Raw genomic sequence first — 243,402 nt, 5'->3', positions numbered from 1 at the left:
GTTTTCTTTGTATTTTAGCAGTTAGATTTGGATGTCAGGGACCCAAACTGCCTCACAGTAATCTTTAACATTCAGCAGTTTTTATTTCCACTGTTACTTTTTCTCCCTTTCCTCCTCCTCCATGTCCCTAGTTTTCCTTCTGCTCTATTCCCACCCCCAATATCTCTGTCTTTGCCTGACTCTCTCAGTCTAGGGCATTCAACTGCATTAACACACAGTCTTCTTTTTCTTCTGCATCATTACTGAAGAAACTACTTGACAACAATAATTACAAAGATCCCTGGTTTGTCACCTCATTCTGCCAAAAATATTCCCCTAAGTGCTAACCTTATATGTTCTTAATTTCATTTTCAGTCCCAGGAGAGCTTGTATTCAAGCTCATCTGAATCCTTTCTTGAGGTTTTCAACCACTGAAATTCCTGCTCATTGCTTAAGGAAATGATGTGGTTTAATCCAAAAGTATAATAAACTAGTTCAACTGTTTTCCTTTCAATTACTATCTTAGCCATTCTTTGAAAAAAATCTGGCAATAGTTATTCTTTATAAACATAGTTTTTTCTTTTCCTCATGCTTCTGAGGACCAAATGTTTTTTACCAGTAGGCTGGTCATCTATTTCTCTGCTAAGCTGGAAAACCTCCATAAAAGTAAATAACATGATGCCAGCTTTCCACTAGGCATTTTATCAAAGTTTATTCCTCTTCTTTAGAGGCAAGAAGTTCTGGATACTGGCCTTAGCTAATATTTTCCGAAAGATCATATAGACTTTTTCTTGGTTTGGAGCTGTCTGTTCATTTTGAGACATCTTGGATCTCATTTGAAAGCATACAGACACCTTTGTTTGTTAGACACCCAGAAGTACTAGCAAATTTAAAACCACTAAGGTTCCTCCATTCCAACTGCCCATGAAATGCAAATATAGCTTCTCTATCTTGCAGGCAGATTATGGGGAAAAATATGTCACTAGAACTTAAGATCTCAGATTCTGTGCTAATGAAGCAAATACAGGTAAACAGCTCCATAGAAATGAACTAATATTTTCTTGCTTCTCCTTACATTATTGAAAACTTCTACACTTCAGCTGTGGTTATATTACTTGTGCTAACATATAAAATAGCATTTTTTATCCTACTGTACTTTGTCCTTCACAGACTCAGGATGAGTTGTTGTCCCAGGGGAAATCACTGAAATGAGGAACATGAGCAAGATCAGGTTTCTGCAATACAAACCCGACTCAAAACATGATCTACACTTTGGTGCCATGTAGGTCACATAGGAGGGCAGAATGTACCCAGTAATAGCTGTGATTGTTAGTTTATACTCAGTGGGATCAGAAGTTGATATAATACCTGGTACTTTTTCTTCCATTTTAACCAGCCATCACAGGTCTTCTGAATCTTCCTCCTCAAACTGTGAACGGCTCTTAGACTTCAAAACTACAAAGAAGTCTTCCAAGCTCAAATCAAATAAAATACAGAGTGTCCACTGTGTAAACAGGCTCCTCCATGAAGAATAAACCTAATGAAGCCTGATATCACACAGATGTGTGCTTAATGATGCTTACAGCTTCTTGCTTCCTTTCCTTCTGTAGCAAAACTCCATCCACCTCCTAGAAACTGAAGAGGTAAGCACTGGTGTAAGTTGTGGTTTCTTACAAGGGTAGGGAGTGCTGCTGCTGGAGCAAATGTGATAATCAGAACAGCTGACAGCCCTACAGGGTTCTTTTGAATGCATTTCCCCAAGTGATAGTTTTGGGAAAATTTTAAAGAGTATCTTTGGCAACTTTTTCAAGGTGACAGCTATGCCCTCTGCCAGACTGGTGAACTGCCCTGAATGTGTGAAGGTCATCAAAAGCTGATATGACAGGCAAAGATCCTAATATGCAACTATGTAATTCATTGCCTTGGCATATCAGGCTAAAAATCTCAAATTTCCCAGAATAAAATGTCACCAAGGAGAAAACAGTGAGATCCAAATGCAATCTACTTTGCAGGGAGAGAACCAAAACTTGACATGTTTTTCTACCAAAGAGAAAATGAAGTGATAATTCAGGTGTGATTGGCTGAAAAGGATTCCCTCTGTGATAGATAAATGCCATAATAAGGCACAAAGATTGTAGACTAAATCTAGGTCTATAAAACTGGAAATAAAATGCAGTTTTTAAGAAGTGAGAAGCAACTTAAAACCAGCAACTGATGCAGGAATCAGAGCAGGTGAAGTGCTAAGAAGGTGAAGTCTCTATGTAAGTTTCAAAACAGTAATAACTGCTGTAACAAAAGATACTTTTCTGGTAGCAGCATTGCCAAGCAACACTGCACCATGCTGCCTCCCACCAGTACCTTCACATGCACCCCAAAAGTCTCCTGGTCTGGACCTTCAACCAAACCATTCAGAGCTCACTCCCTTATCAGCTTGAAAATGTTTTTTAGCTGTTGGAGCTGAGACCAGTGAGATCAATGCAAGACCTGACACTGTCCAACATTTTCATCAACAAACTAGGAGTAAATATAAATTCACTGCAGATAAGTATTGTAGAGCTGATGATGTAAAAAAGAGCAGAGAGAAAAATAGTAACAGAGTCAGAACATTATTAAGAGCAAGCTGGTGTTGAGGAAATGATTTCATTTAAATAAGTGAAAATTCATATTCTTGGGAAAAAGAAATGCAATATTTATGCACCAAGGGATTTTACCAACAGTAAAATAAGGGTTATATTGGGCAGGGAGCACATACTGCAGAGCTGTTAGGAAAGACTAGAAAGAGATGACAAAAAATTATCTTTCAGTGAGAGAATTGAGTTGAATTAGTTTTCAAAGATAATCAATAAATTATGTCATTCAAATCCTGGAATACTTTTATGGGAGAAAACAGTGCCCCATGGGGCTCTGATCTGGTGGGGAATAAAACAAAAAAAATTTAAAATATGTCTGGAAGCAAAAAGGAAATCTAACTTAGAAACTACAAACAAAATTTTAGCAGTGAGGGAGACTAAACTCCTTAGCAAAACACTAGAGAAAGTGTTGGATTTTCAGCCTCTTGGTGTTGTTGCATAGTGACCTGATGGCTTTTTGTTTCAGGGTTGCAATTCTGTATGCAAAGCAACTGTATGTAATGCATTTGGCTCAGGTTTGGTAATCTTCCTTTTCAATTTGTAAGCTCTATGAATTCTATTTCTATTCTATATTTGAATATTGTCTTTACACTTTCACAGTTGTTCCTTCTCTTGTTTCAGTTTCTAGCCAAATTGAGAAGGAATAGAAAAACTTTTACCTAACCTAACTAGAATCGGTCCATGTTTTATTATTAATACATATCCATTTCAGTTCCAACAGCTGGATGAGGAGAAGTTGAAGAAGGCCTTAGTCCCTTACTTATACTCCTGGGCTATGTATGTTTTCATACTTTTTTTTCCAAATGCCAGTTAAGCACTGTGAAGTATGAAAGGAAACCACCACTGTAAAAGTGTATTTTTTGTGTATCTAATACAGAATTTTGCAAAATATATTCTGATGTTTTCTTCTTCTACTGCCTGTGAGGCCTTTCAGCAGCATGTAATTATTCCAAACTGCATGATTTCTTGTAGATATTTATTTTGTCTCTATATATATTATAGGTCCAATAAAAACTGATTTAATAGGAGATAAAATTAAAAAATTCTCAGATTTGTGAGCTGTAGGCAATGCAGTTATTACAGGAAAGTTTGAACTCATTTACCTTTATCAGGCTTCAATTAAAAACACCATTTAAAAGGCACTTGATAACTGCAGTGTTCAGAGAGGCTGCAGGAGATTCACAAGATGAGAAGGGGCAGAGAAAGTTCAGCTCAAAAGAGAAATGAATGAACAATGAACAGTTCACCAGCCTTAATCAGGATCTGCTGACAGAAAGAGGTATTGGACTGGGTAACAGTTTCCAAAGGTGGAGAAGAGAAGGCTCCAGGGACACCTCATAGCATCTTCCAGTACCTAAAGGGGATTCATAGGATGGGGGCAATCTTTTTATCAGGGTGTCTAGTGATAGAACAAGGGGGAACGGCTTTAAACAGGAACAGGGCATTGTTCACTATGAGGGTGCTGAGGCACTGGTGGCACAGGCAGCCCAGAGAGGCTGTGGGTCCAGTACCTCAGGAGCAGAGCTGTGCACATCTTGTTGCAGGCACTTGAAGATGTAGAGGAAACTGCAAAAGTGTTTGTTGCTTGCCAGGAGCAGCCTCATGGAAAGCCAGCCTTTGAGAACCTGGTGAGTGCATTTACACAGATATTACTCATAGATAACTGCAAAAGAAATTAAAATTAAACTCACCCTGAGGTAATAAATTTACCTTTCTCAAAATTAATAGCCAAGAAGACCATAAATATTTATGAGAATGAAGAAAATAGAAAAAAAGTCAGATAGAAGTCATAATTTGTTTGAGTGTTGAATAGACACTACAACTGTCTGACTGTGAAATTTAGTCTTTTCTATCATTAGATCTCTCCCTTCAGTTCCAGAGTCTTCTTCCCATGTCTCTCCAGAACAGAAAGACCAAGAAATTAGACATTACAAAGCTTACATTTTTAACTGTTTCAGCATTTTGCCAGTACTTCAGGGTCTGGAGTGTCCTGGAATGCGCAAAAGGAGAAATTATTTAAATTAAAATGTTTTGAAGCATGTGTCATAGAAAGTTGGTACCTACTTATTAATCTACCTATAGCTAGAAACAAGTAGGCACCTTCTGCTATTATCTCCATTCAGTGTAATAAAACAATAATGAAAGTTCTGAGACTCATAGCTGGGCTATAAAAAGCAACAGAGTCATTGGAATGGGATGTTTGAGACAAGCAAACATGAGGTGATAGCTCCTTGAGATGATCTGGCAGAAAGATTGGTTTCTTAGTGCATGTGTGTGTGCCTGCCATGTTACTTTGGCAAGAAAGAAAGAGGAAATGACAGGTCAAGAGCTGTATGTGTTTGTCCAATACAGCTGAGGGCATGGAGCCCTTTTTGTTGAGTGCCACTGGTTTTGCTGCACAAGTTGAAGCCTAGAAATTTCAAATCAGTTAATCCCAGAGCTTCTCACATGGCTGCAGGGAGTAGGGACTATTCATGAATTAAGCAAATGAAGAGTGAAGCTACATTTGTAGATGGTATAGACAAGGAGACATAGAGGTTTGAGAAGCACACTGGTCTTTGCTAGTTATAAATCCTCCAGATGCCTAATGGCAGAGTGACCCCATATCAGTAACAGAGTTTAGGAAAAAGTTAGGCGAGTCTTACCAAAAGATTCTCTGATGTCATAATTTTCTATTAAAAGAGCCAAACCAAAATAAAAAATCAAATCAAATCAAAACAACAACAACAACAACAACAACTCAAAAAACCAAAACCTGAACAAACAAACAAGAACAAAAAAACAACTAATGAAACAAACAAAAAACCCCAAACAACTAAAGGAAGAAAAAAGTAAAGGCTAGGGAGGTTTTCATAATGCAGAGAAATTACATTTGCTCATGACATGGATCAGTCAAACAGAAAATCCTATTTTGTGTCAAACTTTGATGGAGGTAATTGAACATGAGCTGTCAATATCCTAAATTCTTATATACTATTCTACAGGGGAGGATGTGCTCCATGGGTAAGGCAGCAGCTAATAAATACCTGTAATGTTCAGCAAACATTGCCCAAAATGAGCCACCCATATCCACATCTATGTGTGCAGAGCACTGAACATCTGCCATAACTCCCTAATGGATGGTCCATTCCTAAGTATGAATGTGCTGATGTGAGCCAAGATTCTCCAAAGTAGTTGTCAGATCTGGGGACCTCCCTCGCATGCCTGGCTTGAGATATTGCAAAAAAAGAACTTCTATTGCAGACAGTTCTGGGTAACTGCCCCTCCAGTTTTGATCATTTGATAGGAATGCATTGTATTATTGCTCTTGAAGTGTCATCCTTCAGCAGCAAAGAAGAAGGGAAAGAAGAAAGAAAACAGGAGAACAGGTATAGATTATTCTCACCTGCTTAACTACCATGGTGAGCTGAACCCTTGCTGATGCTGATACAAATATGAACCATTTTCTCAAAGCATAGCAGACTGAAAATTGTTTTACAGAGATGCTTCTCAGGCAATTCACAATGAGCTAGAGCTGTCTGTAAGTGAGAACACTGCAGACTTTGTGGCAGGTACATTCTTGAGGGAAATGGATTTATTTACTATGTTTGCTTGTCAAGCCCAGCACCTTTTCTTCAGTGCTAGTAAGACCTTTAATTTCTGTTTGATTTCAGAGTACTGTGATGGCTTTATAAATTTTTCTCTTTTAAATCTTACTTTTTTATTGAATATCACTACTACTCTTGCCATATCACTTCAGCTAACTCAAAAATAACATGGAAAGGGAGAGATAAACCATACAGTCCCAACAAAAAAAAATTTTAAAACCCCCAGTTTCTCTCACAAATACAGAGATGTGAGAGTAAGGGCTGAAATATGGCAGTCACTAACCACTGCAAAGCCAGAAGTTACACAGTTTAAAATAAAATCTCCAGGCAAACCAGAGACTTGTTTGCAGCCACAGGGTAGTTGACCTCACTGCAGGACAAACCACACATTTCTTCCCCTAAGCCCCAAAAGAAACAAACTACACTGGGAAAATAATGTTGTTGCAGCAAATTTTGCTGGCATTGCTGTGTCTGTAAGGGATCATTTGTCATCAAATTGAACAACATGACTGTTGTAGGAGAATTGTGATGCCAGCCTGGCCTCTGGCAGTCTCAAAATCCATAGCCCTGTTCTATATAAGAAGAGAGCATTATAATTTATGACATTGAGAAGGGTCATTCTGCTCCATTTTAATTAAGAAATGTAGCACTTATGATATAATAAAGGAAAAAAAAGTTCAATAATAAAATGTTTGACAAGCTTCTTTCAAACCATAGCTTTGTCTCCAGAAGAAGATGCAAACATTTACAGGACAAAACCATAGAAACTGTGATAGCAACTGGCACTGCATGTGACAGTGCCTGGTGAGGCATGTTACTGAAATAAAATGTAACATGGCAGAAATGCAATTGCAAAGAGGAAAGATAATCAGCTGAGCTGGCTGAATCTGATGAAAACAGAAACTGTCTGCTGACTAGAGGAGGAAGGGAATATCTGGAACAATAAGAGCGTGACTGGTGCAGATTTTTCTGAACAAAGCACACCTTCAGTGTGTAGTCTGAGGCTGTAGAAAGTAGGCAGGACAGATGGTGAGTCCCAAAGTAGCCTATAAAGGCCTCAGGGAAGAGTAGAGGCCATGGCTTCTTGCTGATGATTTTCTCAACAGCAGATCAGGTTTTGGTAGCTACGATCTCCCTGGGTTGTCCCCATGCACTTGGATTATATCCAGAAGGATGTTCCAGTTCCAGTTTCCATCCTGGATCTTCATCTCAGCTTTTTCAGCTGCATTTCTGCTCAGACATGGTCCACACCAGTGCTGCTCTCTCTCATCTCACCACCCCAGCACGAACAGTGTGTTTTCCAGGTCTGAACTGAGTGACTGGAGACCAGAGGGCACTTCTAGATATTTGAGATACAGCCCAAGTGCCCCATGAACAACCTTTGGAGCTTACCTGAGGGTCTGTGCTGCACTCACAAGACCATGGCTATTTTAAGGAGATTTTATCAAGGGCACACTTGAGAAGCTTTTTTCATGGAGCTGAGTGGAATTGAATTGAATTGAATTGAATTGAATTGAATTGAATTGAATAGACCTAATTTTGTTTCTTGGATAACTCCGCTGGACATAGGCACATTTGCTTACTAGAATCACCATCAACTGAATCCTTGAACTTCCCCATATTCTCACCTTTTAAAATCACCTGTTGACACCTGGGTTCAATAAAACAAGAAGAAATTTGAGATTCACAATAAATATAATTCAGATATGCATTTAGGAGATGCAGGTGTTTTGAACAAACAAGGCAGAGCATAGACAACAGCTCACAGCATGATGATGAGTAACATGACTCTGTCTAATATTGAGAGCCAGGGACAGAGCTAGCCTTGCCTTCTGAGCCAGGAAAAATCATTGGCTGCAAGGCATAGCAGTGACTTCCAAGAAAATAGCTTAGGTAGGAAGAGAATGGGTAATTTTAATAAAAATGTATATGAAATATATTTATTTTTATATATAAAAAGATTCTTTCAACCAAGCTGACATGAGTTCAGCAATTAAAACAGAAATATGGAACTTTAAATGACAGAGAATTCACTGAAAATTAGAAAAGTAAGGAATTCCCCAGTGACAGGTATGGTGAAACATTAGGTTGGGAAGTCACAAAATTATCCATGGACTGATCAGACTCAGGAGAGAGAGCATTCAGATGCAATAACTCTGCAGAGGTTGCATATGCACCATGGGTTCTAGCAGAAACTTGAGACAACAAAGAGCTGCCAAGTGGGGGGAAAGCAGGGAGATGAATTTGATCTAACTATCCCTGCAAATAGTCTCAGCAAAGTTTTGGAGATTAAAGTAACACCTGTGTTGTAAAAGCTGTGTACTCTTTGAAGGGTGCCTTGTAAGGCTGACGAGATGAAAGAGGCTAAGTTCCCATTGACAGATTTATATATACAGGAATAAGTTTATTATTTTATCATGTTTATTATTACTAAACATGAACATAGGTCATGTTTAGTAATAAGAAGTTTGCTGAGCCTTAGCCTGACACCATCTGGAGCCTACTCAGCAGTAGGAACAAATGGATTCTCTATCTTGTGGGCCAGAACGGCTCCAATAATTTGTTACTCAATATGAATCTATTAACAGTAAAAATGTCATAGGCTTTGGAAGAGATGGTGTAGGACAAATGATGCTGAAAAACTAACAAATCCTCACAATGATTTTATTAACCCTGGGGAAGTATGAAAAAAGAGCACTGGACTTGGTTTCCCAGGAGTTTGGTCTCAGGGCTGGCAATTGAAACCAACAAAAAAAAGTTCTGTTCTGCGAGGAGATTATCAGATATGAAGATGGTCCAAAAAAATAAATAAACTCTGAAATTTCCAATGGCATTTATATGTCAACATTTAGAGGGCAGGATACATTAAAGATTATTTGAATTTTGGAAAGTTGCTGAAAACTAAAATATAGAACAATTAATTCTCCCTAAGATACGAATGGGAATGTTCCCAAATAAAACTTTGTTTCTGAGTGCATATGTAGGAACAAAACTGAAAGGACTTCACTGGCTTCAGTAGTTTGTGCTCACTCATTCAAAGTCAAATAAATCCATCAGGTCAAGAGACAAATATTGTACAGCATACATTATCCAGAGACATCATGAAAAACACTTCACAAAATGCCACATCCACAAATTTTAAGAAGCAATTGAGCTGTTCAAAAACCACTAATGAAACTATTACCTAAGGAAAAGGAGTGCTGGGGGACACATGCACCTTTTACCTGCAAAATGACAGAAAGGCCAAAGCTCAGCAGTACAAGGCAATGATGCTGAGGCCCAGAGAAACTAGTTTTCTCAGGAAATATGAGGGGAGTCTGTTAGGAGCTGCCAAAGCTGGTAGCAGGAAGGAGGCGAGGTTGCCACGGCTCCATGTCCAGCGCACAGTGAGGCTGAGCACATATTCCTGATGATGAAGAGGCCAATAACAAGCGGGTCCTGCAAGGTGGGATATTGCTTTTTATCATGCCAATGTTCTCCCTTACACAACTGGCTCTGGTGTGGAAAATCCCCTCCAGGGGAGGTGTTGGGACATTGTCATGCGTGGGAGCAGAAGCTTCAGCCAAGTTTACTAAAGAAGCCCTCCCATGGAGTCACAAGGTGCAGAAAGGATCTCCTTGCTTTCTAAGCTCCTTCTCAGAGAGGAGCCCAGGCACAGCTGGATTGAGTCCTAGTTTAGTGAGAAGGCAAGAGAGACTGCTCCAGTCAGGCACAGGACATGGACAGACTGACACCTGTACTGATCATTCCTGGCTCACATGAGATTGACACAGAACCTTAAAATTCCATTTTTCCCAATACACTTTGATTCATCTCTCCTCCCACTTTTGGTTGCTACTTCAAATTTCTTTTACAAGTCCTGTACATATCCAAAACACACTTCCCATATGTTCCTTGCCCCTTTAAGCAGTAACACTCTCGGTTTATGCAGTGATCCTGAGAGATACTCCCCAGTCAACCCTCTTTGGTGATTTTCTCACCTGGACCATGGACTGATTGCTGTGCTGTGAAAACCCTAGAAGTTGGGTGAGCACTCCGTTTCTGTGATAAGGATATTTTGGTTCCCCCATTCCTTTGAGTTGACAGAGATTGGTCTTTAGTCACACCAGTGGCACCTGTTCCCTTTCCTTGCAGTGCTACAAGCCAGGTTCCTAATCATTTGGTGCAACCTGTGAAACTTGCTCCTTTGAAATCAACCCTTATCCTGTAAGAACGGAAAACAAAGTGAATTAATTTGAAGAGGGGTTCATCCACTCACAGTTGTTCCTCTGTGTTCCTTTGTGTCTGTGGAGACGAGTGCTTTGCCATATAACTTTGCAGATCCTTTTTCTGTAATTTGAGAGGCACCTCCCTTTGCATGCAGAGAAACTTCTGCTGAACTCAAACTGAATGTCTACTTAGATGCTGCTTTCTACACCCCAGCTGCTGTCTGCTTGGAGTGAATCTATGGAAGTGGAAATTGAGATCAATTCTTGATTGCTAATAAAAACATTTTAGGAAAAAAAAAATTAAACTAAGAGTAAAAAAATTACTGCTATCAGATGCTACTCATCTAAGCATTCTAGAACTTGGAGATGGAACCACTGAGCTATTAATATTAAGTCCAAAATAATATTTAGACCAATCTCAGTACGTATGTCCAGAGGTGTAGTCAGCTCACAGAACTACATTACACTAATGAGAACCATGTGGGAGTCTGAAGGGTAACTCAGCTAACTGTGGGCAAGTGTCAGACTTCTCGTGTCATGTTAAGATAGTCCAGGATGACCAAAACATCTGTAGATAACAGACAAAACCATGGAGAAGGTTCTTCTTCCTTCCTGAAACCCCATCAAGATGTTGCAGTGGTTTCCCCCATGGACAGAATATGAAAAATGAACTTCAACAGATGTTAGCTGTATTGCTTGTTTTCTACCAGAGAATACTTTCACACTTTAGAAATCTGGAAGCAGCAGAAATACTGATTAATCCATACAGAACCAAATAAATCAAAGCACGAGAACAGGAGGTCTGACAAGGCTCATAATACATTCCAGCAATTATAGAATGGTAGTGAGTCATGTACACAGCTTTTCTAGTCCTTCATCTGGAAACATTTTAATAAAGAATTGATAAAATAATCACATTTACATTATGTCCCTCTTACCTTCCACTCTCCCTGAGATGAACTAAGTGGAATCTCTTAGGCTGTCCATCGACTAATCTCAATCCTCACTTCTAATCAAAAGTTTTTTAAGTTCACTTTCCCTTCTCTGTCAACATGTTGAGACATTCCATCCTTACAGATAAGGCCAAGTCCAGAGCAAATGTATATAGGCTTGTCCAATTTTAAAATGTCTGGATTTTTCTTTGTGGTTTTCTAAATAGCAACTGGAATTTCAGTGGGTACACCTGCATCACTTTTTACATTTATAAATTTATTTATTTACTACAGCACCTCCAAAAAGATGCAGAAACCTGACCTTAACTGTGCCCTCATGAAAACCCTTGGAGTGGGAGGTAGGATTTTTCAGGAGTGCCTAAGTGACTTTAAAATGAGATTTACTATCAATGAAAAATCAGCTCTGAAGCTTGCCTACGAGTCTCATGTCAGTCACCATTCCCTGGACAACTTCAAAGTTAAATTCTGCATTAGGACAGCTATTTCTTCTAGTGATGCAGTAGTGGTGACAGGCAGGATAACACCGAGTTTGCAGGGTAAGTTGTAGTTTTATTGATACAGAAGATAAAAGTTTTACAGAATATCAGGCAAACCCATCCTCTTATTTGCCCAATACTTGAGGATGAACAGTTACAGACAAGAAAATTATCCAGTTACCTGTAGTGCAGCTAATGATTAAATTACATTAAAACTATTAACAATATTATATTGTAAAATATAAGTTCTTGTACAGTATATAAATACAATAGCTTTCTGCTCCTTGTCAGGAACATAAGCTAATCACACACATTTTGCAGTTTAATTTAGCTTGTGCTAAAGTACAGTTCCATCTTAAATATATACCTTAATGTAAACCATACCTATGAAATCTCTCAGTTTCACTCCCTGCCTCTTAACTTGAAACTAATATTACAGCACTTTAAAAGCCGAATGAACACTCTTATGCAGAAGAGGCTTCTGTCAGAATTTCCTCTCTTTTAAGTCTTTGGCAATGCTTCACAGGACACTCTCCTTAGTCGGACTTAGTTTTTTACCATATGACATTTCAATCTTATCCAAAGCAGGACACTCTGATTCCTGACTCCTTCTGTCAGAAAGAGCAGGCCATGCAAATGCGTTGTATGAGTGTTAAAATTATACAAATCCTACACTGTAGGAGAAAATTGACATTGTGCAAAATATATTAATAAACATTTTAAAGATTCAAAAGATACAACATTGTTAGACTTGGCGACACTGGCCAACTGCATAAAAACACTACTTCATACCTGGTCAGTCGGTGGCCACTCACTGCTCTGGAGACCTGTGCCTTGACAAGTGGCACTGCAGTCAGACAGAGCAGGAAGATATATATGGCTTTGTATTCAGGCCAGCCTTTCCATGGTCTGGAGGCTAAGACTAGAACCTTCAAACCTATCAAGCTTCTGAATAAGTTATATGACTTTGAGAAGGATATGTTACATTCAGTAGGTAACCAGGGCCACCTCTGTAGGCTGTAGGTACACAGCTCAGTAAATATTCATTTATAGAGCCGTGGCAGTACTCACTTGCACCTGACAAAATCACCACCAAACTCTGAACTGGACAAGTCCTGCACCCTGGTAGAAGCATCTTCTCAGAGCTGCTCACCAGGACACAACTGAAGCAGGACAGATATGAATGGACTTCAAAGACTTTTTTTCTCCCAATACACCAGTAGAAAGATGAAAAACCAAGAGGAAAAGTAACTTGCATTTAAATCCTCTCAGTCCTACTAAAGATGTTTCTTGCAGAAGTATTTCAAGTAAAATATGCTGCACAGAAATATATTCTATTGCTGTGTAGTGTATGGGTTAGGTAAGCAACAGATTCACTATGAAACAGATGGAAACACTGAGATTTAATGTCTCTTAAAACAGCTTAAAGACTAAAAAACCTTCAAGATGAAAAGCTGAAGTTACCTTTTTCTTCTCTGCTAACTACCTGTGTTTGCTCCACTGTGTCACTTCCATAAGAAAGGTTAAGTCTGTGGTATCACACAGGCAGAGATTCATCCCTTCCAAGTGCCTGACAAATATTTAACTTTGTCCATGCTAAAATCAAAATTAGAGCATTACTCAGAACTATTGCTTGAACAAATACATGCAGTTTAAACTACATGCTATAACAAATCCCTATCAGAAATGCCCTCATCAACATGGAGATAAAAGTGCTCATTACAGTCACCAGATGGTAGATGACTGTGAAAATAGTCTTAAGAGAAAATATAAATATAGATATATTTAGCAGTATATTACTCTAGCACTGTAATGCCAAATGGTAGATTTCCAAATGGTAGATTTCTGAGGAATATACTGAAGGCAGGCAAAATATTACATATATTTCTATCTTAATTTGTATGACTACAGTGGAAAGGTTTTGGCATAACATATTTCTTGGAGGAATGTTATGATTAAAAATATTCCTTAGAAAAATTTCTTTCTTTATAACATGGATGAGTATGATAAATCATTATGTTATTGCACAAACTATAGGGTTTTTAGAAAACAAGACCAAAAATAGTGCTTCAACATTTGGAGTGGAAGTAATCTATGCAATTTGAGGCAGTCAAATATGAACCCTGAAAATCAGGATTGTACATGGGGATTCAGCATGCAGGCTTGCTAAACAAAACTAATTTCTACCCAGATACCAACCTATGAACTTATTGTTTTTTTCTTCCAAAATAGACAAAAAAAGCAAAAATATGTAAAGGGCATGTTAGGTACTACATAAGGCAGAACATAAGAATGCAAAAATAATTATTATATGTTCCAATAGAAATATAGATATGTAGTCTACAGACTTCTAGCCACAGATAATTAAAAATACAGTATTTCATACTTTTGTATAGTTGAAATCAAGGATAAGGAAACTGTGTAAAAAATGGGTCAGGGTAACAGTTACCAAAACATACAAAAATAAATTGCTTATGATGTGTGATGTTGAATGTTTTTGCATGAAAGTAATATTGCTTTGATGAACAAAACAAAATCTTGTAACTTTTCATTCAAATTCCAGAAGAGATATATAATTACTTTCTAAAAAAATAATGTATTTTCACATGTATATCCTACATCTCTTACAAATTGTACCTCTTTACACAGTACCAGTAGTTGAAAACAGGTCCTGAGTCAAGAATTTCTTGTTAAGGAACAAAATAGTTCACAGTGCCTGGTTAATTACTTTGACCCAACCACAAAGTCTGTAGCATTTAAATCTGCAGGAAAGCTTCCTGTTGCATTAGCAAGAACTGTGGATGCCGGATAAATGATTTCTTCAACCGTCACATACGTCCCCGTTAAAAATCCAACAAATCCAACAACAGCTATAAACACATCTTTAAATATTGTCCATAAACTTAAGTTTTCCTTGTAGAAAGTGAGGATTTCAACTAGAGGTGGCAGAATCAGTCCCAGAGTGCTGCTGCTGACGGCTCCAACGAAAGAAATCACCAGGTCTAGGCGAGGGATCAGAACTGCTAGTGCACCTAAAGCACAAGAGAAACAGCACCTTCAGATTCAACATCCTCATGAGAAACAAAACTGCAACAAACACATAATCGAGTGGTTCAGGCTTTTTACAAAGCTCCATCATTCAGTATTTTTCCAGCTCCATGTGGTGTGCACTATACAGATGAATGTGCATATTTGTCATTAACTCACATCTTTGTGCTCATCTGAGAGACCCAGTTTCAATTCTGAATTTCTGCATGAGCTGGCAGAGCATCAAGTTAAAGTGTTCTTGTACTTACAGGGTAAATAGGTTTGGCCTGCAAATCATAGAGAAATGAAAGATATGATATTGCAAGAAAATATTTTCCTTTTTTGGTTGTTGATAGATTTTTAGGATGAAAGAATAAAACCTGAGGAAAAGTAGAAGGGGCTGTTGCATGCTGCCCAGGAGACAGTGGGCAAAAATACATTACTGCCTATTAATTTATATAACTAATAATCTGAAAGTCACATAAAATTATTCAAAATTAACAAAGCCTGTTGATAGCTTGGCAGTCACACAGTCATTTAAGTGACTTTTCCCTACAAACTTGGAAAATCTTGGTTTGTACAATTGCATTCAGTTTGTAAAATGTTGCTGTAATAGTTGCCCAGTTAGTTCAATGAGAACAGGGCCCTGCCAAGAGGAGTCCAAACACAAGGCCCACTAAGCCTTTTAAGCTTGGCCAGTCTCACCTCCTGAAATGACAACAGTCACAGGAACAGAATCCATCATGTTGGACCAGAAACGCTTCCGGTTTTAACCGCTCTGGCTGGCAAGGTCCCCTAGTATTAACTCAGACCGGTTGCCATGTCATGTTTCCAGTCCTGGATTAGAAAACATTTCAAAAACCTCTATATGACCCGTGTATGTGGTGGAAATGTCTTTTTTCCCTTCCATGAATATACTGCTTTTTAACTATCAGACATTAGTGTAAACATCCACAGCATCAGCCTGTTTGCACCCTTCCACCGCAATCATAAAGAAAGGGGAAGGGAGAAAAGAGGTGTGAAGGCCACAACCACACAAAAAAATACCATGTAATATATTTTGGTTCTTCCATAACTCCCTTCTTCACTCTGAAGCCAAAATAAAAGCATGTTTGGTTTTAGAGAAACTTCACTGACCATATGCTATTCAGACAGTGTTTATGGCAATGAACAAATGGAACAAGCAGGAAGGAGATCTCCACATAACATGGGGATGAAAACCAAAAGGTGTGTATTAGCTTTATAATGTGTAACTATGAAGTTGTGCTTTCTATTTGCAGAGTATCTTTGCTGTGGGCTGAATGGCACCAGCTGCATCAAATTCTGACACACTGTGATTATGAAAGGCAGCATACTCAAATGATGTTCCTGTTGATGTTCTCCATTGAGAATAACTTGGGGAAAACTGCATCAGAAAATTCACTCAAAATTCACTTATGGAACACACCAGTTGTCCACTGCTACCTGGCAACTGTTTGCTAAACATCTTAATGAAACTTGTAACTATAGAGTTATCACATAAAAAGGAGCTAAGATTAAAAGGTATAAACTTGCAGAGGGTCTAGCCCATCCTATTTGAAAGGAACATATCATGCACATCTGCCAAAAAAAAAAATAATCAATTAACTTGTTCCTGCTTGAGATGACTATAGTTTATTAACACTTTGGGATTCTACAGAGATATGAGAGATGCCATTTGGCCAAAGAAAGACTGGGCAGAGACAGTAGTGGAAACCTTAGAAACGCCATGGCACTCAAAAATAGTAAGAGAGGTTTTTTTATCCCACTGTTAGGATGGATCTATGCCAAAACCAAGACCTATGCCAAGACCAATGCCAAACAGTTTCTTCCCTTACATGATGTGACATTTGAAGACTGGAAATGTCACATGTTTATGCATTTTCCAGGACAAAGCTAAATGACATGAGAAAGGAATTACGCCAAAGTTGATAAGTCACCAAATACCCACCACTATAACTTTTGCAGCCACAACTGTTCAAGCCACAAGAGTAGGCACTAAAAATGTACAAGCAATGCAAGATGAGCACTCAGACCAGACTGTGATACTTACACAGCCATACAGAGTCCAAAAGTAATTGAAAAGTGCAGCTGAAGTGTATTTGCAATGTCTGGTAAAATTCTCAGCTAATGACTATGTTGAATGTGTTGTTCTGAAGTAAAAGAGAGAGCTGCACACTTATTATCTTGCCAATTTAATAGATGTAGTGGGTGTATTCATTAAATATAGATTTTCAACTTCTGTAATAGACCTCTTTCGGTTCCACACATGTCCAGAGTTTAGAAGGCACTCATTAATTTATAGTTCATAGTTTTGATTCAAACACTCTGCTTTATTAAAATAGTAAGACTATGTTTCATATTTTTTAATTGGAAAAAATCCAACTGTAGTTTGTAATTGCTTCAAGTTGCAGAAAAACAAAATGCTGTGTGTTGATTTGAATCTCATCAAACGTTTGTCTGACTCATACAAATTTGTATGAATCTGGATATTGCTGTGGGAGGAGGTTTGGAAAAGTGTTTCAAGGTTTTAATTAGTGTCTTATTTATTCCCTAACAAGCCAAGAGAAATACAATGCATGTTTATTACTTACCAAAGAATGTATTCAAGAGTTAAGAAAAGGCTCCTTTTTCCAGAAGCATACAAGGGGCATTCCTACAGGTAGGAAGCCTGATTTTCCCAGCCATTTGTAGATTTCAAAAACACAATGTCAAGAAGAAATTCTGATCCTTTATCAGCAGTCATGAAACCTTCTGGTTTGGAAACTCTGGGAATCTCAGCTAGAGAAGTAAGTTCTCCAAGAGTATTTAGACACTTTTTTCGGTCAACAGTTAAATTTGTCTTCAGGCTTTGGGGGCCATATGAACAAAGCATTCTGCAGAGATGCCAAGAGGCAGCATTATATTGCCTCTACCTTAAACTCTGCAGTCTCATCTCAAAAACTAGAACTCATGGCTTCTCCAGCCTCTCTCAGCTATGTAGTCCTACATTTGTGTCAGCTGAGACTTTTTGAGGGGAGGAATGCTCTAGTACAATGTTTAGATTTTCTTAAGGGACATAACACCCCTGTGGGAAGATACTCTTAAATTTTTGATTCTTTTACAACTTTTTGTTACAGAATCAGCATATTACTCTCCAGACTTGCTTGTTGGGAGAAAATTCCAGTGAGATTGCTGGGGAAAAACAAAGTTTTGCCATTTCCACTCAACTTAAATGCATTATACCCGCTGGTGAAGTCAAAAAAGGTGGTTACCATATTCCAGTACATCCTCCAGTAATCAAATATTGAGCTACCTTATTTCTATCAGAAAGTAATGCATGTACCACGCTAAAACCTTGAGCAAGATAGGCACAACTGTAATTAGGATCTATGGATCTAAGTAAATATTGAATATAACTTTGGTCTTAAGTTCAAAAGCAAAGCATATTATTACTTCTTTATAGGACACTTTAATCACAGAGCTCATTTAAAAAGCCTTTTTTTCCATATTCATAGTAGGACTTAATTAATTTATAAGCATCTTTAGGAAGCCAGAAACCAATTTTTAAATTACAAATACTAACAATAATGATAATTTCTGCTATATTTTTCTTTTGCTCAATAAGCTGTTTAATATTTCTTATCAAAAATTATTTATTTAATCATATGAAATATTTGATTATTTATAATCATTAAAATAAATTATTTTTCTGATAATACCAGATTTTAGACTTTATCTAGGTATTTAAACATAATTCTGACCAAAAAAAACAGGTCAGGGGTATTCAAACATTGTATCTGAATAAAAGAAGTAGTACATACATTACCAGATCAGTAGTATGGCCCAATCAAATTTTCCTAACAGCAGGTTTTATAAATAGGCATAGTCAAAAAGACTGAGGGCTTCTTAAGCAAAAAATGTTGGATGTTATTAGGAAGTGGTGACTTCACACAGTTGGAAAGCAAAATAATTGTCTCAAGTGACATACAACCACTTCTCTTCAAAGGCAGTGACAGTGCAGAGGAAGTCCCTGTCCTGCAGCAACCCAGCACAACCCAAACTTTCTGTTTGTACCACTTCTCCAGGACCAGATAGCAGACTACAATTTTGTTGTATTAAAGATGGGTGTCTGACATTCATATGACTTTCTAAAAAACACCAAAAAAATTGTATTATTTGTACATTGATGCCTATGATATGGCAAATAAAGAGTCCCTTCTGGGAGTTAAAAATGCTTAAATTAAATGCTTGGCCAATAATTCTGCCTGTACGTAAAACAGAAATTCAAAATATCAGCCTGAATCCTCTTTCCTAATCTAATATCCCTGGCTGCACTCTCTGTCCATCTTTCTTTACCGCAGTAGTGCTCAGCCACTCAATCTGGCATCCTCTTCTTCCCTTCCCCCTACTGCAGTGTTCCCTGGATCCCCTTCCTTAATGCAGCACCTTCATATTTTCTCTCGACTCCCTCCTCAGTTTCCATAACACTCCCCTCCACATTGCCCAATGGTTTTTTGCCCTTATTTCCTGTGAGAATGGAAAAACATTTCTCTGATGTGGACTGCCCCAGAAAGCTCAGCCATTTTGGCTGCAAGGAGCTTACATGTGCAGGATGGACAACTGGCAAGTCAAGGTAACAGCACCTTCTCAGGTCCTACATCACAATTAAAACTATTCACCTCTTAAAAATAAATGTCAAAATCTAACAAAATTTAATGTTTCCATGAAAAGTTGCTCATGTAAATTAATAAAAAATAATGCCTTGCCTGAGAGAATGTCTTCCACAGCAGGCAACAAACTGTTTTGATATACATGTACAAAGGAATATGAGACCAAGTAGAAACTGTTACCTATCTGCAGATAAACCAGTGCAAATAATAAGAACATTTGTGAATAATTTACATTCTGATACATGCAGTTTTTAAAAAGAATATTAGCTAAAGATCCTGGTATTATATAATTGCAAATTAGAATTTTATTTTTGCTAAAAATGATAATTAACATAGGGTTTTAGGTGGTGTTTGTCTCAGCTGTTGAGACATTAAGACTATAAGATACATATGGAAGATAAGTTTTTTTTTAGATCTATTTATATTGTCTTCACGAACAATAATTTTCATAATCCAATTTTCTAAAAAGCATACTTTTAAATATGCTCAGTCTGTAAACCAAAACTAAACGGGAAAAAAAACAAAGCAGAAGACAGATTGCAGTTATACTATGAGATGACAAATCCTACTTGCACATTGGAGAGAAAAAGAAGGACAGCTTGCACACAGGACAACCACACACATCATCTGGTTTGGCTTTGTTCCCTTTGGAATGAAAAACTCCATCATTATCTTTCTGCAACATACAGTATGAGAGACAGAAACATAAAGTACTTCACATCACACTACACTGTAGTGCCCCCACACTGCATCACCACATTTTTGATTGTTTTGTCCTGTGTTAGTAGGAAAGAGCAGACTTACACAGGAGAAGATGGCTTCAATATCCTTATCCTTCACAAGGAGGGGTGACACAGGACACTGCCCTGACACACAGCAGGACCCTGTTGAGGGAATGGGCAGATCCATTCCTTCCCCAGAGCCCTCCACTTTTCTCAAATGTGTAAATAAATTCTGTTTTTACAGCACTTTGCATCCAAGATTTCAAAATTATTAATAAAAGGGTTTTTATTCTTTTATTCCTTAAGCAGAAAGACACATGAAGAATGACATCAGACCAAAGAGCAATTTAACAGCAGCATTAAGTCCAGTCTTCTTACCAGGCTACTTAAAATACCTACAGCCAGGGCAAAGAACAGGCACATACCACTGGTATGAGACTCCTTTTTCAAGGCAGCATTCCCCCATTATTCCACTAATAAAATCTCTCCCCTCAAGCTGTCTGTGTTCTGTATAACCCCAAAATTCAGGCAGTGCAGTTAGTTCAGATTTCAGCTTCCACAACCTGCACCTATTTTAAGCAAAATCCAGTTTCACAATAACCCAGTGCAGGAGGAGGCTGTGTGAGCAATGTCCCTGTAGCTTTACAGGGACAGGGATGAAGCAGCAGTGACACAACTATGAGCCAATTCTTCCCCCACTCTCCTCCTCAGGTCCACCCAGACTCACTTCTCTCTCTGAGCCAAATGTTCAAGTGCTAGTTAATGAACTGCTTGCCCTCCTCATCCTGCTCTGCCTGCCCCCATCAGATCTTCAGAATTAATGTATTTTTACTAAGCAACTCCCTTGGATGGCGACGCACCAAGAAAACCAGTCTGTGAGAGGCCAAGGAATGTCCTTGAGCTGTAGTTTGTCCAGAGCTGCGGTACGAAGTGATCTTCATAAAACCAGCAAGCAGATGTGCTTGGCACAGCACATCAGATTAGGTGTAAATGTATTTGACCATTTAGTTAACTACAATCCATGTGGTCAGAAATGGCACCCATTTTAGGCTGTCAGATCTGAAGCATTTTTTTTTATTCATTTCTCTCTGCAGTAAATTTGTTTGAGCTTTGCTGCTTTACTTTATCACACAAATCTTTTTAGACATTGTTCAGTGAAATAATGCAACAGGCTGTTAACGTGCATTTCTGGATTCAAGAGTTGAATGTAAAGCATACAGCAAACCCAGTAATACTGAGCTCCAAATGAATGGTTCTAGACCATAAGAACACTGACACTTCCCACTGGCAGTCAGTATACTGATTCTATAGGCTCACCAGAAATGAGTCCACAACTGAACTTTTGTCCTCTTTGTCTCACTCTCTCAAAATAATCTGGCTCTGAGACAGCTGAAACATTTCGAACCGTGCAAGCAAAAATTAATGTTTGCTTATCCAAGGACAAGACTGGTTTTGCTACAGAGAGGACAGGTGAAGAAAAGAGGCAGAAGGAGTGGTTAAACCTTGAAGAGCCCCAGCCATGCTGCTTCCAGTGATGCTGAAGAGTTGCGTTTTCCAATATTCACCATCACCACTCCATATTCCCCAGTCTTTCTCTTGGATACACTGCATATATCAAGATTATCCCACAGGGAAGTAAGAAGGGATACATGGCTGCTACTTTGTTGTCTCATAGCAAAAGCAATAATAAATTAAAATAATTTTGTATTAATTTTTTTATATTAGTCTGTCTTGCCATTACCCTTGAAAATAAAATTTTCATTATATACCTCTTGATAACTACATAAAGCAAGAAATAATGTGGTGAAGATGAAATTGAACATACTTAGCTTTAATCTCAAGCTAATATACTTTGCTCCATAAATACATAAATATGAAGGAGAAACATTTTCAAGGACACCTTTAGGAATAGTAAAAATTACTTATCTTTATCCTTCAGGCTTCTTTTCCCGTTTCACAATAAAATTTTACATTTCTTTAATAAAGATGATTAAAGAAACAGACGATTAAGATGACAAAAAGTATCTGGTTTTTTTGGAATCATTTTGTAGTAAGAGAATCCATCAGGGTGCCATAACTTGTAACATGATTGTTAAATCATGCCAGATAAATTATCTTCTCTAATCACCATCCAAGGACTGAACAATATATTAAGTAATAGAATAAGTTAGATCTCCCTCCTCTCACCAAGTATTGAAAAAAAACAAAACAAGGAGATTCTGTTCTGAAGAACCTTAAAGAAACTTCTGAGTCTCTAACCCATGTTTTTTGGGGGGGGGGGATTGTTTATAGGTGCTACAGCTTCCACCAGCAGGAACACATTAATTTTCAGAATTTCCAAACAAGGACGTGTACCAGACCAGTTTGCTTAATGAAAGAATTCATGACAGAGCTCTAGACTAAGAAAAACCACAAAGAGATTTAAGCGAGGACATACTACAAAAGAAATTTAGAAACATCACATGGACAAGTCTGGATGGTCTCAAGAAAGGCAAAATTCTACTAAACAGACACATTTAAGCAATGTTAAAGGCCATAAGAAAAGCTTTAACAACCACACCGATAACAAAAGGCTGAAAGGAGGAAAGTGAGCCTGCTCCTGGACGGACTGTGGGATTTAGTGACAGCACACCCAGCAAAGGCTGAGGTATCCAGTGCTGCTTTGGCCTTAGTCAGCCTCCCAGCCCCTGGTGTCACTGAAAGACCTCAGTAAGAAGAATTTCCATCAGGAGAAGAAGACTAAATTGGGGATTATTTGAGGCAATTCAAAGCATAAGGATATACAGAACATGAAGGGGTGCATTCAAGAGTGTTGAAGAGAACTGGCCAATGTCCTTTTATCACTACTCTGTATTGTTTTTTAAAAGTCATGAAATTTGGGGGAATTCCCTGGTGACAAGGGAAATTAAATGTTGTCAAGAAAGGCCAAAAGAATAATACAGAGAAATATGATCAAGTCATATTTACTTTGGTCCTTGGAAAAATCATGGAGCAAGTCATCTTAGAGCATATTTCAGAGCACATGAAGGAGAAAAGGGTATCTGGGAACAGAAAATTAATGGATTTATGTAGGAGAAATCATGTCTGATCATCCTGATAGTCTTCTTTGATACAATGTCTGGATTTATGGATGAGAGGAGAGCAGTGGAGGTCATTTACCTCAATTTTAGAAAGGTCTTTGACATTGCCCCAATATTCTTGTGTCTGAATGGAGGGAAAACAGATAAATAAAAAACCTCAACGGACCCAACAGTAGTTGTTAATGGGTTGTGCTCTACTTGGAGGCTGGTAAAAATCCTGCAGCTAATAGGGAAAGTAAAAGTTTGCTGTAACTGATAAAAGCACAACACTTGAGATGATATGAATTATGTTCTTTAAACCTAGAAAACGATAAAGTGCTCACTACAATACTCATATCTAAATATGTCCCAGTATCACAAAGTACCAGTGTTGAAAGTGAGCTGACATCCCATTTAAGTAACCATTAATTTACATCATTCATTTTTAATCCTGATTCAAAACTGGATTAAATTTTATATTTTAAGAGTGATACTTCACAGTACTTTTATGCAAAATGGCTTAAAAATATATTAATTCCTGCTTATTGATAACTTCAGATTACATATCAAGTTATTTAAGTAACAGTAGTGCTTACAAGACAAAATGCTTCATTCCACAGAGAAATTTTAGCCATTTTCAAATGATTTCACACAATGTTAAAAGTTTTTCACAAAAAGCAAATACATGGATTCTCATGTTGTTTTTAAGAATCTGAATTGGCCTACTTATTTTGGGCTGTGAAAAGCAGAGGTTTTGGGTATGATTAGCAGCTATATCATATAGCATGAACTCTATTATTACTGACATAGCAATAAATATCTTGTGAGCTTGCTGCAATGTATCAAAAGTAAATTAAAAAATAATGCCCTTAAAAAGACAACAATCACTAACAATCACACTGCAGTGGGATGACCAAAGCATTTCCAAAACTGTGCTTTGCGACAGCTGGTGGCACAGGCTAGTTAAAGCCTGCTGTGGTGACTGATGATATAGAAACAAGAAGCTGCCAAGAGCTTTGGCTTCCTGGGGAAGATCACGTGCAGTAGCTGGTTGAGGTTCGGCTCCCTGTGTTGACAGGCTTAAACAGATTAAGTACTGAATTATGGCCTGCAGTCCAAATCCATCAAAAAATGCAGTCATCTGCAGATGTTTTTAGTCTTAATTTGTTGGTATTTCACCTCACAAAATGAAGTTCAAAGAGAGCAGCTTGCTTCATCACAGGGGTGAAACTCGCCTCCAGCTCAGCAGAGGGAAATTCAGGCACAGCTCGTGTCTGGAGCACACTCCTCTCCCAGCATCCCATCAGCCATGCTCGCTGCAGGCTGGGGCGTCCTGCATGGGTCATGCTTTGCCACGTGTCTGGGAACGCTCACGGCATGCTAGGCATGCCCAAGGGAAGGGGAACCCTCCTAGGCACTCTTTCTTAGCTTTTTGTGACCCATGTAAATCAAAACCCAACACAAATACATAATTGCGTATCAGAAGCCTGTGCCAACACGTATTATCCTTTATCTGTAATTTTCAAAGAGCTCACCATCATCTTTTCACCTTGATGGGAGAGGGGAAAGAAATACTGACTTAGTGCTTACAGCAGTTACACAGGAATTGGGGAACTCAGGTTGGACATGCTCCTTGAAGGACTGAGGTTTAAGTCCCAAATACTGGATTTTCACCTACAAAATTACCTTTCAATCATTTTTTTCTAAATGAGGAACTGGGCTTGTGTTGTGCGACCAGAAACTTTTTTCTGGCTATCCTCAAATGCTTTGCATCCTGTTTTAGGGGTGGTTTTTTTCCCATACCAACTCAACCTTTGGTAACGCTTTTAAGTGGACAGTGCAATGATTATGTGCAGTATGAACCCCTGCAGAATAAAAGGCAATACTAAATATCAAGCACAAGATATTACTTTATTATAGTCCCATTTTTTAACTAGCAGACATTTCAGCCACCACATCAACTAATAAAGCAAACAAAAAATATCTTCACAGTATGTAATAACACCTCCATACTTTCATACAAATGCTTGCCTTAATTAAAATTTATTGGAATATTCTGTTGGAAATTATTATGTATATTTGCTGCCTGTGGTCCTCGTATTACTAAAAAATTATTTGCAATTAGTTGTAAACTATCTAAAAAAAATAAAAATTACTTGTAAAATAGCAAAGAATAAAGGTAAATTCCAGTATGTTTGAAATTCAACAAACCCCTAACTTTTACTATTCAAAAAATTCCTGCAATGATTTAATTGTTAGCTCTGGATCACACTGTTATTTATAATATAATATTCAAATCTAGAGTAATTTTGTAAAACAAAATTAGCCTTGAGGGGTAAGTATAGGAAAGATCTTACATTACTTTGGTGTTCCTGAAACACTGATCTGAATGTTGGATCACTGCTTTACTCTCAACCTAAATGGAGGGAGCACTTTATTTGTTGCCAAGAGCTTTGTAAATATTGATTTAAGGATGTGATTATAACCATGGAGTTAGAATATTGATCTACCCATTGTCAGTGTAAGAATCAATTTGGAAAACAAGTGCAACACAAAATTGCCACAAGTTTTTTCAATTAGAAGAGGTAATACTGCTGTTTATAAATCAGATGAGCAAGAATTTAATTAGTTTCCCTCTGGGAAAAAAGTCATGGAACAAGAAAAGGGAACAATAAAAATGCTCACTGGAGAACAGTATCATCAAATGGTATCAGAATGGACTAGGAGGATTTCCAACATAAATAAAAGGACAAAAAACTATAACAGATATGGATTTAAGTAAAAGGGGGCTTATGATAAGGTAGATCAGCACTGACTGTTGGTTTCTGGACATAAACAAAAACTGATGATTGGATCATCCTGAATGTAAACATCAAGTCACAGAAAGAAACCCTTTTTTATACGTTAGGCACAGCTGAATACCATGAGAATTTGGAGAACTGTTAGCAAGGTCAGACAACACAGCAGGTCAAAATTTTGCTCACACTGTCACAAACAAACATCCATATCTCGGTGGTAATGCTCTCTATTTGTTTTAATGAAAGTTTAGTGTTTTACCCCATGGATGGAAATACTCAGTATGTTTACTGGGTAATTATACTTAATTAGCAAAATAATTTTTAACTGTTTAATTTTATAAAATGTGGTTATGTAATTTGCATGTATTATATAATATTGATTACAGTTCATTATAAAAATAATGCTTCAAATACTGTATGAAAAATCGAAAGGTATAGGAAGAAATTCTGTAGTTAACAGCACCAAATGTTGACAGATTAGAAACAGATCTATGAGATCCTTTTCCAAAGACCTTGAAGGATCAATTACAAATGAAATAAAGAACAGTTTTTGTGCTAAGGAACATTCTGACTTTATTCCTCCCTTTTATTATCACAGGGTATTTCATACACTATGAAGAATAGGGATTCATTTTGGATAAGACAAATTACTCAATAATTACAGTATAAAAAAGAAAGTCCTTCAATGAGGAGAAAGAGAAAATGACAAGGTTTTGTCCATCCCTCCTTCTCATGGCACGAGAAGTAAGTACTGCAAGTATATCCATACAAGCAGGTCATACAGCCATTTCTAAGCATCGTCTTCTTTGGAGTGAGTTGTAGTGTTTCAGTAAGCCAGGGGAAGGAAAAACACATAAAAAACCAAATTAAAGCAATAATGCCAAAACTGTAATATCACAAGGATTTAATTAATTTAAATATGCTATGAATTTTTCCTTATTTTTGCTCTAACATTTTAAAGCTGCCTTTATTATGACAAGCAATCTTTGAAGTCCTAACTCTGCAGTCTGATGCAGTCATTATAATCAAATCCACAGAGGACTTAATTCTCATACAGTTCCATTGGTAACTCAAGACTTAGAGTTTGGTGCTTATTACACATGGTAAGGGCGGATGAAACAAAACAAAGATTAAAAAATTACCAATTTTGACCAAACACAGTTCAGAAAGCACAACAAGCTGCTACCACTCAGCAACCTCTCTCCAATCCTTTAAAAACAAGGCAGGAATTTGAAAGCCTTTGTGAGGATCAGCTTATCAAGCCACAAATCATGAGTAACACTCAGGGATCATTAATATTCTAGCTTTTATGCTTACTTGAAGCACTAGCAAAGAAAATGCCTGGAGTGACTAATTCCAGCTATGAAGTAATTTTTTAAGAGACAATTGAAAGCAAAGCAATGTTTCACCCTTACTGAAAAATGCAGGTATACAAACCAGCACAAAAGTTATATTTTGATGGCCCTGAGTATTTATTTGTTTCAATATACCATGAAAACCTCTCAAACATTTTCAAGGAATACTTTTGCTACTTTGCAATTTTCAAAACGCTTACTTGCAACCTGCTTATCATTTGTGGTATCTTGAAAGAACTCTGTGCATTTGGCTCTCTGCACAGCAATCTATCTATGCTTGAGGAAAGATGTATTTCCTCATCAATAAATTAGGGAAGTATTTTGAAAATAAGTTGCAACACAGCTTTGCAGCAGTGTCCTGCTGGGCCTCATTTTAAGAGACAATCATTTTTTTTTTTTTTTCCACTCAGTATACATTAAATATGGTATTTAGCTATTCAAATTTTAAATGCTCTCATGCTAACCATAGAAATGCAGATGGGTATGATCAGTTTTCACTTATATTTACATGAGCTCATACCTTTTGTGCGATGCTGGCTGCACTTCCTCTGCCTCCCCTGAGAAAGCAGAGGTTGCTCTTCAACAAGTAGTGCTGCTACAGAAATATAATCAGACTTCCTGTCACTCTTAAAATTGCCTAAAATCCTAAATGCCCCCCGTCAGTTTAGTGATCTCCACAGTGCCAGTAATATAGCACACAGAAGTATGTGTCAGTTATCCAGTGAATTCTCCACATGGACAGAATCCATAGCAGGGAATTTACTGGATCAGTTTGCCACTACTGCCAGTATTGTGCTGGCCTACTTATATGCTTTAAAAATAATTACCACAAGAAAATCAGAACAAAATGTCTACAATGTGTAAATGTAAAATGTACCTGGAGATGTTTAGCTGAATTATTTCCTATTTGCTCAGTAGTCAAAACTTTCAATGTGCTGCATTTGTGGCTAAAACATGAAAGCATGTACAACATTGTCCTAAACACTTGCCTAATCTGCTAGCTGAACTAGTTAAAACAATTTTCTTCTACCAGCATACTGTGAGGACAGCATATCCAAAGAGAAATAAAATCCCATAGGCCACAGCTGAGACAGGTTTTTCTTTTCATCTTCTTTCCTACTTTGAGTTAGAAAGTCATACTCCAAGGGAGAAATGGCTTTTGTGTCTAAGTTGCAAAGATTGGTAATAATCTGACTGGTAACAACAACTGTCAGCATTTTGCTCCATATTTCACATATGCTCCTGAAGGGAATTTGACAATAATTTTCATCTTTCTTTTCTCATAGAATTACCTAGCTCCCTAGTCATATTCACTTTCTTACTCAGTAGAATGTTTGATAGGTCTTAATTATAGCATGCATCTGAAAATTACTTGGAATTGTATCTAAATGACTTTCAAAAGTATTTTAAATAAGATCATAAGTCTCTGCATTAAGTACTCAGACTTCACCATCAATTAGTCAGAGGAATATCATTAAACAAATAGTGCTTAGCTGTTTTTGTTTAATGTTTTTGTACCTATTTTTCCCCAAAGCTGCACCACTCCCTAACTAAAATGCTTACTTAGCTGTCTCCTCTGGAGAGGACAGTGTTCAGCATCTCCCAACTTACTAATAAGCCTGCTTATCTTTACTGGTAACATAAATATCCTATCTGCAAAGAGCAAAATCAGTAAAGGGATTAACTGGCTATCCCACTCTTCTTTTAAGCCACAGCCACAAAGAAGACCACTTGACCAGTCACAGCACTCTGGGCTGATTAATGTCACTGAAGATACAGAGAACTTTATAAGAAAGGGAAAACAATTTCTGCTAAAGAATGAAAATTTGGCTTGCCTTTCCTTAACCCATGCTTCTAAGAAATAAAGATCAATTCAACAACACAACCATGGGACAGAGTAAAGATTACAAGATACAACAGCCTGAGGCAGAGCTCTAATGCCTAAAATTCCCAAGATTTTATTGAGTAAATTCTTCAGATTTCATTTTCTGCTATGCAGAGAAATATAAAGAAATAAATATAAACTTCAGAAATGTATATTTTCTTTAATGAGATGGTTCACATAAATAGGCTTATTTATTCAGTGCTGCAAACCAGAGAAGTCATCCCCTGTGTAATGGACCCATTTGTTCTTTTGCTGTAAAGTGGCTTCCACAAAAAGACAGGCATATTCTGTGAAAATCTGTTTTGAGTTACAGAATCACAAAATATGTCAAGTTGGAAAGAATCCATATGGATCATCGAGTCCCAACTCCCTGCTCTTCACAGAAGCCATCTAATCTGGTTTTCAAATGTTAGGGAGACTTCATTTCCCTAGGCTATCAGACACTGTCTGCACAACACTTTCAGAACTTTGTTTTCTCTTTGCTGACTCACCCCTGCCCTGAAAGTAGTTCAGTTTCATTTTTATGTTACTAATTCACTGTTGATTAGACTTTATCCTGGGCTGTGTAGGGTAGGATCAAGCGAGGAAAGCAAGAGATCAGGAAGAGTAAATGATTTTTAAAGAATTTCTGAAGTGCAAGCTGTAACCTATCACTGAAAGGACAAAGGAATACCAATACCTGGAGAATTAGTAACAATGGAAACCCAACCCACAGGAGGGCTTTGGCCATGATAGAAGCAATTACTTCAGCTGGCTGCTCCACTAAGAGATCACTAAGAATAAAAGACAACTATGTAAATTATACTACAACTATGATAGCTTTATCTTTAGAAAACAGTTCTTTTATTGGTTTTACCTCTGTTGTTATTGTCATTTTATACTTATTCATGCTAGTTCAATTTGCTTCAACACCTCTCCATCATAAAACTGCAGTTTTTTCATCTTAAACTTCCATAACAAAATCAGTTCAGCACAACTTATTCCTGAGCTATGTTCTTTCGCTCTGCTAAACACCACAATAAAGGTTTTGTCCCAGAATAGCTTTAATCTTTGCTACAATGTTTAAGATGTTTTCTTTAATTGATGATGACACTGACAAAAGGATTGAACACATGCTCGGGAAGTCTACAGATGACACGAAGGTAAGTGGTACAGCTGACACTCCGGAAGGATGGGATGCCATCCAGGGGGACCTGGACAAGCTCAAGAAATGGATCCATGGGCACCTCAGGAGGTTTTAACAAGACCAGGTGCTGCACCTGGGTTGGGGTGATCACTGGTACCAGCACAGGCTGAGGGATGAACAGATCAGAGCAGCCCTGCCCAGAAAGACTTGGAGGTGTGGGTGGATGAGAGGCTGGACATGACCCAGCCATGGGCACTCACAGCCCAGAAAACCAAATGTGTCCTGGGCTGCATCCAGAGCAGCGTGGGCAGCAGGGCCAGGGAGGGGATTCTGCCCCTCTGCTCTGCTCTGCTGAGACCCCACCTGCAGTGAGTGCTGTGTCCAGCTCTGGGGTCCCAACCTAGGAAGGATGTGGGCCTATTTGAACAAGTCCAAGGGAAGGCCACAAAGCTGATCAGAAGGATGGAACAGCTTTCCTACAAGGAAAGGACGAGACACCGGTGAGAGAGCTGGAGTTGTTCAGCCTGGAGAAGAGAAAGCTCTGAGGAGACCTTCTAGCACCTTCCAATATCTAATACAGGCTTAAAAAATAGCTGGAGAGGTACATTTTACAATGGCATGTAGTAATAGAACAAGGAGTAATGGCTTTAAACTGAATGAGGGTGGGTTTATATTAGATACTAAGAATAAATTCTTTAATTTGACAGTGGTGAGGCACTGGCACAGGTTGTCCATAGAGGCTGTGGATGTCCCATCCCTGCAAGTGTTCAAGGCCAGGCTGGATGTGGCTTTAAGCAACCTGCTCTAGTGGAAGACGTCCCTGCCCATAGCAGGGGTTGGAACTAGATATTTTTTAATGTCCCTTCCAACCCAAACCATTCTGTGATTCAAGTGTGCGTACTGAGCTGGAGGCCATCAAGATCTACTTGGATCACTAGTGGATCATGTAGTCCTACTGCAATTTAAATGGCTTCCTGAGAGAAACACAGTTCACTTTTTGATCTCAACAGATACCTCTTTTATTACTGGCAGGCTTGTCACTTTTAATTTAATGTACTGACTGTCAAACAGCTACAAAGCTGCATCAGGATGAGTAGTTGAAAACAGTACATCAGCTGATTCAGTAGTTGCCATACTAATGCTCTTCTGAAAACCCTGAATTAGCTACTCTAAAAGAAATGGAGATGGAAAAAGGTGAAACAAAAGGAAAAGTTATGATTCTCAAGGAAGGAAAATAACAGAGTTGTGATAAATGTAATAAGGTAAGATACTGTGATGATAAATATTTGGACATCTATAACATAGCTGTGGAAAGAGTTCATTGTGATAAATGCCAAATAAAAATACTTTCAATTTTATTTCACACAGGTCTATCTCCTTCCAGAAAATTTCTCATGCCTCCAGTGAACAAAAATCTCACTTCTGACTTCAGATAATACTGTTGTAAATAGGCATCAACAGTGAAACATGGAAATACTGTGAGGAAGACATAATTTTATTTTTAATTCTATCATATAAAAAAATTGATGCAGAGTTGTGCTGTTTTTCACAGGTTCCTTTATACCTAGAAGTCCTTGCCATGCAGAATTTATAATCAAACAAAAAGCTACATATAAGAGGCAGTAGTTGCATATCAGGACAAAAACGGCTGCCTACTTCAACACAAACTGTTTTTATAGTACAAGTCTAACAAAATAGTGTCAGAAATAAAAAGCCTACTCTACATTACTGTTCAGCTGCTTGTAAAATTGGACACTAATAATGAAGCCTTTCAGAAATTATATTGAAAAGGTTCCAAAATTATTTTACTTCTCCATTCAAGAAATCAAAATTAAATTTAAAGAAAGGCTTTTCTTGTATAATAATAAGATTTAAAATTATATAAAAAAGAAACTTCTGAAATCTAGTCATGTTGCTGGAAACCCATGCTTTTAGAAAAATATCTACTCCAATTAAGTATAGAGGAGCAGCCTGCAATGCTTGACAAGCTGCAGTCAAAATCGTAGCACTGCTTAGTTGAGACTTAACTATGCAATGTGTGATGTAGCAGTTGCAGAATGCTCAAACATTCTCCAAATAAGCACACTTCTTACATCCTAAATGTTGAAACAGCAACTCTTTGTAAAAGTAGTGGAATAGAATTTGGGAGTTGTGGCCATCTTTCAAGCTTTTACCGTGTTAAGGCAGAAAAAAAGAATATATCAACATAATGCTCAATAAGTTTGTTTCATTTTCTTCCAAAATTCAATTCAGTATTTAGTTATCAGCCTGAGAATTATTTTAGGGATGAGAGTGATTCTGCTTTTTTTGTTCCGTCATAGATCACACTGAATTTCAACTCAAGTTATTATCTAGTCTGTACCTTAAAAGAAGTCTTTCTAAGGACAACTCTCAATAGCCCCAATGCTGCCAACACACACCCAACAGAGAAATCATTCTGCATATTAAGACACAATCTGTTTGTTTTCTCAACAGGTTCATATTCAAAAGTTCTAAAAGCTTTGTAGCCGTTTTTATCAAATACATTCACCTATTTCAAATAAACAAATAAAAATAATGCAAATTAACTTAGAGGCCATGGCCCTTCATAATCACGTAAATATTCTATGGATGTTCTGCAATTAACCAAATACTTTATGGTACTGGATATTAAATAGTCTAAACTTCACCTAGTTTTGTGTTATCACATTATTATGCAGACTGGACTATTTATGGTTGACCTTACTCAGTTTTGCTAACAAAAAAACCCAAAGTGTGGGACAAAATCAAAAGCATTAGAATATTGTTGCTAGAGGACATGAAGTACAGAGTGAGGGTTCTGAGAAAATCACACACACAGCAGCTTTCATGAGGCAAGAAGCCTTGATTGTGGGGTTTAGAACCCTATTTATAAGCTGTTCCGGTCAGGTCATCCTGATTGGTAAAAGGAACAACATTTTCTTCGTCCCATTGGTGAGACAAGAAAGAAAACACCCTCAGAACATCTGTGTCTTGTTTTGAGAAAATAATTTTTTATTTACACAAATAATCTTTGAGTGAGAAAAGGTTCCCAAGACTTTTCCTTGGGAACAGTCAGTCTTTGAGAGCTTGAAATTCTCTCAGGTTCAGAAATCATGTCCACAGAGTATGACCCTAGAACACAGCAGTTTGCACTGGGAATTGTTTTAATGGACAATTGAAATAAAAAAATTCAAGTATTCGGAACTTTGAAAGAAATTGGATTAAAGTTACTTCACAGTTGGCCCAGATGTATACCCAACTGCAGAAAGACTGAAAACAGTGCAACACAATTTTACCCAACCGATTTGCTGTGGCCAAATTTTCCAACACAGGTCCTCAACAATAGTTAGTATTAAACCTCCCCAGTATTGTATCTGTGTATTATGGCATCTAAATAATCTGACTGCTTTCCTCCCAACCTGACCACCTGCAGTCATATTAGACAAACTAATGAGATAAACCTTGTTGGCACACTGCACAAAAGTATCAGGCTGCGTAAATCTGAACATCGCTATGTCTTCATACAATCAAGGCTAAATACCCCTTAGGCACCTCATCAAGCCCTAAATTGCTTCCAAAGGATAAACTGAAATTTAAGATTAAGATTACATGTATCAGCACAAGGATAATTCACTACAAGTGTCTGAAGGACAGCATTTAAAGTGTCAGGCACAGAGCAGTGTGACTTGAACAAAAATAAATCCTCCAGGACCTGCAATATCCAAGGATAGCAAGAGAAAAGCACTACGAAAAAACCTATCTCATACACGTTTAAACTTTCTCAAATGTATGTTTAATATTTGAAATTTTTGTATTTGGCCAATTTATGGAGATCAAACTCTAAGGTATATTTTCCCAATTCTACAGAGTTGAGTCTTTGGCTGAGTAGTCAAATGAAGGAACTGGAAAGTATTATTCAGCAGTAATGATGTCAAGACTTGAACTGCTGAAGTAGAGCTAGTGAACATTCAAACAACAGAGTTAATTAACATGCAGATCAGACAGGTGATGAGAATATTATGAAAAGTGATTAGTCTGCACTGGGAGAAAGGAAAATGTAGAAATATAGTTAGATTTTTTGGAGGATGATGTTTCAAAAATTCAGTGACTAAAATCCAGACAGAATTGGGCAGGAAATGAAAAATAAAGCTTGATAAGCCTATTTATTTTGGCTCATAAGCATTTGCTTAAAATGAAAGAATATTGCTTCTTACTTCAATAGACTTTTGTGATTTTGATTTGGGTTAAAGTATTAATCCCATTCCATGAAAGGTATTTCACTAAATGTGCAATACTTTTATAGGAAGACAAACCCCCTTCCTATGTTAGCTGTACCAGGGACAGATGAAGGGACTCCAAAATGCTGAAGTTCAAAATAAAGCAAGGAATGCATTCTGCATCCTTATTGTATAGATGAATGTTTAAGGGCCTGGTCTTGAAATCATAATATAGACATATTATACAACCCTACTCATGTCATTCACTGCTCTAGTGGTCTATTTGTGAAAGCAGGAGCTCTTACATTAAATCTTTCATGTAAGTGCTTTTCACAAATCTTTGACAACCAGAGGAGTATGTAGGCAATGTATGTATTTGTATATATAGAATATAATTTTCTCTTTTGATAACAGGAAGGATCAAGACCGTACAGACAATCTTGATTTCATGATTTTGTGATGTCAGAGCTTCATAGCAAAACTATGGAATACAAAATAGCATATTTAAAAAATAGCATATTTATAATCTTCCTTCCCCTTTGTTTCAGTAAAAAAACTAAAATCCCATGCCTCATTTCCAACTTAAGCAAGCATCTATACTGACAGCTTGCATTATCACACTACTCACACCAGCTTTAAATAACTTCCTTATCAACCTTAGAAAGTTTAGTCCTCCACGGTGTTTGCAGGAAGTTCTGCCTTCCATGGCTACCTTAAAAAGCCAGTGCTAAGGGCAGTACGGGTTTCCTTCTCATCTTAGTACAAGAATGAAGTTTCCACCACATTTTTCAATGTAAATGGAAGCCTCTCAAATAACTCAATTTAAATCAATGCAGTGATAATTAATACACAAATGATACACATCTGTTCCCCCTGGATGCCACAGTTCTGGGGTGTTCTGTCAACAGGAATGTGATGGATACAAAGCATACTAAATCTATTTCTGTTTATCATTAAGTTTTTCTACAAAAGCAACCTGAGAAATGTCTCTGCTTTTAGAAGCATGATAGTTAGCAAGAACTGGGGTACATATATATCACCTCTTTCTCCCTCATCCCTTTAACTTCTCTTTTCATCTACCAAGACACAGAACTTCAAAGAATCAGTTTTTTAGCTCCTCTGGAATAGGATAAGGTAGGAAAATTATTTAGTTTTGATTACATTTTATTTCTTTTTGTGCAGGAAAGATCTGTCCATGATTACTTCCATGTCCAAAGTATCCTTTATCAGCTAAAGTAGATATGCTAAAAAATCATGATTGATTATGAGTAAGAAACTTCTGGCAAGATTTTCAGTTTCATTTATTGGTTTAAGAAGCCTGAATTAAAAAATGCAGCAATGATGTCATATATCTTACGTATATAATATGTTTCTTGCAGCATAGTAATTCCTAACTTGAATGCAATGAAAGATCTCACAAATCATCTCTAATAAGAAATGTCTTTTCTAACTTGTGTATGGCATAAGTCATGCCAGTGAAGACCTTCATGACATTAGAAAAAAATCACAATAAGAAATACTACAAAACCATTTAGAGCACAAGGGTTTGAAATGAACAGTTTCACAGAATTGCTGAAAATCTCTTCCCAGAGAACTTCTATTGATAATCTATTCTGCTCCTGAAACTCTCAATACAGCTCTGCTTCAGCACACTATGGGACACCTGGCTTCCGTGGTTTCTTCTCCTCTTTGTATTCTTACAGATTGAACAATCAGATGTAAATCATCACCATACTTAGATTTTTGCGTCATGTTTTGTACTCCTAACTACTAAACAATGTACTGTAAATTATTTTGACATAAAGAAAGTTATTGATGCTATTTTCTGAGAGTAGGTTAATTTGCAAACCCAACAGTATTTTACAAATCCTTTGTCTGTTGTAAAAGTGATGTTTACCTAACTCATGTTTGCAAGGTGCTCTTCAATTATGCATGTGAAGCACCAGCATCAATTTTCTGCCCTGGAATTGCCTTTGGAAAATCACAACTGTAATGTAAATTCATCACAATATTGCAAAAGTAGAGAGAACTCAGTAATATGTGGCTGAGGCACTTCAACACTCACCATTTTAACAAGACCAACTATCCTCTTGTTTGTCATGACCACCTGACAAAACCCAGAAATTGTTAAAAGAATTAAAATGCAGACACATTACCATAAAAGCAAAAATAGCAGAACTGACTCTTCATGCAATGGAAAGTAGACCACATGAAGATCTAGTTACACCACTAGAAAATGAAAAGAGTTTTCACATGCATGAGTACATTCCTGTACCAAGGTTAAATGTGCTGAATTTGGAAGACAGATTCACTCACAAGAAGCACGTCTGTGCACCATTTGCTTCATCATCAGGTATTTCACGAAACATGCTTATGTAAACAAAACAATCTTGAGAATGTTTTAGATGTATTTTTTAAATGAAATGTTTGTGTGTTTTTCTATGCAGTCATGTGTCTCACTTTGGTAATTATCTTGTTTCTCCAGCTTTCTGCTGCAACCACTGCTTGGGTGAGATGTCACATCCTTCAAAGCAGACTTGAGCTCCTCTATGATTTGAAATTGCATCTGTCCCCTCCAAAGGATGCTGATGGCAGAGATGCTCCTAATTTTAGCATAACAGGGAAGTGTCTAATGTTGAACTGAATGAGTCTGGTCTTGTGATTTAAGCTAGATAGGGTAGATCTGTGTGACTCAGAAAATATTAAGCTAAAATATTATGGAGTTCTAACATGTACCAAAACAGCAAATTTTAAAAGTTTTTATGTATGCAATTTTGAGTCTTTTCTGAGAGATAACAAGCAACTCATCAGGAAGCTGTAACTTTTTCTGGTAGCAAAATATTCCTGGTTCACTCTTGCAACAGCATCTCTACTGCCTACATAAATAGGAACTAATGGATTCAGCTCCAGAAGTCATTTTTGCCTATGGAGGTCTCAAGGCAACAGGAACCAGCAGTTAAAAAAATGCTGTAGAAAGGGGAAAGCATTACCCTCTTTAAGAGGCTGGGAGAAAGACAGAGCAGCCTAGAGCAGACCAGTGCTACAGAGCTCAAGATCTAATGGCACAGGAACGTACAAACAGTGCATACCCACTCTTCACTAGAAGGGACCACTCAGAAAATGCAAGCACTTGTAAAGCATGATAGACGTGAGTCCAACACCTGCAACCACTCTGTGAGAACTAAATCCTTTTATTACCTCTGCTGTTCAGCACATGTATTGATTTTGAAAACATTTCCAAATTACTGCAAAGCTGAAGGATCAAATCTATCGTGTTAGCTGTGGGTGGATGCTTCGAATTTGCTGAATAACCCCACACCAGTAATGTTCCTCACTGACAGGTATCAGGAACTAAACTGTGAAAACAATATTCAAACTTCTACTGGATGTCAGAAATGTCAATCACCAAGCAATCACCACTTTTCTTCAGTTACATTTGTTGTGTGGCTCAGCACTTCAGAAAATGAGATAATTGTCTAGATCTAGGCTATATTAATTGCAGGCTTTCATTCCTTAAAATCCTGTCATCTTACAAACCATAGCAATAAATAAGGAGAATTAATAATTTAGTCACTTTCTACCATGTATACCTTACTATTTGGCTGGCCATAAACATAAAAACTTTTTATGTTAATATGAGGAGTTTTAAGGAACTAGCTATCTTGTGTCCTACACTTCTTTCACTAATAAAGATGTCTTAAGGGCTTTTATGTTGCTTTATCTATCAAATGTTCCACTGAGTTGTAACTCATAATCTTATACAGGAAATACTGGGATTTAAAAATGTATTCCTTTTTCAATGAAATCTCGTATTTACCCTTCTGAAACCATACTCTTCTTTATTTCAAGTGTCTCCAAGAATTAGGCTGAATTTTCAAAGTATTGCATTAGCTTTAAGAACAAGAAGAACTGAAATCTAAATAAAATTTGCTCTTTAAATGCTTAAATGCATTTTTAAATTGTATTTTTAGACTCAAAGGATGTATACCTGCATAGCTCATACTGGTACATATTTGACAAAGAGCCACAAAGATTACTCAATTATTGAGCATTATTCACAAGAGAGCTGAGAGAGTAGGGACTGTTCAACCTGCAGACGTCTCAGGAAGACTTTGCCAATGTGTACACTTACCTCATGGGAGGATGCAAAGAATACAGAGTCAGAATCTTCACAGTGCTGCCCAGTCAGATGGCAAGAGGCAGCAGAATTTCACAAACTGAAATACAAGAATTTTTTCCTGAACATGAGAAAGAACATCTTCACTGTGACAGTGGTTAACACCACGGCTAGTAACCCAGAGGGACTATGTAGTCTCCATCCTTGGAGGTATTCAAAAACCACCTGAGCAGGACAAGAGGGCTGACAAGCTCCTCTAATGCCTTCCTTCCTACCTCTACTGTCCTATGACTCTAGATTTCCTGTCATGTTTTCAAAGACTGTTTTATTGTTGATTTGTATTATGGAACTGCTTATATTCAGGTGCTATTTATCTAAATTTTTCCAGGTTTTTTTTTTCTTTTTTTATTGTTGTTTGAGGTAATGCCTGGAAAGGTGCATAAAGTAGCACAAATGCTGTATACAAAAATAGATACATGAACAATTCAAAAGTTCAGTATCTTTCAAAAATAAAAGAAACCCATATCAGCTTTAAATAAAACCAATTTGACCACATAAAGGACATAGAGTTGCACAGACAGATTAGAAGAACATGACTAATTTAAATGGCAATACTAAGCATAAAGTAAGACAGAATAAAGGTTGACTTCATAAAGTCAAAACTGAAGAATTACTTGCATGAACCCAGTAATAAAAGCATCTACCTTCTCCAGTGTGACATTATAGCTAATGAAGGTTTAAGGGATTGCATGTTCCTTCACTAATCTGATTTTTGTATATTTATAAAATAAACAGAATGAAACAATTTAACCAATTGATGTAATGGATTTTATACTACACAAGAAGAACTAGAAGACTTTCTTCCAAGCTTGTATGATTGTAAATTATGTGCAATTCTCAAAGACAGGCACTGTGAACACCAGAATTTTTAAGAACATGAAAGTCTGTATTTTATACTGTCCTAGATACCCTGTGTCTAATTATCTTGATACTGAGATTCTTTGTAAATGACCAGAGTGTTTCTTTTTCTCTAGAGCCTGAGCCTTCCAAGGGGATTAAGTAAACTGTGAGAACACCATGCAAAACCAAAGTATTAGCAATGAGTCACATATGTGCTAAATGGCACCAATTCTCCAGAACTCTGAAGTACCTAATGATTAGGACATCTCTTGAGAGCACTTGGACAAGCAAGTAGGTGGCAAGAACATAAGATGGTAACAAAGGAACATCTAATTATCCTAGGATGTGTATGCATCACAAGCTCAGTGGCCATCCTCTACAGAGAAGATAAAGCACAATGCAGACAGTATAAGTACCATGTTTTACATCACCAAAAGACAAAAACATACACACTAGCATTGCTATTTCAGGGAGAAAAAATGCTGTTGATCAAGGAAAACAGAAATAACTCTTTGTCTACATTAAAAAGAAAAAAAAAAAAAGAAATAAAATGAGATTCAACATTGATGAAGCCTCAAAAACAACATCTGGTTTCTAACAATGGAATGTAACAGTCAGTTGTTGCATGAATATATCATATCCCAAGAGCACATTGCAATAAGAAGACATGGGAGAACATTTTACAAGTTGGGAACTGACAAAATGAAGGTTTCTTATCCAACTAAAGGGAAGATTCTGTTGCTACAAGAAGTTGGTACAGAATTGTGTTGTAAATAGAGTATGTAGTCTTTAAAATATCTGATATATTTCAAGTAAATTTTTCCAACAGTTTTGCATGCAATTTGTCAGCATACATAGCAATATTTTAAAATGCAACTTAATTAAACATGTAAGCCATTAAATATGATTTTGCCACAATCAGAAGAAGTCCACAGGCTTTGTACACTCTCAGAGTGCAGGGTCTCTGAATTTGTCTGGACCTGTATTAGCCTGAGCTGATTTTAGCTTGTTTTAACTGTGAGAACAATTCTTTAGCCATCAAATAGCCAAAACTGACTTTTGCCTAAGTTTTTCAAGCTTAGTTCTGAGATTACAGTACATGTCAATAATCTATTAGGGTCATGTGCCCACTGAGCAACCTTCCATGTGGTACAGCAAATTCACATTGCATATAGCTTTTCTACCATAAATAACTTGGGCTATGAGTGTTGTTAGTGTCATTATACCTGGAATAGTAACAGTTGCACTGTACTCGAATTATACTCATATAATATCAGCCTTAATGAATAAAATCTGTGTAATTTGTTCTGTCTTAGCCGATAGCATAATTCTGTGTAAAAAAAAAACCCAAACAACAAACTTAGGAAAAAGTTTAAATTGTGATTTTAGTCAACCATATGTATTCTTAGGTGCTCTGTTATTGTATCACAATATAGATGTTGATCATAGAACTTCAGTCTTAATACACTGTATGTTTCTTTAACAAAGTCGCAATACTGCAAATTTCAGAAGAAATCATCAGGTTATTTGATACTGATCAAGAGCATTTTGTCATTTGTACTAATCAAGTTCCAATATTCTCTTGTAGCTGTTAAACATTCTCTTTCTGACTCACCATCTCACACTATGTCTCTTCATAACCATGAATGGCTTTCACTTCTCTAAAACAAGGATTAATATTCTCCCAATCATTTGCAGGAAACTGCTACCCATCCCAGATTTGTTCCCCCATCTTATCCTTCAGGATCTATAAAAGCCACACACATGAAGGCTCAGTCCCAAATACTTCACTCAGTTCGCTGACTTGGGGTTGAGTCAATGGTTAGGAAGATCTTTCCTTTTTTTTTTTACTAAATATATAATTAAAATTTTCAGTTATTTAAGGTGGGTTTTTGCTACATGTTGATAAGGATCAGCATTTAGAGAACAAAAAAAATCCCAACAATTACATTATAGTTTTCAGCTTTCTCACATGAAGGTCACTGGAATGAAATAGAAATTGAGGGATAAATGCAATTTGATCCATAAGACAGAATTACTACCTGATTATACAGCAGGGTAATTAAACTAGACTTAATTGAGATGCTGCAACGTCTGCCACTTTCAGAAACGTGCAGTGTTAGCCTGCTCTTGACTAGGGTCTCTGCCTTCATTTCTGTACTGGGAAGGCACTGTCTTTAACAGGACTCTGCATTTTATATTGAAATATACTTTTAACCAAAAAATTATCTCCTTATAATTAAAAAAAAATATTCTCCCATGTCCTGGATTGTAGGAGTACCACACCACTTACAGACAAACTTCAGGAGAGCAAATCCCTGCACTAAAAAGATTGAGATGCAAACAATACTGTGGAGGACCATAAAGGTTGGGAGTCATTCCCTAGAAGTGCATGGAGTGTCCTTAGCACAACACTATAGCAGTGCTTGACATTTCAAAATCCAGGTTGAAAACCACCATACATACCATATGAAAATCCTGGAATGGATGGGACTTGATGGCTCTGATAGCAGAAAGCCTCTGCTTTATATGCTTTGGAAAGAAATCCAATCAAATTCCTAATATGAACAATTGAAAAATCAATTCAACTGCCTGTTAAAGGGAAAAGTTTTGCTTGGTATTGAATTCTCTGCTGCCCCTTAGAAGGATGAAAAGCTATTGCCTGTATCTGTAAACAAGTTACTGGAAAAGATCACAGAAGTTTAACCACCATTTATACCGCTGTAGAATATTTGTTTTCCACTTATGGAAATCTCAGATCCTGACTGCTACACTTCTAAATGAGCATCCAGTTGCAAAATTAAAGATCCAAATTTGTTTGTTCCCAAAAGCATAAGCGCAACATTGAAACAGATTGTGCAATCTGTCTCTTAATTTCCAAATAAACATAAAATTTGGAATGTAGACGCACACACAAAAATCAATTTTTGTTCAGAACAACAAAAGATTTGAGCCTGTAAAGAAAGAAGCTAAATCCATCTGAGATAATCAGTGCATGCATTGACCAGCTTAACACATAAACTACTAACAGCTATATCAAACTGCTCTACTCTCCCCATCTGTGTGAATGTTGTTGACTGGAACTTCCTTGGGACCAAAAAGAAACATTTCCAGCACCATCAGCACTCTCTCATTCCTGGAGGCAATGAGTCTCCAGGAAAAAATGATGCTATCATCTTCTTCCTGCCATTCAGCTGTTTGGCTCTACTTCTCCATGTGTAACCTTTTCTTGCAAAACACGCCTTTCCTGCATGAACTCCAGAAACTCCTAGATCCCCAGTGGATTGTTTTAAGCTTTGCTATCATCCCTCCTCACTGAATTAGAGATCAGGCAGACACATCACCAACTCTGCAGCTCTCTGCAGTGGTGCTGCAGCCAACACCAGCACCCAACACTGGAGAGCAAATAATATCTCTCTCCTTTGCGTCATAGTTTGCACCACTACAGTTCTACACTGATTAAAAAAGCTGTGATGGAAACCAAATTGCAACCTTCTGAAAAGGCTACGGAATCATGAAATTAAGGGAACTACAATTATATACTCAATTACCCAGTATTGTTATTTTAAAAAGCTGCCGTTTAAGAAACTCAATTCTAAATCATAAGCTGTAGTAAATTACTTCACTGTACATACTAGATCAATTTAAGGTCAAACTAAATTACATTTTAAGTAACTCACTCGTCTTTGAACAAGTCTCAAGATTCTAATGCAACTTTAGGGTTCAAAAAGTAACTAACTAGATAATGAAATTATCAACCTCAAAAAGTTCACAGCCATCTATAAACAAAACCTTAAGCATTCTAATCGATTCCTTTGCTCCAAAATTTAAACAGTTCACCATGCTCAAAAGTACTCCAGTGCAGGAATAAATCAGCACAGAAGAACTTCTATCAAAATGGAGAAAAGCACAAAAGAGTTTTGTTTTATAAACTTACTGGTAGTAAATATAGAAGAATTGTTCAGATATAAAAGCTGAAAATTATGTCTGGTTTTATAAATTTTTATGGTCTCAAAATGTGTTATTATAACCAACAATTCAGTTAATATTTCTGCAAATGAAATACTTATAAATATTAAAAGTCTTTCTCCTTCAAAATTACTTTTTCCTATGCTTTATTTTAACAGTATTCATGACAGACTATTTTCAAAAACATTGAATTTTTATATTAGGAAACCAAAATTTTACCTTAGGAAACTATTTCATTTCTGTGAAACTCCAATTTTCCATGGTTCTATGCACACGAAAGAAATTAAATATTTAATACTGCTGCACAGTGTAGGGATGTAGGGATTCCTAACAAAAGAACTTTGTGATGAGAGATTGGCAAAGAAACTTGGAAATTAGTAATAAAAGAGACCTTGAAAGGACATACAAGCACAATCTCTCTCAGGCCCTCTCAACACATACAGTAGCCAGTTGAATTTTTTAATAGCCCAGGCAATACTGAAGATCACAGCATGAGTTCCATATAGAGGACAACAAAAGGTATAAAAGCTTTTTTTAAAAAAGCAGGTGTTCTCATGCAGAAAAAGAACAGCAATAGATAATTTCTATGTTTTCATTTCCTGTGGTCTAGTGAATTGCATCAAAACCCAGGTAATACTTTCCTAATGTTCAGTATCCCATGCAGCATTTATGCTTTCACAAACAAAGAAGAATGAAGTGATTCTTGAAGCAATTACTGACACCTTGTGCATTATCCAACTCACCAAAATATGCACTATAGCTCTTTGGTAATACTGTCAGTCACTGGCTTCTGAACAGTCTTTTCAAGGTCCTATAATTTCATAGTTACCTGAAGTGCATCAGTGAGGAAGATGGTATCATGACTTTCCTCATTCAGCCAATGAATTGACACCAGCAAGAGATGCATTTTATGGACTCTGTCCATAAGCGTAAGTATCAGGACTCTGTTACTGGGATATTTTTAAAAGGCAATTTGAGAATTTCACTTTAACTTCATACCACCTTTGAAGAAGCTCTTGTCACCAGCCACTGGCTTGCAGCAGAACTGCACTCTGAACTGTGAAGACTAAAGAAGCAGAACATAAACTTCTCAGCTGATTTTCCTCAAAATATTTCCTGCATCATCTACATGCTCAATAGCTAGGAATTTCTCAATAAACTGACTAAACTACAACCCCCTCAGTTAGTAAAACACAGTATTAACTTATCTGTGCTGTTATTTTACTGTTTACAATTTTTTCTTTAACTTAAAATATCCAGTCCAGTACCCACTGCCCAATATCCATTACTGCTGTACCACTTTCAAGTACAACAAATCTGTGGAAGGACAGAGGTATGCTAAACTGCCTTTGGTTAAAAAAAAAGAAAAGCTATGGGCCATTCCTTCAGATGACAGTGATGAAACTGAAGTTACATGGGGTTTTGTTCATGATTTCAAGTATGTTTGATGTCTTTACTCCCTATTATCTAACTTGAATTTTTTTCTCTTTTATACATACATAACATTAGTACACGCATCCAAATTCTCCAGATTAAAATATTGGTCAGTGTCAGATAAAAATATTGGTAGAGGCATCTAGCACGTGGTTTTCCTGAAATTTATTGACATAAATACAATAGATATTTTAAACAGGTCACAGGAAAGTGGTCTCCAGGTAGGAGAAATACATTTACAGGAAGAGAAATGCACAAAGTGCCTCAGGGCTTTAGTGCCTGAAAAGCTGCTGTGTGGCTCACCACCAATCAGGGAAAACTAGGATTTTAGCTATTATGCATGGTTTTTGATCCCAGATATTATTTTGGTGATTTCTAGTCTTACTCCATACATTATAGCCTATAGTATAAGGAATGCTCATCTACTCTACTGCTGTGTGAGACTCAATGAACCTGATTTTATACCAGAGTGGTTAGGGTCTGCTTCATAAATTTTCTCTCTGTAATGTTCTGTGGTCTGTATAAGAAATACACAGGCATATATCTGAATATACATAATAGTCCACTTTGTTGCATAATGCATTTTGCAATTTCTTTCTGTAGTATTATTAGAGAAAATTATTTTGATTCTCAGCTTGTGGGATAACTTTATGGCTGTACATAAAACAGCAGGGCAGCTTTATGGAAATGCTAAGCCTTTCCAAAACACTGAACAGCAAATATTAATGATATCCCACATCAAAACTCCTCCAGTCTTCTCTAAAGTTTCAAAGGAGGTTCAGCATGTCTAGTGTTTGCAAACACAACACACAGAAAACCAGCCTTAGATGAACTACCATGAAATTAACCATACCAGTTCTTCTATGATCTTGATTTGCAAAGTGTAGCTATTCCAAGTGACAGAGCTGAATAAATAAGTTACAAAAAAAGTTAACCATAACTTCTCTTTGTTCTCTTTTATCTAAGAAAGAACCTCAAATAACAAGTAGAAATGAAACCTTGCCTGCCTAAGGATATAACTTGTTATTATGTTCCAAGTGCTGGCAAGTGAGGGGGCAATATTCAGCACTGAGAATTGATTTTGAACTTGCTCCATGAACTTGCTCTACATTCATAGCGTTTAGATTTAACTTGGAAATGCAAGAACCACAGGACCCAAGATCCTTTTGAGAAAACTTCTCATGCTTCTTTTATATGCAGTCCTTTGCTGAAAACTAGCTGAAGACTGATTATCTTTGCTGAATTTAAAATGTTAACCTGCACTTTGCTAACCAAACCAGTAATACTGTATTCTTGCTTTCTATTTTGCTATCAAGCACTTTGTTTGTATTTGATCATAGCAATTATTTCTATTGTGCTTACCCCCTCTAATTTTGTTATATAGAATGACAGTTATTTGAGCTAAAACAATTGCTCACAATAATTTGTGTGTTTATTTTTATTGTGATTATTGTCATTCCAGCTCTCTCAGGCAAGAGCAGAGCACTCTAAGTTATGCATATACACCATTTAACTAAGCTCTTCTTTTCCTTGGGGTTCAACCACCTACTGAAGAAAAAACACAACTATGCACAGAATGAAAAAGTAAACGAAAATAATAACTTATCTTCTTACTCCCCTTATAATTGCCAATGAAAATTGTAAGAGTAAAATGGGAAAACAGCTACTGTATTATTTATTTTTGTATTGAACTATCAGATATATATATTTCTTTTGGCAAGGAATGGCTTTTAAAGACATGCATGTGTTAATAAGAAACTTACTCCCCCGGAGCTGAATGTGGGCTGCAGTCAGAGAACACTTCTTTTTCTCCACAAACTCACTCTCACCCCAGTATGTCCTTGTCAAAATACAGAGTCCAGAACTGCACTGACACTTAAATCATAGAAAGCCAAGATTTATATGGCAGCAAAATGATGCCCTTTGTCTTGCTTTCTGATAATAATTTCACTGTCCATTTTGTTGTCAGTGGATACTGAGTTCATGGCTTCAGAAATTTCTGGACAATGACTCCTTCCCAAATTTTAATGTGTACTTCTAAGCCCAGCACTAATTGTAAGCACGATTTAAACTACTTCCCCCTTGATGGAGAAGAGAAGAGAGATGTAGCACCTTCCAGTACCTAAAAGGGGCTTACAAGAAAGCTGGACAGGGGCTTTTCCCATATGCCTGGAGTGACAGAAGACGTGGTAATGGTTTTCAACTAAAACAAGGTAGATTTAGATTAGATATCAGGAAGAAATTCTTCAAGAGAGTAGTGAAGCACTGGAAGAAGTTGCCCAGAGAAGCTGTGAATGTGCCATCTCTGGAAGTGTTCAAGGTCAGGCTGGACATGGCTTTGAGCAACCTGGTCTTCCGTAAGGCATCCCTGCACACTGCAGGGAGGCTGGAACTGAATGATCCTCAAGGTCGCTTCCAACCCAAACAGATGTGTAAGAGATTGTATGAATGTTAGCATTCTTTTATACTGGGAATAAAAAATTACCTTAAACATGAAGTGTTGGAAAATGCCTCCTAACGTCAGTCTTGTTAGTTTAACAAAGCGTACACTAACTGCAAGTTTATTATGGGCTGCTTGTATTAATGTGGAACAAAATATGTATAAGAAAGGATCCTTAAAACTAGCAGACAAAAGAATGGCGCCCAAAAGCTATAGCTTGACAAATGCAACACAGCAAAAGGCAAATTTCAAATACACAGATAAAAAAGCAAGGATTGCAAGGATTCATCCTTACAATCAAGATATATATGCCCAACACTTCAAGTACTTTTCTCTGCTTTGAAGCAGACACCACTGAAGTTACACAGGACAGTAGTTCCTTTCAGCAATTAAAAAAACATAAAGTTTCTAAAACAGTGACTCATGGAAATGTACCTGGGATGACCCTAAACATAAAGGAATCTGATTACTTTTCTCCCACTGAATAAATGTTAACCCTGCCAAATAATTAATAGTTTCTCCTAATTCCACAGCAGACTCTTGTATCCTCAGAAGGCAGGTTAATTTATCACTGCTCCACAGTTTATTTGGCACAGAGATGAATAAGAATTGTATCTCAGATATCCAGCTCAACAGAGCCACAAAAATGAACAATTTTAGTTTTCGTTCATGATACCTTAACCTTTCCTTAACCTCAGCTAGCTAGTTTGCACTTTCTTTCTAGATCATTAAATATTATTTTGACTTGAATTTGTTAAAAATTAGCTAACTGTACAGACAGGACTTTAATTAACGCATTTAAGTCCAAAATTACTACCCCTTTTTCCCAAAAGTAATAAATCTAGAATCTGTGCTTCTGTAATCTAAAGTTATTCATGTCTCTGATCCTAATTCTACTGGACACTTCCACAAAGTAGGTTCTAGATGGCCACCTTGAAACAGGATCAAAATGTTAAATAACACTCCACATACATTTAGAATGTAAATTTAACTGAACAGTAAATTCTTCTAGCCTATATGCTTAAGTATAGGCCTTAAAATTAAACTTCTGCAATATTCTCAGTGGTGCACTTTGCAGCAAGCATTTGCAATCATTTTGCCTTCCAGCAAGAAATATAGCGTGTAGCTATCAAATACGGATAATTAAAGTAAACATAAACCACATAATTGCAGCTTTCTTCACCACTTACACTTTAGATCTGAAATACATCATGTCAAGTTGATTACTTGTCACATAGCAATAATGGCTCATTTGATGCATTTATACTAATAGTCCTCTGGCTTCTTGTCTCATGTCACAGATGAATTATGTCCAACAATTAAAGCATAAAATAAAGGGAAAGGCATAGAAATAAAAATGAAAAAATAAATGCAGCAAAGTTACAAAATATAAAGTTTATGATTACTGAAGAAGTAGTGGATAAACACAGAATATGAGAGTGAGTAGCTTTTCAAAAAAAGAGCAAAAATGAGAGGTTGAAATCTGAAAGGTCACAGAAGATGCAACCAGCAAGATCATGGTGAGGTACCAGTGAGGGGAGTAAAAAAGCAAGAAGAACAAAAATATGGCATCTGATCTTATTCCAGCAAAGACAGAGCCACTTGTGAGAGAAAATGTTGATGGAACAATTGTATACACCTAATTCCTTTGGAGACCTGACTTTGAACCAAGGAGTCTTCAGGAAGGAGGTTCACACCAGTTTAGTAGGACAGCAAGATGTTTCAAGATATCTTCTACTGAAGGAAGAACTACAGTTGAGAAAACATTACCACAACGATGAAAAAAAAAAAATAAAGAGCATCATTCACCCTCAAAGAACAAGATACAGAATTTTTGACATCAAAACATTATTGTGACAACAGAACTTTATCAGTGAGCATTACTGCAAGTCAAAACACAGTATGTTCCATTGCTTGCTGAATGAAAAAACACACAAAAGAGTTAAACAGAGAACAGGGAGGTTGTGCTGATTAGTGAAGCCAATCTGCTCTTTTCTGACTGAATGCTAGAGCTAGCATGATGAAGAATATGGAATTATCTGGGATAAAGAAAACCAGAGACAAGTGACAAGATATACTATACTTGTAAACAGTAAGATGTTAATTTGACTCAGATATCATAAAAATATACTAAAAGGTATTCCTTTTTCTCCCCCCATCCCCTAAACCCTAGAAAAGAAGCTGTTCTGTTTGTACCAGGACCAAGGTCTGGGCCCATAGTGCAAGTTAGATCTAGGAAAACTTCCAGGTTTAAAAAAAAATCTGGACAGAATAAGGTTTGCAGGACACAACAGGAATGAACAAACTACTGAATCTTTGAACATGAAGTTGAAAACAAAAGTATTAAAAAGTGAATGGGATGCCATTTGTGCTACAGGTTCCTTAGACTTTCTGTAGCAGTAAATGAAATGTTGCTCATTATCACAACACCTACACTGAGAGACCATATCAAGTGAAAACGTATAGATTGATACTACTCAACTCAGATTAACCAGCTAAGCAAAGTATAGCACATTATTACTTTTGGTATGTCCATGAATGCAATATACTTTTCAATTCTGTGTTGTTGCACATCAAAAGGGAGGAAGGAAGACACATGCCAATGTCCCAGAAAAAAGCGGGAAGATTTTTAAAATGCCAAGCACCATTATCTATTTCCTCTTAACTGTGCAATAAGAAACTGATGTTTCTCCATCTGCTGAATCCTTTACTTTCCCCTTAGGAAACTCTGTATCTTAAAGGAAATTTCAAGTCTATGAAGCACTGAATAGATGAAAAATGCATAAGGGGTACATACAAAAATAGCTGCTCCACTCAATAAGCATGACAGAAAATCACTGGCTTGTGTATGACATTTAAGAAGAAACCTGATAAATGACCTTCTCTTCTAAGTCAGTTCATGCATAGAAATATAATGGGCTAAAATAATGGAGAAACACAAATTCATGAATTATTGAAATGTTACAAATTAAGTTCACTTTCTATGAGCTAGAAAATATATAGATACACATATATACACATATATATATGTTGTTTTGACAAAAATTTTCACATCACCACTTCAGTATATTTATAAGCACATAGATGGAAAATATATAGTGGAACAAAAAAATTAAAGCAGGCTTGATTAGTTTTAAAATTTTTGTTAGAAAGAGAAAATGGGATTTAACTGCAGGCAACTGAGCATGATATTCAGCATCACTTCTCACTCTTCCTGAGAAGGATTCATCATACCAAATGCTGGATATATTTCTCACCTATATTCCTTCAAACTTGCCAAAGAAAGGAATAAGCACTTCTGTGGTCCGGTTCAACTTGTCCAGAAGCAAACATGTAAACTAGATCAGACAAATTGTGCCCTTCTAAGCACCTGTTCCTCTCTCATGCTTCCAAGAAGTCTAGCTTGGATAACCACTGCAGCTGTAGAGATGCAGAGAACAGAGCTCTCCATGATAAATTAGACAAGTCTTAACACATGTAGCACTTTGCAATTTATGCCAGGCATGACCTCAGATCTCCAGAGCAGCGACTGACAGGTAAGTTTACACTGTAAATAGTATTAAGAATCTTCTACTTGCACCTCATCACAAGCAAATACAATTTACAAAGGAGATCTCAAAAAGGAATCATAAATTATTATTTTTTTAATATGAGTATTTAAAAAGCTAATGCAAATAATTTAAGAATTAAAGTAATTATTGCCCCAGAATATGATAATTTGCCTCAGAATGAATGAATTGCTAAACTATTTGTTCTTCATTTGTTTTGTAAATTATGGAACAAATGTCTCAGAATGAAAATCAAGCAAATTTCATTACAAGTCCTAAATTACCTTTTAATTTTCTTACTACAAATCTTTGAAAATTTTCCATTTTTCACCTCAATCACAAATCATAGAATCAGAGAGTCAAAGAATGGGTAAGGTTGGAAAGGACCACAGGGGTCATCTGCTCATGCAGGGCCATCTCAGAGCACATGGCACAGGAGTGTGTCCAGACAGTTCTTGAATATATCCAGTGCCCAATATTCAAACACATACTTTTCTTTCTTTGCCATAAATATTTTTTGGAAAAGAAATGTAATCCAAAATCTGAAGTACAAAATCAAAATTTATTCAAAAGCCTAACTAACACCTGAACAGAAGAAGTCCAACATACACCAAAGTGATTAAAAAAAAAGCCCAGATAAAGCTGGACTTGTTTTAGCTTTTCAGGAATTTACTTTACAACCTGAACTTTCCATATACTGCTTTTAAAATATAAGGTTTTCCAATGTTGAATACTAATATTAGACCATTCTGCTAGCCCCTATGGTTCTGTTTGAAAAATGTTTTCACACATTAATGTCTCTATAAAAAAGACCAATAAGAAAAACTCTTCTAGCACCATCAAATAATCCGTAACATTTACCCATTAATAAACCACAGATATCTGGTATCCATATATTAAAATTGGGTAAAAAAAATATTTTAATATTTGTACTGTTAAAAAGAACTTAAGTTACAATATGTCCATAAATTGATGTCTACACCAGGGGCAACTCTTAAGATATGACAATTCATAACAGCACATCAACAGAGAGGATTCGTATATTAACACCGGATATATCCTGGATAACCAGGATATATTAACGCTGAAATTAAGAGATTTATTCTTCTTGCAAAGATACTCAAAGAGGTTGAAAAAATCTGATTTCACATATCTATTTCTCATGCCCAAGCATATGTCAAAAAAAAACCTCACAATGATCAATTTAAAACCACAGTACAGGATCTTCTATTTGGAAGCAAGAATTATGCTCATCAGCTCCCCATATCCAAAAAAGCCACAGATAAAACCCCAATACACAGTGGGGGAAAAATTAACTGAATTAATCAAATATTTCATTTTATTCCTTTGACAATTCATAAACAATTATTTTGTGTTTAAGCCAACTTTGATGGACCTGTTAGCAATCCACACAAATATTTTATATCCCATCTGGAATTTTCTTAAATCGCTAATTTAACTATTCCATTTTTCTGTCATTAATATTACTCTCTGAAATTAACAAACACTTATTAAAAACAAAAATAGCTGACTAATAACCAACACATAAGCCTTTTCTATATAAATTATCACTTCATCCTAAGAGTATGCATTAAGAACTATTAGCTCTTAAAACTCCTTCATGTTACCTCTCCTATGAGAGCAAGTATTTTATTGGCACAAAGTCAACAAACAGTGTAAGACATCTGGTAAACATCATTTTATCTTGTGTCTAATTGTTCAGCATGAAGAACTGTTTTTTCCTAAAACAAGGTACAGTTAAAATAGGGAAATATTTAGAAAACATAACTGATAAGTTCAACTGAATAATGCATTTATTCTCCTCTTGGTAAAATTACACACTAAGCTCAGACTTAATGGCAAGCAGCTCAGTAACAGCTCTGTTCATGCTCAGCTGGATCAGCCCTTCAATTAAATCTCTTTCATTTCAAGGTAATAATCAAAACAGCTGACAATTCAAGTGATATCTCCACATCCACATGCAAATGCAGTATTTCTTAATTTTCCTTTTAACAGGAAAACCGCGGCTGCAGGAACACAGCCCTAAATTAAACTATTAAAAAAAATAATATTCTAAACTTCTTGTGTGGATGAAAGATACTATTAATGCTTAACTCCACTTTTCTCCATTATATTTTCTGATATTTTTCAGCAGCTTTTACCAATTCACAAAAAAAAAATATTTCAACTATCTTTAATAAATCAAACACAACTTATCTTTAATAATGAAAGTAATGCTAGAATTCTTCTTTTCTATTTTAATCCCTTACTTCTTCATGGATTTGCTGCCACCTTTTCAAATAAACTATTTTCTCAATACTACTTTTTTTTCCCCATATTTCTTCTAACACATCCAGCAAACTGATTTCAGTGTCCTTCAGCCAGAAGATATGAGGAGGCCTTTGCTAGACAGTGAGATATTTACATATTCATTCTAGTGGAAACTTATATTCTTGCTCCATCCTAAATTTTTTACCACAATTCCTACTGTGAGGCATCAGAAGTGAATTATGTCTGATGCCATTTAGGATCAACACTGACTAAAGCTTTGGCAGATCTCTCAATCCGCAAGTTCTCAGCCTATTTTGAAGCTATTAATACAAGAGAATTAATTGCTTAAGCTGAACAAACCTCTCCAAATTCTCCCCTCCCAGAATCACCACGATCTCAGTACCAAGTAAAGCAGGAGAGAGTAAAGTACACTCATGATGTAACAGCAGTTTATTTCAAGCAGTGGGCATAACAGAGCTGATTTGAGTAGAAAGGGGTTTTTTTCTTGTTCTCCCAGGCAAATTTATCTCTGGAAAGATAAAACTTACAGCTTTCTACATAACAACATTAACTGAACTTTTAAAAATTCATCCAGGATGGTCCAGTTCCTTCAGAAGCAAACTAAAAAGTTTCACACTTTAACAGTTAATCCCAATGTGCTGGACATACAATCCTATCATGTAACAGGCTTGGCTAAAGGCTGAGCCTTGAGCATGATGCCCAACCTTCACCTAAGTAGAAGCAGCAAGCACAGATCCAAACTATATTTATGGCATTTTTAAAATATGTAAAACTGGGGTAAATACTTTGAACATTATAAAAATTCCACACTGACGAATATTTCAAAGCACTGAGGTTATCTGACATTCAAATACCACAAATACCAAGGCAGTATCCACACAAAATTGCACCTGCATAACTTTTCTAGTGCTTTCCAAATCCCATGGCGACTCTTGTACTATTCCTTCTATTTCTGTGTGTTCCGAATTTCTAACTTAGCCCACCACAGTGATGTTTAAGTCCTATTTCGGCCTAGCTAGCTAGACATCCATCTCCCACCTGCTTTCACCATCCACCAAATCCACTCTCCAGCTTTAGGCTGGACTTTTAACACAAGCTTAGCTCACCCCTCCACTCAGCACACCAGGTGCTTCATCTGAGTTTGTAAAACAATGGTTTATGATAGGATTTATGAAGTATGGTGGATCTTCCGACTTGCTACACCATATAAAGTGAAATCCAAGCAAAGATGAAGAGACGTTTGTCTCTTGCAAATGAAATAGGAAAAAGCAGAGGAAGCAGAATATGGAAATCTAAAAGATTCTTGTGATCATTCTCCTGCAAAGCTCAGTGTCCAAAATCAGTGAGCAAATAAGTAATAAAAAGCCCTAAGCAACACAGATGGCTTTTGGGTGTGTTACATCCCGAATCATTTGTCAAGTCCTTACTTAAAACAAACCTTATCAGATCAGAAAAAATGACCAAAAAAAAAGACTCCTGGGTCTGCTTCTTCCAAAAAAAGTTTCTCATATGCTCCAACAATAAAACAATGACATCATTTTTGAGTAATACAAACGTCCCAAGAATTAGTAACAAGTTGATTTTTTGTGTCTTCTCTTAAAAAGCTAATGTGTTATTAGCAACACAGCTGAAATTTCTCAAAGAATTATTTTCAAGAAAGCAGATTCCCTTTAATCAGTGAATGACCTCTGAATGGTCCAGACATTACAACATACTCCGTCATTGGTATCAAAACCATTTAATTTCTAAAATTCAATTTAAAAGGTTTTGGATTTTTACTTTCTATTAAAGAAAGACTTTCTGAATCATTTTAGGAACTATGTTCTGCAGTTAGACAAAAGTGCAGCTAAGTGAAAAGTGATGCTATTTAAATGAATTCTGTTTAAAATCAGTGCTTCAACAAAAAATGATAAACAGAAGATGAACGTAAGTATGGGAGCTTACGCAACTGTTGGTGAAAAATTGTTACAGCTACTTCATGCATACAAGTTGTAGAAACTACTTGGGAAAAACCTGAAATGCCATTAGGATAATACAAGACATCACACAACAGCCGGGCAAATATCAAATTTAAGAGCAAACTTTTAATGTTACTTTTTTGTGCCTTGCAGCAACCAATTTAATATCCTCAAATATCCCAGTAACACCCATCACACTTCAGCAGCTCCATTTTAGAGATTTGTATCACAGATAAGTTGTAATGGCATGTACTAGTTATACAATTCTACTCTACTTATTTTTTCAAAGACATAACAATACAGCATTCTAATGTTACATCTTTATATATATATAGCTATATATTTTGCATATATGTACCTTTACATATATATAGATAATTTCCTCTCTTTTTCATTCTTTTCTTGGAGATTGTTTCCCAGTTTTCCCTTTTCAGACTACCCAGAAATTACAAAGGTTAATGATAAAATTAAGAAAAAACCTTATGGCTGAACAGTACTAAGTCATTTATAATTTTCCCAAGTCAATCAGGGAAATGTGCCTTTAAGCCTGTTCACCACTATCTCTTCTCATCAGACACATACATGAAACTATCTTTCACCAATAAATCCTTGAAGCCTTTGGGTGTAAGCAACAGTTTGGATCTACAAGATTTTTAGCTTTTCAAATCCATTGTGATATCACTACTAGGGCAGGTGATAAGTGGCACATAAATGGCAACAGAGAGTGAGCAGAAATTAAGAGCCTCATGACAGCAAGGTGTGGTTAGGACTGGATATCTTACTTGTGACCTTCTATTGTCCTGGAGAGACACTAAGAAGTGCTTTGAACCTTGAAGCTTTTTGATCTAGATGTCTCTCAAGAGCTACTCATCTATCCTCAATCTTAAAATCTTAATGCCTGCATCACTTGAAATAGAACGCAGGCTATATGATGCTTCAGGACATATGTACTTCATCATTCAAGAAAAATTTGAGTTTTATTTTTGTTTTTTTTTTTTAATTTCACAAAGCAGATATATTTTCAGAGCAGCATGTTATTAGATTGATGATATTTCCCTTTGCTTACTGCAGTAATTAAATTGCACTGACATTAAACTGTTTTTCTCAACAGGCTTGACCTTAAGAAAGTCTCACTGGATGTAAAAGTTTTCTTTGACAACAATCCTTAGGTATCATCCAGCACATAGCTACTGCACTAATCAAGAGAATGGAGACAATAAACCAAATATCTCCTTTCATCAATACTTTCCCCTAAAACACAAGGTTTAGCATTTTTTTGCTTATTTATCAGTTTTGATTGTTTTTAAGGTATTAACAGCTCATTTCAATACAAATGGTCAAGTCAAGAAGCCAGCTTTGTACTAGAAACAATTTTTTTACAATTTCTTTGAGGAAAGCTTGCTATGTTATTGAACACTTTGGCTCTGAGCTGTAAAGGCAAAGCTGAACTTCCCCCACTGTTCATTATCTTCAGTATTGATTCCTAAATGAGACCACACTCACCATTCAATGTCAGCTCTGCTGACTCCTACGAGTAGATCTCAACCAGCTGTGTGTGAGAAAGCAGGGACACAGCAGGAGGGATGGGAAGATTAGGGGACAAGCAAGAAAAACAACAAGAAGTGAAGGTAGAGATGCAAAACTACTTTGGAGCATTATCATCTAAAATAAGTGGCACTTCATGAACTCCGTGACCAGGCATCCATGTTTGCCAATGCTGCTTTATGGATACACTTTTAGGCTTAATCCTCAGATCAACAAATCAGAGAAACAATTTCTTTATGACAAGCTTGTACTGAAGATCACATAGATAAATGCTGACAAATCTCAGCAATAAGTGTCTCATTTAAGAAATTTTATTTGAAAAAGGTTTACTTTCCAGTTGGCAGCTTTAGGCTATTACTGGCAAAAGATATTGTTGTCAAATAATTGGTCACACCTACTAAAACAAATGTGGTTAAAATACAAATACAACATTAGTTTCAGTTGTTTGTAAAAGTCAAAAGGTAATGAAATATTGAAACAAAATTTCAGGTTTGCTAGCCTCTGGAAGAATAAACAACAAAACATGTATTTAAGTAAGTAGATTCAAACAAAATGTAATAGCAATTTTTTTAATGGATGTTCTTTCTGCACATACTTACAGGTTGAGCAGACTAATAGTGCTCTTGCCACAAGCTCACTGAGTAACTTCCACTTCTGCTTCACTCTGGAAGTGACAACTGGAATGAGAATCTCTGCAGGGACGTAGAACTGAATTGAATACGTCACAAAAATCCCAAAGGAGTACAGAATTTTTACAGACTGATACAACCTGTTGAAAATATTTACAGACATGTAAGTATATAAGCTGTAAATTCTTCATAAAAAATTAGCTTGGTAATGGCCCTAAGGAGATACATATATATATATGTATGAAAAAATATTTTTCCCCAGAAAACATGAATATAATATTTTAACTGCCTAAAAAATTGCAGAAGATAAGCCAGCTAGAGTAAATCTCGCAATAAAGTCCAGCCATACTTACCACGTTACTTGTGGCTGAGTAAACAAATGACAAAGAGCTATCCATGCCTCTAACAGTTTTAAATTTAGATAAGTTTTTAATTTGTGCCACATTACCTACAAGCATCTTCCATTGTTTGCAGCAAACTGACAGAAATTATGAGTCTCTTTGTAGTATTTTCTTTCTATGGACATTATAAAAATTTTGGGTAAGGGCTTGGTTCATTTACCATGGGGTATTGTGTGTTCACAACAGGGAAAGGAAATTTCTCAGAAACAACCTGGTTTAACAGAAGATAATGCCAAGCAGAACAGGCACTGAAAGCTTTGGTTTTTGCTTCGGTCCTTAAAAAGATGTTCAACTGAAGCAAAGCCAACATGCATAAGTAAGAAAATAAAAAACAGCAGTAAGAGTAGGGAAAGAACAAATAGGACCTGAATCTCTGTATCTCTCAAAGCCTGGCAGGGGTCACTTAAAGCATTCTCTCTTTGAGTATCACAGTCTGTATCTGCATTAGTAAATAAAATCCAGCCAGTACTGCTTTTGGTCCCTTATCCTGTGGTCAAATGGCACAGCATAGCAAAAATTGTATCTGTACAGCTCATCTCTTTTCCACCATGATGGAAACTTTTTTCTATCTCTTTTCTATGATTCTATGATATGAAGAAGAAAATAAAAGTAAGCTTCAACTAAAAATACATTTTGACAAATAGGTCTTAAATAATCTGTATCAAAGGTTTGGCCATCACTGTACACAACTCAGGGAATCTCCAAAGGCACATTCAAGTGGACAGAAAAACTATTACATCAATTTACATGTTAACATAATGGTGTAGTTAGTTTAGAAGCTGCTGCTTTTGTGACGTGCATATTTTTGACTGCTGAGCAGCTTTTAGAAATTCAGAAGGAGCAAGAGCTTTGCAAGACTGTCCTTATTCCAGAAGCTTAGATAGATTTTAGCAGGTTAAATTTTATCTTACCAGATACCCAGAGTTTACCTCTATTCCTCAGGCTTCTGACTACCCTAAGCCTTTACGAAAGTAATTTCTAAAATATATTCAAAAACATGATTCAAAACTTTAAACACACAGTTGTTCAATGTAAGCATCTCCATTACACTATTTTTATACAGCCCTATGAGGATTAAAACTTTCCAAATTTAAAAAAAAATTAGTTGTATTACTGAGGTGATTTTACTAATAATTTAATACTATATTCCAATCAGAAAATGATGAGTCCTTAGGCTACCTTTTAATAAAAATTTCAATCATTCATCTGTACTAAACCTCTTTTTAATTCTACATTTTGGATTTCATTACACCCATTTTAAGGGTAGAAACATTGGCAAGAAGTGCAACAAAACTTGTAGAACAACACAGCTAGACCAAACAGAGCAATAATTATGTGAAGCTTTCACTTGAACTAGTCCCATGTGAAGTCTTGTCAAACTTCAATACACTAATGTTTGTTCAGTCATTAACCTTTGGGATTCACAGTAAGGGAACTGTTGCACAAAGACTGTCACTTATATCTTAACAAAAAACAGATGGTGGAAAGAATCCTCATATTCAGCCTCAAGAAGACAGGAACACAAAAGAGAACAAAGAAGCAATTTTTTTTTATGATGAGGGTAGTGAAGCTGTGGATGCCCCATCCCTGGAAGCGTTTGTGGCCAAGTTGGATGGAGCTTGGAGCAACCTGGTCTTGTGAAAGATTTCTGTGTTCATGGCACAGGACCAAAACAGGCAATCTTTAAACATCCTCTCCAACCCAAACCACTTTACCAATCTGTGAGACCCAAACCAAGGACACTACCAAGTACTAAAGCAAAATTTTCTATCATCTACATCTGCAAAGACTGGATTACTCTTTAAGTCCATTTTCAACATATTCTAAGTAATATATTATGCTGAATGACAATTTGTACTTCCAAACACCATTAAAATAGAACAGCACTAAGTCATTTATCCAAAAGCACCAATCTAGCAGGATTTTTTTAGGAATATAAGCAGTCCTACTGCTCTACTTAAATTAAACCTAAGAACCTAACCAGTCTAGGGCCTGTGTATGCTTACCACTCAATTCATCTGTGAGGACATCAAATAAAACTCAGAAAGCAGAAGAATTTTAATTTAATTTTCTTTATCAGGAAAGGCTTATTTTTAAGACAGGGGTTGTCCAGCTGGAATTAAACACATAAGCCAAGTCTCACTGCTTAGATACATTCCAGGCTCTTTTGCCTGTCTTCTTATAAAAAAAATTCTCTGCTCCTTGCAATTTCTCTAGTTCAAACTGGCAACTTACTGGCTTTTCATGTGAGGACCAAATAGCAAAATACTGTCCTACAGTTCACTGGAAATTTGTTTTGCTAGCCCAGTTAATTGCAACCATTTGTCCCTCGGTACTGTATCAGGTAGACCCACGGTCCTGCACAGCAACAGCATCATACATCACAATCCCTGAGCGCACCACTGAGCTGCTTCTCCTAATTTTGTTTGGTGCTCTGGGGTACTCTCCAGAGTAAGACAAAAACAGATGACTTTGTTAACTGTGGATATGTGCCTTGACTAGCTTTGAGGTTATTACACTTATAATGCCAATTTTCAACCCTATAGAGCACCAGCTTCCATCTCTTTTATTATCTGTTTCCTTGCATTAGGCCTGCAAAACCATCAGGACAAATATCATCATCATCATCATCATCACATCTGCACTGTAGCCAAGAGCTATTTGAAACTCCTATGTGAACAGCTCTGTTAGACAGCAGGAATGCAGAATAAAGTTCATTCTGTTGCTTGCATGAGCACAATAAAAAGCAACAGTGAGTAGCAACCTTAGCTTATTGCACATTCCTCTCACTCCTTTTTTAAGAGCACCTCTCTTAAGGCACAAATAAACCCAAAGCTACTATTAAAAAAAAGCTTTTCACTAATCTTATAAATAACAAGGACTGCCACATTATATTAGAAATAGAAGTATTTTTCCTTTCAGCTGCATCACATACATTAGATACAGTAAACATTTTCATATTTCTGGTTTGGTTCTTATTTTTATGTCAGAGAATCACAGACGGGTTTGGGTTGAAAGGAACCTCAAAGATCATCCAGTTCCAACCCTCCTGCCATGGGTATTACCTTTCACTAGATCAGGTTACTCAGAACCCCATTCAGTCTGGTCTTTAACACTTGCAGGGATGAGAAGTCCTCTCTGGGGATCCTGTTCCAGTGCCTCACCACACAGAATTTTTTGTTAATTTCTAATCTAAACCTGCCCTCCTTTAACTTAAGGGCGTTCCTTCTTGTCCTATCACTACATACCCTTGAGAAAAGTCCCCCTCCAGCTTTCTTGTAAGCCCTCTTTAGGTACTAGAAGGTGCTGGAAAGTCTTTCCAATGCCTTCTCCTGGCTGAAAATCCCTCAGCTTGCTCAGCCTGTAACAGGAGAGGTGCTCCAGCCCTCTGATCATCTTAGGTTGTCCTTTGGACTTGTTCCAACAGGTCAACATCCTTCTTATGTTGGGGGTTCCAGAGCTGGACACAACACTGCAGGTGGGGTCTCAGCAGAGGAGAGCAGAGGAGAGCAGAGGAGAGCAGAGGAGAGCAGAGGAGAGCAGAGGAGAGCAGAGGAGAGCAGAGGAGAGCAGAGGAGAGCAGAGGAGAGCAGAGGAGAGCAGAGGAGAGCAGAGGAGAGCAGAGGAGAGCAGAGGAGAGCAGAGGAGAGCAGAGGAGCAGAATCCCCTCCCTGGCCCTGCTGCCCACACTGCTCTGGATGCAGCTCAGGACACATTTGGCTATCTGGGCTGGGAGTGCACATGGCTGGCTCATGATGGGCTTTTCATCCACCCACACCCCCAAGACTCTCCCCAGAGCTGCTCTCAATCCAATCTCTGCCCAGCCTCTATCTGTGCTTGGGATTGCCCCACCTTGCACTTGGCCTTACTAATGTATATACAATGAACAGATATGTATGATGAGCAATATCCACAAAAATTGGGGAGGGGAGGGGAGAAGGGAAGGGAGAAGGGGAAGGGGAAAGAATCCCATAAAATGAAAAAACATTAAGGTCCAAATCTCAGTTCATAAAACAGGAGTATAAAAACAAAATAAGCAAACAAGCAGTAGGAAATAAATCAAAGTTCTAGCAATGAAAAAAACATTCATCCTTCAAGATGCATTTTTTATACTTTCTTGTAATAAACACTGGAATCAGTCTGACAATTAAACAAAACTTCTTAAGAATATTAAAAATGCATAGTTCACATTGACTCCAAGGAATGAAAATGAAGAAAGAGAGTGAAAAAGTAACACTTAGAAATTAAGAATATTCTTTACACGTGTTCTCCTCTTTTTCAAAGAATAAAAAAGTCAGCATTCAGTTCATCAAAGCAGGGGTTTTTTCCCATAATTTGAGATTTCACTACTTTAATAAGCTACTACAACAGACACTGAACAAGCAGATGCAAGTATATGACCTGTAAGACATTATTTGATCAGAATAAAAACATTAAAATATTCTTCCGTTTTAGCACTTTTGTACTGCTGATATACCTGATTTTGTGCCTATCAGACAAAAATACTAAAAAAAATATATTAGAGGATAGTTAAGAGTATATCCACCCACAGACAGATACAAAACTAACAATACAGCAGCTGAAATCATCTTCAGCGCATCTTCAGTTCGTGACATGTGCAGCCCTCATAGCTGCACATAAAGAAAAGAAAGCTAAATAAAATCAAAATAAAAATTGTAGTATCCTTGAGATACTGGCAAACATATGTTTATTTCTCCTGACAGAAAGTCATCATATACACTATCCATCAACTTGCACTTGAACTACAAACCTATTCATCTTTATGTCTTCTATTCCATTTGTTCATCTGCAAAACCCGGTGATTACACTAAAACAGGGCACTATATTACCAGGATATCCAAAGTAAAAGTAGCTCACTTCAGAACTGCATGACAGCTTGTTGCAAACTGCATATTTCCTCCTTCAACAGTCCTGGAACTAGCTCCTTCTAGAGATGGAATGATTTATAATATCATTGATCAGTCTCCATATGCAAGTCCTTTTATTATGGAAGAAATTACTGGCTAGGGCCACAGCTCTTTTGCGGATATATTAGAAGTCTTAACACCCTGATGGCAATGAGGCATGGAACAACCTTTGCAACATTTCTGCCTTCTAGGTTACTGCATTTAAATCACAGAGGCACTTACCACTTGTCCTGTGGCAGGTTTAAAGTTATGCTGCCTTTGACTTCATCCCCAAAGCGCAGATACCCTAGGGTGGCCAGTGAGATGTACAATGCCATGACTATTCCCATCCCAATGTTCAGTGCCTGGGGGAAACGTGTGCTGTCCTTCATCCTGTTTTCCAATGGCAGCACCTGGAAATACAGGGAGAATCAATCACACCTTATATTCTCAGAGTAAAACTACTTGTCTCCCCTCTTTCAATGCCAACTTCCAAAATTCAGGTGATAAGTAAGATTATTCTACAATAATGTTTTACTGCTTGGACGGTCACAATGTTTATGTACCCAATAGAAATACTTGGTTATTGAAAAGCAAATATTTTGGCTGGAAAAAAAGCATCAGTGTGGAAATATAAAGCAATATTTATTGGCTAGAAAAACTGTCAAGAGAAACTTATAGTGTCCAGATGAAAATACATAAGCAATGAGAGTAACATGATTTTTTTTTTTCAGAATCACAGGATATTTCTTCTAATCTTGTCAGGTATGCCTGCACTGTCAGCCTCCACCACAGACAAATTTGGAGTCCATGACTACCAGAATGCAGTCCCATACTCTTTTTCACCTCTCTGACAGAAACAGGGCACGCCAAACTAAGGACTGCTTTTCCTAAACATAGTGCTTTGAGCCTCACACAGTCAAGCCATCTCACTGGGCTGCCATCACTTCAAAGTGAAGACACAGGCATTGCAACCATTACTGCATGAAGTTTGCTGGAGACTGCCTTTTACTTGTACTCTACAGCATTCAGAAAAATACATTCAGTAAGTTCCAACTTCAGTTTTCAGACACCCAGACAAAATTTCCAGGCAAGGCAGTAAAACCAAGTGACAAGCTCACATACTGCTCTTCCCACCTTCAATTTCACTAGCAAAACAGATCCTTTTACATCATTAAAACACCAGCTGAAGGGATACTCCTAGACAAGCACACTTTCCCCACCTCTTTCAGGAAAACCATACAGTCATCTTAAATACTCAATATGGGATATAGTCCAAGATTAAGACACCTAATACTGTATGTCTACATCTAAGTGAAACATCTAAGCTTCTACTGATGCCTTAAGATTTTAATTTTCATATTTTTCACATATTAGTAATCCTGCAATTCTTTAGTTCATAACTCTAAACTCTGTATAGAGTATTAGCTACTGTTTTCCCATTTTGGTCAGACAAAACAATTCCTCTCTAGGCCTGGGAATAAAGGACACCTCACTGTCTCAGCCTGGAGAGATGTAAACAAAAGTGAGTTGAGGGGAGCAAACTTGAGGAAAAAATTACTTCATTACCTGAAGCTGTAATTGGAAGATTAACCCCCAGTTTGCAAATGGACCAAACTTATAAAAGTACGGAAACCCATGACCCATCATCCATTTTTGGGTGTAGCTTTAGGTAGGGGGGGATTCATCTGCTCTAAATGTACCTGAAGGCTCTTCAATAAATACAACTGCTTTTTATTCACTAAATTTTGTCTGGCCTCTGTTTTTAGGTAGTCCCAAAAAGGCATTACTATAATTAAGTTAGGAAATGAAGATCTAGGCAATACAGACAGTGGAATAAAGTTCACAGTTCAGCTTATCTTTCAGTAGACATGCAGGTTATATTTGATGAACAGTATGGCACAGTTAATTAAAGAAGCTTGTCATCCCTGGTTAGCACTTATGTCATATCTAATAAAGACAAACAGACTCAGTGCAATAGGGTTGCCTTGTAAAGCTACTGTTCATCATAAAAATTGCTTTTTAATTGACTGAATATTTACTATTTAAGTAATATGAGTTATGAAAAAAAGCAGATTTCATCCTCTAATTAACTAACAAATTGATATATCTGAATTGCTGGCATATTATTTTCTATAGGGTTAATTACTCCTTTCCTCCTAGTCACTCACTGACATTTATTTCCTGTACTTGTAGTAGAATATCACCATTGCCAATCTATCCCACATGGCCCTATTTCTCCTATATGTAAAATCCCAAAATAGTAATTTTACACTTAGGAATCAAGAGGTGCCTAAAAAGGTTCATATTTAGAGAAATTTTTATTCCCATTCAATTAAAATGCATTATACATGTTATTTATGTATTTCAGAGCCTCCACTGCTGATACTGTTCCTCCAGAAAAGAACCTGAGCTTGGACTGTAACTTGATCTGGTGGGGAATGCAAAATATAAACAAAGAAGAGTTTCAAAAATAAAATCAATTTTTAAATTAATGTTGAGCAGCAGGAAGAATACAAAAAGAGATGTGGTCTGTAACAGACTCTGACCAGGATATCTACATTTTTAATCTTTTTACATTTTACCAAAGTTCTTTTTACAGGCAGACAAGATTATCATAGAATTGTCTATCTGAAAATTAGTTCATAAATAAAGGAAAGGACTAGTGGCACATACTGTGTTCAATGTGCTTGAGTCCAAAGAAAGTATTGAAATTTTCTTTTTAAATTTCTAACTATACTTAAATTTTTACTCTTTAGCATTTAAACCCAACCAGTTTAGCATTCAAACCCAGAAGACCTGTGTTTCTCCAAGAAAACAAAAACATTAAAAAATAAAACCAATTTAAAACCATTACAGGGCAATGCTCTTAAGCATACACACTCTGCTTTTTAACTATCACTAAACCAAGTTTACTCATTAAATGCAATATCATTTCCTGTATACTTATGAGTAAATCAGAATAAAATACACCCATTTAAACTCATGTTCTCATATCATCATCTTCTCTTTAACGTTACAGCTTTCATTTTTGCTGAGTTTAAGGAAATGAGACACTAAAAGAAATACAGGATAATAAGACTGTTGGTGAGAGACACATTAACATACGTAGATCTTGAAATTACATTTAAAAACTCTAATTCCTCTCGGTTTATCCTTGAGTTAGCATCAGGACTACATGTGCCTCCAAGACTGAACAAATGAGAATGATAATGCAGCCTTTCCTGCATCACTCAGTCCAGGAGAGAGCGTCCCTTCCCAGCTCACCACGGGCCTTCCCAGGTTCAAGTACCCTCTCTGAGCAGCAGCAGTAGTCTCAAGACAGTTGTCACTGCAGGAGATGCTTCCCTCAGTAAAAATGATCCCCAAAGAAATTATTCAAAGAACTTGAGCCAGATTTTATAGAATACCCAGTATCACCTACTGCAAACAAGCTAAAAAGTTCTGTAACTCATGGGATTAACATGATACCAAGTAACAACCAATCACATGCATATTACACAAACACCCAGCTCCATAAGCTGTTGAAGCTCATCAGGATCCAAAAGATCAGTAGAGTTCTCACAAGGAGACAGAGGCTGCTGTGATGTGAGCCAGTGCTTGTTCTGACAGAGTCACTGGCAGACAGCTACTGGACAGAACCTCACCGTAAAATTTCTTTCCAGTCCCTGCACACTTCTTCTTGCAATGACTTCAGAAAAGCTAACGTTTCATCTGAATGCAAGAGACAAAGTTCTTTTCACAAATGCTTCTTAGTTCTGGTTTTATTGCTTCCTTTCTGGAACCAGGAGGTGAGACGTGTCAAGATTCAGTTTCAAAGATATGTTTTTTAACCTTTTTATTTAATGACTCTCTTCTGTGCTTCTGATATCCATGCTGTGCTTCCTTCGAGCTCTTTCTCCTTCACTTCACGCTGGTCCCTGTCAAAACCCTAAACACCTATGAAATCAGATATTTTAGACAAAGCTTTTTCTTTTCATAATTTTGCAATTTGCATCCTTTTTTTTTCCTCCTCGCTGAATAAACTCTCCATAATTTTTCTCTGTCGCCTGCTACACAGTTTTTTCCTATAATTTTTGAGACATTTGCACACATTACTGCTATTATACTCCTTGAAACTTAATACTAGGTTTTTTAGTTACAATCAACCTTTGGTTTCTTAAAATTGCAAAACAAGCGCAGTACATCTTGCTTTCATCCACCAAATAAATTCAAAAGTACCCATAATTAACTGGCAAAGAATTATAACTGGATGTTTGAAATAACTTGGCTAATCTGATATCATCCATTACGCAAAGTGCTTTTCCCTTCATTTCAAGCTGCCTGAAGTAGGTATAAACATTCCCAGTAATACCATTGCCTTCTCATCCCTTGTCTTGAATATGCTACTACATTCACAGTCTTCCTGCAAATAAACTGCAGGGGACTACCTAATTTTAATCGGAAATCTGTACTGTACTTCTCCTGTAACTAAAACAAAAAAAACCACCAACAACAACAAGAGAATTCAAGCTGCAGGCGGTCAGACAAACTTTTATTTTAATTTTCATAGCCACTGAAAGTTAATCTTGTGATGGATAGCTTAAGAGCAGACATGCTTAATGCTTAAATACATATAGTCATCTTTCCATTTCTCAGGAAATGACACTAAAATGGACATCCTTTATCCCCTGCACTTTTAAAGTAAGTCTTTCAGGTAGATAGCTATATAGAAGTTTTGACTAGCTTAAGCTAGAGACAACTCAAGAATTTTGGAAAATTAAAACAAATTTATTTATTAATTTACTCAGGGGTAAAAATCCATCTCTAATCATACCCTACAGCAGCAAAATAAAGCTCTGTTCAGTCAAAGCAAAAAAGCTGGTATCAAAGGTATTCAAGATATGTAAACTTAAATTCTACTACCTGACCTCCAAAGACAAAATATTAAATCCTCAGCTAACCAATGCAGCACAGGCCTGGCCCATTCCTTCTTGTTTGCAGAAGGTACCAATGAATTCATCTGCTCACTGAAAGGTGGACTTACAACCACACAGCCTACAGGGGGACTGTCTGCAGAAAAAAGTATAGTTTCATGAAGTAAAAGAATAATAACAACATACATCATTATTATACTGCCATGTTTGCTTGCCTGTCCTAGTGCATCTCCTCTTACACTGTACAGAAAAAGGCCCATGCAATATTTTGAGCAACAGGCTTCTACTCCATCACTTTTAGATACTGTATTAAAGCTCACTCTCTTCAGTAAGCTAGAGAACATCACTATTTGGAACACGTACCATAAACAATCCAATTTTCCTTAACAGATACCTTAAGACTGCAAGCAAAAGGGCAGCTACTATTACCCAAGGAAAAACGTAAGCCAAATGGTCACTGTACATCATTTTTTATAGTAAAAGTTTTATATGAAATAAATAAATCCAGAAGACAAGTTCTTACTAAAGAACACACTGCCTTCTGAAATCTGCTGAGCAATTCCAATCACTCCAAAAACCAATCTCCTCAGATTCCAGTAAAGCCCCTTTCCACTTGTTTCACCAAGAAAACGAATTATTCACCTACACAAAAAAACAAACCCAATCTACCTCCCTATTCTGATGGCCTTGATTTAACAATGCTTGAAGGAATTGTGTAAATCTTACTTAGCCTGCCATCCAAACTTGCATTTCCTCCAGGGGTTCTTTTTTCTTTTGTAATGTTCAAGTTTATTTATCACATCATTATTACATTTATTTAATCTTTAGCTTGCTCTGAAATTTAACAGAAGTTCTGCAGGTTTGTGTATTGTCATGTCCTATGTGACCTTGTGAACATAATCCAAAAACTTTCTCTCCGATGCAAACTGAAAATGATAAAGTAGCTTTTTAGTTCAGTTACCAATATTTTTAAGTATTTTTGAATATTTGTCCTGTCAAAATCACTGAAGTGTTATATGCTTTTCTGGCCTTTACAATAGTATGCAATTTTATCCAGAAAAAGATATATGTTAATAGAAAATTATGTTTTGAATTTATCAGACAGTTCCAGCCCCCAGTCACTTGGACTGCAGCCTGCAGACTATACAGTACTGTGGTCTAATATGTTCTGTATAAGTTATGCTACTCTCAAAATTTCTACAGGGAAAGTGATAAAACAAAAAATTACTTAGAAATGCAAATGTTGCTGGAGGGTATATTTCAATCTACTTCAATAATACATAAAGATGTACTATATGATTGTGTATTTCTGGAGTCTTTCTGGCTCAGGAGGTAAAAATGAAATTTCCCAAAGCTGCAATGACATTTAAATATTTATTCCAGCCAATGACCAAACCCATGCTGAATTTAAGTCCCCTCAAAATAAGTTATAATGATTACTAAGTTCTCACCTATCCATACCTGCTTCATTGCAGAGCAAGAGACAAAAAATTTACAAACCTCAATCTGTTTCAATGCAAGTGGTTTAAAATAAAATGTCTTCCCAAAAGGTCTTTTGTCTTCTATCTTAAATGCTCCTCCACCCATATGTTGCTTTAGCTTCTAAAGGGACACACAACAACATATACACATATTGCAAGGACCTGCATGGGGCTGCGCAAATTCCATAACCACAGAAGTGAAAAATAAATTACAGTGGTTTCCACTGAGGATTAATGAGTATCACAAGAAATGGGATTAAGGATCTACAAAATTTTATATCTCTAAATACAGAAATTTCTCTGCCCTGGGATAAGAGCCTTGAAAATACAGCCATGTACACCCCTGGATCAACAGCTAAAAGACAATAGGACCCCAACACAGAAAGTGTTTTGCATGTCACATTTTACATGGCCATCACTGAAAGAAGTAACCCAATTCTGAAAAAAAAACAAACCAAATCAATCCAAATAGAAGGAAAACACTGACAATTTTACTTTTCTTGAAACAATTCCACATACTTCAGCTTGCCTTGAGGGTGCACCACCTTGATAGTTGCACTACTCATCACCTTTCCCATGAAGCACTCACACAGTTCAAACACAAGTCAAATACACAAAGTTGGAGAACACACACCACATCACTTCCTGCTAAAACCTTCTCATTCCAAATGCCTTCACCATTACATTTTTCCTTTCCACCTCTCCCATTTCTTTTAGGAATTGTTCTTCTGGTGCTCCTGACAATTCAGTATCATTTTTCTGTGGAGGCCAATGGGCCAACTGGGAGAGTCCACAGCACTCCCCGGAGGGAAAACCCCTAAGGCGGTAACCCCCTCTTTGTTAGGGTGAGGAAAAAGCTTCTCCCAGCATGTCTTTTTGTTACATGCAGATTCAATGCATCCCATTGGCCCTTCCCCCTCATTCCACCCCTGTGCCCTCATCCCATTGGCCCTGATGTTCTACCCCACCCCCTGCTTTTGTAATATAACCCCGTACCCTCTGACTATCTGGGGCTCTCTCACTCACTTGAGCTCTCTCCCCTCCACCGAGAGAATGAGAGTCTCCTTTGTCCCTGGACCCCTTCAAGGCAGAAGCTCAATAAAGATTCTCTGTGGAGCCTCACACGAGGACTCCATCACTCCTTCTGCACTGCCCAAATGTCAAACAGCTGAAATCACACGCAGGAGTGCAGATGTGCCTGTGCCCTCACAACTTCCTTTTACGGACGCTTCTCCGGGCAGGTCACAGCACTCTGACCAACCGCCAACCATGACATTTTTCAACCAAGATGTTTATTAGGGAGACAATCCCAATGCCTGCAGAAGTGTTCAGCAGTATGTTATTAGGGCTCTCAACTCTGGGAGAACATGAATCAACAAAATATTTTAGGTTTAGGAAAGGTATTCTTCAGCAAACATTCAAGAACATTACTGAGTTAAAAATTCCTTTGACAAACTGATGGCTCTATTAATACCTAGTATTTTCAGCCATACAAATAACATTTTTTCCCAGCTTTTGTCTCCATCATCCTTGATTCAATACATGTAAATTATTCATGATTTACAATAGATTTAAATTAGAAAATAAATATGTTGGCAAAATATTTAAGAGGTAAACTGGAACTTAAACTTCAACTTAACTTTATTTATTTTTACATAAAGACACAACCATGTGCACACACTGCAATGGTACCCTCATCAATGAAATGCCTGCACAGAGCCTATTATAGATGGTAAAGTTAAGATGCTGCTGATTAAATGACAGACATGAAAGCCTAAAACCAAAGATGCAAGTATTTATTCTAGCTAGCTGCTCTCTACAGGAAGTTATTAAAATTTCTGCATCTTCAGGGTATATTCAAAATCTTTGTCACATCATGAAAACTTACACTTAAATACTACCTAGATAATTCCATACACTGCAGGTAAGTACTTACTCAGAACATAACAGAAAGGAAATCTTATTCAACCATCACAACTAAGTTCAAAAATGCTGCAGTTTAGAAGACTTACAGAACGATGGGCCAAGGGGACAAAAAATACGGCTCCAAAAAAAGCAAAATAAACTGGATAAATATTCCTGCCCAAAATTATTTAGCTATGTTTCTTAATTATACATAATATCAGCATAAATCATATGTGCATCATACTGCCTCTACTGCATTTATAATTCAGGAAGACAAGTCTTCCATATAAGACAGGGTCACATCGAAAAGGAAAATTAGCTTCTGTACCTCACTGAAGCTGTGTCTCAGACCCCAAAACCTACCTGCCATAAGCTGGCAAGGCAGAGCACGACAACTTGGCTCTCTGTCACTCTTGCTCTTTGCCCCCTTCTCCAAATTCACCAACAACATAATGATTAAGAAAAGTTCCAGGCCAGTAAGCAGTAAACTTAAAATATTTGTTTCAAAATGTTTGTTCTGCCATGCATGTGTATCTTAGGTTTTCTAAGGAAAAAGAAATATTTGAATTTTGCAAGCATGCGTGTGGGATACTACCTGAAAGGAAGTTATCCTAGGAGGCCTTTTTGTGTTATTAAGAATTGCCTTTAAAATAAGAAGTAATAAAAGTACAATATGTGCAAACAAATGGTTCTTCAGGGTGAAAGCAAGTTTCTCCATTCTCAGGAAGTGCAAATTACTAGTAAGGAATATTTAACTTGATAAAGAGGTGGTATCAACTTGTCTGATACTTTATCAACATTCATCTGAATTGGGCAGATATTTATTTTTTACAGTTTCTGATACAACATCTTTTTATCTGCTTCATCTTGCAACATTCTCTGTTTCTAACACATTTGCTCATAATTGTTTCCTAATTTTGCACAGTAGCTATAGCACTTCTTGGTAGCGCAACATCTAAAGTTCACATTTACCATGTACGTCTAGTAGTAGGTCATCTCCTCAGTCATCAAATCCAGTCAGCTACACTTGCTTGTCCAAATATTAAAACATCCTCAGAGAAGTCCCACCTTTCATATTTTGAGGATACAAGCCTTTGCATCATCCCAAAAGAACACCTATGGAATTGACATACCTTGGTCCAAAGGGCTGATGCCGCAAGTAGATTTAGATGATGTCATGTTACCTGTTAAATGTCTGCTTCTGACAAATACAGTCTGGTCTTAAGGACAAGGGAATCATGCCATTGGGTTTCTTTCTTTTTTTTTTTTTTTTTTTTTAAGGACAATACTAATCTGTCAAAAGAGTTTTTGACAATGAGAGGCTTTTATCTCAAAGCCACAGGCCTAACAAGCTCATCTGCATTACTTTCAAAATCCAAATAATGACATTTTAAAATGATAATCCACTTAGTTTTCTCTTTTTAAATCTTCTGGAAATGGTTAGCTGCTGCCTAATGTGATTCCAGAGCCTGTCTTCTGGTATACAAATACCACCCTATCTTCGGCTGCAAAGCTGTGATATCCAAGTTCAAAAGCAGTTTGAATAGACATCTTCAAGTAATAGGCCAAAATATAAGAAGTCTTATTTTCCAGACCTGAAATTAATGTTGGAAAGTAATGTTTTTCTCTTCACTAAGCTAATCTGTCTGCAGGACTCAACAGGAGGGAAAAAATTCATACTCAGTTGTAAAAGCTGTAGTTAACTTAGCATATTTATATGTAATGGAGAAGGAAAATTATATTTCTTGTTTAAATGTTATGATTCTATTGCTTGCTTCTTCCTCCTGAAGCTTATTATAAAATATCACTTCCACATTTGGATCTGTTTTTTTATATCTAGAACAAGAAACACAATCTGACTTTTGACTCAAAATATTCATTAAGTATAACTGGTATTACATAAGCACAACATTATGCAAAGCTATTACCTGCACATGGCAATGCTACAGACAGAGCCAAGCCTGAAGGCGCTGGTTTACACCCTTCTAAAAAGGGCGTTCAAGACTCTTAACTTCATTTTGGGCAAACTTAGTCTGAAGTTACTTTTAATTTAGTAACAAAATCTCACATTAATTTTAAAACCAGGCCTACTCACCTTTGGAACATGAAAGAGCCACTCAAATGTGGCTTAAAATCTATGTATCTTAAAAGATAATGCTTTCACGGAAGACGTAACAAAAAAATGTTGCATATTCTGTGAAAGACATCTTCACTCTACTACATCACCCACAGCTCCTGTATTCAAGTAGTAACATTGGTATTCTCTTCTGTGGACTGAACACCAGCCCCATGATTTGCCAGGCAGCATCATCTGGCACAGGGAACCCACAGCCAGAGAGAACCAAACTACAGACGTAAAGCAGCAGCTGCAGAATCTCCCAGCCCTGTACACAGTCCTGTATTCAAAAAGGTTCACAGCAGGCTGAATATACATTTTCTTCACTTCCAAATCAACATTCTGCCTGCTGAACTGGAATCTTCACTTGAAAGCTTAAACAAAACCAAATATCTTACATGGTTTGTTGAATCCACTTAAGAGTACTGCATTTCTGTTGCCACTGCTGTTCCACAAACCGAACTGATGTCACTAGTCAGTAGGATTTTCACAACAACATAGGTCACCCTGATGATCTCAAAACCTCAACTTACAAGTGTTGAAATCCCAAAGCAACTCTCAATACTATGAATGGTAACCCCGAGACTGACAGTACTAAGCTCTCAGCTGCTGTTTGGTAACTCAGGTTCACTGGGTGCCCCTGCTGCCATCTTCTCCTGTTCCCACACAGTAATGATCCCCACCCAGCCGTCGAGACAGCCACCATTTGCAGCAGCAACCTTAGACCAATCTGCAGTAACCCCATTTTTACAGACATCTCTACAAGGCAACAACTAAATGAATAGCACAAGCAACTGACTGCAGCACATCTTAATCCTGTTACAAGCATCACTCAGAGTGTAGCATGAATTAACATTAATCAGCTCTTCAATAGCACTAACTGCTACAGCAGTTGTAGCAAGAAAAAAACAACCTGCCTGGACTTTAGCAAAATGACAAAATTGTTCAAACCTGCCATCAAATAAGAGTCTAGACTGATCTCACAGGCAGATATGAACAGCTCGATTCATCACATTAATATCATCAATTCATCATATTAATTGTTTTTATTTTAATGGAAAATATTTCAAAATACTTTTAGAACACTGGCTGATGAAATGTTTAAACTATCTCTTAGTTACCCAAGTGTTACTTTCTAGGCACTACCTTGGTTTGAGATTCTATATTTCAATTATAAATAGTCCACCTTTGAGTTATTAAAGACTCAAGTCAGTAAAACTGAGGTTCTTCAAGTCTATTTATTTAGGGATTGTCTACAGTCAAAGCAAGAACATTCCAAATTCCATACTGCTGATTTTCTTATAACACTATGACAGCTCATCAGTCCTAAGCTAATTATAGATTTCAACCAAAACCCATGTTCATACACTCATCATCTGTAAGACAAACATGGTCTCTTGAGATCAAGAAGAAAATTCTAGTAGGAACCTGCTGAATCATTGCAGCTCTCTGAAACACATTCCATTTAGTGAACAGGTCTTCTGTTTTATTATTAGTTTTATTATTAGCTTATTTATTAGTGTCACTAATTTTCATTAGTTACTAACGAACTATAGTCATATTTTAAGTGATGAAAAGTGCTAAACCAAAAATAAAAAAAAATTAATATACATCTTTTGGAACAATGGGATGAAAAAAACCCAAGCAAACACACTGAGAACAGTTTTCCTCTCTTGTCAGGTTCTGCTTAAGATGACTGCACCAGCCCGAAACCTCAGCATTTCTTTGTCCCTTTTCATAAGACCCAGTAATCTGGCAGCTCTCAAAATGAGAACTGGCAAAACACACATTCAGATTCAAGGAGAAGGAAAATGAGACCTCATAACTGTTTCAGGCCAACTTATTGTATAAAATTAAGCAATCAAAACCAACTTTTCTGAGAATTAAGATCTTAAGGCTTCTGTTTATAATGCCATGTTCAGACAGCTTCAGAGTAATATGAGATATTTGCAAGACATTCCAGAACAGAATCTAAAATCAAGTCTCTAAAACCAAGACCAAGATTACATAAATCCATTTTAAGTGCCTGCAGTGAGACAGAGTAGACCAAGGAACCAATCTAATTAAATGGAGCTTTTTTTTCCTCACCAGAACTCAACCACATGGATATAGGAATGACAGTAAGACGGGGTAACAAGTTACCACACACCAGCTATACAACAGCTTTATAATGGTAACTTGCTGAGCTGTAATAACTAGTTATCAATTAAATAATTCACCAAGAATTATATTAAATATTAGTTATGTAAAGAGGAAATGTCTTGTCTTGCTTTGCTTCACTTACCTTTTTTTTCATGCTTCAACAATTTTGTTTAGTTCTGATTATTCAAATATATGAAACAGTTTTTTCTTCAAATTTTCTCTATAGTGCAGGCAAATACAGCATAAGCATGCACAACAAACATTCTGCATGTCCAAAATCTCCCTGAGAGGCAGGGACATCTTAATATCATTCTGCATATAAGGAACAGACATTAAGGTATAGATTTTCACTTTCATTTCCATTTTTAAAGATAGCCACATCATATTAACGGTTTTGTGTAATGTAAGCACACACACAAAGTGTATTGAACCATAACAGATATAAACATTTAATCAGTTTGCAAATACTAATAACAAGGTGAAAACTTAACCATGCTTTCCATTTGCTTTGAAGAGGGAGTAAATTATGACCAAGTGAAAAATAGAGACAGCCTATGCAGAAATATATGCAGTACCTATATAACACTAATATCTAAATATAAAGTAGTATTTTTACATTTTAAAGGTACAAATAGAATAAACCCTATATCATTAAGCTCTTCAATAATACAGAGAAAAAAATTTGGAGTTCTTAAAGATGTCCTTAGTAATAACCAGGGTGCCAAATAAGAAAATGCTGTGGGCAGTTCTTTAAAAGGTTTATATCAGAAGTCAATGCTGATGTAAATTTAAGGAGCTGTCTAATTTGGGATTTAATGTGCCAGAAAATAATTACCATAAACCAATTTCCTAGCTGTAATTCAATAAAATACTGCTACCAAATGATAAGTCTTCATTACCTACCTGAGGCTTACAGGACTCTCAGTTGGGATTCTCTGGCTACAAATATCTGTGTGCTATGCAGTACACGAGCAAACCTGATACAACTGGGACATGCTGGACCTACTGTGCGTAACACACACAGCAAGTGCAGTCTGTCCCAGGCAGACTATATAACCTAAGAGTAACAAGTTTAGTGTAGTCCAATCTGATTCTCTGAGCCTGGGGAGGTTTTTTTGCCCAAGACCTGTAGGTATCAATAATCTCAGGCGAACAGCTGATTTCCTATAATGAAACTTCCAAATGACAAAAGGAAAGATGTTCAGATACACTCAGATATATGGCTAAACCTCTGCATCAATCAGTTCATATGTGAGAGACAGTGGAAAAGAGGTTGCAAACACACTTTTGTAATGTAAGTTAAAAGGTTTTCTTATTCAGCTCTTCTGCTACTGTTAACACAGCAGCAAGGTAAAATAATCTGGTTTAAGTCAGAGTTAACAAATCTAAAAAAGAAAACAGACCTGAAAATCTGCTGTGTTATATGAGTGACAGACAATCATTTCAGATTAATTGCATGCTACTTTGGGGTTGTTTTAGTTTGGGTTTGTTCAGGGTTTTATTGGTGGATGGGGTGTGGAAAGAAGGAGGGGTTGGTTGGTTGTTTTTTGATTTTAAGCATACACTTTAAGGATAACACTTGCTTAAGTATGTAACTATATACAGCAAATAAAGCATACACAGTAATTTCCCAACAATTTATGACCTACCATTCCCAGAAGCCTCTTTAGCTACTTTTTAAAATATAACACGTGGAACCAAACTGGTTACCTAATGAAAGGAAAGCTATTGTCTTTATAAATAATTTGATGGGTGAAGGGATGGGTGTTAACATCTTTGAAATAAGTCTTAATGTCTCTACTGACTTTGGGCAGCAGGTCCATTACAGAGCCCTGGGAACTTGGCTCCTGAAACAACCAAGTGGGTCTGCACAAGCCTAAACTTCTGAACTTTGGGGTAAAATAGTAGGGTCAAGGATGGAATATGTGGTAGGCTGTTTGGGAAGGCTGCAACTATCCAGTACTTCAGCCAATGGGGAAAGGAAGAGGCAACATACAGCTGTGAGTTTAGGTTAAAAGGAGGCTGCACTCACTGAAACACTGAGAGAGAAAACGCCATGGGCGTGTGCCCCAGAGGATGTTCTCCCTTTATTTAAATAAAGTCGCAGGACTCCTCTGTCTCCTTTTTGGACATAAACCTCAGGTGGTTGTGGATTTTCCTGACACTAACTATTTGAGACTAAAGTAATTTTTGCAATCTGGAATTGGGTTAAGCACCCAGGTGATGGGGATGTTATGTCAACAATTTTCACCTTATTTGACCAGACAAATTAATCCTTTTCATACCAACACAGGAGATTAGTGCTTCAACAAAACCAATCAAATAGCAACAGGAGTAGAACTACCTGTATCCCCAGCACAGAACCAGTGATTTTGAAGAGTCTAAAAAGCACTTACCACACCGATTCCTTCAAAAGCAAATACTGCCGTCCCAAAAAACAGTGGGTATTTCTTCCAGCCAACCACAGGAGGCAGTTTTCGAGGATCTGCTAGATCCTGAAGAGAACAAAGTAAAACAGTTCATTACTACCTCTTCCTACAATTTTGACTGACACATTATGTTACATGAAAGAAAACTCAGTACATGTTGACAGTGGTGTATACATTGCTATTTACAATCCCTGGTTTTCCTCCCGAACTTAGTCCTTTATACACATTTATAACACCTTCCCACGCAGAAACTTGCAGATTATTTATTCTAGGTTCTATCACTGTCACTAGAAATTTTCGCATTTAAAGTATCACATTGGTGTGTATAAGGGAACATCAATTAAAACAGAAGGAAAAGTGCTCATCTCAAGTCTTATCTTCTGCAAACTCCTTAGTGTACTGCTCTTTCTAACCTGCTTTCATACTGCACAGATATTCTTCATAACTGTGAGCGACACTAAAAGAACATCTCTTTAATACAAGACAAAGTTCTGCAGAATGATTAGTTACTATCTTACCCAATTTTTTGTTTTCATAACTTCTCCTGCCTCCTTGCCCAGCTTATATCTCTCACTGCCTTTCTCCCCATCCTCCACTTCCCAATCATCAAAATACATATTTTTATTACCTTAAATTAAGATGCCTCAAATACAAGATAATGATGCCTTTCATAAATTGTCAGTCAGTATATATCTATCAGAAACCAACTGCCACATTCAACAAACCTAACTTGCCACACTGAAAAAAAACAGGTAATATTTTTTTTTATACTTACTCTAACAATATACTGGTAAATAATCACCAGGCTGACAGCCATGGACAGATTGGCAAGCAATGAAAGCAAGGACAAGCTCTTAAGGTCACGAATGAAGACCAGAAGGACCAGGAAAGGCAGGAAGCACAGCATGTATATTCGTAAATCAGTATTCCTTTTCTCAGAGGAACTGCCAGTGGTACTAGCATTCATAGAAGCAATCTTACTGTCCAAGAATCCTTCATGGACCTTTATTAAAGCAAAAAACAAAACAAGCATGTTAAACAGTGGCAGCAGTGAGTATATGGTCACATTGCTGTTCTCCTATAGGGAAATTTGTCTCTCTGCTTTACCTGGTGAGTGACAGGAATTTTGAGATCCCTGTATGTGTACTCTCAGTGCAGAGGGGAAGACAAGGCACTTCCAGCAAGTGTTTCATACTTAAGGCAAATTATTAAATTGGGGCTTGAAAGCACCATTATCCCACCACCGACTAAAGAGGAAATCCACACATGCAGTTTATCAGAAAGGGACAGTTTGGTAAACTGGAAGCACGCCAGACAGATCTGGGCCTAAATCTTAAAGAGTTTGAATTTTTCTAGGGAGTGTAAGGGGGTTATATTACAAAATGCTATTGCACCTGAGTTCAGTGCCTAACAACCTTATGCCTTCACTGTGCACATCATAGCAGCATACCTACAAAGTAATGTTAGAATATGAACATGCCTGTCTTTCATTTAGTTTAAATAAATTTTTTTCACTCTTCACTTTTTTATGAATGAACATTAACTCAACTTTAAAAACCATAATCTCAACAGAATTGAGAGTCCTGTATATAATAAACTGATATAAACTAATGCCCATAAATTAAAAGTTGTACACAATGTGAAAGTGCATTGGGTTTTCTTGTACATAACATTACAATAGTTGCCTGTAGTGCAAATCAGAAGATTGAGTTTGAGACTATTCATGACTCTCTTTTGGGAAGAAGTGAGTGTGGCTGCAACTGCCAAAAATTTGTTTTGTGGAAATGTACGCAGCCATCTGTGCTGTGTGCACACCACAATCAAAATATCCAGAGCTGGTGGTTATTCTGCTCACTGCAAAATGAGAACAGTTCAATTCGTTTTAAATCTCATCATGCTGTCTCCCTTAGGTATCCTTTCCTTCTCTACCATTGCATTCACCATCTTACAAATTAGCCTATGACTGTACTTAATTTGCTCATGCTGCATAAAGTCTTTGGCTTGATGGCTACAAAAAGATACCTAGACAGTGAAAAAAAAATCCTTATAGCACAGAGACAAACAAAAATGCTAAACTGACATATAAGTGAAAAAACTCCATTGATTTCCATTGTTTCAAACAATCCACAAATTCAGGGAGAGAGAATTAACTTAAAACTATCTTGTCTGCAACCAAAAGCACTGTACTTGCTTACTTGCTTTTTTTTTTTTTTTTCATGCTTTCCAGAAATCTCACTTTATTTGAGAACATCACTGGTCATTATGGAAACACTGATGGTTTCTACCTTGCAAGAATCTCAAGTGTCACTTGCAAGATATTTAACATCTGTTAGTTTTCATAAAGATACTGATTTTAGAAAGCTACAAAGTTCTAATTACATTCAGAATCAAATTAACACAGTTACAATAACTCATCTTTGCCAAGTAATAAATCAAACACTTAACCAAATCACTTCCCTAATGCCACATGAAGTTAAGCTCTCTGTGGAAGCTTCCAGCTTTCCCACCATACTTAAAACAGAAATACAGAACAAGCACTTTAGGCCTTTCACTTTAACAGGTGGCATCTAGTGCTCTCTCATCATGTACAAATTCAGACTCATGGTCACAGTTATACTGATAAAAATACACAGGAGGATGCAGTTTGTTCTCTTTTGTGGACATATATACCTTTAAACCAACTTTGTATCAAGAGAGCAGCTCTAACAACACCAGTCAGAGCAGTGCCACTTATGGGCCTAGACAAGACGAGAGAAAATATCCTGCAAAGGTGGATTTTGAAATGTGTAAATAGGGATCCTATACAATAACTCAGAAGAGGCACTCCAGATAAGATTCAGCAAGGGTTCATCTTGTGGAAGAACTAAACAAACAGGCACAAGTTACTGACAGGTAGAAGAAAGCTGAGCTGGAAAGTAAAATGCAGAAGTTATAAAAAGTAAAGATCACTATTCTTCCTCTTAAAATGGAGCAACTGGCTGTGAGAGATCTGACAGCAGAACAGCAAAGAAAAACTCTAATGACGATGAGATTATACCAACTTTTTCAGGTGACGGCTAACATCACCATGACTTTCAAAGTGTTCCCCTAAATTTTACTTCTAAAAATTAATCAAACAACACTTAAAACTGTTCCAAAAGTACCAAAATATAAAACAGCAGGAAGAATCTGGGGGTTTTATACTTTTTCATGCGCTGTTTAGTTACGTGCAAATTGACTGCTGATTGTGTTAGGATGGACTATGACCCATTTTCTATCTAACCTAGTCTCAGATTTGTATTCTGGACAATAATTGTTTTCAACCCCCTGCTGCTCTCTGCTAGTGCACTACTGCATGTGGCAGTCATGCTGAGCCAAGAACAGCACACACTCTATGTAATTGTCTTTGTCCTGAACGAAGTAACATGATCTGGTCTCAAACATTTCCCCAAACCACATGAGGAAATATCATTATGGTTTTAGAAAGGAAGCATATAGCTACTGAAATCAGTAAGCATAATGATGTCCCCAGGCACAGGATTTCATCAGGAGTTACTTCAGTTACTCAAGCATTAATTTACCATACTGGTGTGATGTCTGAAACAGTTTTTTTCACTTATTTACACAGCCTAAGCATAACATAACCTGCTTCAGCTGAATCCAGGAAGATCAAACACTTGTGCAAACCTAGACATCAAGTTCCTTCTCCACTCAGAAAACCAATGCACAAATAGAGGCTGCAAAAAAATTCAGTTGAACCAATGAACAATCTTCCTTCTTACAGGAACTCTCTCAGAAGTAAGAAATAATTCCATTTCCTTAGTCTCTTCAACTGAGACTACTGTTTCCTTGCCTGTATCCCAAACTACACTCTGTCATGCAATTTTATGAACTTTTCAACATCTAGTGAGCTCAAAACAGCAGTCCTTGAACTCACTGGTTCCTCCTAATTTCTTCCTTACTCAACTCAGAGCAACAGCTAGTGCAATACACAAGGCCAGATCTGGGACAAAATCATTATGCTATCAGAGAGATAAAGACTATATTATAACCCTGTAATTTTGCATGAACAGGCCAAATAAATGTATCACAATTCATTTAGTTCTGGCACTTCATTACGACTTAATACTGTACTTTGCAACATTTTTAACACATCCAGTTTTATGACTAAGCACAATTTCCAAAGTTTTGTGATGTTTTTCCCTAAAAAAATGTAAAATAAATCAGAATTCCACTACATAGTATGCTACTGATGGGTCATCTTCAAGGTGCTAAAGATCTAAAAAAATGCTCATAAAAAACAATAAGGTGTTTTCTTTTCTTAGCTTTATCAGCAAACAATGAAAGAGGACACTTTTCCAGGGAACTCAGCAAATATACATGAGAAAGCTGATAAATTTTCCTTCACTAAAAAGGGTGGTCAGGTATTGGAGGAAATTGTACAGGAAAAGTCTTGGGATCATCACACTGTTAAGTGCTCAAGAAATGTGTGGATGTCGCACTTGGGAACATCGTTTATTAATGAACGTGGCAGTACTGGTTGATCTTGATAAGAATCTTTGCAAAGCCAACCTTATCAATTCCATGACTATGAAATGCCAAGACTCTTGACACAGGGTCTTCTGCTGTCAAAGCAGGAAATGCAAAGCAACTACAGTATGAAAGAGGACCATGTTCTTTCGTGCACAGGTTGTTTTTTCTATTCCCGTGTGTTCCTTCCCTAGCTTTGCTGCAGTCAGTCCTCAAGATTTGTGTTTCAGCTTTACTGTTCTTCTACAATCTGAAACACTTTCACCCATAAGCTTCTTACTACATCCTGTCAGAGTTAACCAGACCTTTTGTTCCCAGTCTAAGTTTCTTTGGTGCTCCTGGAAAATATTCCTTAGGAAAAGCTTGGCTTGCTATTCAATATAAGTGAAAATACGATCTTGCAGCACAGTGTCTGTGAAATGCTAATGTAATGCAGAAAAATCTCAGCAAAAGTTTTCACCAGATTTGATGGGTTTAATTTGCACACACCAACATGTAAATATGATGAGCAAAGTACAGATCATAATGCAAATGTATTGGTCAATGTATGCCAATTAGTAATTAGTACTATTTTTACTGTGTTTTTCCTTTATCTTAATTCTCTCCTTCCCGCCCCTCACTCCCTCTGTTCACCTTCCTCATCCTTTCACTACCCTAAATCATTAGAAATTTAGGCTATACCAATTTTTGTTCTTTGGTGCCCTCTACAGGACTGATTTCTGCAATAGAAAATTGCCAGGAAGAAATCAGACTTCTCCCTCACAGAAGAGCAAGCACAGGGCAGTCCAAATCAAGTACATTTGCAATTGGAACTTCTAAACTGCTAATAACTTTAATCCACCCATCCACAGGGTCCATGTTATAGGTCTCTGCAGCTACTTCTTTTGCAGCAGTTGCCTTCCTGTAAGACCTTTCAATTTTTCCTCAACAAAGCACAGTTTCCTAAAACACATCTTAGGTTGCTTTATTTTTTTCCAAATCTACAAAAGCCAAGGTCAGCAAGTATTCAGTCTCATATTTTGTCTAAGGCCACAGCACATACATAACCAGTTGATCAGGTAAGTATTTGATAAGAAAGGCCTTAATTTAAACTTACATTACAAAGCATGCATTAAAGATCTCATTTCAGAAGGCCAGCAAAAGAACATCAGGCAGTATTTTTAGCTTTAACAACAGATTCTGACAGTAGCAGTACAGTTTTAAAGGCTGGGATTTTTTTTTCCCCCCTCACAACATACAAATTACAGAGTATCCAACTTCCAAATACACAAATTTGCCTCATCATGACAGATCTTCATCCATAGAGCTTGGAACACTTCTTAAATACAATATAAATACTCATCCACAATGGGATGAAAAAACCAAGCAATCTTCCATGTGCTAACTGTCCAAGGGGACACCCTTCTTTCTAAATTAAATTAAGGTAAACTATGCCAAGACATCTGTTGCCTGCCTTATGGGTAGAGTAAGAATCCACACGGACAATTAATGCTCAGCAACCTTATTCCTCACTTAGCTACTCACAGGAACATACACAGAATCAGAGAGTCACAGAAACTTTTGGGTTGGAAAAGACCCCCAAGACCCCAACCTTTGACCAGTCATCACCCTGTCAACTAGACCACGGCACTGTGTGCCACGTCCAGCTGTTTCCTGAACACCTCCAGGAAGGGTGACTTCACCACCTCCCCATGTAGTCTGTTCCAATGCTTAACGACCCTTTGCATGAAGAAATGCTTTCTGATGCCCAACCTTAACCTTAACTTGGCACAACTTCAGGCTGTCTTTTTTCATCCTGTCGCTGGCTGCCTGGGAGAAAACAACCCCTGGCTGCACCCTCCTGTCAGGCAGTTGCAGCGAATGAAATGGTCACTCCTGAGCCTCCTTTTCTCCATATTTAACATCCCCAGCTCCCTCAGTCACTTCTCATATGACTTACTCTCTAGACTCTTCCTCAGCTTCGCTGTCCTTCTCTGGATTCACTCCAGCATCTCATCTTAAAGTGAAGGGCCCAGACCTGGACACAGAACTTGACGTGCTGCCTCACCAGTGCTTGTATGGATACAGGCCCAGATCGAGAGCTTGTCATTAAGCTTTATGACAACTGACTAACCATAGTCTCCTGAGCAGAAAACACAGCAGAGTGCATTGGTAGAGTCCTGGAATTGCAAAAAGCCCACAGGAGAGCACCACAAGCTCAACATGCCTGTGTTTGAGCACCCACCCTGTGCTGGCTGACCCTCCATGAACCACGTGCTCAGACACAAACTGCTGACTGCAACTGCCAAGTGTGCCCCAAGGAAGGACCGACAGCCCCCAGGACCCCATCAACAGAATCCTCCTATGAGAAAGGAGCTCAGAAGGACTGGAGAGCAAGAGACAAAGCAGGGGAATTTAAGCAGAAGAAGCTGTCACAAAAGTGATAGGCATGGTTTTGTTTGCTTTTGTCAGTGATTGATGGCTGTAGGGAAGAAATTTGGGTTTTCTTGAAAGGTTTGGGGTTGCTTTAGATGTGTAAAGGCATTTGTGGCTGTGGTGATCCATTTGCAATGTTTAGTTGACTTAAGCAACTTCAGGGATAAAACTTGAAAGAAAGAGATGTGACCAAACTCAAAGCATTCACAGAAAAGCAAAAACAATTTTAAGATTATATCATGTCTCCCTTCTATTAGATAAATGGGAGACAGGATAAAAATATTCAAAAATATAAAAGGTATCCACAAATAGAAAAGAGTAAATTACTTATGGCTAGAACATGAAATAAAGAACTTACAATATCAGTAAGAAATCTGAAGCTTCTACAAAGAAGCAGCTGTCTAACAGATAAAGAAAGCATTGGAACTGACTAGTGAGGAAGCTGTAGAAATGTCAATGTCAGGCATTTTTTGGAACAAAAATCAGGATTCATTTAGATACAGTGGATTCTGTGAATAGAAGGGACTAAACAAGAACCAAAAAAAAAAAAAAATCCAGTTACATGAAAAGGATAAAATATGCCCAGGAGTTTGGGGAGAAAAAAAGGAAGTCAGCAGAAAGCCTAGCAAAAAAAAAAAAAAAAAATCTGGGACAACTGGCTCCTACACCATTTTATGCCTTATTTTCCATAATTTCCACAATTAATTTTTAAACTCAACAAACAAATCAGAAGGAAATATACACTTTCACAAGTGTAAATTCAGAAGATCTGAATTTAGTTCACCTTTCCCGCTGCCCCTTTTAAACCAAAAGCTTTATAGGAAATAAAAGTGAGGGAAAATGAATCTAAACTCGTAACTACTTCCATATGGCAGCATTACTCACTTGTTTCACATTTTCTGCCAAGAACACAACATAAACGCCACAAAATCCCAGCTGTGTTATCACTAGGAAAAAGTCTACAATATACCTAAGGAAGAAAAAACAAACATACATTAGACTTAAGATACAATTATCCCATTGCTACCTAATATGCTATTACTGCACCTTTTTAGAGCAGTCAAAATGCTAGACTCAAATGCCACATTAATCTCTGTGCCTGTGCAGCGCAGTACAGGTTCCTCCTATGGCAAAAGAGCATGGTGATCATTGAAATAACACTGGCTCAGACTGTTTTTGAAAAAAGTGATACACAATGGTGGCCTGAAGACAAACTGTAATGAAACTCTGCTAGAGTCAAGCACAGAGCAGAGATCTGCCCCAGAGAATGGATTTGCTGCAGCACAGAGTCTCTGGAGACCCAATTGCCCTTTTGAGGCTTGTAACTGTTTGGTGCAATAGAAAATTGTCATTATGTATCACAACAAACCAATTTTTCCTCTAATTGAGCTCTACTCCAGTCCTATGAAGTCATCACAACACATCTTAAAACACTAGCTCACTAGCAAGATGCTGCATCCTTGAAAGTAACAGGAATGTAAAAATTCTTCCACAAGTGAGGTAAAAACCACTTTAAATTAATGCTGAGCAACATCTGTTTCAGATTCACAATTTCACTACTGTACAGTCATATCACAAACTCTACAAACAGCAGCAGATGGCAAAGAAAAAATAATTGTGTTTTTTTGTAAAAGAGGGATAAAATATTTAACAGACACAACAAGCCATTTATATCTTCATGTCCTTATTGCAAAAATAATAAATATTTCTCTATTATTTGTATGTTATATTTAAACAGGAACCAAAGAATTGTTTCGCTTCCCCTCTGAATACATACATTAAAGTTACATTTGCAGTGTTAACCTGCAATGCAGAAAAATGTTGGGAAAACAGAATGAAAACTTAAAGTACTTCACTGCATTAGACAACAAATGCTTTTCTGGTTATAACACATCTCTTCCTATACTGTTAAACAGAATTCTTTTACCTCAGACCTCTTGTAGAGTAGTAGAACTGAAAACTGAAATGTCTAATACAGCCAGACATCCTCCCATCTCACCATTATCAGCTGGCAGCAGGAAATAACACTGTATAAAAGCATTTTAAAGGAAGGTGAAATCTTAGAAAAATGGAATCTCCTAATCAGTCCAAGTGCCGCCATTAACTTTTAAATTTTCTCAATTAAATTCTAGTTCAACCTTACCGGCCCCAGGAAGCTCGTTTCTGAAGAGCAGCTAGGGGCCCTACTTCCATTGCACAGCTAACTGTATCACTATATCCCAAGGAGGACTTCTTCACCCTGAAATCGAAAAGTGAAGAAAAAACAGAGTTACCAGAAACTATGAGGACCTAGAACCCTACTCTGAAAATACTGTTGGTCTTCCATGATTATAACAAGTGGCCATGATTATAACCTGTGGCAACACTCTGCTACTGCTGAATTTCAGAGGTATAGTTTGAGCTTCTTTACCCCAGGAAGTGCTATTTAGCACTTCACAAGCATGTGAAACACAGTGTTGTGTCACCCAGTTCAACAGTACTAGACGAGTTTCTTACAAAAGAAGGCGGTTTTTTTTGATAAACTACTCCACAATCATATTCTTGTCATATGAGCTTAAGAAATTAATCTCAAATCTAAAAGTCACAAAGAACTTAAACAGAATTCAACTATTGCTGCACAAGCAGTTAATCACAATTGATTCAATGATCTTATTTCGGTCATCAACTTTAAAGACTATTCAAAACTGCTGAGGAAAAATTCAGGAATGACAGGGTCCATTCACAGTACAATATCATATTAATCTGGTAAAATAGATTTTCCAGCTACAGGGACATGAATAGTTTTGTGATTAAAAAGTTCATTGTACTTTCAAACATGAGACCCTCCCACTGCTTCTCTTTAACACTTGACAGTACAATAAAAATGTTTAATGAAAGTCGCTATTAATCAAAATACTCTGTCAGTCAAATCTGCGTAACTGCTTCCCCACAGTACTGCACATCTCACTTGGAGGAATATTTTATATTTATCTCATCAGTAGCATCACTTTAACACATTCCTTCAGCACTACTACTTCAAAGGATTAAGTTGCCACAATTCAGAGACAAAGCTCACATATAATCATAGAAGACATTAACAGTATTTTTTAGTTTATCTTTTACTCCTATAAAGTACTTATAAACTAGGTATTCATTAATTATTTACATTTTTCAAATCTATGAAGACTCAGAAGCTCTATGAATATAAAGAAGGACTGAAAGCAAGCAATTAAAACTGCAATGAGAAAGACCTGATTATTTGCCAGCAGGGAAGAAGGTACTGGGCAACACAAGTTAAACCAACCTCATTTTGTGTACGAGCAGAGAACAAATGTGTTTTTTCACTGTGTTGCACAAAGCATAGCTATCATTACTAGGTGCACACTAAGAATTTCAGAAGACTCTAAACTGACAGTAGAAACTGCTACAGCACCAGAATATTTTGTACACCAAAAATCACACACAGAAAAGAGGAATTAAAAAAAAAAAAATACTTCAACTCAGCAACTGAATGAGTAGTTCCACATTTACCTCTGACACAGACAGTGGCTGCAACGTACCAAGATGTGCATACAGTGAACAGATATAACTCCTAAGAACACAAGGCTGATTGGTCCAACCTGGTATGGAAAAAAAAAAAAAGGAATGACACAGGAGATACAGAAATTTTCATGAAAATATGGTGGGGAAAAATCTTCACATGAAAAAAACTTCACATTGTAGCAATAAATAATTAAACTCTTTACCCCACAGCGGGGTGCTGCTGCTGATGTTTCATGTCATCCCTTAGTTTCAGTTCACTACTTAAGGCTATTCAGGGGTGATCAAGCCTTAAGTACCAAATGAATACTCCACTCTTCTGTTTCACTTGCCAAAAAAGTTTGTCAAGAAAGAAGACTGCATAGACTGCACAATTCAGTGGTTTGAATCACTTGATAGTGGCAATGACAGTAGGAGTTACAAGTTACATATAACTATCAAATTAAATAATTTGTTTCAGAATAGAAGCTTGACCAGGAGTTTTCACAGAAGTAACTTGCCTTACCCACATGTAACTTTCACTCTCAAACTGAACAACCCATACTATGGAATGACAGGATTATTTAGTCATAAGGTGAAAATTTCATTTTATTAAATTTCCCCTGCCCTAGGAAATGCAGGTTTGCTTGTTACCAGGTATAAACAACCTGGGCTATACCCTATTTCTGCAGAAACACTAGATTAATTTAACAAGCTGAAACTTCATCCTAACACATACAATCTGTCTCTAGAGAAGTCTGTACAAAGGTAAGACAACCCCATAGAAACAATTCCCATGAGACATCACAGAAGTCTGAGTAAATAATAATATTTCTTTTTTTCTGGCAAACTTTTTGTTTGAGCCAGAAAAATACTTTGGCTAGGCAAAAATGCAACTCATGCAATGCAGTCTTCAGGATGAAGTAGTAATTTTCTTTAAAACAATAAAATCTTGATCTTCAGTACTGATTTCCCCAAACTAAAGAGAAGAAATGACACAACTCTATTAAGATGGCAGTTACAAATAAGAAGTACTGAGATTTTAATTTTTCACAACATAAATCTTTCTAGATAATTGTTCTAGTCTATAAAAAAAGAATTCTTACCACAATGCCAGCATTTTTTATTGCAAGCGGAAGACCGAGAAGCCCAGTTCCAATGTTTCCCTTGAGGAGGTGAGTCAGTGTTTGCATAAACCTGAGGATAAAATATCACATTAGAAATACACATACATGGGGTAGAGGGGGAAAAACAAAACCACACCCTTTGTCTATAATCAAGTGATAAATTTCAAGTTTCAAGTTACAATTTACAGTGGTCCAGCTATTTTAAAGGAAGTGCAGCACATTCAAATAATGATTTTATTTGTCCTTACATGTGAGCACCCTCAAATAGAACACAAAAGTCTGATCTTCAGTTCTTTACTCCAGTTTGTGAAATGTTAATTTCACAGCAATTTCGTAGTTCTTTTGCCTCAGACTCAAAATTACCAAGTTTCATCAATGTTATTTTTAAACTTACAACATTCAAAACAATCATCAGCTGCAAATCACAATTCTGTCAGCCAAAGCTTTATCCAAAGAAAAAAAGAATAAAATAAAACATTTACAAGCTTTTCTAATTAAACTTTCAAAACAGGTTATATCTAGATTCTCTCTAAATCTTTTCCTAACAGTGCTTGTTGGACTTTGAGTAGACTAATCACTTTATAAGTAGGAACCTTGAAATATTTTACAGCCAGTATATTGTTACCTTCAAAAGAAATGAGAACCTACTTCAAAATGGACTGCTTTGGGGAGAATTATGCAAAGTCCTTATGTAAAACCACAAAACTGTTCTGTAGGTGCAAGAAGACCCCTTCAGAGTTCAGAAAACTGCTCAAAAGAAACAAGTCAGAGGCAAGAAATTTGTGCAAGCTGATATTTAACACATACGTAATGCCTTCTTTATTATCAAGCTGGTAGTGCGTCTTAACTGGCAGGAAAGCATTCTCATGCTCTTCATCTGAAATGCCATCTGAGTCTTCTTCATCAATTAAAGGCTTCATTACTTCCATGCCTGTACAACACAGTTAACACTACATTAGTATTAGAAACAAGCTTACAGTTCAGAAGTAAAACATGATTCAAACTTCCCATGCAATGGGGTATTAAAATGTTCCTAACCACAAAGATGGTTTAAGCAGATATATAGAGCACAAGTTTGCATAGGATATTCTCTTTCTTTAAAGTGGCACACTATCTCATTATTATTAGTAGTAGTATTATTAGTATTAGTATTAGTATTACTATTATTATTATTGCTACCAAACACTACAGTTTTTCATTGAGAAAGGCAACTATCTATCATGTAAATGTCACTGGTTTAAATCACTTTGCAAGCTAATGCAACATGAAGCAAAACAGAAAAGTCATCCATCATTACAAAAGCGTGAGATTCATCTTAACCACTGGTAGCTCTTTCAGAATTAAACACTAGGTCTGCACTCAGAGAGGTAAGACACACATCACAGAAAGCATCTCCATTCATTGAAGAATGAACCAAAATACAGGAATCAGGTTGCATGCTTTGAAAGCTGCAATTTTGTGCACCTTTTAAAGTAGCATAAAATTCCAGCTAAATAACAGCACCAAGTAAGAGCAAGCAGTCAGTAGTGAACAAATTGCCTTTCAGGCAAAACTAACAGCTTATGCCAGTTTAATGTTGAGGAAATTATAACCATTTTAAACTACTACAGTTAAGCAAAGCAAATCCTGCCAAGAGCAAAAAGATTATTTACCCTACACTCGCCTACTATAGCATCCATTCAGAAAATATGTTGAATAAGTCTCAAGTTCCGTAACTTTCACTAAACAAAAAGAGAAATCCTTGAACATCCCTGTGATGTTATCATTTTATATTAAAAAGAAACAAACCCAAAATAAACCACACCACATTTATATTTACATTATAACATGGCCATTGTGTGTCAGTGTTTTAGTAGCGATGGGGCTACAGGAGTGGCTTCAGTGAGAAGCTGCTGTAAGATTCCCCAGTGTTAACAGGGCCAATGCCAGTTGCTCCCAGGATAGATCTGCTGCAGGACAAGTCCAAGCCCATCAGGGATGGTGGCAGCACCTCTGCAAAAACATAGTTAACAAGGGAAAAAACACCTGCTGAGCAACTACAGCTGGAGAGTGGATTGAGAACATGTGAGAGGAATACCTTGCAGACCCCAAGGTCAGTGCAGAAGGAGGGGCAGGAGGTGCTCCAGGCATCAGAGCAGAGATTCCCCTGCAGCCCCTGGTGCAGCCCATGGTGAGGCAGCTGTGCCCCTGCAGTCCATGGTGGAGCAAAGATCCACCTGCAGCCCTGGGAGGATCCCACAGTGGAGTAGGTGGATGCTCAAAGAAGGTTGTGACCTCAAGGGAAGCCCACTGGAGTGAACCAGACTTCCTGGCAGTGGACCTGTGACCCCATGGAGAGAAGAGTCTTAAGTTTGGAGCAGGTTTGCTGGCATATTTGTGACCCCATTGTGAACCACACTGGAACTATTTCTGGAAGACTTTATCCCATGGGAGGAGAATGTGGGAGTACTCCCACTGAGGAGAAAGGAGTAGAAGAAACGTGTTGAACTAACCACAGTCCCCATTCCCCACTTCCCTGCACCACTGGAGGGGAGAAAGTAGAGAAATTAGGAGTGAAGTTGAACCTGAGAAGAATGGAGAGATGGATAGAAGGTTTTTTTAGATTTATTCTTATTTCACATTACCCTGCTCTGATTTGACTTATAAGAAATTCAGTTAATTTACCCAAGTAGAGTCTGTTTTGCCCATGACTGTAATTGGCAAGTGATCTCTTCCTGTCCTTTTCTCAACCCACACACAAACATTTTATTATATTTTCTCCAGCTAAGGAGGGGAGTGATAGAATAGCTTTTGTGGACACCCAGAATCCAGCCAGGGTCAACCCACCACAGCTATTAAGCAAATCATTAAGGTTTTCATGAAGCCTTGGAGATGTCTAACCCACCAACAGGGCACTGAAGCCAATGCTAAACAACTTCTAAAAAAGAACTGTAGAACAAGTGTAAAAATCCCACAAAGCAGAAGGCAACTTGTCCAAGTCATTAGAATTAAATTATATAGCTCAAACTCTCCTGAAAACACCAAAGGGTTGTCAAAATTTCATGTCTGAAGATTTGAAAGCCAATAACAAAAGCACTTGACAGAACCAAAGATGCCCAGTCCAGAGCAAAAATCAGAGGTCAAAGACTCAACCAGAAAGCACACTGTAAAGCAAATTTATACTGAGTGATATTGTAATTATACAAGTCATGATGGACTTCACCAGATTTTTCTATAAGGCACATAGTCTATGAATTGATCAAAAGAAGGATCACCAAGTTCCTTCCCTCTGCTCCCACAGCATTGTGCTGACTAGTTCTTGAGAATGCCACGACCATATTCCCCCTAAGCTCTGAGCCTCTGCTGGGCTTATTTGATGCTCACAAAGTCCTACATACTTTAGTTCTGGAGTAAAAGTTTGCCTCCTTGGGGATCAGAAGGAGCAGGAAGTTTCACCCAGTTAGCAACTGATTAGGCTGATTTTCATTCTTTAAAGTATTGATTCTAAACTAACAATCTGAAGGAACAAGCCAAACCACAAACGTGCAAGTGTATGATCATGTGAAATTCAACAACAAAGAAATGAAATAATAATTTAATTAATTTTCCAGTTTTGTCTCCATCACCTTTTGAAGGATGCTCTTCATAATGCCGAACAATAATGCCAACATGCAGCAAGTAAGGCTCTTACTTAGCAGTAGCAGGGGACCAGCACAACCCATAGGACCAACAGCTTTGGTAAGTATCAGCAACAGCTCGGTCAAGAGAGAAAAGTAAAATTTTCTTCTTTCATGACAACCTGAGACTGGATGATTTGGTATATACACACACATCTATACTGTTTACCATGCAACCAGATGACATACAGAAGACTGAACTTTATTTAGACATCCTATTTTACTTTCTCTCCCAACTTCCTGACCCATCTTCTGATCACAAAGGTAGTCCTTTAAGAATAGATTTAGACATACTCAATCATTCACCTCATCTTTCAAGCAATAAAAATTTTCCTAACACAAGCTACTTTTCTTCTGAGAAGTCATTTCCCATGCTTAAAGCCATCTAGTCATCTCAGGGTTATTGTTATCACTGTCCCACTGCCCCATTCACCCACTTTCTCAGAAATGGCTTAAATTAGACACAAGAATATCCATTTCCGATATGCACACTAAGGCGGGGAGTTTGCTGTTTCTATTCTAATGCAATAATGCATTTGAGAATAAATTCTATTAGAAGTTTTAAAATACAGGCTACAGCAATATCATCAACTCACACTGCCATAACTATACAGGTTATGACTTACTACAGGTTCTTCTGAAATACTGCATTATATAAAACATTCCAACAATGCTATCTGGTCTCTATCCTAGCCATAAAAATGCTCTTAAATTGCTTCTTTTCCCCAACATTCCTCCTTCATCCCATGACTGCTATACAGTTTTGGCCTAAACATGTGAACCTATAAACAGTAGTGGTACTGAGATATTAATGGGAGGTTTGGACCATGTGTCTTTCTAAGCATTGGTTTTCATTTGATAATAGAGCTCTACTGTTGGAATACTGTGGCTGAGTCCCAGAGTTCATACCCAAAGTGACATCCAGGTTTGTGTAACATCCACATTTAATGGCTCCAAACTTGTAGTCTAGACCACATGAGACAAAAAAGCTTGAGCTTTGCATACTTGGATCTAGCTTGAAATTAATTATTCTGGAACATTCACAGTCACTGCCAGAAAACTGGCACTGAATACCCAGATTTACTTTGATTCCTTCCTACAAAGGTCCTGTATGTGCAATTCAAATACAATCTCAAACTGCAGCACAAGAATAGTGTATGCATGTCATACCTGAATCAGAGATGAAGATGTCTGGCTGCTCTCACAAAGCACATGGTGCAGAGCACACCTCAGCTAACATTAGATCCAGGCTCCACCAAACTGTCTTGGCTGCATTCAAACACACTATGAATAATCCAACCCAGTGCTCAGCCATGGAACTCACTGAAAATTTTGCATTATCATATATATAAGAATAAGGAAACTCATCTCTGCACACCCTTTTGTTTTCACTTAGACAAAACACCAGCCAATTTTCAGCCCTGTCATTCCATCACACAATATGAATTTCTTTTCTCCTTTTTCCCCCACAAAAATCTTTTCAGACCAAATTGCTGTCTTTTAATAGTTAATTAAACTGACATTGTTTCTGCTTTCTTCTGTGAACACCCATGCAAGCAGGGTGCTAGAAAGCTCTGCAAGTACTGCAGCTATCAACCAAACCAACACAAAGTGCATTACAACTTCACCCAGCATTATCACTGCTATGTTGGAATTAATTCCTTAGCCACAGGAGAGATAAATCTCTGATTCATTACAGCTACACATCACATTATAATCATGCATAAATGTCAACACTGTATCCTCAAAGACCCAAATTTCAATCACTAATCAGCCGTTACACAGTGAGATTAAATCCGTAGTGTTGAAATTGTTATGACTACTATTTCCAATTTTGTATCTTCACATGTACTTTTCTATTCCCTAGAATTTGCCAGCATCTTGCCAACACTTACGGACATACCGTTAAAGAAACATTTGAACTGTTACTAAATTTTACTTAATTCCCAAGCTTTTCAAGCACACTGAAGAAAACACCTGGTTCAAAAGTTCAACAAAGAAATTAATTTTCACCAAGAACTTTAGTCAATTCTTCAGTATTTCTCAAGCAATTAACACTTCCAAATTTAACTGAACCACAGGAGATAAAACTGATCTCCATCATTTTTATTTCATGGAAGAAACATTCACAAAAGAATGAAGCAGTTTGCCAGACAGGCATAGCAATCTAAAGGAGATATTAAAAATAAAAGCTAAGTACAATCTTCTAATGTTCCTTTGGAGAAGGTCACGCCCCAGACAAATTCATGTCTAAAACCCCTTTTCCAAATCCAATTTAACAATACGGTCTAGTTTTTATTTGCTGGGGTTTTTTTTCCCTTCAGGTTTTTGAAGTCAGTGTCAGCAAATGGAATGAAGTGGATTTGACATAGAAGCATATACAGATTTGGGGGATAGCATACAGCATACCATTGTTTGCATCAGCTGGCTTTACTCATTTATGGGAGCAGGATCATGCAGGCCTTTTTGGAGCACCACTACACGTGTATATTAAGTGCTCAGCAAAAAGCAGTAGGCAAAGGAGGTCTTGTACATACTTCACTGCTCAGTCAGCTTCTACACAAGAACATGCCCACAGGGCCAGAAACGCTGTCCAAGATTCACAAACTGTGAACTGTGTTTATTAAATAGAGGGTGACCCGGTGCCTCTGTAATTGGGATAAAGATTCAATTTAGCAAGCAGCTATTTTGACTGCTCCACAAAAGACAAAATCACCACCACATTATCATTACATTAGCCTAAAATGCAGGTTTATGCTAATAATGTCCCACAGGCTATGGAAAGTCATATTCATGATAATGGGGGCATACCAGAGTTTCTGTCACCAAGCAGGGCTGGCTGCTCTTATGGGACGAAGTTAGTGACTGAATGTATGAACAAGCAGACACATTCAAGGAGTTTTCACCGCAGTGTTAACACAGAAGAAACATTCATATCTGGCAGCAACCACATCTGTGACAACAGGAGAGGCTCAGTGTTCCCAGCAACTGCAATCAGTTCACAGATGATCAGTGTATTACCTCTGTGCTGTGGAGAGGCTTTTCAATTCAGCATTCAGAACCAGGGCTCTCAAGACAAATTTAATTACAAAGACAACATTGTTACTACTTATTTTCAAAGTCATGCTCAGTTACTCCCTCAACCACAGAAGGAAATACCTGTTTAGATACTTAGGTACTTTAGTCTACAATTAACCTTCCCAGCACTTCTCCAGAAGACATCTAACTACAGTACAGCTTTGTCCACAAAGCACACATGATCAGCTAGGTTACTCATCACGTGCTTCCACCACCTCCAAAGAAATTACAGAGCAAGACAAAGTGACTGAGAATGGTATTGCTAGAGGCATGCTGGCCCAGATGGATAAACCTTTGCAGGTTTTCCTAGCTGAAGGGGGAAATAACAGATAACTCCATTAAACCATAAACAAGCTCCCTTTTTATTTTCCACTACAGCTACTCCTGTTGAATATAATAGGCATAAAATAAACAAACAAACAAAACACTCGAAATAAAATATATTATTCAGTTTGAAAATTAAAATCTTCTCTGGTTTAAAAATTCCTGTTAAATACTAATAATTACATTTTCCAAAATAGTCAAAGTGAGCATTAGCTTTTGTTGTGTTTATTTGTCAAGAACTCCAGGCTATGCTTTGTGCAGTTATTTGAATCTCCTCTTATTTTTCTTTGGAAAATAAATATCAGGTAATTTATTTCTCTCCATTACAGGCTGTAACTTAATAAAGTAGATTTATTCAGCTATGTGGTAGAATGTATTAATCTTGAGAATGATTATTTCTAAGCAAATGTTGAAAGTCCATAATGCCCCTCAATAAGTAGGACAAGCTGTTTGCTTTTGCATTGTAACTGCCAGATCCAGAAGGCTCATAAAACGGGACACTTGAGTTATTAAACCAAAGTGCACACAGATCTGCATAGCTATTACACACTTTCAGACGAGCAATTCTACCCCAGCCCACAATGGATTACTTATCTGGACAGACACTAGTAATCTTAAATAGTCCACTATCCTGTCTAGACCAAGCCACATATTTCTACAATTAACACACTCTTAAGTGACAACACATAGGCAACACTTCAGTTTTATTAATTATTCAATAGCACTGAACCATGCAAGAGATTTTGGAATTCTTATCAAGTGTGGAACTGCATTTTTAAACAGTTAATCCCATAGGAAATCCCGTTTCTATGGGTTCTGACAGAAAAGCTGTCTGTTGTGTGAAGTTCTGGGAGGAAAAAAGCTTTAAAATTTCTTTCAGCAGCCTTTTCTCTGAAGTGACAATCTCTCAATGCAAGATGGATCAGCCTTGGGAACAATAAAATTTGAAGCATGTCTTCCAAGTTCTATCATTGCCACTGGGCAGGACAAAATCTGCAGATTACAGTGGAACTGTAATCCTCAGATTTCCAGCAGGGGAAAAAAGGATGACTGGGGGACTGGAGCATCTTTCTTATGAAGAAAGGCTGAGGGAGCTGGGCCTGTTCAGCCTCAAGAATATGCAGCTGAGAGGGGACTTCATCAATATATGTAAGTATTTAAAGGGGGGTGCCAAGAGGATGTAGCCAGGCTCTTCTCAGTGCTGCCAACACTAGGGCAATGGGCAGAAACTGATGCGCAGGAAGTTCCACCTGACCACGAGGAAGAGCTTCTTTACAGTGTGGGTGACCAAGCACTGGAACAGGTAACCCAGAGGAGGCTGTGGATTGTTGCACTCTGAAAATACTCAAAAACCATTTGGATGCAATCCTGTGCCATGAGCTCTAGAATGACCCTGCTTCTGCAGGGAGGTTGGACCACATGAACCCACTGCGGTCCCTTCCAACCTGACCCATTCTGTGATTCTCTAAACACAGCTCTGAGATGAGATTTCCCATGGGTCCAGCCCAGCCCCAACTACACTTTATAACTAAACCTGCTACGTGCTAACTCGTCCATCCAAGGGCAGAAAAAACTAAGAGATGAACATCCACGTGCCCTCCACCAATTAGATTTACAGGTGGAAAGATTCATGTACAGAAAATACAACAAATAAATAACCGCTAATATATAAACACACATACGCCCCAGCAAACCCCAACCCAGTCTTCCAAGGCAGATAAACACATCGCCTAACGACGCAAAGAGAACCATTTCCATTAACTTCTGTGGAGGCCGTGACTTCAGCATGAAACCGAGCGCCAGCCAGGTGCGACTGACGCCCCGGGGGAGCGGCTCCTGCCGCTCTGCAGAGCCCCCGGCTGCGCTGCCCTCAGCTCGCCCGGCCCCGATGCCGCCGATCCGGGCCCGGCAACTCAGCCCTGGCCGCACCGGCTCGGCGGAGACACCGCAGCGCAGCGCCCACCCCCACGCCAAGTGGGATGGTTCATCCCGCCCGCCTCGGTGCGCTGAGCGCCGCAGCGCATCCCCGGTGGGCCGAACCATCTCTCCTGAAGCGGAGGGGGGTAAGGGCTGGGCGGCCAGTCCCGGCGCTCACGCCCCCTCCTCTCCGCCCCGCAGCCAGCCGCCATCCCGCCGCCCCTCGGCCGCTCCCGCCGCCATCGGGCTGCACGGCTCGGGTCGCCTCACCCAGCTCCTCCCTGCCCGCGCCGGCCATCGCCCCGCCGGGCTGCGCTCGCCCTTCCGCCGATGTGGAGCCGGCCGGCGCGGCGCATGCGCCCGGCGGGAGCGAACCGCAGAGCGCGGCGGGCAGGCGGGCCTGCGCGGCTGAGGGAGGCGGCGCCCGCTCCTGGTGCCGGTCCGGAGCTTTCCGCTGCCACCTGGCCCGGCAGGAGCCCCGCGGCAGAACCCGCCCATAGAATCGTGGAGTACCTCAACTCGGAAGGGACCCATAAAGGATTTGCAATGCCCTGCTCCACGTAGGACCTCCTAAAACTAAACCATGTCACTAAGAGCACTGTCCAGACGCTCCTTGAACCGCGACATTGTTTATATCCTTAGCGATGCTCCTTGGTTTTGCTGCGGCCCTAGCTGTGGTGGCCCTCGGCAGGGCAGGGGAACCCGGCTTTGGATGGGGCACTGCAAGCTTTGAGCCATAAGTAATCGGCAAAGATTGCAAACCAGGCTGAGTGTGAAGAGTTAGCAGAGCTTTATAGCTTGAACGCTTGATGATTAACCACTAACCTCACACCCCACCTTAACCTAACTTAATGCTAGTTGCTCCCAGAATAACCAGCCAGTTATTTCTTCAGCAGGACTACCTATATCTATAGCTGATTTGACTTAAATAATAAAGTTTCCAGCAGCTGCTTTCCTAAAACAACTTTTTTTCTTTTTTTCTTTTTTCTTTTTTTTTTAATGGAGAATATAGGATGAAGTAATTGGATTTTTTTTTTTTCTACACAAGAGAAATGCAATCTTCTGAAGCTTCAGAGATATATCAATAATTAGTTTATCTACGATGAAGAATTTCCAGTGGGGAAAGCATCCATTTTCAATTGTCAAATTTATGTGTATTCCAAATACTCCTCCAAACTTTCATTTATTTATTTAGAAATTTATCTAAGAAAAGGATTCTCAGTGGGCAATCCGTGACTGCAGGTTATTGATTTAAGGAACTGACTCACTAATTACAACATTTGTGTCAAGAACTTATACAGTATTCTACTTTGTATCTAACAATGATAAACTTTGTTCAAGAAAATATATAACTAACAGATTTGCAAAAGGCATATTGAGTTAAGAGTGTTCATTCCTTCTACCTTGTCACTGCATCTCAAGACTTGACTCAGTAAATCCTGCACAGACATTGAAGAGACATTAAGGACATGATACATCTTTATTTCACACCCTACCCAATGGAAAACTCTTTGTTTATACTACTTGCCACTACTTGCATAAAAATTCTTTCTTCTGGGAGCAGGTTTGTCATTTAGAGAGATTTTTCTAATATGCTCCAAAAATTATATCTAGCATGTGACTAACCAGTGGTGACCAATGAATACTCAAAAACAGATGGGAAGTACTATAACATGATAGAAATTAATGATTTTGTAAGCTGCATTTTGCTTCTCTTTGGTAAGAATAGAAGGAATTGCTTTAATGTGCACATCTGGTTAAATTCTAGACATACATCCATCGAAGCAAAATTACTTCATGATGAGAATATTGCAGACACCAAATGCTTACTGTAGGCTTCATTTTCTGAATAGCATATACAGCTTCTATCTTAGAAATCATGAATTCAACTCATGTTGTTTCTGTTGGTTCAGAACAAGGCCAGATGGAGTACAATACCCAGCTTCTTCTATTTTTAATTTTTTTTAATTAAAAGCTAACCCTGAAATCTTTAAAAGCTGTTTTCAGTATTTTTTTTTTTTTGTCTGCTTAAATCCCCCTTGTTAGAATAGATGCTCTGCTAGATCTATCTGAACACTAATGGATACATTTCCATAATTTTTTAGGGGAAAAAAAAAATGCAAGAACCAGTTAAATATACAGAAATACTGTCTCAATTCACAACCCATCCACACAGACGCCAGCTGCCTAAGTCTTGAGGGGCTTCCATTTCTTCATGGAATCTTCTGTTTGTGATGCTGTACATTTGGCTTCCTGACCATCCATTGGGAGTGTGTCGCTCTATTGGGAACGGCGAAAAGAACAACACAGACTCTCTTGTGGAGTCGAACTGGAGAATTTCTCTCAGTTTATTATCTCAGATCATTTTATAGACCGATACGTGAAAGTACAGAAAAGAAAACTCTTACTGGTTAGTAAACTAACACATCACTATCATTGGTCAGTGGGGTTCACCACCCCTTGACTTTCTCTTGCAAGAAAACAAGGAACAGACAAACAGCACCTGCAAGGCTCTCTTCTATCTCTGAGGATTGTTTTAATTCCTCCTTATGATTTCCCAGGCCACTTCCTCAGGCAAGACTGACAAAGTTATGTGGCCTGCTATTCCACAGGCACTATGCTGCCTGCTTCAAAGTTAACATCTATAGGACTAAGTCTCATAACTTACTTATGCATTGTACAGAAAATGTGCTGTTTAAGCCTGCTACCTGATATTCATCTGATAGCCTCTAGTCTTGCAATATAAAAATAATTATTGCATTTACCTTCTCTAAGTCATTCTTGACATATCACTGCCATACTCTCTCTCCTGTCTCTTTTCCAGGCTGAAAAGTCCCAATCTAATCCCCCTTCATAGAAGATCCGTCCTTCCATTTTTTAATATTTTCTGTTCCCTTCTTCTATGAGTTCTAGATCTCTCATATTCAGCTGCAGTTGAGGACACCAGAACTGCAGCCATACAAAGCCACTAAAACCCTTCTGCCTACATCTGAGGGGTTTTCACTCCCGCTTATTGTAACAATTTGCATTTTAACTTCTACTCAGGTACTACTTTGCAAGGTGATTACTTTGCATGATGTTTTAATGAGCCACTGGTAGGCCTCAATTATGCTGCCATTCATCTGTCTGTAGACTATAATTCTATCTGATTGGCAAATGATTGACATTTCTCTAAGATTTATATCATGGGTTTATATATGAGACCACATTTCAAAATCACCTTGAATGTCAATATGGCATCTACATTTCATGAGATCCTGGATAGCAAATTTCTCATCTGTGTATCAAAAAGTAGTACCTCCTGTTAATCCACCACTGAACATCATGGGGTCAAACTGAAAGAGGGGTGTTTATGCTATATATACAGAAGAAATTCTTTACTGGAATGGTGATAAAGCACTGCCCAGAGAAATCGTGGATGCCCCATCCTTGGAAGTGTTCAGGGAGAGGTGGGATGGGGTTTTGAGCAATCTGGTTCAATGAATGACTTCCTGCACATGGCAGGGGGGTTCACAGAATTCAGAAAAATCTGTTCACAGAACCACATAATATTCTTAGTTGGAAGAGACCTGTTAGGATGATTGAGTCCAACTCCTGGCTCTGCACACGACACCCCAAGAGTCACACCGTGTGCCCGAGAGCATTGTCCAAATGCTTCTTGAGCTCTGTCAGGCTTGGTGCTGTGACCACTTCCCTGGGGAGCCTGTTCCAGTGCCCAGCCACCCTCTGGGTGAAGACTCAGCATCATGCCTGGCTGGAACTCTAAGGTCCCTTCCAACCCAAATCATTTTATGATTCTATGATTATGCAATCTGAAAACATGTACATATCTCTTGATCTCTTTTAATTTTCTTAGTTGCACGTGTGAGCTTCCTTTCACAGCAGTTCCTTATGATCAGTATGCTGGTCTGTAACAGCCCATTTCCAAGGGCTTCCATGTATTATTTTCCTTCTTTTCTTGGTACAAAAATTGAGCACTGAACATCTTAACCTGGTTAAAAATTCAGTGTCTTAATGCAGCTTTAAAAAATTTCAATTTATAGAAGGAGACTCTTAAGCTTTAAGGAGACCTTGGTTTGATGTATATCAAATGGAGAACTGTTTTGTAACATCTTGATATGAAGTTTCATGCAATGCTCATCTTTTTTTGCTGTGAAAAAATTTTGGAAGGAGGTTCAGATGTTGATTTCCATTATATTTCCTAGAATCATAGAATAGCTGAGATTAGAAGGGATCTTTGAAAATGATCTTGTCCAACCACCCTGGCAAAGCATGGCCACATGTATTTTTCTAGGCAGCTTTTAAATATTTTCCCAGAGGGAGACTCCGCAGTGTCTCTGGACAGCCTCTGCCTGTGCCTGGTCACCCACACATGAGAGAAGGGCTTCCTGATATCCAGAGAAAACCTCCCGTGTTTCATTTTGTGCCCATTGCCTCTGCACTGAATGCCACTTAAAAGAGCCTGGCTCCAACTTCTTTGCAGCTTCTCTTCAGTTATTTGTAGACACTGATGGGATCCCTCTGAGCCTTCTCTTCTCCCAGCTAAGCAGTCCCAGCTCTTTCAGTCTTTTCTCATGGAAGAGATGCTCCACTCCCTTCATTCTTGTGGCCCTTGGTTGGACTCCCTCCAGTCTGTTTACATCTCTCTTGCACTGAGGAGCCCAGCACTGAACACAGCACTGCAGGTGAGGCCACACTGGTGTTGAGCACAGAGGAAAGACCAGTCACCCCACTTGCCATGGTGTCAATACTTTGCCTAATACAGCCCAGGATGCCACTGGCCACCTTTGCATTGAGATTTCCCTGCTGGCTCCCTTTCAGCTTGGTGCCCATCAGGGCCCCCACTGCTCTCTTGACAAGCTGCTTTCCAGCTGGGTGGCCCCCAGTATCCACTGGTGCCTGTAGTTGTTCGTGAGGTGTGTGGCTAAAGATGGCAGGCATGTTGTCAGTGTCACCAGTTAAGAATACAGATCATAAAAGGCCCACTGTGTGTCAACAAATATGCTTCAAACACCAAAATTGCTGCTTGTAAGTTTGATTGCGACAGCTGTAACACAGAAATGTTAGATGCCCCCCACTGGAATCCATAAAACATAGCTGTTTAGTAACAAAATGTTAAAAGCTTGGGGTGTGTTGACTCTCCCTAAGATTTGATGAAGAATAAATATGATTACAGAAGATACTGCCGCTGTCAAAAGTGCTGGTGGTGGTTCATAATTCAAATAGAAATTATCAGCACATTTAAAAAAACAGAAACATTTGAGAAAGCCGCCAGGATTTTTTCCCAACATGAATCATTATCATGTCAGTAAAGTAAAATACTTTATCTGTCACTTAATGGAAATAAAATATCTTTATTTGCATATAGAACTGTATGTGCTGGGACTTATCAGTCAAGCATTGCCAAGATCAAGGTTTGCTTTTGTTGTTTAATTTGGTGGGCTGCCAGTGTCAATTTCTTTCAGTACAGTTCAAAGTCAAACTACAGCATCCCTTCAATAAGTAGGTCACTTGGGAAAATGTCACAAATGTTCAGATACTTGTGAATCTTTGTCAGCTCTTATTTATCTTTAAATTAAAAAAAAAAACCAAAAAAAACCAGATGTACTGCATGATAAACATACCAAGTTGAACTAAAGGAGATCCTATGATAATTTTGGGTGGTGCCTCATATTCACAACACTTTTCCATATTATCGTGCTAACTTCACAAGTCCTTCAATCTGAAAAATAGTGCTTGAATTCTGCGGGTGTCCAAGAAATAGAATACTCCATACACTCTTAAGCATCTGCATAGGCCTACTTTGATGCTTGTGAAATTAGGTAGATGTCTGTAGTTCTGCACATGACCGGACACACTGTCAGATCTTGACATCTTCTCCCAGCTTATGGTCAGTTGTGTCTTGTTCTGGAGTATTCAATAATGAAAGGATCAGGGAGGCCTTTAGCCATGTCCCTGCTCAGGACTTAAAATCAGATTTCTCCAAGACTATGTCCCAGGACTGTCAGGGAACAGTCCTCTTCAAGTCAGCTCCCAGAAAGCACTGTGGACAAGAATGTACAAAATCTGTCCTCCACCATTTCCACAGTCCCCCCACAGTATTCCAGCAGGCTTTACACCTTCAACAGCTCACATGTCCTCATGTAATGTTTCAAGGGCATTTAGTATACCCACAAGAACTGAAAACAGATGACAGGAGAGGAGAGAAGAACTGTGGTGATGTAAGACAACCCATTCCTGTTTCAAAAATTCTACCATTCATAGTTTTTCACAGCTGGATATAATCCATTGGCATAGGTCTCTTGGTACCCATAGATGTAATATGACAAAAAGTCATGGCCCACCAGCAAAGCCCTAAGTTAGCTGTCAGCCATCCTCCCACTCTTATGATTCACATCAGCTTTGGGAACTAGTACAGCCCATGGCACAAAGCATTACTCCCTAGGCTGCTCTAATTCATAAGAAAGCCCAGAGAAGTACAGCTCAGAGCAACTGAAAATCCACATCACAGCATGCACTGAAGGGACTTCTTTCATGTGTCTTGTGAGGATTGTCCCTCCACCAGCTGCAAGGCTTTTACAGCCCTTGTATTTCTGCGAAGCGGTGTTCAAAGAGGGGTGTGAAGAGGAGGATGATCATATGCCTGCTTGAGCTTCTTGAGGTAAAAGTAGTTGTAGGACATTGCAAAACCATAGCCAGTTAGTGATTAAAAGGTGATACTGAAAATACTGTTTAAAGCTCCAGGAAGTATTAATTATAGGAATTTTAAAATAGCTGCACAGATAATTTCCATTTACTTCAGAGGACAAATCAAATCCAACTAAAAAAAAAAAAAAGAAAAAAAAAGAAGAAAAGTCTCCTGGAAAGGGTTAGAAAGCATGAGATATTAGGAAATCAATGATCATTCAGACAATTGAGCACTGGAGTAAGGACATCTGTAGGATTTTCCTAGGATCAGTTTCTTACTCTGAAATTTGCAGCTGCTGTATACATGCAAGTACCTGCATTGGTAATGATGTATTCAGTGAACATGGTAATCAAGCTCTTTCTCATCTGCTCTTAGCTTTATTTAATGTCTGTGAAAACGGAAGTGTACCATTTGGCATTTATCATAGAAACTCAGGTCAGCTGCTCATGTTCAGGAAGCATTTAGAAGCTGTTCTTTCATGCACAGGAGCCACCCTATTGAACAGCGTAAAAATCAATGACACACACCGTCTTTATAGCCAGACCCAATGTGAGTAGTTTAGAAAATAACTGATGGCCTGTTTCTGACTGCATAATGTATTCAGTGCGCGAGCAAACAATCGTCTGCCTGGACAGCTGCACTTTGGCTGTTGTGCTTGAGAACAGCCACCATTTCAACCCCCTGCATCCAGCCTCCTGCCCACCAGATGTGCATAAGCATGGTTTCAGGTTCTGCCCCTCTTCTGAGCTGCTCTGCTTCACGCTGGAGGTAATGCTCTTCTGGGTATAAAGCCCACTGTGGTGGGTTGATCTTTGCTGTCCACCAGATGCCCGCCAAAGCCACTTTATCACTGCCCTCCTCACCTGGACAGGAGAGAGAAAATATGATGAAAGGTCTGTGAGTTGAGAAAGGACAGGAAGAGATCACTCAGCTTTTATCATCACATGTAATACAGACTCAGCTTGGGGAAATTAATTTAACTGATTGCCAATGAAACAGAGATGGATAATGAGAAATAAGAAAAAAATCTAAAAACACCTTTCTCCCACCTTTCCTTTTTTCCTGGACACAACTTCCAGGACAAGGGTAGGGAGGAGTAAAAAATTCACTTACTTCCATTCATGGAGTGTCTGTATCACAAATTATCAGCTATTGTTTCATCTTTCTGTTTAAACACAATGAAATGTTATCTTCCATTCATGGAGAAGTTCTGCTACACTGTAATTAGAAGACAATCTTACTACAACCTGACAGAAAACATTTTTCTCCTTAAAGATCCAATTCTTTGTTGACAGCAATGTTTGCTTTTGAACTGTCAGTTGCATAAAACTCCATACCAAACCCCATAAACAAAGCATTTACCAGAACAAAAGGTTTCACTGACAACACTATCTTTTTCTGGAGTACTGACTTTGAATGATATTTATCAATACAGTGAACACCTCCCTTTCTATACAGAAGTTCAATCTGCTCTTTATTTCCCAAAGACATTTTCAGAATAATAAGCATATCCATCTTTTACATGTGCTGCACATTTAAACTGAGGTAAATAATAATTCATATTAATTTAATGTCGAGCATTATACTTAGCTGTGGACTTCTAACAATAGAATGGATTCTGGTACCCATTTACATAAAAAGAAATTACACCATTAACTTAATCCCTTTTTCTCTTTTTGCTAGCCCTTTTCATTATCCCTTCCTCCTCCTTTCTCAGCTGAAGAGTCTTAGATAAGCGTGATGTCTGCAGCAAAAAAAGGAAAGCATTTAACAGTTCAATAAAGGTGAGACTACAAAGAGGGACCGAGGTGACAGACACCTGCTTCATGGAAGCCATGGCTGCTCCTAGTAAGATCTCTGCTTCTGGTAAGGTCTCTGCCTCTGTTGGTTTGCATCAAAGGATTACATACAGTCTGGAAATAATTCATATATGTGTTTCTGTGTATATATGTGTGCGTGTGTCTGTGTGTGTGTGTGTGTAGAGATATAGATATATACATATATGTTTGGAAATCCACCAATTTACATCACCAAATTATATTCTAAATGGGAAAATTTTGGTGGAGACTGCTATTGATTAACAAGGGGAAATCATGACTTTGAAATCCAGGAGGTGCATGTGTGCCAGTCCTGGTTTGTGGGTAGGCTGCATATCCCAAAAAATAGGCATATAGACGGACTATACCAGTAAGCTTATTAGATGTAAAATCAATGTTCTGTGATAATCTATATTAAATTCTAGTCCAAAACCTGCATAATTTGGAGCTGAGCTTGCACTTCCCCAGGCACAGCTGGCACATGTACTATTCCAAACAAGGTTGGATGTAGCAATCTCATTTTGGAGGGCGGTAAACAGTATAGAATCCTATCTCATGCTCAGAAAAATAGGATCATGCCTTGTTTTGGTTACAAGTACAGAATTTGTTCTCTGGTATAAATGCATTGAAGAGGGGGTCAACAAGCACATGGCTCCTAAAGGAGCCAAGAGGTTCCAGAATTTCCCTTTTCTGAACAAGAGCAGAGCATGAGCAAGGGGGAGAGAGAAAGCAGATGTTTGCTGTGCAAGGTGCTTCTTTCCCATGTAAAACAATGTTGTGAATCAGCCATGTCCGGTGTAGCCAATGGACACAGAAATGAATGCCAGAATCTTTTGAGTCCAGTTCTCTCTGCCACTCCAAGTAAAAATGCCTGCAATGTCCTTTTCCAGTCACAGCTTGCTCTACATCAACCAGACCCAGTGATAACCACTAATGAAAATAGGACATAGTTATTTTTTCCTTGGCTTGTTCAGACAAATTAAGACAGTATGAAAACAGAAATATTAGCTGATGACATTTACCAGCTGGTTCTGGTGGCACAGTAGGGGGAGTCTTGAAGGAAAGTATGGATGTGATTTCTGTTCAGTTCACTCAGTCTGAGTCAACTTCCCCTCTATACACTACACCACTATAATTAGTAGCAGTTCAATTGCATTTCACAAATTAAAGTGTTGTGTAAATTCAGCACAACACTTCTGCTTGTAAGGGAGAACCCAGGCCAAGGAAGCATCCTGAGACTCCATAGAGAAAGATTATCACTTCCTGCAGACCAGAGCAGAGAGAAGCAAATGAGCAATGTCTATTTATATTTCTGTATTCTAGGTATGTGGTAATTTTAGCCAGAAGTAGGAACTAGATGATCTTTAAGATCTCTTTCAGCCCAAACCAATTTATGATTCTAACATTTTGCTAATGAAAGGCTGTAAATGTAGGGAAGAGGCAGAAGCAGAGGAGGAGACCAGATATTGCTGGGATAGGAACCTATCCTGGACATATCTTCCCCTCACTGTATAATTAAGTTGGTTAAGAAACAGGAAGGAGAGAGGAAAGGATATCTGAATGCCTAGTCAAAGAGTACAAAGGATTTAAATGCTACTTAGTCCTCCATTAAGATTTTAAAACTCTGTACTGAGGACACAAAAGGCTTTTTAACATGGCCTAATGCTCCTGTGTTAGCAGCACAGTGGGTGGTGTAACTGAAGTGGCTGCCTCATCCTTCCTAGATATCACAGGTACAACAGAGGACAGCAGCTCTTTTGGGACATCTCCATATATGCTTAATCAGGCTCTGACCTCTACAGCATTATTCGAGGTTAGAGCTCCAGGGTTAGACAGGGCACTTACTCCTTCGGGCATACAGACACACCTGTCTGAATTTGGGCAGCAGCAAATAACGAACAGCACTGAACAGAAGGGTTGCAGTGGTGAGCTCAGGGATACCAACCCTTACTCTTAATACTGGACTGCACCTGGGCAACTGGTAAAATATCTGGAGTGGAGGACTAGAGTGTGCATGTCAGGGGATTGAATTTCGGAAGCTCAAATTTGTATCTGCCAGAATATGCTCCTCCTTCTCCAAAGCAAAATCCACCTTCTCCATGTATCACATTTGAAGCACAATCTCAGCAACAGGTGTGCAAGATCTATTACCAATCTTTGCAGTGTGGCTAGTTAAAGTACCTTCTCAGACAAGGAAAAGTGCTTAGTGCTTGGGTTTTTTGATGAATAATCAGTTTTATGGTATTTTGGTGGACTAAATGGGTACAAAAGTTAAAAGCATTGGTAAGACTCAGTGTGAGGCTTTGGGTGCTCTTATTTGTTCTTTTTTTTGAAGAATGTTAGTATGATTCAGTCAGCTGCTCTGTGCACAGGCCAGCTCTGTCAGCAGCATTACTAGACACACTTTCTTGGCTAAAGGAGGAAAAAAAGTAAGAAAAAAAGAAAAGACACAGAATAGGTGCAGGTGGGGGGGAAAGGCAAAAGAAGCTCCAAATCTAATATTGGCACATTGCCAAAGCTGGTAAAGGTGGAGATGAGGCATCTTTTGGGTCCCTCTGTCTGTCTCAGGAAAATTAACTCCCAAGATGGGATGTGCCAGCATACTGGATTGCACTTCCAGGTCCTACCAGGATGTTAAAGAAGCCATTTGTCACAGGTCCAAATTATACTGTTTGTGTCGCTATGTTAAAAGCTTCAGCTTTTAACCCTTCAGTCAAGGGTTAAACTGAGTATTTTCCTACTTCCTTCATCTGGTGCTCTTAATTTCTTACATTACCAGCTTACTCTTCTGGTTACTCAAACTACACCCTATTTGGTTAATACTAGTATGTCTCTTTGTTTCAAATTATTCAGTTTCTTAATTTTTTACTTGGTGTGTTTCTACAAATAGCTTTAGGTAACTGGCTGGATCAGATTCCTGTTATCCTGGCTAAAGTTAAATATGAGAAGCCACACAAAGTTTTGAAAAATTGTGATTTTTTTTCTTATTAAAAAATGTACCCACAAATTGCTCAAAGACATTTCTATATTGTGTAGTATTATGATAGCACAGTCTTATTATTAACACAGTATTAATCTCCACTGGGAAAGACATGAAATTCCATTATATGCCACTTCAATAAGGAAAAAAAAGAGAAGTTGAGAAAGAACTGAAATACAGAGAAAAAAAATCAGCTTGCCTAAAGCTACACAGAAGGTCTGCAATATTATAAGGACTTGAGTTCCATCCTCCTAGCACACAGGCTAATACCACTCCAGCCCCATAAAAGCCTTTGGCAGTTTTATTTGTAACAGTCTTTACGTGAATGAGTTAATGTGAACAATGTTCCTTTCCATCAGCACTGCAGATGAAAGAGGAGAATTTCCTAAGGCTAAAGCCATTTAGAGGCAAATAATTAACACAGTTATTTTTGAAATATCCCACTCCTTCAATGGTTCATCACCACCACGATATCAATTAATAAAAAAACATGCAGTTTGGTGAATAACCTCTCTGTGTACACTGGTAAAAGTAGTCCCAGATGTGTTGGTGTGCAGCTCCAGGGTGGCATGTCAGAGCCTGCAGTGGCAGCTGATAGGAGTTCTCTAAGTGCAGCCCCAACTCATGCTCCCAGTTACTAACCAGCTCTTGCCTCCCATCTAGTGGCTACCTCTATGCACCAAATAGTTTATTCCGATTTTTTTTTTATTTTTTTTTAAATTAAGGTCCTGAACAAGTAAGAATCTTGTCTGCAGTAGAATAAAGTAAGAAATTAGCCCACATTCTCCAAAATTTCTTAATAACTTTGTATAACTTTTTGGAGTAACTTCAGTAAACTCACATACTCAAATATTTTGGTTCCTTCAAAAGTCACTACAGGATCTTCAGAGCTAGGAGACTGAAAAAATAAATCTGAACATGGAATCTTCTATTACCTCCATGACTTTGAGCCCTGCAAGGAAGCTGTGTACACAAACATTTCACTGCCAATGTTAAAATAGAAAGCTTACTTCTCATCTCCAAGGAAAAGGTTAAAATCTTGTGTGAAAACTCTATCCAGAACAGCAGCCTACAAGGAAAAAACTAGGGGACTGAAAGAAGAACTATAAAATCCCAAAACTGAGCACAGACTGTTGACTTTACAACCTGCAACAACCACAGAACCTGAATGGACCTCCAAAGATCCATTGGACCATCCAAAGGTCCAGCTTTTCATGGGACAGGGAACCTCCATGAGATTAGGACCCTGTCCAGTCATGTCTTGGAAACCTCTGGTGAGCAAGGACTTCCCTTCCTCCAACCCTGAGCCAGCCCCCTCCTGTTTTGCACAAGCCGTCTCCAGAGGAGGCAGTCTGTAGCTACATCACCTGAGCAAAGAGCAGCACCAGCTGAAGTCACACCTATGTGGCTCACACAACCAGGGCTGCAGCAATGAGGTGGCAGGAAGGATGCCAAACAGCAGAGCCTGGCTCCTCATTGCTCCCAAAAAGCAAATACATGTTCTCAGGGAAGGCTGCAGCTGGAAATGCCACTCAGCATCAGTAGTGTAGAGTGCTGTATGTGGGGAAGGGAGGGCAAAGCAGAGATGTTGCTAGGGGATAACAGGGCCCAGGACCAGCCTTAGTGCAGCTGGCTTCTCATCCATTTGGGACTGTTACTTTTATAGGACATGGATAAATATTAATCATCCATCTTGTTGGCTAGAAGAGCAGGAAGAACACAAAGCAGGGAGTTAACCCATGTGAGAATATGCTGGCATGTATTGCTAGTCAGTAGGTATTTGTAGCACTTTAGTGGGAAATATCTCCTTTAGAGTTTATTTCAATATAGGACCTATCTATTTCTGGATTGTATTTAGCATCTAAGCACAGCTCAGAATTGATAAAGCCTGAGATACTTTATATTACCAGCATGTACTTCTACTAGCAATAACAGTAAATTAAACAAAGCCTGGGCACAGTCTTTAGACACAGCAAGTGATTGTTTAAACTGTTTAATTGTTAGGATAGAGCCTGGGGTATTTTTATACTCAAAGTTTCCTAAACAACTCCCAGGCATAATTTAGGACTTGGCATATGCCATGCATCATTCTCAATTAAACTGTCTCCCTGTTTTGAAGGGGAAAATGGCTTGAAAGTCGGCGCCTGTGCAAAAGAAGTCATTTAATGTGGTACTACAGGTGTTACCTTTGGCTACATCCATGCTGCTGGGAAATAAAAGAAGCAGACTAAAAGTTTAAATAATGTTCCACTAAATACATAAGCTCTAGAGTTTCAGGAGCTTCTATAAACAGCTTCCCCTCATCATGGGCTGCAGAAATCAGAGTATTTTTTTTTTCCCCCCAGGAATCCGCTTGCAGAGTTGAAAAGTTCTACCAGTACTTGGAGCAGTTATTTATAAAAATTGTCTGCTCTCCTAAGAATGTAAGGAAATGCTGAAATTTAAATGTAGAATGAATTTCTTATTTGTCTTGCTGTTCTTTAAATAAAAGACAAAAATTCCCTGGTGGCATCTATTCTTAAGTAAAGAATTGTGTTCTGGATCTTTCTGGAGTAGTGGTATAGGGAAGCATTTCCTTGATAAAGTCAACAAATTATGAATCACAGAATGGTTTGGATTGGAACCTTAAAGATCACCCAGTTCCAATCCCCCTGTCATGGTCAGGGTCACCTTCCAATAGACCAGGTTGCTCAGAGCTCCATCCAACCTCAGCATTAATTAGATTAAATAGTTAATTCATTAATTAACTAATCTGCACAATTATTTAACAAATATTAACTTTAAAATATTAACTAATAAGCTCAATTTAGTTAATTTCAGTTCCAAAGAGCTCTAATAACTCTGAGAATGTGTCCAGCATTTTTAAACAGTCCTAATTAGGTTGTATACATCATAAAGACCATGCAGAAAGAAAGAAAATGTGTTTTACCTAGAGAATAACAGGAGTTACCAGTGTGCCATTGGTATGTAAAGAATTAATACTGAATGATTATAAGTGGATGCACAAAAGGTTGGAAATTTGAAGTCCTCTAACAACTGGCCCTTAAATGCACCAGGTAGCCTGATTAAAAAAATATTATCTGAAGTACAAGCGGCCTGAAAGAAACAAAAGTACTGCCTGAAAATGATGTGCTAAAAATTCTAAAACCCCCCAAGGAATTACCTAATTAAATTTAATTCCAAAAATCAGCCCTTTTTTTCACTTTTCAAATCGCACTTGATCTATTTCTGTTTTACAAGTTAAATGGCAGCTTTGCAAATGGATTGGCCTGATTCTCAGTCTCTTTTAGAACCCTTATTCTCTTCTCTATCCAATATGATATAAAGGAGCTTCGCCATAGGCAGTCTGATCCAGAGTCTGACAAAGATAACAGTAACCTTCCCACAACTTAAATAATTTTAGTGTGAGGCACTAAATAGTGACAGTTCTCAAAGCCTGAAGTACTAATATGGATAGATGTATCAATTAATAAAGAATCTTATACTTATTTAAGCATAACCATTTCTATAAATACTTCTATAAATAAATACATGCAGAAATAATACTTTGAGCCAGTTAATTTAGTAATGATTTCCTGCATTGAAACTAATGAGATCCCACTGGAATGAATATTATCATAGTTGATCCAAGGCAGAAGCATAATCAAGCAAGACTGGGAAAATAACACACTATCATCATAAATGCTAACCAGATTTGTTTAATAAATGATGCTTCAGGCAAAGTCCCTAAGCAAAATAACCTTAAAGCCCAAAGATTCTTGAACCCTGTTTCTACTACTGAAAGATAGATGTGAAAAATCTATAAATCTGTAGAAGACAATGGCCAGAGCAAGGTCACAGAAGAGGTTGTTTAAAAAAAAAATTAAAAATATGCAAAAAATCATCATGGTTTGCTTTCCTTTTTCCACTGAAATCAGTTGTTTTTCTAGAAACAGAGTTCTTCTAGACACCATACTACAGTGATGGCTGTGGTGTGACTGGTGCCTGAGATAGAGTTTGAAGTCTACCTGGCAACAAAGTCCCAGCTGTGTCTTTGTCTCAGGTAGTAGTTTTGTGTTGAGATCGATTGCAAAATAAGAGATCCTTGCAGATATCAGCAAATGAAGGTCTTTAGTGTGATGTCTGCACAAAGACAGCACATAGTTACAAAGCTATTTTGCACATGTCAAGCCCATTGAGTTTGTACCCAAAGCATATAACTTGCTAGGTTTTGAAGCCTGACTAAACCTGATTTTCTAGTGACGATCATGGTTTTGTGTTAATGTGTACTGTAGTGCAAATGTAGATAAGCAATGCTAATTCCACACGGGAGAAAATATATCACTATGTTATACTCTAATAACCTTTTGTAACTGCCTCTAAACAATCAGCTCCCAAGTCTTTTTAACTCTTTTTATCACTATGAAGATATTACGACCTTAGTCTTTGTCTTGGTTACATAGTTAATTAATTCACATTGAACTCTTGGGAATTGCTGGTCGTATTGACACAGGAGACCATTTTATTTTTCTGGTGCAAACAGTGAGATGCTCATAAGTCCACTGAGGGTAGTTTGGGAAGCAGATGTTAGAGATGGGGTGTTATTAGTTTGTATGAAAACACGGTTCTCATCTGTGCTGCTTGCAATGCTGTGATGGCAAATACAGGGTTGATAAGCAGTGTGTGAAGGGCAGTGTACATGCCCTTCTCACTGCTTTTCTTCTGCCTGAAAAAGTTAACAGCTACTTCAGTTATGCACATATTATGCAAAGAATGTGTCTGTATAGAAACCATACATCTCTAAGTCTTGAGCTGCTCCTTTTAAAACTCAGGACAGTTGAAGCAGGAGAAATGGGTAGGCAAATAACAGCACTAAGTCAGTATAACTCTTCTAAGTATTCTGCACCATCATAAAGATCCTTTTGCAACATCCACACATAACTATCCAGATAATTTTAAGCAATCCTTAAAAAAATAAAATTTTTAGGCCTTGACTAATCTTGAAAGTAGTTTCCATTCAGCAATGAGTTGTCAATGATAAATATGGCAATAGTTGTATCCATTCTTCTGCTTGTAAGATTTGTGTGTTTCACCATTTAATAATCAACACAAGTGTCTTTATCTATTCCAGCTGGTCTCTTAAGAGGGGGAAATTTTCAAGCAGGGAGAAAAAAGCCTAAATATTCCTAGAGAGAAAGCACATGCCTAAATGCTATTTAGATACAGCAGGACAGGATGATAACAACATGTTTTAATACAAGCCAATAGTATTTCCAAAGCACGTATTTGAATACTTTTCTGGAAGAAAACAAGTTTGGGGTTACAATGGCATTTGGGTGAGTGATGTTTGCTTAAATAAACATTTGCCTTTATTTGAAGACAGAGAGTGGGTGGTTTTTTTGTTTCCAGTTGCTTGTATTAATATTCAGCCATAGCAAGGCTATTTTCTTTGATAATATTCCAATGGGTTTGATCCCTACAGGATGAAGACATAACTAAATAAATGTGACTGTCCACTCTCAGCTGCTGTGGCTGCTTAGTAAGGTTGTGTTTCTTGAGGAGCTCCTGGTTAAGGAACAGTCCTAATGAAATACTGTCATGGCTCCCATTATAGTAATTAAACTCTGAAAATTACACCAAAATGTCTAATGTGGAAGAAAACAGCTGCAAACAATATTGCTCTGTGGTGCCATTTGGTGACAGCAGTGAGGGCCCTATTCTGTCATCAATGGTCTGGTGTGATTGCAATGGGATCATCAGCATCAAGGGAAGTTAATCTCAAAGTGGTAATGTGGTGCAAGTGAACAAAATTGTTCCCATATCAATAAACAGTGTAGCTTTTTTCCCTTTTTCCTTTCCCTAATTCTTTTCTACATATATATAAATTTTTTTTTTAAAATTTTTTTTTTTTTTTTAATAAGGACAGGGAACTGCCAGCCATTTCGGCCACCTGCAGTCATGAAATGGACTTGTCATTTAATGTCGTTTGCAAACTTCTTTAGCTCAGTCAAAAAATAGTGAGATTTCTTCCCCTGCTGCTTCCTCATGGAGGATTGTCCCAGTCTGCTGAGTGGGAAGAGTTAAATCTACATGGAAGACTGTACTTCTTTGGTCAGCATTTTCCTGAACGCAGAGTGCAGGTAAGTCAGCATTGCCATTCCTAAAACAAAACTCAGGAAGAAGCAGGCAGGTAGGTAACACAGCAACAGCCCCAGGCCATTCACACATGCTTCTTGTTAAAAAAAAAGTGCTTTAAAAAACTTTGTCAACCAAGATAATCTCACTTCATATGGGAGGGCATGGGAACATTGAAAAACAATGAAAGGATCTTCAGGTCCTTCAGAAATCGAAGAGGATCCTCACCTTTTTCAAAGATATGATCTCTTAAGTAAATCAATGAAAGGAACTGATCCCTTAAACCAGTAAAACCAGTGGAAATAAACACAGTAACAGAACAGCACCACTTCAATTTCACAATCAAGCATGCTGAAAAAAATGTCTTGTTTTTCATTAAGAAAAATGTCAGGTTATAAACAACAAAAAAAGGTTGAATCTACTTTTAAATCAAAATATCTCCTCTACAGATGCAAAGATGTGTGTATGTACATGTCTTTAGCAGGCAGTTTGGAAAATCTGGAGAAATCTTTCCCTGGTGTATCTACCACACCCTTCCTAGACATGAATGACAAAATGTCCAGCTCTACTCAGTGAGAACAGTCATTCCAAATTAAGTGGGCCAAATAAATCCTGGATTTATGACAGATAATGTTAAATAATGCTTAGTGAACTGGTGTTTCACCAACAGAAGGTCAGCAGTAGATAGGTCACGACAGCCTAGGCTCTTGCCCCTGTACTGTGACTTAGCCTGGAGCTGAAGGGCACACAGGGGACAAGCTGGAGAGCAGTGATGACAGAGGAGTCACGCTGTGGCCATGCTATTCAGTCCTCTGCATAGTATTCTAAAACTCCTTGTAAGTTAGATATAGTCCAAATATTATTTTAAAAATAGCTGAGAAGCAGTTTGGACAGAAAATATTTTTAAAATACATTCTTCCAAACTAACATAGAATGGAAAACAAGTTCTTAAACAGCTTTTGCATTTTAGTTCTCTTTGGTTCTAGCTTCCTTTCTGGAAGCACATTTCTTACAACACTGGCCACAGAATAATTTGTTTCTTTGTGCCTGGGGAAAATGAAGTTTTAGCTGACTATTTGTTAATTTCTGTTTATTTACACAAAATGTTCCCCCCCATGTGATAAGCTGTGTTATTTTGCTGCACAGTCCTAAACCTGAAACATTTTCAATGGAGTTCCCTTGGGGACAGAGGAATGGAGCCTTAGGATCACTAATTGTGTTTCTAAATATGTCTCACAGTAGCCTAGCAGGCTGTAAAGAATTCCAATATCTATAAGGAAGAACTGGACAAAAATAAAATCTTATTGACAAAAGCCAACACATGGCTAATACAGATGAATGGTGGAAATCTGCCAACAATGGCAATGTCATTTCCTTCCCAGCTGTTCTTGGGGGCAATGCTCAAATTATTTTTCTCATTGACCCCTTTCAGAAAAAAAAAAAATCCTTTCCTACCCACTATTTATTGACCATATTTAGAATGGGACAGAATGAAATTATATTGACATAGGTTAGCCTGTAGGGTTTAATTAACACTGCTGAGAAGTCTGATGCCCAGAAGGCAGAGCTGCTTTCATAGGGCTTGAGCTGGTAGAGCCAAAGCCAGGAGGAGAGCCCAAGTGCCAGTGATGAATTCTGCATCTGGCAGAGCAGGGCTGCTGGAGACCTGCTGGAGTTAATCTGTAGGGGTAACATGTGCTCCTTGCCAAAACACACCACATAGCCCACAGCCTTGAGGTGTAATACCTCGAGTTAGAATCAAAGTGAAAATAGCCAGGCAGGGAATATTGGTGAATGGGTCTTTTGTGTTCGACAGAGAACAAGCGAAGGGCTCAGACTGCTTCATTGTACATCAGGTGTGCACATGCACACAAGAATCATCTGTCTTCATCCTTCCTACTGCTTTGTTATCCAACCCCTGACTAGAGTTCAAGTAACCCACCCAAGTCAAAGGTTTGATTGCCAGCAAAAGATGCATGAACTGATAACTGTGATACAGAGGTGTGTAGTAGGTTACACTGTTCCCTTCTGAAGAATCCTGGCAGTCAGATCTTAGAGCTTTTTAGGAGAAGTCCAGTGAGGACTGAGAAGCGCTTTTGGATAGCGAAAAGAAGAGCTACTTGCTCCCTGCCTTACAGAGATACCTTTTTACCCTTGCACATTCTTTTGTCACCTTCTTTGTCCTCATTTTAGAGAGTATGAGACAGATGTAACAGGGAAGCCTTTCTCCAGAGAGGAGGTACTAGAATGGAAGTAGTACAGCCAAGTGAAATTGTTCAAGTCCTTCCCATGGAGTTCACTGGTTCAGTCTCAAAAACTTTGGCATGAGAGGTACCTGAGCCAGTTCTGAACAAGACAGTTGAGGTACCAAAAACTGCTCAAGAGCCTTGTTTCAGCCTGCAGCAGTCAAAGAAAGTGGAGCAGACTGAGAAGGGACAGCAGTGTGCAAAGAAAAAGGCTGGAGAAGCCTGGCCAGCAACCAGCATCCCTTGTAAGCTGTCCATAAGGTGTCTTCATGCACAAGCTAAATTGTTTGTCCAGGGTTTAATTTATGCATATGTACTAGTCTGCTACTGTAGGGGGAGCTTTGGGGGTATAAATGAAAAGAGTAATTTGGCCACTAAAAGGAAATTACAAACTAATCACAGAAAAGAACTGTAAAAGCAGCCTTTAAGCAAACTATCAAAGCTGTATAATGTTAACACACGCAGCTGGCCTGTGCTACTGCACGACCGCCACAGCACACACAAAATCCATCACTCCTGACACTGCATAAGAAATATCCCCTCCCTATCCTAACTAATAACAGAAGATGGTCCTATGTGACCAATTCTCCTGCTGTAGGAAGGGTTCACACTATTTGCAGGTATTTTTTTCTATGTAGAGATTGGTCATTTTGCAGTAGCAACACCCTAAAGGAGTTTCTGGGCTGGTCAGATTCTGCACCCAGGATATTCGCCAACTCATTTTCATTTCTTGGTAGCCACAAATGGACTTCAGCTATAATATATATAACATATTCTATATAGCACATAGAAAGTACTGTGTACCATATATCTATGTATCTTAGCTTGCTGTTTGAAACTATCATGGCAATAAAAAAATATGAGGCATCTAAGAGCAGATGAAGATCCAAATAGTTACTTACGTTTTCAGGCCTGTAGGAATCCTTTGAAATATGGTTTTAGATTTGAGCTGCATAACAAGTGAAGCCTGTTTGAACCTGGAACTGTGAAGCTCTGCTTGGCATAAAAAGTAAAGGAAATTTTGGTATCACTTATTTTTTGACTGGGACTAGGCTAGATGAGTCTTCTGCTGCTTCTTCAGCGTCAGATCACCCAGGAGGGGAGAGGTAGAAGCAGACAGGAATGATTTGACAGTGCTTAATGAGGGGACATTTCTCACTCTGCCATTGGATTTTGGCAGCTTATTTTGCAAGATTTTATAAATCTTGCAGTGTTTGCATGAGGCAAACAACAAAGAGCATTCACAAGTTAAGCTGACACTATCCATCCAAGTTTTAAAATGTGAGAAGCTTCATTACCGGGGAAAGATTTTATTCTTTAGATATTTTTACTTTAAAATTTAAGCCTGTTTATTCTCCTAATTTCCCTGGCCAATAGGCTGGGGTTTATATTTCCATTTCTGTTAAAAATCTTCTGATACTAGTTCTGAAACAGAACTTTCCACATATGTGGGGGAAGGCATTGCCCATCTGATTAACTGTGGAATTGGCAATGTGAAAGGAAACAGATGAAGTTATATTTTTCTGTGCAAATTTGCCTTAACCAGACTAAACTTACTGGCCTAAGTAATTAGTAGAAGATAAATGCAACACAGATAGCTGCAGTATTTTTAGATGAAAATATCTTATCAAGTTAGTGCTTGACTTGATGAAATTAATCTGATATACAGTGATTTTGCCTTTTTTAATTATCACAGCTCTCTTTTCTTCATTTATTGTTCTAACAAAACTGTTGAAGGAACTTCATTTAAATCTGGAGCCCATGGAATTCGACATATAAATCTCAATCTTAAATGAAGTTAATATAATTAATGGCAATTAAAAAAATTTCCATTAAAATATGGTGGGACCTGACTCTCACAGGATTGATAACTATTTTGGTTTTTAGTAACTATTGTCTAGAATAAAAAAAAAAAAATAAAGGAAGTCAATAGATATGATTTGAGGACTGGAGGTTCAGAATTCCCATAAAGCATGTGTAAAGTTGTCAGAATGGTCAAACTGGGTACATACACACAAAGGTGTTCTTCAAGATTTGTACTTGCATGTCATCTTACCCAAGAACAGACTTTCAAAATAGTTCAGTTTCCATTTAGGCCCAAAAAATACACAGTCAGGTACTTTTTGGTCCATTTCAAGTACTGAGGTGGTTTTAAAGCCTTATTTCCACAGCTTTCCTGAAGCTTGAAGTTTGCAAGAGTGTGGTTCTGGTTTTGGTGCTCATTCTGGCCTGCCAAAGACATTTAGAAAAATCCCAGCTAGCTCTCTGCCAGGCAATACTCAGGTGGATCTGAGAAAGATCCCCAGCACAGCTCCCAAAACACAGTGTGGGTGAGACTGCACCAGTTTTTGCCTTGTTCCTTCAGGGGAAAAAAGCTGACAGCTCCCAAGTGCCCTCAAGCCATGTGTCCAGCTGGCAACATGTACTTGCAGTTCATGTGCTGAAGACACCACACCAGTTGGCTCAGAATTAGCTCTTACACCATTACAGACACCCCAAAATGTGAATATGCGTAAGAGCAACCTCATTGCAGGGCTACAGGGGCACCAAACATCATCCAGAGGAGACTCATGTCCAAGCCTAAGGCAGTGTGGATGCCGATGAACAACTTGTCTTCAGCTGGGTGGACTCAGCCAAAGGTACCAAGAACCACACTCATTTAATTGTGTGAATGTGCCCTCAGCATACAGTGTGGATGCTAATGAGCTGTAGCTCTCAGAACTGCAGCCCTCTTCACATCCACACTTCACATCAGTCCCCTTCCTCTGAGGACACAGTTAAGTGTACTTTCAAGTACCTGCAGGAGATCCACAGCAGATGAAAGCATGATAAAACTGCTGTTAAGCTTGCATCTTCGGTTTTGGAGTTTTGTACAGTTTATCTACTTTTATTTTCAAACTTATTCCTCATTTAGATGGTAAAGCTTTCTACAGCAAAGAGAATTGTTTTAGTTGTTTGGAAAACAACTTCCCTCCCTACCAAGCTCTAAACCCAAAAGTACAACTACATAATATAAACCATTTCTAGTAGCACCTTGACACCTTGTTTAAAGAATAAGACTCTGCATCAATGCATCATCTGTTCTGCTGAAGTAACCGGACCTGTACTGATTTACACCAGCTACTGCTTTGGTCTCTTTTTTAAAAGTACAGCAATTCTTTAGACATATCCATGGTTGATGGTACAGGCCTTTTATGAGTTAGCCCAGCTGGTATTAATTTTTCCTTGAGATTTCTTATTTTTAGATCTATACATTAGGTACAATTAAGCAGTCTTTAATTTTAAACTTTTATGTCCCATTATATTACTTCTAAATTGTCAGCCAGATGATATAACAGGTAGCATGATGGATACATCTGGCATCAATTAAGACTTAAAAGCTAATAATGGTCTAAAAATATAGATGATTGGAATTGCGTGAGAACAATTTTGTCAGAGCAACTTTAGACATGTGTAGGTCTATTATTCTAATGGTAAATGATCTTATCCTATGGCTGTCTTGCTCTTCTCAAGTACAGCTGAAAGTCAGAGAGATATTCCAGCCCGATTTCCAGAAAGTGGAAGAGACCAGCAGAGGGATTATTGTTCTCTAAAAGTAGAACAAGGGTTCCTTCTCAGTAATGTTTGTTGCACATTGATTGGAGGCACTTTACATCACTCATACATGAAAAACAGAGAAGTTAGAGCATGTAGAAAAGAGCTGCAAGATGCACACTGAGATTTGCAGCTTTTACATCTAGCAGAGTTCTCCATGGGAATGGGAGAAAAGAGAAGATTTTTGGTTTGTTGACTAAAACCTTCAGTGGGATGAAGTTTTTATAGTTTTTCTACCTTTTATCTTTTTGTTTTCTCTATCTTTTCAGTACTAAGAAGAGTTTTGTTTCCCTCTTGCCAAGCTGTTTTGTTATTTTTCAATTTAAAAAATGCAAAAAATAAAACTGTTTTAAATAGTTCATTTCATTGCATTTATTGCCAGAGGAGTGAAAGAGGAGAAAGCAAATATTATCAAACCTATGAAAAGTTTTAACATTTTATTTCTAAAAGGGGAAAGAACAAGAGTTTTTTGTTTAATTTTTGAGATCAATAGATGTCTAAATGAGGAGAAATAAACCATCCTCAGTTGAAGGAATCCAGCTGAGAAATTAATTTCCACAGGAAATTAGGCTGATACATAGATTCTTTGCACAATTTTTTCAGTCTGACCAGAATAAATTCTATAATTTCTATTCATCCTGTTGCTCTATTCAGGACCTTGCATGAGCATAAGGTAGTCTCAATTCTGTTTAATTGGAACTTTGTTATCTAATGTACACCAAAATGATTGAAAGTGTTGGACATAAAAGCCATATAATGTCTGAATAAAGAATTTTAGTCTCCAAAACTTTCTAGCTGTAACTTAGGTGTCTCTCATATCTCTGTCACTATACAGTAACTTCAAAAATATTTCACCTCTGGAATCAGTAGATCATTAATACCTTTCACACTTTTTTAGTAAGTGACAAAATAAGTGCTTAGGCTATTTAGGGTATTCCTAGAAAGAAAATAAAAGTAATTCTTTCCAGGAAAAAAAAAAATAAGGAAAAAAAGTTTACAAGAGATTTCTATGTGTGTATGTGTGCATGCATGTATATGAAGAAGATTCTAGTCTGACAGGAAAATTACATACTTGGCAAAGAAAAGCTTCCAAATATAGAGCTTGCCTTTCTGGGTGGATCTGAATGGCTGACTGTCACGTGTAATGTTTTGAAAGGTTTGAAATATGTAATTTTGTAAGACTGCAGGGCCCAGATCATGCCCATCTCTGAGAAAATGGCCTAACGAAGCCCTGGGTAAGAACTAGCAATTGCCATTATTCAGAATAACCCTCAATTTGCCTTGTTCTATCGTAGCAGTCACCCCCTGAGATACCAGGGACCCAGAGTCTGGAAACCATTATGCATTAAGCAGCAGTGTTTCTATTACTGTCTTTACCAGGTCACACTGAGCAACCACGGAGGTAGAAAGTATATTGGCATTTTATTCAAGAGCTATTCCAGCAGCAAAGCTCAGAGATCAAATCTGACTGATAGTCAAAGATAGCACCTTTTCATCCGCTATTAAGTACTTCTAACTCCCCATGCTCAGTGCCTTCAAACCCTTTGTAATTAAGTGACCAACCCACACCAAGCACTAGATTGCACATTTTTATGCTGTTTCATATAGCTGTTAGGTAGTGTGTGGAGCAATAAACATCAGGGCATACCACAGTTTGTATGAGTGGTAGCACTGAGTTGTAAGAGCAGCTCTGCTTATTCACCAGCAAGTACCTGGAAAGCCTTAATTTCTGCACGTGGCACAAGAGAAGATGCTGAGAAGTTGTGCCAAAGCACTGTTATTTCCCACTTTCACTCAGCCTCATGCTTCTCCACAGGCAAGGCTGTGTCATTCTCTGAGGAATACCGGGGACACCTCCTACCAAAACAGAGTTAAATGCAAAATGCAGGTGGCCCAGTCTCCATAGCACACACCAAAATAAGCTGTCCATTGTAATCTAAAACTCATTTCCCAGGTAAAATGCCTCAATCATGGCACTCAGCAATATTAACTTCAGAAAACAAGGTGAAAAAATCTATCTCCAAAGGATGACTTAAGAGTAGGAAGGGTCTCTGTGAGCAGAATTAGTCTTCTCTCCAGTGGAGGCACACACATCCATCTCACATGGATTCCTTAAGAAGCTCCTGTCAAGATTCCTGCCTTTGATTGTCACAGGCAAAGCAGCATGGCAGAGTTTTCACTTCAGTATTCAGTGAAATACTGTGCCCAGTGTCATTCAGCTTCAGTGCTGGGTGAATCAGGCAGCAAGGAAAGAAAGGTGGTAATGGCACTGCAAAAATTCACAGTGAACGTTATCTAAACCCCTGTGCACTACAGGACAAGAAGGATAAATTCAGCAGAAACAGGTGCTTTGAAGGATGGTCATTTCAGTCAGAGGAGGAGAAAATTGGAGGGGAAAGCTCAGAGATGGGCTTGTTTAGTCTAACAAAACAAGAGCTGAGACATAGCTGGCAGAGAAGATAAACAGCAAACAGAAAATATATGTATGGTAAATCAAGAACAGGTAGCTATAACAGGTTATGAATAAGTTTTAATCTCCAGATTGGAGGAATGTCTTTGAATTCTGCCTGAATTAAAACTACTTTTCAATTTCCTGGTTAAAAAAGAGGATGATGCATGATGGCTTTCTGTACCATGAGAACCTGGACCCACTGATCCAGAAAGGCTTTTTGCAGTTCCCAAACCTCTATTTCTTGGCTGAATTTTAAAAAAAACCTCTCCAAATCTCTTGACAAATTTTCACAAATAGTGAAAACATGAAGAACTATACAGGGTTCAAAAGACCTGAACATTTAATATGGAAAAGAAGCTGTTTGTTTGATTTTTATTATTGGATTTCCATATCTATTTGAAAAGTGACATCTAACCTAAATGCCTCTGCAAATCACTTTCCCATTCATGTCACAATTTCAAAACTTTGTGAATAAGAGTAATTGAAATCTGTCCACACCACTGACTCTTACCTTCAGAATAACACCAAAGATCAAATAAATGCATCAATGAACATGTAGGTCTAATTACATTAAGTATTACAATGTTATAAATGGAGCAATAATTATGTTTAAAGCAGATAATACTACATGAAAAAGGAAATTTTTATTATATCATTCTTTTGATTTGAACAACAATCAAATTATATCACCTGCATATTATATGCTGAATGTCTTAGTGCATAATTAAACGCACAACAATAGCTGGATATTCACCATAAGCAATAAGTATTCAAGTGGGAGCAAGATTTTGATATAGCCAGCAGCATTAAGCAATTATTTATAGGTAACAAACTAATTTGTCAATAGAGCAAAGGAGAAAAAAAAAGTATTTTCCATTTGTTACTGTTTGGAATCTGTCACCAGCCTTCCCTTTGATCTGACCTTGTCTCACTGGCAATAGTGTGGAGCTATTTTGCTAGTTTGCTCAAAAAACTTAGTTGCTGTAGAAGCAGTGCAGCTGCCTGGTGACCACTCCATCCTGGGGTCTAGTGCTAACACCGGAGATTGCTTCATGAGAAATTTCACAGAAATTGTCACCAAGAAAGTTCAAATGCTTCAGAAAAATAAGTCTAAATCAAAGTTGCCTGCAAGGGAGGGCTGCAAACATTACTGCGTGTGTAATAAATGTCCTAGTAAATGGTTATTTCAAGAAATGTAGCAAGGTGAATGCTTATCCATGACCACAGTTTAGAAACACTTTTCATGTGCTTGTGCTTGATTTACAATTACAACATATTTGTAATGATTAATAACATAATTAATTCTTTAATAAACCTTTGAGGAACAGAATCTAAAGACCTAAACAAGTTTAAAATTTTGACATTCCTGGCAGTGATGTTTGTGTCAGAGGCTTGTAACATATTCCCTAAAGATGATAATAAATTGAGATTCTTGGAATTTTAAAAATGTGTCATGTACTGCAGCCAAAGATAAATTTTGGTCAAAAAACAGTGCATATCAATGTATATGATGAACAGATTTTCTCACACAATCCTATCTCAAAGTACTGAATTAGCAAATAAGAGTTAATATTGGCTAATGTGACAGATACCTGTAGTGTACAGAAGTCACTAAATCATAAACATATGCTTCAGTAAATGAAAAATCATGAAATAGGGAAACACATTTAGAAGCAGTAATTTTTAAAAGGTTCAGGAAAAGAAAGTGGACATCATTCTCTGTACCTCTCTTGTCTCTGGCAGCTCCCTTGACCATCATCCCACCTCATATGCCATAACCTCTCACAGTCTCCTCAAAGTTAATCCTGTAGGGTACTTGAAGCAGGGTTAAAAAAATGAAAGCAGAAGCTGGATTGACATGTCCACTCTATAAGGTCTTACTTCATTTCCCTGAGCCTTCCTCATGATAAACAGAGGAAGAACTTGGGAGTAATTCAGTCTTGAATATCACTGCTATTCCTCCTAACTCCTTCTATGGCCACTGCAGTATGTGGAACACCAGAATTCCAGCTGAAAGATAAATAGATGAGACAAGAAATTATCTACCCTCCTGTTTACCTCTTCCATTTTTGTAACCAAGTGCTTTTTACCATGGCTTTGGCTTTATAGAGTTTATGTTCTTTTGAAGGGATACAAGGTGGTGGGGTGGTATCTTTTATCTAGTTTCAAAAAGAGCAAGCATTGTCAGGAATGCACTTGTTAGGGGAAGCTGTAGATGGGCTTTCTGGGAACTTCTGATTTCTTCCATTAAGTTTTTCTGCCCTGCTCTCCAAACAGCAGAAATAGCATGGCACTTGCAATTCCACCAGAATCCAAGAAACACAGATGTCCAATGGAGTTGCTTCTTTTGATGACTGGGTTTTGATGATTGGATCTTTCCTTCAGTTTACAGAGTATATAACTTGAGTTATATAACAATAACAGAGTATATAACAATGAGAAACTAAGTCTTTTTAAAAACTATTATTTTTCCTTGCAGGAAAAATGGAGAGCCATTAAATAGCAGTGGCAACCATTTCCAAGATTATGAGAATAATATTTAATTCATTTTTATACTGGTGTCTGATGTGATTTGAAAAATACATATACCGTTTCTGTTAATGTAACCTTAGAACAAAGACAAGAATGAAGAAAGCTGCCTCTGTTTCAGACCTTGCACTATGCCAAAATAGCTCTAAAACACAGTAAATTATGCAGCTGTCAGGTGACATGTGGGAGATAGGGATCAGAAAAGTTCAAGCTTCTCTAGTTTACTCCAAATGATGTTTTCCTCCAAAGATGATTAGGCTCTTAAGAAACACCTGCAAATGTAGACCTAATTAAAACCCTGACTTGCCTACAGAGCAGCTGACTACCTTGCCAAAAATGCTCTTTCTATAAGTATGTCCTTGTTGCGCTTCTCTGTTTATTCTCTGAAATTCTCATTTTGCTTCTTCTGTGGACACTTCCCTGAAAATAATTGCAAAGTCCATGCTAAAAACTGGTTCAGCCTCATAAATGATAAACTTCTGCCTTCTAATTGCACAGCACACCAAAATTCAGAACAAACCTTTTATACTGAAAGCACACAAAACCAACACGAACTATGAAATATTTTCACTGAATTCTCTAAGAAATGTTGATGACACCTGGTCTTATACATAGTTACAGTGGGGGAGATTTCACCTCTTGCAAAAAGATCCTGGTTTTTTGCCTCCCGACTTGGGAAACAGGCAGGAGGACACCAGTTCTTGTCAGAGCTGGTCTCACTGCCACTCCACATTCGCAATCCATATTATTATCCATATATCCAAATGATCCAAATGATCCATATTATTCAAATATGCTGAATATTCTTCACAGGATCGACCTTTTTGCTGTGAGGGCTGATCGTCTGCCATCCACCATCAGCAATAGCCAGACCTCTTTCAGACCTGCCCGCTCCAGTTGCTGTGGGCTCTGCTGCCATCAAGTGGAAACCAGCACGAACTCGAAGGACCTTACCTCAAATTCTTAAGGACCTCTCCACAAAACCCGGTGAGTGCTGGGCTATTAGTGCCTCAGGAGTCGCCCTGAGGCTGTGGGGATGGATGGATGGATGGATGGATAGCCCACAGCAGAGCGTGGCTGATAGCAACGCTGGCTCCTCCAAAATATTCCTCCGGAGACTGTGCCATAGGGCAAGCAGCAAGCAGTCATTCAAGTCTGCTCAGTGACAAAGGAGCACCTACTCATCCTCACTGAAGTGTTTGAGTCAGCAGGGCAATTTCTAATGCACATAGATATACCCAAAAGCTCGCATAGACTGAGATGTCCCTCTGAGTATCAGGCAGAGGTGCAGCAAGGGCAGGAGAGATGGGGGCTGAGAGTGAGGGCAAGGGCGGTGCCATTCCTGACCACAGAATCAGAATCATGGAACGGTTTAGGTTGGAATGGACCTTATAGATCACCTCATTCCAACCCCCTGCTGAGGACAGGGATACCTTCCACTAGACCAAGGTGCCCAACCTGGCCTTGAAGTGATGGGACACCCCCAACTTCTCATGTCCCATTGTAGCCAGTCAGAAAAGCGCAGTAGGTGAAGAGACAGGGACTGGTGTCAGCCGTGGCCCAGGGATGGCCAGCCCAGCCAGTGGGCACAGGCAGGTCTCAGTCTGAGCAAACAGCACAAGCATAGGCTGGTCCCAGTGATGCCTTCCCATCACTGCTGCTGAAGCTGAGCTGCTTTGCAGCATAAGCATTCAGACCAGCACCACGATCCCCTTTGCTTCCCCTCCCTCTGGGCATACATATATCTCACAATCACATTTTTGGTGCACAGAGTGACTTCTCTATTTGCACCACTGACAGCACATGGAGACTTACCTGGCTGGTTTCTATGTGCTACAGCATCATTTAGAGTCATATTCAACCCACAGATGTGAGTAAGAAAATGTGCTGAGAAAGAAAATAGCTAAACAATTTCTGCCTTGTAGATTTTTGTGCTAGTATGTATTGGATACTGCAAATGATGCAGAAATCTTTTCTAGACATTAATCAGTGAGTGATGAGTGCAAGGAGAGCAGCAAACAGCAGCATTTAACCCTTCACAGAGGGGCAACCCCATTTTCCTTCCAGCACCAGGCACAGTGCTGGTTGAAGGTTGGCCAACTCTCCAGCACAAACAGCATCACCAGCCACAGTAGCCAGCCAAGCACCCTAAAATGTTAAATCAATGTTCAGCTGCTATCTCTCAAAACAATTTCTGAGAATAGCCTATATTTGACAGCAGGTTTCACCTGTGAGCCAAAGACTCTTTCCCTAAGCCGATTTAACCACATCTGCAGAACAAGCTACAATTCCACATCTTTAGAATTAATGTGGCCCACTGAGAGGTGGTTTGTTTTCAGTTTGGTATAGACAGTTTATATTGCAAATCTCAACTCTTTTAGGAATGAGATGACACCTCAGTTTTTCTGGTTCATGTTTGCCCAGGATTCAAGAATTGAAGAATTCTGTTCATCATACAGATACATTTTAGCAAATTCATATTTAGCAATTCATCCCTGTCAGTATTTATGTGGTAGCACTGCTTTGATCCCTTGACACATTTAATGCTGGATTTGTAGCTAAAGAGAGAACCTCCGTATACTTCTGTAAAGAGAGAATAAGGCAAAAATAGTCACAAAGGTCTGGTTTTTATCCTAGGTTACTATATATAAGTAACCTAGGATAAGTCTTTTTATAAAATGATCAGGTTACATCCTAAACAGACTCTTCTATTCCCTTATGTCTCCATAAGTTTTCTTTACAGGGAATTAAAATTTTTCCTAGCTTAATTCTTTCACGAGGTCATTTGAGCTTTTTCACCAATGTTGTCTTCCATTTTAAATCATCTTCACTCAGTGAATATTTCCTCTTTTCCCTGACATGTCTCTCCTGATGTATTTATATGGAGCAAATATATTACTTGCTAACTTTGGTTTGGGAGGATAAACAAGCCAAAATTTTGCCAGATTTTTCTGCATTTGTAATATCAAATTGGCTTGTACTTGTCTTCCATTGCACAAATGTGTATGACCAAGTAAAAGAATGGCAATTGAAAGTAAGAACCAAAAATACTGTGGAAAGGGCAAAGCCACTCAAAGCCCAGTGAACAGGGGTGGGAATGTGGTAGGTGTCTCTGTTCCACAGCCGTACTGGAAAACCACAGCAGGTATTTGGCCTGAATGGAAATTTAAAAACATTTATATTCAAATGTTCTACTCAGAAAACTGAAACAAATAGTTTTGATTTACATGGAAGTCTCTTCAGTCCTAAATGAAGTGCTTAATTTAGTTGTCTTTTTAATTATTTAGTCTTTTTGTAGGCCTTGCACTCCACTTACTTTTTTAAAAAGAACTCTGTAGGTTTTGGGTACATAATGTCAAAACAAACAATTTAACAATACCAAATATGTAATTCTGAAAATGTTAAAATTAAATGCTTTGGCATTTCCCCAATTTATCCTCCTCTTTTGCAGTCTTAACTATTTATTTGTTTTGACTCGCCCTTACAGTTTCCTTAACTAAAATAACCATTTTTGGCAAAGTTACTGATCCTCAGGACAGAAAATGGTCCATATCTACCTACTGGATGTGCCTCATCTTACCCTTCATCCTGTCAGCAAAGGTGGTTTATAGCAGTATCAGCAAAATGACAAGTGAAATGTAGAGGGTGATCAGGTTTCAGTTATTATCTGCTTCTCCAAATAGAAAAGCTAAGAAATACCAAATGTAGTAGCAGATGGCAGGTTAAAAAAAAGTATTTTTACCACCAAGTTCCTTTGTACAGAATATTATGAAGACTAAGAAACTTACATGGAGTAAAGGGATAAATTTATGGAAAAGAAAGCTTAAGAGGGTGGCTGAAAACACAGACATCACCTGTGGCTCAGAAAAATGCCAAGCTGCAAACTGCTGAAGGTTGGAATAACATTTTGGCAAATGATTGTTGCGTGCTTCCTCTGTTCCCTGTGGATGTACCTCTGGAAATTTTCTGAGGAAGGATACTGAGCTAGACAAACCCTTGATCTGACCCACTCATCTGGTCTGAAGTGCGTTCGTGCAAATAACGCAAAGGAACAGAATTAATGAAAAAACCAAGCTTGGCTGCTCTGCCCGTTGAGCACAGCTGTGTTTCAATGGTACAAACCTTATTAAAAATGTCACATTTGATGTCTGAAATGCTCTTCTGAGTTCCTACTGAAAAGTGAGCAGCTGCCCATCTGGGAAGCTTTAACAACCCAGATATTATCTGTTTTATTTCCCTATTGGTAAGCTTATGATAGCTTGACCTATCAAACTGTTTACTGTGCCATACCAGTCTACTTTATTTCTTTTGTCTTATGAAGGGATTCAGATATGTTGAAAACAGCAGTGTCAATAAATAAGCAGAAGGCATCTGCTAATGTCTTGTGCCAAGAAAAGGAGAGTGGGGAAACCAACATAATTTAATTTAGACATTTACTCAATAGCTTTAAGCCCATCAAACACCAGTACTTTATAGTTCCCTTCACTTTGCATAAACATTTAGCACAGCATTGGGGGAGAAGCTGCTCCTCAAACCCAGCTCTCCCCACTCAATGCTGATTTCATTGCATCCTTTAAAGAAAGGGGTGGCAGCATTACTCTGCTTTCTCTTCTGAAATGAGCAGAGAGAAAATTAAACTGATTAAGTTTTGTTTTTTTTTGAAGGCTCAGTCCTTTAGCTGGGTTCCTAAGCATCATGGTGACAGCTGTTGGTCTCACTTGAATATGTAGCCTTGAAAAACTACTTGAAAAATATGCTCTGTGATTAATAAATAGCATGTTAAAATCACTGTCAGTGGAGCTGAAGAGCCAATGTGTGGATCACTACAAGAAGATTCAGGCTAGAGAGAGGAAATTCCTGGTTTTGTAATACCTGTAATAGCTTTTCCATTAATTACAACTCAAAATAGTAATTGTTTTTGCCACTTTTAGAGACATAGGAAGTGTCTTCTCAAATAAAAAGATAGTAATGCTACACTACATTTAAAAGTTAAATTGGTTCTCAAAGCCTTGATTCATGGATCACTTGCTAGAGGTTTGTACGCATTAAAAAAAATACAGTTGGTGTCTTCTGATTCCCAGCTGCATTAAAAAATGCAAATACTCAATATTGTCAAAATAGTATTTTGTCTGTCAACAGCTCCTGATTTCATTACTGGAATGGTGTAATTTTGTAATTGGGACTTTATTATCCATGATGGCGAAGGGGTGACAAACGTCACAAAGGGTTACATGAATCACACACCAAAAATCAGGGTAAGGTTGCAAAAGAAACATTCTGTGATGACTCACTGCTTAAGGACTATGTTAATTAAATATTAGTCAGGGCCTGAAGTGTCACACTGAGAGCTCATTTCAATTTGTGGCCCCAGTTACAGCTACAAATAGTTGGAAATGCGCCCAGTGAGACACAAAACACCCTGCTGAAGTACTTGGGTACAGCTCTTCAAGGTGTGCATGCTACTGCATGAAGGGAGAGAAAATGAGGGTGGAGAAAAACAGTGGAGCTGTAATAATTTGTGATTGAGAGATGCTACTGTAAGAGGAATAGTGGGGGGCAGGTAGGTGTGGGCAAAGAAGAGAGGAGACCACTGTTATTAGGGAAGCTGCCAAGAGAAATGATGGGCTCAGGATGAAGGAAGCCCATCCGTGCCCTGCACTAGTCTACCCTTGCCTCTACCCTAGTGCTCCCCATGAAGTGCCAGCCACTTGGACTGGACATCCTCCAGTGAGGGTGGGATTTTCTTTTAGCCTAAAGAAAAGTTGTAAACTAAGTCAGCTGTTGGAGCTGCAACTGGGAAGCTGATCCTGAGGATTTTCTCTGAAGTGGGATGTTGTACTGATGCAGCAGTGGCTGCTAGGTGGGTGTTCAGGAAGTCCCACCTGGGTTCCTTCTTTCACCAGGGAAAGGTTTCATTTCTGTTTCCCAATTCTCATTCTGTAAAATGAGATTATCTCCCTTCATGATTTTGTGACAGTAAATACATGTCTAGATATTCTGGTTATAAAAAAAACACACAGAAACTTGCAAAAGGAAGTTAGTATCTTTTTGTTTTCAGAGTAGGCTTTAAAGTTTTAAAGCAATAAAGAGTATTGGTCATTCATTGAAGAAAGGAAAAGCTGATGATTAAAGACAGCCTACAGATAAAATATTTGATAATGTATGTGGTAATTAAATACAACGTAATAGTGCAGCTGGACAAGAAGTCTGATGTAGGATTGTGCAGCGCTAACCTTGCAATTTTAATAACATTCATTTACTTCTGACTGGGTAGCATACATCAGAGATATCTCAGACCACCAAATGATAGAGCATTCACTCCTTAATTGCTCTAAAATATGCAGTAGGTCTTTGCATGTAGTTAGATGTGCTTTTTTGAAAGTATCTTCTTTCTAAGGTGCTATCAAATACTTCAGAGCTTAGAATCTCAGAAAGCACACAAGGAACTGAAATTACTAGTTTCTTCATTGTAGCTTTGTGCACCAGCTAGCTCACAAGTACAATGGTAGGGTTGATGAATCCTTATAAACTTTTCTGATATGCAGTCATACATCCACAAATAGACACACACATGCACACGCCTACCTCTCTCATCATACCTTTCCCTTTGTCTGAGTCTCTCTCATTGAGGGTATTTCAGAGTTTCAAAACAACCTCAGTTATGTTCTCCTGTATTTTTCTTCAAAAATGTTTTCCAGTGTTTGCCATTCCTCCTGTTTTGGTGGCCTCTGCAAATCTGACAAGAGGGCACACTTTCCTTTCCAGACTGTTGGTAAAGATGCTAAATGGGACAGATCCCAGGACCAACCCATGCAGTATGACATGTGTTAATGGCCTCCAAAGTAGAGTGTCATCCAATAAATGTGACCCTTTAAGCCTAATCATGCCACCAGTTCTTCTGATTTTGTTTTACCTCCCAGCAGCCCACAGTGCCCTAACTTGAATCATACTTGTTTTATCAATTTTCCTTTCCACATCCCTATGTAACATCAAAACATCAAAAGGCTGATGGTAACAAATGTCGATAAGGTGTATATAGGAATTTGTGTTCTCCTGGGAGACAAAGGAAGCTGCATCATAATAAACTTCCTTACAATAACACTAAGTAGTCTTATTAATGCAGTGATTGTGAAAATGCCACAAGCCAGACAAAAATCCAGGTTCACACTGTGCAGGAATACAAGAGTACAACCGTCATTAGCAGAGACATTGAAAGAATAGAAGATGCCTTAGAAAAAAGGTACTGAATGCTAATTCTCTGCTGCTCCTGGTTATTTCAGGGAAACTGGACTCTTTCCAAAGTCAGGCACTTTGTGCATTGCTGTGCAACAATGAAAGAGCCATTTGGGGTCAGCAGTAACTGTAAAATGAATGGACAGCAAAGGAGTGCCTCATTACTCAGCTTGACTGAAGACAGAAGAATATTTGATGATCACTTTTATATTCTGTCTCCGAAGCTGACCACAATTAAGACAAGCCAAAATGTTGATGGCTAATGGGATGCCACTGAGATTCAAATGTTATGTAGAATCCCATGGCATATGAAGTCAGAGCCAGCAACACGTTTCTGTGGTCTAATTAAAAACAATTACAAAAATTTAATGAACACTGTGTTAGTGCAAAACATTACCCTAACAAGAGAAGATGGAACACTTGGAAGCACTGTAAAAAAGCTCAGCTGGCCAAAGGATCAAAAGGTCAAACGTATTTCACCATTGTTTTTAGTTTCCTGCAGGAATTATAAACAGAAGGACCTTTGAGAAACTTAAGCAAGAAAAATAGTTACAGCAGCACCTGAAACTACAGTGGGCAGAGGAATTTCAATGGCATTCATTGTAGCCTGAAAGAAGAAATTGCTCACTTCACTGGGTGAAATGTATTAACCTCTAAAAGGCAGTGAGTCAATAAAAATGATTTAAGACTTCTTTCTGGCCTGAAATTCCATGAATCTATGAATACCAGATGACACCTGTGTAAAGCCAACTGCTTATCATTCACACCATGATCTGCTTTGTTTCCTCAAGTATTAAAAGGACCATGTTCTTCTTCTCTATCTGTCTACTTGCACATCTTAAAAGAGTTTGTAATCATATACCAGAGACTCTGACTTGTTTCTGCCCTCCATGCAACCTACTTGGGAGCTGTGAACTTGGGATACATGCACAGAATCACAGCTGTGCTGCTACCAGCATGTGATAAAAGTGAGAATATGACTAGGCCCTGGTTCTTTCATTTTTATCAAATTCTTTATTCCAAACTATGGATTTCCCATAAATCCCATAAATCCCATAGCTCTCACAACACTGCCAGGACATAAACAGCAACAGTGACTTCAGATTGTGATTCCTGGTCCAGTCCCACCACAAGACACAGAAGGAGACAAGGGCATCTTCGAGTGAAACATTTACTTAGCCATAAAGTTTTGAAAAGAGCTAAGGAAGAAAATATATTAGGAAGAATGAATGGTTTTCCAAAAGTCAGACAGATGGGGAGGGTGACAGGCAGAGAGGGAGTTGTTTGGGAATCCTCTCTTGGTGCTCAAGCTTTGGTGTTATAGATAGCACTCTGTGTCTTTCTCTGGCTGCAGCAATCAGCTGCTTCCCTGGAAGATCAGAGGAGATTTTATTGCCCTGTGCCACAGCCTGATCAGAGGAGTCAGTCTGCAACTTGTGAAATGTCAAGAGTTTTCTGTTTTCATCTCTGCTGCTTTTCCTCCACTTTTTCCACTGCAATTAGACAGTTACCTTCCTGTGCAACTACGCACCCTCATATCTCAAAGGTTCTGTGGCAGAGTTTTGTACCCCTCTATCCAACAAGCTGTCATCCTCCCAGCTTTGCACTCTGTGCTCTGGACCACAGCCATGGCCATTGCATTGGATTTCTTACGAGAAGCAATTGCTACCACCGTGTGAAGCACTCTTTTTGTCTTCCTCTTCTTCTTCCCCCTATGTTTTGTGGCTTTTGATGTATAACATTATGTTAGGGAACATGGATTGCCTAGCTGCCAATAGGAGATAGCAATGATTTAGGTAGCCAACTGGCATTACCCAGTGATACATTTGCAAAAAGCTGAGAAGACCATGGGCAATGTGTATGCAATCAAACCATGCTCTGAGCAGTATTATTAGCAGAAGAAATCAGGACGATCAATATAGAGGTGGAGTCCATCAGGGTGAAACCACATAGTTACTATAGAAAGAATATCTGGAGAGAAAACCAGACAGAGCACCAAAGACAAAGACTCTCGGGGAATGCCCACCACTACCACCAGTACCAGAATCACCACCTCACCTCCCAGCTAGCTGCCATGGAAGACTCACTTTTCTGTATCCCTTCCCTTTTTTTCTTTCTCATATTCCATTTCGCCTTTCTTTTTTTCCTTTCCCATTTCCTTTTTCCTTCCTTAAATTTGTAGATCTTTAAATCTTCCCTTGAAAATGGCCATTCCTGCCAGAGCTGATGTCACTCAGGTTTTTTTATTTTGTCAGTCATATACAGACACACTCTCTGTAAAACATCTATGTGGATGTTTTTTGGATAAAACAGCTGGGTAATGAGTCATTTCAGTGATTTATTGCTGCTGCCTGGGGAGCAACAGCGTTTCCATTTTGAAGTTTTGTAACAATTTCCTATGAATTAATACAAATTAATACCTAACAAGACTAAAAGATCTTGCTTCTTCTTGTCTGTTCTTTCTGCATATAAAAACTCTTGTCCACAAAGTTCTGTATCTTTGTCTCTAAGACAAATGCTTCTTTCAAAGAACTGTGCTCTCTGCCTCTCTGGCTTTCCTTTAACAACCTGGAAAAATTCCTGCTGGATAGTTACTATCTCGGGAGTACTACAGGTCATCTCTGAAAACTGTTTCGTTATTCATCTGTGGGAGGCAGCAGGCACCAGTAGACAAGGCAGTATACAGAGACTCAAGTTGCTGGGGTACATTCCTGCATATGACTCCCTTTTCCATGTTTTTTGGCAAGATACGCCACCTTTGGGCTTAATTTCTTTATCTGTGGCAAACAGAGCATTGGTACAAGGTTCTTACGGTTATTACCGCAAAGTACCTCGATGCTAAAGATGAGAAGGGACTTAGATAAGTACAAGTGTTCTTGTGAGATTGAGCTTGTTGGCTATTTAATCTTTATGAACAAATAGGTCCTAAAATTAGACCATTGTGAGCTCAGTTTATTTCATTTTAGCAAATCTAGGAACTTTAATGACAAAGGAGAAAAGAAGCTCATGCAAAATGCATGGAGAGGTGACTGGTCAGGTTCTTCTGCTGTTTTTTATACAGTCTGTTCAAATGAAAAATCCATCATTCACATTCACAGCTAATTAATAGAAGTGTGAATTTTTTCACCTGATTTATCCATCTAGAAAGTAGGAGTCTAATTCAGACATCTAATTTTCTGCTATGTTTGAGGAGACACTCCAGGATAAGCAGTCCCTCCAGTTGTTAGGATACTATCCTGCGCAATGGTATCTTAATCTGGTATCTGTTTTTCTACTAAACCTATTGTAACTACAATGCTCTGGAATTATTTATACAGTTTTGTCATTGCATTTCTTTGGTTGCTCATAATCTTTTTTGTGAAAAAGCAGTCTGCTGAAATCTTCCTTCTCAGTTTGTTTTTTTTTTCAAGACATGTCTTGTTGAGTGACTCCAGAAATACTTTTTACTATTCCTTAAATTCACAATAAAACATTTTTTCTACATATGTGGATTTTTTTCTCATATCAAATATTTTGAATCTGAAGTTCATCTATTTATTGCTTGTGCTATTCTTCTATCTTTATCATGTTCCATAACACAATGTCATAAACAAGTTTTGTCAGCATGTTTTCACATTTAATCCTAAAAGAGTGAAAATAGTTAAGATATCAGTCACTGGACCACTCCTTAAGGAACTCCACTCCTGACTTTCCTCTGCATAGTGCATTCCCCTTCAAAGGCACCTACTGCTGTCTCTCCTCTAATTCCTATTCACCTGAAATTTCTTCCACTAATTTGCATCTTTTCCAATTTCCCATACGGCTGGTAGGCCAGACAGATGACATCAATGCCATTTCTTTTGTCTAGAAAATAAGTTAGCAAAGAAGGATGTCAGGCTATTCAAATGCAACTCGCATTCAGTAAACCCAAGCTGAAATTTATCTCATTCTCCATTTTTTTATTGTCTTTGCTTTCTTCTTCCATGGAAATATGTGTCAAGACCCTGAGGGCACTCATAGTACTTAACTGCCTGATCAGCCTTGCCTGAGGTCTCCACCCACCCCTGCCAGCTCCTCCAAAACTGCCAGCCCTGCTTGTTCCCTGACAGTATTTTCTTAAACTTCCCATACCTTTGGGATCAGAATAATGGGCCTGCAGTTACACTAAGAACCATCCCTAAATAATATCACTGGGTTTTTATGCTTTCCCTGACTTGAGGTCTGTGTGGACAGACTGCTATTAGACCAATAGTTTTGTGTACTCTCAGGTTTCTTTACAGAGGAATCTGTAAAGATCACGCTCTGTCCCTGACCTGAATTCACCAGTTTCACTGACATTTTTGTGTGTGCCTCTGGTAATTTTTACTTCTACATTCTTAATCACAGAGCTATCCTGCCTTTCCCCATATGTTGAACATGATCACCTTTACTAACGAGAGAGAATTTGTTGGTAAACAACAACAATTAATACTTCATCAGAAAACTTCTTGTAGACCTTCTCTCAGTTTGTTTGTTAGGTATATGCCAAACTTAGAGGCCATTTAGAAAATCTGAATGTTTAAACACTTCACTCTACTGGAAATCTGCACCCAGTTGCCAAGGTTGCTGTCACAAGATTAGTGACATTCTGCACTTCAGCTCACATAATGTAGTCTTCAGGCATCTCAAGAAGCTGACACAGGTGTCAAGAGACACTTTCCAAGGCTAAATATTGGAGTTTGCATTTTAATACAGTACATTATTACCAGCAAATATTCTCATCTAGCAGCCATGCACCATATGGTTATCTAGTTTCAAACAGATTGCTAACCCCAGACTGCCTTAATTCAAATAAATCATGGCATTCTCTTAATATATTGGAGACTGCATCTGTTATCCTGCACCTGTCACTGCTGCAGCAATAGAATGATTTATGGTTCCAAACTTCAGGGTGTTATGAAGTGGCAGATGGATAGATGCACGTGCCACCATCAGTTTGGGGACAGATGGGAGTGCAGCCGTGTCATAAACTTCAGACATTTACTGATAATATCAAAGCTCTTTTCTCTTTTGGGAAACACACCTTGGTTAATGGTTATTTCCCAATATTTCCATGATTGTTTGATAACTGGAACTGTGCTTAACATCTAGTTTAACTTGTCATACATGACATAAAGTTTGCTTAAAAAATTTGTCCTCACTGGAGAAATGAAGATCAGTACATAGCTTTGACATACAAACAAGAAAAAACTCTCTAATTATTTGTTGTTTGCAACTCAATTTAAAGGTGATTTTAGTGGAATTTGTGTGTGGAATTTGTGTCTGTGTGTCTGTGTACAACTCAGAGAAAACAGACCTCCTACTTATTCAAAAACCAGCAATGAAAAATATTCATAACTTAGCAAATAAAAACAACTACAATCTTATTTTTAAGTTGCTCTTTCTTAAAGATAGGATTCATTTCACCTACCCTTAAAAATCTAATAAAAACGTGTCTCTTGTGGTCCTGTGGGTAATGAAGGGCAGTTCCACTCAGGTTAAAAACACATGCCAAAGAGAACTACTTTTTAAGCAAATGCAGAATACATTTTTTTAATTGTTTGCCAAAATTTTATTGCTTAAAAGAAGGTCAACCCCAAGACTTTTTTAATCATTAAGATTAGGAATATATTAAGGTTAGGACATTGTGTGACTTGCTCAGTTTAAATTATTAATTCATCTGTTTGTCCTTGCCCTAGCTTTCATCAACCAGTTGACTGAATAATCATATATTACCAAGAACCTCTTGTTGATGTCTGCCCTTTTCAAGGTATTTAAACATAGCTGTTAATATTTTCAATTACAGACTGTTTGAACACCATGAAAATAATTCAAGTAGCTTGAAGTATTTCCAAACATCTTGAAGACATTTACTTTGAAGACTCTCCTTGTCATTTTATGATTTCAGCTTTCATAATTATCCCATTGTATGCTTGGAGAGCAGCAGAACTTGGTTTTCTCCATTATCACATAAGCATAAAACCTTAGACAACAAGATGAGACGGATCAAAAATACATTTCTATATAGTCTTTCTTCTCTTTCATGACCAACTTGGAGCAACTGAATTTCTAATGCCATGTAATGTTACACATTAGTACAGGCAGACTATTTTCTATTGTGCTTTTCATTCATACCAAGGATCTGTAAATGACACCTGAGCTGGTCCAAAATTTTCTGTAACAAATTGTAACATCTGAAATTTTAACAAACCTGTAACGAGAGTCTTTCATTCACGTTCCTTTTTTGATGATTGCTTACCTGGTTCCATGCCAACCTGCTTGCTTCCTCAGCAGCCACCAAGGGACATAGAAAAATTTCAGCTGCTTCAGGTTTTGACCTCTGTGACTACAGAGGATTAAACATGACAACTAAATTCACTGCTTCTTCAGAAAGTTATTGGTGGTATAATGAAAGAGCACTTGATTAGTTACATCTGCACTTCTGTTCTTAAGGGCTTCATCCTGTTCCAAACAAAAAACCCTGTTAGAGCTGCAACTGCAAAAATCCCAGACTCTTCTACAGGCCACCAAGCAGGTTATTGTGGAACAGAAGACCTCTAGATCCCTGGAGTACATCTGCAGCTAAATACTAAGGAATTCTGACTCCATTAAAAGTTAATTACTCATCTCTGTTCTCAAAACTATTTTTTAAGATGCAGAATTTGCTTTTTCAGCAAGCTATGAACTAGACACTGTGCACTAACAGATGTTACTATATATCTCAGTAGACATCTCACAGCTCACTAGAGTTTTCATATTTGTTTGATGCCATGCTGCAAGATTTTCAAGATTTTTACTAATGCAAATTTGCAGCTAGAGTACTTTAAAGGCTTTTCAAAACAGCCTATAGACCTCTCATTCCACTGATTTCAAAAGTGCTTTTGCATTCTGTGTCATGAAAACAAACATTTCTGAAGTTATCGTTATTGCCTCTGTGGCAAATACTCTGCAACAGGAGACCATGGTCTGTAGTGTAGAAATTTCTCTATATATTACAAGAATTACTGATTCTACAGTTGGGCTTTAGAGCCTAGAAGGTATTCAAAATGCAAAATTATTGTTAAACTGTGAGAAAATTAGGATTGTTTTCTAAAAATTGCAGATATGGATTTCCATTTCTGAATGGAAACTGGTCTGCATAACAACATAAATAAACTTTAGGATAGCGGGACAAATTCTGCCTTGATAGAAACACAGTAATTTCTCTGTATTTTCCTAACAATTAATAGATTGTAAATCAAGACAGATTTTCACCAGTACTTGTGATAAATAGAAAGTACTGAGCAATGGAAAAGTACCAGTCTTGGAGAAGATATAAGTTAATTTTTCTATTAAAATTGAGCTGGCTCAGACAAACCACAATTCTCAGTCAACAGCTTTACCCATATGAGAAACAAAAATTCTATGCCAACCTTATGCTTTCAAGTGAAGATACATTCTCAGAGTTATTAGTTATTTAAGGATGGCTCCAAAACCTGTGGAAGTCTGCCATGTATTTTAATAGACTTTGGAAACAGTCTTTCAGAATCATAAAAAGATTAATAGTAAATAGAAAATACTCCAGAAAGCAATCTCAGTGATCGTTCATTATTTTAGAATGCCTACCTTTGGAAAACTACCTATGGAAATTATAAACACATTTCTGATTTATGAAACTACATGGGCAGAGAAACCTGCACACAGAAATAAACGTTCTTTGTTTTTTATCTTTTGTTTTCTGCATTGTATACACAGGTTATTTCATCCTGAAACTCGGCAGCCTGAAGAAAGTCCTAAAGTTGGTAAAAATTCTAAATAAAATAGAAAAGGCAAAGAAATTGTATGTCTGAAAGTCTGAGAGAAAGCTTAGTTGAGTTTATAATGTTTCCATAGATTACCAACAATTACATACAAATGGACTTAAGAAATCAATGGTTGTCAGTTTGATATTCTTGAAGGAAATTACTAATGTCACCAATTTTCTAAATCTAGTCATAATTTTTGTGATATTTAGTGCTATTCTAATAGTTCTAGATTCTTTGAATACAGTAATAATGTAGTAATTCCAGGCTTCATGAGAAGCCAAATTAAGTTTCTAATCCCTAGAGTGAAAGAGAAAGCAGCATGCCAAGGCACAAAACCAAAAGCTAACAAAATGATCAATTAAATCTACAGGGGTGTTTTATCCCAAATCATACTTTTTTGAACTACTAGGATTTAGCAGCTCTTGAGAACTACTGTTAAGAATACAAAAATGCTAATCTTGCATAACTTGGGGTCTTATATTCTCATTATATTATTATATGATTATATTCTCATTCAGGCTTTGTTAATCAATGTCATTTGGGGGCTGGAAGAAGGATTTTGTTGGTGAGCCAATTTTTCTTATGTTACTGGCAGTCCCTTTATTTCCCTCCTGAGATGTATACTTGTCTCAAAAGAAGACTGGAATTCCAGGCAGTGCCCCCAAAGGAGTCATTTGAGCAAAATCAGTCAAAGAGAGAGCACTTGCAAATGTTAATACTTGGTTCAGAAAATGTGACCTGCTGGGGGAAGTTGAAAGAATCAGGATTGCTTAGACTAAATAAAAGAAGAGACACCAATTTTGTATGCTCTTATATAAAATGTTGCCAAAAAGCAGAAAAGACCAACTCATTCTTCATTCCTGTGACGGACAGGATGAGAAGTCACAGGATTTAGCTGCAAGAAAGCTTGTTTAAGTTAGATATTTAGTAAATTTTTGACATATTTAATATTTGACAAAGTTTTACAATAGCATTTAATGTGCCACTCACCCATCACTGAACATGTGCTAGGGAAAAAGCAGACTTATAGAGAAGATATTCCTTATATTACTGGTAACAGAAAAAAAAACAGCATTAAATTCTAAATATGAGTAGCTTCCTAGGTTCTTTAAAATGTGGAAAGAAAAAGACCAAGAAGGCAGAAGAGTTGAAATTAAGAGGTGACTTACAGATGCTTTTTCTGTACTTTTCAAGTGTACATTTTATCATAATGAATTAATAATTATAATTCTAGATATAATAATGCAGGATTCCCCACATGCTGAAAGAATTATCCTAACATTCCCATCATTCCCATCCAATTAACAAAAATTAATCATTCTTTTTTTGAACCACACTAATCCAGTCCCTTTTAAGACATTAAGTTCCAATATATACACTCAATCACAAGTTTCATATAGCAAGAGTTTGACATAAAGGGCTCATTATGCCAACCAGTGAAATTATAAATAAACTTCTGCAAATTGCAACTTCTTTTTTTAATCCACTAGAAAAATTATGTCATTACATTTATTTACTCTTTTTACCTGGAGATATCAAAACACTTGAGAAATTTTCATTACCCTCAGGACAATCCAACAAGGTAGCAAAGTGTTAGTGTGACCTGCTTAAATCATAAGAAAATTGAATGACAAAGACTCTTTCCTTAGATTATACAGAAAATAAGTGGCTATCATTAGAGCAAATTAAATAATTCTTCTTTTCTATTTACTTGATAGTGCTTCCTCTCTAACCATGATAATGTCATGATTGCTTATTTATGGCAGAATTGGGCAGAAGTAATTCCACTACACTGTAATAACTGATGGAAATAAAATGAGAATCTGGTCCATCAGGTGTGGCATTTCTACTTCTGCTGTCATTTGCTCTTTCCCTCAATTTTAACATACAAATTTGGTGTTCCATAAAAGTATCTGAACAGATCTGGCTTCCAGAACATCCAATTCACTGAAGCTGAAAGTGGAATACTTCACTAGGGAGAACAGACTCAATGCAAGTGGTTAAAGGTCAGCTGCAAGATATTCTGCTTTCTAAACAGCATGTGGAAATCGTATTACTTGTGCAGCTCCATAATAGAAGAGCTGTCCATTAGACAAAAGTAGCAATGCAGAAACCTCATTGTGATAATACTGTCTTTCAATAATGTAATTACTTCATTTACCTTAAAGGTTCATTTAGGCTGGAAAAGATTGAGTTCACCCATTAACCCAACTGTAAGTTCACCGCTAAACCATGTCTGTAAACGCCCCATCTACACATATTATATACCTCCAGTGATGGTGATTCTACTACTTCCCTGGGCAGCTTGTTCCAGTGCTTGACAACCCTTTCAGTGAAGGCATTTTTCCTAACACTTAATCTAAAAGTCCCCTACTACAGCTGGAGGCCATTTCTTCTCATCCTGTTGTTTGTCACCTCAGAGAAGAGACTGACCCCAACCTCTCTTCAATATCCTTTCAGGCAATTGTAGAGAGCAATAAAGTCCCCCCAAGGCTCCTTTTCTCCAGGTTTAATCACCCCCTACTCCTCATTGAACTTGTGCCCCAGACCCTTCTCCAGCTCTGTTGTCCTTCTCTGGCCTTGTAGCAAGGGGGTCAAAACTGGACACAGGAGTCAAGGTGTCTCCTCAGCAGGGCTGAGTACAGGAGTACAGTCACTGCCCTGCTCCTGCTGGCCACACTATCACTGATACAGACCAGGATGCCATTGGCCTTCTTGGCCACCTAGAAAACACACACTGGCTCATGTTGAGCCACTGCTGACCTGCACCCAGGTCCTTTCCCACAGGGCAGTTTTCCAGCCATTCTGACCCAAGCGTGTAGTGCTGGCAGTGACTTGCTGTGACCCAAGTGCAGGAATCAGCACCTGGCCTTGTTGAACCTCATACAATTGGCCTCAGCCCATCAATCCAGCCTGTCCAGATCCCTCTGCAGAGCCTTCCGGCCTTCCAGCAGATCAATGCTGCTGCTGTTTGTGAACTGAGGGTACACTTAATCAAAATTTCATTTTGGTGAATCCCAGTGAATCAGTCTTTTCTAAGTTTACATTTGTTGTAATGAAGTTAGGAAAAATGGTATGACCCAAAAAATGTACCCCCAAAAATGTAGAATTGTAAGTTTCTTTCCTTTATCTTGTTCTCCCCAGTTCCCCTTATTGGTTGTGTGAATTCCCTCCACCACTTTCCTCCTGTCTTCAAAAAGGGGTGCTTATCGATACCTCTTCCTCTTTTCCTCCTGCTACCTCACCCCAAAGGATCCCAAGAAATAAAGCTGTAACTGCCATCTCAGCAAGGGAAAGAGCTCGTTTTTAGGCTCTTCTTTGGCAAGCTAATCTATCTCCCCTGTCTTCCTGGCTGCTGCGGGGCAGACAGTGGTGGCAGAGAGGCATGGACATCAGAAATTATAGCATACTTTCAGTTGTCTTCAATACATTTTTGTCTCTTGAAGAGTTTAAAAAACTGTATTAGGTTCCTGAATTACTGTTTCTAGGCTTCATCCATACCTATTACAGCATAGAAACTAAAAAATAATAAATGCCTTACACTTCTAATTGACATTCAGTAACTCTAGTTTTTCCTTGTCATTCTGGGGTGATTCTTAGATGTTTCTGAATGCTTTGAGAAATCCATTTCCAAATTACCCTAGCAATGAGCATATACCAACTCATGACATTTTCAACTACACCAGATTTCTCAGAGCCCTGTCCAATCCCACCTTGAATGTTTGCAGGGATGGGGCATCAGCTCCAATCTGGGCAAGCTGTTCCAATGTTTCACAGCTCCCATAAAAAAATTGCTTAATTTTACCTGCTCTGACCTGACCTCTCACAGTTTAAAAACTTTACCCCTTGTCCCATCACTTTCTACAAGTCCTATTAAAAAGTCTCTTTCCATCTTTCTCCTTTTAAGTACTGAAAGGTCTCAATGATCTCTCCCTGAAGCCTTGTCTTCTCCAGGCTTAACCCCAAGCTCTCTCACCCTATCTTCATATGAGAGGTGTTTCACCCTCTGGTCATCTTCATGTCCCTCCTATGCACCTGCCCCAACAGCTCTGTGTCCTTCCTATACTAAGGACCCCAGAGCTGGACACAACACTGCAGGTGGAGTCTCATCAGAGCCATCTTCTTTGGCCTGCTGGCCACACTGCTTCTGATGCAGCCCAGGATACACTTGGCTTTCTGTGATCCAAGCACACACTGCTAGGTCATGTCCTTTTCACCCACCAGTCCTTCTCTACAGGGCTGCTCTTGAACTAGTCATCCCCCCAGCCTGTGTTGATACTAGGGCTTGCCCCAAACCTGGTGCAGCATCTTGTACTTGGCCCCTCATGAGATTCCCATGGGCACACTTCTTGAGCTTGTTCAGGTCCCTCTGGATGGCATCCTATTTTCACAGGTGTGTCAGCTGCACCACTCAGCTTGATGCTGATAAAATTCCTGAGGGTACAGTCAATCCCACTATGTCATCACTGAAGACATTAAACTGCACTGGTCCCAACACAGACCCCTGAGGGACACTATTCACCACTGATGTTCACCCAGACACTGAGACATTCTCCACCTACCCTCTGAATGCAACCCCCTGAATAGTCCATCCATCAAATCCATATTTCTCTAATTTTGACAGAAGGATGTTGTGGGGGACCATGCCAAAGGCTTAGCAGAAGTCCAGGTAGATCGCACCAGCAGCTCTTCCCTCATCCACTGATACAGTCACTCGGTTGTAGAAGGCCACTAGTTTACTCAGACTCCTCCCTGTCCTCCATGTGTCCCTATGTGTCCCCTATTAAACCATTCAGATTACTGTGGATAGAAACAGATCTACAGTAGATGGGAACAGACTCTGGTTCCTCAAATGAATGTTTCTATCACCTAGCAGAATACATGTAGTAGGTTTTGTCCAGCACTGCTTTACTTCTTCTGAATTACTGTGCAAAGTAGTTGTGCAGTTATATTAATAGCTCAGTGGCTTTCACTGAGTGCTCACTTAGCCATCTCTGCACTGCTTCTCAGAGGCCCTCTTAATATGGTTAAGCAAATAGTTCTCAAATGTCTTAAACTTCCTTCAGTGAAAAGCTCTCAACAGAAAACCATTATTATAAAACTGGATCCATATATTCCTTTGTGAAAAAAAATACAACAAATCAAAACAAGAGAAGTGAGTTAGTTCTGTGATATTTTTTCAAATAAAACTATATCTTTAAGAACACAAAGGTGTTTGTTATTTTATTTCTTTATTCTTCACAATGACTTTTTGATATTGAGGTACCCATAACAATTCATTGTTGTGACAGCCTCTAATATCTAATAGCCCTTTAACATCTCTGTGCACTCCAGTCTCCCATATCTTTTCACAGCAGGATCCATATATTCTCCCTGCCCCAAGGGTACTAAAAAGTCTGTAGTTCTCTTTTTCTCCTATTTACTTACTTTTTCTGAGAAGACAGTATGATTAATGTCTCCCTGGAAAATGTCAGGTAGCATTCACTCCACTCTAAGTCAGCCAAACCAGTTCCCTTCTAGATTTATTAAATAGAACAGTCTTTCTATTACTACCAGCACAATTATTACTCATTAGTTGCACTGCAGGAGCACTGCAGCACCTCGGTTCATCTTGTTATGGCACTCCAGCAACATATAGCAAATAACTGAACCTGTTCTCATGGATCTCAATCATAGGAAACATTTTATACAAAAATTATTACAGAGGGGAAAACAGAGACAATGTAATTTTCATGACTTGTAGGCAAGATCCTCATTATATTGAATTACAAATAAATGCTGTCCTCTCCAAAATATGAACATGCCAGTCTGGAAAAGGCAATGCATCCTGGAGCAAAGGGGGAATCCTGTTTCTTTTCTCCTGGCAGGAAGGGTTATAGCAAAGCAGAAACAGAACCTGCAACACATTTGTAAATTCCTTCCACCCTATATTATGATTTAAATTACCCGATATCTATGGTCTCCCAGCTCTTCATAACCAGATTGGTATTTGGATACTGTGATCTCCTTAAGGGCATAAACAGACCCTTGAATCCTTAGAAGTCCCAGTTGAAACAGAACTTCCCTGACATTACTTTTTTCATATCCAGTATCATCAGCCCTCTGGTGCATTCACATTCTGAACAGTGAGTATGGCCATAGTGCTCAAAGGGCAGTAATATTCTGAAAAAAAATATTCTGAAAGAAACCTCAAATGGCACTGTATGGATGAAGCTTTCACTTTCTTCTTGGTGCCTCTAATGCAAGCTGTTTACTTTGGCATATTTGAAAGACCACGCTGTTATTTGTCCCAAAACTTGCCACAGATTGATTTGATAATCACAGCAAATTTTTTATGTTTCTTTTTGTCTTCAGTCCTAATAATTCAACTCATTTATCAATGGCAGTGAAGGAATGAAATGCCTCTTGCTGAGCAGCACTTGCAGAAGTACAAGTCAAAGAACTTTATCAATTTACGTGTCCAGAAAGTGCTATGAAACACTCAGCATGATTCCTATATGTTGTGTTTCCGAATTCACACAGCTGTAACTGCTCTATTTTGCCCACTTTTCTGATTTATACTGTATTTTCAGAGCAATCCTTGACACAGATGCATTCAGCCTGTTGAGGATACCCTGCCTTAATATCCGTACTGAAAAGCAGATGACCACAAACAGAAAGGTTAGCTTCAATCTCTTGTCAATTATAAACTTATATTCTGCTGTTAAGAAATTAAATTTGAGGAACACTCAGAACCATGTGATCTAGAAATCTACCTGCACTTCTTTCCTGCAACATTTAACTGAATTTTCAGGTGAAATCATCACAAATGTAAATAAAATGGATTGGTGTTCATCTGGAAAAATTCTGCTCATGGCTACCATTTACATCCACTTTCAAATCTCCAGATCCTTAAAGGATTACACTTTTTCTATTTTTTTTTACACAATCAGAACCAGTGTGACTCATTTGCCTGTGCTGGAGATCTTGACATATCACAACACAAGAGCTCCTCACCTCAGAGTCAATGTACAGTTAATTTGGAAAAGGAAATCAGCCTGCCATGCAACATACTTAATAGAATGTATGGATAAACTCTGAATTGTCTGAAAGACCCATAGAAAATAGCACTTGATCAACAGTGGCAGATGATCTGAAAGGTGTGCAAAAATGACCCATTAACACCGGAATTTGTATTCATGGAATTTGATGTCACAAGGAAATAATTATTTTTTCAGCTAATCGTAACAGAAAATAGCTGGTTTAACACATAACAAAATATTGCAGCTAGCATGGTAGCAAATGCACTTCTATAATTTAGCTGCCTTTATTTTGGTACTGCATCTTACCTGTGTAGCAACACAACTTCTGCTCTGCAGCTGTGGTAAAATCTGCAGCAAATATTGTTTTATTTTCTTTTCAGCTTCAACAGAAATAAAAAACTGAAGCAAAGATTGTAAATAATGCATAATTGTCTTATTTTGTAACTTATAAATATATTTTATTATTTATCAAATAGGGGTAATGGATTTTTTTCTTTATACCCTTTTAAATCTGTATGTTCATAAAATTGCAAACCAGATGCAAATTTTACAATCCTCTTATTTTTACAGTGATTAGTATTTCATCATAAGTATTTGTTCATTTTTTCCTTCTAGTCCTACTTCAGTGTGGAAGAATCTCATGTACTGATATACAATTTGGTCCACTACAAACCAGTAAACAGAGCACTTAGATATGTTGATCCTTTTAGTCTCAGTGAAGCAAAAACATGTCGCCCTGAAAATCAAACCTTCTGATAATGTTTCCATAGTTTTAGTTACTTTCCCATGAGAGTCCAGTAAACATAAGCTGTTTATCCCATTCCTTCTGAGAAATGTTTTTTGATGGACGTTTTGCATGACCAGTGTGATTGGGAAGGTGGTGATTTGGTTATCCAATCCCTGGTCATTGTCAAGAATCTATAAGTACTGGAGTCAGAAAATAAAGTTACTTTCTTTCCTGACACACCATTGAGACATGTCCATGTGAATCATTCCGTGTCCTTTAGCGACAAAAACATAAATGCATACTAAAATTATGGGCTTGAGTTTAGATGTTTCAAAGGAAAGGAAAGAAAAGAGGCACTATCTTAGGCAGCAAGACAGCTGTTGTGTTAAAGTGCAATGTCCCATAGGATTGACACAGACCCTGGATCCTTTAAGGAAATTCCCTCTCTTTGCAAGTTCAGACTGGGCCTATTAATGCTACAAATGCCCTGTTTTCATCCTTCCTGTTGCAGTCTGTTCATACTTCCTCCTGCAAATAAAGCATACCATGTGATCTGTTTCTTGAGCAGAAGTAAAAGCAATATATTCAAATCCTGTAACATCCTAGTTTCTTTGATCACAGCTGGGTGGCAATATAGACTAGAAAGACTAATGATTTATAATGAAAAAATATTCCCCACACATTCAAACACATTTACCTACCATTTGAACACCTTTCTCAAGTAATTAAAAAAATTCAAACAGGAGTTAAAACCAGTGGGTACCAAATAACCATGATAGTAATTAGCTGTGATTTTCTTTCAAGCGTTTGTCTACCTCAGCTATTTGGATTGCACTTTATCATTAGACTGCCTTTTCTTTTCATGGGTTTCTTCATTGCAGGCTCTGAAAACCAATTATAACTACATTTTTAAGGTCATTTAGTCTTTAAGTCTATAAGGTAATGAGGACCAGGATGCAAAACTCTTTTCCTGTCATCAAAGCATGTCCTCTTCCTACCAGTCTGTAGAATCCATCTCTCTTTAGTTTTTCCTCTGGTTTTGAATTCTTGTACACACAGTAGCTTGATCTAGCTCCAAAAAAAATGACAGAAGGTACATCCTAACAGAGACCCTCCAGACTTTGGTTTACCACAACTATTTTTTCCTGAAGTCTTCTAACTTCAAGGTTATGATGCAAGAACTATCTCACAGCATCAGCACCAAAGTCCAACATTTGGCCACCTGATTTCTGAAAGACACGGAAATCAGACATGAAAAAGATAGACACTGTGGTAAAACCAGGTTCTTGTTCAAATATAACTCTGCTGCTTGTGTTTCATAGTGCTTCTTCTGGACCCTCCAATGTTATATGGAAAGTCAGAACGCTGTCAATGTACTTTAAAGGGACAGTGTAAGAGAATTTTCATGTTAATACTTCTGGCAATGAACAGAAGAAAGCAATAGTAACATTACGTAAACTGATAATTTTGGAAATTTCTAAATACTTCTAACATCCTTTAATCATAACAGTCAGTCTTTTTGTACATAGAATTTTTTCATCAGAAAGAGGAGACAATAAACTGAATCAAAAGCTTAAAAATGTACTAAAAATGTGGCAGCCATTGAATACAATGTGAGACAATGGGAGAGGAAGAGGGGTCCAGCAAAGCTGGTTGCTATTCAAGGATCATTTCCTTCAGGCTCAAGGAAGATCTACTCATACAACTTAGAAATCAAGCAAAGGTGGCAGATGGCCAGTACAGGTGAGAAAGGAACTCCTGAGTGAACTCAGGCATAAAAAAAAGTGTGAAAGAGGTGGAAGCAGAGGTGAGTTAGGAATGCCAAGGCCAACCCAGAGCTGAATCTGGTGAGGGATATTCAGGGCAACAAGAAAAGTTTCCACAAGTACATCTTCAGCACAAGAAAAACTAGGAAGAACACGATCCCACTGCTGAATGGACAAGGAGAACTGATGACAAATTACATAAGAAAGGATGAAGTTCTCAATGTCTCTGCCTCAGTCTCTACTGGTAAGCCTTGTCTTCAGGAATCCCAGGCATCCCAGGCCAGATGAAAAGCCTGAGACATGAGGGAAGACATACCTTCAGAAGAGGAGGATCAGATGAAGAAACCATTAAAAAAATTGGACATACAGAAGTCCATGGGGCTGGTTGGCTGCCCCCACAGTACTAGAGGAGCCAGCTGATGTCACTGCAAGGCTACCCTTGATTATCTCTGAAAGATTAGAGCAACTGAAAGAGGTTCCTGAAGATAGTAAGAGAGAAAATGACACTTGTCTTCACAAAGAGCACTGAGAAAGATTCAGAGAACTACAGGCCAGTCAGGTTCACCTGAATCCCCAGTAAGATGATGAAGTAAATAATCCTGAAAAACATTCCCAAACTCATGAAGGACAAGAAAGTGACTGGGACTAGTCAGCATGGATTTACAAAGGGGAAATCACGCTTAGCCAACCTGATAGTAACCTAACTTGATGGATGAGGCAAGAGAAGTGAATGTTGCTTAGCTCAACTTTCATATGGCTGTTGACACTGACTGTCTCCCTTAATATCCTCATCAACTACCTGACAAAGTACAGGTTAGACAAATAGACAGAAAACTAGATTGAAAACTGTCTGAACAGCCAGGTCCAGAGGGTTGTGGTCAGCTGCAAGAAGTCCAGTTGGAAGCAAGTTACTAGTAGTGTGCTCCAGAAGTCAATACAGGGGCCTATGCTTCTTTAATGACCTGGGTGGTGGGATAGAGTGCACCTTCAAGGAGTTCAGAAATAATACAAAACTGGGAGGACTGGCTGATAGTCCATATTGGTGTGCTGATAGAACAGACTGGACACATTGAATGAGAGTAACCTTCTGAAGTTCAGAAGAGAGAAGAGCAAAGTCCCTCATCTGGGCAGGAATGAGGCAGTGGACCAGTTCATGCTGTAGACTGACTGACTGACACACCACTGACAAGGCAGACAAGGACCTGGGGTTGCAGCAGACAACAGTGCTGACCGTGAGGCAGGAAATGTGTCATGGCAAAAAGAAGTCAGCAACTTCTAGGGCTGCATTAGGAAAAGTGCTGCTAGCAGGTAGAGGGCTCACTCAGGGCTGGTGAGGCCAGATCTGGAGTACTGAGTCCACTGCTTCCCAGTACAGGACAGATAAGAACTTCATGGAGTGAGTCCAGAGCAGGGCCACAAAACTGATTAAGGGAATGGAACTTGTTTCATAACAGGAGAGGCTGAGAAAGACAGAACTGTTCAGCATGGAGAAGAGATGCCTCAGGGAAATCTCATCAATAAATAAATATAAATACCTGGTGAGAGGAAATGAAGAAGAGGCAGTCAGACTTTTTACATTTGCGCCCACTGTGAAGACAAGAGGTAATGGGCATAAATTAAAAAACATGAACTTCCATTTGCTTTTCTGCACTCTGCATGAACAGTGGGATTGGACTTAATCCAAGGAGGTTCTTTCCAAACTAAACAATTCTGTGGTTCTGTGACAAAACAGCAATGAAAAATCAACTAATTAATCCTAAAGTGATGCTGTTCATAAATTAAGACACAGTAAAATATGCCGAATGCCTCATTCTCAGGAAATAAAATAATAATTTGGTTTTACAGAAAACCTAGTATTGCAAATGACTGAAAGAAAAGCACAACGTTTCTACAGAAACACTATGTAGCTCTGGAAACCAAAATCCTCTGTAGAATTATGAGTATCAGTCATTTTGAATTATATTAGAATACATTATTGTGAGGAAAGATAGCAGAGTGCTAAATCAAAGGAAATACAATTCTGCTCTCTTTTAAAAGCTTTTCTCATTTAAAAAAACCTTAAGAAAAGTCAAAGCTTACAGAACTTACTATTATTGAAGCACAAGATATCTAATGGTAACTAACAAATGAAGATGGTCAGGTTGAACAGTCTGGTAAAAAAAAATTTAAAATTTAATATATCATACGTCCTATGATGTTTGTCCTATTTAAAAATGAAAAAAATTATGAATTTTGAACTGGGAATATAGTCCATGCCTTGTGATTCTGTTTTCTCTGTTCCTTGATTTAAGTTTTAGAACAGGCATCTCCATATAATGTCTGATTAATGAAGGCTTGAGATCTTGTGTACATTCTTAGGAATCACTACAGTGCAAATAAATAGCATGGAGGGGACAAGGTGAAAAAGACATAGAAAGAAAGAAATTTAAAGCTTAGTCCTTATTTCAGATTGAAAAAGGAATGGAAGGCTGGTGCCTGAGCTTCGGGAGAGTCATAGCATACTGGAAAATTTTACTAAACTATGGATCAGCAAAGCCATGAATCAGAAGGCCAAATCTTTTCCTCTCATTTCCAAAACGGAAAAAAATCTGTTGGTTCTGAGGTCGGGCAGAAGAAGGCAAGGTCTGGCTGCCTAAATACTCATGTCTGGTACTGTAGTAGACACTGTAAAGAAACTAAAATACCTAGCATGTATGAAACTTAAAGGAAAATATTCAGAGAGCACACGAACCCATCCAGATGAGAAAGAAATCATTTAGGGGCACATACCATTGCATTATTCACAGTTAGAGCACTTCAAAAGATAATACAGAGCTCCCTAGATTTCAATATGCAGTCACAGAGAAATAATCATCTAAGAAAGCAGCATAGACTTTGTGCCCAAACTAAAAGCTAATCCATAATATTGCAGAAGATAATGCCTGTTCAAGATGTTAGAGAAATACTCACATGTAATATATGGATTCTTGAAAAATATGAAAAAACCCTATGGATTAGGACAGAATTATTTAAGCCACTAATCATTGGTATGACTGCAACCTTGGCAAAAGATCTGCCAATAATAGAACAGAAAAAGCCTGAGTTAGTGATCCTGCTGGCAGAATTATTGTTGAAAATTCACAAGTTAAGGCATACACATTACAATGAACAGTAGAACTCTCAGATGGGTTTGTTTCCATACTTCCTTTCATCCAAAATTATAAAATCAGAATAAAACCTTCAGCTTCCAAAGCAAAGTATAATGAATAAAAGAAGCTGCAAATTATTTTTTACTTGAAGAGGAAATATGCCTCTCCCAGTCTGAAAGCACTGTTCTCTGAGAATAAATTATATTCTAGAACCAGTAATGTCTGAGTATGATCTATACAATCCAAAGCAACCAATACCAAGTTTGCCAACTACAACACTTCACAGCTAACTAGCTACAATTCCTAAAAGCATCAGAAAAGACAGTGAAAATGAGGAAATGTAAGAACATCAAAAAAGTCATACAACCCTTACTGCAGTACTATCTTCTTAATCAAAATTAATTATGTGTAACTCATCTAAAAACCAGTAACTTCCAAGGGAGGAAACCTTCTCCTTCATTAACTGCTGTTTAGAAACACCCCATTTAGATCTCAAAATTGTGCATAAACACACTGTCAGTAATAATGTGAGAACAAATGGGGGACGGAACAGAGAGCACAGTGGAGCTTATTGTCAAGACATCTTGGCATTGGCTGGGTACAAGCCATATGATAGGAAACCATGGATGTAAAAGGAGAGCTAGAAAAAGTACAGCATATGCCAATACCAAGGTTTTTGAAACTATGTAGTTTTGTAAAGCTGCCAAGTAATGAGAACAATATGCTGTCTAATAGGCTAGTAGGAAATTTTTGCTTGGGGCTGTCCCTGCTTAGGGCTGCAACAATATATAAACAGAACTTTGAGAAGAATCAATGACTTCAATAAACAACTTCAACTCGGAGTCCAACATCGTTTTGCTTGGGTTTTGATTTCTTTTTGCTAGAGCTTCTTGCTTGGGCTACTTTTTGCAGCCCTCCTTTGAAGTCCCATCTCTCAGCTGAGCAGCAAAAAATCACTTGGGTTTGGGGTTCTCTGAGAGGTTGCTGTTCTCTACAGGTAAACCAAATAAACAACACTTGAATAACTACTCTTAGAAAAATGTCACACTTTTCAAACAGGTATTAAGTACATATCACTTCCTGTTCCCCCACATTCAACACTGTATTCAAAAAGCAGTCTTTTCAAAAAGAAAACAGCAAGTCAAGGAATCAAAATTCTATTAAATAACATCTTTCACTTTCTGAGACATTGTTTTGACAAGCTTTTCTATATTGTTTCATTAGCAGCAGCATTTTTAAAGAAAGAAATGTCACATTAAGTAATAGGACTAGATATTCAAACTACCTGCGTATTTTCTGCAACATTAATTCCTCAAGATGGTGGAAAGTATCACATTGATGTGAAAAGTGTTTCCTGAGTTTAAGATTCAGCTCACTTAGCTTTAGATATATAACATCCAGTTTTCTATGTAAACTAGGTGTTGTATCTTTCTTTTATAGGCACTGGACAGAAATAAGGACTTTGAAGGCAGTTTTCAACAACCACATTTTAATTATAAACATAGGAAGAGACTAATTTGGCCTAGAAATGCTTATTTCTGTTCACAGACAAAAAGCCAGAAATTTCAGCTATAGACAACAACTACATAGATCTTTCCAGGTCTTGAGACTTAGTTTAAATTAATTTGACCTAAAATCATAGAAAAGCAGCATCGTTTATAGCTAGATTTTGAGGAATTTGTTGCATACCTAAATGATATCTACGTGTTAATTGTTTGTTTAGGTGCAGGTACCTTAAAAACACATACATTCCACATACGTTTTTATGGAATACATGTATTATCAAACTGATATAATGTAAGTGAAAAAATGGCACCCAGTTTGTCTGCAATCTACTTTACTTCCTACATATCCTTTATCTCAGGTTAAAAAGGCAGTGAAAAAATCATGGAATATGGAGCATGCCTTTTATCATAGCAATCTTTTCTTTTTTCTTGTCTATTCTTCATCTGTATCTTCACCTTTGTCTTGACCTCGTTTAAGATATCCCGTTCCTTCAAGAAGGAAGGTTGGACTAGGTAACTTTCAAAGGTCCCTCCCATCTCAAACTATTTTATGATTCTATGATTCATCCCCTTATATTATAAACTTTCTATGTGAAGAGTCTCTTACCAGAAGCTTTCTTAACTGGGCTTGAGGGCTAAACCAGCTTCAATTACTTCCCATGTGTATTGATGTATTGATGTGGACATCAATAACAAAAAAACGTGAAATTACTATAGAACTGTTGACATACTATGAGCCAGCTGCTGGACAGTAACTTATTAAAAACCCTAGAATTCAGCATCCAGAACTTACTTCTAGAGAAAAGGTATTTTAGGAAATAAAAAGAATGCAATTGAACTTGACTGAAATAGAGTTCACACAATTGGCTCCAAAGAACTGTAAAGCATTATTAAAATCTATGCTTGGCCTTGTGTAATCAGCTACAAGGAGTTATTGAGGTACAAAGGATGAGGTCTGGGAAAAATGCTTAACAGCAACAGGTAAACAAGAAAAATTAAAATCTTTAGTAGTAACAGGCAGTATGTCTTTACTGAAGCTAATAGTGCAGAAGTTATATGTGCAAAATGAAAAATAACAAAAAGGGAATTGTAACAGGAAACTGCTTGATATGAAAATAATCTATTCTCAGTTGACCACTGATTCCTTTAGGCATTTTTCAAATGTAGTTGAGTAAAATTCTCTTCCCAATTCAAAGATTTCATCTTAGGCCACTTCACTCTGTGATCCACCAATTATTCACTCTATGCCTTCCCCAAACTATGCACATACCAAAAATACACCAACAAGAACTGGCTTTCCAGACAGTGAGAAGGATGCAGAATTATAAGCCTGAGTGCACACTAAAAATGATAGAAGATATTTCCAAATTTACCATTTGCGTAACACATGTCAAGTTTCATAACTAAGAAAAGTAACCTACTAGACCCTGAAAAAAATGCAGAAGGCAGAAGCAGAAACGTTCCCAGGTTTGGCTCCATGTGGCAGTAACAGATGACTGGCCATGTGGCTTGGAAGTGCTCTTAGAAAAAAAAAAAAAAGAGTAACATTCACTTCCCAAAACTCAAGGAAAGGACAGCAATGTGGTGGATCTGTTTCGACATCACTCTAATGCTGCAAATATGGTTACTCTCTTTGCACTGATAAAGAATTCATCACATCACAAGAACACATGCTTTTTTTTTCCCCAAAGGTTTGAAAAAATGCAAGAAGAACATAAAAAAAATCTTTATCAGCATGTCAGTTGGTGCTTTGATCTATGGAATTCTTTTCAGCAGAAAACTTGGTGGGAAAAATCCTTTACACTCTATAACAAGAACCATCAAAGCAGTTTAATTTTAAATGGTCAGAACTGGCTGATTTTTAGCACAAAGATGTTAAACTGCAACAAAGACATTTACAATGTTTCTACACAAATAAGCTATTATTTAAATAAAAATATTAAAATTGTATTAAAGATCTAATTTTCAGATGTGGTAGTGCTTAAAGGCCATATAAAAATTCTAATATCCCACTAATTCTGAAAATTTGAATGCAACCCCTCTGATTTCAATGCAACTCTAACAGTCATTTTGTAAAATAATCAGTTAAATGTGTTGAACCACACTGGAAAACAGCATGAAAATGCAAAACACCTTTTCATTACAGCATATTAACAGAAACATTGGTTGGCTTAGATTTATCTTTCTCTGTCAGGCAAGATGAAATTGCATTAAACTACTTTTAGCTAAAGTGAGTAAGAAGAACAATCTGTGAATGAAGAATGTATATGAATACTTGGCCATGGCCACTGAGTTACTGAATCTCAGACAAGAGCATTATTGGATGACATGACTTGTTAACCAAGCCAAGAGTGTTTCTTTCATATTCCATGCACAATAAACAGGAAATGGTCACTGCTGCAAGAGCTGAAAATAAAGAATAGATAAACAAATGAGAATATAATTAATAGTATATCAGATTTCTCTGTCTGGAAATTAATCCAAAAAAGTATGCTGAAAAGTGTATGAAGCCTATGACAAATTTCAGAGTTGAGTCAGGACTCATGAGTTCAAAGAACCACCCCTCTTCTCTACTTGTTAAAAGTTATGATTTTATTTGGCCTAGATAGTTTCTTTTTTTCGCAGTAGCCATACATATGATGGCCAAAAATATATTGCTCTCAAGCATCCTCAGATACTTCAGGTGATCTGTTATCCTATTGAATAGCTATACTGACATAAATTTGGTTTGTCAGGAAGCATGAGATGTTACAAAAAAATTGCTACCATGTAAGTGTGGCTGGCCCTATCTGACTGGTCTATATACTCTGTAAAATAGGAATTTTGGGGGTTGGAGAAAAACTAAGAAACTAAAAAACTTGAAAACTAAGCAAATCTTGGACACCATTATCGGCAGTTGAGAGAAGGGGACATCCAAGTCAAGATCATAAGCCAATTGTATTCAGTATACGAGGAGTTTATATATGGTTTTACTTATTCAGCACTTATATAGGGTTCTATTTTTGGTAACAATTTCCCATTGGTTTTGCATTCTTCATGACATTAGTTGCCTGATAATCATTACAAAGTTTCACAACATATCTCTTGATCACTTCTACCCCAGGGAGTAGTTATCTGTATCTGTCTCTCCCATGGTTTCTGTTTGATTAGGCCCAGCATACGAAGCTCCTTAATCAGTTCCATTGTGCTTTGTTTTATTCCCCACACACCACCACTGCTGAGGTTCCAGATGACTGGGAGCTGGCCAATACGATGCCCATTCACAAAAAGGGTGTGTAAAAGACCTCAGTACCCAGTTAGGTTATGGAAGAGTTTATACTGAGTGCCATCACACAGCAGTTACAGGATGGCCAGGGTATCAGACCCAGCCAGCATGGGTTTAGGAGAAGTAGGTTGTGTTTGACCAGCCTGGTCTCCTTTTATGACCAAGTGACCTGCCTGGTGGATGCAGGAAAGGTTGTGGATGTTGTCTGGACTTCAGCAAGGCCTTTGACACTGTCTCCCACAGCACACTCCTGGAGAAGCTTGCAGCCCACGGCTTGGACAGGAGCACTCTGTGCTGGGTTAGGAACTGACTGGAGGTCTGGCCCAGAGAATGGTGGTGAACAATGCTGCATCCAGCTGGGGGCCAGGCACCAGTGGTGTCCCTCTGTCTGTGCTGGGGCCTGTTCTGTTCAATGTTTTTATTGACAACATGATGAGGGTATTGAGTCTTCCATTGGTAAATTTGCAGATGACACTAAGCTCAGAGTGTTGATCTGTAGGAAGGTAGGAGGGCTCTGCAGAGAGACCTGGAATATTCAGATGAATGGGATCAAATTTATCCCATCAATGGAATGAAATTTAATAAGTTCAAGTGCCAAGTCCTGCATTTTGGCCACAATGACCCCCTGCAATGTTATAGGCTGGAGATGCTGTGGCTGGACAGTGCCCAGGCAGAAAGGGACCTGGGGGTGCTGGTGACAGCTGGCTGAACATGAGCCAGCAGTGTGCCCTGGTGGCCAAGAAAGCCAATGGTATCCTGGCCTGGATCAGGAATAGTGTGGCCAGCAGGAGCAGGGAGGTCATTCTCCCCCTGTACTCAGCACTGGTGAGGCCTCACCTGGAGTGCTGTGTCCAGCTCTGGGCCCTCAGTTTGGGAAGGACTTTGAGATGCTGGAGTGTGTCCAGAGGAGGCAATGAGGCTGGTGAGGGGCTGGGAACACAAGCCCTGTGAAGAATTGCTGAGGGAGCTGGGATTGTTCAGCCTGGAGAAAAGAAGACTCAGAGGTGATTTTATCACTCTCTACAAATCCCTGAAAGGTGGTTGTAGTCAGGTGGGGGTTGGTCTCTTTCTCCAGGCAGCAACTGACAGAACGAGAGGACACAGTCTCAAGCTGTGCCAAGGGAACTAGAGGTTGCATATTGGGAAAAAGTTTCTATGGAAAGAGTGATAAAGTACTGGAATAGTCTGACCAGGGATATGGTGGAGTCACCATCCCTGGATGTGTTAAAAAAAAGACTGGATGTGGCATTCAGTGCCATGGTTTAGTTGAGGTATTAGGGCATGGTTTGGACTTGATGATCTTGAAGGTCTCCTTCCAACCTAGTCATTCTGTGATTCTGTGAAATACCCAAAAATCACATGAGTGAGGTCTATCTGCCTGTTGAAGAAAACCTCCTGAAGAGTGATACTGTTTCAGTCAGCAGAAACTAGACTGGATATAAATATGATTAGAATTGGCCTTTAAAGATCATTATGGCTTTGAGAGAAGTAGGTAAAGTAGAAGGTTCTTTATAATACTGTAAATTGAGTGGGGGAAGCTATTTTTAGTCCTCAATTTTATATTTGGGTTTTCAATTTAAACTACTGGGAATGTAGAGAGCTGGAAATGTTGCTTTAATATCTCCCCAGCTGTGAACTTTCTCTGATAAGATGGAAAATACTAATATCACCTTATATGCATGCAGCTGCCTTTGTCCCAGAGGATCCTAGGACATCAACAAGCTATTCATAAAGAAAAGTATATTCACTCAATCACAGATTGCAGCAATCAAGTATTAGGAATACAAAACAAATTAGAATAGGAGACAAAACAAGGAAATTTTGGGTACTTATCTCACACAAATCCCTGTCCTTATAGCTCATAATTAGACAACCTTATAAGATAATAACTTAATTATTCAACAGTTGAATTTCAAAAGTAAGCAGCATTGGAAAGGGAGCAAAAATCGAGCCTTTCCTGAGATGTAGAGGATGCAGAATACAGCATTTCTAGTCAAAGGTAATTTTTTATCTCAGTGTTCCTAAGCATGTGCAAAGATGTGCAAGATAACTGTGGAGGATACGGAAAGTTTTAAAGAGATGGAACTGGAATTGTTTTAAGGCAGAGGAAGAATATTCAAGATTGTGAAAGGATGACTAGAGAACAAATCCATGGTGGCTCTAACATTACTAAATAACCATGTTATTTAACAACAAGGTAATAACCATGCTATTTAGTAGTTGGTAATAAGTAATTAGTAACTAATAATAATTTAGTTATTAATAATAACCATGTTATTTAGTTATTTAGAAAACAATTAAGTTCTTACTGAACCAAGATCTTTTCTGCAGACTCTTTCTTGTCCACAGTGCATCTGGTTTTATGCAATATTATCAAAGTAGCTAATGAAGTTCTGGAAATTCCTTTCAAATCTTCTCCTTCTTAACTGGTGCAAAAGTTTGAAAGAAGGACTGATTCTTCATTTAGTATTTGTTCAGTTCCCTGTTTCAGCTAACCCATAACCCTTTCCTGCTCTAGTTGCAAGGCAGTGCTCCATAAAAGACAGTGTGCTTATATCCACAATGGACTTGACAATTAAGTAACACAGGTGCATCATAAAATTGCACCAAAAAGCATAAGCATTGTGTAGTGGATATGATTTCTCCTTCATATTTTCCTTTGCCTGGCATCAGTGTATGTACAGCTAGCAACTATCATCCCAAACAGCTCCCAACACACAAAGGTGATTTGGGTCCTTACTGGCAGAATCTCATTCCTCTTACTTTAAAAACTACTGTTGTCCAACTCCCTTCTTCATGTGCTCCATACCTCCCTTGTCTTTCATCTACCTAGTCCTTCCTCAGCCTGTCTCAGCTCCTCCCTTAACCCTGGTGTTTCTCATGCACCACAATGATATCTGTAAGGACTGCTACAGGACCATCTTCATCCTCAAGTCTTGCATTTCAGATACGAGGAAGCAAGCAGAAGATAAATCTTATTGCTCAAAGAGACAATTAAACCAGGGCTGATTTCTTTCCCACTTTCTTGTTTACCACTTTACAGTAATGGTAGCAGTGTCTAAAGTATGCACACACAGACAAAAACACACAGAAAATCCTTATCTAATTGCTATTTCCTAGAAAGGGCAATGGTAAAGGTAACTTGTCAGAGGTTGAAGTTCATGACGTTCAACAGTTATGTCTTTGGTTTCCTTTTTTCAAAAATAGGCTCAAACCCTGGCAAATTATTCATGAGAAAAACATAAAATTTGAAAATGTCCAGTGAGGAGACCATTCCTTGGATATACACTTTGCTGTTGGTATCTTCATTGCTTTGCCTTAAGATCTGATGGAGGTCAGGCTGAACCCAACAAGCAGCAGCAGAAGGCAGGTTTGAATGTACTAGTGAGGAAAAACACAGCCCTTACCCCAGCTGGCTCAGCCTAATTGGGGCAGGGAGGTCAACAAGAGCAGCTGCTTTGAGAACTCTGCCTCATGCCCCCGAAGTGCCATTAGAAACTTGGCCAAGCAACCCTCAAGCCATGAAGGGGCAAAGGACTGAGTCAGGTGTACACGCCTACTTGCCACACCTACTGTTGGAATATGGTACACTTCAAGAATACCTCTCCAAAAATCTTTTGCTCTAGACAATCAAACACCCAGAACAAGTGTAAGATTCAGACATCTGTGTTCATCCTCGTTTGCATACCCAAGTGTCTGTGTCTTTCTCATGGGTCCTGCACATTTTTCCCCACTAATTTTATTAGCCACCCTAAATAAAAAACAAACTGACCATGACTTATATCTGTCTGGACAGTTAACCTTTCAGATAATAGCACAGTGCTTATAATATAATAATGCTTATTATATAATATACCTACAATAAAGTTGCAATGTAGTCTTATGAGATGGTGGTGTTCAGGTTGGGAGGGAAAGTCAATCATTAAGGCTCCACCCTTAGAAGTAATTGGGTACTGATGAACAATCCTCTATTCCATCTTGTAGAAAATGTAGAGTATTTCTGTTAGCTCAAATTTTCTAGGAAAGCTTTGCTTGCTTTTGCTTTTTTTATCAGCAAAGTGAAGCAAAGTTTCCATTGTTGGTGGTGGTGTTACACATTTGGATGAAGCTGGCCCTGCAAGGAGCACTCACACTAACTCAAGTCTCATCACTGTGAGCTGCCTGTTAAGCAGAACGGGATATTCAAGCAGATGAAGTATTTGCTCAGCCCAGACTCAGCCTTGAGCATGTAAATGCTCAGAGCAAGCATCTGCAGAAGCAAGCAAATACTGTGCTACTGTTATTTGCGGTCTGACTAGAATTATGGCTCTCAAGGTCAGAAGGGTGAGTTTAGATGTTAGGTTGATAAAAAGCTCTTTTCTGTTTCTAAAGAAAAGCAAGAGAATGACAAAGCCAGTATCCCAAGTGCCTGCCTCTGAGTCCCCTGCCAAATACCTCTTTACAGTCAAGTTAAATGGGGGCTTAACTTTTCCAGGCAAGCCAAATAGCTCGGGCCTCATGATGCATTTCTATAGAAGGTAACACAACAATACTTTTTAATTGCTCTACCACTGTACCCCAATACTAATTCTGAAAATAATGACATTCAGATAATTAGAAAACTAAACAGTGACTCCAAAGATAAAATAAATAAAATTAGTTAAGGCACAGCACCTGATCACCCAAGCATAACCTGAAAATGTCATCTTAATATGACCAATACAGTGCTGTATTCTATATTATACATTCTTATGCAAGTGAGCAATGTGAACTCCTATGACATCTCCTCAACTGCTATCTCTGAAACCCCAAATGACAACTTAAATGTCAGCACTGTTAATTACTTCTCTACGAGGTATTTCAACAGAATATTCACTTATTGTGCTTGATTCAAAAAAGAAAAACTTAAATCTATGCAATAGTACAAAACTTCAAATTATCTACTCTTTGGTCATTAAATCTAAATATGACCAAAAGCAGCTTGTACAATTGTTAGCACATTTTGTGCTGTTGGATATTAAAATTATCAAACTATCAAAAAATAATTTAAATTTGGGATGAAAACAAACCACAGTTTGTTTCCTGTAATCTTCTCAGACAGTACAAAGTCAAATTTATGCTTCTAGAGTGTTTAATTTTTTTCCTATAACTTGCCTATCTTAACCAGGATAATTTTTAATAAATTCTCATGTCAGTATGGCACAACATAAAAACTGAAGCAACTGTGGCAGGATATATAGCAACAGATGAAATGTACAGTCTCAAATTTAGCAGTCTCTTTTTTAATTTTAAAGATCACAGACAACCGACTATTTCATTTGAGAAGCAAAAACAAGTTAACCAAGAAGAATTTTTGTCTATAGAGCTAGAAACCATACACATACTGTCACACCATAAAATATTTTTTATATTTTTATGCTTCAGTAGGAATAACTGCAAAGGAAACACTATGCCATACTGAAAGATGTTGCAGTAATGCTAAACACTATTATGAGTTTCCAGAAAAAGCAGCTTTAAACAAGCGATTGTTCTTTTGTGCAGACAGTATCTAGCATTATACAGATAAAATTCAACAAAGATCTTAAGTCAAAACAACCTCATGCAATGCTCCAGGCTTGGGTCAGAATGTCTGGGAAGCTGTCCAGTGAAAAAGGCCCTGGGGGTGCTGGTGACAGCAGCTGAACGTGATCCAGCAGTGCCCAGGTGGCCAAGAAGGCCGATGGCACCCTGGCCTGGATCAGCAGTGGTGTGGCCAGCAGGAGCAGGGCAGTGACCGTCCCCCTGGACTCGGCACTGCTGAGGCCACACCTCAAATGCTGTGCTCAGTTCTGGGCCCCTCAGTGCAAGAAAGACATTGAGGGGCTGGAGCGTGTCCAGAGAAGGGCAGCGGAGCTGGGGAAGGCTCTGGGGCACAAGTGCTGTGAGGGGAGGCTGAGGGGTGTTTCACCTTGAGAAAAGGAGGCTCGGGCAGGACTTTATTGCTCTCTACAGCTGCCTAGAAGGAGGATATGGCCATGCTGGGTTCTGTCTCTTCATCCAAATAGCAAGGGACAGGACAGGAAGAAATGGCTGCAAAGATGCACCAGGTGAGATTTAGATCCTACATTAGGGAAAATTTCCTCAATGAAAGGCTTGTCAAGCACTGGAATAGGCTGCCCAGAGAAGTGGTGGGGTCACCATTCCTGGAGGTAGGTAAAAAATGTGTAGATGTGGTGCCTGGGGCCATGGCTTAGTGGCAGACTTCACAGTGCTGGGTTAGAGGTTGGACTCCATGATCTTTAAGGGTCTTTTCCAACCTACATGATTCTACCATTATTTTTTGTCATCCTTAGAGACTGACACAGAAAGACTAATTCGTGTCACAAAAACAGGCCTAATGGGACCTTTATCTCTCCTGTCTGCATTCTCCCAGAGCACTAAGCTTAATTTTCAGGTTTCCTTTTACAGGATAAATTCTTACAATTCTCCACTCCAAGGTTTCAGCCTACAGTATGACATATCAATTGGTTTACCTGGCAAATCCTACTAAATCCAAACTATTTCTGTTCTTTCCTTCAGTGATTTCATAAGCTGCTTAAGAAAAGAGTAGTTTTCAGTTTAAACTAAAACCAAAATATTTCGAAACAGTAATCTTCATCTATGTCTATATTATGTCAGGATTTATCAACTCCTGCCAGTAAATTAGTTAGGCAATTTCAGAATCTTTAGGCACATTTTATGCCCATCTCATTTTCAGAAGCAGAAATCCCTCTTGCAAAGGTTCTTTTTAAAATGTCATTCTTCTGTTATTGCTTACATCTTAAGGATTTTTTTCATAGATTTTATTGTCTCTCAGTGACTCCTGCATAGTTGTTGATGGATGGCTTATACTCAGCTATTCCTTTACTTTTCTGTAAATTAAGTTGGGGTGTCCATGTGCATTCAAACTAACATACAGAATGCAATTAATAAACTTTTATGGAGCTGTTATGAATCCATCATATAAATATCACTAAAATAATGTGGTTTCTATGCTAAAGAAATGGGTCTGTTTCTTATGAGAACTATACTGAGCTTACTGGAACAAAATGTTCAATCAAATCTGTCATCTGAGATTGCAAAGTAAGTTGTGAATATATCCTGTAAATACAATCTGTATTTAAAGTTAAATACACAAATGCACTTAGCTTTTACATGCTATTACATATTGCACTACAAACCCAACACATGTCAAAGAATTCAAGTGACAAATACCTAGGAAGGATAACTAGTAGGTATATAATCATTTATCACTGAAATTATATTTGAATTATGCTACTCCATTAACACCACCACTTTTATTCTGCTCCAAAAATATTCTATATTGAATTGTGTATTATTGCTTTAGTATTAGAAACCCTCAATCTCTAGTTACAGAGTCCAACATTTGGACTTGTTAAATTTCATCCCATTAATCATTGTCCAGCACACCAATCTAAAATCCCTCTGAAAGGCAGCTTCCTAGCTAATGCCTAGTTCCCCTTGTTTTTGTAAATAGATCAGTGTTATACCTTGTCTTGTTTGACATTTGTTCACACTCCGTTGTGTACCTGCCCTGATCTACTTTCTTTTCCTGCAGGAATCTGCTTATAGCTGTCCATGAATTTTAATCTAAAAGCTGATTTGAAATGAGCTTTTCTTCTTTGACTGACTGTCTGTCTGTCTGTCACAATTTGTAAGGCATGTTCTTTAAAGTCAACAAATAACAGTTTTGAGTCTCATAAGGCAAGCCCTAGTCAAGAGATTATGTGGATGAGCAAAAGCAAATAGAAAAGGTCAGCAATTTGATATGGGATTTTTTTTAATATAGAGGGGGAGGTATTTAGCTATACATAAGAAAATTAGAAACACAACTCCAGCTAGTGGCAGTGGAATTGTCCTTCTAAAAAGCTTTGAAAATGTAAGTAAGAAATTTAAAAATTATTTTTCTGTGTTTTTTTAAGTTGCCTCCCTCCCAATTCTACTTAGGCATGACAGATGGAAATTAAATTTCTGAATAACTGATTAGCACTGAGAGAGGGTAAGACAGGGAGGAAATTAAAATATATACACTGGGAATATGGCTGAAAAGTTCATTTCGATTGAGCAGATGAAAAAATGGAGATTTGCTGGCAGTTGCATTAGAACTCACTTCTAGTATATAGTACTTTCAATCATCTTACAGCTCAGTATTTAAAATAAATATCCCCAAATTTCACTATTTAAAAAAAATCTCAAAACTATTTCAATTATAAGAAATTATATTTCAACATTAACTTAATTACAGTAAGTAAATAATGACGAAAAGTGTAATGAAGTATTAAAAGTGTAATGAAAAAAATGTTTTCAGGGCTCAGAGTGCAGCAATTGGTCCCACAGATTTCTCCTGTCATCCTGTCATCCTGAGGGGCTTGGCTACAAGGGAAAACTCTTATTTTCCAGAATGAATGGCAAACCTCATCAGGGAGTTCCTGTCACCTGTTCTAGGCGACCCTGCCTTGGCAAAATGATCTCCAGAGAGATGACCTCCAAGGGTCCATTCCAGTCCTAATAAATCTGTCATTCTGTGACTTTCCCAAAACTTCGTATATAATTTTATTTTAGTCTCTTATTAAATAAATTAAAAATAAAAATTAAAAATCATATTTCACAGCTTGAAACAGCATTTCTGCTGACACAAAAACCATCTGCCACAGGACAGTATGTAGGAACCCAATGAAATAGATCATTCCTTTGAATGAATTGTATTGAATTTGAATAGTATTAAAACTGCTGTTCACTTGCTAATTTCAGTAAACATACTAAGGAAAAAAAAAAAACCAAAAAAAAAGCCAAAGCTGAACACGTAGTGCACAGAAATAGACTAGCAGGTCCTGACTCTGCTCTGTGAAATTTCAGGGCAATACATACAAAGTGAATGGTACCATCCTGGTAGAAAAACTCACTGGTGTTTGAAGAGATGTAAACTCCCCCAATTTATTACTGTAAAGAGCTGAAATAGCTGTGATGCCTAAAAGCATTTTGTTGCTCAGTAGGGCAGACTGAAGGCCACAAGAATGGAAAGACATCAGGCCAAGGTCGTTTGCAAAGTAATCTGAAAATCATTTGAAGTCCTTTGGCAAAAGCATAGCTAGTCATTCAGGGAGGAAAGGGTAATGCTCATCCTTTTCATTATCTAGTAATAACAGTGTTTTAAGGGGAAGGGAAATAAAAAAAAAAAGAAAAATAAAGAAAAAAACCCACCTTGCCTACTGATTTGTTAAATTATGGTAAAGAAAAAGCACATGTTCTTTACCTTCGGATCGAAGGAGGGACGTAGGGAGTGACCGCGGGATGTCCACGCCGCTCCCCCTGCGTCCATCAAGGCAGTTCCCGGCGCTGTCCCGGCGCTGTCCCGGCCCTGTCCCGGCGCTGTCCCGGCCCTGTCCCGGCCGCCTTCCCGCCTCGCCCGCCGCCCTCCGCGTTACCGTGGCGACGGGCGGGAGCCGCGGCGGGACGGGCAGCGGGGCTGGCCGGAGTGCGGGGCTCGTACCGCGGCCACAGCGGCAGCGGGGGCGGCAGGAGCGGAGCGGGGAGCACCGCAGGTAACCGGAGGGGAGGGGGCGGCCGCGGAAGTCCGGGGGGTGCTGTCCGTGCCCCGGTCTCCTGTCCGGCGCAGCCAAGGCTGTCCCTGTGCCGGTGTCACCTCAGGTGTCCATCTCCTATGGCTCGTCCTGTGGCAGCATCACCCCTGGGGCCCGGTCCTTTTCCAGCCAGCGCCCCTTTGGCAATTTCACCTCAAGTGCCTGCTCCCTGTGGAGCCAAGGCTGCATTGCCATGTGTCATTGCCCACACGTCTGTGGGTTCTGGTACCCGTGTGCTTGAGCGCCCCACTGCTCCTCCCCACGAGGAATTAGGGCTGTTTGATGCTCCCCCGTCACCCATAATGTTCTTGCATGCAGGCAGGCATGTCCCCACATCCTTGTGTCCTGCTGCACCCACAGAACCGGACTGGTCTCAGCAATAGCATTTGTTCTGACCTTCCTGCCGAGGTGTTTGAGGGCTGCACATCTTGGACTGCATCTGCCAGGCAAGGGAGTGACCAGTCTATAGGAATCCGAAATGCTGTTTGGGAGCACTTAGAGCCTGGGTGAAGATGAATCATGGTGTGCTAAGGATGAAAATGTTTGATGAACGCAGCCATGAATCTATGGCAAATTTAGATTCATGTGCTTCAGAGTGTCTACGCAAATCATTGACATCACACAACAGGGAATGATCCGAAACAAATTTCCGTATGGAGACTCGGGGCTAGGTTTAAGCTCAGCACCACCTCTGGTATCCCAGTGCTGCACCAAGTGCAAGAATTGCTGCCAGAGAGCTGAGCTTACTCCCGAAGTTTTTGTCTTGCCCATTCCAGCATGTAATTAGAGCTGCACTCCCCTGTCCTTGTTTTTTGCTATGAGAAAATTGCATAATATGAAATGAAAACAGAACTATCCAGTTTGTACTATTTGGCTATGTCAACTAATCCATTTAAGAATCTGAATTACTTGACTTTTGGTGTTTTAACAGGTTAAAACAACAATCAGTGTTATGGAGGAGGACTTAGAAGTGTTCCAGGACCAAGCTGTGACTATGTATGTAATGACTTACTGTCCTGGGAGTTGAATATACGATGGAATTGAATTATGTAGATTTATTCAAAATGTGAAACACAAAATATTAATGATTTTGAAAGCAAACTTGATTCTCTATTTCTTTTGCTTTCCATGCAAACTGGAGAAACTGCTGATAATTAAGACATCTTATTGCTGTGGCTAATACTCTACTCACTGTTTCTATTAGTTATTTAAATGTTTTAAATATTCATACCTGAACTGGGGGAGAGGAGGGGGAATGAAAGCTATGTGGGGTTTTATTAAGATGTTAAGAAACGTTATTTCAAACTTTTTTTAAAAAGTACTTGAAGTTGCTAGGCTACAGCAGTATAAACTTACATATCACAGCTCTTAAAACATTAAGAATCTTGAAAACAAGATTCATTGCTAAAGCCCTAGCCTTATTCTGCACAGATAATAACCACAACTGTTCTCTCCAAGTATTAAGTGCACTTTTCATAGGAACACATAATCATTTTTTATTTTTACATAATCCAAGTTTAGTTCTTTTAATGTTAATCTAGGAAAAAAAATGTTAGTATTTAGTTAATATAGAAAATATGTTAGCACAAAGTCTTTCTAAAGAAGTGAGAACATGAATAAGATTTGATTTTGGACCTCATCCCATTCAGCATCTTCAAGGAACACACACATATAAGAAGTACTTCCCTACTTAATGACTGAAACAGAATATTTATCCATCATAGTTTTGTAGGTAAACTTACTAACTGCTTTTCAAATAAACCTATTTATTCTGTCATTATTTCCAAGAAACAACACAACGTGATACGATGCACATTAAACGTAAAGGTATTTCTTAAAATAAAAGAGGCATGATCTATCGTATCTTATTCTGGCCCAAGAAAGTTTTTAATGGGATTTAAAAGTGTGCTGTGTCATACTGAAGAATAATGCATGCACTTTTCATGATAGATATAAATTGCTGCAGTAAAATATTCTGATTAGTGTGCCCCCCCCTTTTTTTTTGCTTTGAGGGAATCCTTTTTTCATATCATATCTATATGATTTGCAAAAGTAGCCATATAAAAGCTTGAATTAGAAAACCCCAAAGGTACTGCTATTCTTTGGCTACAAGTCAGAAGCCTGTTTCAAAAATTCAAGATTCTGCCTCAACTTTATTTTAATCAATATAGGAAATTTCCGCCTATTGCAGATGAATCTAGAGGAATTTCTCCCATCATAAACCATAATTCTTGCTAGCAAGTTATTTCTATTAACTATACAAAGAATCTGGAAGAGTAGTTTAGGATACACCTTTGCTGAAATGAAAAAATTTCAGTCTTATGCTGACAGTATTCCAGGGATAATGCAGTGCCTTTAAAATTTGGGAAAATGGCTGAGTAATGGTGGTGAAAATCAGGACAAATACATTCCAACTGCAAGGACACATAAATCACAAATTGTCTATCCATAGATGTGCATGATTCAGTATGGCTGCAAGTTGTTAAATAAGTTAGTTGTAGTTCTTGTAATGGAACTTCAGGGTAGAAGATTCTGTCACAAATGGTTTGTATATATCCTATTTTTAGAGCAAGGTTTGCAATAATAAAATGAATTAATATTGACTGTGGAAGCTGTGGCGAATATTGAAACCTAATGAATATACTATGTAAGACTAAGTTTTGCTTGTGTTTGCATAAATATGGCCATACTTATTTTCCTATTTGTGTAGGATGTAGAATGTAAATAATAAGGGAAGAAAGTATTAAGTCAAGACAGACAGTATGAACCAAACATTTCTTAAATCATCTGTTTTTAAATAACTTTATTCTAGAGTGTATGGACAATACCATTCTTTCTATGTCTGTTAGGAAACACTCAGAAAAAAGCAGACATGTGCAGAACTCCAAAGCAAAAGATGGATAAATAGAGCTAGAAAGGTCTAACTAGTGCAAAAATCGTTTGTGATAAAGGCCTGGAGGTGGTGAAACTTTTTATCTGGATTTTTGTCTAAATTTGCATGAAGATAAATAGTTATTAATGGCAGAAGAATATGACTCATCTTTATTTTCACTTACATGGAGACAGGATAAAAGAATACTAAGAGCTTACCTACACCACTTTAAAGTGAGATAACTTTAAGTGTTTTGAGCTTTTTCAAAGTAAATGAACCAAAAAAAGAAATAGCTGCCACTTGCTGAAGTACAAGCCATTACTTCCCTGTATGACGAATCCATTCCATGTGTGCATCCAGCAAACTGGGAATGCTGACTCTGCCTGAGTAAAAAAAAACATGCCTACTTCTTTGCTTAGGAGAAAATTTGGTTCTTTGTGTGTTTGTTTACATGATGTCTTATTAAACAAAAGTAACCACTGCATTCCACATCCAGTGATCAAAATATATTCTCATGACTGTGGTGCCATATAATTGGCCATATTGTGAGGGGGTAATTAGCACTAGTGGATTAAAGCAATAGTTACTGCGGCAAGTAGCACCTCTCTGCTAGTGAGTGGGGATTACTGGGGATCTGTTTTCCATACCAGAGCCTTGATACAGAGTAGTTTTGGTAGTAGAACAGCAGCAGTCATCTACAATTTCAAGTACAGATTTCCTTTTGCAGCTGCAAGTGTGCTTAGAGGATCCAGGTAAGGAATTAGAGAAAATGAAGATAGGCTGAGAAGCTCTTTCACTCCCTTTTATATAATGATGGCTTTAGGTTCAAGAAGCATGCAAGAGCTGTTAAGAGAAAATTTTTTTTAGCAACAAATGCAGAATTTGCCATGTGAAGGAAGATCTGAAAGAGGTGGGTGAAATTTAAGAGTGAAGGGTGTCAGCCATGGCGGATCTGAAAGGGTAATCTGATGATCTAGGCTAGAAGTTGTATTCTTACTTGCATAACAATATTTAGATTATCCATGTGACACAATAAAGCAAGTGCCTGCTTCTGAAGGCTGAAATCGCATACCTGAGTCATTGCTGGTGGTTCACCAAAGTGCTGCCATGTGACATTTGAGGAGGCTGGAAGTGCACTGGTCTTTAGAGCAGTATCAAGGAAAAGGTAGTTCTGATGCAGCAGTAGACCTTATAAAGCAGCATAGCTTTATCTTCTGTTTTCAAAATCCCATTTTATATTCCACCCAGAGGCAGTCAGAGTTTACCCATCATTAATGCTGGTTTTGAGATGGGTTCCAGGCACTTGGGAGGGAGGTGTTTTTGTTTTGAGAGACATACATCACTTGCTTGCACTTTCGTTATTGTCATTCTGTGATTCATATTAAACATCAAAACGGCACTGCCAACAGTTTTAACATTAAAAAGTCATTAAGATTTATGTGTGCATTTAAAAAGCCCTTCCAAGCTTAACATTGATATTCTTACAGTTTCAAGGATTTGTGGATGTAAAAGAAGTTTTAAAGAATTTAACTTTTAAAAACCATGCTATGTTTTAATTGTGATATTATAAATCTTAACAAATTCGCTCAAATGTCCTGTAATAATTATCAAAACAAGGGATGTGCACAATTTAAGCACCAAATAAAAGATTTGTGATAAACCCATATCCATCATTGAGCTGTATTTTCAGTTTATTGCAGTCAAAAGTTGAGCATGCAGGCAAACTCAAGATTGATGAAGTGAGGTTGCACCTACACTTGAAAGCATGATTTACCTTTCCCATTTCTTTTTTTCTTTCTTTCTGTTGCTGAAAAGTGGTTAGTTTGATCACAATTAAAATAGAATTGTAGCAATGTAAAAAAAAAAAAAAAAATTATTTCTCCCTTATTCTTTATTTGAAAAAATAAATCTCTTTATGTTTTTAGAGCTTCTCCATGTGAAGCTGAACTTCAGGAATTAGTGCATCAAATTGACATCATGGTAAACAGAAAGCAAGTAGAATGGGAAAGAAAGATGAGAGCTTTGGAAGCGAAGATGGATATCCAGGATCAAGAATTAGCAAGTACCCAAAGCAAACTGGATCAAAAAGGTCAAGAGGTATTTAAGAATATCACATTCTATAAAGAAAGTATTTATTCTGGTAGTTTCTTATTAGTATGCTTTAAATTCTCTATAAGACTGTTTGTTCTATCATGTAAAATACCAAACACCCCTTAAAGGTCACTAATTATCCTTAGTGTTTTGTTTTAAAGTGTGCTTCTGTTCTGAAAAGTGATTGTAAAAATGTCATTTAAAATCTCATATTTCTTCTATTTCCCTAAAGTCTACATCAAATATTCTTGGGTTAGCTGTAAAAAGATAATTTGATGTTTTTCCTAAATGCCAGCACTTTTTATCTCATCAGAAATTTTAAATGGAAGAATGCAGTTCAAATAGGTTCCCAAAATTATGTCTTTGTTACTACTGTTTATGCCTGATTTTTAGCATTTTACACAATATATCTTTGTAGGATAATTTTATTCATTGTGAAGATTCAAAATGTATTACTACTTAGACTTTCCTATGAAACTTCAAGCCCCAGTGTACCTTATATTGTCTGTACTTCACTGGCTTTTCGGCTGAATAATTATTCAGAAGCATCAAGAAATCCTTGCATAGCATTCAGTTCTAGTTCAAGCCAGCTGAATTTAGGTGTTTACACAAGGGCAGCCTTGTGTGAGCTAGGTGGCTAAATTGCCGTGGGAGTTTAAAAAAGGGAGTGACTCTCCCTAATGAGCAATTAAGAACTTGCCCTTAGTCCCTGCAGTCAGAAGAACCAAGAGAGGAATTCAAGTAGCCCATCCTCAAAGCATCAGTTTATTTGCTGTGCAGAGACATTATCTGAAATACTCTAGCATATTATACTGAGCTTCCAAATGCCCCTCCAGAGAAGCACATGTGCCATGCATATTTCTCAGGTCTCTGTGAAACTGTAATAATTCATGATACTGCAAATGGCACTGCACTTAGGGAGCTGAAATGAGTCTATGGTGTCTTCTGGTAATTTATACATAAATACTGGAAGGTAATTTGTGTCATTTTATAAGCCATGCAAGGAAAATTTTCACAATGGGGAATACCACAGTTGGGTTAAAAAAGCTTTCAGAAATGGTCTTTCATGACAGACTTGTACAATAATGAGATTTTTTTACTATAAAATCCCTAATTTGATGTTGACACAATCTGGGTCTGTGGTATGCAGTTTTATTACCAAGTTACTGAATTAATACTTATTTTTAATATCTCTCCTTAAAGAAGCAGTCTTCTTTCAAAGTTTCAAATTACTTTCCCAAAAATTACTTATTTTGAAAAATGTCAAAAAAGGTACATTTGAATGCTTGTTTTAACTTTAGGTGGGACTACTTCAACAAGAATTGGAAAACTTAGAGAAAACTAAAAATGAAATGGCTCAGAGTTATGAAACTCAGCTTCAAGCACTGAAATCTCAAGTAAGAAATATGTCAGTTTCATTATTTTGTGATTGCAGTATAAAAAACTTACACATGCCAAATTGTATAGATGTGCCATTATGGATTTGGGAAAGATGAATTGTGTCATACAAATGATGATGCTACAGCTGCCTACCAGGCTCCATTATAATTTATGTACTGTCGTGTCGAAACTCTTTGGATAGATTTTGATGTGGATGTGACATCTGTTATGAAGACAGATACTTGATTTCCTAACTTCAGACTAATAACTAAAGCCTTGGTGAATGAATAAAATAGGTAATTGGATTCATGTTAGTATGATTCTGAGGCACGTTAGGGATTTTAAGATTTATACTGTGCTTGTCATGTCTTTGCTGTAACTTTTGCTGGCTTTAGTTTCCCTCAACTGATAGCTTTCCGTAAGGTTTCTGTTGTATCAAAACTGGTGTAACCCACGTTGATGATGTTGGGAGTTTTTTTATTTATTTCAGAGTGTTCTTGCAGCCCCAAAAGCCAGTTATATCCTGGGCTGCGTAAAAAGAAATGTGGCCAACAGATTGAGGGAGGTTGTTCTCCCCCTCTTTTCTGTGGTGGTGAGGCCCCACCTGCAATGCTGTGTCCAACCCTGGGGTCCCCAGTACGAGAAAAACTTGGACCTGTTGGAGTGAGTCAAGAGGAGGCTATGATCAGGGGGTTCTGGACCATCTCTCCAGTGAAGACAGGCTGAGAGAAAGGACAAGGGTTTCAAACTGAATGAGTGCATATTTAGATTGTACCTGAGGAACAATTTATTATTTTTTTCAGTGAGGGTGATGAGATATTGGAGCATTTTTCCCAGAGAAGCTATGGATGCCCCATTCCTGGAAGTGTTCAAGGCCAGACTGGATGGGGCTTAGAGAAAGCTGGTCTAATGGAAGATGTCCCTGTTTAAGGCAGGGGAGCTAGACTAGATGATCTTTTAAAGGTCCCTTTCAACCCAAATAATTCTATGGTTTTATGATTCAGTTTGGCTGTGTTTGCTCTGCACCTGTGTTTTTGTTTCTTCAGTACTTTCTACTTCAATCATGAATCTAAACTCTTAGCAAACTCAAGTTGATTCTGTTTCTCAGATTTTAACAACTAAAGTACACAACTCTGCATTGTTTTTCCTGCTACTTTTCTGTTCCCTTCACTGGATTCGCCTACCAGAGACATAGTGATATAATTCAGAATTTCCAATCACCACGCTTATTATATAGTAAAGTCAGATTGCATAAATTGAATATCATTATTTTCATTTAGAAGTGGTAGTACACCTGGGTCCATCAGATGAATAAATGTATTACTTATTCTTAAGGTTATGTTGTCTTTATATTTTCTTTTACATATGAAAAAGGATTTGGAAACCATTTCTGTAAATAGGCAGTGAATGCTTTGGCTGTTTTGTAATTATCACTTTTAATCATTTGGGAAAGTAGCTAGAAATAAAATCTGGTTTATAATTTGCAGAACTACAGAAAATCTTCATCTTAGCATGATTATTGAGAAGATAAACACACAATGAAAAAGTGTGACATTTTATGCATAAGTAGTAAGGTATCTTTAGCAATGCAGAACTATCCTCAAAATATAGTACACCTCTCTTCTTTATAACATTTTCTGCAATATTTTTCATTTCTTAATTATTTTTATCTCATGCTAAAAATACTTGCGTTTATATTTCACATTTTTGGTAATATCTTCACTAAAATTGAACCTTCTGAAATTGAAAGTCCAGGCTATTTTTCATAAAGATTTTTTATTTTAGAGTTTTCAATTACCCTTTCCATGGGCAAATGCAACCTCATTTCTCTTTTATTTTTTTAAAGAACCTGACATTTTCTAACCTACTAGCTTTTCTCTTTAAACCTGGTTATATTTCTTGCCCAAATTCTCCTTTTTAGCAAACCTCTCAGACCACTTAACCTTTCTTTGAGTTTCTTGGTTGCTTCTTCTTCTGTCTTTATGCAAGAACTTTGGATTTCTAACCCCTAAGAATATACATCACCTTCCCAATCCATGTCTCCAAACATTTAATTCCCTCAGTTATCCTATTTATTTTTCTAAAGGTTCCAGCACTGATGCTGTTTGCATTTTATTTTCCAGTCTCCATTCCTCTCCTTTGAACAAACCTTATTTCTTCATGAAATATCCACCTCGTTCACCTTGGCTGGAAAACTGTTGAATGCCTGTGTTGGGGGGCTTGCCTTGATTCTCTATGTGATAAACAGAAGTCTGCCCATCAGAACAGTTCCTAGCACCTATGCTAGACAGTAGGACTGTCCCACTCTGCTCCTCTAGCTTTTGCACATCTCCTTATTGAGTTTCTTTCCTGAATTAAAGTGCTGCAGTGTCTGCAGTGGAATGACTTTAATGTCCCCAGTTCTCAGCTACACAAACTCATATATAAAATACAGACCTTCTTTGACAATATGAATCTTTGCCTTATCTCCTTTGATCCCCTTCTTTCGGTTCTTATTCTCACTTGGAAGTTATACCACCTTCTGAACTGTAGAATCTTACAAGCTACAATTTAGTTTTGCACAAAAACTAAACTAGTGTGTTACTGTTTACCAATAGCATTGTATCTCTCTCTAGACGTGTATTCTTAAAATCCCTCCCAAGATTTGTTTCTTCCTCATCTTGATAGAAATAGTGAGGATCGCTTTTTCTAGCTATCAGAATGCTAGGTTATTCAGAATAAATTTCTTTTCTGTGGTCCTTTGTGCTTTTTTCCCTTGGTACTGCTAAAACCAGCTGTTTAATGAGCAGTATTCCCTCTGAATTGACTGTATGCCTTTCGAATGCAGTAAAATCTACATTTTTCTTGTATCAGGGAAATAATTCCTGGTACATAATCTGAAACTCCTAGGCCACACTGCTGCATTCATTCAAACATGCAGCATTTTGTCATAACTAAATAGCAAAAGCTTTCAAGGTGTATCGTCATTACTTTGATTCTTATTTTTCTTTTTTTCTTTTTTTCTTTTTTTTTATATTGATGTCTAGTAGTTATTCTCTCTTTGAAAGTGATGGAAATCTCTCAGCAAAAGAAGACTGAATCATTCTTTCTCTAAGAGGTTTGCAACTAATTTCCTCACTTAGACATGTAAAAGCTACATCTGAGTTATCCCGGGCTTCCTTTAGAATCTACAGAAAGAAATGGACACCCCCAGAATACTATTCATGCCAGTGTATGACAAGAATTTAAGACAGCTGAAATGACTAAGCATTTTACAGGCAGCTTTTTCTGATGCAGAGTGTCTCAGGCTTGTATGTCAAACTTTCAGAAATCTAAACTAAAATCGATTCTACCCCAGAACTCACTAAAATGCCTTTTTTTTTTTCTTTTTTTCTTTATAACATGTACAACATGCAAGTAGAAAAACTTGAACCTTTTAAAACAAATATCTGGCCTTTAATGGAAGGGGTTTTGTCTTTTAGTCTAGTTTCCAGTCATCATAATATCCAGACTATAATTTGCCTTCAATATCCTTCTGTCGTTAAAAAGACTCAGACTAAATTTTCACATTTTGGCCACTCTGTTCCATTTTAGATTGATTTACTGATTTGTTGTATTTCTTAACCTTTTTAGCATAAACATTCCAATACCTGTCTTATCTGAATTTAGTCTTCCCAGGCAGTTCACACATGCCATAATATATTCAAGAGCAAAACTGTTATTTGAAAAAGAGTATCTTTCTTCCAAGGTCAATGAGTTCCATGTTGTTTGAGCCTGGATACTCTGACTCATTTTAAATATTTTATCTTAACTCTGTTCTCTGGCAAAGTCAATTTCATATATAGGCAGCTCCACTGCAAGACTTTTGATTTGGTTTTGAAGGTGATAACTCAGCTCTGTGTGCCCATGTTACAGAATTGCTATTCAGACATTCCAGGTTCGTGAAATCTGTGCCTGGGCCTCTTCATATAATGGAATTTTCTCATCCAGGATAATCTGTCTTTTTGTTAGCTTTTCAATTAGTTTTTGCTGTCCCATGTTATGATTCTCAAGTTCATCTCAAATGTATCTAGGAAGTTTGCAGATTATTTTTTAATTAGTTTCTGTTCTGTATCTTTTCTGGACTTCTTTGGCCTTGTTTGTTGTCTGAACAGACCTCAATTGCTTATTCAGTGTTGACTCAACAGGATTCCATTCCGTTTCCAAATAACAGTTCACTTGGAGCTGTTAACAAAACTATGAGATTTTGTGGATTTTGTTTGGGTATACAAAAAACTTTATGTGAGAGTCAGGTTCTTTTTTAAGTCATATACTTAAATGTAAAGGAACTAAATAGCAAGAGACAAGATCGGTATCTACTGTAAGCTTCTTTTCTGCACGATATTCTTCCCCAAGTTCTTTCATTCACCTTTCCTCAAGACCATATTTTTAGTGCTTCCTTTATCAATATCCTTGGGTTTGCATTTTATTTTTTTTTCAAAACCAAATGTACACGTTCCTACCAAACAGTATTGCTGTTCTGTATCAAATCTCTTATCAGAGACACCCTTTGTTTTGTGCAGTGTAGTGAACTGATGTAAAAACTGGCTCTTTTTCTGGAGAGGCTGGTCCTTCCCCTGGTACCTTTTCTTCTGTGCCTCTGACTCCTAAGCCAGGCTTTCATGGTGACATCAGTAGGCAGTGTCTGTTGTCTATTTAGTGTCTGATTCTGAGACCCACTCAGTGGTATCAGAAGACTGCAATCATCACAGACAGCATTTTAACAATTTTCATCATAAGAAAGAAACACACAAGTTCGGAGTACATTAATGATAATCATTCTGACTAGTGAAGCACCCTTTAAAAATGTCAACACAAGATGGCAGTAAACAAGTATAGAACATTCCATATGAACACTGTAGAGGAAATGACTCTGTGGGTGACAGTGCCATGGAGAACTCCGGTGGAATTAAGTAGCTGTCAAATGAACCCATTGGAACAGTTAACATTTATATGAGAGCTTAGTCTTGTTCATCTGTGACAACTTTATTAATTGATTTTAACTTTATTAATTGATTTTTTTGTTACATTGATCAACCATTTAGAATACTAAAGCAGCAGTTGGTGATTCTAATTTTAAGAAAACTTTGGCCATGTGGTCATCCTTGATAGATTCTGCATATTGAACTCTAACTTTTGATTTTAGTTCTCAAGATTGACACATAGTTATGAAAAGCTACAGTCACATCAGTTAAAACAAAAAAAGCTCGAAAGTAGAGAAAAATATGAGGAAAACCTGGAGACATCATCTAACCCAAGGAATTTATACATGAAACTGGAGGTAAGAATTGTATGACATTATATTTTAATTTTATTATGCTTCTAGAACTAATTTTTGATTTGAAATTGTAAGCTTTATTTCACTCATAATTGTACAAAAATTGTATCATTGTCTTGCTTTGGCAAGAATGGTTCTTAGTTTTAATATTATTTAATACCAATTTTTTTTGTAAGTGTAACTATAAATAAATTTTACTGTTTTCCTGGTGAATAGATGTGTACTGGATAACACAGTCTCTTGAGGCATGAGAGCTTATACATATGCACGATACTGTCACACAATACCTACCATTAATTCAAGTTTTATAGACCTCAGGACAACCTTGACCACATTGGTCTACACAGAAAAAAGGATTTAGGATTGGAAAACTGCTTGTTACACATGCACCTTGTCAGCACCCATATGCCTGAGGCAATCTGTGACCTTGACCTCAGTGCCTGATTTCCCTGGGCAATGTATGAGGAAGGATTAGGCACTTATAAACACATCCTCCAGAATCCAGCATAGTGACTGAGGGGGTAGATAATAGATGCTGAGGACAGGATTCAGTCATATTCCCTATCCCTTTGGACACGGGCTGGATTTTATTGGACTTATTCTTGAATATGGGAAGATGCTGATTTTTATTCTTAATTCCTAGCCTTGACTTCTCAGAGGTTACTTTATGATCTGCAGAATAATCAGGTATTTATTGGACAAAAAGGAAAGTTAGGTAAGACAGAGAACTTGTAGAGAGTGTGTGCCCAGGTGGTGTCTTCTCTCCAAGTACTCTTCTGCATTCACTGGGGCAGAAACTGACATCCAGTTATCTCTTAAAACTGAGCAATATAGTGTCTAGGTATGCTAATTTTTGCTGCTTCTTTTTTACCTATCCAATAAATTTCCTGATATCCTGAGCTAAACGAAACAACTTCAAAAGGAAGAATTCCAGAGCCTGTTGAAAAATAACATTTGTCTGATAGGTATAAAACTAACATGGGAAGATTATACTTCAGGTTCTGTCTTGAAAGATTTTTACACTGAGTCTTCCATTTATGGGAAGAACAGTCTAACCAGTAATCTGATGAAGCATAGAATGATCACAAAATTCATATTTTCTCTGTCCATCCTTTGTGAAGAGCATAATGAAGTAGTGTGTGCTCCACATGCTTACTGTGCTGGGTGCTGTAGGCAAAGCAAGGAGGGTGGTACTAGGTGATATGAGAGCTGCCTGCCCAGCTGCTAAGCATTGGGTAGACTTAGGCATTTATGATGCAGATTTATGATGTAGATGATTTGGACACTTTGAGGACTTTGCAATCAAGAAATTCAGCTCTAGAAGATTTTAAGTAAATCCTACTTTTAACCCATATTAAACAGGGTCTTAGGATCTGTGTTTTGGACTTGCCTTTTATGTTATTCTATAAGATCTAGGACTGACTTCTGTGACCTTTGGGTTCCTGTGTCTACATAGACACATCCCAGCTCTACATGACGTTGGTTGTCTCTTCCACATGGGAGTTCTCACCATCAGAAAAGCTACAATGCTTTGGACTGCAGCATAGCTGCATGTCAACTCATGCCAACATCAGCTACTACAAAAATAATAAATGGATTGTACATCTATCCTTGATATATCACTACTGTCAACTAACTTGAGAATAGCCTTACTCAAGATTAAAATGTGAAAATAATGTAAGACAATGCTATGATTTGATTAATTATGCAGTATGAAAAATGAGTACTTGGAATATATTCAGCAAATTCAAGTATTCAGGAAATAATTACTGTGATGAAAATCTACTAAGCTTAGCAGTGCTTTAGTAAGGCCTTGAACCTGCAGTCCTCATTAAGTAGTCTGAAACTCCATTTGTATCATGTTTTATAAAATAGGAAGATGTTTATTGTTTTAAATGTCAAAGCAGATATTAGGGCAGCTATGAAAGAAGATTTGTATTAATCCTCTATGTTGAGAAATAGTTTTTTTCAGTAGCCATAAAAACCCTTATTGTTTTAAATTTGGGGAATACGCCAGTTTAGTTTAATTATAAAATATCATCTGCCCTTTTGGAACAACATTTCCATTTGTTTTCAATATATAAATCAGTGTACTGTTATTTCACTAAATTTTCAGACTAAAAGAGCAACAGTTCTAGTAACTGAAGTTCTGCTTATTTTTAGGATACTGCCTTCAAAATGTATTTGTGTACATATAAGGTTTGGCATGAGTTTAAAGCAAATTCAGATACACTATAAATATGAATGTAAGTGCAAATACAAAAACAATATTAGATAAATCTAATATAATAGAATTTCTTAAACAGTTTTTTGTTTAAACTAGATGAACTCAGAACCTGAAGCACTAATTTTAAAGAGAGCAAGAAGTAAAAAGTGAGCACTTTGTGCCTGAATATTAAGGGTTTGATTCCCTGCTGATTACCCTGCTCAATACCGATATAGCTTTAAAGTCACAGGAGCAACTATCCAATAAAATTTGTGTATCATAGTAATAATTCTAATATTTTATAGTTTTTATTCAATTATTATGTTTACACTCATTGCTCTCAAATCAATAGCCCTTAAGACTTGTCTTTTTCTGGTGGGGATGACTGGATGGCTGGTTTATAGAATTGTTCTTTCCTTTAACTTCTTTCCAAAATTATGGAAAGATTATGTATTAATTTAAAAACCAGATATTTCTTAGAACGATAAAAATTTTTAGAAAAATTTAGATTGAGGAGATTAGGTATTTTCTCTATGTTTACTTGCCTTGTTTTGTTATCTTTCAGGAATATAAGGCAAAATCACAAGAATGGGAGAATGGGACAACCTGTGTAAATAATTCTGTTTATGTAGATATGCAACCAAAATTTTTGCCTGAGAAATGTAATTTATTTCAGGTAAGATTCCTACCTTCCTGTTCTAGGAAGAAAATGAACTCTGCTCACCTAGAGCTTACTTTAACTTAATTTTTAAAAACTAAGCTTACAGTGAATGTTACAATGCATGTCTATATTGGTAGTGAATATATGATAAGGCAGAACCATACTGGAAGATCTAATGATACATGATCTTATTTTCATTTAATTGTTCTCATGAAAATGAGAAAATGAATAAGGATCATGATGAAAATGATAACATTTATTTTTTTTAAAAAAAAAAGGAAACAATTACAAAAACCAGTGAATGTTCCTTTTTACTTTTTAAGCATATTATGGAGATACTTTTCCATGGTATTTACTAATATGGAATTAAGTGTGACAAGTTATTACAAAGTATCTTACCAAGTAAGTACTGCATGCCATTAAGGTGTTAATGCAAGTATAAAGTTCCTTCAAATCTGATAGCCTTCATTTTTTTTAAGATCATAAATATACGCTAGTATCATTTATGCAGAAAAACAAATTTTCATATGCTATTCCAGAATCAGTCTTGGCATTGTTTGTTGGATCACTTAGCCCCTTTTTTCATATTTTTCAGCCTTTTAGTTACCATGCAGTTCCTTGGTTGACTTTATGATTATTTTCTACTTGTCAATTTGTTTATTGCTTTTTTTATATATGGACTATTGATACTGCATATTTTTATTTTTTAATTCCTTCTAATCCAGAAAAACATTTAATTAATGTCCTGATGATGTATCCTTCTCTAAAATAAAAAACAAAAAAAAACTTACAAATTGACTGGGCCACAAGACAGCTTGAAAATTAAGTAAGGGGAAGCCAATTATGTTGCTCACTGATTCCGTTTTCCACTGTTACTAAGCTCATTGGATCTTAATCTAGTGAAACACTTTCTTAACAATTCCTATGAGACTTTTTACACATATCCAGAGTTTCCAAGGATTGCAGTTATGTTTTGGGTTTAGCTGCTGAGAGCATTATATTCCAGCAATTGCACTTCCATACAAATGTGTTCAAAAAGCAAGTCTTTGACTAGACAATTTACTGATGACATGTTGATTGTACAGTTAGACAAGTCAAAATAGAGTACTCAGGGTGATCATTCACATTTTTCTGTTGAAGCTTTCATTGCCATCAGTGAACTTGGCTTTGAAGACAATTTCCTTCACAACGGTAACATAACACCTACTATTTTTTGAAGTACAAGTCTGATAGACTGTTACCCTTAGCTGTTTCAAAAGTGTTAATTGTTCCTGCATCTTTGCCGCAAATTCATCTTTCATAAGATCTTTGATTTCTATTTGGAGTTTTGCACGATATTTTTCACAGGATGCATTGACACTTTGGTATATCCAAGTCCATAACTTGGATGTCAAAGGGACCTTATTTTTTTATCTATAGAAATGAAGCCAATTATTTCTGCTTTTTATTTGATATGCAGCCAGTGGTCCATTCTACTTGGGTTCTCAGCCATCACAAATTATGGGGATATAGTCAATAATGTCAAAAACTGTCTAAACTATGACTTCTTGCAGTCCTTGTCAGTGAAATATTGGGTATTTGTAACCCTATTTATTTTTACTTTATATTTTCTTGCCCAACTTGATCTCTGCACATGATATATGATTTCCAGGTTGTATTTTGTTGTCATTTTTCAAGTAATTCTCAGTCTTCTGAAAGATTAGTGCTGCTTGTTAATCTCCAAGTAGTGGGATTCATGTGGATAGTTTTTTAAACAGCAAAAACAGTTGCCATAGTAATTATGCTTCTTCACAATGCCTGTGGATTCAGAAATACTGGCAATACCAATTTTCTGAAGTTTTGTTTTTAGGATTTTAATTGGTGCAAAAAGCTGCATGGGGTGTAGGAGTCTGCCAAATGTATGAATTATTCTTCCCCAAGTTTAAGGATAATGATCTCAAAGAAGTACAGTTTCTGTAGTAACTGAGCTGTTTGTACATGACCTATGTAATGGTAGCCCTCTAGTCAAAGGTTAATATCTATCATGAGGCACACACACACATACAGCTCCTACTGAGTTCAATGAATCAAAGAAGAACATTTCTCTCAAATTATTTCTCACAGGTAACTGCTTTGAGTAGGTCATCATAATCACCTTTTTCACGTTTGAGGCTCATTAAGTACTAGGAAAATACATAGTACAGGAGAAAAAGATCCTTGAAAAACTCCCGTGCCCTTGAAGGTTCTTGAAACATTTTTTTTGGGCAAGTAATTCAAACTGTTTGAATTGTGCCGTCTTTTCTAAGCAAATCCAGGTGAAGATGAGTATAGCCTTATGATTTCAGTAGTAATGGTTTGGTCCTAGCAATTTACATACAATAATTGAGTTTAATTTAAAATATTTTCTTGTTTTATAGAAGCACACCCAGAATTATCAACTCCAAATATGCAATAAGAATCAAAACCAAGAAGAGCTAATTACCTATACCCAGCCCAAAAGTGAAAATGATGATTTGATTATTGAAAAGCTAAAGGCAATTGTGAATGAAATAGCAAGAAACAAGAATGAACTAGTAGAAGAAAATATGAAACTCCGTGAGGATCTAAAAATGTACCAAAATCAGTGCCAGGTAGTAATAGTTTTTTTATGATGATTACAGATTAATGTTGGAAAATCAAAATGAGATGCCTACATAAATGTACATTAGGTATATTCTGTGCATGAACACAGAATAATATGGGAACATTATGGGTTGTTTGTTTTTAGTAAAACAGATATAAGTTTGATTTGTAGTGGTATACTTTTTCTCTTGTCTGTGTATCTAGGTTTTTATAACTCTTCTATATCCATGGGATCTACATGAACTTCCCCTAGTCTGGTTCTTTGTATATAAATGATTTCTGTGAAATCTCTTTATCTTGTTGTTCATTGTGTGATATAACTAGTAAATAAGTATATACAAACATGAATGGTATGCTTTGTTAGTTTTGAAAGAAGACTATGCAGTCAATTTTTTAAAAAAATTAAGTTTCTGGCCATGTAAAGAACCATCAGGTTTTATCTTATCCCTAGTTTACTGTTTTTCATCATAGCACTGATCTATGAAGACAACCATTTGCTCCCCTTCTTTTGGTCATGGTATATGAGTTCTGACAAGATTGAGATAATACAACATCTTTACAACTTTTTTTATTATCTCTGTTTGAAACATATCAGGAATGAGATTCTCGTGGATATTTTTTTCTGGTAACATATACCAGTTATGCTTTTGCTTATTTATTTAAGCATTTCTAGGTTCAGTAATATATTGAATGGCCTCTAGCAACTTCAAATCTTTTTGGAGTAAGATTTATTTCTGTTTATAGACAATCTTGCAGAGTGCTAACAGCATATGCAATATACTTTATAGGAATTAGCATATACATGGCAGAGGTTAATTTCAGATTGTGTTGTCAGGTGTTGTGAGAAGAGCCACATTTATACATGCCATTTGCACATTAGTTCACTGAATCTTTTGCCTGTAAACAAGTTATCAGTGTGCAATCAAAACTTCTGTTTTGGGGCCTGTTAAAAAGGCTGCCACCTATAGCAGTGGGACTAGAATATGCAGTGGAACAAATCATGGCAGTTGGAGCAAGTGGATACATGCTGTACAATGGAGAGATTGTGCTGTAGCCTTGAAGAAAATCTTCAAGCAGGAAGAATTTAGGAATCACGTATTCAAGAGAATACAGGAGCTGTAGGAAGCTTGGAGACACTTTAAGTAGAAGTGGAGCGAGATGTACATAACAGTGTCATCTAAAGGGCAGAAAGTTGCAGAATAACTGTGTTGGTGGTGTGGAATGCTGCTATGTTGGTTAGAAAAGCTGCATTTGGAAATAGATGCATAAGGGAAACACTGATGTCAATGTATGGTGAAAAGGGGTAGCTAAGGGAAGATATTTTTTTAGGAATGCCTGTATGAGAAAGAAGAAAATGCAAGGCTTGTTGTAAGCCAGAAAAGGTAAGCAGGCCTGTATGAGAGAGAATCAGGTGGAGGATGGCAGTAGTTGGACATGATATAGGTAAAGGAGGAAGGAGTGGATGGGAATCTTGGTGTGGAGAACTGTGATGGCAATGAGAGCAAGAATTGTTGTGCCTCATATATTCCTCTATGCCTATGATCATTTCATATGTGCTTCTAATTATTTCACTTATACTATTAATTAGCAAATAATAAAATAAAATGTATGGAAGACCAGCTTTTTGACTTTACAGAAAATACAAAATTTAAAATACGTAAATGGAGACTGCATTCTATTTCTCTACTTTGTGAATTATCTGACAGACTTATCTGCAGCCATAACATGAGAGGTAACCTGAGAACATCACACAAGGGGCTTGGTTCTTGAAAAGTCAGCATTAGGTCAGGTGCTGGACACTACTTTACATTAAAATGCACCATATAATTGTATTTAAAATATTGAGCAGTGTATTGGATTTGTGTTGGGAAGGTTTTGGTAATGGGGCCCTCCAGGGATGGCCTCTGTGAGAAGCTGCTGGAAGCTTCCCCCGTATCTGACAGAGCCAATGCCAGCCGGTTTCATGATGGGCCCACTGCTGGGCAAGGCTGAGCCCAACAGCAGTGATGGTGGCACCTTGGGGTTAATGTATTTTAGAGGAGGGGGAAAACCCTGTGCAGTGGAGAGAGAAGAGTGAGAATATGTCACAGGAACAGCCCTGCAGACCCAAGGTCAGTGCAGAAGGAGGGGCAGGAGGTGCTCCAGGCACCAGAGCAGAGATTCCCCTGCAGCCCCTGGTGCAGCCCATGGTGAGGCAGCTGTGCCCCTGCAGCCCATGGAGGTGCAGGGTGGAGCAGAGATCCACCTGCAGCCCCTGGAGGGACCCAGCCAGAGCAGGGGAATGTCTGAAGGAAACTGTGGGAAGCCTGTGCTGGAGCAAGCTTGTGACAAACCTGTGGTCCTGTGGAGAGAGGAGCCCACACTGGAGCAGGCTTGCTGGCAAGACTTATGAGCCCCTGGGGACCCACAGTGGAGCAGCCTGTTCCTGAAAGGCTGCACTCCATAGAATGAAGTCATACTGGAGGAGTTAATGAAGAACTTCAGCCTATGGGAAGGACACACTATGAGTAAATTGATGGAAGACCATCTCCCTAAGGAGGAACCCACACTGGAGCTGGAGAAGAGTGTGAGGAGTCCCACCGAGAAGGAAGGAGCAGCATACAAGGTGTGATGAACTGACCACAGCCCCCATTCCTCATATCCCTACAGCACTGGAGGCAAGGAGGTGGAGAACTGAGGAGTGAAGTTGAGCCTGGGAAGAAAGGAGGCATGAGGAGAAGGTGCTCTAAGACTTAGGTTTTTATTTCTCATTAAGCTGCTCTAATTTATTAGCAATAAATTAATTTCTCTGAGTTGAGACTGTTCTGCCCTTGTCGGTAACTGGTGAGTGATCTCTCCCTGTCCTTATCTCAACCCAAGAGCATTTCTCTTGTTTCTCCACCCTGTCCAGCTGGGAAAGGCATTGACAGACTGGCAGTGGTGGGTACCTGGCATCCAGTCAGGGTTGACACACCACAAAGAGCTTTGAGTAGAATTAGAACAAGAGCTGATCAGGAACTTTTTGGGACTTTGTTTTGATTGGGAAGCTAGTAGAAGCAAAACTTTTCACAGAAGGAAATAAAAGATTTAATGTTTTTTTCAATTTGAAAAAGGCAGGCTATATGAGATGTTTTCTAAACAAATCGTAAAGTTTTCTGCTTCAAAATTAATTTTCATTTTAACCAGATGCAATACATACTTTCTAAAATTGTAAGTGATGCATAACTAATTTTTTTAACTGATATGTAAAACTGTGAAACTCTTGACCTGAAGTTCTGCCAATTATTATTGCAGCTGCTGCTGTGACTGCTGTTGCTCCTGCTACTATTTTAATTCACATGAAAATACAATTTATGTAAATACGTGTGATGACAGCAGTCTATCACAGAAAATTTTACTTCTGCCACACAATTGTGTGGAATTCATTTTCCTTATCCACGCCAGAATGAAATCAGAAGGGTAACTAACCATCTCCCATATTCATATGTTATAAAACAATTGTGGCTATTTCTTGAATGCTGGAGTCATGAAGATGAGTATAAGCAAGTCTTACCAACAACTTTAACAGTTCATTAAGCTTTATTTCACTTGAATATACACAGAATTGCATTTTGATGTTTAAAAAAGCTCTCTTGGCCCTTAATGTAACAAAGGATAAGATGAATGAGTCCATATATGCAGCCCCCCTAAAAGAGTCCAAAAAAGCAAAAGCACTTCATATCTGTTCTCAGCAACCCTTTCAGCAAGAGGAAGACCACAGGCTTCTTGGAAGGAGGGTCATTCTCACAGGAGGCTCTAAGGGAAATAAACCTTTGAAGTTCTTTCTTGTAGTGCAGTTTCTGGAATCCAGTTCTCTTTTGAAATTTTAAAGGCTTTATTTTTGCTCTTAAAGATGGAAGCTATATTCAGATAAAATGAAGAAATTAGGAAAAATGTGAATGTTTTTGGTGTAATAGTTTGAAAGGTAAAGGATCAGTATCCTTGGAAAAATCTTTTTTTAATGCTTTTGGATCTTAGGTGAGAAGCAATACATATTTTCTGGATGTTACTGTTGCAAGCACTGATTATTATTTAAATAACTTTTGTTATTTGTGGGTTATATTTCCAATTTCTTATATTTAGTATGTTTTCAGTATATTTTTCTGGTCTTCATGTTTTATCATGCCAAATGTAGTATGTGTCTTCAGGTTGCCTAACACATGATCAATCAGAAATTAAAGATAAAAAAGAAAAAGGTTTGTCAATTTCCTAAGAAAAATCTTTTTTTGATTGTTTGAAAATTTTGTGATGTTCATTTAAATGAGCAATTAACTCCCTGCAGATGGAACTAGCTTTGAAGAAGATTTATGCGGCCTTGTAGTTTCTAAAGTTTATAAATTTGGAAATGCTGTTAGGAAAATAGAAAATGGAAGCCACTTAAGACACCAATTCTGGCATGTGAAACATGTTCCATGATGCAGAACCTTCTAAAACAAGCAAGCTATATATTTTAGGTGCATTTAGTACAATGAAGAACTTCTGAATTACGTTTCTGATGGTAATTTCAGAGGCAGATACATTGGTACGTTGCAAGGGCTAAAACATATTCAGAATCTGATTTTTAGATGAGAGGAAATGACATGGAAGCAATATGTTTTTCAGAAATTTAAATCCTGTATGTACAGGTATTGAATATGATGTGTCAAAACCCAGCATTTAAGGCTGGTTAACAGCTGGTTAAATTTTATTTAACTGTTCGCCCATTTGCTTGTTTCTTTAGAACATGGAGGCAGACGTCTCAGAAATGAGAAATGAGCTGCAGTCAAGGGATGGTCTCTGGAGAAGGATACAAGTGGAATGCCAAAAATTGTATACAGAACTACTGAAAATCAAAGAGTATAAAGATATGCAGGAAATTGAAATAAAGTATGGATGGTGAAGACATATTTAAATTAACAAGTACTTCTGAGCTAATAACTTTTTTCTTACATTTGTTTTAAATTAAGCCTGTTTGAAAAGACACTCAGGATTCAAATGTCAGCTTCTAAATTGTACACTGGATATTTTCATTGACAATTATATCACACAATTTTAGGCAACAGATGCAGACTCTGTTAAAAGGCTTTAATGATGCCTAGATTTCTACAAATCAACACATTTCAGATATTTCTACCTATATTTCTACCTATATCTTTACAGTCTTTCATTTTCTCAGCTTTAAAACACTTTGGAAACAATGCAGTTAAGATTCTCCCTAACCTCCTTTGAATAAAATTGTCATGATTCTGTGGCTAATCTAATCTGCTGTTGTCATTTCAAAATATATGAAATACCAGTCTAGAGGAGCTTTCAGGATTCTTTCTGCACATAGTTGTATTGTCCTTAATTTCTAGACGTCTCCCAAAATCCAGCCTGGTTTAGGCCAAATGGTGGTTATGTTTGGGGGTATTTTTTCATCAGCAAGCAGTTCTACAGTTTTACACTGTGGAGAGGATACTGCAAGGTAAAGAGTATTGAATGTTCTGGTTGTTTCATGTTTTGTTTCTTTCTTACTTAAAGGCATCAATCATCTCATGTTCAGCTTACTGAGCAACTAGAAAATAAAAACACTGAGTTATTGCTATTTGCAGGAAGTCAAGAACACAAAGAAGAGCTGAACAAGGTATTTCATATAATTTCCAGGTCTTAACTGCAGTACAGGATTTTTAGGAGAGAGTACTGACCTAGGGTATGTGCATATACTGTAGAGAGCAGGAGGATGCATTGTAGGTTCAGGACAGCTTAAGTTTTTTTATATGAAAAAGATTTCATATATGGTTGCAATTAGTTGTGTAGCTGTAAAACTGGCATTCTGATTCTGTGCCTATCTACTTCATTGAAATGATGGAAGAGACCATGCCTACACATTACTGTGATACAGATAATACCATGCAACTAAGAAAGCCTCCAAAGCTCTGATTAATTATTAGCCTGTAGAGCTATGCTGTAATTTGTAGGTGGTCTCAGAGGTAGGATATGCAAACAGATAACTGATTCAAGTCACTGTGGCAGATACTCACACAAGGCTAAGCTTAATCAGGTACCTGCTGCACAGCACAGCTCTCACATTGGAACAATGCATCACATTGTGTTGCACATTTCCAAAAGTGCTGTGAGCAAGCAGCATGGCATGACACTGTGGCATGGTGTATGGCTTGGCAGGCTGAAATACTTTGGAAGTAGAGGATGCTCAGAATTTGTCTTACAAGCATGTTGTGGTTTTGCCAAGCAGCAATGTAAACAGAAATCACAGAATTGTTACGGTTGAAAGGGTCCAACCCCCTGCCACCTAGAGCAGGTTACAGGAATGCATGCCAAGTGGGTTTTGAATGTCTCTATTTTGATGCATCGAGTTGGGTTCACCAGTTTTGGCATGGCAGTTATGATCTAGCTCCTAGGTTTTTTGCATCTACATCTAGTTTTTGACAATTCTAATATTTCTGTGCTGTTCGCATAAATAAAAATGAAATGCAATCTGTTACTCATATATAGTACTTTAAAAGTTGTTAAAATGGGTTCAAAGGTTGTTATGCTGGTTTTTGTTGTTTTGTTTCTTACACAATAAAAAATCTGTCAGTACCAAATTGTTGGCTATAGTAGAAAGATTAGGAAAACAATTTTTGTGTTGATACTTTGGAGAACTCTACATAGGCGGTATTGAAGAAAGTTTGACCTTAATGGCAGAAAAAATTCTCATAAAGTGATTTGCCATATATACCCTTTATTTCTAGCACCATTTCTTATTAAAGAACCTCTAGATTAATGTACTTATATTGCTCCTAAGTTAATTTAAGCTTTGTCAAACTGTTTTTAAACCTCACTTAACTTACGTGCTGTATAAATAAATAGTACTTAAATTTATTGAATGGATATTACCTAGGATATTCTTTACCATAAATTCCAATTCTTAACATAATTTTTATTACTTTCTTTTAAAAGGTTAATTGAAGTGTATTGTATTTTGTTCATTTCTAATATTAAATATTTTAATGCCTATTTAATATTAAATAGGCAAATGAAAGTACAAAAGAAATGTTGAAAAAAAGGATGTAAAAATAAACAGATTTCTCTGCACTGTCTTCCAGAGACATTTTGTTTTACAATCTCAGAATCTCTGATTCAGTTAGAAGAGTTGGTGTCTTGGAAGCAATAGCAGAAAAAGTCACTGATAAGTAGCACGTCATGCAATCATATTTACTGCACAGCATTTTTTCTTTTTGAAATGTATTTGCTACAGATAAGAAACCATGTTTATCGAGAAGAGCAGTCCCATTGCTCTGAGCAGGAAAGAATGAAGACAGAAATCTCTGACCTGACAGAGGAGCTTCATCAGAAGGAGATCACTATAGCAACTATCATGGAGAAAGCTAGTCTTCTGGAAAGACAGTTAAAAATGGAGTTAGAGACAAAACACAAATTGTTAACTAAACAACAGGTATGCAAGTAGGCAAAGCAGCCCACATCATTTTACTCCACACTCTTGATAATGACATTCATTATCTGTGGAAAAAAAGACATCACATTTCTTGCTGTAGTTTTTATCAGTGGTGCTGTAATATCTGTGAAGTATTACAAAAGCAGCCAAATTGATACTGGAACAAGAAATCACCAGTAAATGTCAACTGTATATCTAAATTGAAATTTGTTCTGACCATCACATCTAGTTACCATTTAACATCTAAAAGATCTTGAAAACTTGCAGTTTGTGGTAATTACATATGTTTTAAGTTTCTCATTTTTCAGTGTTTTCTAAAGGTTTTTGAAGAATGTTACAAATCTGCATAGAAAATTTGAGTAATTTTATAGCTGGAAACTGTAAGATACAGTGGGGATCTTGGTGGCAAATTTTTGTTTTATAAACAGATTTGTAATCTTCATTACTTAGTTTGTAAAACAAAAGAACAATCATATTTAGAGGTTTCTGGGTATCTCTACGGTTTCTGAGAGGGTCACTATGTGTGGAAAACTGATTGAAGTAATATTTTAGATAATAGCAAAGTTAGTATTTGGGAAAATGAGAGATATCTCTTGTTGTGTGGCACTCTTTACAAGGTATTTCCAAATCACTAAAAGAGTAGATATTATTTCTAGACGTCATGAAGAGGATTTCATCCAGTTTCAGTGGCCTGTAAAATCTGTCCTTATTTCTGTGTAGTAACTGCATTTGAACTTCTTGTTTTCCTAAGTCATTATGTCTTTCAAAAAGGTAAATAAATTTAGAGGCATTGCATTTTTATATCTTTTATAGATGGTTTAATACTTCTTCCTACATTGGTATTGCTACATTTAAAAATATTACAGTAGGTTTTGTAATTCCTAATGTACATTTTGTAAAATTAAGCTTAAATATATCCATACCCAGAGTTATTCCAATTGAGAGTAATATTCTTGTATTTAACTATGAACTTAATCTTTTCCTAGTTGTTGGAATTCCATTACCAAGTTATCAAATCTGAAAACACACATCTAAAAGAAATGGTGGAAAACCAGGAGTGTGAGAGTTGCATGGTAATTTTTTTAACCTATGAAGTATGCAGAATAGTTACTTATATTTATTGTAAATTTAGATTAAGATCATGGCAGATTTAGAGACTCCTGACTTGCATAGATTAAATAAATAAAAATAAGCTGTGCAACATAATCAAAACAAAGTGGCATTCACACACAGCCTGAAAATGAGTAGACCTAAGAGTAATTTTTACCTTAATTGTATTAAACTCCAAGTAAGCTAAATTTTTCAGTAACTGTCTAGACACTAAACAATTTCTGGGAGCTTATTTTTTTTTAAGTGATATCACTTAGTTTAGTCATCATTCTCACAGACAAAAATATGTCCCTTTTTTAATACCTTACCCCTTTGTTCACATGGTATTTAAATAGCAGTGTAGAAAACTGACACATTTTGCTCCCACCCAGCTTATTTTCAGTTTAGTATTTTTATCTCTCCAAACAGGGGATCTTTAAAATTTAATTCATAAAAAGTGTGCCATAGGATTATCTAGAACTATGATTTATGAAGGTATAATTAATAGTATATATCCTGTTTTCCACAAAAAGCTTCAAAACGTCCCCTGCTTACAGAACATCTGCAGTTACTGTATTTATAAAAAAAAATAAAAAAATCCCACTGGAATATTAAGAATGTCACATTTATTCACACCCTTCAAATAGCATAGATGTCCATCAGTGATGCTTTACCTACACATACATACACACTATTATGGATATCTGTATGTGTATATATATTACTGTGGAAGCATAGATGGCTGTGTGTATGCATGTCTAACTCTTCTCTGCAGTGACACTTTTCTTGAAGATTGAGAAGAGCTGTCTGACAAGGGTCCTTGGAGACATCACGTTTGTTATATTTTAACAGTAAAATCCAGTTACTATGTATTCCAAGGTCAATACATGTTTCAGTAGAATTGTGGGCTTAAAAATTCTTTCCTGCTTTACTAATACATTGTGAGGATCTAAATATTAGAGATTGTGATATATTTGTTATTAAGATTGCAGGGACTGGAGAGATTTTTATGGACATGTTTGTGCTGTACAGTGGAGCACTACACAGACCTCAAAGACCAGTGCCAGCCTTAAGTCAGTGTGGTGTAATGCATCATCAAGGCAGGGTTACTGTCAGGGTTTAGATGTCAAAAGCAATGTAGCTGGGCCAGCTCACTTTTGGGGTTCATGCCATTATAACTTTACCACTGATTCTAGAGCCATTAGTGGTTGGATGACTTAGCGTTCCCTTCTCCCTTGGTTCTGCCACTCCTCCCGCTTTTGAGATGTAGCTGAGCCCCTGCTCCCCCATAGTTGCATGAAATACTAAATTTTCTTATACCTTCTGGAATTTCCATGCCAGCTTGGCTCATGAATTCCCCCGAAAATTAAGCAAAGCAAGGTTCACAGGAAGAGATGGCATCAAATCAGTGCAAGGAATAGACAAGCTTTCAAATGTCAAAGCACAGTTGTGCCAGCCGTGTACTAAGAACCAAATAATGAGTTACTGAGTTCCAAGAGAATAAGGTAAATCTAGGAACATGTAAAAGCACAACTTAATGAAATGCAAGGGATTTTAGTCTTTTGTGTGTAATCTGATAAACCTTTCGAGAATTACCTGGTGACGACAGTATATTGTTATTGCAAATACATTACACAATGCAGTGCAGTACTCTGCAGAGAGATAGTTCCAAAATAGCTGGCTCAGGTGTGCACTGTAGCCTTTGTAGATTAAGTGATAGGAGAAAAAAAAGAACAGTGTATCCTAGCTAGACAAGTTCCAGAGCTAATATCCATCTTCCCTTCTTGATATCCTAGTGGGTGGGGGTCTTTAGCTCCTGATCACAGTGCATGTGTGGCTTGCATTTTCAGTATTTTGCCTTGCACACCATGTGGGCTAACCCAGCTGAGAAGCAGGGTTCAGTGACATGGACAGAGAGCGCTGTGCTGATGTGGCTTTACTGCTTCAGAAACTGAAGGTGACTGTCTCAACACACATATTAAACTGAACACATACTCTGTATCTAGTATAGTAATGAACTCCTATAATTTTGCTTGTTATTTTTGAAGGAATTGTTTCTGGAGGGAGCAATACAGTCTGCAACTATAGCTGTTATGGTTGTTTTTATGTCATCCGTTTTACAAAGCAAGCGATAAATTTACAACAGTAATATTTTGAATGCATGTTTGCTGAGAAATTTTAATTTGTTTTATTGTGTTATAGAAGCTGTTATCCCTTCTTTTCCATTTAACTACTGTGATTTTTTTTCTGGAGGCAATTCTTTTGGTTTGCCCTAAATGTTGCATGATTATATATGGTAGCTAGGTCTTTTCTTTAGCACAGAACATTGTTTTGTGTTTGCTTGTTAAAAATATACCCATTTACTGTGGAAAAAATAACTGCTTAATGATGGTATTATCTCTTTTCACAGTGTATAGATTTATGTAACAAAGAACATGGAAATTTCACAGCTTCTGTTCGCAAAATGAAACATGAGAATTTAAGACTACAAAATAGCCTTGTTAAACTACAAAATGACACAAAAACATCGATACTGGGTTGCATGGATACATATAAGGAAACAGAACACAGCTACCAAACCCATTCAGAGGTGCAAGAAACAGAAGAGAGGTAATATTTAGATTGTTTATGAAATTTCTTTTAAGTGTTTTGGATGGTCTTACTAGGCCAAACTGTCAAGTTTTTGCTGTTTCTGTTCATTCAGATTTCCCACCAATATAAATATCAGACCTAGTTAGTATATTTGTGAGGACTTCCTACATTTTTCTGGTTGGCTGATGGAAACTGGCAATAAAAGAAGTCCCAGAAATGTTTAATATCTGTAATTAGCGCATGAAACTTTAAAAACTTTTTATATGCTGCTCAAGCTGTTCTTAGTTCCAGGTTTTGCAAAATAGAGCATACTGTATTTTTACTACCAAATAAAAACAAGACAAGAAAAGGATAGAAAAATCAACATGAGAGGTAAACTTCTCAACGGGAGGTTCTCTTAATAAGCAGTTTGAACTATAGGCCCTGCTGAAAAGCTTTATGTCCTCCAGTTTCATTTGTTGGAAGTTTCAATAAATGTATTTTAATGCCTTGTCTGGTTTTGGTGTTCTTGGGTGACCCGATTTTTGAAAGAAACATAATTTCAGATGCCCTGTGTAAGTCATTGCTACAATAAACTCCTTGTTAGGGAAAAATAATGAGACTTGAGAATATTCAGACTCATAGAAAGCATTGTAGTGATGACTTTCTTCTTCTTTCCCTGTATTCAGTGAGCCACTGAATTGCCTTCAAGCATATTATAATCATGGCATTGCAATAAAAAAATTAAAAAACAAAAAAGCCTCCCTGGTAAACAGTATTTCACAGTACAGGAAAATAAAAATTAATAGGAAGCTAAATATGTTGATTATTTGTAATAAGGAACTGACATGATAGCACTAACATGAAACAGATATGTGGAGTAAAGTTGAAATAGTTGGAGCTAAAATTGGACATGTTAAGATTTCAAACTCATACATTTAGGTTTTGGAAAAATTTAAAACAATTTTCTTTCTGCAAAATAGAGCAGCATCCCAGTATAGATAGATCCAGTTTTGCCTAAATTCTAATTTCTTTTTAAGGAGTGTTGTTTTGTGTTGGAGGTAGTATTCATGTGAAGATAAATAGATATATTATATGGAAGTGTATATGTTTACATACATCTACCTGTCTTTGGAAGTGGCAGGTATGGCTGATTTCCTGTGAATTTTCAAAATATGTTGAAAATGTTGAAACAAATACTTGTAAACCAAGGTACAGATTGTTCTGCACCAATAGGTCTCATAACTTCACAAAATTGGTCAGTGCAATTTTTGCTCATGCTTAACTCCTCTCAAGTGAGAAGGAAGTAAGATTTTTTTTCTCATTTTCTCAGGATTTACACTTGCTGTATATAAGAGACTTTGAAATTTAATTTATGAGAATATAAATATTTGAGACAATGGAACTACGCATGTAATTTGCAGGATTGTGATTTCAGAGCTGTTGGAAGATCAATCAAAACTGTGAGAGAGACACCTGTGAGAGCTGACCTTTCTCACAAGAAAAATCTCAACCAGACTACTGAACACAATATAAATTATTATTATTGTAGTTAATATGATGAAACAGATATATTGAGCCTGGATTTCAGTATCTAAATCATGCATTAGAATTCCTAAATGAAAAGCTATTCAGTTTTTCAAATAAATACACAGATTTTAAAACATGCAAATTTGACATGTACACTGTGTATGTACATCACCTTGCTAGTGCTTTTATGATTGGGCCCACTTTGTACTATCACTTCTCTGTTCCCATGCAGGAAACTACCTTAGGATTTTTCCAGAAAACTAAAATTATATTTTCAACCATTTGATGTATGCAGATAAACTAGGAAATTGATGTTAGTTAAGTTAAAATCTGGGGTATGTTTTATTTTATTCTGAGTGTAAGCCTGTTATTTCTGGTTCTGTTTCCATGGTAATTATGGCACTGGAGAAAGGGCACAAAATCCTTTTTTTATATGGTAAAAAATTAGAAAACATGGTGTTGGTGCAAGGGACGGGTGTATATTCTACAATATTTTTCATCTGTGTCTCTCAATCAGTAGTGGAATCCTGGGCACAGGAACCATCATGTCTTAGAGAGGAGACCTCTAGAGAAAACACAGGAAATTGCAGGAAGTTATACTGGCAGGCCAAAAAGCGGCATGATTTCTTCTTTTTTTTTCAGTGTACAGTGAATTTCTAGGTATTAGAAAGAAAGATATGCAGAAGTAGCATCTTTTTGCTAAAAAAGGACTATGCCCACATTCTACCTATAACCATCTGCATTAATTACTGTTTTCTTATGTAATTATCTTACTTCTAATTGCAATTTACATAAGCTTTCCTCAGTTTCTCGATTTCAATCCTTTAGTTAGACCTTGACCATATGCAGTTGATTTAAATTGTTTGGGGCATGGTTGAAGAGGACTTTCTCTGATGAAGCTGATATGTTCCATTTGTTTCTTCCAAAATTAAAACATGCCTGTGAGTTCAGAAATGAAAAGCTATTTATTTACCACAAAAATGTGCACAAAATAGATAACTGATCAAGCCAAAGCACTTTCATCATGTGGGAAAAGTGAAGGGTAAATGCTAAGACTTAATACCTTCTAAGGTAGCTGGGGATCACTCAATGGATGTGTGTTTGGAGTGAAATATCTGTGTGAAGGAGGTTTTCTCTACTCTTTGGAGATCATACAACTCTTAGTCACACTCACTAACCACTGTATCAGTTAGTGCAATAAATAAAGTGGAAGCAGTGGAAACAAAACAATTCTTCAGGAAAAGGCTTTTTATCAATTTTAAAATCAAGCTAGCTGTTATACTTGCCAGGTAAAAGCAATAGCACAAATTCTTGAAGACATTTTGGTCATTAAAGATCTGCAGTTTTCTTTCTCGAGAGTATTATGCTGATTATGTCAACCAGCTGTGTAAGGTATTTGGGGGTTTTTGCATCACTGAAGTCATTGACCTCACAGGGACCAGGCAGATTTTATGTGTGAGTCTGGAAAAGTAGATCCTGTCTGTATAAATTCCCTTTGTGAGGACACTGTTCTTTCACTACTTGTCCCCTATGTCACCATGTCAACAGTGATATTATTTGTGTGGTATGTGTACATGTTAAATACTCCATGACAGTAATCTCACTGAAAGCATAAGTTGTTCAGCTGTAGTAATAATGTATTTGCACTGGTAGTATTAACAAACGGACAGCTTCCTACAAATTTGCAGATTGTATTTAAAGTAGATCTATGTTCTTAGATGGTATTTTGCACATTAACTGGTAGAAGTTTAAACCACAACTGTGAAAACCATCCAAAGTAAGGGCCCAATATCCCTATCAAAGCACCTTAATGTAGTTGTCATGTTTTTCCAAAATACCAAGCAGGCCCAACAAACCTACGGATTACTCTAGGAGGGGTAGAATGGGAGTTCCTTTTAAAAAAGATCAGTCCTTTTTTGGGGGGGAGTGGAGGTGCAGTGACTGTTTTTATTATCTAAAGGCTACCATAACCCAAGTCAAGTAGGCACTCAAGTCTGAAAATTCTGTTCTTAGAGAAGTTATAACACAACAGTAATAATTGTTATTAAATACATAGAGAAGCAGTTCTGTGGGAAAAAAAGGAAACCGATCACATGGACTTCACTGTGGGTTTAGAGAGAAAATTACTTCCAAAAAGGTCAGAACATGAGATTAAAAAAACCTGTGATTTTATTATTCATGCCATCTATCTTCAGTTGTGGCAGGCTTTTTTTCATGGTGCCCTTCATCCAAACTGTAGATGGAATGGACTTTAAAATAGGAAGAAAAATAAAGAGAAAAGGAATTCTCCTGTACCCAAAAGCAGAGTATATTTATGTAAAGAAAACCATGAAAGAAAGGAGAAAACTCTGCCTCCATAAAGGTGAACATTTAAAGTGATTTAGAAAACTAGAAGGTTTGGTGAGTAGTTTCAGAGAGTTTTATGTTAGCATGTACAATAGTATTATTACTATAGTAAAAATAAAATTATAGTAACAAATAATAATACAGCATCATGCTTATAATTTGCTTTGCCATAGCATTCAGATTATCTCTAATCACAGCTTCTTTTGTAATCAGAGAAAAAAAAAATATGTTCTTCATTAGTTCTCTGAGTTGTTCTGCACAGTCCATATACTAAATATTTAGTTTCATGTTTTAGGTCTTTTGTGGTTTAACCTGGCAGGTAAACAGCACACAATTGCTTCTTCACTCCCCCACTCACAAGGAAAGAATTGGAATTTAAAAAAAGTAATATTCATGTGTTGAAACACAATTTAGTAGGACAGAAAAGGAATGTAGTAGTAATAATAACAATAACAATAGTAATAATAATGCTATAATTAGAATATATGAAACAAGTGATGCCCAGTTATAACAGTGCAATTGCTCACCACCTGTCATGTGAGGCCCAGGCAGCCTTCTCCCAGCTTTTTATTGCTGAGCATGCTCCCATATGATCTGGAATATCCCTGTGGTCAGCTGGGATCAGCTGTCCCAGCTGTGTCCCCTCCCAAATCCTCGTGCACCCCCAGCCTCCTCACTGGTGGGGTGGGGTGAGGGGCAGAAGAGGCCTCTGTGCATGTGCTGCTGAGCAGTGACTAAAACATCCCTGTGTTATCAATACTGGTTCCAGTACAAATCCAAAACACAGCCCCATACAAACTGCTGTGAAGAAAATCAACCCTATCCCTGTGAAAACCAGCAGAAGGGCTTATGTAAAAGCAGGTCCATCAATGCTCCACAGCCACTCTCTCCCAACACCAAGCATTTAAATTAAGATTAGAAAATGACAGTATGGTCTTTCTGCAGAAAACACTCTTTTCCCTACACTTGGAAAGTTCTTTTACTTAAAAAGAAAAAAAGGTACTGAGTGGCTCTGCATACGCTTGAATATTTATTGAATTATATTTTACATGCTCTTTAAAAGCTTTTATAGCTGCATTTCAAATTAGTAGAGTGTTTTAGGATAGTTGCAATGATATAATCTGTTCAAACTGCTATCACATTTTAGTAGTTACCTCCCAAGATTAAAATTTCATCATAAGCACAGACCTCAATACAATGGAAATTTTAATCTCAGGTAGAAATACTGTAACATAAAATTAATAGAATCTGAAACAAGGTTTATCTGCATGTTTTGGTGTCTAATACAAGGAATGATACAATTGAAAATTTGTGTAATTTTGCAGACATCTGGGCAAGCAATTCTCAAAATTTTCTGCTTTTATCAGTACAGTATCAGAATTGTTCAGTTAATTATTTTGAATTGGAAGAAATTTTTTTTTTAAGTTGCTATTAACCCAAATAGTTTTTACAGAAATACAAATGATTAGAAATATGTATTTGCATATCTATTCTGATCACTGAGATACAAGAGTTTTGAAACATATTAAAATGCTTAAAAATTATTTTTAAGCTTGAAGATTTCATTTATTGTTACAAAAGCATGCTATTGTACAATTTTTTAGAAAGTATATATTTTAAATCTAATAATTTTTATGTTAATTTCCAGAGTGTTATCATTAAGTCAGTGGCAAAACTATCACTGCAGTAAAAATGCAGAATCAAAGATTCTTGTACTATTTTTTGTTTCAGCATTTATTCTAAGTTCTAGCCTCTTGAACATAGTTGTTTAAGATAATATTAGATCAAAAATGACTAATTATCCAACCACTAATAGGATTTTTCTCTCCTCTCACACTTTGATGTTTCATTTCCTCTATTTGTGTGGCTAAATTCACTCTAGTTCCTAGACATGGCCAAAGAGTGCTTGCATAGCTTTTTCCACTGGAAAGCCAAAGAAATGGTAGCCACTAGCAAAGGACAGGTAACAGAGGAGTTCCTTAAAGAGTATTGGCACCTTCAATACCTGAAGTGAGTTTGTGTTTTAGCTCCTTTTGCCACAGTTGTACCAACCAAGGCAAGGTTCCTCAACCCAAGCTCCAGTGAAAGGGTTTAAATTAGGGTGGTTTAATTCACAGCTGAAGCAGAGAGAAAGCACACTCAGACTTTTACAGTAATCTAGGTGGAAATTGCTAAATTGTTGCAATTGGGTAATGCTTAATCTCATGCCCATAACTTCATGCATGAAACAATTTAAACAACTAAGTAATCGAAACTATGTAAATAAATACAATGAAAAACTCTTGGCTTTGCTGTGATAGCTTATGAGGTTCAACTGAGTTTTATATTTCAATTCTTTTTCTTTTAGATCTTTCCAAAATAAAGATTCATGGGAAGTGGAATGTCAACAGACTGCTATGCTCACTGCTGGTAGATACCACAGAAACTGTAGTCCTGCTTTGTATGGCCAAGGCAATATCACTGGTTCAAACAGTGATAGCACTTCATCTTCTCATCCACTTCGCAGAGGTCATGAAAAGAAAATACTTCATAAATCTCCATTACCACCAGAGGGGTATCCTTTGGGCTTTCCTGGACCATTTCCTGAAGTGGGCAGAACAGGCAGCTTTCAGAGCCCTGCTTCCAATGAGGAAGAAATCAAATTATCGGTAAGTAACTGTTTTCTTGTAACACATTTATTCTCAAAAATCCATCCGTGGACCAAATGCAGCCTTGACAGAGCCAAAAATTAGACCACTCTTGTTGTCATTGTTAGTTACACAGTGCCAGCCCAGCAAAAATGGAAATATCTTATCCTAACAGAAGTGCAGTTTTTCTGGAGATTAAACATCCCCTACTGAGCCATACCTCTGTTCTAATAATGATGGTGATAATTACCTGCCATTATGTGACTTACTGGCTTCTATATTGGGGCACTTAGCTTTCTATTGCCTATGTAAGAGCACTCTGCTTCAAGTGTATTTCCATAATACCTGAAAACTTACTGCCTTAAGTGCTGTTAGACAAATCAAGTTCCTATTTGATCTACATCTCTTTGATTGATGGATGAAATCAGAAAAATCACAGCAACTATTTTCCATATGTTAGCTATTGTATTTGAAAAGAAACAGAAATTATAACTACTGTGATCCTTATTTTTCAGGAGTAATAGGACAGCATTCTTTCTTTTAGTCTTTATAGGCTGGAGACTATTATCCTCCATGACAAGTGGGACAAATCCCACTTTGCCTAGGACAACTTAAGAAAACTCTTCCATAATTATTTGGCTTTAGAGCTCCCTTTGAATTTGAGCTTTATCCTCTTCCTTAGTATCTTCTTTTCTTCCTTAGGCCTCCACTACAGGCCACTATTGTTTTCCACTTGACAATTTGCACTTTCCTGACCTCAAACCATGAAACCATACCATCAGTAAGCAGTGGAACTAAGAATGTAAGTGAGGAAGGAACTACAGGCCTCCCTCTGCCCAGCTGGGTTACATGGATCTCTACATGAACCAGGAGATCCTCAGCTGCAGGGCTCTGGCTGAACCTATAGAGGGAGAAGAGGGAAGACTTCAGCATTTACTAGAGGGATTGACAGGCAATCATACCTGTGGTTGTTGTACCCCGGTTCTGCTGTCCATTTCAGAAACAAATGCACATCCCTTCCTATCAGAGACATGGCTGCTGCAGAACTATCTCCATAGTCCAGAATCTCACTGTTGATGGCAAGAACCATAATGATGGCATGCCTGTGAAGCAGGGATTGCAGTGCAGCCCTTCACTCACTGTGGTCCCATCAGCTCTGTCCCAGTAGTCTAAGAACAGTGAAAACCATGTAGTCCCAGATGTTTGATCTCAATTCCATTTTTACATTCTTACGTTTCACAGGAATTTTAAGTAAATGGCTTTTGGTTTCTCACAGCATGAGAGTTTTTCTCTTTAAACTGCTGACCATGAAGAGTCATTTGGACTTTTCCAGATGAGTCTGATAAACACCAGTTCTTCTCTCTTCTGTCAGAAGCATCAGACGAGACACCAAATCACAAAGCTTCTGTTTCCAGAAAGCCTGGGAAAAAATGTCCATTCTGAGACACTTCTGCAAGATGCAGAAAGTATTATCCAGCTGGGAAACTATTACCCAGCTGGCACTCAGGCCAGCTGACTTTCCAGCTGGTGTGTGGGCAAAGTACATAACATAACTATTAAACAAGAGATGTTTCTCATAGAGAGTCTAGGTCCAAATCCGTGGCATTGAAGCAGCTACAAATTCAGACCACTGAAATCAAATTGTCACTCAGGCTGACATTGAATACCACAGCTTTGGTGCAGAATTCAGTAGTCTGTTACTCCAGAGATCTGTATTCAAATGCAAAGCTGCTGCACTGAGGAGAAAGAGGGGGGAAATACACAGTATGTTAAAGCAGAGTTCTTTGACGCATTTCTGAGGACTTGAGGGGTATAGAACACAGGGACAGGACCCACATGAAATCTCCAGTATTTTCAAAACTTCAGAGAATGTTACAAGGCACTAGTTTTCTAAAGAATATTTGTATGCCAAATTGAAAACATCAAATTTCCAGGTGATGTTCTGATACCCACCAAAATAACTCTACTGGTATTGAGGGAAGAAAGAAAATACTCTGTAGGGCTTTAGACAATGGCTTGTATCTCTCTCCCTGGTAGAGAATCTTCAGACAAAGATTAGTAAATGTTCCGCTGGAACTTCTGCCCTTTCACATTCTTACTTAGAGGTTACATGTATAGTGTCATTCTTGCCTTAGAATAAACTAGAAAGCTCAGCTGGGATTCACTGGAAATTCCCATAACCCCAAAAATTCATGTTTCCTAATCTGGAAAATACTTTTTCCTCTAAATAATACTTTAGGCTGTACTCTCTTCCTGAAATGAACAACTTCAGAAAATGATTGGTTGATCTTTTAGTCATAAATACTTTCTCATATTTCTCTTCAGATGGTAGACAGTTGTTTGTTCTGGCTTTCAAGGCTTGGAAATACAAGACTTAAGCTGTAATAATTAAAATTTAAATTAGGCATTAGGAAATCTTCTAACATTAGTATGGGAACTTGCTTAATAAATAGTTTGCAATGGAAAGTTGTGGAAATTCTGCCCTTGGAAATCATTAGGAATTATTTTGACAGTCTTGATCCTACCCTGAGGCAAGCTATAGTCCATGCCTCTCTCTCCTAGGTATTACTATTTCCTAGCTATGTAGGCCCTCTAAAAATCTTCCTATGTCACTCCAATTTTCTAGGCAATTCAAATTTAATTTTCATATATGAACAGAAGCATGTTTAAGATAGGCATCTGTACCTGCTGCCTAAGAGATATTGTAGTGTAGGGTTACTCTCAAAACATCCCAAATTTAGTCACTATGAGACTAAAATTAGCCAGACCAATTTCTACTCTTGTTATTAAAAAATCTTTCCTGGAAAGTAGAAGCAGCTAAACATGAGAAGACTCTAACAATGGGGTTTGACTGCTCATGATTTGACCAGTAAATGCTAAAATATCTCACATTTTAAAGCTTTCTTGCTGTCCTGCTGAAGATGCATCCAAGAATGCTGGGACAGCTCATGGGGCAAGTAAGAGATTAATTAGGCAGTTTTGTCTCTCCCTTTGAGAGAGCTAGCTTCCTCCTGAAGGGCTCCTCCCCAGCAACCCAGAATTAATTCTTAACTGCTTTGGGTAGTTCTTATTTAAGGAGAAGACATACTTAGCACATATTTCATCTATAAAAATATGTATCTCTGTCAGGTGCACTCCTTCATTTCCAGGCAGAAAGGTGATTCTCATTACTGATATACACCAAGAAAAATGAGATCAGCTGGCACTGTAGAAATGAAAAAATAGAGTCCTTGTTGCTTTATTACCCAAACAGGTTAGATGGAAAGCTTACAATGAACACATCTCTATCCAGTTTCAGTTAGAAAACCAAAAGACATAAAAGCAGAGAATCTGCAAAATCTGAGAAAAAGAAATTCAAAACCAGAGACCATTAATCTCATCTGAGACATGGATTAAAGCACTTTCTTTGTGTTTTTTCTTCCTCAGAGGCCAAAAGTAAAGACAATAAAGAACATAATGAAAGAACAGACCAGAGGCTTGAAAAGCAAAGTGCTGCTAACAAGGAGTTGCCTTTTAGACTTGCTTAGATAAAACCCTCTCTCAAAGTGCATGAAAAACAATGCATTAGGGTCCTATCTAAAATCATAGTCTGTGATGTCTGACCCTCGGGTAAGGAGCTGTGGGGAGCCATGACCTGCTTATTCTAAGTGAGAAACATTCTTCTCTCAACTCAGAAAATTCAGAAATGTCTCATTTGGAGTTTACAGTGTATTTCAAGAAGAAACACATCAAAGTACCAGTTAAAGAGAAGAACATTTAACAGTTTGGAAAGATAGATTGATCGTGAGGCCAATCTGTTTCCAATGACAAGTCAGTAATTATAAGCATTATTAATTTGAATCTCTAAGAATATTTTGTAACTTGATATAAACTTTCTGAGACTGGCAGCTGTGTAAATCTGCAGTCCATAAGGAAAAGTCTGACATGACATTTTTCTCTAGGTGATGACACCTATTAAATTTGTATTTCAGATTCAAATTTTCCCAGTTTCTCATGCTTCTCACTGCAAGTATTTTATTTGCTCAGCATTGAATCAGTGATTTTATAGCTGGTATTCAGTAAGGGAAACACATAGTGATTCTTTAAGTAAAGCCTCCAAATCCAATGTATTCTCCATAATACAAAAGCCTTCTTCAAATGATTCAAAATAGCACTAACAATTCTGTCACTGAATCTTGACATCACAAGGAGATGTATTTGTGACCCAGCCCATGAAGGAGTAAATAGCATGAAGCCATGGCATTCGGAATGTCAGGAAAAACTCTTCATATGGGAACAGTGATAATTTATGAATGAGAAACCATGCACGTGTTTATGAAGAAAATCAAAGGCAGCTTATGTCCCTCCATTTTCTTAAACTTTAGAGGATTGGCGTTCTTTCTTATTCTTGCTAGTACAAGGATTGAGTGAGAGAGGGGTGTTATGCACAAAGTGGTTAGGTTTCTTATTAATACATGTCAAATTAATACATGTCAAGTAACTTTTTCTTGACCATCATTTTAAAACATTAATTTGGAGGGATTGAGAAAAGGAAGAGTCTGCTTTTTCTGTGAATTTCATTTTAGGAGCCCTATGCATCAGGAAGCCTCTCTCACTCAAGAAGGACGGTATTGAATTCAGAATTTATTTCCAGCTATCACTTACTTCTGTACTTTGAAAAGAAAAGGGGTTTCCTATAGGAAGTCTCTAAATTTCATCTCAGAGTCCACTGCAAAAAGTTTGAATGGATTGGTGCTTTAGAGCATTTTTCTAATTAGTATCTTTTAGCCTTAAAAGCTTCTAAAGAGCAGTTTTCAGTTAAGTTGAAAACAAAAGTCAAAATCTGTCTCTATGTTGCTGTGGAAATAAGGAATACCTCATTCTGATACAGTGCAGCCTGGAGTAAAAATTTATGGATGTAATAGAACTGGCCTTTTCCACAGACCATCTGAATATTTGAACTCCTATTTGATATGCTGATACATAAACTTCAAACAATTTTATATTCTAGAAAAATACCCTGAAATTCTAAACTAATAACTCAATCAGTAACTAAAACTATTGAAGATATGATTTAACTAAGATTAAAGATGCCAATCATTTTTTCTCAATATATGACAATATAAAGATAAAATATTACCTTTCTTTTAATATTAAAACTCCTATACTAAGTTTTTTCCTCAGCCAAATCTTAAAAATTGCATTAAATTGTCATATTTTATTGTCATAAAATTGCATTTATCTCTACAAAAAAGCATTGAATGTATTTAAACAGGCATAGTATATTTAGGAAAATAAAAATTATTTCATGTATTTCATACATTTCTTTTGATAAAGATATCCCAATGAATGCATCTGAGATATTAGCAAGAAAATTAACAAAAATTGGTGTTTAAAAATTTAGAACTTGTTCCAGCAAAGATTTACACATGTCCTTTGCTCTGTACAACTCTGCATCCCATGACAACCATCTAAAGGCTGATTATTGGTGTGGTTTGTGTCTGAGTCCACTAAATGCTCCTTAAACAGAAAGAATATTTTTTTCAGTGAACAAAAATTTAGTACATTCTCCAGAATGTCAGAGCTTTGAGTTAATAGTACTGAAATGAGCACAGATTTTCTGCTTTTCCTCAGAAAGCAGAAGCAGAGAGCTAAAATTCCAGAAGACAATCAGCAGCATCCAACACTAATTGTAGTCTGTAATTCCAAAAAAGATTGTTGTCCTCTGCCCTGGTCTACAATATCCAAATAACTAACATAACCTGTAGTTGATAGATTTTGGAGGTTCTGCAGCAGCTTAATTCTGTCTAGTGGGATATTTATATTTTTAATGGCCAGTCTACATCCTAATGCTATGAATATCAGAGGTAATCAAACACAATGTTCAGTTCATGTCATTTAGGCACATGGATGCCTTCAAAAATGTATGCCTTTAAAAATGGTGCTTTCTTGAAGAGGTGTAAAGCATTATACTGTTATTAGCTGCTATAGGTCAAGATGTTTGTCACATCTAGAATTTGATAATGCAAACATGCTGTAGCACTTGATGGTTTTTCCTAACCATGATTTTCTGTTCACTGCTCAGTCTCCCCCTGCGATGTCCTTCCTTGCAACAACAGAGAAGTTCCTTCAAGAGGAAGAGAAACATGCAAGAGAATTTGAAGAACGTTTAAATTCACACCTTGAAGAGCTGCAAAGATATTCTGAAAACACTCTAAAAAAATATGCCAGGATGCAGCAAAGCAGGCATACTTAAGCCAGTCACACAATTAAGGAAAGCAAACCAAGTAATCACCCATGAGTTTCTCAGAACTAAAATCTGCAAATAGCTGCTTAATGCATTTAGGCACATTGCCAATAGCATGTATTTGTAACACCAAGTTTTCAAGAAAATAATCATTATCCAACAGATTTAATTATATTGTAACTTGACTATATTACAAAATAAACTCTAAACATATTCTAAAATATACAGGTGGGTTAAATTGTGTGCAGCAGAGACCCTGTTGCAGCATTGTAAATCAAGAAACAAGACACTTAAAATTCTGTAATGTACAGAGGGCTAATAAGTGGAATTACTCCCTTGAAATTAGAACCAACCATGAGAAATTCTCTAGATTGTAAAAAAAAATAATAAAGGCCTTTAACCATGTCTGGGCTCCTGGCATGAAAAGCTTATCTATGCTCTGGTGATTCTTGGCTGTGGAAACAGCCCCTGGGCCTCTGGAAATGCTGCTCTGTGAGAAGAACATTAAAGGACCAAGCGCATGTTCTGAAGCCATCCATATTGCCCCATTTACCAGACCTATAGACTTCACCAGGGGCAGAACCTGATCTCAGGCACTTTACATTAAGACTTTACAATTTTTAAAACCTGTATTCAAAAGCACCTATTTTTTATTGAAGTTTTTTTAACCACGGTGGCTTATTGTTTAACTATATTGCAATAATGAGGAAAAACTTTAACTTCAGACAGCATGTGATCAGTCTTAGGTAAGGGCCTAAATTCTTTACATTTTCCTACATCATAGGAAAACATTATATAACCAAGCAGAGTTAATTCAACTCCATGTGCTGAAAATCTACATTATATTGAGATTCCTTTTATTTGCAATTCATACTGAATTCTATTGCTGTGCAAGCGAAACAGAAATTACAGACACTGTTGATGAACCACCAATTTCAGTGAATGAGATACTGAAGAACTGCTTTCCAGCATATACTGTTGCCAACTTCCTGGGAAAAATCTGGATAAAAATAATACCAGGCTGTCAAACCGCTCCAGTTTGTGAGTAAAAGAATTCTCATTAATATTCAGGACCATGGCTAAAATGTAAATTGTTTTTCGATGCTATATTTTCACTAAGACAAAATATACTACATCATACTTACACAAAATACCAAGATTTTAAATACCAGTTTGGCTCAGCTTGCAGTAAAAAGAGCAATGAAGATGAGGACATCAAAGAACCTTTTACAGGAAAATTCAGGAAAATTACTAGACTCAGCTGGAGGAACAAGGACTGAATAAAAAGATGACGGAAGGACATCTGAACAAACTAAATATATACATATCCTCAGCTTAAGGGGAGATGCAGTTTTAAAAGAATTAATGAAGAAATTCAGAGACCTCTGAAAATAAAGCTAAATTTTAAGCTGGGGAAGATGTGTAGAAGCAGAAAGACAGAAAAGTGCTGTCTTTCAGAAGAGCAAAAAAAATAGCCAGTTAGCCAGAATTTTTTGCCACTCTCAGATTCAAACAAGACGACAGTCTGCTCCAGATCTTCAAAGAAATGGATGTGTCTGCCTCCATTTCAGGCCTGAGGACACCTTTCAAGGTGTAGATCTGTGAGATGGTGAAGAATGCAAATTAAATCATCAAGAAATGGGTATGATGATTTTTTTTCCTAAAGTTTTTTAATATCTGGGCAAGCTACTAATTTTGGGTAAGAAAATACCAGAATTAGTTTCAGCCTGACTTTTGTGCAATGCCATATATTAAACTGCCTGTGAGAAGCACTGAAAATCAACCAAGCAGCAAAAGTTGCTCATCTGACAATCTCCAGTTTAAATGAGCCCATCGCTTCCACGGAAGAGCTGAAGCCACCACACTGGTCTGAATACTTTAGTTGCATTAAAAGGCAGAAACTCAACTGAACTGGTGAGAGATTTCTGAAGGAAGATACATGTTCCTGATGTTAACATGCCAAAAAGAATGATGGACAGCAGAAATTTTAAAGACTGAGAAATTACTCATTTATGAACAGGGATTGGACATGGATGTATATTGTTAAAAAAGGAATAATCAGAAGAGTCCAAGGCTATAAATCCCAGAAAACACCAATAAAAAGGAAATAAAAGGAAGAAAAAAAAAAAAAAGTATTAATCATTAGGCTCATTTGACAGGACAAGGTGCAATCTTCGGGAGCTGCAAGTTGCCCAAAAAATACAGAAATTTTTTATTCTACTTTGTGAATAGCAAGGCAATGGAAAATTTTTGTAAGCTGCTGGACTTTGATGATTTTTCAAAGCTGTACTGAAAAGCAAGCTTTTGGCTCCCAGTTGAAAGACTTGTTTTAAATACAAAGAACAATGGTTCAGGCTGCCACAAGCTTTTTTTTTTTATTATTTTTGGCTGAAGGAAAAACAGAGGTCAAATGCACGCAGTTGCCAACATGTTTCATCAAGATGTAATTTTGAAATAGTTGGTGGCATAAGAGCTGCCAGAGCATTGCTGTCCAATTCACTCCCCAAAACTTATTCTGAGGGGGTTGAAACAGCAGTTACTGAATACTAAATAGCCATTTAAAAGTGGCTCACATGAAAGTCAGATATTTAGCGCATTTTCTTCCATTTTTTACTCTCTCCTTTTATGTATGGGAAATTAATGGAAGAGTGTCAGACAGTGGGTACTCTGAGCCAATGTAGAGAGGAATGCAAACTGCAGCAGCAAAACACACTGCCAAATGAAGACAAAAATGAACAATCACAGGCACGGCTCTCTTGCTTTTCCGATGGGTAGACTTAAACAACGGCAAATAAATCTCTGCTGTGATCAGATATAGCACAGGAAGTGCCTAACCCCACAGTGTCACTGTTCTGGCTTTATTGTACTGTAACTGGTTCTAATTCCTGATTTAACAGCAGTACAACAGCACACAGAATCAAGCCCACCAGCACTTAGTAATTCAAAGCTCAACTAACCACCACCGGTGGGAATGAGAAGGAAGCCGTCAACAAAGACTGCTGAATGCACGAGCCCCAGGTGATTTCACATCTGTGGTCTGTCATGCCAGTCATCAAAGCCTGGATTACACAGCCAGCTCAGGTGTGTGCTGAACTCTACTCACTCCTGCTGTTCTCTGCTCCTGTGTCTCCCACAGACTCAACAGCTGAGAGAGTGCACTGGGGAGAAGGTCCTTCACCAGTATCATTCTCCTCTGGCTTTACAACCTACAACAGCCAATTATATCATTCACAATCTTTTTTTCCCCCATTTAATTCCACTGAAAATAGCTACCCACTAGATTTTACACACAAACTGCCTTTTGCTAGGGAAATCTGTTGGTTTGTTTTTTTTCCTTGTCACACACAGCTTCTGCTGAGAAAATGCTAGGTTAAGCAGAGTTCCTTGGAACTGGCCAAACCAATGTGGGAGCTGTGTGTTGTTCTTCCCTCACTGTGGGGATCAGATCTCAAAGTTCACTGTGTTGGAGTTACTAGTTAATCACATGGACACTCTCAAATCCATAAATAAGCTGTAATTTAATGTACTGCATCTAGGTTTCTGCTTGTGGATTGAGCAATGTCCCTAGATTATGATATACTGCATTCCTGTGTCCCTTCCTAAACCAGCAGATCAATCTGTTTCTTTCACCTCTTCCACAGCTACAGGACTGTTCAAAGCTGTTACATGAACCATCTGGGCACTGAACATACACAGTCTGAAAAAAAGAACAGCACATCCTCACTGGTGTGTGCATTTAAACTGAACATCAGTGAGTAAGTAAATATTTTCTTGTAGATGGATTGAAACATGAGAGCAGGAGCCAATTTCTCTGAGCTCTTAGTTCATGTAGTTCTTCCTTCAGACCACAGGCAGTGCTGCTGGCTTCTCTCACTTGGCTTTGGGGAGCTGGGGCCATGTGTAACACAGCTGGGCATTTACCCACTGCAAGAATACTTGACACAATAGCTTTGTTTTTTTAGCACTTCACAGACATTTATAGAACTCCATTCAAACCTTGATGTTTAAGTATTTGACTCAGATTTGATTTATGCTTTGAAAAAACAGGTTTTAAAAACTGCTTCTATAACTTGATTTATCAGAAGGCAAAGGTAGGTTTTTAATGACTTCACCTGATAATGAGAACTCTTGGAAACCGTAAGACAGTGCTGAAGAAGTGTCTCAGCAGGAGTTTTCTGGAAAATGCTTGTAATAAATCATTCAGTTTTGCCCACAAGCTACTGTATGCTGGGAAAAGGTTTGAAACCCTATTTCTAAAACATTTTTGAAGGCAACTGACAGTTGGAGTAATACATACAGTTAAAAAACCAGAGGCACAGTTACACCTTTGGCTGAGAAGCTCACACAAGTTGACATTTGGGCAACCACCATTAATTTACTTCCCCATTATTACTCAGTGATTTTTGACAGTTTCTGTCTGCAGAGGCTTCATACCTTTTCTCCAAATCCACATTCTCATATTCAATACTAGTAAAAGGGAATTCGGTAGAAAATGTCAGAATCCAACTTCATTGTTTACTAGAGAAAAAAATAACTGGTTTTTTTAAGGTTGAACTGTGAAATCAATTCCAGCTTCTAAAGAGCCATTCAGAAAGTGTAACACTATTTTCCTCTCAATTAGCACTCAGTAAAATTAGACATTTCAGAGAATTGAAATACATGTCTCTAATTAGGTATAGATTTATATTAATAGACATTTGTCCCTGAAAAGATTGTGACCCAAAGAATTTACCGATCACAAGAGATAAAGAAAGGGCATAAGAAAAAGCAGCAGAAATGTAACATCTCATTAGAGGAGTAATCATAAATGTTATCTAACCCAACTGACCTTTTACCTATTTAGTTGTTATCAGCCAGTTCATCAGTTCATTGCTCTTATGTCACAGACTCAACTTTTGCAATGAAGGTGGGGCAAAACCACATAAGGACTCTGAACAATTTTAGGGAAGGCTCTGTGAATTATAAAATCATTGCCTGGGCTCATAAAAAGCCCTGCAGGTAGAAGGGACTGAAATAAGCTACTAGTCAGAGATGAGGAAGTCACAGAAACCTCATTAGCACCATCACAAAGTATTACAGGACAAGAAGGGTCAGAAAACCCCTGGTTAAGAATCTACAGAAGAGGACAATGAGGAGGAATCTGCGCAAGAGGTTATCAGAAACTGCACTTCTATTCCAGACACCCAAGACACCAAGCACCCTGAAGGACACACATATTTAAATTGCACACACTTTTGGTCACTTGCTCAGGCACAAATTTTATTCAAGCTGAACAGCGCAGTTGAAAAAGGTACAAGCTACCAGTTCTAGTGCAGCCATCCCTGACTGAGGATAAAATAAAAATAGGACAAGGATTTGGTGCCTGGGAGAACAGAAACAGCTGGGAGATGACAGACTAAGCAATTACCTTTACAGATTCATCATTTCAGAGCTCCCCAGTTGAAGGAAGCAGTTGTCAGTGCAAAGCACAGATAATTCCAGTGTCAGCACACGGCTCGCTGAGCACAGGGGTTTGCCAGCAGACTTCCTGCTGGTCACTCTGTGGGTAAACGCTCTTGCAGTCAGACCACGCTGGCCATGCTGTCTGTGCAGTTCCTTGTGCAGATATCCCAACTATGATGCAAGCTACGGGGGGGAACAACCTCACAGTTCATCCAAACTCTTTAGGTTTAGTAAACTTTGTATTTCAAAAACATCTCAGTCTTCAGCACCAGCTTTATTCTAGACACTCCCAGCAGCGGTAGCACAGCGTCAGGAGCCATGGCCATCCTCGCACCATCAGATATCTGCATCATTCCCAGTGGAGCTGGTTTATAGCCAGCCATAGGCTTGCCCTGCTGTGGGAATGTGGGCCTTAGGGCAAAGTACACTGCAAGGACCTGCACTTGCTCCTAAAGTAACTTTGGCTAGCAGCAGCATTCTGCACAGGAGCAGTACATGGACGTGATGCAGGAAACACAGACCCCTCTTTCACTGGCACCTACCTCAGTGAAGAGTCCTGCTGACTTCATTGGTGCTATCTCTGAGCCAAAAGACTACACATGAGGGAAAGACTCAAGGGATCTTTAACTTTCAGCACAGAAGTATTTCCTGCCGTGCACCAGTGCACTACAGCATCACGTTCTTCCTCGCCTGGCCTGCATTTAAGCAGCAGTGAAGAGTTTTCAATCTCCTTTCCCAAAACCTTCCAAAGGTTAATGCCTATTGAGTGCCTTAAAATACTTGGATGAGAAAGGGCTGTACTAGAATACAGGGTCATTGAGGCGTTTTCATGAGAATTTGTAGCTTAATTTCCTAAAATTAAACTGGGCAAGCTGTGCTCACAGCTTCCTTCCAATGAGGGGATGGGGGCATGTCACAGGACAGCAGCTCACTTCAGCAAACAGATCAGAGACCAAGGTTACACTGTTACTTTTCCCGTCTTAATAAATAATCAAGAGCTGTATGCCAAACCACCTTTTTATTGCCACTTACACAGTTTTAGATATTGAACATTCAGATAAGCAACTATCTGTGTTTATGTAATTTGTTACTAGTTACTTCACCATAATGTGGCAGAATCTCCCTGTCCAAATTCTATAAGATCCCATCCAGAAGATCCTGAAGTATTCACTTTGCATGTTGGCATCTCGCACCAAAAAGAAATTCTTTTTGAGTGAACTATATAGTGGTTGATGAAAAAATTATTACACAATGTAGGCTTTCACAATGTCACATTTTTTTGCAAAATAATTTGAAGATTCCAAGTAAGACTTCTTTTATTCAAAAAATAAATATATCCTTTCTGAATCAAAGCACTTCATATGACATTAAGTACAAAGAAGAAATGTACTTCTTTGGAAGTTCTGAAATAGACATACAAGAGCTCATGGGAGCAACATTATCCATAACAGTGATAAAAGCTGAAAGCTGATTTTTTACAAATTTATAGCAGAACACGATTTCCTTTTACAATATAGAGCTTCAAACAGCTTTAAGAAAAACACCATTTTTAAAAGTCTGAAAGGCACATAACTCGACCATAAAACGTACTGGCACATTCACTAATACGTTTTATGTTACATTCCTAAAGAGAATCTGTGGGACTGTAGCCAAGAGAAAGACTGAAAATACCAGCAAGATCCTTTGCAAAGTACTAAAAGAGTGGCAGAGTGTTCCTTTTGGCTCTTGGTAAAATTAATATCCCAAAGCTAGGGAGTCTGAAAAGCTGCATCATTCAGTTGTATTTGGACGAGTCGCTACATAAACAAACACAACAATCAGCAGTACTACGACAGCCAGTGTGGGAAGCACCACGGTGGTGATCTGTTGCCGGGCCTCTTGCATTGCCTGCTTTCTCTCCTTTTTATCTTTGGAGGTCTCTTTTTTAGGTTTTCCTCTAAGCTGCCTCATCCTCCTCTTTGGATCTTTTTATTGCTGAAGTGTGGGACCAAAGGGAGTGGAACAGCAGAAGATCGTCCGAGGTCTTTTGAAACAAGAGGCTGAAGAATTCTTTTCTGTTGAGTGGCTGGCTGTGCAAGAAACTGCAAAAGAAAGAAAACAATTCTCTTCAGCAAGATCTACACATATTCCAGTCATCAAAAACACTTGCAGCTACACTTGGTAAATCTTTCATCCAATGGACACTAATGCAAATTCTTTCAAGGAAACAGAATCATGGAGTTCAGCTCATCCCCATAGCGCTTTCCCCATAAAAACCAGAGCAGTTCGTCATGGTGTCTATCAGTCCAAGAGCCCTGAACTTGTACTCTGTTAAGCCAGAAACAAAGCCCAGCACCCTACATTTTATCCTCCAAGGCAAACAAGGTAACACAACTAGAGTCTTAATGAAAATAACCTGAATTAGTCTTGCATCAACACAGGGTTCAAGCTGCCCCTTATTGAGACAGCAGGAGGCTCCCTGCTCAGGGGCTGTGGCTCCCACAAACCTGCAGAATAAGGAGGGGCAAGCACACACCCTGCCACAAGCATTTATCATCCACAACAGGTAATTACTGGCATAAAGGATACTCCAACAGGAAGAAATGTGGAGAAAAATCTGCTTAATTTAATACTTCTGGTTCTGCTGCCACACAAGAAGTCTAAATCATAACATGACTCAGTGCTGTCACTCTTACTGCAGCTGTCATTGATGACAGAAAAGAAGCCCAAGCGATAATGAGTCTGCTAACAAACCACTGGTGTAGACAAGCAGTCATCAATAAAGTAGAAGGTAGTTGTTCTAAAGCATCTCCTAGACAATTTTTAAATACAGAAGTATCTACAAAGTGAAACAAAAACACAGCACGGTATGAAAGCCTCTCTGAAATGAGTCCGTCGGGGCTTAGTATTTCCATATCCAAAGTTTTTTTGCCCCTGATCTGCCTGGAGCTGTGCAATTCCCTGACTGTGCAGTAAGGGTGGATGCCAGCCATTGGTTATATTTTTCTCTACCACATCCCCCAGTTCTGCCCTGGCACAACAGCTGGACACAGGCCACAAGTAAATAAACAGATTTGGAAGGTAATAATTACTGGTATCAAATACTGAGCTGAATTGAAGTAAATTATGAACTCAGGTTTTTCCATCACTCTAATATACTCAGAATAAAATGTATGTAGAAATTAGTGGGTTACTATAACTTCCTCTTTTCTTTCCCTTCTTTATATCCAAATGTAAAGATTTTAATGTGCTGCTGTAGGTGAGGAGCATACATCAACAAGCAAAGGTGCAAAGCTCAGTTCACCCCAGACACGATTTCCTCTTGATGTGTCATCTCTGGTTGATGCTACAAGTTGTCTTATGACAACTTTTTTAAAAAACAAGAAGAGGTTTCACTGAGAGTGTAGTACTTTCTTTTGGTATTACCACTCAATCTCATTTGTCAGCCGGATCACAAAAGCAAAACGGAACTAAAAACATTCACATACAAAACAAAAATCCTCACCTAGAGGTTATGTGCAGCTACAAAGGACTTTTCATCCTTTCTCACATCCTTTCTCTCAACCTGCCTGCTGTGAATCTCATCCAGACAATTATTTTGCATCATTTAAAGTACAATGTGGAATAACTCTGCTAAACTTGAACTGATGCAAGCGACCAGACTACCATAGCAAGCCTGTGGCACTAGAAAACCAGCAATAAGGCAAAGAATCAATACTTTTAGCTTTATATGGTCCATCCTGGATGCAATCTAAACAAATAAACAAAACCTAAACAACAATAAAAACTCCAGTCCCAACAAAAGAAAGGCTCAAGCATGACATGATCTCAGTGTTCAGCTGGATTCCTCAGTTCTGTATCCCCTGCCTATACATCTTTCAGGAAGTTGTTTTTTGACCATAAACTTTGCAAATACAGCTTGCACTCTGAGGCAAACCCTTCATTTTGGTTTTAATAAAGCACAAATGGGGAACTTTGGTGCCTAGGATATTTTTCAAAAGAGAAAACAATAAAATTCATGTCTTAAAAAGAATCAATTCTTTCTACATGGTACAGCATTAGAATCAAAATATATAACAGATTTAGAGATCAGAAGTGGTCAATGAACTTCATGATGGGGAGGTAAACAGGAATTGGATGGAGCAACTACACACAATACCCTGTTCCCATCTTTTAATCAAATGGGCTACGTAATTTCTAAACTTCCATAACTTTCTTCTCAGCAAATCCTCAACTCTCCCTGACTCATGGTGGAGCTTTTGGTATTACATGACCTGCAAGCCATGGGCTTCTGGTTTGGTGTTACCACTTCTCTAACTCACTCCTGAATTTCCTCTGGGGCAAAACAAATTTTTTACTCCTTCCATTTCCATTCCCTCTCCTGCTCTCCTCACAAGATTTACTACCAAACTCTAGAAAAACTACTATGGAAAATAAAGTTTTACATTTGTCCTTTGGGATAATTAGCCAACTAGAGCATTTCAGAGTGTATTTTGGTATTATTTTATATTTCCACTGTTAATGTATGTCTGCAGGTTTTGTATCTGGTTTATCCACAAGACCCAAGAAGTGATGGACAGTAAAAGCCTCTGGGACTTTCTGTGTACCACAATAACAAAGAGGAGTTGCCATGAAACCAATCTCTCTAACAATAAATGTATGCCTTGCTCTGTGCAGCATCACTTACTACCCACACATTAGAAACATCAGGATGGCTTTTTTAAGTCTCTTTCGAATGGATATTTCATTCTGAAGCAGAATTATACCAAGTTAATTACACAGACTGGCTAACATCTGACAGCTTAGAACTGAAAGCCTTCCCGCAAACATCAGCACCACTTGAATTGCAAGCTGACACTCTCCAGTTTGGGAATCTGGCATCAGCCTCCAAATACATTTCCAGTAGACTGCGTTACTTGGCTTTGCTACTGGCAGAGATGGACTCACTCAGAAACTGACCCAGAGTTTTCAGAGAAATGAGCCTTAGGGTTCATCTTAAATGAACCATAAAATGGAAGTGGTGAATCTCTGCAAGTTGCTGCCAGGGTCCTGCTAACACCAGGTGCCCAGATGTGACTGCCAGGATGGACAGTTACTGCAAGAAACAACACTTTCCCACAGGAAAAGTCCAGGATGTTGTCAATTCTGCTATGTTCATCCTGGAATGAAACAGCCCTGAAAAACCAATGCTCAGCTGGATATGAGGAAACTCTACAGCCCATGTTGTACAAGCATATTCAGAGTGCTTTACACTGCCAAGCCTTTTACAAGCCCCCATGGACTTCACTGGCTACCAAAAATTATGGGAAGCAAGAAACAGATCCATAAAGCACATCAACACAGTGACAGGGGCAGGATTACAACATTAGGGTCTTGTTCCCTGCGGCATGCACAGTCCATGAGAACAAATTATCTGACAATACTGAGCTACATCCTCCCCCAGCCAGCAACCACCCTGCTTGTGCTCTGGGAATGCTGAATGCCAGTGAAGAGAGGAAGTAATACAGCACTGGGATGGGTGTAATTAACAGTCTCATTAGCACTGCTCATTTAAACCATTGCAGAGCAGCCACTATCAAAAGGTCAACGAGAAGGCAATGTCCCACAGGTTCTTCAGTCTTGTGCAAACTCGAACTTTGGACCAGCTGCAGAAAAACTGCAAGCTCACCTTTCCTCCTCAGACAGAAGCTGAGTCTCCTTCCCATACCAGTCTTCTGAACAGAGGAGGGCTCAGTGCCAGAGGCTGCACACATCCCATCCCCCTAAGGCTACTTCCCATGGGTATTAACTGCTCAATGGGCCCAAACATCTGCCAAGGGGGAAAGCGATCACCAAACTGGTTCAACAACTGCCTTAACTGGAAAGCCAGCAACTTCCTCAGCTGGGACACAAGCAGAACACCAACAGAAGGGATTAACATTCTAGCAAAGTGACATACCTGTAGTCCACAACACTATGACAGCAGCCTGGCACTAGCCAGACATGGTAATTTCACCTAACTTTTATCAATTTTGAAATTTAAAATTCGATAATAAAATTACATGGGGTTATGAAGTTATTTTTAAATTCACTATAGGAAAGTTTCCCCAAAAAGCAGAAACCTGCTGGCTAGAAAGAAACAATCTTGATTGCCAATTCAAGAAAATGAGTGTTGACTTAGTAAAGTTGTTTGATATGCCCATCTCACAAAGCCTACCCCAGCTTGATACTGAAGAGCTAAGGTTTCCAGGAGAAAAAAACAGTAAAAAAATTCAGGCTACTGAGGAGAAACACCGTTCTTCAACGTAGTACAAATTCACTAATTTAGTATTCTGGGTTGCCTGCTAGAGCAATTACATTCCCCTTTGCCCATCATCAACATGTTTTTTTATATACAAAAGTGTTCTTCATTGTGTCTTCTGGGTTAAGTTACTATGAACTGTTTCTGCAGAGCTAATATAAAAACCTAAAAACATGAATCGGTGGACTGAGTCACTGAAGTCACTCATACCAATGCTGAAGTATTTGCCAGCATCTTAGACCAAGTCAATTGTGGCTAAGCAGGGATAATTTTATACCAAAAGGCTGTAGTGGAACTGGTAGGGACTGATATCCTTCAAAATATACTAACAATCTTCCAACCACACCTGTGCCAGTCTGTTATCTCCTTTTTTTGGTAAAATTAACTTCAGTAGCCTGCAGTTAAAAGCTCCTCACACCACACAAGGCTATTCCTTTGAGTCTTGAATGGCAGCCTTGATTCAGGATACACCAGTGCTCATGGAGTACTGCAAATTTGCATATCCTTCCACATGCAACATGTGCACAAAAGATTTTGTTTATCTGCACTTAGGGTAATTGCATGTCTCAATGTCTAAAGAACTTATTATCACCAGCCTTACAGCATGAATGTATTAACCATGTTCAACTGACTAATTTTCCTCCAAAATTACAAGTGTATGCAAGCCAATTTAATTCAACCTGGCTTCATGAACCTGCTACCGACACTGCAACATGCCTGGAACACCAAAACAACTTGAAATTCAAGCAAATTATCTGACAGGAATTAATTTTTATAATTTAAATTTTCCCTTAGGGGTATGGATGTTACTGAGACATTAAAAATAAAATCAAACAAGAAACCAGCAGACAATCTGGACACACAGCATTCAGACAGCCTGCCAGCAGTTGGAAAAAAAACCACAAGACATCTAAGCAGACAATACTCTTCAGATTATTTGAGCATTAAAAAGCCCCCAAGCCAGTAGTTCCCTATCACCAAGACATGCCAGCATCAGAGTTGAGAAGAACCCAAACCAACAAACTTATCAGTTTGTTACTTATTCTTACTACTAGGCTGATTACTTCAAGGTCATGCAGCCAGAGCTGCTGAACGGAGGGTGGAAGAATCATTGGCCCCAAGAGCTGGAAAGAGGAGGAGGCAGGGACCCAAAGGGCAAGAGGAAGCCTGGACAGCAGAGAACCACTGCTCAGCACTGTGTGGTCATTAAAACAAGAGCACTTCCCATCCTCATGACAAAGACCATCCTTCCCAGCAGTGAAACAGGACTGTTCCTTGAGTGCTGCTGAAGCCCCAGGCCATGGCACAGTGTCCTCTCCTTGCACACTCCCAGCAGAACAGACACAGAGGCTCTGTGTAGCCAGAGCAGCAGTGCAGGGCTTCCTTCACACAAAGCTTTAATTACCCTTATCTCACAGATCTTCAGCTCCCTGCAGCCAAGGCAGTGACCGCTGCCTGGAGATGGCAGCTCCTGACAGAGCAGAAGGAACCATGATGCGCTGCCCCAGCCAGCATGGGGACACCAAAACCCACAGGTTAGCTGAATTAGTATCATTCTTATTTCCATCCTTAATAAAAATGGGGTCTAAGCAACAGAGACACTTTATTTCCCAGGTTCGAAACCAGACAAATGTTTTGGGGTTTTTTAATGAATGACCAAACTCCATGTAATACTGTTACACAAACCATGAGTACTATTTAATAAAAGGACAAGTCTTACTTTAGGATACCCCACAGAATCACAGAATTACACAATCAGCTGGACTGGAAAATGCCTATGAGATCATCAAGTCCAACCTGTGACCAGACATCACTATGTCAAACAGACCTTAGCACTAAGTGCCACATCCAGTCTTATCTTAAACACCTCCAGGAACTGTGACTCCACCTCCCTGGGCAGTCCATTCTAATGTCTAATCGCCCTTTCTGTGAAGAAATTCTTCCTACTGCTCTTCAACCTGAACCATCCCTGTCACAGCTCAACACTGTGTCCTCTTGTCCTGCCACTGGTTGTCTGGGAGAAGAGACCAACCCCCACCTGGCTACAACCTCTTTTCAGGTAGTTGTAGAGAGTGATAAGGTCACCCCTGAGCCTCTTCTTCTCCAGGCTTCTCCTCCATGGAACACAGATTTATTTTCTTTTATCATTACTTCATAACTGATTTTACCTTGAGGTGACATATGGGCTGCCCAGAGAGGTGGAGTCACAGTTCCTGGAGGTGTTTAAGATAAGACTGGATGTGGCACTTTAGTGCTATGGTCTATTTGATGTTCTTTTTTGGATCGGAAATTTTCCTTATTGTAATTCTACGGTCTGGCCATTGTAGGAATAGCTTCAGCAAGACCACCAATTTCTAAGGTGATTTGGCCAGATTAGACATGCAGCTAAATGAGAATTTTGAAAAATATTTCAGTTGGAGTCTGCAACAGATGTACAAGCAGGAATACCAGTGCATGGAGCTCTAGATGAGGTCTCCAGAGAACAGTTCTGTACACAGCCTTTCCGTCCACCAAGGTCCAACTCTATTTTACCCCACATTTTACTTCTGGCAGATATGCAAAACATATCAACCCTTACATCTTCTCTGGAGAACATTTTCATCACTTTGTGTGGCTATTACCCACGCAGAACATGCAGCAGAACTTGGACCAGCTTGCACCCATATCCCATGCAGAGACAGAAGCTAAACCTGCCCCTGTGTTTGTGCCAGACCCATTAGGCACCCAGTGCCTTGCAAGCCTGGCACTATGCAGGAAGCTTCATGGGGAGAAAAAGAGGCAAAAAAGCCTCTTAATAGTTTTTAGGCAACTGCAGTAGTAAATGTCCAGTGGTGTTTCCATTACATTGAAGCAAAATTGTTACACTTCATTTTTAATAAACATAAAATTATAGTTCGAAAAAAATCTTCATTATTTGACTGCTTCTATGTAATCACTTGTGTGAGAGACAGAGCAAAGTTTTGCCAATTTGACTGAGTTCTGAACCCTAAAGTCAAGGCCTGCCCAAAAGATTGGCAAAACACTTCAATCTAAGTCGCATCCTCCATCCCTCTCCCAACCTCCCTGGACAACCCACTCTGAGCAACACAAAAGCAGCTCCACGATGAAGTGAATATTCCAGCCACAGGAGAGCTTCTTATGGTACTGAAACACAGTTCTACTGTGAGGGGACCACATAAGAGGAACCACTAAAGAGGGGAACTTATTGTCAATTGCTTAAAAAAACCCCAATTTTTAATTTGTACAAGCCATCCCCTAACATAACGAGCAACGACTGCAGAAACAGCCAAAAAAATAACTTTCCTTTTCCATGATCAAAATGCTCCGGATCACCCATTCCTTTTAAACTGAAGCTGCATAGCAGAACTGATGCATACTTAAAGATAATGCTTCCAAAGCTAAATTCGAAATCTTCTCTTTCAGTGACACTGTCATGATTTCAGAGTCTGCTAAAAATGAAGAAAAGCATTAAGAGAAAAATTTTTGCTCTGTGAAAAATGGATTTTCACGTTACAGCGTGAGGCCAATTCTTAATATCATAAAAAATTACCTCAGTCTATTTGACTGTAGCAAGGAATTACAATTAGCAAATAAAGAGAACCCTTTTTTCAAAGGTGAAAGCTTTTAATTATACACGTAGCAATATGGAACTATTAAGATTCTGTTTGAAGTCAGTTCAACATTATTTTTTAGTGAGAGGTGGTGGCTTTTTTTCTAAAGCTGAATTGACCCATCATTACTGCAACATCACATTTACTGTAAATGCAGCTTTGAGAGTCTCCAAACTACTCACAGCATTTGGAAAATGAAAGCCATCACTGAATGCTGCCAGAAAGTCAGAGAGCAAGGCCGCCAAAGCAGAAAGCTATTTCCATATGACTCTCACAATTCTAAGGACTTGGGTATAGCAAGCAACCTCCACTGGAAACAAAGAGCTGCAGATCTCTGCATTTGGGGAGGCATTGTTAAACAGAGGCTAGGTGATGTGCGGTGCCATCCTATCTGCCCTGAATACAGCAAAGAAACTGAGCAGAATGCAATTTAAACAAAATAAATAAAAAGTTCTTTTGCTCCGTGCAAAGTCTTTTGCACAAGTGGATAAATAGATAAATAACCTGTATTTTTCCTGGTAGAGAACCAGCATCAAGACAGCTTTTCCAACGGGCAGTCCAATGTAGAAATACAACTAATGTTTACTGAAAACACAAGAAAAATAAACATATCATTTCTGCCACTGCATGAATTAAATTCCTAGGGGAGGCTGTAAAAGAAGAGCTTGCCATTCTGCATCTACATATACAGATGATCTCGCACATAAATGCAGTAAACCGCAACATCTAGCATATGACTTGATATTATGTGTTTGCTCAGCTGTTTTCATAAAAGGTAATTTTCTCAGCTGCTCCTGACAAGGCTCCTTTGGATACAAAACATTTATCTTTACAGTGTATTTACAGAAATCCAGTCAGTTTCTAAACAGCTACACTAAATAAATAATAAACTGGTCACTGGTGTAAGAATTCCTCAAAATTTAATGCTGCTTTTCTAGACCAACCTCTGGCATCTGCCAGAAGGGTCAGCAACAGGAATCTGGTGTGAAAACCATGTTTCTGTTTTCCAGTCCAGCTGCGTCAGCCCACCCAGATCTGGAATGTCACTGCTCACACCGCAAGCTGAACTGTCACCAGAGGGTAGCAGTGCTCATCTCCTGAAATGATGACGACCTGGATGGGAAACACTCTTTACCAACATGAGGTCTGGTTGTTGCCTCCACTGTTCAAACTAAGGGGTTCCCAACACAGTCACTCTGAGACAGCATCACTATGAACACCTTTGAGACAGATCCCCGAGGCGTGTGCCAGGCACAATGCCAGCAAGTCCAAAGCCTGATGTTATAGTTTCATAATGCAAACAGGAGAGCTGAGGGACTGTCACGGCTTTCCATTACAATTCTACTGTCTTTAAAACTTCGGCACTGAAAACTCAGTCCAGGCTGAAGACTGGCAGGCAGAAAATCCTTGCCCACAGCAAGGAAGGAGGGAATGTTAAATCTAAAACCACAGAAACCACAGAAGCAAGAGCTGAGCCTGGGCAGCAGGTGTGTGTGTACACCTGTGTATGCACTAGAGAGGGGAAGGATGCAGAGTAACTGATAGAAGAGAAAAGCTGGAAGAACTGTCCCCGGATAGCACAAATCTAGAACACCCAGAAATGTGTACTTCTTGACCACAGGACAATCTGTGTATGCTGGATCAAAACTAATTGTGAAACAGTTTGTTTCTTCAGAAGGCACAAAGGGAAATCTTGGTCTTCTAGCTCAAACAAACAGAACTATCTGGCACAGGAATAAGCAAGATGGATATTCACCTGGGCTCCTGAAACCCCCAGGAGTCCCACAAGGGAAAATGCACAGCACTGCACTCACAACACCACTTACCATTTTATTTTATACAGTATCTTTGAGTATTCACAGATTTAAAGCAAGCCTGCTGCAATGTCTGAACACACTGAATGAGGGGTTCAGATCTCAAACTCATCCCCTTTGGGGCTTGTCTGAAGTTCTGGTTTTTCAAGCTTTTCTTGGCACAGATAGTTTTCCAGTAGGAGGTTGAGGAAAGACTGCTGGCAACATGCCTGTCTCTCCCTGCTTCTACATGTGCCAGGGAAGGTCTGCATGACACTGGAGAGTAACTAAATCACACAGAAATCGACCCAAATACAATCGATGAAGTGGGCACCTGTTACTCCCCTCCTTACTCGCTTTCCAAGCTTTATTTTAGAGCTTATGCAGTGCTGCCATTTCGCAGATTTCATTCCCACCTCTGCTGCTGCTTTCTACACGCTCACATTTGATCTGGATAATCAAGTTATCAATGAATGAAATAAAAGCCTCCACCTTACATTAGAAGAACACTACAGGTTTAGGCTAGAGCTCTTCATCCATCAGCCAGAAATCTACACCTTTCCCAAATTCCTTTCAGGTACAGGAATGTTCTTAACATCAGTGTGAAAACAATGCAATCAGGACACCTTTTTTTTTGAAGGGGGGTGGGGGGAGGGAAGATAAGAACTCAGACTTGCAACACAGGATGGGTGGGGAAGTTTTTGTTCCTACTACTGGTCTCAGTAAAAGCTTATTCTGTTTACTCCCCAGCTTAAATCTGAAGTCTTATTACATTTCACTAAACAATCCCACATTGTAATAAAGCAGTCGGCTTTCCTGCCATGATTGATAGACTCTTTGCAATTATTTAAGGGGAAGGCACATAATTACATACAGCTGGATTAGGCTGATCAAATCCCTGTTAGCGTCTGTCAATAATAAGACAGTGTGACATTAATGTAAACTAATTTAAATGCAGAAAGTTTAATTAAGACTTAATAAAATTACAAACAGAAAGAAGAAGGTTTTGCACAATCTAACCAAAGGGAATTCCTCAGCAAAGGCACCCTGTAAACACAAACCTGTTTTGCCTCATCAGCTCTGCAACACTGGTTCTTGCACCACGTATTTATATATTCTTATTTACAGTTCTACTGCCAAGACTTTCCCCCAGCTCAAAAACTTGGAAGCAAAAGCAAATGCTGTGGAGCCATGTGTTAACAGAGTCCATTATGAGCAAGCCCAGGTAGTCAGGAAAGGATGTCTCAGAAGTTCTTCTACAACACTCAGCAAACAACTATTGATCAGTACCACAGTTCAACACAGTACTGGTACAAGTGACCTCCTTTTAAAGCACTTACCAAGACCAAAACATCACCTTCCCCTATGCAACACTAGTCACATTCACCTTTCTCATTTAGTCCCTTTTTCACTCGGTTGTTTTTAAAGCAATCTGCTACATTCACTGTGCTCTCAGTCACCAGTGATACTGCATTAACCCCTGTAAGCTCAGTGCAAGACTAAGCTTCACTCCCTGATGCTGTTTTCCAAGGGTAGTCATGCTAGTGCACAGCCTTAGCCATCCTTTTCCTGCAACTCCTAAGGCTGCAACTGATTTCCTAATGATAGCTAAAATACACTGAATGCTTGGTATGGCACACCAGCCCTTTGTATAAGCCCAGGCATGCAGGGCCAGGGACATCTGGGTATGGATGCCAGAAGTCCAGTTGTCTACAAGAGTTCCCTTTCTCCCTTCACTCAGTGATAATGATTCATTCTGCATATCCACATGTTATCACAATTTCCAACCTTGTTTTTTCTGTGGCAGGCATTTTCCAAGACAGTGACCCAACGAGAAGGGTGCAGGACCAACACTGTGCCACTGCTGTCCTTCTTTCCATCACCAAGGATACCTGTGCTTTGTTATTAAAAGCTAGGATAGCAGATCTTACACAGAGCAATCTGCTCCTCCCCAACACGCTTATTTTCCCATGCTAAGATTTCCTGGTATGCTCCCTGCCAAATTAAATCAATTTGAGTATCTTGTTAAAGAAAAAAACATTGCAGATTTTGATCTATTTTTATTGGTCTTCCAGTTGAGCCTGTTGCTCTGATCTGGTTTACTTGACAATTCCTTAGCTGCTATGCTCAGCCACTTTTCTGTGGAGGCCCTACAGTGTTTCAAGAATACTAGAAAGTTCTGAGTAAGACACAGGATCCTCACCATGGCCTTATCCAAAAAGGCCGCAAAAATTCTGAACGAGTCCATTTCACAAACATGAACGTTTCCTTCAGAATTAGGTCTTGTCAGCTGGGGGAAGAAGAAGAGGGAAACAAGGAAAAACCTCAGAAATAGAAGTGCTAGAAAGGATTACAGTGCAATCTCCTGGAAAACATATTAAAACTCAATACCGTATTAAAACTGATGAAAAAAATTAAGCCCTCCTGTGTTCAATCCCATCCATCCAAAGCTCTTGGCCAACCACTCCATGCTAGAGACAAATCACTGTTAGATAACCTTTTCTGAACAAGTCTATCACTTATTTTAGTTTATGTTCTGTTTCCTCTGGCAGCACAGCTATTTAAGTCATCCTTCTAACCCAGAGCCTCTGGTAATTTTTCTTTTCTGTTATAGGGCAATTCTTCAAAGCATCATAAAGGCAAATTTAATAAGCACCTCAATTTGTATTGCTTTCTATTTATAATACTGCAAGCACCTGCTGCTGCTGAGATCTAAGCACATATCTATCTATCTTACTCTGCATAGACTGATTTGGATTAATCTTAATAGTTTCATATTTTAAAGCAATTTCATGAAATATTGCTTCAAGCTGCTGGGTAAATTGGTGGGTTTTTTCCTCTTTGGGGTGTTGCTTTTTTGTTAGGTTTGTTTGGGGTTTTTTTCTTCAGTGTTTTGTTTGGGGATTTTTTTGTTTGTATTGTGGTACAGTTAGCTCTCCTCACCCCCCCAATTATTATTAAGATAATGCTGACCAGCTCTTAAAAATACAACTTATTTTGCTTCCTTGTTTAAACCAGACACATTTGACATGTGTATTATATCTATATATATATATAATTCTACCGGAGTATTCAGTAGATCGCTCTCGTCAGTTCAAAAGCAGACACTCAACAATCAAACCAAGTTGCTCCTGGAACCCCAACAGTGGAAGTCAAGTCAGCACTGGGGCTCACGGATGGTTTTGGGAGCTGTGCATATGCAGGGAATGGGTGTTTAAAGGTTCCTGCCATGATCCAGTACATGTAGGGTTTGAATCACGTACTATTTGACCTTCTCTCTAAAGAGGGATATATTAGTTTTTAATCTTATCCAAGTGCTTGCAAACACCAAGTGACAGCTAAGGCTACACAGTAGAGAAGTTAAGTCCTATGTCTGACCTTTCAAGAGGGGCTGAGGAATCATGTCCTAAGGCACCTCTTCAGAGTCTGTCTTCCACAGCTTACAGACAGAATATTAATGGCTGCACCCTGGGCTGTGGACATCCTGGTATCTACAACATCAACACCGACTGCTCTTGCTGTTATTTCATTTGACAAGATGACAGATAGGAAGTTTAATGCAGTGGGAGGAAAGGAAGAAAAAAGTTATGATGCAGCACAAGTAGGTGAGCAAGATAATGAAGCCCAGACAGAAAGTGCAGGAGAGGCCTCCTAGTGCACAGGGAAAAAAAGAAACAAAATGAAAACAAAGACAAACCAGCACACAGAAGAAAAGCTGCATGGAAGTAAAATACTGAAAGAAGTGGATGGAAGAGTCCATCCATCTGAGAAGACAGACATCAGTGACAGGTCTCACCTCTGCACTGTGTGTCTTTGCTTTTAGTGCCTGACAGCCGAGGTTCGTACTTCTCAGCTATCTCTTGCCTACAAATTTAGGTGTGATGGAGAAGCCTCCTCCACAAACAGTCAGGAGACCTCATGGAAGACTTCACAGGATACTCTGCAGACAATTTAATCTCAAGAGTGACTCTCATTCCCATAAACTCCTACTCCAGAGGGGCTGTGCTATTTGACTCCCTGCAGTCTACAATACCGGCTTTATAAGGTAGCATTTTAAGTATTCCTATTAAAAACACACCTCTTTCTCAACCAAAAGAGAGTCTGATTGCTGTTTTTAACTCTAATCATGGCAAGATTGCTGTTAACCTCATGACAAAAGCACGCTCATGAATGTGTAAAATAAAGTTTCCAAAACTGTTTTTAACTGCATTTGTTGGAAAATTAAGCAAATAGAAAGGCTTGGAGACAGGAAAGATCACTGCAAGATAATCAGTAGCATGCCTTGCATGCTTCCTCTTACTTATCAACAACAAAAGCCAATACAGACATCATCTTGGGAATCCATTTTTAAATTTTCTCTTAACATGAGAAGATGACGATAGAGATTTCCTCAGAAAATAAACGAGGCACAGGGAGACCTTGCATGTAATTTACAAAGAGGAGATGCCATGTATCCTTCATCTTCTGGCTGTGGACTCCAAATTACTGTCCCAAAACATCTGTAACCTTCATATGTTCTCATCTTCTTTCACAATTACTTCTTCTCATGTGGGGAGGTCTTGCACTTTTGCAACAGCTATACTGAGTAAATCAGCTATAAAAAGACATGCTATTGATACTCCAAGCCAACAGCTAATCATGATTTCCAGTCTTTCAAGCGAATAGGACAACTTAAAATGGCAAACATTGCTCTATCTACTCATCCATAAATTAGGAGTGACAATTGCAGATTATTACTCATTCACTCAGAGCGTTTGTTTGGCCCTGAGAGAACTGGCTTTATTCCAAGGGCTGGCAAACACTGGTTAATATACATGTAAATGTTTTATTTCTCTTGGAGTAGGCAATTTCACAAAATGAAATACCGAATTAAAGATGACCTCAGTCCTTCTGCTGATGCCTGTCTCGGATGCAGTGCTGCTGGAAGCCTTTGCAAGCTTTTTCACACCAAGTCGACAGGGAAAAAGACACCTTTTCTTTTCAAAGTGAGACAATTTCACTGTGGAAACATGAAAGCTTTTATATAAATATTAATCACTGCATTTGTCCTGGAGTTAAGTGGATGGAGACTGGCTTACATAAGGTTGCGGTACTGACTTGAAAATAGTGAGTGAAATGATTCTGTGAATACTGCTCCAAACAAGCTGTTCCTCTATACAAGAACTGTAGTCCGGGAAGTAGATTAGCAACCTCAGTATTTAATCCAAGAGTACTATAAAATAACACTTCACTCCTGAAAGTGAAGAAGAGGAATTTTGTCCTTTGAATTTCTGGTGTAAGTGTAAAGAAAAGGAAAATATTAATTTCCTCCAAAACTGTAACTAATTTGAACTGGAAAGAAGAGATGACACTGAGAAAAAGAATGGAGGTTCAACACAGAGGGGGAAATAAACTAAGTATCTGAGCAGAAAACCAGGCAGTGGCTTAACAGAGCCTCTTACTAACCAGACCAAAACCTAAATATTCTAAATAATACCAAGTGTACTGTACCCATACTCCTGGAGCATGTGTCTCCAAAACCCTAGAGAATCAACAAGTACATTCTGTGCATTTTGAGGTGAGGACACCTCAAAACATATTTTGAGTATACACCACCTCCAGCAGGACTCTGAGAACCATCTTTTTTCTACAAAGGCCTGGAGGCATCAGATCTGCTTACTCCTCCTATGATACAGGCCATCAGCCATTGCTTACCCCTCTTTCCCAGAGAGAAGTGAGATTTCTTTTCACAAATTAACCGAGATTTGAAACTAGAACTACAACTACAAAGCAGATTTCTGAGAACAGGGAGAGTGAAGCATAACCTCTTATCTATCATGCTGTACCACAGGTATCACCTCACTTTCCTTGAGGGCAAGCTGAAGTTTCAATCAGCTGAGGAGGCTAAAAACAGATCAAAATTGTTCATAAACCTAAACAGAAATGACACTATTAATATATTTCAAAACAGCAAGTATAGAATGAAATACAAAATAAGATACAAAGTTTGGCCGAGACCCCAGTAACTTAATGGAACCCACAAGCAAAGAGCATGCAACAATTAAGAAACCCCAAATTATCAAAACTGCTGCAGTCTAAATTCACCCCCTCTGAGTGAAAGGAATAGAAGATCAACAAACACTGACGGGAAGCAATCACCAACAGATGACACCTTCTAAAGATTCAGGACTATATTTATGTGGCAAGAGCTGATGAAAAGTTCAGTTCCCATGTGGCACTTCATCTCGATTGCTATTGCAGTGCTCCACAGGTTTCATTCAGCCAGGTCTCTCCATGGACATGAACATCTATGGATACAGAAGGAACACCAGATCTGTATTTTCTGGAGAAAAAATACATCAAAAACTGCAGACATTAGAACTTCCTTCTTCACATTCTGCATTTTAACAGGAAAACAATTTAGACTTTACAGGCTACTGCATTAACTAAAGCTACTTTTGAAATATTTTCCATTATTTCTTCCCGAAATACAGGTTTTTTTTCTTCTGACCTGTAGAAAACTACTGCTGGAACAAGCACACTAACTAGTACTTGACATTACTTTGCTTTGAAACTTGAACCTAATGCTGCACTTTTCCATGCTGCCTTCACACAAAGCACACTCTCCCCTCTCTTGTGTGCTACTCCTTACGTGGCACCTGGAGATCTCACAAGGAAACCTGCTGGAACAAAGGGCAACACAACAGAACACAACAGTGCCGGCCTCAGTTCTGAAGAGGATTTTAAAATTTATAACAGGGTCTCACTTGGGCGCTCAGTGCTCTACGTGGCTGAAATGAATACACAAGCCAGGCGGAACTGCAAGAGAGGCGCCTCTATAAAAGGCGACAGCACTATTTCAGATAAGCCACCAGTTAGACATCACTGATTACCACACTGGACAGAGATTTTAACTCACCTAGAGAGCAGACAGCTAATCGGATTTCTTAATGGGCTTCTCTCAGTTTCACTGGGGCTGATGCATGCTGCATACAGGATTTGGAATGAGATTTTTCCCTGAATAGCACATATTGTTTTATTACAGCATTCTGTTATCATCTTGGCTTATGCTTATATAAAATACCAGATGTAAATTACATGAACAGTCATTAAGAGGTTAATCATTAAATTCAAGCTATGCCAGGGCAGCAACAAAGCCGACCTCTTGAATAAATTGAGCTTAAATAGAGGTTACATTGATTTTCCTAAAGAGGTTTCATTGCTTAACTCTAGATTTGTGATTTCTTTTGAGAGTAGGAAGAGCTAATCCAAATTTACTATTTATTTATTATTTACTATTTACTATTCATTATTTACTATTGAGAAACCAGCCCATTTAAAATGCAGACAATATGATAGATCTCCCTCCCTTTTGCTGTTCTCTCCCCTCTGAGAAAAACTCAACTTCACAGGACTTCAAGCCTCTCGGAGGAGGGGAGGAACCCACAAAATAAACCAAAACCTAAAAACCTTTTAAAAAAACCCAGTTCATCTTTACTCTGCAAGTTTTTCCTCCAGCACTGAAAACCCAATGTGTATTTTCTCCCAACTAGTTTTATCCCTGTATTGTTCTTAATGCTTTCCTGGAAAGGATGTTTTTTTTAGGACCCAAGTGAAAAACTTGATGAAGGGATGGGGACTGTTTGGAGCCCAGAGTCACTAAAAAAGCTTGAGGTAAACATTGGGATATGCTACAGGATACTGAGCCTTTCTGCTATATTTTCTCCTTTCTAACTCTGATCTTCCTGCTTTCATTTTTAAACAGGTATCAGAATCAACCAGGTGACTATTACAAGCTATATCATTAAATCAAAGAGTTTCCTCTTCACCTCCTTCAAATACAATAAAGATCATCCATAAAAACAAAGTCATCTGAGTTCCCCATTTCCCACAGATATGTGAAAATGCTTATTCAACCATGGCTATTATGTCTGTGACAAAAAGCATGTGTTACAGACTTGGGGGTTTCTTAACTTTCTGAAATTACTGTTTTGACTTACATCTTTGTGAATGCAAAACTTACTTAATTCTAACAAAAATAGCTAAGAAAAAGCAAGGAAGAGCCAAGTTATTCAGAAAAGAAAAAATACGCAAAACCTCCAGAACACACGTCTTTTACCAGGGGCAATTTCTTACTCTCCTGTTTTAAGAGCCTTGCCTCTTTCATGCTTAAGCAAAGCTTCCCCAAAACAGACATCACTGATTGCCTTCATTTGGAACTTTCATGTAAACAATCTTGAAGTAAGAAGCGGGAAGCCAAAAAAGTATATTAAATCACAGGATAGATACATCCCAGAACCTTGGATGTATCTCTTCCAAGAAAGGTATAACGAAAAAAAATTTGACATGAAAAAGAAATAATAGTAGGCAAGAATGTGGAACATGTAAGGCTTTTTGCTTAAGGTCCCTCATGTCTTAAGAATTTATTAAAAGATGATGTTAGAGCACCTGAATTTCAGCAAATTGCTTCTGAGATGGCTCCTGTTGCAGCAGCTTCTGCTGGAATATTTCACTCTGGCTGTCAGCCAAATCTTTGCTATGCTGATGCCAAATAAACGATACCCAATTTCAACGACAGATGCTGTTGTGTTGACACATAATTGATACCTTTATATTCAGGGCTCCCTAGAATTCTGAAACACTTTATTCACAAGAAATATAACTGACAGCAGAATTCAGATGGACTTGCATGCACATTGCTGGTGCCACTGCACTGCTGGTATTGTGAGACTGCATGGAAAAGATTGCCAACTGTCCAGGGTGGTCAGGAACAGGGGAGACCAAAAATTTTCCAGGGCTAAGGAAAATATGGAGAGATTCAACCCAGCAGTAATGGTTAACCTGCTCAGCCAGAAACCTACAGGACCAGAGAAACAGGAAATCTGAAAGTTTTCAACACAAGCCGCATATCCCTTTCCTGCAGAGTTTCTAACTGCGCAGAAGATGGAAGTCAGAGAAATAACACAGCATTGAATAACAAATATGTCCATAATCTCCTTTTCATTTTGACTTCCTTGGTTTCCTAGGCAGGAAACAGATTAGCAACTGTTAAAAATATATTTACCAAAGTTTCCAAAGAAAACGTTATATACACTGATCCTTGAATGTTCGCTCTCCTGTAGACAATTTCTAATAAACTTTCATAAACAGCATTTATTTGGAATGCAACTATATCCCTCCTCAAGGTAAACACACCTTTGCATCCACTGTCATTCTCACAGGAAAAAATGCTGACAATATTACAATATATGCCTGCAACATGGGGATTCTTTTGATTTTAATAACAGAGCATCATATTTTCACACAATGGATAAAAACATTGATGGAAATATTCAGCAAAAGGTTTGTACCCACTCATTTCACAAGAAAAAAAAAACCAGAAAAAAAATTTGCATAAGGGAGCAAATAAATGCCACATGGCAAAGTTTTCAGTCACTTATCCAGATAGTATATGTTGTTCAGCAAACATGCAATGTGGTACACTCTACCATGATGACTCTTTTAACTTAAAAGAAGGTTAAGCTTAAGAATAATTTTGAAATGTACTATAAAGCTTAAGAATAATTTTGAAATGTACTATATGGGAATTATCAAATACATTTGAAGTTTGCAGGTGAACTAACTGAATACACATTTTGTTAACTGTTTCTTAAATTGTATTTTACTACACTGATCACAACCCAGAAAGCTTCTGCAGTGTGATATACTTCTGCTGCTTGTGAGGCCTTAACTAGGTCTCAAATACTGTCTGTACTTCTCTACCAGTACCACAGGAAAGCTTTCCTCCAGTCAACTCTTTTCTTTCCAGTGTATGAAGAAGGGACTGATGTTAATTCTTCAGACTTTGCACACTGCAGCTCTTTCCTTTAATTCTTCCTCTCCTATGCTTCTAAGGGTTGCTAAGGGCAAAACTGTCACAAGACTTCTCTTCACACTGAATTTCTCCTTCAGGAGTGCCCAGCACAGAGAATACAGATAAAGTATTACAAGGGAAAAATGCATTTATCAAAGCTCCTATCTTTTAAACCCCCAAATTTTCCAGTTAGTTCAGCAACACAGAATATATAAAATATCCAGGTTTATATCCTTGCAAAAGCACAAAGGGCTTGAAAATGTCAAGGAAGCGCATAAAGCAGAAAAGCTTTAGGGGTCAGGGGTTCCCTTTTCACTGTTCTGTGAGACATTGGAAAAAAACCAACCCAAAACATATCCAGAAGTTAAAACTTTAACAGCAATTGCACAGGTACTTTCTTCCCAAAACACCTCAAAACAATCAACTAAAAAACCAAAACAATAAACCACAGAACAAAAAAAATTTAAAAAGCCCACTCCAAAAAAATCACATCTCTCCCCAAACCACACAGAAATCACAAAGGATAGCTGGGACTAACCTCCCACTGGAATTTAGGCATTTCAGGAACATACACAGAGAATTATAAAATGGTTTGGATTGGAAGGGACCTTAAAGATTATCTTGCTCCAAAGAGAACATGAAAAAAACCAGCTAAGCCAGCTGTCAACAGCTTTGATTTACCAGAACCAGACATGGGGTTATGACAGGGCACTACACCACAGGCAGACCCAATCCTCCTCACTCCAGTTCAGAGGGGATGAGATGCAAAGCAGTTCCAGATGCTGCTCTGAAGGCCAGTCCCTCAGCACTGCATTTTACACTGAGCACAGCACGGAAATAACAAAGCTCAAAGGCTTACACAGAAGATCCTGCTTCTGTCTAATTACTTGGAAGGGTGTGCAGGAAAGTATAGGTCAGACTGCAAGGCACTGTATAGTTAAACCGTGTATGTGTTAGGAGAGGTGTGATTAGTTCAGGAGGAGATCAATGCTAAGATGCACAAACCAACTCAACTATTTCTACTTGTTACTGAATTTATTCCAAATATTTATTCCTATAGGTCTTTAGGGGAGCTTGAAAACTCCCCCTGCTCCTCCCTTAAGCACATACTAAAGTCAATAACTTTCTTTTTTTAAAAAAATACATCATATTCAATAGTAATAACCCATCCTGTTATTAACAAATACAAGAATTTAAAAAGTCAAATGGATTCTCACTCCTACTTCTGCTATTGGCTTCTGCATATTGTTCTGTTTGGACACAGAACAGAAAGGTTTCACTTTCTCCCAACTCAGGAAGACGGTGCTATAGCTGGAAGACATAGGAAAAAAAACAATAAAATGATGGTATACAGATAATTCTGTTTCAATTTATCATGCAATTTAAAAGAAAAGCAGAAGTGTGTTTGATAGAGATTACTGTACAATGAGTTTAACATGCTAAGTAAATTACCAACAGAAATAACTAAGTCATCTTCAACTTTCAGAAATGTAAAAACTTAGCAGTAGTTCAGGCAATCAGATTTCAAATCTTACTTTACAGATACCATTTCCTGTACTCTTAAGTATTTCTCTCACAACTGTGGGAAAGATTTAAACAATGGAGGGAAACCATTTGCTCTGCAGACTGAAATAATAATTCAACAGCAAGAACCAGCATCAAGACTTTCGAGTAATGGTATCAAACCCTAACATTAAGGCAAAAAGTTGGCATGCAGCCTTTTCCTCTATCTTAAAGTACTTCATCACTAGTAACTCTAAGACTCCAAGCATATTTTAGAGGTTAGAACAGTAAAAATACAAGCTTCCCCTGCAACAGTTATGAATTCAGAAAACTCAAGTTTTTCTGATGTTGTATAGCATTAATACCTAAACCTCTCAAGCCACTTAGACACATTTATCCTGCAGTTTTTGTCCTAAAATATGCTAGAGTTTAACTGCATGTTTTTCCATTTAAAGTAGGCTGTGAAGGTTGAGTTGATGGCCAGACCCAGCACAGTAAGTGCATAGGTTTCTGAGCAAACCTAAATTTGCAAAGACAACTAACCACAGACGAACTTCCTGTGCCCTTTTGTGGCATGACTGCAGGCTTAGAGCCATATTTTAAACTGGCACCAGTAAGTCTAATAAAAGGCTCTGGGATCTCATGTCTTATTTGTATCATGACAGCCACGTCCCTGATCTGTGTTTGAGGGTTCACTTTAAAAACTCCATCCTGCACCTTCTTTCTTTTTGTTATGCTTCTAGCTGGGTGTCAAAGTCATGTAGATCTATCCTGATAAAATGATGCTACTGACATATAATTACCAGTAAGCAGCCGTGCTCAGAGCAAACATTTGAGAGGCAAAATACTACAGTGAGTTTTGGTAACAGATTTATATAACACACCTCCCCCTCCAGACCTGACACTAAGCACTGTACCATGGTCAGAGAACTCCTTTCCAAATATATAAGCAAAGCCAAGGTGTCAAACCAAACTGACACTGAGTGAAAAAGCAGTGAGACCAAGTTCTAAACCAAAAGCAGTCTGAGAAGGAGATGGGATATACACCCTGAAGTCTAGTACATCCAAACCCTGATTATCCATACCTCTAGCATGATACAAAGCCCCAGATCAACATGACCTGAACACAAGGGCTTTTATGCTTAGCAACTAATAAGGCTTGAGGAGCCTTATTAGAGACCCTTCTCAAAAGAGCCTATCTGAAGGCAGATGGTACTTTGAGAGTTAAAGCCTACCAGCCACCTCCTCTCATTTAACATTTTTAACTCAAGTTTACCATCATGCAAACACAGCTCTTCAACTCTTTAACTGTAGTACATCTTTATCCTTCATAATTTTTTTAGTGCAGTGTATGGAAAATAAATAAATAAATAAATAAATAAATCACAGCATTACAAAGGCAGAACACAGCCACAATCCAAACGGATTGGGTTTGTTACTGCCAGAGTCTAAGAGGTGCCCATGTAAGCAAACATAAGGCCATATCAGTCTGCACTCCTCCTCACCACACCAGCTCATTTCAGCCTGAAAGAGTCATTTGTGCCTGCAGCAGGGCAGGCCACATTTCCTACTCTTCATGTGACAAAGATACATACACATTGGTTTAGGCAGAAGCAGCTTTTGCACTGATGTTGCTCTTTATTTTCCACTCTTTTTGTGAAATAGAGACAATTTCTGAGCAAACCCTTTTGAGAAAGAGCTTTACTCAAAATCACTAGTCCTCTGTCTAGCATAATAAGAGCAGAGAATGCAAATTAGTTTCAATAAAAGCAGCCAGCAATCAATAAGAAAGGGCTGGTCTCTAAGAGTAAAACTGGTTCCTCTAAGGATAAGAGTTAAAAGGAGAAAAATGTAGGAACATGAATAAAGGAAGCATAAATGTAAACAACATAGGCCATGCACAGGAGAAAAATCTAACAATGCAATAAAAAAAAAAAATCAGACAAATTGTCAAAGAACAGCTGGGGGTAAACAGGAAAGAAAAATACCAGTGCAAATAAAAGGACCATGAGAAAAAGTCGAATGGAAAACATGTGCAATCCAAATAAGATAAAATAAAAATCATGAAAGGGATCAGAAAAGAGGTTAGCTGGCACTAAGGCTTAGGGTGCCAGTCACGAGTTCATATTCTAGCCTGGTTCACAGGCTTTGGTAAGTCAAATAATGAGTTTCAGCATTCCTGCTTCCACGCATCAGGCCATTTCACAAAACCTTGTAAACCTGTCTCCTCTGACCCTCTGCTGTAACACAGAAAGTCAATACCCACCTGAGCAGATCAGAGCCCACCCACTCTGCATGCAGTCAGACTCCTCTGCTATGTCCCTTTACCCTCAGGTCAACAGGCACCTGCAGAGGACTGGGAAAACCCCAGCATTATTGTTACTACCTATTTAAAGAAAAAAAAAAAATCCAAACACTCAAGACTGATACTTTCACTGCATTTCCACATTATTGTGTTTCATTTTTATAAGTCAGTTAAAGACTGCATTATGGTCACAGAAGCAGCTCTTACAGACAGGAGAAAATACAAGGGTGGCACTGTTAGCAACCTCCACTCAGGAGAAACCTATCAAGTGACGTGCATACTGCAAAAGTCAGTGTCACAAATCACTTCTCCTCCATCTTCCACCTATGAATCCAGCTCCAGTTTCTGGTTTTATCAGCATCTCCCACCAAACCTTGGTTAAGGTGGAAGTGAGGTCCCTATCCTGTGCATGCCTTTACTACAGCCGATGAGCAAACAGGAAGGCAGGCGGGTACTTAGCTCAGCAGCTTTTTATCCCCAAAGAATCTCACCACAAAACTAAACAGGTAAACTCCTCTGGCCCCAATAATGCAGCCCCCATCAGTGAAGTAGCTACTTAAATAGCATACATGAATAGCAAAAACTGGTGTTTTCTACACTCACTGGAAACTGCAGTGGAAAGTTCGCTGCACTGCACTCTATTTCATTTCCATTAAGTTTTGACCAGCATACTGATGGACTGGAAAGATAACCCCTCTGACAAGTCACTCGTATACTTAAAATTATGCTTGTACTTTCAGAACTTTAATGCAGAGTAATTTGATTTGGGCATGCCCTACCTTTTGAGAAATTCTACAAGATTTTTAATGACAACAGTAGTCAGAAAAGCTCACACTTTTAAGAAAGTAGGACTAACTTCTTTGCATCTAAAATGGGTGTACAATACAACGAACAAAGAAGGATAAAGAAGACCAAAAAAATCCCTATCTTGAAACTAAATTAGTGACAGGGCAAAAGACAACAGAGAATATTATCACACATTCTCAGCCCCTGAAGATAGACATGTGCTCAAAGGGCTCACAAATATCTCCTCTCTGGCTGCTTTCTCCACTCAGTATACAAAGCCTGGTTCCTCTATTACCTACAGGAATTATTTTATGGTTTGTCTTAACAGGTAAAAATATTTCTCTGAAAAAGCCCAAACAAGCAACCAGAAAGGGGAAAAAAAAAAAAAAAATCTGGGCAAGGTGGTCTGTACTGTTGCTGGATTTTACATCTACAACTTCATGGCCTGTAGCTTCTGATAAAACAATTACAGCATTTTAACAGCACACTTCCCTAAGGCAGAGAGCAGTTAAGACCTTTATATACTGAAAGTGATGCCCTTCCATATTTGCATGACCTATCAGCCACAAACAGGATTAAGAGCTCAGCAAATCCTCACACAGGCTACATCTGCCAACATATAACTTGATCCCATAATGAGCAGAAAGGAAGGTAAGTTCTCAGGTAACTTCTCAGCAGTATGCAGGACTTACTTGGAAGCTGTTGCTGCTATAATTTAAAAAACTTTAAAAACCAACAAAAAACCAAAACAAACCAAGAAAGAAGCAACCCAAAATGGCATCATGGACACCACAGGATCTTTTACCCTTTAAAAAACAAACTCAACTTGTTACAGAATTTGTGGGCTTACAGCCTTGCCACTGCTCTGGTGGCAGGCATCAGCCTTGAGGATCTCCAGAGAAGATAACAGGCAAGGTCTCTTTGCAGGACAATTTCTCCAAGCATGACAGCATTTGCATAATGAATCAAAAATTAGAGAAATCTATATTGGCATGCAACACAAATTGCTACTGCATGTCATGGATGTCAATCTACCCAGGCATGCTTCTTGCAGTGAATGATGGAGAGATTAGTATGGAGACAGAAAATCATTTTATTCTGAAGCACCTGGACCTGTATGAGATGCCAGATCCATTCTCAAAGGGCTCAGATGGCTTTGGGAGCAGCTGAAGCACATCTGTAGCAGAAGCAAAGCCCAGTCCAATCCAGCAGAGAGAATTCATGGTTAGCTCCTTCAAACCCCAACAGCACTACTAAAGATCAATGTATCTCTCTGAGCATAGTCCCCATGGCAGCAGCGCTGCCTTCTGAATCAGGACCCATCTCCTGTGACTTCATGGAGGAGTTCAGTCAGCTTCTCACCACTGCTTCTTGGTGGAACACCACCATTGGGACAAGCCTTGTTGGTCTCCAAAGTAACAGGAAAGGGAGAAAGATGATAGAGAAGGAAAATTTGTGAAAACGAACAAGGAAACTGCATTACTTTACACATTGCACATTACACATCATCAAAGATATCTACCATCCAATAAGATAGGTTGTATCACCTAATCAGTACATGTATATTTTATATATATACATGTAAAAGCATTTCTGTGTTAATTTAATGCATAGAAAAACATTACTAGATTTTTAAAAATACAGAATATCTGATGTCTCACACATATCAGTCCGATCAGACTGTGAAGACCAATTATATCCCAAAAAGGTGTAATGTGTGCTCAGGAGTCCCTAGGAGAGCTTCCCAGTGTCCACCCTGGCAGTGTCTGAAGCTGCCCAGCTCTGCAAATCGCTCGTCTTTATCTCTGTAAGTCTGCCAGTGCTGTCCATGCTCCTCTGTACTGCCCTGCATTTGTGGCTAACAGCTCTGCCAAAACCCTCTCAAAAAGGAGCAGAACGGAGACCTATGCAAGTCAAGGCTAGAAAATGGACTAAAGAAACAGGTAGTTCCTAGATCTCCCAAAATATTGGGCAGTGTTTGATAGCTTCACCTAAAATTCCTGTTGGCACATGTCCTTTCGACATTTTCCACAAAGCATGAGGGAAACCAACAGCTAAAATTTCTGTGCCAGGAGCAGTTCATTTATCTGACAAAAATCATCGAAATCAACAAAGGTTAAGAACAGTTTTCTTCTTAGCTTCATCTTAGGAG

General features: G+C 38.0%; 4 protein-coding genes across 13 annotated transcripts; 1 reads left to right on the top strand and 3 right to left on the bottom strand.

Annotated features, from left to right (window-relative positions):
* Nucleotides 1–11,885: 11,885 nt before the first annotated feature.
* SLC36A4 (solute carrier family 36 member 4) lies at nt 11,886–98,845 on the bottom strand. 7 transcript variants are annotated; one of them, XR_015284834.1, is made up of 12 exons: nt 98,616–98,845; nt 90,178–90,301; nt 89,350–89,440; nt 88,256–88,344; nt 86,889–86,984; nt 85,631–85,715; nt 78,597–78,824; nt 77,789–77,887; nt 63,076–63,245; nt 57,495–57,664; nt 38,825–38,909; nt 11,886–14,865 (listed from the first exon to the last, which is right to left on the bottom strand). XR_015284834.1 is itself a non-coding variant. In XM_086882144.1 (12 exons), exons 3-12 carry the CDS (start codon nt 90,297–90,299, stop codon nt 14,558–14,560), a joined length of 1,458 nt encoding a protein of 485 aa, XP_086738270.1. In that variant the 5' UTR covers nt 90,300–90,301; nt 91,190–91,362; nt 98,616–98,776; the 3' UTR covers nt 11,886–14,557. The 7 variants fall into 7 exon arrangements, 5 of the variants coding, with proteins under 5 accessions (XP_086738270.1, XP_086738271.1, XP_086738268.1 ...); XM_086882144.1 differs by lacking the exon at nt 38,825–38,909 and adding an exon at nt 91,190–91,362 and having other exon boundaries at nt 98,616–98,776; XM_086882145.1 differs by lacking the exons at nt 38,825–38,909; nt 98,616–98,845 and adding exons at nt 91,190–91,362; nt 98,178–98,423.
* A 1,819-nt stretch (nt 98,846–100,664) lies between these two features.
* Nucleotides 100,665–169,092, bottom strand: LOC147654274 (uncharacterized). Its single transcript, XM_086883794.1, has 3 exons — nt 168,954–169,092; nt 168,464–168,838; nt 100,665–105,896 (listed from the first exon to the last, which is right to left on the bottom strand). Exons 1-3 carry the CDS (start codon nt 169,090–169,092, stop codon nt 105,634–105,636), a joined length of 777 nt encoding a protein of 258 aa, XP_086739920.1. The 3' UTR covers nt 100,665–105,633.
* DEUP1 (deuterosome assembly protein 1) lies at nt 168,576–210,124 on the top strand. 4 transcript variants are annotated; one of them, XM_023921004.2, is made up of 15 exons: nt 168,640–168,752; nt 169,723–169,787; nt 173,589–173,760; nt 175,056–175,151; nt 180,299–180,433; nt 183,202–183,312; nt 185,694–185,906; nt 190,637–190,782; nt 191,416–191,518; nt 193,133–193,330; nt 194,317–194,403; nt 196,830–197,029; nt 203,214–203,275; nt 203,373–203,514; nt 209,558–209,742. In XM_023921004.2, exons 2-15 carry the CDS (start codon nt 169,744–169,746, stop codon nt 209,643–209,645), a joined length of 1,797 nt encoding a protein of 598 aa, XP_023776772.2. In that variant the 5' UTR covers nt 168,640–168,752; nt 169,723–169,743; the 3' UTR covers nt 209,646–209,742. The 4 variants fall into 4 exon arrangements, with proteins under 4 accessions (XP_023776763.2, XP_023776772.2, XP_086738267.1 ...); XM_023920995.2 differs by having other exon boundaries at nt 168,576–168,752; nt 203,214–203,514; nt 209,558–210,124; XM_086882141.1 differs by lacking the exons at nt 168,640–168,752; nt 169,723–169,787 and adding an exon at nt 172,223–172,415 and having other exon boundaries at nt 209,558–210,124.
* A 6,662-nt stretch (nt 210,125–216,786) lies between these two features.
* Nucleotides 216,787–217,240, bottom strand: SMCO4 (single-pass membrane protein with coiled-coil domains 4). Its single transcript, XM_023920976.2, has one exon. The coding sequence runs from the start codon at nt 217,109–217,111 to the stop codon at nt 216,932–216,934; it is 180 nt and encodes a 59-aa protein (XP_023776744.1). The 5' UTR covers nt 217,112–217,240; the 3' UTR covers nt 216,787–216,931.
* Nucleotides 217,241–243,402: the final 26,162 nt, after the last annotated feature.

The sequence above is a fragment of the Cyanistes caeruleus genome, chromosome 3, assembly GCF_971803275.1.
Source record: "Cyanistes caeruleus chromosome 3, bCyaCae1.hap1.1, whole genome shotgun sequence".
Classification (NCBI taxonomy): Eukaryota; Metazoa; Chordata; class Aves; order Passeriformes; family Paridae; genus Cyanistes; species Cyanistes caeruleus.
The sequence above is the reverse complement of the archived record's forward strand: the minus strand, read 5'-3'. Positions and strand labels throughout refer to the sequence as shown.

Coding starts and splice junctions, on each gene's coding strand:
- SLC36A4 (XM_086882142.1), bottom strand. CDS start 98,643: ATGGCCGGCGCGGGCAGGGAGGAGCTGG. Junction 90,302..98,615: donor CGCGGGCAGGGAGGAGCTGG/GTGAGGCGACCC, acceptor TGTGTTGTACAG/GCATGGAAGTAATGAAGCCT. Junction 57,665..63,075: donor AACCTGCCACAGGACAAGTG/GTAAGTGCCTCT, acceptor TATTTTCAACAG/GTTGTATCAGTCTGTAAAAA.
- LOC147654274 (XM_086883794.1), bottom strand. CDS start 169,092: ATGGGTGACGGGGGAGCATCAAACAGCCCTAATTCCTCGTGGGGAGGA. Junction 168,839..168,953: donor CTTGGCTCCACAGGGAGCAG/GCACTTGAGGTG, acceptor ACACCGGCACAG/GGACAGCCTTGGCTGCGCCG. Junction 105,897..168,463: donor GTCCCTCCTTCGATCCGAAG/GTAAAGAACATG, acceptor TCTCCTGTCCAG/GTGAGGAGGGCAGTGATAAA.
- DEUP1 (XM_023920995.2), top strand. CDS start 169,744: ATGGAGGAGGACTTAGAAGTGTTCCAGGACCAAGCTGTGACTAT. Junction 191,519..193,132: donor ACAAAGAAGAGCTGAACAAG/GTATTTCATATA, acceptor TATTTGCTACAG/ATAAGAAACCATGTTTATCG. Junction 203,515..209,557: donor AGGAAGAAATCAAATTATCG/GTAAGTAACTGT, acceptor TTCACTGCTCAG/TCTCCCCCTGCGATGTCCTT.
- SMCO4 (XM_023920976.2), bottom strand. CDS start 217,111: ATGAGGCAGCTTAGAGGAAAACCTAAAAAAGAGACCTCCAAAGATAAA.